This window comes from Peromyscus californicus, unplaced genomic scaffold (assembly GCF_007827085.1).
Source record: "Peromyscus californicus insignis strain IS unplaced genomic scaffold, ASM782708v3 Scaffold_7__1_contigs__length_154581171, whole genome shotgun sequence".
Classification (NCBI taxonomy): Eukaryota; Metazoa; Chordata; class Mammalia; order Rodentia; family Cricetidae; genus Peromyscus; species Peromyscus californicus.
The window spans coordinates 42,220,205-42,493,006 of record NW_026294595.1 but is presented as its reverse complement, the minus strand read 5'-3'; the positions used below and the strand labels follow the sequence as shown (position 1 = coordinate 42,493,006).

General features: G+C 41.0%; 1 protein-coding gene across 1 annotated transcript; it reads left to right on the top strand.

Annotated features, from left to right (window-relative positions):
• The first annotated feature begins 71,173 nt into the window (after positions 1-71,173).
• Cobll1 (cordon-bleu WH2 repeat protein like 1) lies at positions 71,174-227,433 on the top strand. The gene is given in 15 exon segments (XM_052724404.1): positions 71,174-71,435; positions 170,005-170,107; positions 170,109-170,194; positions 180,154-180,355; positions 182,831-183,059; positions 189,013-189,110; positions 189,212-189,436; positions 204,659-204,818; positions 205,480-205,554; positions 206,621-206,740; positions 211,358-211,574; positions 212,576-212,673; positions 214,870-216,611; positions 218,585-218,761; positions 226,209-227,433. Coding segments are annotated over 15 exon segments (3,696 nt in total). The 5' UTR covers positions 71,174-71,358; the 3' UTR covers positions 226,296-227,433.
• Positions 227,434-272,802: the final 45,369 nt, after the last annotated feature.

The window sequence follows — 272,802 nt, the reverse complement described above, 5'->3', positions numbered from 1 at the left end:
CATTTCTGTGAAGTATATATACTTCAGACCTCATCTGTATCCTTTAGGAATTGTGTTCCTAGCCAGCTCACTCAGAATCTTTCATTTTAGTCCTGCCTGGAATCATATTCAGAACTCAGAGCAGGTAATGTTCTTCGATTCTGGACCATTTCCAGTGACAAGCAGCATTCATCACCTCTTTTTTACCTACAAGGATTCTAAGTCTAGGTTATCTGAGACAATCTCAACTATTCCTCTGCTAAAGTCACACATTCACTTATAGGCAAGTATGGAGCTGCAGGTTGATGTGCTAATGTCCACCAAAGAAAGCAGCCCGTGGGCCAGGTGTGCTGGTGTGCTGGTGCTTCTCTCTAGTCCCAGGAGCCAGAGGCCAGTGCCTCTCAGGACTTGTAGTTAACTACAACCATTAGACACCCTCCTTCAGGAATGTGTGTGTGTGTGTGTGTGTGTGTGTGTGTGTGTGTGTGTGTGTATCTCACCAGGCTAAGTTTTATATATATATATATATATATATATATATATATATATATATATAGAGAGAGAGAGAGAGAGAGAGAGAGAGAGAGATTTATTATCTATCTATCTATATAGATAGATAGATAAATTTTATATAGATATAGATATAGATATCACCAGGCTAAATGACATGGATATATAATCCTAGCTACTCAGGAGTTGAGATGAGGAGGATTACCAGTTCAAAGCCATCCTGGGCTACAGGGTAAAATCAAGCCAATCTAGGCAACTTAGTAAGACCCTGTCTCAAAAGAAAAAATAAAAAGAGGGCTAGGAACGCAGTTCCACTGTAACCGAGCATGTGTGAGGCCCAAGGTACAACACCCAAGACAGAAGAAAAAAAAAAGAATTTATATATTCTAGAGAGTACATGCAGAATTTACCAGAAAAACAGAGCAAACATACAGAATGGACGAGAGACACCATCAGCAGGAGAACATGCTGACTAGACAAATGCCCACGAGAGCATTGGCTTTCCAACTTCAGCATCTGCCAGAATCACCGGGAAGCCTCAGTTCAATAGATAATCAAGCTTCTCCCCAGGGTTTACTTCTCTCTTGTGGGGCTTGAAAATTCACATGTCTGAAAAGTGGCCAGGTGATGCCCAGTAATGTTGGTAAAGGACCGCATTTTTATAAGCTTAGGGTTTGGGCAAAGAAAGTGCTAGATGAAGACATTTGCTCACAGGCACAGAATGCCAGATAGACATCTGTGGAGGAGTTAGGACAAAATACCAGCATGATGTAGGGAGGGGCAGGGGAATTAGGAACAAAGGGGAAAGAGAGGCTGTAGCCTAAAGTCAACACAGCTGTAGTGGCGCAGCTGGAAGCCTGCGTCCCAGCCTGCCAGCTGCAGGGAGTCTGGGCTTCATAGCCCTCACCGGGAGATGGGAGAAAACACACCAGTTCCTCAAAAATATAGAATGTTAGGTTCTAAGGCCTTAAATTCTCAGTGGAATGTCCTGCTTCAAATATTATACAAACCATGTGAGTAAAACTGGTTTGTTCTTGATGAGATCATGCAGATAAAGAATTCATGCCACTTTCAGTTATAACTATTTTTCCAGGGATGTTTGTTCCTCTACCATATAGATTATCATTATGCATTTTCATTGTATTATTATTCATTTATAGCAGTGTGTAAGTGTCCCATTAAAGCAAAACTATACTGGCCAGCTAGCACCGGGTTTGGTCTGTCCTTCATTCTGAATTCTAACTTGATTCCAATCTTCACCAAATTACAACCAGACATATGAAAGACACCTAATCTGAACATTTTGTCTTCAGACTCTTTGTTCTCCAAAACAGTGTGTGTCTCCCCTTAAAAACCGCCTCATTAAACCTGCATTTTGGCAACATCATTTGGTTGTTCAAAATCTTTCCTTGAGACTATCCTAGGATAAAGTACAAACTCCACAGGAACTATTCAAATTTTGCACTACATGGCCACAATACTCCTGTCTGGCCCACTGGCCATGACTGCAAGAGAAGGATCCCTTTATTCCAACACCAGTGAGTATTTCTTTGCACTGAAACTATTCTGACTACCTTTCAGACTTGACCCTCAATTCTGACACTTCTCCCATTTGAAATGCCCAACCCCACCACCACCAAAATCCCATCAACCTGTCAATCTCCTCCAAACGCCCTCTTCTGCAGCCCTAACTGGTCCTCCTTTGTAATTCTGTAATGTTTGTCATTGTGATAACAGGAAGGAACCTGGTCTAGCCAACCAGGCCAAAAAGTCCTTGGAAACAGACTGTGTCTTTGTTGTTGTTGTTGCTGCTGTTGTTAACTTTTTATTCATTTTACATACCAACCACAGTTCTCCCCCCTATCCCTCCTCCCACTCTCCCCCAACCTTCCCTCCCATCCCTCTCTCCCCATCCACTCCTTCAAAAGGGTAAGGCCTCCCATGGGGAGTCAATAAAACCTGGTACATTCAGTTGAGGCAGGACCAAGCCCCTCCTCCTGCATTAAAGCTGTGCAAGGCATCCCACCATAGGTCATGGGCTTCAAAAAGCCAGCTCGAGAGATAGATCCTGATCCCACTGCCAGGGATTCCTCAAATAGACCAAGCTACATAACTCTCTCCCATAAGCAGAGGGCCTAGTTCAGACCCATGCAGGCTCCACAGCTGTCAGTCTAGAGTTCGTGAGTTCCCCTCAACCGAAGAATGGATGAAGAAAATGTGGTACATTTACACAATGGAGTATTACTCTGCTGTAAAAAACAATGACATCATGAAATTTGTAGGCAAATGGATGGAACTAGAAAATACCATCCTGAGTGAAGTAACCCAGACTCAGAAAGACAAACATGGTATGTACTCACTTATAAGTGGATGCTAGATGTAATGTAAAGGATTACCAGACTACAACCCACAGTTCCAGAGAAGCTAGCTAACCCTAAGAGGATCACCCTGGGAAGGGGAAATAGATGTGACTGTGTTTTAAAAGCAGGTTCTCTATAACCTGTAGCACTACGCCTTATAATAATTACTAGGTAATTATTTGGCATGAATCTTATAGTATGAAAGAGAAACTGGTTAAAAGTATCAATAGCATCAAAATATTTTTATTAGATTTTCCCAACTATAATGATTGTCATTCAATAAATTTTATGTAAAATAGACATTTATCCAAAGAGCTGGTTGAGATAATTAAAGTGGGCTTCTTGTTTTGCCTTACAATGTATAGAACTGTCAAAACATTCCGTGTAATAGTCTTGACTGTCACAAGCACACACATCCTAACCTGTGCTGATCTCTTCAGCTATTTCTACTGATGTGACACTAAGAAGTAAGGCTTTGCAACAAATGACGTGATGTAAGAAAACTTCCTCAAGTGATAGCTCAGTGGAGAGTCTAAAATTTGAAAGACTTTGAAATTTCTTATTTCTAAGGCTACGTATTTATCATTTCTTAAATTTGGTTTTGCCCAAGGATAAGAAGACTAGTTCCAGAAGAAGAAATTCAGCTCAGGCTCCTTAGATCAACTCCCATCATTGCTGACCTGGTTAGGTTCTGGGGAAGAAAAGAGCAGAGCACCCTTTGAGAAAAAAATACAAACTATTTTATCCCAGAAAAGCAGACTTTGGAAAATTTCTGACTCATCTCATATCATTTAAAAAAGAATTTCCTAAACTCTATGTTTTAACTATGGTTCTCTCTATGAACAGCAATGTGAACTAAAGATTGAGTTCATGTCCTTGGGTTTGATGTTCTCTGCTGTCTCAAAACATTGCAAAATGAGTTCAGTCTCCACCCCTTTCGTTTGTGTTTTGTTTTGTCTTTGGTTTGTTTTGAGACAGGGTCTCACTTAGCCCAGGCTGGCTTCAAATCAGCTGTGCAGCTGAAGATGACCTTTAACTTTTCTGATCTTCCTGCCTCCACCATTTGAGTGATGATGGGCATGTGCCACTGTCCTGGGGACACTACCCCAGAATCATAAATGAACATTTATTTATTTTTCCACAAAATCAGAATTTATTGAACAACTGTTATTCAATAAATTTGTAAGGCTTAGCAGTTTCAATGACAGTGAATTCTTAGCTGTGCAAGGCGAGTGCCAGCTCTTTTATTCCAATCTTAATTACTAATAACCCTCATATCACACAGCACACGGTAAATACATTTATATGTCTATATGCATATATATATGGTTTACAAGATGAATCCAGGTTAAAGAGCCTTTAGTGGAATTCAAGAGGATTCAGAAGTGAGAAAGAGTCTGTAATGGTGAGATTCTAGACAGACAAACCAGTGCCGTGAGGGACCTGCCACAAGAGCTGCTGGAGTCAGCTTTGAGAAAGAAGCTGCAGAGTTCAGCTGCCAGAGGGAAAGCAGGAAGCAGAGCAGCAGGAAGCTGGAGGTCAGGTCTGGGTCTAGATGGGCAAACAGTGAACAGGTGGGCAGGCAGGCAGGTGGGTGGGCTACATTAACAACAGGGGCCACAGCTAAGCTGAAGCTCCAGGAACAGTTGGGGAGTCCTTGGTACTCGACACATACCACGTAGCAGATGATAGGTTGGTGTGAGGCCACATCATCACACAGTGAGGTGCCCACTACTTTATGAAGCCCAGGTGAGATAGCACAGACCCTTTCCTCGGTCAAGATGTCAAGCATGTCTGATAAGTTCTGGGGCCTGGTTTCCTTGATATGATTTCAATATACCCATGTGCCTCCAAAGTCTCAGTTTACCCCATTATACTTATAGGATAGCTACCTTTCTATTTCCAGGAATAAGTCACATATCAGGCTATGCTGAATGAGTGGTGAGTCATCCTTCTCCCTCAAAATGGAGCCAAAATTGCTTATAAATGGAATCTTCTAGAGTAAAGCAGAGCCTAAAAAAAACCACCGTTTTATACAACATGGAGTAAATTAGAACAGGGTATAGCATGATTTCAACTGTCATTATGCCAAGTTTTTTAGTTAGGGTTTTTTTTCAAGCTTAAAAATAGACAAGAGAAAAAAAAGTAGGTTTAAACATTGAGGAAAATTGGGCTTATGAAACCTCAGGGTTTATTGAAGGGCTGTTTGATTGCAGACACACAGCAGGAGATGTTCCCTCAGAGACAACATGACCTTTCAAAGTACACTTTAAAAAGAAAAGAAGCAATTAAAAATGTTAGATCCATGTAAAAAGTTTCCTAGGAAAAAATAATTTGCTGTGTGAACCTTAAGTGTCATCTGAGAATGCCTAGTTCCCAGATGATTTATTTAAGCTGCATCTTAAACCCCATCCTACAGTTCAGAGGGGCCTGCACTGTATTTTCTTCAGTTTCTGGCTTTCTTTCTCATGCTTTCTTTGCTGCCGTAGACCATAGCTGCTCTCTCTCTTGCATAATAGTCTCCACAATACTCTAGACTGGTGGTTCTCAACCTTCCTAATGCTGCAACCCTTTAATACAAGTTCCTCAAGTTGTGGTGATCCCTAACCACAAAATTATTGTTGTTGCTACTTCCTAACTGTAATTTTGCTGCTGTTATGAATCGTGATGTAAATATCTAATATGCATGATCTCTGATATGTGATACCTGTGAAAGGGTCATTTGACCCACAGTTTGAGAACCACTGCTTTAGACAAGAACACACAACTCTCCCATTGTTTCCATAAAAAATGCACTCACTTCAAGAAGTGTGTCCATTTCTATTTGCTGTCGCCTCTTTTAAAGCTTGAATCCTTTTGAAGGTCTTTCCACTGAAATCAGACTTTGTGGTCCAAGCTTCACCTCTACTCTTTCCAGTTTTCAGTTTCTGAAATGAACAAGGAAATATTTTCTCTTATCTTCCTTGAGGAGTTCCCAGTACTTGCAGCCTCCAGAAGCTCCCTGCCTCTCAATACACCCATTCTTTACTTCACACCTTATCATTTTCACTTTCCAACACAAATGGTATTTATTCTCCTTTTAGGAATGATTCAGATATAAGCTGTCAATAGAACTGTTTTTCATTCCTTGATATACATATACTTGGTCATTTCTGAATTGGTCATACATATTCTGAATTACATTCCAAATAAATGAGAAACCCAGGAGCCTTCCAGTTTACATAGAACCAAAGCCTGGGCTCATAGCTTTAAGTGCAAGCTGCTCCTTCCAGACAGTAATGGGGCTGAGTAGCTACCGTGACGTTGATCCAATGCACTGACCCACACAGTCTAAACCGTGCTCTCTCAGGCCCCAACAGCTTTTCTTCAGCTACGGTACTGTTTCACCTAACACTGTCCATTCTTTAAACACCAGCTGGATGTCTGCATGATTTGTCCCCTGGATAAAAATAGCCTCACAGAATTAGATTAGTACATGCCCAGCTGTAATGGATCATCATCATTATATCGGTGACTGCACTCTCTAAATTCATCTACTTTTCAAAATTAGCATCTGTAGAAAGCTAGTATGATATCAGACATATTGTTGATTTCCTTGTGTAAAGCAGACACTTCTGGGCTGTGGCTGTGGATGTAGCTCCGCGATACTTGTCTAGTAACCGCAAGGCCTGGGGGTTCAATCCCCAACACAGCAGGATAAAAATGGAAATTCTTAAGAAAGCATGAAATACGTACCTTCATTAACATTGGAGAATAATTTAGAAGATCAAAAGTAACGCTTAGGAAATCCGATTCTAAGACAATAACACTGCTGCTGCCCTGTCCCCATGACTCCAAACTCCAAGAGAATATTACATTGGTGCCCACCTCCTCCTCTCTGAGTGCTCCCTAGCCTTTGCTGCAGAGATAACATTTCTTCTTCTGCAATCCCTGGATCTGATGGGAAATGGAACAACCCAGTGTGAATAAACTTTGTGGGGCTTTATGGCTGACCACGGTTAACATGAGATGCACCTTAAGTTAGTGAACCTTCTGTCCTGGGTAACTTAAACAGAGGTTTGACGGGTGTGATATACAAGTAATGAGTGTAACACTCTGAAAGAAGGTCTTCCCGGTGCTGAACATCTGGCTTCTGCCTAGTGTGTCTGTTGAGATTAAACACAGCTGTTACTCCTGGTTGCACGACCTTTGAAAAGTACATGGTTAAACAAGAAGTCCATGGCGATTAAACCACTAAGAGCATGAACCATGGCCACCCACTTCTTCCTTCCTTTCTTCCTTTTATATGTATATGTATGTATGTATGTATGTATGTATGTACGTATGTATGTGTGCATGTTTGTTTTTATGCACAAACAGATGTGTATGTGTGTGTGCATGTATGTGCAGGCCAGGGGTTAATACTGAGTATTTTTCCTTTGGACAACTATCTACTTTTTAAGAACATATGTTTGTTTGTTTAATTTTTATTTTATTTTGTTTTCGAGACAAAGTCTCTCAATGGAACCTGGAGTTTTCAGGATTAGATGAGGCTGGCCAGCCAGTGAACCCTAACTATCCTCCTATCTCTACGTTCTCAGTATAAGGATTGTAAGCACACACCACTCTCTCTGGCCTGCCTCCCTCCATGTCTGTCTGCTTGTCTGTCTGTCTGCCTGTCTGTCTATCTCTCCCTCTCGCCCCCTCTTTTCCTTCCTTCCTTTCTTCCAACAGCATCTTATTAAGTAGCCCAGGCTGACTTTAAAATTCTGACCCTCCCGCCTCAGCCCCCAAAGTACTATTTTCATTCTTATGCAACCAGAACTCAGCCCAATTCACTTCTTTCTAGAACTCAGACCACCTCATACAAAATAAGAATTAAGAATATATGGATTGGAGCCGGGCAGTGGTGGCGCACGCCTTTAATCCCAGCACTCGGGAGGCAGAGCCAGGTGGATCTCTGTGAGTTCGAGGCCAGCCTGGGCTACCAAGTGAATTCCAGGGAAAAGGCGCAAAGCTACACAGACAAACCCTGTCTCGAAAAATCAAAAAAAAAAAAAAATATATGGATTGGACCATGACAGATGATTTTATAGGGGGATAGGGTAAGCAAGGAAAGAGAATAAACCATGGGGTAGATTTGAACAGACTAGGAACAACCAGATTGCTGTGGTTCGGTTCTTAAAGTTGTAATCCACAGGGAACTCTTGGACAACTTCCTCTACCAGTGGTCCATGTACAGGAATTGTTGAGGCTCCGGTGTGCAAAATCAGCTCTCACTCTTTTCCTTCTAGTAATCTTTCTTTCCTGCTTTTCTCCTCAATGGTGCGGTCATTTGCAAGAAACATTAAATTGCTTAATAGTTATAATAAATAGGCAAATAAATCACATAGTTGATCTTCTTCATTAAAAGGGAATTCCCTAAAGCAGAAAGGAGCCTAAGCTCAGCTAAGAATGTAAATACACAGAGCCAACAATTGGGTTCACAGGTTTGCAGCATCACCTATTGGATTAAGATTTGGGTGTTGGGGCTCAGCTAGGTGGTTAAGAGCACTAATCACTCTTCCAAAGGACCTGGGTTCAATTCCCAGCACTCATATGTTCACTAACAACCATCTGTAATGCCAGTTGTAGAGGATCTGTTGCTCTCTTCTAGCCTCTTTGGACGCTGCATGTATGTGGTACACAAACATACATGTAAGCAAAACCACCTACACATATAAAGATCCGGGAGCTGTCTGTCCTTCGGGAACTCGCAAAGTATGGTCTGGACCAACAGCTCTAGCATCACCCGGATGCTCTTCAGAAATGCTATGCACTTTAGACATTTAAAGTTTTACTTGCCAATTTACCTACATAAAGCTGAGGAGACCAGGACTTGAACCACAAAGGAGTCAGACTGAGATGGGCCCCTGAGGTTTCCTTGGTCCTCTGTGTACAAAGTGTGCTGGTTTGAATGAGCAATATCCCTCATGGATTCCTGGATTCTCAATTCTCACACTTGGTTCCCAGCTGGAGGTGCTGTTTGGGGACATTATAGAATGTTTAGGTGGTGGAGCCTTGCTGGTGGAGGTATGTCATAAAAAGCAGGGTTTGAGAGTTCAGAGTCTCACCCACTTCCTGCTCTTGCCCTTTCTTTCCTGTGTATGGATGGAAACATGATTGACATGCAGTGTTTTGTTCTTGTCTCCACACTATGCCTTCCAGGCTAGGGGGACTCTGTCCTTCTGGAACCATAATGTAAAAAAAAAAGCCTTTGTTCTTGAAATTGCTTTGGCCATGGTATTTTATCACAGCAACAGAAAAATAACTAAGACACAAGGGTATGTCTCAACCTTGCCACTATTTGTTTGGTTTTGAACTTTCAAAAAATGTTTAGGTGTGTGTGTGTGTTAGGTGTGTGTGTGTGTGTGTGTGTGTGTGTGTGTGTGTGTGTGTGTGTGTGTGTTCAGGCATGAATATGCCATGGCATGCAGAGGACAACTTGTGGAGTTGGTTCTCTCCTTTGACCTTTATATGGGTTCCAGGGATCAAACTGATAAGTTTTTTGCACCCTGATAGGCCTCTCCGCTGACGCAGCAAACCAAATCAGACTGAACTGGAAAAGCCCAGGTTTAATGGGTAAAGTGTTCCCAGGTGATTCCCTTTACCCCTAAAATTGAATTGGAAATATCTGCACAAATTTAAAACTATTTCATCATCAAAATCTTTAAAACATGTTCTCTAGTTATGTTTATTGCCATGAACTAGGAACTATAATAAATGCATAACTCACTGAACACATCACCAACATTTTAGTTTACAAATATCTTTCTCTAGAATGCTTCGGAGAAATTATAGGCACTGGTGCAGAAAAGTATGATATGAGAATCTGTCATCATTTACTGAAGGAAAACAAAGATGCACAACTCCTGATAACACGTCAGTCAGCCAGAAGTGCTTGCTTTTGTTGGCCAATGATGGGATGACATGGAGTGTCAGTCAGAATATTAAGTGTTTTAAAACATAACCTAGACAGTTTTAAAGCAAAACTCATTATCTTTTGAGGATTGGAGCAGTGGTTCTGAACCTTCCCAACACTGAGACCCTTTAATAGAGTTCCTCATGTTGTGATGACCCACAACCCTAGTTATTTTCATTGCTACTTCATAACTGTCATTTTGCTACTGTTACGAATCATAATGTGCATATCTGATATGCAGGATATCTGATATGTGACCCTTGTGAAAAGATTGGTTGACCCCCATGTGGGTCATGACCCACAGGTGAGAACTACTGGATTAGAAGCCCATGTGTTATTGGAAAACTGATTTTTTTGTTGTTGTTTTTGTTTATTTGTTTGTTTGTTTTTTGAGACAGGGTATCTCTATGTAGTTTTAGTGCCTGTCGTGGATCTCACTCTGTAGACCAGGCTGGCCTCAAACTCAGAGAGATCCGCCTGGCTCTGCCTCCCGAGTGCTGGGATTAAAGGCATGTGCCCACCACTGCCTGGCTGGAAAACTGATTTTAAGAGACAGAATCAAGCACAGCCTTTCCTCTACAAACTGTTTGAAGTAGGTATACAAACAATTGATGGAAAAAATTCCTTTCTATTCAAATACCAGTGATATTTGAAATATAAGTAAAAAGAAAATGAGAGAATTAAAATACCAATATTTTGTGGTTCTTTAATTAATAGACCTAAACATAGATCATCAATAGCTGCTAATATCAAAGAAGAAGAGCCTGATATCATCACCAACAGAAGATGGCAAATCCACTTATATAGTAGTCTTGAAAAAAAAGAATCAAATTTTAATTTAATTTAGTCTTTAGATCTAACTTCCAGTGTAAGTGTGTGTGAGAGACAGTGATTGAGAAAGTGGAAGTGGAGGTGAACCTGAAGATTAAAGAGTCAAAAGTCAAGCTGAATAATCAATCACAGCATACTATTAATCTTATCTAGCTCCTAATTAAAACAATCAGTTGGAAAAGGGGGAAGAGAGCATATGAAGATCTCAAAACTCATGAAATATTCAGTGCTATTAAAGGTAAGTTTCAGTTTCTGTGTATGAAAGTGATACTGTGTTTCTGTTTAGTGAAGGAGCTCATCTTTCCATATACACAATGGCCTATTTACGGGTGCAATGACACCTGAGATTGATTTTTAAGTAATCCGGGGCAACGAAGTAGAAGAGGGCATAAATGTAACAAAAGTGTCCATAAGCTGATGAGTTTTGAAATGCAGTGACAATGACATGGGGGTTTACTACATTGTCTTCTTTTGTAGATGTCTGACATTTTCAACAATACTTAACAAAAAAATCAAAACACTTTGGGAACATTGCTCAGGAAGGTATAGCGTAATCATAGCCACACTTCAGGACTATAGGGAAGAAGTTGCATTGAAGGCACAGAGAAAAGAGTGACTCTTTTGCAGACATGAAAAATGTGCTAGCTCTTTGCTCAGCCATGCCATAGCAGCTTTATTTGCAATAGCCAGAACCTGGAAACAACCTAGATGCCCCTCAACTGAAGAATGGATAATGAAACAATGGAATATTACTCAGCTGTTAAAAATGACGTCAGGATATTTGAAGACAAATGGATGGAACTAGAAAAAATAATCATCCTGAATGATATAACCCAGCCCCACAAGACAAACTGTAAAGTAAATCATGACCATGCTACAATCCACAGACTCAGAGAGGCTAGGTAACAAGGAGGGACCAAGAGGGGATACCTGGATCTTTCTGAGAAGGGGAAACAGAAGAGATCTTTGGGGTGGATTGGGGGTGTGTTGGATGGGAACTTGAGGGATTGGATCAGCTTAAGGGATAGATGGAGAGGGAGAGTAATAAAAGATGACTGGAAAGGGAGGGCATTTGGGGGTCAGGTAAAAACCTGATATAAGGGAAACTCCCACAAATCTACAAGGATGACCCCAGCTAAGATTCCTAACAATAGTGCGTAAGTAGCCTGAACTGGCCTTCTCCTGTGATCAGACTGATGACTGTCCCAATTGTCATCAGAGAGCCTTCATCCAGTAACTGATGGAAACAGATGCAGAGACCCACAGCCTGAGCTGGGGAATCCTGCTGAAGAGAGGGAAGGATTGTAGGAGCCAGAGGGGTCAAGGACCTCACAAGAAAACCCACAGAAACAACTAACCTGGCTCATAGGAACTCACAGAGTCTGAACCAACAACCAGGGAGCCTGCACGGGACCTATCTAGTCCCTCTACATATATGTTGCAGTTGTGTAGCTTGGTCTATTTGTGGGACTCCTAACAATGGGATCAGGGGCTGTGCCTAATGCTTTGGCTGGCTCTTGGGAACCTATTCCTCATACTGGATTGTCTTGCCTAACCTTAATACAAGGTGATGTACTTAGTCTTACTGGTACTTGATATGTTATGCTTTGTTGCTACTCATTGGAGGCCTGCCCTTTAATGAACAGAAACAAAGGAGGAGTGGATTGGAGAGGGGGTAGAGAGGGAGGGGGGAGGAAATGGGAGGGGAGGAGGGAGGTGAAAATGTGTTAGCTCATAATCTTGGTCACTCTAAAAGCAATGTTCTCATTCATGGAATAGCTCTGCTCTATTTAATAAAGAATAGTATATTATGATTGGATGGTGATGGCTTTTGGAACATATGTGATATTTTCTCGGCTACAAAAATGAAATCAATGCAATTTTTATTAAGTTTTGGTTACCACAAAAGGAATGGGTTTCACGGTAATATAATCATACCTAATACATAATTATGCATTGTTTTTACTTGCTCACCCCATCTTCTTTTGCCCCTCTCCTCAACTTCTTGCTGATTCTCATCCTCCTCACAAATAGTTGTCTCCTCTACTTTCATGACACATATTACCCTCTCGATGTTCCTCTTTCCTCTCCCTGTAGACCTCTTCTCCCCATGGTCCCCTTTCTGGTTTCATGTGCTACCCATAGATACATACATGTACTCAACATATATCTAGATATCATATGAGAGAAGCATGCTATTTGTCTTTCTGTGCCTGGCTTATTTTCTTTAAAACTCGATTATACAAACAAACAAACAAACAAAAAAGCTTTTTTTCCATTGTCTGTATCAAAATAAAACCACCTCCTTCCTTGTAGGTGTAACCATCTTATTAAATAAGAAACATAGAGCCAATGTAAAGATGAAAGCCCAAGAGGTCAGAGTAATAGCTAAGAGATAAAAACCTTAACTTTCACTGCCGCTTCTGTCCTTCTCAGCAAGAGAGCTACTTCCTGTCTGTTTGTCCTTTTTATAGACTTTCTATTCTGCCTTCTCATTGGTTGTAAACCCAACCACATGACCTTCTCGTCACTGCCTGTCTGTACAGACCTCCAGGTCTTCTATGGTTGGTGTTGAGATTAAAGGTGTGTGTCTCCATGCTGGCTGTATCCTTGAACACACAGAGATCCACCTAGCTCTGCCTCCTAAGAGCTGGGATTAAAGGCTGCACCACCACTGCCCAGTTTCTGCTATGGCTTGCTATTAGCTCTGACCCCCAGGCAACATTATTTATTAACATACAAATAAAATCACATTTCAGTACAATTAAAATATCACCATACTTCCTAGCCACTACCTGTCAGAAACTCACTGAAGTGAACAATGGAGGCAAGCTTTGTGCCTTCTATGAGAAGCACATGGCCACAGAAGTAGCTGCTGATGCTCTGGGTGAAGAGTGGAAGGGTTATGTAGTCTGAATAAATGGTAGGAAGGACAAATTCAGTGTTCCCAACAAGTAGAGTGTCTTGACCCATGGCAGAGTGCAGGGGTCTCTGCAACCACCACGAAGTCCATAGGAGGCAAAAAGGAAGTTTGCCTCAACACGACTAAGTAGCCGGTGCTAGTTCAAACTTTGAGAGTCTGATTCTGAGTAGTTTATTTCAGGCATATTTAAACACAGCACAATTTGGTGAAAACTTTCCTGATGACAATTAACTCAGTCAATCCTGTTAGAACAATAAAGCTTAAGACGTGACGACATTGACACTCTTTGTAAAGTACAAATGACACTTTCCATAAAGATGGGTTCTATAGATTGACAAGCTCATGATAAGGGTCTGGAGGAGGATCAGATGTAGTGTGGTTTCTATCAGACAGATAACACAAAGGTCACTAGGCTATTAACCACGTCAGCCCCTAGCCTTCTAGGTGGAAAAAACAGGTTATGCATCCCTCCCTTTGAAGGATAACACTGGGTGTTTAACATTCCTGATTCCTTTGGTGCTTATCTGTAAGCTCAAGAACCCACAGCAGAGTGTGTGCTGTTGTGTAAGGACCATTCTTGTCATAGATCAAGAACTGGAGAAAGGAAGACCAAGTCTGTTCGAGGATGCAGAGTAACTGCTCTCAATCTGGTTCCAGGAGAGAAAGGTATTCCTGAACTGACAGATACTACTGTGGTTGGGGCCCAAAAGAGCAAGCAAAATCCTAAAGCTTTTCCATCTCTCTAAGAAGATGATGTTTGCCAACATGATGTGAGAGAGCCGTTAAATAAAGAAGGTAAGAAGCCCAGAACCAAAGCACCCAGGATTTAGCGTCTTGTTACTCCACATGTCCTGCAACACAAATACTGCTGTAGTACTCTGAAGAAACAACTAGGAAAAACAAGGAGAAGGCTGCAGAATTTGACAAACTTTTAGCAAAGAGAAAGAAGGAAACCAAAGAGAAGCACTGGGAGAAGACTGCCAAGAGACATCGGCTGTCCTCACTGAGAGTTTCTACTTCCAAGTCTGATTCCAGTCAAATAAGAGTCCTTAAGAGTAACAAATAAATGATCAAACCTTGAAAAAAGAAAACTCAGTGAAACAACCCGATTAAAAATGGCCCCCAAAATAGACACCTCAGAAGTAGAGAAGCATATAGATCACAAATAAGGGATGAAAAGATGCTCCTGGTTTTCTATCATCAGGAAAATGCAAATTAAAATGAGATACCATCCCACACCCACCACGAAGGCCAAACTTTACGACAGTGCCAAACCTCGATAAAGATGGGGAGCCATAAGACTCTCATTCATTGCTGGTGGAAACTCAGATGATTCAACCCTTGGGAGACAGTTTGGCAGGCTTCTTACAGAACAAAGCATACACTTCCCACAGCATCCAACAATTGTGTGTGCCCTAGTAACTACCTAAAGAAGGTGAAAAGCTCTGCTCACACAAGACCTGCACACAGACCTATATAGCAGCTTTATTCATAACTGTCAAAACTGGGGTGCCAAGACAATTCTTTGCACTAGGTAAATGGACCAATAAGCTGTGATGAACATGATTTATTAGAAAATGGAATGCTTTATTTAGGGAGTATTACTCAATGATAAAACGAAATGAGCTATCAAGCAATAAAAATACACGGAAGTAACAAGATCACACTATCAAGTAAAAGAACAAAAAAAAGTAAAAAGCAACCTGAAAAAGCCACCACATACTATATGACTCCAGTGGCATGGTATTGTCAGAATACAGAAATACAGAAAACTGTAGAGATGGTCAGCACTTAGTGGTAACGAAGAATTAAGAAGGAGAGGGAATGACCAGGTGGAGTAGGGTACTCCTCTGTCTTTATGATACTTCATGACACTACAATAGTAGATACATATCACTATACCTTGGTCCAGTAACCGAGTGCAATCTGGCAGATGGATGAGAATGTATACAGTTTCATCAGCTGAAACAGCATCACTCTAATGTAGAAAGTTGACTATGGAGAATCCTTTACATATATAAGGTGAGGGGTATATGGGAAAATCTCCACGCCTTCCTCTTAATGTTGTCGTGCCCCTAAAATTGCTATAAGAATATAAAACCCAAAAAGCAAAATAGACATGAAAATACCATCATTGAGTGTTCTTTCTTAGCTCTGCTCTTTGTAACACTAAAAGTGAAGCTTTGTAGGATATAGCCCAAGAAAGATTAGCATCTATCCTTGGGAAAACATAATTATGACCTGCTATGACTTTTTATATAAGTATCGTTCACAAATACACAAGCACAGCTAAGTCTTACAGTGTCCAGATGGGACACCCAAAATGCACAGCCTGAATAGAACTTTCTCTTTTGGACGCCTCCTCTAATTCTTATTTTGGAAAGGTTTCTTCATAACCACAATGGTCAGGTAATCCCCACTAAAACCACACAAGAGCACCTCTTGTCTCTGATTCTTTTCACTTTTCTTCCCAGGCACACCCAGAAATGCTGCTCACAACAACATAGCATCCTTACGACACAGTGACACACACCACTCATTGAGGACCACAGAACTATAGGCTTAAAGAGTCAAAAAGGCTCCGGATTCCTATTAAAGTGTGAGAACATTTCAGAAGACAAAGTTTACGGGGTTGAGGTAATTTGCACGACAACAGTCTCACATTCCTCAGTAATGCTGGCACAGGTTTAAAGCCTTCCACAGTCTGTTCTTGGACAGCTTCACTTTCCTTTCCCTGGGAGGCAGCTGGCCCCTCCTTTGGACTTCACCCAAGGTCATTGTCCTTAGTGCTAAGCTTACCATCATTCCAGGCCTCTGTGGAGGTTTACTTCCACAGATTTCCTTGGTCCCTGGAGAGCCAGACTCCTTTCCAGCCCGAGGCCTACACAAATGCACTGGACTCCTTTCCAGCCTGCATCCTACATAAATGCATTGGACTCTTCACATGGAGACTATTCTAGCAACTCCTATCTGAGCTGAAAGCTCCCTGACCAGCCTTACTCCAGAGCAGGGGCACTACACAGTTTACAGAAGCCAAGTATCCTCATCTTTTCACAGATGAGCATAGCCTGTGTCTGTCTCAGTCATGTCACGTTTTGTTGTTGTTGGGTTTTTATTTCCTACACAGTTTACAAGAGGTAAGTATCCTCATCTTTCCACAGATGAGCATGGCCTGGGTCTGTCTTAGTCATGTTATGTTTTGTTATTGTTGTTGTTGGGTTTTTATTTCCTTTCCTTTCTCCTCTCTGTGCCTCAGTTTTACAGAACTTGTACGTGTCGATTGGGGTTCTCTAGAGGAAGAGAACCGACGGGATGAATATGGATGATATAGATCTAGATAGATACGTGTGTGAATTCACTGAAGTCAGCTTACATAGAAATAGTAACAACAGCTGAGATTTTCCCCAGAGAGACTGAGAACCAGGTAGTCGCTCCATCTACAAGGCCAGGTGCCTCAGCAGTCCCAGTCTAGTGGCAAAAACCTGGAAGTTTTCCAAGAGCTTCTGTTAAGTTTCAGACCCAGGACAAACGGCTGAGGTTCCTATGTAACAAAATCAGACCTGGCCTCCAGGTTCTCCCAGTGTTCCTCAGTCCCTACCTGTTATTGGGTATAGCTGATATACAACTGCTCCCTACCCTGAACTTATCCAGCCCAGTGGCTGGGCTGCCCTCCCGGCGCCAGAGGCTCTTCCCTATATAATCCAAATATTTTGGTGACCCGCCCCACTTTTTGTACCTTTGTCCTCCTGGCTGCTGCACCTGGTTCTCCTCTCTTCCCTTTCCCTTCCCCTCTCCCTCTCCCCATGTGACCCAGCTTAGTCTAGTCATGTCCACTCTGGGCAACTCCAGATGTGTCTGCCTCTACTTAGATCTCCCTTTTATCTACAGTAAACTTCCTCCTCTACCTTACCTAGGAGCACTCATGTCCTTTCCGTTCCTTTTTTTTTTTTTTTTTTTTTTTTTTGCTTTGTTTTCATTTAGCTTCTTGTCCTTAGTTTATGATGGAGTTCGGCAGTGGAGGAATCAGCGGCAACAGCAACAGTTGGGTAAGTCAACTCAGCAGCACGCTTGAAGGCCAAGGGAGCAAAAGGTGAGCTGTCTTCCTTCGGACACGCCCAATTTTATCTGGAGTTTTACCAGAAGGTGCCATCCACAGTTAGGGCGGGTCTCCCCTTATCCGTTAAGGCAATCAGTCAGGGCAGTTCTTCAGTTGAAGCTCCCTCTTCAGGTGATTCTACTTTATAGGCAACATTAAGCTAACCACAATATGGATCATCTCTTGTAATGTCTCTGATTCACCTACTGGATTCTGTCCCCTCCACCCCTCCACACCAAGTGGCAATCCATTTCTTTGAAGATGCTCAAGTCTAGAGACACCCTTGGCATGGTAAACCCTGCCTCAAAGTGGAACCCCTACTACAGACTACTTGACCCAGCCAAACATGGGGATCTATATATTTAAACTTAAATACAGATTTCTGATAGCCAAGTTTATGCCTCTGTTGAGGAACTGAGCAGTCAGAGCCCTTTCTGGCCATCATCTCCTGACATTATCTCTTGGCTCTGACCTTTGCTCCCAATGTGGACTAGACCCTTTGGTCTACATAGAGCAGTCCAGTGCCACTTCAGATGAAGGGCTTTGGTTTACACGTCAAACTCTTGACAAATTTCTAAGCTTATTCTGTAGCATTCTGACGAAATAACATATACAACATTTCATAATTTTAATTTTATATATATTCTTAAATTTTTATTACACTGGCTTATTTATTGGGGGGCACATTTGTGCAATGGGGTTCAAGTGGAAGTCGGAGGGCAACTTAGAGGAGTCTTACCTCTTCCACCCTGGGGGTCCTGGGGATGGGACTCGGAGCACCTCTGCCTGTAAAGCCCTCTCGTTAGCCTGCACACTGTATTCTCAGTTTTTCATGTTATAAACCACTCTTTCAAATATATCAAATTCAGCCATAGACACATATTTCATTCTGAGTAACCTCACCTTGACTTTATTTTTCCAGGTTGTTTTTCACTTATGAATACAAGATATTATAAACAATTTTAAATTGTGTACCTGGAAGGAAATGCATCAAAATATTACATTTATGGAGCTATGTTTTCCTTTTTACTATTTATTTGTATTTTTAGAGATCATTACCATGAAAGTATACTAATTTCATAATAATAAGGGTTTTTGGTGTTTTAACACAGCAATAGAAAGCAAACTAGAAATAGATACTAAAAGTTTCATCAATTTTATTAAAAATGACAGTAACATTACCACTATAATAAGTATTCCAAAGGCTTTCAAAGGGGAGCATCACATGGTCTCTAGTTTACTTCACAATAAGTCATGAAATATGTAACTTTTATTTGAGAATTAATGTGTGCAGGGAAAAGAAACTGTATTTGAAAAATACTAGTAATGATAATAAATTTTGAATGCATTATAGACTGTGGGAGTCTATTGGGGGGTCTAGCTCAGACCAAAGGGTTCTTTTGGGGAGGAGAGAGGAATGAGGAAGTATTAGAAAGACAGGAGACAATAAGAAAGACAGAGACTCGGATAGCTTTGGGAGGGCCCTGGGTAAATACCCAGTCACCTTGAGGTTTATTCCAAAGGGCTTTTGTACAATGCCAAGGGGAGAGGCAAAAGACCTCCCCCTTTCAAGATCAAAGCACAACGTACAGCCAAGTGTAGACCCTTCAAAGCACCTGGTAACCACACCTGTGGCCAAATCATCCCATTATGCAGTCTTGCTGGGTAAAGCAAGCCCAGAGTCTCTGACCCTGAGTAATTTGGGCCCCCACAATAGACAATAAAATCAAAGTGCTAGGATTATAGGTATGTACCATGATATCTGCCTACAGACTAATTCTTTCTCTCTTCTCCCTATTTCTTCCTTTCTTTTTTTTCTTTCTGGTGTACATATTTGTACTACATGCATATACAAGTCTGTGTTCTTGTATGTGTGGGTATAATTGTGTACATACCTGTGCATACATGTGCAGAGGCCAGAAGAGGACACTGGGTGTACTGCTTTATTACTCTCTGCCTTACCTCTTTGAGACAGGGAACATCACTAAACCTGGAGCTTGCTGTTGACTAGACTGATGGCCAACAAGCTCCAGTGATCCACTTATCCCCACTTCCACCCACCCATTTGGGTTATAGCTGCATGGGCAGTCACACCAGCTCTTTAGGCAAATGCTGAGGATTGAATTCCATTGAAAAGACACTGAGGCATCTCCCCAGCTGTGATGGCTAAGCTTGGTTATCAATTTGACTACATCTGGAATCAACTAAAACCCAAGCAGCTGAGTGCTTTGGAATAATCTTTTTGTACACTGTGAATGTGTATTACTTTCATTGGTTTAATAAAGAGCCAACTGGCCAAAAGCTAGTCAAGAAGAGGTTAGGCAGGAGAGTCAGACTGAAAGAACACTGGGAAGAAGAAAGGTGGAGTCGCCAGGGAGATGCAGAAGATGAACATGCCATGTTGAAAAAAGGTACTGCCACGTGGCAGAGCATAGATAAGAAATGTGGGTTAATTTAAGATGTAAGAGATAGTAACAAGCCTAAGCTATTGTCCAAGTATTTATTTGGGAGCTGGTGGGACAGAGCTGACTGGTGGGAAAGAGAAAGTCCATCTACAGCTGAGGGTGCCTGTGAAGGAATCTTCTTGGTTGGATCACTTGAGGTGGGAAGACCCACTGTGGTAGTTTGAATGTAATTGGCCCCCATGAGCTCAAAGGAAGTGGCACTATTAGGAGGTGTAGTCTTGAAGTAGGTGTGCCCTTGTTGGTAGAGGTGTATCAGCATGGGAGCAGGCTTTGAGATCACCTATGCTCAAGCTACACCTAGTTCAGTACACCTCCTGTTGCCTGTGGATCAAGATGGAGAACTCTCAGCTTGTTCTCCAGCACCATGCCTGCCTGCATGCCACCATGTCCTGCCATGATGATAATGGACTAAACCTCTGAAACTATAAGCCACCACAATTAAATGTTTTCCTTTACAAAAGTTTCTGTGGTCATGGTGTCTTTTCACAGCAATAGAAACCCTAAGATACCCACCAAATCTGGGTCACACCTTCTAGTGGCAGCCCACATAAAATAATATGGAAGAAAAAAGTTTTTGCTTTTTGCCTGCTTGCCCTCTCTCTCACTGGCAAGTTTATCTCATTGTTGAAGCATTCTTTCACTGGTGTTACAACCTACTTCTTCAAGATTCTAACAGACAAGATTCTAACAGCAGCTCTCTAGGAACTCCCTGAGATTCCAGCACTAGATTTGAACATGAACTGAACTCTGTCAGATCCTTGACTTCCCATCAGGTCATCACCATTGCTGAACTCTAATCAACATTAGTTGTTCCTTTGGTTCTATTAGTTCTGTTCCTTTAGAGGACCCTGACTAGGACACCAGCCCAGATTCTGTTTCTTTGTACTAAAACATCAGGAGTCACGATTCCTCTCCTTAGCAGATGGGTGGATTCTGAAGCATAATTGACATTTGCTTAGTAATGACATTTGATGGTTATAAGTTGTGAAGTTAAATAAGTTTCCTTTAGCTTTGTACTCAAAACCGACTTAAGTGAGGCCTCTCACATTAAGTATTACTAGGGTATAAGCAGGTTTGGAGTTCTTATAGTACAGGTAGAGATGTATAATTCAAATCCTTATGTAAAATCTCCTGAGAAAAACAAATCATATACTTCAATCAGCAGACTCAAGATTACAGAGGCATGCAGAGATTTAGCATTTCTTTACCCAGGTCTAGACATCATGCATCTTTGATTTGTCTGAGATTTGCATTTATTATCCTAAGCTGGCTCTCATCCTGGGTATTTGGTCACTATGTATGTCAGTTCTCATAAGAGCTTTGGTGGAAGGAGCTTATGGCAATTTGAATGAAAATGACCCCTATAGGCCCACAGGGTGTGACACTATTAGGAAGTGTGGCCTTGTTGGAGTAGGTGTGGTACGTTGCAGGAAGTGTGTCACTGAGGGTGGGCTTTGAGGTTTCAAATGCTCAAGGTAGCCCAGTGTCACTCTTTCCTGCTGCCCAGTGATCTAGATAAAGCTAGATATAGAACTCTCAGCTACTTCTCCAGTACCACATCTGTCTGCATGCCTCCACGCTTCTTGCCATGACAATAATGGACTAAACCTCAAACTGTAAGCCAGTTCCAATTAGATGTTTTTCTTGAAAAGAGTTGCTGTGGTCATGGTATCTCTTTAGAGCAAAAGAACTTGGACTAAGACAGAGGTGTTACAGGATCTTGAGGTCATTTGATTTCAGTTTCTGTCTCCTCATACTTCCAACTGCAAGTTGTCTTGACTTACTGGAAAGAACATGGGATGTAAGAAGTCAATTTAAGAAACAGGACTCGGAGAAAAGAACTGCATTTTCATATTAACACTGGACAAAAAGGAGCTCAAGTGTTCTGGGATGTTCACTCATTGGTGGAAAAGTGGTCTATCATTTCCCTTAACTTGTTTCAAAGACATGAAATACATGACATCTCTCCAGCAATGACTCCAAAGCACCAAACCATCTCAGGTAACAAAATAACATGAAATTCACCTTCCTTCCCATATACCCTTTCCTCCCAGCATTTCCTCTGACTAGATGTTCTCTGTCATCTAGGAGAAAAACTATATTAAGAACGGGCATGGTTTTTAGTAACAGAAAGTAGAGAGCCAATACATTTTCACAGAAACCAAAACCAAACTATTGATCATGTGACAGGAGAGGCTTCCCTAGGAGAGTCTGAGTGGGTCTGGACAAAAAGACAGCTGTCAGTCTGTAATGGACCTATCTGGATCCAGGCTGATTATGTGATTGCTTACAGATATTTCCAGGGCTATGAATACGTGGTTATTCATGGAGAAAAGTCTTTGTAGCACCCAAAAAATTTGACCTCTGCAATTTTAACTCCAGAAAAAACAAGTTAGGCAAATATATTTTTCCGGGCAATAACTGAAGAAAAAAAAAAGTATTTATGAGGGACTAGACGGCGATGCTTTGGATTGCAAAGCACAGTAAAATAAATGAGGTTTTCCTTGATCTCTGATTTTTAACTGATTCAGAGGGAAAAATATACATAGCCAACTTGATATGTATATAATTAGGTATCTGAAGAGAGAATGAACATCTTAATAACATGTGAAATTAATGATGTCTTGCATGAACTCAAAGCAAGAAGCAGCAGAGTGCTGACCTTTGCAGTTAAAAAAAAGGACAGGTTGAAGTCTTTAGTAAATATTTGGCTACATAAAGCCTAAAGCAAAGAAGAAGGCTTCAGAGGTCTTCTATAGGCTCACAGGACTTGAAATCAATAGTCTTAGAAGAACCATTTATTTAGATTAAAACATGAGAACTTTTGATATTGTGGCCATCATCATGTGTAGGTCTTCTTGGCCGACCTTGTGGAACAGTTACGAATCACATTTCAGGGCTGGAGATATGATTCAATGGCTAAGAAAACTTAACTGCTCTTTCAGAGGACTGGGGTTTCATGCCCAGCACTATTAGGCAGCTCACAACTGCCTGCTACCTTCATCTCTAAGGAATGGACGCCCTCTTCTGACCTCCATGGCCTCCTGTACATATACACCTATAGACACATACACAGAAATAAATCCTTTAAAAGATGATCAATGTGTTTTTTCTTGAGTTCTCATCACTTAGATGTGGCACACCCAGTCCTAAGGACATAAGGCTTTTCCTACAGCATTTTATTATGGTGCTTACTTATCAGCTTGTAAATATGCTCATGTTTTTATAGCAATTAATCCATTCCTTCTCATTTCTCAAAAATATGAGTGCACCTACCTCCCAAATAGTGTCAAACTTCTCACACTGTCCTGTAATTATGATCACACATATGAAATGTCGAAGATAATTTTGCTAGTTGAGTGGAACTTCTAGGCTGTAGTCCTGGTGTGATTTGCCCCCAAGGATGATATGTATGATATGATTTGCCCCCAGGGAGCAGAAATCTCTCTCAACACGCTAAGGCCTGCTGAAGCAGTTCCCCTTCTTCTGCTCATTATTCAAATATGAGCAGGTAAGTTAAGTTCTATTCCTACAGGGCCTTGGCCAGCATCTTTTGCTCTGCTTCCTGCCTACTGCTTAGAGATCCATGCAGCTGCTGTGCCTAGCTCTAGTCTAAGAACTACCCTGTATTGCCCTGGCTACCCACCAAATTTACCCAGGAAAGGCCAAAACAAATAGCACCATTGACAGACACTACAAAAGAGTTGTTGTTTTGCCAGCAGCTCCAGCAATTCACCAAGCCCCAAGGTCTCCACAGGCGAGGTGAGTCGGCACATAAATCCTGCTCAGGCTTTGAGCTCTGCTACCTGAGGATCAGGACTCTTCTCCTGGGCCAAATGCACAGGATAGAGTTCCCTTGGTGGTGGTGGTACTGCTGGTACTGTTGTTTGAAACAGCATCTCATGTCACCCAAGCAGGCTCTGACTCAGACGCTCCTGCTTGCACCTCTGAAGTTCCAGGACTACAGAGCTGCTCCACCATGCCCGGCAAGAACAAATTTTCTCATTCATTTCTAGAGCTTGCCGGTGGCCTCTGAGAAGCCATCATGGAAAGATGGTGCCTTTATTATTTAAAGAGAAAAAAATTTAATAGAAAAAATAATTTTTAAAAATTATTATTTACCTACGGGTAGGTAAATAAATGACTGTCCAGCCATATTAGAAAACTATCAGCATTCCCATCACACTAGGCTGTGTTTGTTTGCTAAACCCACAAGTATGGTACTCCTGATAATACGGCCCTTTATTAGGTAAGAGTGGGGAAGCATCAGGAGGCTTTGCTATGATGGAGAGGGTGAGAACGAGAATAAGGGAGTTAGAAGGTACCGCTGTAGAGGAAAGATGAGGACTGACTGAGGAGGGGGCTTACATCTATAAGAACACACTTCATTTTAATGTGGCTATCTGTAGACCTTCGTGAATAACCACATGGTGGAGCCCCGTTATTAAGGGTACTTCTGGTACCCAAATTCCAATCAGAGCATCTGTGTGTAAGTCCGTGTGCCTGTCAGCTAACTGTCTTGTGCTCCGGCGTTCTCTTCCAGAACAAAGGCTCGTGAGTGGCAGCACAGGAGGCTGTTTTGAGAATAAAACAGTAATACGAAGCTCTAAGAGTTCTGCACATCAGCAGCACAGATACAGGGCAGCTCCGACAAGAGACACCTGTTTGCTCTGTGTCGTGAATCATTGATACTGACATGAAATCACTGAGGTGCAATGTCATACAAAGTCAGCACCCCGTTTTACCCCATGGTAAGTGAGGGTGAGGATGAGCCGGTCCGACTTGCTGAATTCCAGCTCTATCAATGTCTCCATTCAGCCACATTCAGTCTAGCGCATGCTGATTTCTGCCCACAGCTCCCAAAGACAGTAGTCCTTAAAGGAAACAAACAGAATTCTGTTACTGTAACAGATCTCTTACATGGAGAAGTTGAGGGTTTTTTTTTTAATTAATTCATTTTTTTACTTAATTTTTCCCCATACAATATATTTTGATCATATTCTTTTCCCTCCCCTGTAGCTTGAGTTTTCCTGCCTGGCCCACAGTCAGGACAAATCTCTCTCACCTGCCAGTCCCACAGCCTCTCAGACCCGACTAAGTAAACACAGAGACTTATATTGGTTTCAAACTGTATGGCCGTGGCAGGCTTCTTGCTAACTGTTCTTACAGCTTAAATTAATCCATTTCTATTAATCTATACCTTGCCACATGGCTCGTGGCTTACCGGCATCTTCACATGCTGTTTCTCATCGTGGCAGCTGGCAGTGTCTCTCTGACTCAGCCTTCCACTTCCCAGCTTTATTCTCCTCCTTGTCCCGCCTACACTTCCTGCCTAGCCAATGGCCAATCAGTGTTTTATTTATTGACTAATTAGCAACACATTTGCCATACAGAACATCCCACAGCACTCCCCTGTAGTTGGAGATTTTCCTGTGTCTACCCAGCTCCTGCAGCCGCTCAGATCCAAATAAACACACAGAGACTTATATTACTTATAAACTGTATGGCCGTGGCAGGCTTCTTGCTATTTAGTTCTTACATCTTAAATTAACCAATTTCCATAAATCTATACCTTGCCACGTGGCTTGTGGCTTACTGGTATCTCCACATTTTGCTTCTCATGGTGGTGGTGGCTGGCAGCATCTCCTGACTCAGCCTTCTACCTCCCAGAATTCTCCTCTCTGCTTATCCCTCCTACAATATACTTCCTGTCTGGCAAGTAGCCAATCAGCATTTTATTTATCAATCAATTAGAGCAACACATTCACAACACTCCCCCAATTCCTCCCAGATTGTCCCACCTCCCTACTCACCCAACTTCATACTCTTTCCTTCTCTTTATCTCTCTCTCTCTCTCTCTCTCTCAAAACAAAAACAAAAACAAAACAGGAAAATCAAAACAAACTAAAAGAAAAAAACAATAGGATTAAAAAATGCTAAAACACATACAAACAAAAGAAACCCAAAATACAAAAAAAAAAAAAACATGGAGCCCATTTTGTGTTGGCAACTATTCCTGGACACGGGCCCTGCCCTGGAGGTTGATATACCCAGTGTGACACCATTAGAGAAAAACGAGTTTTCCTTTTCCCAGCAGGAACCAACTGCAAAGAGCTTCCTGGTTAGGGGTGAGACTTTGTGTCCCCTCCCCCTTCTCAATGCTAGGATGTTGTCTAGTTTGAACAGTGCAGGACTTGTGTGAACTGTCACAATCTCTCTTGGTTCATATGTGCATCAGTCCTGTTGTGTCTGCATGATGTTTCCTTGGAGCCAACCACCACCTCTGGCTCTTACAGCCTTTCTGCCTCCTCTTAGACTGGGAGACACTGGGATATTGGTACCTGTCTCCTCGGTGTCTCCTAGGCAACACTGGCCTTTGCCCTGCACAGTCACTGTCCCCACCACCAGGAGTTCCATCAGAGTCCAGCTTTGGGTTCCAGCAACCACACACTCAGGGGATGGCTTTCTATTCCAAGCAGAACTGTGTAGTGGGTAGCCATTCCAGCTTTGATCTGGAAGTTTCAACCCCCATTGAGGCTTCGGTAACTGTCACGCCTACAAGGCGGGGCCAAGGGAGGACCCTGAAGACCCAAGATCCGATGCATCGGCTCTCTTGCTTCCTGGACCCTGGACGCTGGAGATAGACCGAACAGAGTTCTCCAGAGAACACCACCAGACTGCGCCACACCTTTCCCAGACCCTGCAACCTACCTATTCCTTCACTTGTAAGTTACCCCACAAAATAAACCTCCCTTTTAACTACGTGGAGTGGCCTTAATAATTTCACCAATAGAACTGGAGTTTCCTGATGTGTGATCCCTGGTCATCTGTCTCTTAGCGTCTCTGTTAACTGCCATCTGCGTGACTACGCCCCTATATCTAATTATTCCCAGCCTCAGAAAGCTTGAGAGTGATAACCAGTTCCCAGTCTTCCACTGGATGGTATTCATAGTTACATTTGTTTGTTGACACCTGGGAAACAGAAAGCACAGTGGTGGATGTCTGGATCCACTGTTCTCAGCACCACAGAACACTCAGAGACACACACACCCAAAAAAAAAACATGATCACGAACTTTGAAAATGATTTTAAATAATGCTCAGCCCTGGGCTGGCAGAATGGTTCAGTGCATAAAAGTGTTTGCTGTGCAAGCTGACAACCATGGTTAAAGGGGAAAACAGACCCTGAAAAGTTGTCCTCTGACCTCTATGAGTGTGCCAACACCCACACATAGATGTTGTACGTGTACACACAAGGATAATAAAATATTTTTTAGATATACGAACCTTTGTTAATAAAGATAATAACATTATTTTATAAGAACAAAGAAGTGTCAAATAGAAAACGTTTTCTACTAATTACGGTTAAAATGTCTCTCCTAGAGCTAGAGAGATGGCTCAGCAGTTAAAAGTATTTGTTGCTTTTTCAGAGGACCCAGGTTCAGTTCCTACCACCCACAGTGGCTCATAATCATTGATAAATTCAGTTCCAGGGGATCTGATACCCTCTTTCGACCTCTATGGGTAAACAAGGCACACAACAGTATACATACATGCATGCAGGCAAGATGCTCATACACATAAAAATAAATTAATATGAATATTTTTAAATCTCTCTCCTATGTGGTTTCTGTCCACTTCACAGCCAGGGGTGGGGGTGGGGGCATCCTGGAAGGATGGAGCATTTATATTAAATTATGAACACTTCAGTTTGAGTCATACCAATTCATGCAGACACAACCTTAACATTCTTTCATTCTGTGATAGGAGAGAGGTGGGAGCAGAAAGCCAGCCTTAATCCACTGACAAGGACAGTTACTGAAGAGAAAAAGCAGGCTGTTGAATCTGGGGCCTTCTGTGAGCATGGAACAAGAAAGGAACACGAGGGAGAAGGAGATCCTGGCCGAGGTCAAATGACATGTTCATGGGAAACACACTGCAGCATCCAACTTCCTTATTCCATCTTCCGTGCTGAAAAACTGATCTCCAAAGAGATGCCTGCTGGGCACCGAGGAAACACTGTCTATGGCAATGCTTGGATGTCTTTTCACTGATGAATTAACTCCTACAAAACCAGCTGTACTCCTCGTGGTAAATGATGCATTGCATGCACAATCCTCAGACCTTTAAACATCCAACCATCATCCAAATTGCACTAATCAACTTGAAAATGTCTAAGACATTCTCGTAAAGACTGTAAACAGTTTCTCACTTAGCCAATCCTAAACGTTCACGTTCACGTCAGCCAGCAATTTTTACCAACTTGCCTTTAAAAGCCTGTGCTACAATACATTCCAGGCTGGACACAGTGTTACAAATATATAGTTCCAGTCACTATTGAAGCTGAGGCAGGAGGATTGCTTGAGGCCAAGAGTTTGAGGTTAGTCTGGGCAACTTAGCAAAACTGCAAATGCATAAAGAAGTTTAAATGAATTCTCCCTTTGTTTTCACTACTTGCTTTACACTGCTGTTAACAGCTGCTCTGTCACCTTATGATTCCAGGGAAGGATCAAATGGAGGTCTCATCCTGAGAGAATCACCTTTGCTGTCCAGGACAATAGATAGCCTTGTCTTCTGTACTGCAGGCCAAACCAGACTGAAGTCAACCCACTGAGGGACAGCTGGCAGCTCTCCTCAGTGAGTGGAACCCAAGGGCAGACAGCCCTGTGGCTCCCAATGGATCAGCCCCAGTCCCAAAGCACATGTGGAGACGTTCACTTCTTAAAATATTGTATTAATAATGTATATTTATACAGTTCTGCTCTAAGTTGTGGAAGAATAGAATGTGGTGATAAAGTCTCTCTCAGTTTGGCACACAATAATAAAGCATAAAATGTTATAAAATTCTAATCCAGTCAATAAACAAGAAGCTAACAAAATACATTTAAGGTCTAAAGTATCTGCAATATCCAAAAGAACCTGATATAGTTATATCCATGTGTGTGAAACATTGGTTTTTAGTACTTTTCAACTCATAAACATATTCTCTGTAATGACATACTTTTTAGCTTTCCTCCTACCCATGGTACCATGCATGTGTTACTATATATAGTTGACATTTCTCATCCTAACTTCCTGTTCCCAAATATCCAGCAGCTACTTCCCAATTACCACACATAAGATTATATTATAAATGCTCAGCCGATAGCTCAGGCTTGTTACCTGTAGCTGAAGTTTTCTCGAGTCCTGCCTGGCCCATGGTCAAGACAAATCTCTCTCACCTACCAGTCCTGCAGCCACTCAGAACCAACCGAGTAAACACACAGAGACTTATTGCTTACAAACTGTATGGCCATGGCAGGCTTCTTGTTATCTGGTTCTTCTATCTTAAACTAACCCATTTCTATTCATCTATACCTTGCCACATGGCTCGTGGCTTACTAGTATCTTTACATGATGCTTGTCATGGCGGCAGCTGGCAGTGTCTCCTGACTCAGCCTTCCTGTTCCCAGAATTCTCTTCTCTGCTTGTCCTACTTATACTTCCTGCCTGGCTACTGGCCAATCAGCATTTTATTTATACAGAGCGATATCCACAGCAGTTACCAACTAGCTCTTATAACTTAAATTAACCCATTTCTATTAATCTATGTATTGCCATGTGGTTCATGGCTTTACTTGTCCTCTAGCATGTCTTGCTTCCGGGGAGGCTAGCTGGTGTCTCCTGACTCCACCCTTCTCCTTCCTATCATTTTTAGTTTGGTAGCCCTGCCTATACTTCCTGCCTGGATACTGGTCAAATCAGTGTTTTATTAAACCAATTTGAGTGACAAATCTTTACAGTGTATAAGAGGATGATTCCACAGTAACTATATATCACACTATATGTGAAAACATCACAGTCACTCTCATGACTTTAATTAAATCTTGTTAAAAATCACTAATACCAGGCCAGGTGATATGACTCACGCCTAAAGTGCCAGTACTTTGGAGGCTGAGGCAGGAGGATTGCTGCAAGTTTGAAGCCAGCCTGTAGTTTAGGACCATCCTGGAAGGCTTGGGGGATAGCTCCGTGTGTAAGAGTGCTTGCTGCAGCACATGCCTGAGCACCTGAGTTGAAGTGCCCAGGCCTCCATACAAAAAGAGCCAGGCCCGGCGATTCCTCTGTCACTCCAGTTCTCTGGGGGATGGCTGTGCACACTGGAATGGACACAGGTGTAACACCATATGTACATACACCAGTCACACATTCACCAGAAAAAAGAAATGAGCTGAAGAAGAAAAGACAAGGTTCACCCTGGAAGCAGAGCAGAAGATACCCTGGCATGGGGGCTGGAGAGAAACGAAAGCAAAGGACAGTACGGGCTGATTCATAATAAAGTACAGCATAAGAGGCTGGAGTACCATGGGAGCGCTGGAGTACCATGGTATTGCCAGCACCAGAACTGAAAACAGATTGCTCTGGGAGTCATGCTTGAAGCACCCATTACAGAATTTGGCATGCAACAAAAGGTCAGGGAACAGGGACTACTCCAGGCCAATGTAGTGAGTTGAACTTCAGAGTTTCGTGTGTCCATGCCCAGGTTGGAAGGCAGAGAATAGCCAGGAGGGAAAAGGCCCTCTCAAAACAGTGAAGAAATGAAGAGAGACATTGAAAGCTAAGGATGGATGACTTATACTAAGAAGGGAAACATTTACTCAGGCCTCAAAATAAGATACATAAAATTCTTCTATTTTGGGGGGACTCTTTAACCCATGAAAAAGAATTTTCTCAGTCAAATTAACAAATCTGTAATGTCAAGAAACCCAATTCCATCTGTTTCCTGGTTGTGTCCACTCAGAACATTTATTTGCTGTTGCAACTGCATTAGCATAGAAATTGCCAGAAAGTACGCAAATGGCTTTCTGAAGGAAATTCTCACTTCTTAGTTTTGTTTTCTCCGACTAGCACAGTTAATCGTTTGGAGATATTTGCCATCTTCCCCTTTTTAGAGGCAGGGAGATAGGGTTAAAGTCCTCCTGGTTTCTCTTGCAGTGTTTGTAACCATGTGATCAAGGGATCTGGGCTGGATTTCAGCCACCAGCAGTCACAATAGAAAGCTAGCACAAAGGCAGACTGGGTAATCACGGCTGGGATCAAGACACTGTGGCTTGATAAGGACAGTGAGGAGCATAATTGCCCCATTGACAAAGCCTTTGCTTCTCAGCGTCGGCACCAGACATTCAAAGCTGAGCAGGAAACAGCTTTGGAAAGCAGGGATCTCGCCAACAGCCCAGAATCAACAGAGTTGCTTTCATCTCCGTTTCCACCGTGTTGGTGTCGTCTTGGCATTTTATAGAGTCTCACATCATCTAAATGCCTTCCCAAGGTGGCAGAACAGAGCGGTTAGAATCCAGAATCTTCCTTGTGAATAATCATTCTGAAAATGATCTCACTGAAAGCTCCTATACAGATACAACTGCTTTTAGGAATTATTCAATATTGCTTCAAGTAGATAGTATGTTTATTTTAAGCCTCAGACACCCTTTTAAAAATATTACGTAATTTTCTTCTAGTTTTCTTCATAGGAGATCCATTTGTCCATTATGAAACGTTGCAATATTTTACTCTGGTGTTCAATTTGGCTACCTGTTTGGCCATAGGCACTGGATTGCCAATCCTATAAAAGGGCACCGTTTTATACTTCTAAATTTTCTCCACTCTAGAATGGGAGTGCACCGGGCGGTGGTGGCACACGCCTTTAATCCTAGCACTTGGGAGGCAGAGGCAGGCAGATCTCTGTGAGTTCGAGGCCAACCTGGTCTACAGAGCAAGATCCACAGAGATCCACAGAGAAACCCTGTCTCGAGGGGAAAAAAAAAGGAATGGGAGTGCTTACTGTGTGCCATTGTATACTGTTGGGCTTTCCAGGTGCTCACGATAAGAGTTTGCCTTGGGTCTCAGAAGAGACTTCAGACTTGTGACTACTGATGGAAGGTTTTGAAGCTGGATTGAATGCATTTTGCATTAGGAGCTGTCCCTTAGCCGAATGAAGTGTCCAGCAGGAGCTTGTGTGTTTAAACATTTAGTGGCAGCTTCTTCCCAAAGGAGGTTGTAGAATCTTTAAAAAGTGAATTTTTTTTTTGTTTTTGTTTTTTCGAGACAGGGTTTCTCTGTGTAGCTTTGCGCCTTTCCTGGGGCTCACTTGGTAGCCCAGGCTGGCCTCAAACTCACAGAGATCCGCCTGGCTCTGCCTCCCGAGTGCTGGGATTAAAGGCGTGCACCACCACCGCCCGGCTAAAAAGTGAATTTTAGGAGTTTATAACTTCTAAAGGTCTTTAGCCCACTCTGGGATCTGCCTCAAGCTCTCTGCTCCCCAATTTCACTGGGATGTAACCACCCTCATGTTCCAGCCTTGGAACTGTACCCACCTTGCCTTCTCTACCCTGACTGGGTGTGTCTGTGTTAGTCAGGGTGCTGCAAAGGGAGAGCACTGAAACAAATGAATAGATAATAATAGGGGATTGATTGGATTGACTTGCAGGGCGTGTCCTGGTAGCACAACAATGGCCGTCTCAATCCCTGACCTAGACATCTCCGTAGTCCCAATCTGATGCTCAAAACCTGAAGAGATCCCAGAACCGCTGATCTTTAGTCTACTTGGGAATCCTGAAGAAGTTGGTTCTAATATCAGCAAAGGAATGCCCCAGCAACAGGACGGATGAACTGGCCAGCCAGAGTGAAGAAAGACAAAGAGCTAAAAGGCAAAGTTCCTTCTTCCATACTCTTCGACCTGGGCCGCCACCAGCAGGTGCTGCTGACATTTAGGGTGGGTCTTCCTGCTTCAAATACTCTTATGGAGGAAATCCCTCCCAGGAGAAGTGTCCAGCAACCTGGGTTTCCATTGACTCAAGATGCAGTGAAGTTGACTGCCAAGATTAGGCATCACAGAATTTTATTGAACCCTAGCCACAATGAGCCCGTTCTCCCTTATGCTGTTTCCACCAGGTAGTCCGTCGCAGTGACAAGGACAGTCAGTGACCGGTACACATGCCAGTGATGCGAACACACAATGCTATTCTAATTTTCTACATTCTTGACCACACAGTCTACAAAGTTGAAAAGTAAAGGTTAAATCAAGGTTGTCCAGTTAGAGATTAATTCCTTAACACTAAATCTAGTGTTCTGTTCATTACTCTATCTTTATTAGCTCAGGAGTCATGCCTGGCATATATTGTAAGTTCAAAATTTGTAGAACACAGATTAGTGTCTAAGCCAAGCTATCATGACTTCTAAGAAGCCTGTTTAATAAACCATTTGCTCAGAACATAAGGCAGGGAAAAGAATTTGAGGAACTTGGATTAAGTTGCTCTTAGTCGTTCTCATTACGACCTCCTAAATTAAATTACAAATTGAAATGCAGCTGAACTAACTCCACCACCAGTGCCGCTGCAGCTAACGAAAGGCTCTCCATGCCTAACACCATCTCTGGCACATTTTATTTTCAGAAAAAAAAAAAGTGAGTTTCGTTTGCCAAATACTCATGAGACATTTGGAATTCTAAAACTTGGTGTTTGCAGTCTTAAGAAATTACAGCACCAAGTTCAGAGAAGCGTGGGATATAGCTAGGATGCCAATTAGCACTGTTCCAATTAGCACTAATTTCAATTAAGGCTGGTGAACTTCAGCTACAAATTAGGGCCTTTTCTTGGCCTTCTCATGAACCTCATAACATTTAATCTCACCTCTCTCCAACCCGGATCCAGACTTCAGTGAGGCAATCTCAATGTTACAAATGATGAAATGTCAGGATGCTGAACTTTGATTAGAGTATGGCATCCCTAAATCAATAACAACAAATAAGAGGAAATTAGTGTGTTTCTGGTGGGGGGGGCAGAGGAGGGGCAGTTCTCTTTCCATTTGCACCTAAAATATGCCAGGTACCTAAATTTGCTCAATATATTTTTCTTTAAAATAAAAAAAAATAGTCAAACAGTTTCAGAGGTATCCACTTGTTTCTGGGGTTGTTATGCTCATACAGAGATAAATAACAACAAAAATATTAAATAGGGACTGGAGAGATGGCTCAGTGGTTAAGAGCACTTATCGCCCTTGCAGAGGATCTGAATTCAGTTCTGACTGTAACTGCAGGTCCAAGGGATCTGACCCCTTTCCTCTGACCTCCATCATACATACATGCCAGTAAAACAGTCATAAAAATCCAATAAAATGTAAAAATCCTTAAAAATAATAACAAGAGAAAACATCTAGATTTAGAAGCCAAATGTTAATTTTGGACAGTGCAGTAGTCAGTAGGTTTCAATATTAAGACTTGCTTTGCAACAACAAAAATAAGTTCTAAGTTTGTTTAGCTCTCATAAACACATTAAGAACAGCATTGGCAAATCAGACAGCAGCATATATATTATATGGAACATGAAGAGGAAAACCCTTCATCAACCCACCCCCACCAAAATCTGGTAAAATTTAAATAAAAAAAACATAATAATAATGAGTTAGTTGATTTAGAAAAATATTATTTTTCTCTCATCTAACATAGGAATGTCCATGAAGAAGATACCCATCAAATTTCAAATGTATCCTCTAAGATTTCTAAATTAAAGCATTTAAATAGCCAAGTTAAAGAATCATCACAGGAAAAAATCCCAAAGGAAAAAAAGAAAAAAGAAAGAAAAATCCCAAAGCTAGTAAAGATCAATTACAAGAAAACAGTAAAGTTAGGTGTGACCTAACTGATACTTCATTATAATTAGAACACTAAACAATTTTCAAAAACTTGAAAACCAATATAAATGTAAAACAAACATGTCTAACATTTATTTAGCACATTAGTGAAGGAGGTAGGGGATGCTACCGCCAGTTCCAATGGCAGACACAGTAAGAGCTACCAGTATAAACATCAAAAGTGTATTCTTTCCAGCATGTGTAAACCACCTTCCCATTCATTTAAGCTCAGAAATAAACAATGAAAACAGAGAAAATGGCCAAAACAAAGGAAGTCCTGTCTCATTGTATGGTGAGTTCTCAGTCTCCCAGAAGGTGTTGATTAGCTCTGTAAGCCTTCTTGTTAAGATCAACACAGTGAGAGTCATGTGGTACTGAAAACTCACCCAGGTCAGAAATTAACCTAAGTAAAAATTTCATAAATAATTTCAAATAGTCTCTTTTATTCCAGAGTTATAAAAATTGTTACCTTCAGTTGTCTTAGTCTGAACCTAAGGAATCAAAACCAAAAAATTCATCTCAATAAAGTTCCTTGTGGTATCTACAAGTTATGGTAAATTCTTTTCTCCTCGAGGTCTCTAAAATATGTTTCTGGCCTGCCAAGCAATAAATGAATGATTTGCCGTCAGTCAGCTCCCAGAAATATATCAGAACAATTTTCTGGGACTGTTTTATAGGCATAGAGTTTGCTCTATATCCAGGACAACCTTTGTCCTTTCACATAGTGGACCAGGCAGAACAAGATGATATTTACTTCTATATGCAGCATTCACAGGAATGGTTTTGGTTACACCATTAAAAGTGCTTTTAATGCCAGCACTTAGGAGACAGAGGTAGGTGGATCTCTGAGTTTAAAGCCAGGCTGGTCTACAAATTGAGTTCCAGGACAGCCAGAGAAACTGTGTCTTGAAACCCTCCCCATAAAAAAGAAGTCACTATGTGGCACTCCAATAGAAGCTTTCATTGTTTTCCAGTTTGACATGGTTAGATATCATAACACAATCAGAAAGAACTCCGATCACCCATTTGTGGTTTTTCTCTTCTCGCTAGTCATCATGTATTTCCTGTAAACTATGGATGAGAAGGAAAGTTCTGGAACCTTGTGAAAGGGGCTGTGTAGCAGGCAGGACCTTAAGGTGCCACTGGATCGCCTTGAGATTCCCTATAGGGGCTGCAGAGATGCTCAGGGTGTTTATCATCAAGCCTGGTGAGCTATATTCAATCATGCAGAACCCACACGGTGGAAACAGAAAACCAGAAGTTGTCTTCTGACCTCCCTGACCTCTACACATGGTGTACCAGTGTGCATGCCCTGATGGTTAAATAAATGAATATAGTAAAGTGGTTTTTTTTTTAAATCGAAGTGTTAAAAAATTAAAGATTCCATTAGATCCACAGAACTGTGGTTGTGATGAGACAACAGGCCTGAAATAAAAATGTTAAAATCTCATGGAATTGAATATCTAATGAATATTTTTTTAAGTGTAAGGATTTCATGAAATATGTTAGTTTATCTAATCAATAAATAGCAAAACTTAGGGAATCTAGATTTGATCTCTATATGAGAAACCAAATTCAAACCCTAAGTAATAAATAGTACACTTTGTTTTCCACATAATAAACAATAATACACATTCTGTGCGCATTTATGTCCTGCCTGCATGCATGTCTGTGTGAGGACTCCCTAGAACTGGAGTTACACAGACAGTTGTGAGCTGCCATATAGGTACTAGGAATTGAAGCTGGGTCCTCTGGAAGAGCAGCCAGTGCTCTTAACTGTTGAGCCATCTCTCTAGTCCCATATACCTGAATTTTTAAAACCAGTATTTGTTTTCAGATTCACCTTGATCTTACCTATACACTTGATTCTTATATACACAGCCTTCTAATTTGTTTGTTTCTGGGAGAAACCACTTTTTTTTTCTGGGAATTCTCAGAATTTGTATTTATCTATTTGTTCATCCTCAATAAAGTGGCAAACCCAAAGCCATGTTATTTTAAGAAATGTTGTACCAATCACTTTAATGCCTCTGGAGCTATAAAAATCCTCTGTCAACAGGAGGCAAGGGATTTCTACTGTCATGGACACAGAGAGCTTCAATCACTGGTTCTCCACTTTCTGCTGTAGGTCAAAGCATGGAAACCCTAAAGCTCCAGTATTGATATAAGGAGGTATTATCTTCCAGAGAGAACGAGATTCTTTTCCTTTGAGCTTGCAAATAGACAAACAAATACACAAGAGACAAGATTTTCTATTGTCTCTTACTTACTTGAGAGAACACTATCATGTACTTGACTGGAATGGGCAGACCATGACCCAACTTTGAACCATTGCAGCTACTGAGGGATAGGCAATAGCTCACTGGCTGTGCAATAGCCACACACCAATATAGAGAGAACAGTGGTTCTCAACCTCCCTAATGCTGTGTGGTGACCCCCAACCATAAAATTATTTTCGTTGCTACTTCATAACTAATTTTGCTACTGTTATGAATCATAATATAAATATTTGTGTTTTCCAATGGTCTTAGGCAACCCCTCCGAAAGGGTTGTTCAACCCCAAAGAGGTTACACCCCACAAGTTGATAACCACTGATAGGACAGATACTCTATCAGTTGAAGGTAACTTTGTGATTTGATTCCAGCATGGTTGGATGTGTTCTCTAAAGACTTGTGGGATAAAGACTTCTTCACAGAGTCTGATGCTATTGGGAAAAGACATGAACTTTAAGAGGTTAGGCCTAGCAGAGGGAACTTGAATACTGTGGTATTTGCTCCACCTATGACCTTGGGCTACATCCTCCTTCGGCCCTATAGTCCAAGGTTATGGGCGGAGCAAATACCATTACATGGATGTTCTCTTGAAGAAGGATGTTCCTTTAGGAAGTGTTTCAATGAGGAAATCAAAGTCCTGTAATAACCAAGGCATACAAGGTAGGCACACAGAAGCAAGTGGGATACTCAGAACAAATGCAGCCTCTACACTTGGGCCCATTCTTTGTTCCCTAGCTTGCTTGGTGTTCCCTAGGAGGTGAACAACTCTGCTTAACCAGTGTTCCCTCCACGATGTTCTGCTGTCAAGGGTCAAAGCAACCAGGCCAAACAACTCTGCGCAACCCTCAAGCCAAAAGAAAATTTCCTCCGTGGAAGTTCACGATCTTTGGACAATTTTGTCATAGCTGTGGAAATGTGACTAACACAGATAGCCAGTCATTTCTGTATCTGTCTGGGACAGAGAGTGGCCCAAACCACAACTAAGAAAAGGTAGGGATGGACCAGCAGACTACCAAGAAACAGAAATAAGCAAAGTGACAGTGGAGAAACCAGCCAAATCCCAGAAATGGACGCTCAGCTACAGTAAAGTTCTAGTGTAGCCTGGGGTTCTCACAGGACATAAAAAGAGAGGTGTTTGGTTTAAACAGTTTATGGGTTGCACTTCTTGTAATGTGTTGTCATTGGTCTTGGCTGGGGAGTCTTTTGGCAGTTTATAGTGACAGCGTCTAAAAAATGGTAAGGCATAACTAAAAAATTGTGGTAAAGCATGGCTTTCTTGTAACTAAAGAGGGTCTCAAACACATTGTTACTGAAGAAGGTAACTATAACTATGTTTGAAAAGTCATCATCAGCATCATGTGTTTGTTCGCATGTATGATGATGTATGTCTGGCCATGATTATGTGTGTGGATATATGTGCAGAGCACGGATGTGGAGGAAAGAGGACAGCTTGGTGAAGCCATTTTTCTTCTCCCACCGTTATGTGGATACTGGAGACCCAGCTCAGGCTGGCAAGCTTGTACCCTTACCTGCTGAGCCATCTCACTGGCCAAACATGGTTTTAAGAGCGCACAAGGAGGCACTCAATAAATGAAAGAATGTTGAAATAAGATGGCTAAGTTAGATACGAAATTGATTTATGTCCTTAGGGCCTATCCTTTCTATTAGACAAGCTCTTTACATCTCTGCCTAATAAAAATCCACAAGTCAAAGCCAAGCGTGGCCACATACTTGGAAGGCTGAATTAGCAGCACGGCCACTAGTTGAGACCAGCTTGGGCTGCATGGCACCAGGTTACATAACAAGACTTTTCTCCAAAAAAAAAAAAAAAAAAAAAAAAAAGTATAAAGGTTAACATGTGACTTCATGATCTGTGATTTTTTTGTTTTTTGGGTTTTTTTTTTTAAAGCCAGTTTCTTTATTTAATCAGCATGCATTCACTGTACACAGTACTGCATTCACACATCCACAGTGAATATTGTATGTTCAAGAAAGGACACACTGCTACGGAGGCAAATTATCATTCACTGAATCTGTTAGATAATGCTCCATTTGGTACTGAAAGGATACATAATCTTTCTTGCTTTATATCCAAGGCATCATAATCTTTGTTACCAATTTTATACGTTTATAAACATAAGAATTCCTGTGTCTTCAACTAACCCAAGTACTAAGATTTCTTTGACACAAGGTCTACACTGTTTATCAGAAGCTTCTCTCCAATCTGAATTTCAGCTGTCACCACCTAGGTGATGACCTAGGTGATGCCACCATGGAATTCCCTAGAGACACTGAGATCAAGATTAGAAATGTGACCATAGTGTTAGAAAGGAACCAAACGGTTGCACTATCAACTACGGGTACAGAGAGAGTGTCTGAACACACACCTTTTTCAGGGGATGATGCAAAACACAACGTGAGTTCAGGGAACCTCCGGGATGTCCAGACATGTTTGAAGAAGTAATTAAACAGGCCCAAGGAGCTGGCTTCTGTGAGCCCTAGGGTGAGAAAAATTCTGAACAGAAGCTGAAAGAGTTTGAGAAACGCCAAGATTAAAGAACTGCAGCCAATTAGTGTACACAGCCCCAGGGGACTGAAGCCTTGGGAACAGCCTCCTCTCCGGCATCTTGAGGGCGTACAGCTTTGAGACTGCAGTGACCAACCTCTGTGACCCTCAGAGCTGTGTGTTTACAGTGCAGCCATGGAAGAGATCTTTACTCTCAAACACCTTGGGGCAACAAAGTTTATGAGAGGACTAGAACTGAATAATATGAGACGATTCATGAGCTCAAATTAAGCAATTATATGTCTGAACCCCACTACTGCATTAGCAAGATGGATGAGTCAGCCAAATGTGGGCTGTTTAAACAGATCCAAGAACATTCACACCTAAGATTGGAGAGGTGAATGAAACAGTAACACAGGAAAAAAAAATACATGGAGCTGTTTCCCAGACTTCAGGCTTAACAAAAAGGTAAGTCTGCACTGATAGGCATCTTTGAGAGTTTAGCTTTTTTTCCTTTTATGTATGACTTACTAAGATGCATTGATATATTGATGGTATTTGGGTTCTGTTTTAAAGTCCAGATTTTAAAAATTAAATAGGCAAACCAGCTGTGGTGGTACATGCTTGTGAGAAACAAGACCCTCACTCTGCGATAACAAATTTGAGATTAGCGAAAATGAAACACTTTTTAATATACCATCTGCAAAACGGAACACAAGAGCAGAAAAAGGCAAAATGGCTGGTGTGGTGATTTGGTGTAAGATAGTGGTTTTTAAAGTTGCCAATCATAGGAGCTTCCGGCCTTCTTTCCCCCAAAGGCTGGTGGTACTCTACAGAGGTGCAATCTTTGTGCTCTTCTAGAATACCCCCCTCCCCAAATCCCCCAGTCTACTGGTTCAGCCTTATCTAAAGAATGTTCTGGAGCTAGAGAATGCTACTTTCTTTCTTCCTTTCCTTTTTCCCTTTTCCTTTTCCCTCCCTTCCTTCCCTTTCTTCTATTGCGAGCTCAGTACACAGCAGAAGGCCTGCAGCTTTCTATCACTCAAGTCCTAAGGAAGCCAGCCAGCAGCTGGGGGAGAGGGGGCCTGTGCCTTCTGCTCATCTGTGACTTTTTGATGAGCTCTAAGTGCACCTCATCCTGAAAACAGACCACAAAGATTCTTTTTTACTTGCTTATGATGCCAGCATTCCAGAAATGAAAACAGGAGGATTAGAACTTCAGGGTCATCCTCAGTTATACAGCAAGTTCAAGGCGAACCTAGCCTACATAAAACCCTGTCTCAAAAACAATCATGTGCACGCGCGCGCGCGCGCGCGCGCGCGCGCGCACGCACACACACACACACACACACACACACACACACATATATCTCATATATATATATATATGTGTGTGTATAACTCAAAAAGGGACAGAGAATAAGAGACCGGTAAACAAGGACAATGGAAGACTAAGAAGCTGAGAGAGGCTGGACAATAGCAAAGCAGGAACCTGCTCACCTGGCAATGTGTATAGAGAGAAACTGTGTAAAAGCAGAGTGTTTTACCTGGGCTTTTAGGAGGAAAGTATCACTAAGAAACGTTGAAAGGAACATGCTAGTTACACATGGCTAATACAGTAGCACAAAATCCTCAGCAATGTTCAGACCCTCTCTTCATAAAGGACGTGTGCCCATTAATACGCTGGAAACTCCACTTTCAGGAAGTTCAGAGAGAAATACTCTAGGGTCACCCCCAAAGGTCCCCCAGATCTCTCTGTACTCACAAAATGATCAGTGTTTACTGTCACAAAGGAAAAATCCATGTCCTTCTCCAGCCAATTTTGCAGTGTCCACATCATGTCTGCTCAAAGTCATCTCATTTCCATTTCCATTTCAGGTCTATGTAATACTTTAATAGTGCTTCAACTTGAGCTGGGAACCTAGGATGCAAATAAGTGCCAGCTGCCTCGGGGTGTTTGTGCTGAGCTGCGACGACAGGCCAGCTGTGCAGAGCGCTAAGGTTTTCCATTGTAGTCTGTTTATTTGGCTTTATGAATCCCACGTTAACTCTTAATAGAAACAAATATCTGGATACGACATTACTTTTCACTGATGTAACACCAAAGACACTGAAAGGCTGAAGCAAGTTAATGCTAAAGCACGATTATAGCACATTTAACCCTGGCATTCAATAGGAGCCACGCTACAAACCTTGCATACATTGTCAACTTGACCTGCATTCCAGTGACATTTTTCTTTACAGTAGAAAATGAGTGGATTGGTAAAGTGGTTCAGGTGGGAACGTACTTGACATGCAGTCATGAAGGCCTGAGGTCTCATCACAAGCATCCACATAAAAACGCTGGACAGCACAGACCTATAATCCCAGTGTTGAAAAAGCAGAGGCAGAAGGGCCCCTGAGGCTCACTGGCCAGCCAGTTTTGCTGAGCTGGTGAGTGGGTTCCAGGTTCAATGGAACACTATCTTTAAAAAAAAAAAAAAAGTGAGAGAATGGAGGAAGACATGTAAGTTTGACCCCTGACCTCCACATGTATGTGCACATGCCATATGCACCCTCACACACATATGTACCCAGAGAAAGAAAAAGAAATAGCTAATGTTTGACAAGCAGATTAAAATCAGTCACCTCAAATGTTTACACTCGGCAATTTCTAATTTCCTGTAAACACTGTTTTAGCTTCATCCACTCAACTCTCATATTATCGATTTTATTGCTATAGAATCTGAGTGCTTTATTTCCCTGCCATTTGTTTCATTCACTATGTAGAACTGTATCAGCTTCCAAATGTTTAATAGTTTTCTAAGTATCCTGTCCAATAATTTATAGAATTATAATACAGTTAGAAACTGTAGCACCTGAGTTCAAGTCTCTTGCACATGTTGAGGTGTGTTTACTGGATCAGAACATAGCTGTCCTCATGACTACACCATGTGTCCTTGAAAATGTGCTGGTGTCTGGCTCTATAAATGTCAAGTAGGTTATGGTGGGCTCTAGTGCTATATGGATCATCTATATAATTTTTCTCTTTTACTGTTTGCTTTTGTCTAGTCAATTAGAACCACGGGGAATATTCCTCTTTTTGATCCAGTAAAGGTCTTTTAGATGCCATGTTTTAAGGAGAAGGTGAAAAAAAAAAAGAAAGAAAGAAAGGAAGGAAGGGCCAGAGGAAAGAGGGAAGGATGCCCCTGTAAATTATCTTCAGGAGTTTAGAACAAAAGAAGTGATTCTGCATTTGAAAATGGCATTCTGGTTTTGTGTGTTTTGTTTTTTGTTTTTTCTTTGTAAGAAGCAGGCACTGTAGCATGTTTACTTGACAGCTGAACGCAAAAACCAAATAAAGAAAAAGAACCTCAAATGAAAGCTTCCAGGAACGACCCCACATTTTCAGAGTTCATTGGAGGGAACCCTCCAGGCATCCAATGACAAGAAATGAGGGTGAAGAGGAGAAAGCCTTTCCCTCCCTGCCTCTGAGGCACCTTTACATCAGCAATCACACTTTCCTTTCTTCCTTTCCCTTCCCAAACTGAAAGGAACAGGAACAGTGAGCTGCAGTCTCTCGATCTGCCCCATCAAGAATAAACACATTCCCTTTGGTGCTTCTGTGGAATTAATGCAAGGCTAGCTGAATCACTAATCCTCAAGAGCTCCCACCTGGTGGATGACACGGCACAAGCATGGTGATGTGGTGATGTCATCATGCTAATCTGCGCATTACTATTAAATGATTCAAACTGCTTTTCTTTTTCCTTTTCTCTTCCTTCTTTTCTAAAATTCTATTGCTATTCTGAAGCCTCTGGGCATATAGGAGCATGGAGCAAAGGTCAACGTGTTCAAAGACCAGCAGAAGGCTGTATGTGGATCCTGTTTGGCTGAGTTGACTCTTGCCCTTGGTGTCCCCATGAGGGGACTAAGTGCTGGATTTATTTTGACACAATGGCTCCCCTTGTCCTGATCCCAGGCACCCCCTATATATGCTTGTTGGCTCTCTACTTCTAGAAACTTCTGGCCAAAGATTCTACATGAAGGTAGGGACACTGCTGGCCTCATCTCATCAAGAGACCCTAGCTCTGCATCACATTGACATGTCTCCAAGCTGCCTTGCCTCAAAAGCCTCAGGACACAGCACGTGTGCTTCAAAGTTCTCAGGCTATCCCATGTTTACCTGAGTCTTTCTGACACATTTCCCCTTTTTGAATTTCACTTTTGAAGAGGAAAGAGGCTCTACATAGAAGAGACTATCCCCCTGTGGCACAGCCATTTCTGATGGGAATGGCAGAAATCATAAAGCCAGCACAGCTGCTTGATAAAGATCCAGCAAAGCTGAGCCTCATGACTGCCATGCCACTTTTGGCTTTGATCTCCACCTGTTGCATACTTGGGGAACTTTTAATATTTGTACAGTTTGGGGATATTGGATTGATGGGAAATTTATTATGAATCATTTATACTGTCTCCCAGGAGTATTGCTTCTAAACTTCCCCAGGAAAGGCCTGAATATATTACCTCTCCCGCTTTTAGGGAGATATCCTTATCTACTTGAAAGTATTCCTTAGACCTTGGAGGTTGTGACACACATAAAGAAGCCAGAGGTCTCTTTATGAGGCTATGAGCCTTTATTTTTTTTTTTTTTGGTGGTTTTTCGAGACAGGGTTTCTCTGTGTAGTTTTGGTGCCTGTCCTGGATCTCGCTCTATAGACAGGCTGGCCCCTGGCTGTCTATAGAGATCCACCTGGCTCTGCCTCCTGAGTGCTGGGATTAAAGGCGTGCGCCACCACCGCCTGGCTGCTATGAGCCATTCTTGAAACATCTGTCCCTGTACTTACTCAGGAACAAGATAATCAAAACAAAGTAAACTTAAAAAGGTCAACAAGATTCGGTGGACTAGAAGAGTTGGCCACAGATCAGATTGTAAGCCTCTTCCCACTCTATACTCAGGAGACTACGTGGCATATACAGCAACAAAGCTAGATTAGCTGAAGTTACCTCTGCCCTACACAGAGACTTATATTGTTGAGCAAAATATGGAATGGAAAGATGATAAAATAATGAGATGTCAGGACCTCCCTTTCTTAGAAAAGTTAGCACATGCAGTTACTGTGATGTCTTATGACCAAAGAGCAACAGAATGCCAGGACTAGACATAAAAAAATTCTATAAATATATAAAATGTAAACATTGCAGTATGCCAGAATTTAAATAATAACTGCAGCAGTTTTGGCCTAAGGATTTTTCTTGAGTACTCTGACCATTAAGAGTTAATAATACACTGCTTTGGACATGGTAATCTGTGTGGACGGGCTTGGAAATTTTCTTTTGGTCTAGCATCCTTGAAGCAACCAGAGCTACCAGCCTAAGAACAAGCTGTCACATGCCTCTAGATTCTTAAAAATTGGGTTATGGAGTTAATGAATAAAAAATGGTAACTCTGTTTAATAATGATGTCAAAACTTGAGGAAAAATGATTAGAAAAGATAACTCTGTTCTGTCACAGTTTATCAATAATGACTGAATGATGAACAAGAGGAAGTGAAACACATGTCCAAAATCAAAAATGGTATGATCTATGTTTTGGAACAACATGAATTTATCTCTGCTTACTAAATTTTGTATAAATAAGGAAGCGCTCTGGCTGCTAGTCAGTCAGGCTGCAAGATTCTCCTGACCACCACGCCTGACTCACTTCTCCCCTCGCCCATACCTTACATCCTCTCTGGACCTGTCCACTGCCAGGGATGGCTCCCAGCACCCCTGCCTCTGACAGTGTTCCCTTATGCTTCCCCTCCTCTTCCTCTCTGGCAAGCACTCAGACTCAGCTATGGCCTCTTTCTGGAGATAACACATGGTCTTTGGGCTTAACCTTAAGGGATTGTGTTTTCTATTCATTGGAGAAAAACTCTACAATACAGGGGAACCAGGCATGCGCTCAAAATGCAAGCTGTGGTATGATTGGGACCTGCAAATAACTAAGCATGAGGCCCATTTTATGCCAACTATTTCTGTGACAGATGTTTCAATTTCCAGCATCTGGGAACACACTTGCTTTTACAAGAAAGGTAGAAACGTATGGGAGTAGGTGGGTAGGGTATATAGTTCTTTCTTTTCCTCTAAAATCATAAATGAGGAGAGTTGTGTGAGAACTGCCTAAATGAAGATGTATCAACATGCTTCAAATAGTTCCACTGTAGTCATTCAAAAAACACATCCATGCATTCATGTAACAGATCCAAAGCGCAGGAGACAAAGGACAATGCACAGACAGGGTTCTTCTTTGAGCTGTAGATCACACAGGCACACAGGTATAGATGTATTACAGTTAGGGCTTCAGTAGACTACCCCCAAGAGCCAGGTAAGGCTGACTCCCAAAGTCATAGAATCCCATGTGCCTTAAGACAGGGTGACTCAGCGGAGTAGCTATTGAAATATTACTTTCCTTTTTGTGTGTGTGTTGGGGGGCAGTCACTGGAGGAAGATATAATTAATGCCTTTCCTTACTATTGCAAGGATCAATCATTTTACTCCCAGTGTGGATGGACATTCTCACAATATGTGTTGCAAAAAATGATTTTATTTAAAATTTTTACGTGGTATCACCCCAATAATAAATACATGCTAAATATTGGCTTTAGTTATTTATTAAATTCTATCACATGCAAAGTTGTGTGATGCAAATATTAGTAGTTTGGGGTTTGATTTGGGAAATATATTTTTGTTGTTTGTTTGATAATACAGGTCTACTCTGTCCTTATTTCTTTCTAGGCTGTCCTTAAAGACCTCATGTACTCCAGGCTAACCTCACACTTATAAGTCTCTTGACATGAAACCCCAGATGCTGGGATTGCAAGCATGTGCCACCACACCTGATCCCAACATTAAACCGATTTTAGGGTTTAGAAGTTGAAGTATTATTAAGAATAAGAGTCAGAAAAAAATTATGCATAATGAGAAAGACAAATGTAGACATATATAGTTAAACAAGCTTGTGGTGGGCTGAGTATGTGGAACAAAGCTTTAATTTCAGCACTCAGGGGGTAGAAGCAGGTGGATCTCTGTGAGTTCCAGGTCATCCTGTTCTACATAATAAATTCCAGGATAGCCATGGCAATGTAGAGAGACTCTGTCTCAAAACAAAAACCAAACCAACCAGACAAACAAAAACAAAAAGCTACAATAGCTGGAAAGAGCACTATATTGGGACAGACAAAGAATCAAGGATGACCTAGGATATATAGTGAGAACATGTCTCATTTTTTTTTCCTTTTTTTTGGTCATGGGAGAAGAAAATATTAATGAAAACAGATTTGAATGTGAACTTTCATAATTTAAACACTCTGGAGCTGTCTCATTGTAGATGAGGATACGAAGTCAGAAGAAAAATAGTGTAGATTTGATAGTTATTGGAAACAGGTACCAAAGCAGCCACATGAGGGCAAATGCTTCTCGTTCCAGCACTGGAGAAGCTGAGGCAGGAGGATTGTGAGATTGAGGCAAACCCGGACTATGTAGGAAGATGCTATTTTTTGGGTTTTTTTTTTAAGTAAAACAAAACATATACTAAGTGAAGTCATGAAGTAAATGAGCTTCCTCAAGTAACCAAAATATTAAACCCATATTGGGAAAAAATAAAGTCAGCGAATACATTTCATTCACTTAGAAGTAATTCTCTACCTTAGAAGTGATTATCTAACTGCTTATCAAACACACAATGGAAGCACTATAAATAAAACATAGCTGGATAAATATTACAGCAAGTAACAATTATTATCATTATTATTTACAGTGTTGAAGGTGGAGCCAGGGCTCTCTAGTATGCTAGCCAAGTCCTCTCTCTACCAGAGAGCAGTAGCCACCCTTACTAATAAACATGCCATTATCTGCCAAGGGCTCATCAGCAAAAGGAACATATGTTTGTTCATTCATTGTCACAAGGAGGATTTCTAAGCTTTTTGATTCTCAGCGTTGGTATTCCTAAGGGCCTATACTTTGCTTTCTGGAAGGTCATGCCCCTGGGAGAATGAACTGGATTTATTCAAGAAAAAGGAGGGTGTAGACATTGAGCTGAAGTGACCCCAAGCCCTTTGGTCCCTAAACTGAGAGAAAGCTTCCAATTGAGGAATGTATTCTGGTGGCAGGAGTCTGGGTGTAGCGGAGAACAAATGGGACACCAGGGTTGCCTGCAGTGCCCATGGGAAGACCTCTGTGTACGTCCTAAGTTCACAGAGAAACAACAGTCTACTGCTACAGAGCGAGACTGCCCAGAAGGTGCCATCTGTTACAGCAAGCCAAGGACCAGCCCTTTCCTATTCCCTTCACACCAAAGACCATGTACTCTATAGTGAGAGACAGTATAGCCCATGATGGCTTTGTGATTGTGCTCCGGCCATGTGGCTCAGGGAAGGGAGTACAGGTTCAGGTTGGCTCACAAAAGTGAAATAAAAAAATGTCAATTTTTTTTAGTAATTTATCAGTTATACAAAGTGACTTAAGATGCAGTGTGTTAGTGAAGCATGAGTGTCTGTCTAGGCAGACATGGTGTGATAAACACCGTGCACAGGGTACTAAAGCAGAAGATGCCATTGCTCAGGATTAGAACATCCAACAGCAGAAACAGCTGTTGGCATGTGGCCATATTTAAGTTTCGGAGAGGAATCTGCTTTTATAGTCTGCTTGCCCTCTAGCTGTCTTGCCCGCAGTGATGTTAAGAGACGACAGACAAAACATTGCTACTGCGAATGTACATGTTCTACGTCATTTGGAAACGTGTTGAATAAAAGCACGAACCAAAAGACATCACCTGTCCTAATCGGCACCATGCTCTGTGAGTGAGTTTTTGCTACTTTATGTTCAAGCAAAAAGTTTATTTCCTTAAATAAGATCCTAAACTTTGACCAGAATCTCATGGGTATCTGTACACTTGAGAAAAATAAATCTGGCAGACAGTTCCTGAAGGAAGAAGGAACAGTGAAGGAAAAACTGAAAAAAAAAAAAAAACTCACCAAGACTCTTGTACAACACCCTGAAATAAAGGAACATGTTGACAAAACTGTTCTCTCTCCTCTCTCTCTCTCTCTCTCTCTCTCTCTCTCTCTCTCTCTCTCTCTCTCTCTCTCTCTCTCCCTCCCTCCCCTCCCTCCCTGTCTCTCTCCCTTCCTTCCTTTTCTTTCTTTCCTTTCTCTCTCTCTTTCCTTCCTTCCTTCCCCCGCTCCTCCTCCTCCTCCTTTTAGGATTGAGGCCTGGGTTGCAAATACTAACCAAGTATTGTACTGATGAGTAGCACCTCCAGTACCCGTTGACTCTGCATTCAGAACCACCGTATGGGCCATCAAGATGGTCGCATGAGTAAAGGCACTAGCCACCAAGTCTGAAGACATGAGTTCCATCTCTAGGACCCACATGGTGGAAGTCAAGAAATGACCCCCAAAAGTTGTCCTCTGATGTTATGGCATGTGCACCCCCAACCCCCTATGTATCATGCACACACATACACAAACACAAATAAAAGCCAATGTAATTTAAATATTTTTAAATATCATAAATTGTACTGAGCACATGTTGGCTCCCTTAGAAAATAATGTCTAATACAGAATAAGTTCTCTCTCTCCCACTCTCAACCCTTGGTTAAAAAGGAGACTGAACTGGAGTTGTTGTTTGGGGGAATCTAAGAGGAATGTACTGGGAGAGGTGATTTCTCAAGGTCACGGAGATGCTCTGTTCTGTGTCTTAGGAGATGAATACTTCTCTCTCACCGACAGCCTGACATGTAATTAAAGAGAAGTCACAGAGACTCCGGGGTGACTTAAATCATGAGAGAGTGCTTAGCTCCTGTTGCTATTAAGATTATTGTTATACCTATGTCTACAAAATTGTATAGTGGTTGACATTTAAAAAGCTGAGACCTGTGAGGAGACTGAAGTCATTGGGTCTGAAAAGCAAGCTCCCAGTGCCATCAGCTGATTTCATCTCACTGAGTACTGGGTTATTTCATCTATCTACACAACAGGATAATTACATGGTCAAGGAGAAGAGATAGAAAAGACATTCTCTACGCATGCTTACACTCATCTTACTCTTGCTTCAAGACACACTAAAAAGTTGATTAAAAACTTAGGCAAGCTGGACACCTGTTTTTGACTGAATAGAATTCCAGTTTTACTCCTGGAAGACATTAGTTAACAACTAAACAATGTAGGTAATTATTGTGGGGGAGATTATTATCATGAACCACAGCCCACGTTACACCAGGGCTGGGCTTGGTAGTGCTAGAATCATTTCTGCCATAAACATTTACACAACTCGGAAAAACAAAAGACTAGTTGCCTTGGTTACATGTGCTACATATCAAATCGTTCTGTTGCGCTCATGTGCTATTCTAGCTCTAAATTGTGATTATTCATAATTATGTTAAATACTAGTAATTATAAATTGGCAGGTACATATCAGAGGTGGTATGACTATGATTCACCTTCATGTGTGCCTGTCAGCAAGAATCTTGTGGTAGAAGGAAATACTTAAGTTGGAAAAAGTAGAGAATTATTAACCTTGAGGTGTCAGAATGTTCCAGTGGATGGTTGCACACTCTTGGACTTGGTGGGCTAAAAAAAAAAAAAAAAAAATCAAGAAGGTGGGAGTTGGGACGGGTGTCAGTGGTGGGAGGGTCTGGGAGGAATTAAATGAAGGCATTAGGGGTAATTATGATCAAAATACATTGTATGCATGCATGACAATCTCAAATAATCCATGAAAATATATTTTAAAAAATATAAAACAAACAACAAAAATCCTTGAGAGTCAGAAACACCAGCAGAGTTTATGACTGACATTATTTTTAATTTTATTGTGGTATATTTAGAGTTAAATAGACTTATTTATTGGCTATATAGTAAATATAACAATATTTGCATAAATGTCTTATCAAGGATGTACATACTTCATGTGCTCCAGCATTCTCTAAAGTTAAAGTTTTCATCCTTTCTCCCAAGGAAGTGTCTCTCATATGTGTGTGCACATGTATGTTGTGCAATCATTTTATGCTTTTACTGCTTTAGGGGTGTGTATGTGTGCTAAGGACTGAACCCAGGTCCTCGAGCATACCAGGCAAGTACTCTTAACACCAAGCTCTATCTCTAGTCATTATTTAAAAATTTTTTAAAAAAGCCTCACTGTGTACCCCAGACTAGCCTTGTTGAAATACTGATTATGAGGCTTCTTGTCAGTAAAATGGAGGATATGTTATTTTTAGTATGTTTTTGTGGTAATTAAATAAGATTATCTATAAAGGACTTAACACTGCCTGAACCTAGCCCCTCTGAAATCATTGATAATGACTGTTATTTTCTGCTCCTGCTTGCAGCTCTCTCAAGTGCTTAATCCCAAACCAGAGATCCACCCACACCACAGTTCTCCGGGCAGCTGCACAGAGCCTGTGGCCCAGGACAAGTCTCCATTCTTGCAGGATGTCACAGCTTGGGAAGTCAACTGAACTTACATGGAAATTCTCCATTATTTTCCCAAGTTTTCAACTATGGTAACAGAGTGATGTACAGCATAACAAAACAAAACAAAAACAAGAAAAAATATCTCTTATGAAAATGGATATGCTCCCCTTAAAATAACCACATCTCCTCAGGAATCATAAGTGATTGAATAACCTGAGTTTGATATGAACATGCCCATGCTTCTACCTGCAGTAGCCTAGACTCAGTTTCTAGAGGGAAAATTCTCTCTAGAGTTTACATGGCAATTTTCTAATATCCCCGGGATTGTGCCCTCAGAGGGTCCCTTTTGGAGTCATACCCACAAGCAATCAATGTTGATCAAGAGAGGTAGAGACAACAAATGTTGGAGACACTGAAATGGGGAACAACAGACTGAAAAGGTGTGGGGTTCAGACACAGCATAGAGCAGATGATTTCCATTGGAAGGCAATTTAAAGAGGGCTTTCTTTTCATCAATCAAAAGATACATAGCAATGAAAAGTCCCTTGAAACTTCATAATCCTAAGCTTTAGCCATCACTCAGCATTCATGCACATAGGTTTTGAAAAAGCATCATTTGATTTTTCTCTAAAAGCCTATTTTCAGAAGAGAAGAATTTCTTCTGGTATTTCTTCTCTTGGGTATACTCGAAACTCTCAAAACTGTTTCCCAAATACTTGCTCCATTACATATTTTTAAAATTATTATCCATAAACTGAACCTGGACATTTATATGCATGATATGTACAGCTCACAATCATGTTTTTACATTTTTGTCTTAGATAAATTAGCAATAATTATCATACCAAAGGCTTAGCTCGAGGTTCTCCCATTTTGAACTGGAAAGGTTCAGGGCTGGAGAGTGTGTGAAGCTCAGCGAAGGAAACTTTTTACATGTTCTCGGGCTTCTCAGCTGGCTGCAAAATCTTCTGAAATCAAAGAATTATAGACTGTAGTTATGGTCTCATCTATATACTTCATTTAGCCATTGCATTAAACAAGATTTTAGTAATATACCCTGTGACTAATGATCAATTAAAAGAATTTGAATTTGTATTTAACTACTATCTTTCATTTGGCCATACAGCTGTGTTAGAGCATTTGCCTAACATGCACAAAGCCCTGGGTTCATCCCCAGCACCACAAAGAAAAAGGGGGAGGCAGAGAAGCAGAGAATTTGGAGGAAGAGGAGGAGGAGAAAAAGGAGGAGGAGAAAAAGATTTTCTAGCTCCTAGACATTTCAATTTACAAAAATAGTTCTTCTTGGGGGCTGGAGAGATGAATTATCGGTTAAGAGCACTGTCTACCCTTCCAGAGGACCTGGGTTCGGTTTCTAGCACCCACATGGTGGCTGACACCCATCTTTAACTCTAATTTCAGGAGATTAGATGCCCTATTCTGGCCTCCTTGGGCAGTCAGGCATACAAATAGTATACAGACATGCATGCAAGCAAAATACTTATACACATAAAATACAATAATAAAATATTAGAGCTATGCAGTAATGGTGCACGCCTTTAATCCCAGCACTTGGGAGGCAGAGGCAGGCGGATCTCTGTGACATCAAGGCTAGCCTGGTCTACAGAGCAAGTTCCAGGACAGCCAGGGCCACACAGAGAAACCCTGTATCAAAACAAAACAACAACAACAAAAAGAACTTAAAGCAAGCTACTAGTCCATGTTCTTTACTAAAATGACATAAAGACTTAAGTATGCTTTTCCATTAATTTGAGTGGCCTTGGGGTAACTAATAAATTTATGCCTTCTCATGACCTTATATACTTGTAGTAAGAATTAATTACAGCCTCAAAATATATAGAACAATAGAGCATCTTATAAATAAATACAAGAGAGCTAGGGAGCTCACAGAGAAGATAAAGGTACTTGTTGTGCAAGCCTGATGGTGTAAATCCAGATCCCCAGAACCCATGTAAAAGTAGAAGGCAAAGACCCATACCAACATGCTCTACTGACACCCATATGCCATCTCACACACACACACACACACACACACACACACACACCCCATATCCGCACACTTACACATAAACATTTTAATTAAAAAGAAAAAAACACACATTAGTAAGAAACACCAAAGGTCTTACCACTGCAACCTTGGTGGAGTCTCTCTGCCCAGTTGCTTCCAGGCACTGCGTGCCTACTTTATTATCCTCACAAGTGCTCTCTTCTCTTGGATTTTAAGATCGTATTAAATTTTATTTCATTGTCCTATTTAATATTTAAGGGATATTTTTAAGAGAAAATTATGGAGTTAGCGAGCTTTACTGCTTTTGCTAAATAACACATCTCTCAAAAGTGAAGATTTCAGAATGGAGGGTAGCTAGTCCAACTGAGGGCAAGTGGCCGACCTCATGGTCTTCTGAATCCTGCTTGGCTTCCCAGGAGTACTAGGAAAAGCAATCTGAATGAATGAATGTACTTCAGGAATTTTAAAATGCACGGGCAATGGGGACTAGCAAAGCCAAAAACCTTACAGGACTCACCGTGCCTGGGAAATCTCAGAAAGGCACAGCAACACAGACAGTAACACACATATTTATAATAAATCCTGGGGCATGATTATAGCTTTGTCAGACATGGAAAAAGAGATTATTATTATTATTCATAATAATATGAATATTTTTTGAGTGGACAAGTTTAGAAACTTACATGAAACAATAAATTAGAATGAAAAAGACAAATTTACTTAAGGAAAAATGAAGCCGACAAACAGAAATCAAATACACCTAAGAGGCTAGTAGAATGGCAGCTACCACAAGCCAAGTAGTGGGCTGGAAAAACGGGGTGGGGAGTGGGTCAAAGAAGACAGTCACGGTTAAGTAGGACCAAGTCTAGATACCTAGTGAATAGAATGAGGCCTAAGAATGAGCAAACATAAAGAGGAATGGGAAAAAGGAAGGAGCATGGGAGGGTGAATACGCTCCCGGTACATAACACATGAATGACAATGTCTTTATTTGAAACTCATCATTGTAGACAATGAATATGTACCAGTTAAAAAAAGGATGGGCTGATGAGATGACTCAGTGGGTAAAGGCACTAGCCACAAGAGCTAAGGGCCTGTGTTCCCTCCCCGGTACCCACATACTGGAAGGAAATAACCGATCCCTGCAAGCTGTCCTTTGATCTCCTTACAGGTACACACACACACACACACACACACACACACACACACACACACACACTCACCACTACCACCACCACTACCACCGCCACAAATAAATAATTTTAAGAACTATGATATACCTGCTGGCAGGCTTGTCAGGTAAAATACAAGATCCCCAGTTAAATTTCAAATATGGATGAACAGAAGACAATGATTTTTGTTATAAGTATGTCCCACACAATATTTACTCAGGCTAAACAATTGTTACTTCTCTAAAGTTTGAAACCTTGCTACTGTATATTTTGTTTATTTGGAAGTTTCAGTTTCTCTCATCGGTTTGGTGGTTGATCAGTCATCTCTGTAGTCTTTTTTCAGATTTGACAGGCTGTGGTGGCAGAACTGGCATGCGGCATCACCCGCTGAGAGGTGGAGACAGGAGGATTGAGTTCAAAGTCAGCCGTGGCTCTTAAGTTTCTGTTGCTGTAACCAAACTTCAGGACCAAGGAAACTTATTTGGGCTTATGGTCAGGACAGCGTGGCAGCAAGTGACAGGCATGGTGGCCGGAGCCGCAAGCTGCGTGTTCACATCCTTCACAGCAAGCACAGAGCAGAACAAACTGAACGTGACTTAAGGATTTAAACTCTGAAAGCCTGCCAGTGATATACTTCCTCCAGCAAAGCCACACCTCCTCAACATCCCCAAACAGCACCACCAAGTGGGGACCAAGTGTTCAAACGCCAGAGACTTTGGGGGGACATTTCTCATTTACACTACCACACCCTGTCTCAAAGGAAACAAACACCAAGCAGCAGATATACGCTTCAATGTTATGTGACCTCTGGCCTAGTTTTTACAAACGCACTTACTAGAACTCCTAACTGCAGGTAAGCTCTTACCATGCTAGGGCATCTCCACCATGTTACAAAGATACACAGATAGCTTGAACATAAAAACAGGTTATAATTCAAAAGTCCAGGATTATTTGAAACTGGAAAATATTTTCTCTGTAGAAAATAGTAAAAATGATAACATTTCCCAATAAGCCCTTTTAAGCCAAATAAGAGCTGAGTTATACATACAAATATTGATTAGATTCTGGGATACAGAAGAAACTTATCTTCATCTGTTCAGAGAGTTATGTTTTACTTAAGTTGTGTAAGTGAGATTCCTATTCATCTTCCCCTTCACTGTTTGATTTATGGCAGACATTTTTCTATAGGCTAATCCATAATCTAAAAAGATTTTAGCCTCTCCTCCTGAAAGTACAGTCAGCATATTCTTTCATCAGCTTGATACGGTACAAATTCTTATCCTAATAGTGAAATGTTTCACTAAAGCTTGCCCAGCGATTGGGCAAAACCAAAACTTATAAGCCACAGTCATTCTAGCGTCCCCCCTGCTAGGTAGCCTCCCTGGATCTGTGGGTTGCAGTCTGTCCTTTGCATTATATCTAAGTATCCACTTATGAGTGAGTACATACCATGTTTGTCTTTCTGAGTCTGGGTTACTTCAATCAGGATGATATTTTCTAGTTCCATCCATTTGCCTGAAAATTTCATGGTGTCATTGTTTTTCTCTGCTGAGTAGTACTCCATTGTGTGTATGTACCACATTTTATTAATCTGTTCTTCAGTTGACAGGCAATGACTAGCAATTCTTATTCCACATCCCAATATGCAGCAAAGAGATTGGCTTTCTATGTGCAGATGCAAGGCTATACTTGAGTAGTAGTTCAAGCAAAAGGTGACAGTCAGAGTCCCTGAGCAGTCAGCCAATACAGAGCTCAAAGGGAAGGCAACTCTGCATTATCTTCATTAGCATACTCAGATCATCTTCATCCCATGTGCATGGTTTTATTGTGGAATTATGTATTTACTTAGTACCATGCCAGATCGTTGTATGAGACTATTTATCCCTAGCTGACCGAAGTTGTTCATTTTATTTATAACAGAAAAATCACACACTGGTCATTCCAGAAAATATGTTATGATCCCTAAAACACACACAGAAGCTTCTGTTAAGTCCACATATACAAATGATAAAACAGTGAAACTGTCTATGTAGAAAACCTCATCTTGCTCCCTGTCTTGTGATAGCTGATAAACCCGGTAAGCACACAAGAAATTACTCCAGTTGACAGTTACCTACATGGCTATTTACACACTTATACCTTTAAGCCAGACTTCTATGGATATTATCCCACTTAATTTCTCAGCAACATTATGAGGTCACACACATACATGCCCAATGCTTATAAAGCTGTCTTTTCCATGACATTTTCCCATCTCTACCACAGTCATTGGGGCAAAGCAGTAAAGAACAAAAGGGAAGAGGAATAATGAATCTTTGAAAGTTTTTAACTCATATTTGATACATACTAAAAATATACTAGGTAGACTTGAGACTTTGGGGTCTGTAGTTGAAGTTTTCCTGTGTCCACCAGGCTCTTGCGTCCTTGCGTTTCCGCAGCCACTCAGACCCAAATAAACACACACAGGCTAATATTATTTAAAACTGCTTGGCCATTAGCTCAGGCCTACCACTAACTAGCTCTTACACTTAAACTCAGTCCATTTCTGTTAATCTAGATGTTGCCATGCATTCCGTGGCTTTACCTATGTGCCTATTACATGCTGCTCCCTGGAGGGTGGGCTGGGTCTCCTGACTCAGCCTTCCTCTTCCCACAATTCTCTTCTCTGTTTGTCCCACCTATACTTCCTGCCTGGCTACTGGCCAATCAGCATTTTATTTATACAGAGCAATATCCACAGCAGGGGCCTCTTTCATGGTAGCAGTATTCCATGTATGCATTTTGTGAGATACTTTGTCTGGCTGCCTTCTGTAGATAGACATGTTCCCCCCTTGTTAGTGGAGAGAAATACACAGTTTAAGTACTTCCTTCCAATCTCTCACTAGGCAGACCTTTACATAAATACAGAGGGATCCAATTCAGCTTAGCCCTGCTTGTCACAGTATCCAGAATGACTCAGGTAGTTCTGCAGCCCCACAGCAGAACAGGCACTATTGAGAACAAGCCTTCAGATTTTATAGTGATAAGGAATAGCTCATGAGGCCCTGATGCTCGCTCACTCCAGAACACAGCCTTTCTATAACTGAAGTAGATCTTCTGTGACAGGACAGGTTCAGGCAGCCAGGGCTTTTGAAGGGAAAGATATTCAGCATGCTACTTGCTTGATCATATTTTTCTATGAGTAACCTTCTCAAATGGTCCACATCTGGGGAAAGACTGTATGTAATGTTACTGAAAATTAAACAATAGTAATAAATGAAAGTTTAATTCCAGTTTTGTTTCTTTACTAATAACAAAGTTCTGGACTACTTTAAATTTTCAGAAGAGTAAAATGAGGCTAAGAAGATTTATCTTGCAGGCTGATCAATGACTCAAACTAGACTCATTATACTATATGAAAGAACACCATGCCATTCGTAGTGTATATGTGTGTGTGTACATATATATACACACACATATATATTCACAGTTCAAACTTTTTAAGATTTATTTTATGTATCTGAGTGTTTTGCCTGCATGTAAGTAAGTACACCATGAGCATGTTTGGTGCCCATGAAAGCAGAAAAAGACAGTGGATCCCCCGTACTTGGACTTATAGATTTCTAGGAGTTACCATGTGGGTGCGAGGATCCAAACTTGGGTCTTATTTAAGAGCAACAAGTGTTCTTGACCAATGAGGCGTCTCTCCAGCCACCAATTTAGCGTCTCTAATATACTGAGCTTGAGTACCCAACATAGATGGGAACGAAAACACTCAGAGATCATGGAATATTTCTGCTGTCATTACAGAGGTAAGGAAATTCAATATTCCACAGCTGAGTGATTTGCCCAAGGTCACCACGAAGCAAGAAGCCAGAGCTCTGGGCCTGGAGCAGGAAAACGGCTTTAAAGCCCAAGTCTTAACCAAGGCACAACATGTTCTCATTTGCAACATTCCTGCTAGAAGAGCCTCTGCTGCTCTTACTGAATGCAGAGTCTACCTGCACTAGACATTGACTCTTAGCTGAGAACAGATACTTTCTAAGTGATATTAAGATGGTAAGTAGATCTCCACCCACATCTGCCTGGCTCCAGCATCTGGGCTTTCAACCGCTGCAGTAGTGAGGTAATCACATAGGCTCAGCCTCCCAGGAGAAAGGAAAGAGGAGACTGAGGAGCCTCTCCAGAAGGAAATATGCTGGGACTTGTTGGGTGGTATGTCTAGATCAGCGGCAGCCTGGCTCAGGGACACTTTGTGACAGACAGGGACTGACAAGCAAGTTATAAAGCTCCTAAGACTTAGAAAGGGAGGTAAAATAGTGTTTTAATGGTCCCCCAGGTTGGTTGATGAATAGGGTTTACTATTATTCTGTATGTGAAAAGGTGCTTTCCATAAAGTTATAATAAAAGCTCGTATTTATACTAAAGAAACATAGAAGTAGGAACGCAATACCCAGTTATGGCTAGCATGACAAATAGTTCATGACACGAACTTAAGCGCACACACACAAAAAAAGAACCTAAGCACCAAATTCAGTTAACTATATATATCAAAATATAAGTGGAATTTGACTCCATCTTTTGGTCCTTAGGTTTGTTTGTTTGTAAGGAAAAAAAGAAACATCTACATTTGAATGGAATTTAAATATTAATACTGAGGTATTTTGAATAGAACAGGCTCTTTAATAAAGAGATTTAGTCACTTTCACTGAGTAAATCTATTACTACCAACCAGTACCAGAATAACTGAATTCAGAAGATGAATTCATCTTGGTAAGAAAACATTTTCAGAAGAGCAGAGAATATTCTATACATTTAAAACAAATTAGTGTTGTTGTATCAGAATTTGGACTTGAAATTTGGGTGGGGAACTAAAATCTTGCTCAAAAGTATTAAATATTTCACATGTCTGCAAGCCCATGGATGTTTCTCCGAGCTTCATGTCCATCCTAGAATATGTAAATGCTCTCTAGACTGTGTGCTATTTACAAGAGTCTGCAGCGTAGTAAAAGCAATCATTTCTTCTTTTGATAGCCAGGATTCTGAAATATTAACATTTCTTTTATGGAAGAAAGATAGAAGACCCTACAGTGTTCACTAGCCAACTTACTTTAGACTTTAACTTGAGAGCTCAGTAGTCTTTGTGCCCCAAAGGGCACAGAGCACATGCTCACCTTCTTGTTTGCTTAATCCAATACATGATATAGCATTTAAATAAATGCTTTTTGTATGGATGTAAAACTTAATTAATGAATAATTACTCTTCCTGGAAATTCTATTCTAGGAAAATGTATATATTTTTTTGTCTTTAAAAACTGCAAAATATGATGAGTTAAAAATTCAGTAAAACTAACCAAAAAACCCATCTAATTGCATACTTATTCATTTCTAGAATGGTTGCAAGTGACAAACTACTATGTAACAATTGCTTCCAAAGTGAAAAATTTCATCCTGGAGAGAGGCTTGTTAAGATCCAGGAAGTAAGCCAGGCAGTGGTGGTGCAGGACTTTAATTCCAGCACTTGGGAGGCAGAGCCAGGTGGATCTCTGTGTGTTTGAGGCCAGCCTGGGCTACAGAGTGAGTTCCAGGAAAGGTGCAAAACTATACAGAGAAACCCTGTCTTGAAACAAAACAAACAAACAAAAACAAAAAGAAAGATAGATAGATCCAGGAAGTAAACGAAATCTACAAAGCTCAGGAAGTACACAACTAATAAATCTCAGGAAGTCTAGGAAACTTACAAGACTCAGAATTCTTTCTCAAGGTTATACAAGCAGTAGACTACTAGGCAGAGGAGATTATCCTACTTGACCTATTCTGCTCCCAGTAAGTTGTGCAGGGAGCTTCAAATTTAGTTTTCATGAGTTGTCCCCCATGTAGGGGTAAGCTTTTCAATGAGGCCTTTAAACAACATCTATGCTTCTGTAAGGAATCTCAGTGAACTTATTGGCTCACCAAGATGGATGAATGCCTTTCTAGAATCCCTTACTTGGTCTTATATTGGTGCCATATCAGGGGTGATTGGGTGTTTGTTCACTTCTTCCCAGGAAAAGTTCCATGACACCTACCAAAGGAAGTCAAGTAGAACACGATAGGACATAATAGACTTCAAACATAGCATGAGAAAAAGGTGGCCCATGTTTGTATTTAAAACACTTTGGGAAGCTGAGGCAGGGGATCTCTAGTTTGGGAAGCTGAAGCAGGGGATCTCTAGTTTGAGACAAGCAAGGGCTACACAGACAATTCTAAATGAATCTAGATTTAAGAATAAGAGCCTGTTTCTAAAACCAGGACTACCAAAGAAAAAATAATATTGTTCTTGTCATGAAATTCATTTTTCCCCTCAGTACTGAGGATTGAACCCAGGGCTCCTGCATGCTAGGAAAGCACTCTATTATGGAACTGCAATGAAGTATCTGACCACTGAATGAGTTTCACACAAGTGGCCTGCCTGAATAGCTCCAGCCGTCTTTATTTATACATCAAAACCAAACATGTTTTCCCATACTAACAAACAAGTTTTTCTCATCCTCCAGCATTGACCTCTGGCAAAAACAAATACGTCAAATATATTTTTCCCGACTTTTACATCAAAACATCTTTAAACCAAAAAACAACACATCATTTTGTTAGCTTGGTCAAATATTGAGCCAGATACAGCTTGTCTTTAAAAGGTGTTAAACATAGGCACATATTTTCAAGAACAATCCCATTCAAATTATACTTACAGAAATAGGGGTGATCTGCTTCTGATCCCATCAGTACTGAATTAGAACAGCTTCCGGGGTCTGAAGTGACAGCTGGCATGCCTAGACAAGAAACCTTAGAAGCATCAGGTCCCAAAGAATTGTAGGGGGAGATATTTGAGAAAAAGTGGAGTTTCCAGGAATACTCACTCACATCTGTCCCATGCATGATTGACAAAATGACACTAAAACCACCAAGAAAATCATCAATATTTCGAGAGAGAAGAGAAAATGCAGGCCAAATAGTCCCCGCAGTAGTCTGTGCTGTCTTCAAGTCCACTGGTCCTTGCCAAGTGAGACAGTCCTCATGGGCTTTTGCCTCATCTGGAGACCCGTTGGACAATCACTCATATACTGGTCCAAAACTAGGCTGCACAGCTCCCAACAATAGGTTTTTAGGGAAATGGAGCATGAATAGCTGTTTCTATATAAATTTATTTTAAAGTTGTTTTTATTAACATATTAATTATATGTGAATTTCATTATGAAAATCTCATAGTATATATTATATTTTGATGAAAAATTTTTTATGACAAAAAACATGTTCCTGTTACTTTTATTTATAGTCCTGTATTAATTTCTGTATAGTTTTTGGAAAAGGGCATTAAGTAAGATTAGAAGAGGGGAAGGAAAAGTAGATGTGCCAAAGGAAAAAAAAAAAAAGAGTATGACCAAGAGAAAAATGAATCCCAGAGTTCCTGCAGCCACAGCCCTTCCAAGGAGGAGTCTACAGTGATCACTGAATTCTAAGTACTGTAAGTTATTAAAATATATAAATGTGAAATGATAAAAAGTTATGTATACATCCTTCAACTTGATGTTCAACTTCTTGTTTTCTTATTCTTAATCATTTCATATACTCTTAGCTACATACATGCTACCCTAAGGTTAAGGAGTTCAGATGAAATACACAGTCTAAGGTAAAATTTCCATTACAATTGAACATTATTATATGGTGTCCCTAATCTTGGTACATAAAACGGCATGCATATTCACTCCAGGAAGTTTTAATCCCACTGGCCAAGAATAAGACCACTGCCACAGTTAATTTGAAGTAAGCTTTAATTAAATACTGACCAGGTGGATTGGCTTTGGCAGGTCCATGCCCAGGTTTCCAGAAGATGGCCCAAATCAAGTTTTTCAAGAGCTTAAGAAGGAAAACCCATAATTCACTACATTACCAATCATGTCCAATCAGGAGCAAGCATACATCCTGGCATAGTTCCTGCCTGTGAACTTCTGCACACCTGTGATCAAGTACATCCTGTGCAGATGGGTCAGACAAATTTGTTTAGGGGATTGAAAACATGTGGCTTGTTATCACCCATAAACAGCAGCCTCAAGCATTTCAGGAACTATCTGTCCTTGGGCAAGGGGCTTGCAGATCAGAGGTGTTTTTGTTTTATGGATCTGTAAGGCACAGTAACTAAAACTTAAAATATAACGTTGGCTCTCACAGAAGCTATTAAATATGCACTTCCTTTAGGTTATAATATGCAAAAGTGAGCTGTATAGAAAGATGTAAGTCACTTTTGATGTGTGATTTTTTTTTTCAGTTTTCTTTTTCTTTCTGGATATATTTAGGGCAGTGTCTTGTTATGCAGCCCAGGCTGGCCTTGAACTCTGTAGCATAAAGCGGCCTCAAGGATGTGACAATGAACTTGTCTTAGCTTCCCAGAAGGCTGAGATTACAGATATAAGTCACTGCATTCAGTTTTTTAGTTGGATATGAAAATACAAAATTTCAGTGGCATTTATAGTTGAACAGAAAACATTAAAAAATGAACATTTACCTTTTTTATTGTCTTAGTCATTGTTCTATTACTGTGAAGTGATGCCATGATCACAACTCTTATACAAAAAAAGCATTTAATTGCTTATAGTTTCAGAGATTTAATCCATTACCATCATGGCAGGTAGCATGTCAGTATGCAGGCAGGTGCTGGAAATGTAGCTGAGAGCCTCAACTTGATCCCTAGGCAGAAAGAAAGACTCTGGACTTGGCCTGAAACCTTTTTTTGAAACCCCAAGGCCTTTTGAAACCCTAACGTAGTGGTATTTGCTCTGCCCATGACCTTGGGCTATATGGCCTGAAGGAGGCAGTACTTCTTGCCATTGTATGTGACCTCTTAAATGAGAGGAGAGAGGTGGCGCAGTGGTTAAGAGCACTGACTCATGTTCCAGAGAAACTGGGTTCAATTCCCAGGTCATCCAGAGTCCGATCATGCCATGATAAAAAACAAAGAAAAGGAAGAAGGGACCATGTGACCCCTCTCTCCTCCCTTTGGGCCTTATAGCCCAAGTTCATGGGCAGAGCAAATACCACTACACCCCAAGGCCCACCCCCAGTGACTTACTTTTTCCAACAAGGCCATATCTCCTAATCCTTTCAAATAATGCCACTCCCTAAAGACTAGGAGTTCAAATATATGAGTTTATGAAGGCCATTTTTATTCAAACCACCACATTCCATTCCCTGGCTCCCATAGGCATACAGCCATTTAATAATGAAAAAAATGCATTTAGTTCAACTTCAAAAGTCCCTATAGTCTATCACAGTCTCCACATTGTTTAAAAGTCCAAAAGTCCAAAATTTAGTCTCTTCTGAGACTCAAGTTACTCCCCTAATGTAATCCCTGTAAAATCAAAACAATCAGATGACACACTTCTAACATATAATGGCACAGAATATACATTACCATTCCAAAAGGGAGGAAAGGAAGCATAGTGAAGAAATACTGGACCAAAGCAAGGCCAAAAACCAGCAGGGCCATTATTATTTCAAACCACCACACCTATTCTAAGAAGTTTACAAAATGTTTAGAAAAGCCCTAATTCTATTTTTCCAAAAATGTTCTGTTGTGGAATATTTGTATACTATGTGAAGATGTATTGCTGTGATTGATGCAATAAAAAGCTTAATGGCCAATAGCTAGACAGGAGAGGTCAGGCAGGATTTTTGGGGAGAGAAAAGAGAAAAAAATCTAGGCATGCAGGAGATGCCAGGTGTTCGGATCCTGCCCTCACTCTTGTACATGCGCAACTCGGGGTCTTGTGTCTTACATCATCAGGGGGTGCTGGCAACTATGTACGTTCCTTAAAAAGCTGGATACAGCCGGGCGGTGGTGGCACACGCCTTTAATCCCAGCACTCGGGAGGCAGAGGCAGGCGGATCTCTGTGAATTCGAGGCCAGCCTGGTCTCCAAAGGGAGTTCCAGGAAAGGCGCAAAGCTACACAGAGAAACCCTGTCTCGAAAAAAACAAAAACAAAAAAAATAAAAAATAAAAAAAAATAAATAAAAAGCTGGATACAGACCCTACGCTCTCCCTCTGCTCTCTGCTCCCTGCTCCCCTCTTTCCCACCCCCACCATCTTTCTCTCTTCACCAGGCCTGGTCCCCTCCCCCCCTTTCCTCCTATAAAGCTCTGAATACTGACACTGGGTTCTGTTGTGACCATGACCTTTCCACGCACAACCAGCGCCACCACCAGCACCGTTTATCTTTCACCAGAGAGACACTAAAGAGGTCGGGCATACAGTACAGAATAGAGGTCATTGAACCACGTGGTAGGAAGTAGATTAGTAGAAGCAGGTTAATTTGAGTTACAAGAACTACTGGATTCTTGGACCTTCCATTTGAAAGCAGCCACTGTTCGATCAGCTGGACCACAACCTGTTAGACATTTTAATAAATTCCTTTCATATATATATGTGTGTGTGTATATATATTCTATAAGTTCTGTTCCTCTAGAGAATCCCAACTAATACATTAAGTTATCACTTAAAGATAGTCATAGAAAAAAATTGACATTTGAGACAGTGTTGTGTAGCTCAGATTGGCTTTAAATTCAGTATGTAGGTAGCTAAGGTGGAGCTTTAATTCCTGATTCTCCTGACTCTACCTCCTGAGACCACTGTTCCCTCCTTATGAGGGTGGACTCACTGTCCATCTCCTGTTTTCAGTCATCGGCCAGTGCCGTTGATCCAAACAGTCCTTCTTAGACACCTTCTTTTAGTACATGTGCTGCTGAAGCGAGCACTGTACTCTCTCCTTTAATAATTCTGTTTAACCATTTCCTCAGAATGCTATTCAACAGTTTCCTCAGAATGCTATTCAACAGTTTCCTCAGAATGCTATTCAACAGTTTCCTCAGAATGTTGTTTATCAGTATCCAGACTGAAACATTTTGTCCTGCAGGAAAGCTCCTTAAACAGGAAAGTAAACAACTCAAGATCGCTTAAGGAAGTCCCTGAAACTGACCAGATTCACTAGGCCCTTCCCTGGCAGAGTAAGCAATAAAAGCAGAATCCCTTTCAGACCAAAAAGACTCAGACAAGTCAGGCCGTGGTGGTGCACACCTTTAATGCCAGCACCTAGGAGGCAGAGTTCGAACTCTGAGTTCGAGGCCAGCCTGGTCTACAGAGCGAGTTCAAGGACAGGCTCCACATCAACACAGATAAACCCTTTCTCGAAAAATCAAAAAACAAAACAAAAAAGACTCCGAGAAGCTAAGCTTCAGAGAAGACTCCCAGAGGAGAAAAGCTGCAGAAAAGATTGAGACCAGACCAGCTGCCTAGTAGAAGCAGAAACTGGCCTAGCTGCCTGGAAGAGGTTTAGACCAACTGAGGCACCTGGAAAGGACACTCTCCAACTTGTTGAGCTGCCTGTAGGCTGTGCAGTGTGTTTCAGGTTCCTAGTTTTGTGAGCTGTCACCAGTGCTGGGGTGGGCTTTGGTGATGTGGCTGTCTTTGAGCCATTTCTGCTCCCACAAATAATCCCAATAAAACTCATTAGTTCACCAATACCTTAGTTAGGGTGTCTATAGCTGCTACAAAACACCATGACCAAAATGCAAGCTGCAGAAGAAAAGGTTTAGTTGGCTTACACTTCAGCAATTGCTGTTCATCACTGAAGGAAGTCAGGGCAGGAATTTAAATAGGTCAGGATCAGGGCAGGAGCTGATGCAGATGCCATGGAGGGGTGCTGCTTACTGGCTTGCTTCTCCTGGCTTGCTCAACCCACCTTCTTTTTTTTTTTTTTTTTTTAGTTTTTCGAGACAGGGTTTCTCTGTGTAGCTTTGCGCTTTTCCTGGATCTCACGCTGTAGACCAGGCTGGCCTCAAACTCACAGAGATCCACCTGCCTCTGCCTCCCGAGTGCTGGGATTAAAGGCGTGCGCCACCACCGCCCGGCTCAGCCCACCTTCTTACAGAACCCAGGACCAACAGCCCAGGGATGGTACCACCCACCAAGGGCTGGGCCCTTTCCCATTGATCACTAAACAAAAAAATGCTTTACAGCTGGATCTCATGGATCCAGCATTTCCTTAACTGAGATTCCTCTTGATAACTCTAGCTTGTGTCCAATTGACACACAAAACCAGCCAGTACAACTGACCCCGTGTCAACTTGATACACAAACATATCACTATTAACCACATCCTTTCCTTTCTTATTCATCCTCAAGATTTGACATTAAAATCAAATAATTCTAAAAGTCCCATAGTCTTTACCAATTCAAACACATTAAAATTTCAGTCTTTTGCTGGGTGGTGGTGGCACACGCCTTTAATCCCAGCACTCAAGAGGCAGAGCCAGCCAGATATCTGTGAGTTCAAGGCCAGTCTCTTTTAAAATAGCCAATCTTTTTTAAAAAGTTCAAGTATTTCAGCTGTGGACTCCTTTAAAAATCAAAATCAAATATCTTCTTCAAGAGGGAAGAACCAGGGTATCCTCACAGTCTTAACCAAGCAAAACCAAATTCAATGTCTAATTACCTGGGATTCACTCACCATCTTTTGGACTCCTCCAGAGGGCTTGGGTCACTTCTCCAGCTCTGCCCTCTGCAGCACACACAGTTTGTCTTCTCGGCTCCGGCTGGCTCCACTCCACTGCTGCTGCTGTTCTTGGTGGTCATCCCATGGCACTGGCATCTCCAAAATGCAGGGGTCTCTTGCTGTCACTGGGCTGCACTTTCACCAATAGCCTCTCTTAGGCTCTTTCCATGGTGTGAAGCTTGAACTTCTTTGCGTGACCTTTCAGTCCTGGGCCTTCAACTGCCATTGAGGTTGTACCTTTACCAATGGCCTCGCTTGGCCTCTCACAGTGCCAAGCCTCAGCTGCTCTCCATGATCCCTTTATGCTTTAAAAACCAGTACTACCTGGGTGACACTTATACATTACCATGTCTTGCTGCCAGCATGAGGTACAACCTTGGCCACCTCTGGAACACAGCTTCTCTGTGCTCTCAGGAAATACTTCCCAGATTTCATCAGTGATGCTGGTCTCTTCTTAATCATAGCTAATTTCTTAGCTCCAGCTGACCAGCATCAATTGTCCCAATAACATAAAGGTTTTACAGCAGGAGTTCTGGTATCTTGTTAATCACAGCTGATTCTTCAGCCCCAGTTAACCAGAACCACGGACTCTTAATTCAAAATAACAAATGGCCCTGATTGAGGCTTTAAATTTCCCTCTGAAAGTTTTCAAGCCAGGTTTCCATCTTTTACACTGTTCTTAACATTCTTATCTTCCAAGTTCCCACAGAACATCCCACTGAGGTCTCAGCACTCTATGGCTTTTCTAACCCAAAGTGCCAAAGTCATTCCAAAATCCTCCCCGAAACATGGTTAAGTCTGTCACAGCAATATCCCACTACACTGGTACCAATTTGTCTTAGTAAGGGGTTCTATTGCTGTGATGAAACACCATGACCAAAATGCAAGTTAGGGAGGGAAGGGTTTAGTTGGCTTACACTTCAGCATTGCTGTTCATCTCTGAAGGAAGTCAGGACAGGAATTCAAACAGGGAAGGATCCTGGAGGGAAGAGCTGATGCAGAGGCCATGGAGGAGAGCTGCTTGTTGGCTTGCTTCTCTTGGCTTGCTCAGCCCACCTTCTTATAGAATCCAGGACCAACAGCTCAGGGATGCCACCACCCACCAAGGGCTGGACCCTCTCCCATTGATCACTAAATAAAAAAAATGCCTTACAGCTAGATCTCATGGAAGCATTTCCTCAACTGAGGCTCCTTCCTCTGATGACTCTAGCTTGTGTCAAGTGGACATACAAAACTAACCAGTACAACCAAGCTGGACTTTGGTGCTATCTGCACTTTGGTCTGTGTGCATTCCGTAACTGGGGTGAGTGGATGTGTATTGCATCTCCCCAGGAAAAGTTTTGTCTTACAACCAATGTCTTCAGTGAAATCATTAAGGTTTCTTTCTTTTTCCCATTCCACAAATCTTCACAGACTGCCTTCTATGGTCTGAGCTATACCTCCAGAACGCTGGGCACAAAGCCTCTCAAACTCCTCTACGCCTGTGTGACAGCTAATCATCAGCGTCAACATTCCTGAACTTAGGTCACTTAGATTAGTAAAGCGCACCAGTGGACCTGTCGACAAGGACAGTTCTAGAAAGGAACCACTCCGAATGTGAGCAGCACTTTCTCTCTTGGCCTAAGAGCGCAGATGAAATAAAAGTTTAAGAGAGGAGAAAGCCAGCTACGTGCTGGCACATGCCTTTTCTCCTTTTCTTGGCCTCCGTGGCAGGAACTCCTGTTTCTCATCACACATTCGCTGACATGATGAATGGATACCTCTAAATCCCTAATAATGTAAGCTGAAATAAACTTTTCCCCCTGTTTTCCTCAGGTATTTTGGTCACAGCAATGAAAAGCTAACTGAAATGGGTATGCCAGCCTTGGTCTACCTACCGATCTCCTGGGGCTAAGAAAGAGTGGGCTCTTTCTAGCTGGGCAGTCTGCAAAGCCTTTCTGAAGTGTCAATCAATACCTGAGTGCATGCATTAAAAATGATTGTATGGAATAGGAGGTGAAATTTCCAATCAGGGAAATTGCACAACATTTGGACAGACTTGAACAGCTTTTCAGAGGGATTGGGAAGGGGCCATTTTCCAGCATTATGTGAAAGGTAAGTTATACAATTACAAGATTACATCATAGATAGTAATAAATAAGAACACAAAGTGTAGTCTTGTTTCCAAAAGCTGCTGAACACATCCCAACATAGATTAGTGCTTTGGGGGATTCTGTTGTCAGTCCTGGGCCTCTCCAAGAAGCTGTGCTCAGAGTAATAGCGTTAACATTTTAGGATCCTTCAGGTTTGTATCACCTTCATCTTAACACATCTCTGTATGATGTTCCCTACCAGGAAAGACTGTGGAGACTCAGCATGCCCCTTGATGTGATCCCACAAGGAAACATTTCACTTGTGCAAGGAAGCCTTGTGCATGGATAGGCTGTTTCAGTGCATGGAAAGTATGAACTTACCCTACACCCAACAACAAAGGATGACAGGAAAACTAGTGTCATGAAAATTGCTCTCAGCAGTTACGAAATGTTGTGAAAAATCTTATGTGTAAGATCTGCCTAACTGGGATTCAATAATATTACTTAAGGTTGAAACTAATTAAGTGATTGATCATGTGATTCAAAGTAATAAACTTTTAAGGAGTTTCAATGTTGCTCACTATTTACAGCTGTCTGTGCAACAGCTGTAAATCGATTCATTTCGAGTCAGGCGTCAGAAAGGATTCACGAACCTGTCAAACCTGTGTTATTGTTTAAAGTCTAAAATCCAGATCCGGTTCAATCAAGTGCTTCAGTATTAGTCAAAATATTTAAAAGCAACTTTTAATGATATGGTTCTAATACAGTAATCCGCAGAAGCCACCACGATACCTGCCTCTATTTTATATTCAGGAATGTACTGAGACTATATTTTCTGTACAGAGAGGGAGACTAAAGACTGCCCATAACAGACAAAATGCTAAATGCTGGGGAGTACTTTGTAATACTTTGAATTCCAGAATTCGTTGGTGGTGGTTGCAATGAATGAGCAACTGAAGAACCTTTAATTAAGCACGGGCTATAAGCACCAATTTAATGTGTACCATTAATTTGAATCCTTTCTGTTTTCCTACAGCATGCTCTTGTCACTTTAAGTATCCAGTTATTTTTTATAATTTAACATTATTTTCTGACGTAAGCATTTGGACTCATCAATATGACTTACTTTAAGTAACTGGCAGGCTTCTAAGAATGAAGACAGGATATGCAAATGTACCTGCTTGTCAGGTGGGAAGACTCCTCTGAGGAGCAGGCTCCCAGGAACCGACTACAAACAAGCAAGCATTGTCTGAGATTATTTTATTCCCGTGAAACTTCCAAGAGGCCACTAAATCTATGTTCAGTTCTTTCTTAGCTTATAGACTGTCATCATGAGAACGTCCAGTCCTCAAATCACAGCTGTTGGGTGTTTACATCAAGAGAAGCATGCCTGGGAAGACAGGACAAGCTTAAACCTGCCACCGATTAGAAAGATCATAATGTCAGAGGTGCCATTTACAGGCTACCAACCGCAGGGGTCAGTAAGGTTAAAAAAAAGAAAGAAAAAAAAATCCTGCACTTGGAAGGTCAGCCTGCAGGTAGTCAATCTGCAGGACTCGGTCCGACAGCTCTCTGCAGTTCTGCAACGGCCTGGGTCCTCCCTCTGGTTTTGCCGGCCAGGTACCCTCCTTGTGCCTTGTCCTCCACTGTCCCTCAGGGGTTCGCGGGGCTTCCCAAAGCGATGCGCTGGCGGTGGGGACTAGAACGCACTGTCGAGGACTTTCCTCCAGCTTAGCCGGCGGTACCCTAAAGCCGCGTTCCTCGGGGCGGGGGGGGGGGGGAGGAGGGGAGGGGGAGGAAATTTCTCCTCGCTCTGCGTCCCCGCCCGCCCGCCCTGCCCGTCCCCTCTCCGGCTGGCTGCCCTGCTCGCTCTGATGCCGACCTAGTCACCCTCACTTCTGCAGGACGAGGCGGCCGAGAGCTCGGGGCTCCGGGCAGGGCCATGGGGCAGGGTGAGTGGGAGCACGGGTGCGGCGGCTGGGGGTTTGCGCGCGCGGGGGTGAGGGACTGAGACCTTCCGCCGCGTGCTCGCTCTGGGCGTCCGAGCCAGCCGTCCAGGGGGAGGAGCGGTGCTCCGGGCCGGCTGCGCGCGGACTGGACGGGCCGGGTTCCCTAGAGCGGGGAGCGGCTTGGGAAAGCGGGGGCGCTGTGGCCCGCAGCTCCTCGGGGAAACTTTGCACGGGGTTCAGTTCGTGCGCAGCGGGCCGCCGGAGCCCAAGGACTGCGGGCGTGGCGACCGTCCCGCGCCCAGCCCGCTCCTCCTCCTCTGCAGTCGGGGCCGCCGCGACGCGCGCCGCCCCTTCGCCGCCAACTGGCTGCGGGCTGCAGCCGGGGCGGGGACCTGGGGCCGGCGTCGCGGCGCCCCCGGGCGGGGACCGGCCCGCAGGTGGAAGCGCCCCGGGGAGGCGGGTCCGCCCCCGGCTGCCGTGCACGGGTCGAGGCGGGCTCTCGGCCGGCTCGCTCCCGCCCTGACCCGCCGGCCTCTCCCACCCCAGCAGTGACGCGCCGCCTCCGAGCCCGAGCCCGCGCAGCGAGCAGCAGCGCGATGGACCGCAGCGCTCCGGATCCCGGACCCCGCAGCGCGCCCCGCACCCCCGCCCCGCAGCCCGCGGGCTCCGCAGGGTAAGCAGGGTAGCCACCCCCGCCGGCCGCCGTGACCTCGTGCGCTTAGCCAGCCCGCAGCGCTCTCCCCGAGGGCCGCTGGGCTCCCCGGCCGAGCCACACGCGGCGGGAGACTGCGTCCTCCCGGGTGTCCTCGGGGTTGGGGGCGGGGGTGGGGTGGGGTGGGGTGGGGTGGGTTCGGTGGTTTGGGCAGACTTTCCGACCCGGGTTGCAAAAGGCCAGGCGAATGCCGGGCGTTGGGTGAGGAGTCCCGGAGCAAAAGTGGTAACAAAGGGTTCCTTGTTGAGGCTCCGGAGCGGGGGACGACACCTGTAAGTGCGCTCCGGTTAAGGAAGGAAAAGTTTCACTGGCCAAGTGCTCAGGCCCAAGCGGAGCAGTCCTGACTGTCAAGGTGACTGCAAGGAAGGGGCTTTCTGAAAGCCCACGGAGGGCGCTGCAAGGTGTGCCAGCTGTCAGCCTGGCTTGACAGTTTCGGGAGCAGGCGGGGTGCTTGCCTCTGACTGGGGGTGTGTGTGTGCCTCTGGCCAATTGGTGATGCCAAAACCAAGCGCAAAGTCGCATTGGCAAACAGCTCTATACTTTTTTTTTTATCGTCACGTGTCTGAGGAGCGATTGGAGGGAAAGGGGATGTCACATGGTGGGTTAATATTAAATGAAGCATGCCTTCCTGCCAAATAGTCTAGAAATCACCCTGTTAAACGTTTGGGTAAACAGTAGTGAGAACAGGTAGTCCTGCAAGGACTGAGGAGAACTTGAGAGTAACCTTCGTCGTGGTAAATGGTCAAGCTACAACAACCCTGTCCTAGTTGAAGACATCCTGCCGTGTACCTTCTCATAAGGCACCCCCAATCTCATTTTTCTTAATCAGAACGTAGAAATGTCCTAAACAGAGTATGAACATTCCAGAAATAGGAACGGTGAGGAACAGTCGACTTTGTAAGCAATGAATGAGAGTCGTTCAGTTTTTTTTTTCTTCCTTCTTTCTGGTTTAAGAGTGAAGAAGTCATTTTTCCCTGGAACATGACAGGCGTTTCCTTAGGAGCAAGTCACAGCATGTTTATTCATCAGAGGCCATGCGAGCATTGGCAGTTGTCTAGAGGAAACATGGAAGAATCTCAAGGCAACATGACTAATCTAACAGATATTTAGTGTAATGCTTACGTAGAGGAAACATGCAGTGTATGAATTCGTTCTTTTTTTTCTCTCGAAATTTTGATCCTCTCCTTGCAAATATCCCTTTTGCTATAGCTGTCCACTTTTTTTTTTTGCCTTGGTTTTCCACTGTCTAGATACTACTGTGTATCCTTCCGTATCCTTCACTGTGTTGGTGGGATGAGCATAAAACAAAGCCTGGAAATAGAGCTGCAGATTTGTGTAAGTTAATGATGGACCAGCTCTCACAAGACTGAATTCGACTCTCACAAAACAACAGAGAATTGCATTGGTGCCTTTGGTAATAGTTTATTTCTCTCAAAATACCCATTTACACGTAATACACTTACAGATGCTTGGGAATCATGATGTTCTTTTAAATAAAATGGGTGAGTTTAGCTCGCTCTGGGACGAAGGAATACAAAGAGCTTGCTAGTGACAAGCCTAGGCTACTCCAGGTTGTACACGCGAGAACTGGAAGGCTAAACTAACGACTTCTTTAAGAGTCTGCATCTAATTTCTCAGTGAAACATTTTGCTACTTCTAAAATTTATTTTTCTTTTATTGAGTCAGAGACTCCTTTAGCCCAGGCTGGTATGGAGCTTCTTATATAGTTGAAGGTGACCTCCTGCTTCTGCCTCCCAAGTACTGAGATAACAGATGTGCACTAGCACACCTCACAGAAGAAAATATTTTAAATGACCTTTGCCTTTCCCTTCCAAACTTAAGGGAAAACAACTGGAAAAGTGCACCACCACATGCGTTACAATAAGTAACTGACCGTATCCTTTAAAAAAATGAGCCCCTACTTTTTCCCACTTGTGTTTTGGCATATAATTCCCAGTGCTTGTTATATTTGTTGGTTACACAGGATTAACTTTTGCTCTTTCTAATATATATATATGTGTATATATATTAGAATATATATATACATACACTTTTAAAAAGGTTTAAATTGTGGAAAAATAAGAGTACTTAGGAGGTGGCAGGGTGCAACTTTAATATGATATAATAGTTGCTTTTGAAGGTAGGTTCCTTACTATAGAACTAATTATATCATGACTCAATAGCCTAATAGCTGGTGAGGCCTGCTTTAGTTCTTATCTGTGGGTATTGTTGCTCAGAAGAGGCCCTCTGTTGTCTGTAATTTTCCAAGGTGTATGCTGTTGTAACAGGTTATTTGAAAGGCAAATCAGCACAGCTTCAAGTTTTACAAAGGAGACCGGAGGAAACCCTCTGCTCAAGTTCCTGAGCCAATTAGTAAAACCTGAGGTTGGAGGTGACTGTTGATTGTGTTCACAGATTTGAATATTCTCCTGACCATGGTCAGATATTTAAAAAAAAAAAATCTACATTTTACCATCATTGGTGTTGAAACATTAACCAAGACCTATAGGTGAGATCTGTTTTTTCTCACAGAGGTTCCAAGGTTGGAAACTTGGCCCCCTATATAACGGAATTGGAGGTGGTGCCTTTAAGAGATGATGAGGTCATTAGGGAAGATTAATAGGAGTGGGTTGGCTAGGGGTAGGGAATACTGTTGTAAAGTGAGCCTGGCTGTCTCTGTTTGCCTTTTGCTCCATTTCTTAGGGTCTCCTGTTAGCAAGCCCTCACCTGCTGAACAGCTAGGGCTGCCTGAGCTCCGGCTCTAGCCTCTGCGGCTGGAGCTCAACACACCTCTTTCCTTCAAGAAGTACCTAGTCCAGGTATTATTTTATTGTCACATAAGATGAACTTACAGTAAAATTGGTTGATGTCCCTCTTCCAGTTTGCATTGTTTTTATTCTGTATTAGCACACTCAGGGAATAATATTCTTTTAGGAAAACAAACTATTTTGTGGCCTCTTGGCTACTACTTTTTCTTTGAAACATCCTAAATAACTGTGATATTGCGTATCTAGATAAAACTTGTAGTAATTTAAGTTTTTTTTTTTCCTTCAGTGTTTTCATATATTTAGCTCACATTTAGCATAGCCTGGTGAAACACCCGGGAGAGATGGGGAGAGATGGAACCGTCTGCATAGGTGTTGTGGCTTCCTGCCACCTGCTGAAAAACTCTGGCCCTCAGGGGGTCTTTCTGGCTCACCTCCTCAGTCCCTCATCATCTTAGTTCTCCTTCTCAATATTGTGTATAAGTATCCACTCCCCTGGTCTTTTGTTGCATGTCTTGTAGGCTTGGCTTTTTGACTTTGAAGACTGCTGCTGAGTTTAGACTTCAAAGCCACTGAATTTCAACAGCTTTGATTTTACTTTGAGATTAAATGTTTATTTGTTTTTCCCATCGGTTTGTTTGTTTTGCCAAGAGCCCTACAAAAGTGGAGGCCGACATTGAACTCTGGATCTTCCTGCCTCGACCTCTTGGAAATGCTGCTTAGATTAAAGTTTGCATGTTACCTACATGTTTTACACACACGCACACTACCCAGGATTTTAAAGCAAAATTGCAAAAAGCAATTGATTTGAATTCGGGTTCTTGCACTAGTTTCAACAGAGCAGCCTAATAAAGAATATATCAGTAATTGAGCCTTGTAGTTAATTAATGCTTTAAGCTGTAAACGACTAACTGGATATGCTTTAACCAGCTGCCTGCTGATTGACTCAGCTGTGGCCAATAGAGTTGTTTTCTGCAAGTGATGTGCCGCCATCTTGGTAGTGAGTGCTTTCAGAACCTCCTCTGATTGGAGCAGCTGTCCAGATCTCAAATCTCTGCACAAATTATAGTCTTTGGAATTCATCTAAATAATTTCCCTTCTGAATATTCCTAGATATCATATAATATGTATCCACGTGTATATATTTGTTATCCAATCTCTCATATATCTCTGCCTAATGCATAGATAGGTTTTTACACAGGTGAAAGTGAGCTGGTCTAGTTTGTATTGTAACGTGAAAATTATAATCACTTGTTATTTTCCTTGGGTTGGTTGGTGTGTCTTTGAAGAGAAGAGCACTCTGGAGACACTGGTTGAAGAGTGGACAGGTTTTAGTGGTGAGGGTAGTAAGCAAACACGATTTTCCTTTCTACTGTGGATATCCAGTGTTAGTAGTTAGAGTTTCTTGTGGTCAGTAATGGGTCCAAAATGTCACATAGAACATTCCGGAAAGAAACTGTTTGTAAATGTTAAGTCACATTTCTTCCTGAGTAGCATGATGACAAACTGTGCCATCTGGATTTATTCCATCTTATCAAACCCAAGAGATGACTTTGTTTACCCATGCTCTGTTGGCTGTTTACCACTGATCACTTGGTAGCCATCTTGCCGATCACATCAGGGTCAAGCTGGGTGTCTCATGCTTGTTACCCCAGGTCTAGGGAAATTGAGGCAGGATGATTGTCATGAGTTCCAGCCATCCATCCTGGGCTACAGAGTGAGACCTGGTCTCTAATAATAGTAGTAGTAGTAGTAGTAGTAGTAGTAGTAGTAGTAGTAGTAGTAGTAGTAGTAGTAATAGTAGTGGTAGTAGTAGTAGTAATAGTAGTAGCAATAGTGGTGGTGGTGGTAGTAGTAGTAGTAATAGTAGTGGTAGTAGTAGTAGTAGTAGTAGCAATAGTGGTGGTGGTGGTGGTGGTGGTGGTAGTAGTAGTAGTAGTACTAGTAATAGTAATAATAATACAAAGCCAGAAAGAAATCCTCATTTTACTTAATAATGGTCCCAACATTGCAGGATTTGTGATTCTGAAAATTCAGATATGCCACAAAGAAATTAAGTGCTTTATTGAACTGAAAGTACAAGATGATTTAAAAGAGACATATTCACCTCATGTAACCTTTGGTATAGTAATGTTCCATTTTCTAGTTATTATTACTAGCATCTCACTGTTCCTAGTTTGTAGATTAAACTATCCAAGGTAGGGGTGTGTATAGGGAAACATATAGTATGGTTAGGGTTTAGAACCAGTTACAGTTTCGGGCATCCATGGGAGCCTTGGAACACGATCCCCACAAAGAACTTGCTTATTCTCTTAGAGTAAAGTTACCCAAGCTTTGTGTCTTAGTACTCAGTACTCTGGCATTAATCACTGAAAAAAAGCAACGTGATTGCTGACCTCAGCTTGAGACTTTATCTTTGGAATCATGTGCTTATGCTGGCATTCTTTACTTGCCCAGATAAGGTTTTTTTTTTTTTTTTCCAAAATGTAAATGTCAAAGTCTTAGTTGACCTTGCTTTGAAGGATCTTACTGTTTTGGTTCTGAAACAAATCTGGGGGGCTGAAACAAACAAAGCAGGGGCTTAACAAACTCACTTTTTACTTTTCATAGCTTGGGAGCAGTGGAGTTAAGAGACAGGCTAGGGAAAATTAAGAAGGAACTGACAGCTTTCTTCTGCCTCTGTTTGGGTGTGTTACTGGTTCTAAAGTTTGACTATTGAATACTTAGCATAAGTTTCAACATAAGAATCACCTAGGTAACTTTCAAACCAATGCTCATGCTTCCTCATACACCTAGCTGTTCTGGTTTGATTGACTTGGTCTAGGCCAAGGGCATGGTTAGGCTTTCAGTGCAGCTCGGTTTGAGAGTGATTGTTTAACACCAGCAGCTGATGGGATAGAGGTACTGCTGTTTTTAAAGAACTAGACTTGATTTCGAGTTCTAAAGATTCTATTCACATTCTGCATAGTATCTTTTATTTTTAAAATAGTTGTTTTTTTTTTTGGTTTTTCGAGACAGGGTTTCTCTGTGTAGCTTTGCGCCTTTCCTGGATCTCACTCTGTAGACCAGGCTGGCCTCGAACTCACAGAGATCCGCCTGCCTCTGCCTCCCGAGTGCTGGGATTAAAGGCGTGCGCCACCACCGCCCGGCTTTTTTTTTTTTTTGAGACAAGGTTTCTCTGTGTAGCTATGACTGTCCTGGATCTCGATCTGTAGACCGGGCTGGTCTTGAACTCACTGCTTCCCTAGTGCTGGGACTAAAGGTGTGCACTACTACTGCCTGCCTTTTCTTTTTGAGAAAGTATATTAACTTCATCTTATGCTTGCTGAATTAACATATCCATGATTATAGAACTCCAGTGGGTGCAGGAGTATTGGAAGCAAGATCTGCATCCAAACCTGTCTTTCAACAGTAGGCTTAGCATAACACATTGAGTTTACAACTGTGTCATGTATTACATTTGGTGTGATGGTTTATACTTAATGGCCCAAAGTGGTTTTCATTTCAAGTAGTCTGAAAAGTTCATTATCACAGTTCTTTTCAAAACAATGTCTATATTTTATATTTAAAAAATACTACACATTCCAATGATTATAAAAGTATGTAACATTTCAAAGGAGATTAAATACTTGGGCTGTGTGTTGAAACCCATAGTAAATTATTGGGGGTAAACTATGTTTTCAAACTCACAATAAAACTTCTATGCATAGTAAGTGGCAATTCTTTGTTGTATGACAAGGTGTTTATTTTTGTCATGATGTGGCTGTGAAGTTTATTTACAGCAAAATTTCAAAAGTAAGAGCTTAACAAAAGAGAAACTTGAAATTGTTTAGTAAAACAATGCTCAGTTTCTCCTACAAAATCTTAATTTCCTCTGAGTGAGGTAGCAGGAAACAGAATAACAATTTTTGTAGGATGTATTTACATAGGAGTGCCAACCAACCATCTATATATCCCACCCACCTCCGTATACCCCCAGACAGGGTTTCCCTGTACAGCTTGGCTGTCCCAGAACTCACTCTGTAGACCAGGCTGGCCTCTAACTCAGAGATCCACCTGTCTCTGCCTTTCTAGTGCTGGGATTAAAGGCATGTGCCACCACTGCCTGGCACCTTATTAAGAGTTCTCATTTAATTTGTCAAATGCTCATTAGTTCTTATTTTTATATGAAACGATTTGTGCTGGGGACATTGGGAAATTGGCTCCTGACTGTAAGTGCTTTGCTGAAGTTATCTGTACCCTGTAGGAAAAAAAGAAACATCATATTAGATACAATCGGTACTTTGGTGCCAACTCAGCGTTCTGTTTATTCTTAGAACTTAAGATACCATACCTACCTCCTGGGCTTGCAGACTGTGGCCTGACAGATTGTGACCTAAAGACAGGCCTCCACCTATGCTTTTCTCCCTTTTTTCCTTTTTAAAATTATAGTAAATAATAACCACAACATCAAATTTACTGTCTTAGACGTTTGGACGTGTACATTCAGTTGCAAAAAGCATATTCACTTTGCTGTGTAGCCATCACCCCCCCCCCCCCCATCTCCACACCCGTTGTTCTGTTAAAACTGAAAGTTTATTTTTATTAAACAGTAGTGGTCTGCTTCCCCCTGTCGAGGCACCTAGCCACCATTCTGCTTTTTGCCTGGGATTTTGACCTTACTGAACATCTCTCATAAATGGGATCTGTTGGTCATCTGTGAGCTGCTTAGTTCCCGTGGCTTCGGTGTTTACATGTTGTATCATGTACAAATACTTCATCCCTTTGTGCTGGTTAATAATATGTTTGTATGTAAAGATCCAGTCATCCGTCTGTGGATGCTTGGTTTCTTCCATATTTTAGTTATTATGAGTAGTGATGTTATAAATATGCATGTCCCAATAGCACTTAGAGACCCAGCTTTCAGCCCTTAGATATGTAATGAGAAGTGGAATTGGTGTCTCATGCAGCCTACCTGCCAGCCCTCCTTCCCTCCCTCCTTCAAGGTAGGGCCTCACTATGTAGTCCAGATCTGCCTTGAACTCAAAATTTGCTTCAGCTCCCCGATACTGGGAACATAGATGTGTTGCTACCATGGCTGTAGTTTTTAAAAGTATTTTCATTGTTTGGAGATAGGGTCTTGCTCTGTAGCTCTGGCTTCTTGAAACTTGCTATGCAGCCAAAGCTGTTACCTGCTACTTGGATCCTGGGTTTCTAAGCATGTGTTGCCCTGCCTGGCTCTTTTTATTTTTTTGAGAAATTTTCATAGTGTTTTCTACAATGGTTATATCATTTTACATTCCCAGTAACAGTAGATAGAGTGTCTAATTTCTTCACTGCCTCAACAACTACAATTTTCTGGTCATGCCTCATACCAATAGTAACCATCCTAGTGGTCTGACAGGGGGTCTCATTCTATATTTGAAGTATATTTCCCTGATGGTTAGTGATGTCATGTAGCTTTCAGTTCTGTACCTTCTTTCGGCCACTTCTCTATCTTCTTGGGGGAATTATCTGTTCAAGCACTTTGAGTGTTTTTGAAAAAAAAATTTTCTTGGTTTTATTTATTTTTATTTATTTATTTATTTATTTATTTATTTTTTTTTTTTGGTTTTTCGAGACAGGGTTTCTCTGTGTAGCTTTGCGCCTTTCCTGGAACTCGCTTTGGAGACCAGGCTGGCCTCGAACTCACAGAGATCCGCCTGGCTCTGCCTCCCGAGTGCTGGGATTAAAGGCGTGCGCCACCACCGCCCGGCGGTTTTATTTTTTGATCTTAGGTATTCTTTGGATATTAATTTCTTGTTCTCTACCAGTGTTTTTGAGGAGCTGAATTAGCTGGGACCCATGAGTTTGCATACTGTGTTCACACTGCACTTGAGTAGACCAGATTTTGATCTTGTAGCCTGCAAAGCTAAAAACATTTACATATTCAGACACTCCTTGGAAAAGTTGGTTGACCCCCAGCTTAACTTATGAAGTGAAAACATGCAGTATTAATTTTTTAAAATTAAAAAAGTATTTACTTTTAAATATTGGACACAAATGTCTGTTGACTCTAAATGATTTATACATTCATAAAATAAAATATATATCAGAGGTTTTTCAGAATAGTAAATTGGTTTTTCTTTTTTCAAATGAAGACTAGGTTTGGACCTTGGCAAATGTATTTGAATTTTAACATTTAGAGGATATTGGATTAATACCCACTATCTTATATTGGCTGGACTTTTAGACTCCTGTACTACAGAAACCTTCACAAACAATTGAAGATGTGGTATGGTTTTCAGAAATAAATGCCTAGGAAGAAATGGACCGAAGGTGGATGGAATTCCTATCTAGTTTTTTTAAATTTATTTTACATTTATGTGTGTGTGTTTGTGTGTGTATGTGTGTATGCACATGTGTGCATGGAGTCAGAGGTTCTCCCTGCCTCTGTGTGTGTTCCAGGGATCGAACTCACAGTGTTCGCCTTGGTGGCAACCACCTTCTCAGCTGAGCCATCTCACCAGCCCCTGTGTAGCTTTTTTGACTCTCTGCTTATTTTAGGAGTTAAGTCAAACTGTCTTTATAATTTCCAGCAATTTTTTTTTATGGTTGTTAAAGATATTTCTTAGCCTTGGGCCTTTTAGTGTTCCAACTTTAGTATGATAGCTATGAGATTTTTTTCATGACACTGCTTTGCTAAATTTTTTCCCATCTGTTATAATAAAAACAAACTAAAAGTATGGGAGAATGAAGTTTCCCAGGACTATTTATAAAGGGCCAAGGGGCTCCAGTTTTGCATCCAAGCTCCCTATCTGAGGAATGCCTGCTGTGGAAAAGGCTCTTCAAGGACTGGCTGGTCCTTAGGAGATGTAAGGAGTGAACTGAGGTTGCTGGTTTTTCACAGACTGAATTCACAGTGCTGCCCATCAATTTAAAAATTTAGGGATAGATTTGAAACATCTGGAAACTTGGAAGTGAATTTTGAAGTGTTTTCAAGAGTGCATTAAGGGGGTGGTGGTCTCAGTTTTTGAGACAGTAAAGACTGTAAAGGCAGTTAGATCGACTTGTAGCATTGAGTGGATTTTAGGTAGCTAATACCACTTTACAAGAACCAAAGTCGTCATGGCTTCCAAGCAATCATTTGTGTCTAACTCTTTGGTGTCATGTAGGAAGTGATATTTTGATTACTTCGGTGTCATAACAAGCTCATAGGTGTATTATAGGAATTTGATAGAGGAAATGGTACTGCACTACAAATTTGAATCAATTTCTCAGCTTTGTCTACTGTATAGAAAACGTGGAGCCCCATGAAGGCTTTCAACTATGCAGCTATGAGGTCATGAGGATGAAAGTCCTAGATAAGACCTGAATCCCTCTTTTGAAGTTCCTATATTTACCCTTATTCTGTATTGGATTATCAGTTTAAATCAGAGCATAATACTGCATTTTTTCAAAGTATGAAATATAATGACATGTTTATTCTTTATAATTTCCCCAAATTTGTAGAAAATAGTCATTTAGAAATATTTAAAAGCGTGACTATTTTAAAAGAATATTTAAAATAATTCCCTAATTGAGAAAATTTGATTTTTGGAAAATGATTCAAGTGTTTTAGAGGCAATATTTTGAAATATTATTGAGCATGAACTGGAGTTATAATAATTTGGGTTCATAATATGGTTGTGTACAATGACTTTGATTTTGTGTGTAGGTTAACTTTTAAGCCCCAAAATTACTATGGCCTATTGTTATAGTGCTGGCACCATTGTGGAAAAACTGTGTTCTCAGCGTGGTCAAAACTGCCTAAGTTTCTTTTTGCTGGTGCTGTGATAAAATACTCCGACAAAAGGAACGTAAGAAAGAAAAAGGGTTTATTCTGGCTCATGGTCCATAGGCACAGCCCATCCATGGCGGGAGTCAAGACAAAAGGAGTCGACGTTTACAGCTAGAAGGCGGAGAGTGATGGATCCATGCTCAGCTCACTCTCCTTTTTACACAGCGCAGGATGTCAGTCTGTGGAATGGCACCCCCTTCGAGGTGCACCTCAGCTAATCAAGACTGTCCCTCAGGCATGCCCAAAGGCTCCTCTTCCAGGTGATTTTACAGTTTATCAAGCTGACAATTGAGATTAACCATCCAAACACCAAGTAATTGGCTTCCTTTTGATGTGTGTGTTAAACTCAACACTGTTTCCGTTAATGGCCTGATGCCCGTAGCTTCTGTCTGTAGCTTCTGTCTGTACAGCAAGGCCTATTTCTAAGGAAGCAGTTAAGGTGCTCAGCCGTAGGTGAGGGATTTATGGCCAGTCCTGGAGGACTTCCATCTGCCTACTGTCTTCGTGCACACGAGCGAACGAACACATGGTATTATTTCTGCAGAAACAGAAGTCTGGAAGTATTAGATGAGCCCAAAGGGAGCCGTGGTGGCCAGAGCCAGCGTTTTAACAGCTGTTGCAATTGTGTGTCAGTTCAAATATTCTAGAAAAACAGGAAATTGAGCTGCTAATGGGAAAATGACCGGGACCCTTCCATTCTGGGCTCACTGGATGGACTACGCTTTCTAGACCAATCGAATCAACAGTAGTCAGGATAATTATGGGAACCACTGAGTTTACTCTCTCACTGGTGAAAAGGGATGAGAGTTACAGCAGAGTGGAGTGTCCGAGAAGCAGCCTGCTGTTCCTGCCTTGTTATTTTATGCTCAATTGCCACTTGCTGTATCATCGCCCTAAGAGAATAGAGGCGACCGCAGGAAACCTATCTGAGGTCGATATCTAAGAGGATGACGTCTGTGCTTTCTGCCCCTTGGCTACTCTCTTTCTCTGCTATCCGTTCCTCGGTAGGAGGGCTGCAAAATTTCTGGGCAAAGCCCGGCTAGGGAGTGCCTTCGTCTTAGCTCTTGTTCCTGTGTGTCACCTACATCCATCCTACATCCTAGGATGTGTCACTCCACATCCCCAGAGAGCGGTTAGATACTCTGTGCTTCAAGGGGGTGAAGCCGAAGGTGGCAGAAAAGAAATGCCTGTAGGCGAAGAGGGAAGTTTAAAATGTGTATTTTTTTTTGTGGACATGCGCTCTCAGTCTTTATCTCAGTGTCAGTGTTTACATGGGGTGCATAAGTGCATGCTTGTGTGTATGTATGCCCATGCTCATGCAGGTACATGGGCACATGTGGAAGCCAGAGATTGACCTCAGCTGTATGGCTCTAGTGCTCTCCACTTTTTATTTATTTTTTTTGCAGTCAAGTCTTCCTCCCTGATCCCAGAGCTCACCAGTTGGCTAGAGTGCTGACCACAGAGCTCTGGGGATCTGGCTGTGTCTGGTCCCAGCACTAGGGTTACAGATGTCTCTCGTACCCACCACTCGCAGCTTGTCATGTGGTTCTGGAGATCTGAACTGAGGTCTTCATGTTTACATAGCAAGTACTTTCTTCACTGACCCGTCTCCGCAGCCCCCAAGCTTTTCTGTTTTCTCTCTCTTGTAGGTTAACTTTTACTGTGATAGAGTATTCCCTGTGAACTGTTTTCCCATCTAGGAAAGTGTGGGCTGTGTCATCACTTCAAAGAAAAATATTTAACACAAAGTGACCTGAAAGAGGAAACAGACTCAATTTTCCCCCGACATCCTATTTGGGACACACTTGCTCTCTCCAATGTATTTCCACCTCCAGTCCACTCTCCTTTACCATATTTTCCTTTGGAAATGCAGTCTGCTTTGGAAGGTGCAATGTTCAAAAGGGATTCTCACCTTCCAAGTATGATGTTATGTGTTTGTCGAACTATATATATAAGGACCCCATTCATACAGAATGCTGAGAAAATGCAGCCCTGAGCTTTGTGAAGAACGCATTTCCAGCATAGAAGTGGTTTTGAATTTATCTGAAGTTTTAAGGGTTTTCAGATCAAATTCGTGATTTCAGGCATTTTGGGATTTGTGTTTTTAGAGACGGAGAAGACTCTGCAAGCTTGAATTGATGGGGAGGAACTGAATATTAATAATAATCGTTGACAACTCAAACCCATTCTCTTTTTGTTGGTGTGTTCCCCTGCCTGTTAAGCACATCGAAGTAAAATTGGTCAGCTGTAGCTGCTCATGCCTGTAATCCCAGCAGTAAGAAAGGTTGAGGCAGGAGGTTTTCTGTAAGCTCAAAGTGAGGCAGACCTACATATGTAGTTTGAGGTCTACCTGTTGTACTGAGTAAGAGCTTGTCTCCAAACTCAGAGAAAGAGAGAAAGACAAAGAAGGAAAGGGAAGAGGCGGCCAGTCATCAACAGTGAGGTATTTGAAAATCAGATTTGGTCATTCATTGCTTCTTTATAATTGTTTTGTAAGCTAAGTGACGTAGAGACCACGGTTCTGGAATCCCACAATGTTTGGAATGGTTTGGACACGAAGGAGAAGTAAATCAGTGATATTAATGGTTTGGAAAGGAGAAATGATACCAGAGGTCTTTTTGTTTCACAGACAGGGACCAAGTGGTGAGTGTATCAACTTCTGATCTGCCCGTTTTCACCTTGTGTTTCAAGAGATTTCCTATCAAGAAGCAATTCATAAAAGTTCGGGCACTTTGCCATTTCTCTCTCATCGTTCAAGGCATCTGAGAGGGGTTTTGCATTGAACTGGAGGGCCTAGCCCTCCGTGGATTGTGGTGTTACTCATCATGCAGTGTGACGTGGGTGGTGGGTGAGGAACGTGTCCCAGTTCAGTCACCAAAGAGCTGCTGAGCCATTGTGGCTCCAGGGCATTTTCGGGGACTGATGCACAGCTTTGCCGGCTACAGCAGAGCCTCTCAGGGAAGTGGAAGGAGGACAAAGGTGGTGTTGCTTGGGAGTCCAGAACGGAGGAGGCCTTTTCCTTAGTTCTAGAGGCCAAACAGTTTAATGCTGCCAAGTAAAAGCTGTTTTGGGTGATAGATGCCTTTAAAGCTCAGAATTTTAAAAGTATAAATCATGTTTATCTTCAAAATAAAATGGTGACTTTTTTGGAATTTGGGTAACAACTCTATTTATATACAATTTGATTTTTTTAAAAAAAATTTGTTTATCAGTTGTGTGTATTAGTTTCTTTCCTTTAGCCCTTTGTAATTAGCTAACATTTTCACACTGTTTACCTCAGCAACCAATTTCAGGGAGTTTTAAAAGGGAGAATTGTCTTTTATTCTACTTAGGTAGCCTGAGTGATGTGTCTCTTGCTAAATGCAAATGTCAGGATGATCAGATTTGTACTTGAGATAGATGAACAAAGGAGGAAAGAGCCAGGAACATATATTCAGAGAGTTGGTCAATGAAAGATAGCAGCTGTTCCTGGTGGTGGGAAAAACACCCACTGTGCTAATGCTGGATTGCCTTGTCGCTAAACAAGCTATTTGAGGGCTTTGGTCTGTGGCCCTGTTGTGAAACACTCAAGTGATTTTAGATTATTTAGAATGTATTGTGCACGAGATTGTATACAACCTTTTCAAGAGCAACCGGTATAACTTTGGGGATACAGCATGCTTCAAATCTGAAATGTCTCCTCCCACAGGCTCGTGTTTGGGGAACTTGATTCCCAGCTGGTCGCACTTTTTTGGAAGGATGCTTTGGCACTAGGTTAGCCAAGGTGTGGGTCACAAGCGCTGACCTTTGAGGGCTGTAGCCTGGTGCTGCCTTAGGCTCTAGCTCTGTTTCATGGTCTTCCAAAATTAGAGCCTCAGTTGCAGGGTCTGGCTGCTCTGAAATCCCCCTGGCTTCCTACCCTCAGGGACTAAGAAAAGCGGTGAGCCACGGTGAACTTTCCCCTCACAAGTTGCTTCTGTTAGTATTTTGTCACTGATAAGTGATATGGGAGTGGGGAGCTCTAATCTGTAGTCAAATTGATAATTTTATCAATGTCAATGACGGTAACTGCAGTGTGTGTGTGGGTTGTATCGTTATCTAGCTCTTGTTTTCCCAATAGGTGATCGATTGTTTTCCCAATAGGTGATCTATTTCAATGGCATGGAATGACTTAATAGCAAGAAAACACTTTTTAAGCCCCCCATTGCTGCCATGTCGGGGGGGTGATTGGTATTAACATTAACATCCCTTGTATGGCTCGAACCTGTAATCCCGGCACATGGGAGGTCATGGCAAGAGGATTACAGTGAAATCATATCAAGATCAGCTTGTGCAATAGTGGGAGACTGTCTCAAAACCCAACAACAAAGTGACTTTAAACAAGCATAAGCAAAACAAACCACAAATCAAAGCACTCTTAAAACAACAAAATGATCATTTCCGGCCCCACCCCCACCCCGGGTCATACCCAGGGTCTCATGTATGATTATGCCCAGCTCTAGTTCTACTATTTCTTTGGAATCCTGCTGTAGGATACTGTAATTGAAAATTTTCTCAGATCCCCACAACCAACATAATTTAAGTAGTATGCAACCCAGTCATTAATAGAATCTAGTGTTAGCACACTAACAAAGTTGTCTTTAAAAAAAAATTTACTTTTTTAAGTGTATATGTGTTAATGCTTATGTATACATATGAGTTCAGGTGCCTTCAGAGAACATCGGATCTGGAGCTAGAGTTATAGGTAGTTTGTGAGCCATCTGATGTGGGTTGCTGGGAACCAGACGTGACTTTGTAAGAGCTGTAGGCTCCTTTAACCACTGAGCCATCCCTCTGGTTCCAATAAAGTTGTCTCTAACAGAAATAATATTTTACAGTGAATCAGATGTAAAATTTCAGTCGATGAAGTAACATGAAGATTTTATTTCAGGGCTATGTAGCCTCTTCTCAGTTAATCAAGAACCTGGTGCCCTGCAGGTTCTTGTCTCCTTAGAGTCAGGAGCAAATGTGTGTTTGTATTGTTTTCTTCTTTATCCAATAATGCTGGTTTGTACCTTGCTTTAAACTTAGTGGTCCTTAGCAGTCACTCCTTTTCTTTATGAAGCCCCCTTCTCCCCTTTTTAGCTCCCTGTTGGCAGATGTGTAGGTTTACTTCCCCCAGCACACCCTACCTACCTTTTGCTACTAAGTGATCAAAATAGTATTCTTACATCTCCTGGGAAATAGGAAAACAGGCTGAGGCCATGTTCTGGGCTGCTACTTTTGTGTCAATATCAGGTTTTAATTTTGTGTCTGCACGTTCTCAGACCAACAACTATTAGCTTTTAGATGAGAATACGTTGATGTTGGGGATGGGAGCAAGGGAATTGCTTATCTGGTAAAGTTGGAGGAACTCCACTGCGCTGTGTGCTGGAGTGATGACTACTGGGACTTCTCTAAGCACCGACTGTAGGCTGTTGCTAAGATGCTGTCAGATGCAGTACTATAAAATCGCTGGTGGGGGCTGGAGAGATGGCTCAGCCATTAAGAGCACTGGCTGCTCTTCCAGAGTTCTGAGTTCGATTCCCAGCACCCACATGGTGGCTCACCACTGTCCATAATGAGATCTTGTGCCCTCTCCTGGCCTGCAGGCATACATGTAGGCAGAACACTATATACATAGTAAATAAATAAATCTTTAAAAAAAATTGCTGGTGTAGTTTTCCCATCATTCTTGAGATTCTATCTTAGCTTTGTCGTCCTTATGCGACATACTCATTCTGAGATCAGATGAAGCATCCTCACTCTTTAACAAGTGAAAATTCTTAGTGCTGTTGTTTCCACTTTATGTTTATGGGGCAAAATTAACAGGATGCATAGACAATGCTGTTCTTAGTTGGGCTTACTATTCCTGTTTGAGTCAGGACAGGGAAAGAGCATTTGATTTGTAAGTCAGGTTAGGGGTTCTGAAAGTGAAGTAGTCAAGTAGTACCTCATCATTCCTTCTTGTGTCAAGACTGGAAAATCTAAAATGTCAATGCCTTGGCATTTTGGTACAGGACTCCTGTTAGCAGAGGAATTGGCCCGTTGACATAAACAATAGATGAAAACATAGGATAGAATTATGAATGGTGTATTTGTTCTACTTCTAGAAAGAAGAAACTGAGAATTCAGAGGTGTTATGAAGGCGAGAAATTCAGTAGTGTCAGGTATGGTAGTGCAGGCCTGTAATCCCAGCACTTTGTAATCTAGAATTCGGGAGGCCCAGGCAGGAGGAGCTGAAGGTACAGGCCACCCTGGACTACATAATGAGATTCTATCTCAAATAACAAACATGTAACAACTTCCATCTCCCCAAATTGCCAAACAGTTACCTATACCCTTTTCTCTGATGGTTTTGAGTGGTTCACACCCCCCCCAGATTTAAGGGCTGCTGGTTTTGTGTGTGTGTGTGTGTGTGTGTGTGTGTGTGTGTGTGTGTGTGTGTGTGTGTTTTCTATGAAAATGAGTGTGAAACTGCAAACTATAGTTCATAGAAACAACATTCATCTGTAGTTTTTTTCCTTCTTTTTCTAAGGATATTTTGGCAATACATCAGCATTTTATAGTCTCCTAAAGTAAGATGAACTCCTAAACCAGACTTTATCTTCAGAATCATCAACAACAAAACAATAAAACCTTTGAGGGAAAGGTAGGGAGGAAAGGAAGGTGTTGACAGGCACGGGTATGAGGGTGTATGTGGGGGAGGTGAGAGTAATCGGAATGCATTATATACATGGATGGAATTTTCAGTGAACAAATTAAATTCATTAAAAACAAAACAAAAGCCCTTTGTGAAATGATAACATATGGGCAGGTGATCCTGCAGTCCTTGGTGCATTTAAAAGTGAGTCACATTCTCTCCATTCAGGGCTGCAGCCTACTTACAATTGGCTGATGGAATGAACCAGCACACTTGGCTCTCTGGCATTTAACAGCATTGGTTTTGGTTTCAGACAAAACTGGTCCAGCCAGAAGTCAGATGGCCCTTGGCAGGCTGCTGTCGTGGGGTGAGCTTGGGCAGAAGAGCTGGCGCTGGGTCTCTCTGCATTGTTGCTGGCCGGCTCGGGCACTGTGTGACCCCTGCCTCCGAGAAAAGGCTAGTACCACAGAGTCAAACTGGGGAAATAAGACTAGCACGTACCAGGCATGGGATAGGTTTGATACATGTCAAATAACTGTCCACATTATTAGAAAGCAGCCCATTGTAATGTTGACGTCATCACAGGAAGCCACGGAGGGACAAGGATGCCCGCTTTTCATTTGCCCTTCCCAGGAAGGAGAGGATGGCATTTGGTAAAGCTTCCTAAATTCGTGGTGCTTGCTTTTGGCCTGCTGAAGGCAAAACCTATAGTAAGCCTTGATGAAATCACCAGCTTGTTCACTGGAAGAAAGTGCCCCCCCCCCAAATCCTGCATTAGATTAGGAATGTGATAGTATTCCTGTGAGATCGCCTCAGTGGCAGCTGTGTGCAAGGAGAGTAAGAGCTTGACGCCGTTGTGGCCACAGGTCAAACACTGAAGAGAAAACATTCTTTCTCTAAACTGACCTCCTACCTCTCCGGAACAAGAAACCGAGGCGTGGTGCGCTGCAGAGGCTGTGAAATTGTGTCTGTCCAGAAGCCAGCTTTCGTTATTGATGAGCAGAAGTGCTTCCCTGTGACTCCTGAGTCTTTGTTGCCTAAGATGATTGCAGCACTGTTTAGCCTTTGAGGGGAGCGTGCACCGCGCTTGTCTTGAGACATTAAAGCCGGGACTCTTTCTCCACTCTTGAGTGAAAACCCTAATGTGCCAGATGTGGTGGTGCGCACCTGTCATCCTAGCTCCGGAGTAGCCTCGGAAGGAAAATACGAGCGTGAGGGGCAAGTCTGGGTAATTTAGAGCGACCCTGTCTCGGGTGAAAGTGCTGGCTGGCATCATTTGACTAATACACACACACACACACACACACACACACACACACACACACACACACACACACAGCCCTGTGTTCAACAGCTGGGTTGGAGAGCCTTTCTTGGGACAAGTATGGTTAAATGGGTGTTCGACTTTCCTTTCTGTTACTGTTTTACTTTGACCAAAAGCATCTTAGGGAGGAAGGGGTTTATTTGGCTTACGCTTCCAGGTCACCGCCCATTATGGAGGAAGTGAACTCCAGCAGGAACTGAGGAAGAGTCCATGGGAGAATGGCGCTTCCTGGCTCACTTCCAGGCCTGTACTCCGCTAGCTCTGTTATGTGGCTTGGGGCCACATCCTACAGATGGTGCTGTCACAGTGGGCTCGACCTTCCCATATCAATTGAGACCGTCCCCCGGGACAAGTCTACAGACCAGTGTGATCTAGGCAAATCCTGGGAAGTTCCCCCTTCCCAGGTGACGCTGGGTTGTATCAAGTTGACAGTGGAAGGTAACTAGGTCAGTGGATTTATATATAAACTTGGATTTTTTTTATTCATTTTTCTTTTGTTTGTTTTAACAAGAATAAATACCGGGAATTGAGCCTAGGGCCTTGTGCATGCTGGGCAAGAAGAGCCTACCGCTGAACTGTGCTCCTAGACATTTTTAATTTGTTTGAGACAAACGTCTACATGCCTTTTCTCCCCTTTTTGTGGGGGGCGGGCAGGGGTCTAAGAAGAAAGTCTCATTCAAAAGTTCTTGACACCGTATTGGCTTTTTTCACAGTAGATGTTATTGGTGTATTCTGGTCATACCCAGGCATAGACTGGGCACTCGAGAGGTATTAAAGAAACGGCGTGGTTCTGGTGAGTTAACTTTAGTCAGTGTGCTTCACGAGGTAATGTGTCAAGTGGCATAGACTTTTGACAGCGTCTGAGGTCATACGAATATTTGTAAAATCTTTTTCAAGTAAATGATGACCCCAAATGAGTATTTGTAAAGCCAGACTTCCACTTTTAAAAGGCGCAGGGTTGCAGTAACTTGGGTGATACTGGGCATGGTGGCACCCACACCATTTATTTTTTTATTTTTTATTTTTTTGTTTTAACTTTTTTTTTTTTTTTTTTTTTTTTTTTTTTTTTTTTTTTTCGAGACAGGGTTTCTCTGTGTACCTTTGCGCCTTTCCTGGAACTCGCTTTGGAGACCAGGTTGGCCTCGAACTCACAGAGATCCGCCTGCCTCTGCCTCCCGAGTGCTGGGATTAAAGGCGTGCGCCACCACCGCCTGGCCTGTTTTAACATTTTTTTTTTAATTTTACATCCCTGCCACAGTTTCTCCTCCCTCCTCTCTTCCCAGTTGCCCCCCTCATCCCTGCTCTGTTCTCACCCCTCAATCCATTTCTCCTCTGTTTCTGTTCAGGAGAGTTCAGGTCTCCCATGGATATCAACAAAACATGGCATATCAAGTTGCCCTAAGACTGAGTACCTCCCCTTCTGTTAAGGTTGGTCAAGGCGACCCAGTATGAGGAGTAGGGTCTCAAAAGCCTGCAAAAGACTTAGAGACAGTCCCTGCTCCCACTGTTAGGAGTCCCACAAGAAGACCAGCTACACAACTCTGTCATACATGCAGGCTCCGGGGTTGTTCCAGGCAGGTGACAACACATCTTTAATCCCAACACTCGGAAGGCAGAGGTGGGTGGATCTCCGTGAGTTCTGTATATCGAATTTCAGGACAACCAGGACTACATAGTGAGACCCTGACTCAACCCCACCCCCTAAAACAAAACCAAACCACCACCAACAAAAAAAAGACCATAGTGTTGACTTGCCCGAGACTGGTCACAGGAGTGATGCCAACTTGCCAGGTGTCATGTTAGCAGCCTGACATGTTCTCCTGTGCTTAGTGGTAACATCCAGCTGACCTCTAGTACTTTTCCTGAAAAGGATTCTGCATCTTGAAGCGTTACCGTGCAGAGTCACCTGACCAGGCAGTGGCAGGTCTGGAAACCAAGTCTGGATGTTACATGAAACTATCTGCATCTTGGAACTGCTGTGCACTCTGTCTTGGGGAACCATTAGGGTGGCGAGGCCAGAGTGTAGCAGAACTAACCTTAAATGGGACAAAACACTTTATGTTTTTTCTTAAATTTAATTAAATCATTTTTTATTGTAAAGTTAACATGTGTAATCCAGAATATTTAAACAACTAGTGACTTTAAAAAGAAAAATAATTCTTTTTGCTTTAGGGAGGTAATAATGCAAATAATTGGCATTTTAACATTTCCCTGGTGCATTATAATCTTAGCAAATTTACATATTTCATGCAAAAAAATCTCCAGTGGTCAAATACTCTATAGAAATACCCTATAAGCAGTTTTATTCTCTTACTGTATCCTGGGGATAGAACTACATTTGTTAAGCAGGATTCTGATGGGAGCCACAGTGAGCAACATTTTACAGATGCATTTATTACAACACTGGTTTATACCTTCAAGTCCACATTCTTTCCAAAGTAGTTCACACAACTTTGTAGGTAGAGTGAATGCTTCTGGATTGCTTTGTGAGCCTTTAGGGTTTTTGACTGCACGTATTGTATTCATGTTTTCTCTAAGTTTGTATTGTAAGTTACTTAAAATTCATTTAAAAATTGTTTTTGAAATGTCTGCTTAGCAAGTCCTGTGAGTATCCCTGTGTGGTTTGGCGTTATTTTTAACCTTTCACCTCTTGAGCCACTGAACTGTTCCCAGTGAAATCATTAACTAAAAGAGATATCAGCCTTAGGTTGGGAGAAGGCTGTTTTCCAAGCCTGATGCTCTGGAGGACCCGCCCTCAGGCCTAATTCCACAGTAGGAACTGAAAATCATTGCAGCCTTCAGAGGAATCTCTGAGCATCATGGGGGTGAGATGCCAGGGGAGGGATGTTCTTTGGGGAAATAGAGGCAGTTAGCTATTGGAGGGAGTGGAACTAAGGGTCTGACTGCATGTTGTTTCTTCTGTGGTGGCTTGGTTGTTTCCGTGTTCTTCAAAAGAGGTTCCCACGGTGTAGTTCAAGTGGCCTCAGCTTGTCCTCTGAGTACAGGGGGTTCAGATTGGTACCACCAGCCCCACTCAGATGTGTGCATTGCAGGAGTGCAGCCCAGGTGTCTTAGCAGTCCTGCAGAAGTATGAACACCTGAGGAGTGTGCCTTACTCTGGGGTAGAAGTGTGAACACCTGAGGAGGCATGCTTAACTCTGGGGTAGGAGTGTGAACACCTGAGGAGGCATGCCTAACTCTGGGGTAGAAGTGTGAACACCTGAGGAGGCATGCTTAACTCTGGGGTGGAAGTGTGAACACCTGAGGAGGCATGCTTAACTCTGGGGTGGAAGTGTGAACAACTGAGGAGGCATGCTTAACTCTGGGGTGGAAGTGTGAACACCTGAGGAGGCATGCTTAACTCTGGGGTGGAAGTATGAACACCTGAGGAGGCGTGCTTAACTCTGGGGTAGAAGTGTGAACACCTGAGGAGGCATGCTTAACTCTGGGGTAGAAGTGTGAACACCTGAGGAGGCATGCTTAACTCTGGGGTGGAAGTGTGAACACCTGAGGAGGTATGCTTAACTCTGGAGTAGAAGTGTGAACATCTGAGGAGGCATGCTTAACTCTGGGGTGGAAGTGTGAACAACTGAGTAGGCATGCTTAACTCTGGTGTACAGGAGCCTGAAAGGCTTAGGACTGCCCAGGCTCCTTTAAAGAGTGGAGAAGCTGGTTCTGTGTCTAGGAATGGATTTGGGAGGGAGAGAGTTAGTTAGGAAAGGTGTGGGTTCAGCCTGTTCATTTTAAGGATAAGAAATCTTTCTAATCTACTGTTCACTGATTTTTTTTAATTAACATGTGTTTACTGAAAATGAACCTTTTCAGATACTGTGTTGGGTATTAGCAGGAACTGTACTTATAATGTTACTATAATACGTGGAAATTATATTCATAGAACAAAATCATTTTGGCTGAGAGGAAAAGCTGATTCTGTCTTCTTAACAATGTACACTGTTGGCTGGCAGATGGCTGTGGGGAGAGGTGGGGAGAGTTGCTGATGCTCAGGCCTGACACCCTGAGGTTCATCCCTGGATCCCACAAGGTGGCAGGAGAGAACCCACTCCTGAAAGAACCTCTTATGTGTGAACACACACCTGCACTCACACATAACCTGCACACACACACACACACACACACACACACACACACACACACACACACGTACATGCATCTTTAAAAACCTCTGAGAGCATGTAAACATTTCTTTTTTATATATATAATGAATCCAAATCTTTGAAATGCCAGTTACTATGAACATCAAATAGTGTTTTTATTTTTCAGTATTGGATGGTATCATGTCTGGTCTGTAAGATATCTGGGCCTTTTGAGGAAGTGTACAGGAATGTAGACCGTGTGAATATGTGTATTCTTCTCTTCCTCCCTGGTCAGAATTCTCCTAAGCTTGGTTTTCAACAGACTCGAGGAAGTTAGCACAGATTTCTCTTGACTCTAAGCCAGTGTCAAAACTGCCGTTCTCAGCCTGGGTCTGTAAAGGCAAGTGTGGAGAAAGCTGTCCTCACCGCGGAGCACGCATTGCAAGGGCCTCTGAGGTGCCAAAGGGAAAATTCCTGAAGGGAATATTTTGTAACCCAGGAGGACCGAGGTTCATTGCTATGGTAGCAAGAGGCGGCTAACTTCGGCTTGTTCCTCCCCTGCCAGGCCGGCTGGCGCAGTAGGCATGGGTCACGCTGCCAGTTTGACGGGCAACAGTGACAGCTATTCTTCATCCGAGGAGGACTTTGGCAAGTCATCCTCATTGCCTTAAGCTTGGGACTGATCTTCCTAGAGTGACAAGACACACCGGAAGTAGCTGAAGGAGCTCTATGTAAAGAGAAGAACTTCGGACAGTAGTAACTCCTTGAGCACAAGTTCATGCAACAGATGTCTCTAGCTGAGTGGTGGAAGTTTTTGAATAGCTACCACATCATAGGATGTATGCATGATACATCCACACTCCCCCTGTCCCCATTTTGTTTTGAGACAGGGTCTCTCTCACTGGCCAGGCAGTCCCCAGATGTGCTAGGCTGGCTGGCCGTAGAACCCCAGGCGTTACCCTGTCTTTGCCTCTCGAGCACCGGCATTGCAAGGCTCCTCGCCACCAGGCCTGAGTTGTCACGTAGTTTCTGAGGGTGCACATAAGTTTCCACAGTTCACGAGGCAAACCTTCTCGGATGGGGATGGGGACTGAGCTCTCTCCCTAGCCGCAGCTCTCAGTTTCTGCTTTAGTAAGTCAGTAGTGGATACTTGGCTTGGGATCATGGGTTCCCAAGTATAAATCAGGCTCTTTTGTAACTCATTAATTCGTGGAATGTGATTCTCTGTAAGCACATTTCTCTAGCCTGTAGCAATCATTAGAAAAGGCTCTACCTGGTAAGATGTAGAGATAATATAAGTACACCTTGTCTATATTAAAAAGCTTCATTGCCTTTTCCTGTAGGAAAGAAAATAAGCAACCACACAAGTGGATTTTATCATTAGTGATGCTTCCTTTTCAGAAGACTTTGTCTCTGAGCCTATGACAGTCTTCTCTTACATAAGAACGTTTTCTTGGATGCCTTTATATCCATCCCATGTGCACAGACTGGATCCTACTCACTGGGGTCTTCAACAAGTCGATTTTCACATCTGTAATTAGAAGTTACATGTAATGTATGTATGTAATCCTGACAGATTCTCTGGGGGGGACGGAGAGTCGGGTGACATCGAGGAGCTGTTTCCTGTCATTGCGCCCCAAGGTGCCGTCCTCATTCGGCCAAAGTTCGTTTCCACGAATCTGTTTAATTAAAAATTGTCAGCGCCGTTTTTGAAGGAAGACAAGTTTTTATTCTAACCATAGAGCACTTAAAGCACCCCAACCAGGATACTAGTGTCCCTTGAACTGGAGAAAGTGGGTCTGGGCCGCGAACCAGAGTGTGTTCAGTTATTATCCAGTGTTTGTTTGTTTCTGATAAACTCACCAAAATTTAATCAGCTTGAAAATACATCACACATTAGTATTTGGTGACTTCAGAGAATGAGGTGATTTTAAAGATTTTCCGGAACCCCCCCAAGTTTCTCGTCAGCATTTTTGTTTTCTGAAAATAGCATTTTGCTTTCTCTCAAGTAGAAAGATGTGGATATTCCTGAAGTTTTAAAAAAATTAGGCCAGTTAGCTGTTCCTCATTGATTTTCTTCTGAGATAACCTTTAAAAAAATCTTCTAGCTTTTTAAATCAAGGGTGCACTCTAAATGAAAGTTGGTGGAAAAATGCCTCAGGTTTATAAGTATGAGTCCGCATCAACTTGCTGAGGAACTATATCGTCTTCTGCCTTATATTTCCCTTGTGCTGGACATGGATGCATTTTCTGCCATCACCAGGCTTTCCTTAGAAGTTTCTGTTTTTTAGTTGCATCTGTGAAGTGATTGCAGCTTCTAATTAAGGGGCAATTATATTTTTTTTGTGTGTTTCTTCAGTGGTTCATGAGTTCTTAAAATGTTTAGGGGTTGAGGATTTAGCTCAAAGGCTCTGTGTAGCAGGAATCTTTAAAGTTCTTATTAATTAAAATCAAACCTAAGGCCAGTTATTGGGGTGAAATGCTGGATGGTCAGAGAGACAGAACAAGCCACAGCTAACCTCACCTGGCCAACTTCTCAGCTGGTCTTGTTTCCTCAGACTGGAAGCTTCTGTGTCCTCATCCCAATGGCTCTCAGCTGAACTGCTGCTCAAAAGCCTGAAGCTTAGTCAGCTAAAAGCTTAACCAGCCAAATACTTCTAGTTTCTGGTCCTCACACCTTATATGCCTTTCTGCTTTCTACCACCACTCCCTGAGATTAAAGGCTCACTTTCTGGGATTAAAGGCATGTGTCACCATGCCTGGCTGTTTCCAATGTGGCCTTGAACTCACAGAGATCCAGAGGGATTTCTACCTCTGGAGTGCTAGGATTAAAGGTGTGTGTGCCACCATTTTCTAGCCTTTGTATCTAGTGTCTGTTCTGTCTCTGACCCCAGATAAGTTTATTAGGGTGTATAATATTTTGGGGAACACAGTACCACCACAGCTCTGGGTTCGGCCCTCAGCTCCAGGAAAAAAAAAAAAGAAAAAGAAAAATGTTTAATAGTCATTCTATTTTTCTCCCACACATTCACAGGGTAGATGGAGATCTCTTCTATGTTTGCACGTTCATCTTTTTATTTGATTTCCCTCTGCTCAACAGGGTCTAACTATGTAACTCTAAATGACTTGGAACTGGCTATGTAGATCAGGCTGGCCTGAAACTAATAGAGATCTTCCTAAGGCATGAGCCACCATGCCCAGCCAGCTGATTGTTCTGAAAACTTTCACTATGTCAAACCCATTGATTCTGTATGTCCTGTTCTCAATATTTTCTAGCCTTAGTGGAAATCATGCAGCTTTGTTTATTGAAGCATTTTAGTGTTATTATTATTTTAGAGATATTTCTGTTTGTTTTCCTTTGTCTTACTTAAAAATACTTATATAAAGCAAAATATTCCCTTATCTTAAAGTATTGTTAAATATCTGCTAGAAATAAAATGAAGGTTATTTTTCTTTCTTTTTTCTTTTTTTCATTTTTCCTAGACAGGGTTTCTGTATGTAGCCTTGACTATGTTGGCACTCACTCTGTAGACCAGACTGGCCTCGAACTCCCAGAGATCAGCCTGCCTCTGCCTTCTAAGTGCTGGCATCAAAGGTGTGCCCAGCTAATGGTTATTCTTTCTGTTATTTATTTCTTGAGTAATTGATTTTTTTTTAGGATTGATTTGAAATGACGCCTTATCTCACATTGAGATTATTTTTGTTTTTGTGTTTGTTGCTGGGCCTTATTTAGTTTTCCCCCCCTTATGCCGTAGATAGGTTACTTGAGGTGTCATGCAGTACGTTTTGTCTTTATGTAAAATTTAGTGTGTGTAGGAGCACGCGCACGCCAGGGTACGCAGTGGAGGTCAGAGAACAACTTCCTGGAGTTGATTCTCACCTTCCACCTTTATGTGGGGCCCAGAGACTGAGCACAGGTCATCAGGACTCCAGGCCAGGCACCTTTATCTACCGCGCCATCTCTCTGGGGCCTCTTAGCGTATGTTGTAATGTCCGGTAGGCTGTGTCGAAATGATTAACATCCCTTTGTAAAGGTCCCTTGGCTCTTTTCAGCCATGTTTTTTTTTTTTTTTCCCCCCCAACATGGATTTAAATTTGGAAATAAGATTTTTTGGGCTGAATTCAACTTCCATATTATATCTAGTGTCTTGACTTTGCTTACTCAGAAGTACTCAGAAGTATTCTGCTGGTCCGTTTTCTTCCTCTGAAGTCTCACTTCGGTCATGAAACTATTTCACTCCTCGTGGGTTTCTTTTTGTCCTTGTCCCCTTTTAGAAACAGTGCCCCGAGGGCTGCTTAGCTAAACAGATGTCTGCAAACAGCTTTACCCTCATGGTATTGTGAATGGGTTATTGTCCACCAGAGCCGGTGTCTGCTGGGTGGGAGTTTAATAAAATTGCAGTTACTCTGATCCACTCCAAAGTGTACACAGTCAGAAAGCTGAGGGGGCATCCTGGAAATCTTCTAGACCTCCCACGGGATTCTGGGTGTCAGAAAGGCTGAAAATCACTGGTTAGTTGCTAGATCGAGAACCTTATAAAATCGTCGTCGTTGTCTGTGGTAGTGGTAGTCGTAGGAATCACCTGTGTCTTAGGCAGCTATTCATGTTGACCGGAGGAGTAATGTCAGTGTCGGTACTAAAGTGATGGTACTTAGGCGTGGAGAGCAGGATGTGGACTGAATCCCACTTCAATATTATATGGGATTAAGTTATTAGATTCCAACATTACACCTGATGACACAACTATTTCTATAATATTTCTACAGTTTTACAAATCTATCTTTGTAACTAGAATATGCGAGTGGAATTAGGAGTAATGTCTTCATTCAATTCGTAAATAGTAGCATTAAATAGACACAATAATAAGTACCCAAAACCTGATCAGTTACTAGGAAACTGGAAAAATGTTCGTTTACTCAACATATTGTTAAATTGTTTGATGCCAGAAATTGGGGCTAAATAGTAGGTATAAAAAGGTAAGATTTCCTTGTGGCTGGAAGTTTATAACTGGTTAGGGGAAATAGCCAGAGGGATGCCGTGGAAGGCCTGAGGCATTCTGGGAGAGGGAACTCTTGAGCTGGCCTTTCTTCCTCCTCTTTCACCTCTTCCTCTTCGTCCTTTCTTTCTTTTTTTCTTCTTCTTTTCTTCCTTCCCCTGCTCCTCACCTTTGGAGACAGTAGCTCAGGCTGTCCTCAGACTTGGGATCCTCGTGCCTCATGCTTTTGAATGCTGGAATTACAGGTATTAGCCGCCGTGCCCTGCTCTGGCGCTTCTCTTAAAGGGGTGTCGATCCTGCAGCTGAGGTGTGTGGAGAATGTGCTAGGAATTCAGTCAGCCAGCTGTTAGCTCTGTCCCAAAGCACAAGGGGTCTTAGGGTGGAGGTGAGGACTGTACTCAAAGTTGCCAGACTCAAAAAGGAAGAGAACTTACTGGGTCTCGGCACACTAATGCTCTGGGGTGATGGAGATCCTTGAGTACTTTAATGTGAGGAAACTGGGTGAGGGCTGGTGAGACTGTGTACAATTAGCCCCGTTGCATACATTCTCTGAAGATTACAGTGGACTGAGATACTCTGTTTTACTTAGTATTTTTCTTGCTTGTGGAAGAGGAGGATTTTTTTTAATCTCAGTTATGCTATGTACTTAAAACACACACACACACACACACACACACACACACACACACACACACACACACGTCATTATTCTTGTGTCAGATTAAGGAATTTCACATAGGAGTTCATTTGTTTTACATCAGTGGTTCTCAGCCTTCCTAAGGCTGCAACCCTTTCATACAATTCCTCATGCTGTGGTGACCGCCCCCCCCCGACATAAAATTGTTTTGTTGTTATTTTTGCATCTGTTATGAATTGTAGTATAAATATCTGATATACAGTATATTGGATATGTGACTCCCGTGAAAGGGTCGTTTGACTCTCCCCGCCCATGTTGAGAACCAGTTTCACATGTGTGCACATCATACTTTTCGTTGGGGGTTCTGTTTGTAGATTTCGGAGGTGGATGATTAGTTTCTTCTATCAGTGGGTATAGCCTGCTGAAGCCCTGATGTTCCCCTGTCAGCATCCGTTTACCCAGGGGTTGAGGTCTTCCCCACAGAGGCCTGGAGGCTTCCTTTATGCTTCACCCAAGTGCATTTCACCAGGCGCTGGTTCCTTGCCTTTCACTAACCACTTTTTCTGTCTACTTGGATTTCTGTGGCCTCCTCAAACATGTCCTGCACCTACTACTAATCAGAAACAGCCAAAGTGTAACTCCATGCCAGCATCACTTCTTCTACCTTTGCTGTTTCTGTCAGACCTTTGGTGTATATAGCAGAGTCTCCGATTTAACCTACACATAGCAGCTCTGAGGTTGTCTTGCCCATTGGTCACACATGCTGGTCCATCTCAGATGAGCACTTGATTTCACCACAAATAAATTATATTTTTACTATATCACAAGGGTGACGTGTTAAATATTATACATTATATAGTATATATTTTAGAATATAATAAACTTTTGAACTTCTGTTTCCTGCTGTTCCTTGTAGCGTGAAATGGCCTTTTAACATCAGAGAAACTTCAGGCCTTAGAACAGCTGGTACAGGAGCAGCTAAATGCTCGGCATACTGAAGATGCAACCAGCCCTTGGAATTCTCCTGTGTTTGTTATTAAAAAGAAATCTGGAAAATGGAGAATGGTAACAGATCTAAGAGCTGTTCATTTTGCCTTCTGGAATTCTTTTGCCTTCTCCCTTACCTAAAGGATGGCCTCTATGGTTAACTAGTGGCTAGCTCCACACTCTGCTCTCCAGGCAAGCTTTACTTGTTAGAGTACAAACAAAATACCACCACAGTTCTTAGTCGATGCCTTTGGTTTCTTTTTTCTTATAATATTTATTACACTTACAGGGATATTGGCAAACCTGGGTTCAGTTCATATGGAGCTCCTCTCCCCTCCTCCATCAACTCCAGTGCCTGTCAAGGCACCAGGGATGCCTGGATTCCTGTTCCTAACTTTACTTTCTGGCCTCACCTCCCACAGGCTCTTTCTGACCACATTCCTTTCACACCTGGGAAGTCAACTGTGGTTGCTCTAGAAATCTAGAGTTTCACTCCTCTCTGCCCATGCCTGGTCCCTCTTCGTGTGGAATTCTACTGGGCCAGCTCTCTGTCCAGAGGCATCATAGGATTGTCTGTGGATGCCGAGTTCCACATTCCACATTCTTAGAGCTTTCCCAGATCCTTGAACCAGTACGTGTCTTCTTCCCGATTGCCTCCAGGGTTGCATGCTTTTGCACAAAACAACAAACTTCCTAAGTACAAGACCTATTCAGTTTTTTTTTCTCCACACTAGCACTTACTTGCATCGATTTTTCCACAAAAGGCTTTAAGTAATTGTCCATAATTAGGACTTTGATGATCTAACAAATTGTACCTTTTATAAAGGAGGATGCAGTAAAATCATTTGTTATTTTTAAATAGCTGCTTATTTTGGTCCTACCCCTTACCTTTCTGCTTGCTTTTACTTATCAGGTAAAGGAATCAGAATATGTACTTTGTTGTTGTTTTGTTTTGTCTTTGTTTTTTGAGACAGGGTTTCTCTGTGTAGACCTAGCTATCCTAGAACTCGCTCTGTAGACCAGGTAGAGACCAAGCTGGCCTCAAAGAGATCTGCCTGCTTCTCGAGTATTGGAATTAAAGGTGTGGACATACCATCATCACCCGTCCTAGATATATACTTTAAGGTATGTTTAAAAAAAAATGGTTTGGGGAGGGATGATCCTATTGTATGACAAAACTTTTCCTTGGAAGATGCAACACACACATCTACTCACCCTGGGTAGGGACAGACCGAAGTACGGATACCACCAAAGTTCAACTTGGTGAGCGAGTGGGTTTTATTGTGGTTTCTAAGAGGACTACGGGTCAGGGGTTACTTGCAGAAGCAGAACTGACTCAAAGAAGCAGAACTGACTCAAAGACAGCTGTATTACCAAAGCTCCCAGCACAGATGACAGCTCACAAAAGCTGGGGAATCAGTAAGACACAGCACAGCCTGCAGGCAGCTCAACAGGCTGGAAACTGTCCTTTCCAAGTGACTCAGTGGTCTAAACCTCTTCCAGGTAGCTGGTCTCGACTCCGGAGCTCTCTTAGCAGCTTAGATTGTCTGAGTCGCTTTGCGGCCCAGCTCCACTCCTCTGCGAAGGGACTTTCAGCTTTTAGTGCTTACTCCGGCAGACAGGGGCCCTAGTGAACCTGGTCAGTTTCAGGGACTTCCTAAAAGTATTTTGAGTTGTTTGCCTTCCTGTTAAGAAGCTTCCTGCAGGACGGGATGTTTCGGTCCCACAGGAAGGTGTTAGGTCACACATCCACAGACCTTTAACCAGTTGTGGTATTTGTGATGCCTGTTTAAAATTTGCTTGAAAAAGTGTTATCCTCCCCATCCTTGGATGTTTTAAGAACTGTGTCCCTTGGCAGTACCTTGACATGCTTCGACAGTTCTCTCATGTGAGAGTAAGTAAAGGATCGAGCCATGTATTCATGGTGGACCTGTCGTACTTCAGTGAAGATGCCCTTCACCGTGACACTCTTCTATTCTATTTAAGAATTCATTATGTATACATTTCTGATTCCACCTTTTTTCTACAAGATCAACTCAAGTTCAGCTTCAAGATCTGCTCAGAGTAGAAGTGATTTTACCATTAGCCCTTCTCCAAACCAGCTTATTAGCTAAGTCAACAAAGTTAGGTTAATCAAGCCAATTAATAATAAAAGAGGCCAGAAGATAAATATTGGTTCAGAGTCACTTACATCAACTACAGTCAACCCATAGAGAATTGATTTTGCCTCTGCCTTCTTCATTGCATGAAGGACAGATAATGAAGGAACTTGGTGGAAAGCCTCGAAGTGATGGGAGCTTACTGATTTTTCTAGAGTTGGGGTAGTTTGCTTTCAAATGGAAGAGGAAAAAAAACATTAAATATATATTTTTTAAAACATACATGCTTGCCTGGTTTTTCTCTTTCTTTCTTTCTTTCTTTCTTTCTTTCTTTCTTTCTTTCTTTCTTTCTTTCTTTCTCCTTTTCTGGTTTCAACTATTTTTGGTGTTTGGTGTTTTTTGTTTGATTAATTGATTTGCTTTGTTGTCGTCTTCATACTAAAATGGAGGTGGCATTGTGGAGGAAAAGAAAAATTGGCAGAATAGTTAGTTGTCTTGATGTCTCAGTGTTTTCTTCCACATCAATATACAAGCATTGAGATACATGAAATTGGCAAATTCTTAGACAGCTTGCTTATTCAGTGTTTGAGCACTTTGTGCCAGACTATGATTGGCCAGTATTTATTAATACCTTCTTAGATGTGAAGTCTTATGTGGGCTTTGTTAACTATATTCTAGCATTTGGTAGTCTGTGAGAGCTACTGTTGTATTTGATCCTATTTACTTTAGTGAGGAGACCCGGAGACAAATAAATGAATTTTCTCTATTGTAACTCATAGCTGGTACCTACTGGTTTATCCATTTTATTCAAGTGAAAGGTTATCTTCTTGTATGCACAGGAGAGACTTTCCGTAGGGAGTTTTCCAAAGCTTTGTAAGATGCAGCCTTCTAGGCCTGGGTGGAGGCTCTAAATCCTTTGATGATACTGGTTGTCTGACGTGCGTCAAGGCCTGCATTCAGTTCCTTGTACCTGGTGACAGGGATGGGGATGGGGGTAGGAGGGGTGGAGGGGGTGAAGGAATTTAAATAAAGTTCTTGCTACCTGTTCTAACTTTGTCAAACAGACACAGATCTGAAACAAAACAGCATTTTTTTTTCTTGTTGGGTGGCCTTGGGCAAGTTACTTAAATCCTCATAGCCATTGTTCTCTTGCTTACAAAATGAGATTAAAACTAATTTCGTGTATGTGTGTGTACAACGGGCATGACGTAGGACCCTACCACCTTATTTTCCATTCTCTTTCTTCCTTTTCCCTATACAACAACTTAATCATGTGACCGTATTAAATAAAAATCACTGAAAAATTGTCAGGCTTTCCATTAAATTTTCTCATCATTTCCTAAGATACTCCAGTGGCCCAAGAAATGTTTTGGGTTCTGGAGAGCAAAGGCTGCAGTTGAAATCGGAAGTCTTGTGTTTACGTTGTTATGCTTGCCTCTCCTGTGTTTTAGGAGGGCGAGGGATGCTGGAACGGATCGGTTGGCTCATCACTTTTTACTGTTTGGTAATACTCGGAAGGGAATACCAAGTCTACACTAAGCTGAGAAGTAATAAGGAGAAACATCCCTGTGGATGGCGGGAGTCCCTCACGTGATGAGATCATGCTATCTGGTGCTGTAGCTAAACCAAGTGGCCACAAGTAGGTGAAGGCACTTTGAGACTCAGACTATTTTTTTTTTTTAAATCAACATCTAGTACCACAAATGAGACAACAAAACCATTTTATTTCTGAGACTTGTGGAATTATGTAAGAAACGAGGTCAGCCAAGAACATTTGAATGGCTTTCAATTGTGAACTCCTGTTTTACAGGAGAACCGAAATAATAATGTATATAGGATATTCAGCACCAATCTTCTACAAAAATTCATTTGAAATCCACATTCAAAACTGAATTAGCTGGTGGGCAGTGTCCTCGGTACTTGTGATTTATACAGTATGGTAGGCAGGTCATAATCTGTCTGTGTCTCTAAGACTTTTGAGTCTTAGTTCATATCTGTGTTACATTTTTAGCAATTCAGTCTGGAATAAAACGTGAAGATGGACTTGAGTTGGAGTATAGCTCAGGAATAAGCACTCACCTAGCTAGTTCCAGGCCCCATGTTTCCTCTCCAACACTGAAATCAACCATTCAGTTTTACTTCAGCACGGAAGTCCTTTCTATAAATGTGTGACCAAGAGCATGTGCGATACAACTGAGGTAATAACAAACCAGGCTAGAGGACTGGGAATGACTTCAGACGGTACGTCCACCTTATAAGCCTGTGAGTGACAAGATCGCTGCTTAATTTTTCAAGTTGTAAAACAAACTCCTTAGTACCCAGATTGAAGGTGGATTAAAAAAAAAACAACAGAAATCAGTCTTCTAGTATAGCAGTTGGTGTATAAGCCCTTGATAACTGCTAGCTGATTTTACTGTTAAAATCATCACCATGATATCCTTTTAATACAGTATGGGCAAGGACAGGCACTGTGATACTTAAGCATTATTGTAAGCCACTTGAACATTGAACAACAAAGTAAAGTATAACTTAAATTTCTGTATTTTCCCATGACATGACATAGCCAAATAAAATTCATGTCACTAAGCTCAAATTAGGACTAGTGTATTCACTTCAAAGATTTCAGTATTTATTCCTTTAAATAACAATTTTCTGGAGGACTTGAGACCGAAATATTAAACTTCCAATTGAACTTTCAACTTTCCCAGAATTAGGTTTCAGAAAGTGACACATTCAGTTGTGTGTCAGCAAATGATCTGACAAGTAGAAATGCTGACATTGTCATGATAACTTCACATCTTCACTGTCCTCAGATGCCACCTGAAAGTCAACTACTCGACAGCTAAACAGTACAGGAGGGTAAAACACTCCTCTCTCTCTCTCTCTCTCTCTCTCTCTCTCTCTCTCTCTCTCTCTCTCTCATCTCTCCCCTCTCTCTCCCTCCTCTCTCTCCTCTCTCTCTTCTCTCTCCCTCTCTCCTCTCTCTCTCTCTCTCTCTCTCTCTCTCTCTCTCTCTCTCTCTCTCTCTCTCTCCTCTCCTCTCCTCTCCTCTCCTCTCCTCTCCTCTCCTCCTCTCCTCTCTCCTCTCTCCCTCTCTCCTCTCTCTCTTGCTCTCTGTCATAAAAGGTCTTTGTTTAAACAACAATGATGATTTCATGGTTGTATGTTCACGTTACCAGGGAAACAATGTGCCCTTCAGTAGGCCTCATGGAGTAAAGAGGCCACAAAACCATGGTGTGATACATGGTCCCATCTATTGCCAGTATGGATGTAACCAAGTGGGTTGGGAGCGGGAGAACCAAGAACGTGTTAGGGGTATTTAGTTTTAGAATGAAAGCAAATGTATTTGGACATCTCAGACCTCTGAACTGCTGAATCTCAGAAAAGAAAATATCGCGACAGAGGATTCTGAGTATTACATATGGCTATAGAGTTTAAGTTGGAGAATATTAGTGAAAACTTTTTTTTTTCCCCTCTGAACAGTGCTGGCTGCTGCCTCCGTTCTTGATTTATTTCTAGTCTTAGTGTGACAGTTGAAACCTGCATGTAATCCTGGGAGTACTGTCTCTTCGCTGCCTATTGTTGATTCCATCCTTAGGATCTTTCAGGTAGGGACTGCGTAACCCTAGTATTTCTGGAAGTCAGAGTACCTTTTAAAAACCAGTCATCTTAGGACAGAGAACACTGGGATAAAATGGGTGAGTCCGTTTGCGTTTTGGTTGGGAAAGCTGAACCACACCTACAGCACTGGTCCCAGATGATGAGATTTTAATCCTCTAATTGGAGTCAATCTTTAGATGTACTGTTCTGTATTTTGCTGAATCCAGGATGGTAGCAATTGTTAGAGTCAATGTTGTTTTTTCTGAGACCTAATTTTCACATATGGTTCTACCAGTTTTAAGAAGTTTTATTGGTGTTTATGCATATGGTGTGTGTGTAAGTGCAAGGTTGCACGGAGGCCTTTTGCATGGCAAGCGTTTTCCACCTGCTGAACCATTCCTCTGACTTAGGCTCTCTTGGCCTTTGAGGCAGGGTTTTACTCTGTGGCCCTGTCTGGTCTCAAACTGTCCCTGTAGTGCCACAGTTTTGCCAAACACATGTTGTCAATCCCACTGTCACAAGTGGGAGTGGAACATGATGATATACACAGTACATTGCCACTTAGTATTCTTGTGCTGTGTTGTTTTGAGAAGGGATTTCCTCATGTAGCCCAGGCTGGCCTTGAACTCACATCAGTTTTCTTGCCTTGGCTTCCCCAGTGCTTGTACTGTGGACATGCACCAATCTGTATCTTAATTTCTAATATTAATTTAATGAAGCGGAAAGGTTTGAAGGATATGCACATGGAAGTGGGAATACTGAAGATGGAAGGGTTTAAGGGGGGTAGTATGTAGGAACACACCACAAGGAAACCTTTTTGTGATCGTGCCTTTTAAAAGAAAGGCTTATAATTTGTCGTGTTAACATCATTCTTGACCAGTGTAACCTAGGAACATAGAAATGCAATGGCCGTGGTAAGGGATTCCTTCTTTCCTTCTGCTCAGAGACAGGCTCTTCCCTGAAGCGCAGTTGGCAGTGACTGACTTTGCTGGGTCTGTGCATTGTGCTCGAGCGAGCGTACACAGCCTGACATGACACTTCTGGAACCAGACACGCTCTGCTGTTGCCCTTAAGATTTTCTTTTAAGTAGATTATATCTATTATGCAAGTTTTGGCTGCCATTTTCTAATTTGACTAATTCTAGATTCTTTTTTTTTTCCTTCTTCTCCTTTTCATCCGTTGAGTAACATGTCCCTGCAAGCCTCTATTCATAGTCAGGAGAACTCTGACAAATGGATGCTTGAAGCAAGGCACCTGCTTTCCCTACGTCTTCATTTGTCTTTGTCTTTCTTTAAAAGTAGCTTTTGTTGGGGACAGAATTTTTTATTTAAAACTCACTGTGAACCGTGTCTGAATTGAACTGATGTCTGAATTCCAATTAGGGACGTTAAATGAAATTAAACATGAGTTCAGGACTTTGGCGATCTGCGGACTTACAAAGTTATTGGCGTGCCTGATGAGATTGATAATATAGCCACTTCAAGGGGTGACTTGTGTAGATGTCTTCAAAAGCTTACTTGCGCATAGCATTAGAGTGTATTTATTAACGGTCTGGGGCTGCTGTCGTCCTCTTGTTGTGGGTACATGAACACAGTGGGGTTTAAATTGATTAGTGACATTTATAAATGAATCAGTTACGAGTTCGTTAGAGATTTTGTTCTTTAGAACTGAGAATGTAACAAGCACCAAGGGGTAAAATTAATTACTTAGCAGTTAGTTATCTTCCTGTCATTGTTTTTTTTTTTTTTCCCATAGTGACTGATACTAGGAGACTCCACTAACAGCTTACTAATTCCTAGATGTGAATTATTTTCATTCAGCCGAAGTACCTAATCTTACTGAAATTTAGACCACAAACACTCCTTTTGTTTCATCCTCCTTTTTGTCCCCCTGACCCCGTATTACGGGTGAAATGACAATGCCCCAAATGACTCCAGATACGGAGTTCTTGCTGTTTAGACAGAAAAAAACATTAGATCAGACGGTTTGTGATAGATAAGTATTTCTTTTATATTTAGGTATTTTAAAAATAGTTTTAATTGAATGTTATCAGATGCCACAATACTGAAATGTATAAACTGTATTGTCCTTTTTCAGCCCTAATGCTACAGAAATTTGGGAACATATTTCTGTAGGTTAATTTTTTTTCCTTAAAATTCAAGCATATATTTTATAGTTAAAGGAAGGAATTTTACCTTACAAGTGAAGGACATATGTAGAGATGTTGAGAATGTTTTGGTTATTTCATGTGTTGGTATCTTTTGAGGATTACAGCTTATGATAACATTTTTTTCGGTGTTGTGTATTGTAGAATCGATGTCCAGTGAGACTACTTAGTGGATGTTGTATTAAGTACCACATTGTTTGGCTGTAAAAAGAAACATTGTTCTTACTTTTTAAGAGTATGTGAGTGGGGCAACAAACCAGCTATTTCTGCTTTAAACAATTTCAGTTAGTGATCATTTTTTACAAATGGAACGATACACAAGATACTACAAAATACTGTAGACTTTGTTTTATGTATTAAAAACTAAGTTTTAAGATTTTTTTTGAAAAATCAGTAGTTTACTGTGTTAGTTTTAGCTTTTTCCATGTGCTTGCGTGCGTTAAAAGTCTAGTACACTTTACCCTAGAAAGCTGGACTCAATAGAGGTAAATTATACAGCCAACTGCTGAAGGACATGGTATAAAGTTCAGATCTTTCCCCAAGATTGTGCTAACAGATTCCATGCTTAGATCTCATTAGTTTTATTTAACATTAGTTTTATTTATTCTAACATGCGGAGGCTTGACTTGAAAGTCAATGGCAGGTGTTCTAAGTGGTGATTTAGAACAGTAGAGGTAGACTGTTAGCAGCAAGCAGCCATGGCTAGAACACACTGTCAGGCCGAAACACTGTCAGGACTAAAGTCAGGAACCACACAGACCTTGCTCTGATGGCCTCTCCTCACTGGGACACCCACCCCTAAGCTAGTATATAGCCTAGCATGTAGAGAGCATTAACATGATATTTACTAAATTAAAAGAGACTGGGAGGCATCAGACTGAAGTAAAATGCACTTAGTGTACTTAAGAAGCTTGTAAAACTAATTATAGGCCAGCCCAGAAGGAAAACTTAAGTTTATTTCCACAGATATAAATTCTTCAGTCCAAAGATATTATTTAAAATAGAGTTCAAATAAAAATAAATCAACCGCTCGGAAGTAAATGACCAAATTTCTCTAAACATTTAGAGTTGCAAAAAAGAATTCAAAATAAGTAGGTATGAGAATAGACTCCTAGTATTAGTATGAGTAAACCAGAAAATGTGATTTTCATTATGGAAGTTAAAGGCGAGAGAACCCGAACGAAGGAGTTCAGCCCATTTTGCTGACTGACAAAGCTGACTAGCTGAAGAGGGAGGGTATAGGTCGGGAGCCATTCATCTTCGGGAGAAGAAAGGAATTCAGGGAAAAATAAAATAGACATGTTAGGTGGGTGTCAGTTGTGAGAAAGCTATTCATGCCAGGCATGGAACCCAGGCTCCAGTCCAAGGCAATTGATGGTGAGCTCCTGGCCAGTCGGAGCTGTGTAAAACGTTTCAAAATGAAAGCAGAGCAAAACAAAAACACAAGATAGATCTGGGGGTGCTAAATTAGAAATTCTAGACAAAATGGATTTTCATGAAAAAAACAGCAACAACAACAACGAAAAACCAGAACATCGAATCATGAATCAGCTGATTCAGCCAAAGAAATTGATGTGGAAATAGTTTATTGCTGAGCAGTGGTGGTGCATGCCTTTAATCCTAGTACTCGGGAGGCAGAAGCAAGGGGATCTCTTGAGTTGGAGGCCAGCCTGGACTACAGAGTGAGTTCCAGGACAGCCAGGGCTACAAAGAGAAACCCTGTCTTGAAAAACCAAATCCAACCAGTCAACCAACCAACCAACCAAAAATCAGTTTATTGATGGGGCTACACTATCTCCAAAAGGCTCTGGAGTAAGAGTACATTTCTCCTAGCATTTTACAAGGAAATTGCACAAATTGAAGAAGCCACCCTTTTTCATGAGAATAGTGTGAAAACCCTAAATTAAGTTACTCTGTGATAAGTAAGATTATTACAGGAATTCGTTAATTGCTTAATAAATGACTGTTTAAATTCCATGTTAATCAAAGGAAAGATGTTGTCCAGGGTTATACAGATCCAGGTTTAGGGAGCCCCTGTCTTTCATGGGAAGTTCCTGTTACTTATCCCTTATGTAATAAAATAGCCCAGACTTCTGTGAAATGCATCTATCCTGCTACTTTCCCATTTTCACTGAATGTTGAAATCATTTCAATGCCGGCCGGAGCTTATGTTCTGAGTCAGCTGAGGCCTGTGTGGCAGTAGGGTTATCTGAGCCTGGACCGTATGTCATCTCGGCTCCTCCTGCTCACCAGGCATCTTCTTTCACCTATGCCTTAGAGGACATTCTTTGCCCAGGGCTGTGGAATTTTTCATGCTCTGGGAATGTTGAGCTGTCTGCAGACCTTCCTTGCCTCTAGCTCCCTGAGGTCTGCCCTTTTAGAGCCTCCTGTCACGTCTGCTGGGATTGAACCATCACTCTTTGGTTTTAATTGGGATAGAGTTCAAGAATGTCTGGAGCTTTAGCTCCCAGGCTGTCCTCATGTGTGTCCCATTATGATTAGATTAATTAACACCATATCTTATAAGGAAATTGACTGGAGATAGAATCTTGTGCCATGATAATTGAGAAAAGACAGCGTGATTATAAGCCCGTTTACATTAGATGATTAGAGCCAATGTTAGTTTTGTTTGCCAACTTAAAAAAAAAAAAACTTTTATGATTGCTGTCATGCTCTAAAAACACTCAGGTGTTATTACTAATAGCACATCCATTGAAAGGGTGGGGCATGCAGTAACAAAATACTTAATGGGAACATTACGTTCCAATTTTCTCCAAACATTTTTGGTACCTTATTTTTTTGGCATGGGGTGGAGAAACTGTCCTTTGATGAGATTGCAAAGCCTTTAGGTCTTTATTTCTTGTATATATGGGAGTGTGTGTGTTATGACACTGAATTAGGAAAAACCTGGGTTGTAGGTTGAACAGTTAGCACTTGGGAGGCAGAGACAGAAGAATCAGGAATTCAAGGTTACCTTGGTCATATGCAAGTTTGAGGCTAGCCTGTACTACATGAAATCCTGCTTGAAAACACTGAACCAGAAAATAAATGACAAGACTAAACAAACAAACATTACCAACTCCTGGGTAGGTATATTAACCTTTCATCCAACTAGCAATTTATCACCAACTCCTGGGTAGATATATTAATCTTTCATCCAGTTAGCAATTTGGCACTGATGTTATTGCCTCATTGTTACTGCCACATTATTATGGCTTTCAACAATTTTTGCTCATGTCTTCCTTGTAAGTAAATTCCCCTTCCTTCGTCCCCCCCCTTTTTTTTTTGTTACTTGGAGTTTTAGTTGAAAATGTTATTCTCAATTTGTTAGCAGTAAATGAAATTGAATGTTTCTTAGAAAATCATGTTGACTTTTTAAAAGTTGGATATCAAAATTATGGTTTTTAAATGATAAAACCTCTATATTTTGTTTTGTGTTTGTTTGCTTTTGAGACACAGTCTCTCTATTACATAGCTCTGACTGCCCTGGAACTCACTATGTAGACCATGTCGGCATGAAGCTCATAGACATCCCCTGCCTCTGACTCCCCAAGTGCTGGGATTAAAGACATGTGTTACCACACCTGGCTAAAACCTCCCAGTTTTAGCCTATCTCAGAGTTCCATTTTAATTGCTGAAGGTCTCCTGTAGCATGCAGAAGTGAAGGTATGAAGTCAAGCACACCGTCCAGTCGACTTGACTTAGCAAGCTTCGGCACTTAGGCGCTATGCACAGAGTCCATTCTCTGTGTCCTGACTTTTGTTCTTGTCTGTTGCTGTACAAAATTTCCCTGCTTGGTGGGCTAGTACAATTCGTTTTTTCCATATATCAGTCAGATCTGTCACAAAAGTTATTACTGTATAGTACACATTGACATTCTTGAATTATTGAATCTTAGTTTATATTATAGAGACAAGTGTTACTGTATGATCCTTTTTGGTTTTTCGAGACATACATTCTTTGTGTAATGGTCCTGGCTGTCCTGGAACTCATTTTGTAGACCAGGCTGGCCTCAAACTCATAGGAATCCGCCTGCTTCTGCCTCCTGACTGCTGGGAATAAAGGCGTGTGCCACCAGTGTCTGGCTACTGTATGGTTCGTATGTTAGGTATTTCTGTTAAAAACAATTCTTGGAATATATGTTATAAACAATTCTTGGATCATATATTATGAAATGATACTTAACAATCTACTAAATACTGTGCCAAATGCTGTGGAATTCATGACAATAAACATAATGCATATATTTTATAATTTTTTAAAATTACTTTCTTCAAGTATACTTTTTTGTTTCTAGCATTCATTTTTGAATATTAATTTTTTAACTAGATGATTGAGAATGGGCTATAAAAGGGCAGTGTATACATTTACTTACAATGTGTGCATGCATATATAAAATTAGCGCATGCACCTATAGTTCTAATTACCTGGTAGGTTGAAGCTGGTGGATCATTTTGACCCAGGGCGTTTGAGATTAGTCTGGGGAACATACTGAGGCCTCATTTCAAAAAGGGAAGCTATTTTATTTAGTTGCTGAACTGTCCAGAAGGTGTGTCTTCCCCTTTTGCATCAGAACGTAACTATGTAGCCGAGGTTGGCCTTTAACTTGTAATTCTTTTGCCTTATTTTGAAAGCTTAAGAAATAAAATATGCAGGCAGGGGAGATGCCTCCGTGGGTAGAGCAACCACTGTGCCAGTGTGAGGACCCGAGTTTAAATGTCCAGAACTTACATGAAGTCAGGGTGTAGCTGGGGCTTGTAATTCCAGTGTTCCTACCTTGAGATGGAAGGTAGAAAGAGGAGAATCCCTGGACAGTTGTGGGCCAGCTACCCCGGACTGTGCAGTGGTGAACAGTAAAGAGACCCTGCCCCAAATGAGGTGAGTACCAAGCACAGAAACCCAAGGCTGTCCTCTGACCTGCACATAGGCACCTTGACATACATGTGCCTGCACTCTCACACACAAACACATGCACACATGCCACACACATCATACACACCATATACACACACATACACGTTTCAAAAAGAGTAATGGCTTGCTTCTAATAGCCAGATGTATCTTATAACCAATCCGTTTTAACTTTTAGAGTGTTCTCCTTCCTCTAGAAATATAGAGCATGCACAGTGCCAAATAGAAGGGAACATACTAGCCAGGACTCTTCTGGTAAGAATGCTTTGATTTTAGGGATGGAAATAAATAGGGAATCATGGGGCAATCTCTCTAATCTTGATATCTATAAAGACTATTAATTTTTAAACAGTCAGCACAACTTTATTATTTATGAAGTTTTAACTGTGGTGTGTTTCACGTTAAATTAACAATGGAGGTCTGTGTCTATGCTTTCCTAGGGTTTGACTGGGATTGTTAAATATGTAGATGGGTTGGGGAATTGTTGCTATCTTTTCTGTACTGGGTCTTCTGATCCACACCTATGATTGGTCTCTCCATTTAGTGGGGTCCTCTTGAGTATCTACTGTTTTGGATGTACAGTTACAGGTATTTCAAGCCATGCATAGGGTTTTGTAAGCCCCACCACCCTCAGGGTGTACAATGGTTCCATCTCTGCAGAAAAATATTTCTTGTGTCCTATATAGTCAGAACTTTGCTCCAACGTAACACCTGATAAGTACATGAAATCGACTTTTAAAGATTTCTTTTAAACATTCTCATTCTCTCTCTCTGTAGCTTAAGTTTTCCTGCCTGGCCCACGGTCAGGGCAAATCTCTCTCACCCGCCAGTCCCACAGCCACTCAGACCCAACCAAGTAAACACAGAGACTTATATTGGTTACAAACTGTATGGCCGTGGCAGGCTTCTTGCTAACTGTTCTTACAGCTTAAATTAATCCATTTCTATTAATCTATACCTTGCCACATGGCTCGTGGCTTACCGGCATCTTCACATGCGGCTTGTCATCATGGCGGCTGGAAGTGTCTCTCTCACCCAGCTTCCTGTTCTCTCAATTCTCCTCTCTGTTAGTCCCGCCTATACTTCCTGCCTGGCCACTGGTCAATCAGTGATTTATTTATTGACCAATCAGCAACACATTTGACATACAGACCATCCCACAGCATATCTCTCTCTCTCTCTCTCTCTCTCTCTCTCTCTTCCCTCCCCTCTCCTCTCTCCTTCTCTCCCTCCTTTTTCTCCCAACCCCCTTGAGAGACTTTCACTTAATATTAATGCTATTGAAATTCCAAGTTCTACTTGTAGCAGTGAATTCCTTTGCTGTTGCTTCTTAGTCTAGTAGCTCATATTCTAGACTTCCTGTGTGTCAGTTACCCATTTACTCATTGAATACATTGGGGATGGTTTGCAATTTTTGATCATTACGATTAGAACATTCATGTAAAGGGGTTTTGTGGTATGTGTGTGTGTGTGTGTGTGTGTGTGTGTGTGTGTGTGTGTGTGTGAGAGAGAGAGAGAGAGAGAGAGAGAGAGAGAGAGAGAGAGAGAGAGAGAGAGATTTTTGTTTTCATTTCTTCTGTGGGACTACCTTAGAAGATGGGTTGCTGACTTGCATAGTTAAATATATGTTGAATTTTTTGAGACACTCCCAAACCACTTTTCAGCATGGTTGTACATTTTACTGTACTTCATGAAATTTTACTTGCTTTGCAAACTCACCCAAAAGTGGTATTGTTCTTATTTATTTTTGGCTATTTTAGCAAGTTGTGATATTTTTTCTTATTTTATATAGCAACTTTATTATTTATTTATTATTATTTATGAAGTTTTAACTGTGGTGTGTTTCACATTAAATTAACAGCAATGGAGGTCTGTGTCTATGCTTTCCTAGGGTTGACTGGGATTGTTAAATATGTAGATGGGTTGGGGAATTGTTGCTATCTTTTCTGTACTGGGTCTTCTGATCCACACCTATGGTTCACACTCCATTTAGTGGGGTCCTCTTGGGTATCTACTGCTTTGTTATTTAAGCTTCAGAATACAGATGTCAACACACTTTATAAGCGTTGCAGTTAAAATCTTCTTGAAATTGTTACTGTAACTTGGCTTTTGCTCAAGAAAACAAAAGGATGACTTCTTCCTGGGTGTCTGGCCCCTCCATGTCTCCTTGGCCCTTTTCATCTTCTGCTGCATCAGAGCTTTGAGCTCTGGTGAGTCCAGCAGGGTAATTGGAGGGGAGAATAATTGAATCAGATGCTCCCGTTTTGTTATTTCAATTTATTCCTCAGATTTCTCACGCTATTCTTCCGCGGGTTGTGTCTGTATTGGAGAAACCAAGTCGAGTGTGTTTCCTTATTTTGTGTGACACCAGAACCTGGTTCAGTGTCTTCTGCTGCCTTAAATAGTTTTTAAAACATTAAAAAAGTTGTTAGCCATGAGCAGGCAGTCTACCTCTGTATCAAGATCTTGTAACGTCTTCTCTTGTTTTTCTGACAAGAGAATTATAATGCAATTCTTTTCCCAGCCTGATTACCCAGTTATTATTTATAGTGAAAGTATTTATTAGGGAAAATTGTTTTTGGCTGGAGTAGTTGTAATTAAATACATTTTTTTTCTTAAAGAAGAGAAATCTTGGGATTGTATCTGAACAACTAGCTTTGACTTCTTTAAAATATCCTACTATAGTCTTTATAAATGTTCTAGTGAAGTGAAAAAATGCAGTTTTCTTTTTGTGCATGAGAAATTTGAATGTTATACAATTTAAAATAAAAATGAAATTAAAGTGTAATTTTTTTAAAAAAGGGCTGGAGAAATGGCTTTGTGAATAAAGGTGCATGCCAACAAGAACTACCTGAATTTGAACCCCAAAACCTACGTGGTGGAAGGAGAGGACCAACTCCTGAGGGCTGTCCTCTGATCTGCACACACCCATATGCCCACACAGCACACTAAAATTCAAATATAATTAAACTTTTTAGAATGTGCATGAAGAGACATAAGAGAACTTGTAGAAAGGCAATGCTCCTCTAACTTATGCAGAGTCTCTGACTTAAAACTCACTGCCTTAAAACCGTTGATCTGTCTGTCCAGAAACCCAGTAGTGAGGGCATTAAGGGCTTTTCTATTGAAATTGGGTAAATATATTTTGTTTTACATTTGTTGGCCACTCCTGTGTCTCAAGTTTGCTTAGGTATGCCACCTGCAAGCCAGTATGGAGTTCTGATTCAGTCTCCATTAACTGACATTCTCAGTGTGTGTTTTAAATCATCTGTAGCCTTGCATGGAGATACAGGGATGGAGTTAACATGGTTTTAGTTCTACTCAGGGTAGCTTTGAACCTGAACATCTGTAGTAAGATCTATGAGGGCTATTCCATGTTCTTATATGGGGGAAGAGCAAAGCATAGGGTAATTTGGTGTTTGAGATAAAGGGGGAAGGGGGCTAGTTGACCTGCTTTGACAAAAGTGGGTCAGAGTGTTGTCTTTTTTCTTTTAGAAGAAAAATATATCATAGTCCTTAAATTTGTAATTGGTACTTTTTGAAACAGTGACTAATGTATGTTTGCCTTATTTTGATGAAGGATAAGCGTCATGTGCATCATGTGGTCATGACAAAGAGAGATCGGAGACATTGATGTCAGAAAGATCTAGTTGAATCTGAGAGCTTTGTCCTTAACATACTGCTTAAAATTTTTCCTGTTTTCTTGAAGAAGCAATTGACTTAATTGGTTCATAGGAATATTTGGTGATTCCAGGCAGAGCATGTGTAAAATAACCCCAAACTGTGCCTGGTACATAGTTGTCTAATTATTTAGAGATAGCACCTTCACAAGAGGTGTCTCCGGGTACAACAGTGGCAGGACTGTTTAGGGGGTCACCATCCACTCCGCGGTGGTCTTTGAGGCTGTCTGTACTTGAGGAGGGTTTACATGTTGGGTGCTGGAAACTTGGTCAAGCCTGTGGCTGGGGAGGTCATAGTCCCTAGGAAGGAATACATTACTGATGTTTTGCTAAAGGGACACGTAGCCAAAACTGCTCTATGTTTATACCCATAAGGTCAGTGGTGCTCTCAGTTTGAATCAAGGAGACTTCCTTTTGCTGGGGATAATGGTCAAAACAGAGACTCAGAGATGCTCAGAGTGCTGAATATGTGACTGTCGAGTGCTAGTCCTGAGTGGAATGTCTGCATCACTTCCTTCCAAGATCCAGCACACATCACAGAAGAGAGGGTAGAAAGATTTAAGACCCAGAGGGTGGGGAGGAGCACAGCGAATCGCTGTCTTCCGGACATAACACCGCTGTGGCAGTTAATAGACGCATGGCATCTATGGCCGCCTGAGCAACACTTGCACTCAAATGAGATGTGTGAAATAGAAGAGGAGTTAGTAGGGAAGAAAAAGAGCCCAACAGAAGGGACAGTGGAATATGTAAGGGTAATGGGAGTAAATACGATTACAGCAAAATATATACAAGTATATCAGCATAAAATGTTTTTTTTTTTTAAAAAAAAAAACAAGAATAAAAGAAATCTTGCCTTCCTGGTATGTTAGAGCTGAGAGGAAGTCCTTGAGTGGCCCAAGAGTTACTTATTTATTTAATCAGCATCTTGGAATGCATCCAGGCTGGCCTGGAGCTTAGATCTTCCTGCCTCAGCCTTCAGAGTGATGGGAGTACAGATGTGTGCTTGTATGTCTGACCAGCTCAGGGGTTTCTGCAAGATTACTTGCTATTGCTCAGTCTTAATAGGTATTAAGGAACACGTTTATCTTAGTTAATATGGTGTACAGTCTGGGGGCCTCTGACTCCCAGGTCTGTTGATGTGTCCTGAGAGTTGAGATGACAAATAGGTTTAAGTAAGGTTTTGTCAGGGTGGGAGCCTCCGCTCTTTATAAAGATCATGACATTAGGATAGCATGGAAGACATACTTGTATTGATTTAAATATTAAGGCCACTCCATGTAGTTAAAAGGGAGGTTTGTTTTGTGGGGTAACTTACAAATGAAGGGATAGGTAACAGGGTCTGGGAAAGGTGAAGCGCAGTCCAACGGTGTTCTCTGGAGAACTCTGCTCTGTCTACAGTCTACATCCAGCATCCAGGATCCAGGAACCAAGAGAGCTGGCCCATCCGGATCTCGGGTCTTCAGGGCTCCTTTCTCGGCTCCACCTTCTAGGCGTGACAGTTACCGAAGCCTCAGTGGGGGTGGTACTTCCAGGTCAAAGCTGGAATGGCTACCCACTACATACTTGGGCATTCTGAACTCTAGGGTGAACTTATGAATTATGAAAGTGGTATACTGATAAGAGAAGTGGAAGAATAAAATATAGCAGGTTAAGTAACAATGGAAGGATTTCTCATTTCATGTATAGAAGAAAACTACTAGTCGGCATGTGTAGTAGCAAGGTTTTGATAAGGAGACAGGATCCAGACTGTTCGTTAAACAGAAAATTCACATGAAGAGCCATTACCTGCCTGAAAGAGTGATTATGACATATAAGGAGACACAGGTCCCCTAGGGTGAGGCCAGGTAGCCATGGAAGAACAAACTCACAGAGGAGTCACACTTCCTTAGGGAAAGTACACATCCATTGGAAGCTTGATGGTTTGGTTTGGAGCGGTTTGACAAGTAGACAACTCTCCAGAGAACATCTGGGGAACAGGCAGGCAGTCAACTACCAGTGGTGTGGACAGTGGTGGCTGCCCAAGAGCTACAGGCAAGCAGATGTCCTCATCAGGGTGCTGGGTGGTGGAGATGGGCAAGGAAGAGTGTGAGGAGGGATCTAAAGGAAGTGCTGTTCTGTGTGTGACTTTCCAGTCTACAGGCAGCAAGGCCTCAGTGTAACCTTGATACCAGCACAAGCAGAAGGCCTTCAGAGCGTACAAGCCTGTGAGGGTTCCGATTTCAATGTCAAGGTAAAGCTGAAGGATTACATTTTTGTGCCGGCCCCATGACTGGGCCAAGGTTTGTCCATGGATGGGACAGGCTCTGCTGGAGGTCCCTGTAACCAATTCCCTCATGTGCTGTGCCACCCAGCACAAGCCTGACCTTTCATTAAGCCTCCCTTCTGTGCCCTTTGTAAAAAGTTGAACGGCATGATGAAGTGATTGGAGCAATGTTAAAATGATTTGCGTATTTATCACAAGGTACTCATTAAAGGAGGGCGTATTTGGAGCCCGAGAAGCGGCAAGTCGCAACACACAGCGTCATTCATTTTGAAACCGTGAGGGATTGTGTCAGCATATTGAATCTAGAAATGATGCAGAGGAAGAGTGTGACTCAGTTTGCAACCTTGCTCTTTGAAGTGATGATGTGTAAATCTTAGGATTTAGATAATATAAATCTTACTGACTGTCCACGAAGGACGCGCTGTGCTTTGATTATCACACCTCTGAGATCTGTGGGAAGCTGCCTGGGTTTGCAGTAGTTGGTTGCATTTTTGATAGTTGTCATGGTGATGGTATTTAGGGTTTTTGTTTAGGGGAGTGTCTTAGTTCTTTCCCTCTCTTCACTGACCACCTCCTCCCTTATCTAGCCTGGTAGATTGGTTTTTACCAAAACGAAATTTTGTTTAGTTTATCCTGGTCATCAAATGACTTTGTGTGTGTGTTAATACCCTTCAGTTTTCCAAGTTAATATCTTTACCCAATGTGAATCAGTTCTCAGTTTGGTTTGGTGGACTCCCAAACATTCTTGGTATCTATTATGTCCCGATTTCTTCAAATGATATCTACCACGACTGATACTCATTTTTTGAGGTTTAAAGGTTTTATTTTTTACAAAGCACAGTAGCTGCATACCCCCACCTTCACGCAGAGAGGGTACCACCCAGCTCCTGGCCTTGGCACTAAGAAAAGAATGCCTCTCCAGAAGGGCTTGTACTGAGGCAGGAGCCTGTGAACACTGAAGTCCAAAGGAGACAGGGCGGCTTAGGCTAGAGCTACAGTGTGTGCCATCCCTGAAGAGCTCACTTCCAGCTTTTTTTTTTCAGGAATCTGGCAAGCTCAGTTTGTCCTTAATGGGTTCCTTCAGTCGGAATGTGCTACAGGCAGCATGCTTTCACATGCCCCTGATTTTTCTGCTTTCTGATCAGGTGTCTCTCTACATAGCCTTCTGTAACACCGTGCTCATCCAGTTCTCTACTTACAGTTTTCTGCTCATAAACCAAAGATAGAGTTTTTGGTGTTGGATCCTGCGTGTGGGCTATAGAGATCCCACATTTCTCCTGGCACTATGAATGAAATTCTCTTTCTGTCTCTCATCTTCTGGCCTGGTTCATTCAACATTGGCCCTGTCACCCTTCAGCCATCTTCTGGACTCTGTTGACCATGGGGACTGTTTCTCTTCACAAGGTAACTGGCAAAGATCTGATAATTTGTTTCCCAAGAGAACAGTAAAGAGGTAGTGACAGAGGGTCATTCTATGAGTTTCCAGGTTGCCTCCTCTCCCTCTCCCCTCCCCCTCCTCTCCCCCCTCCTCTCCCCTCCCCCTCCTCTCCCCTCCCCCCTCCTCTTCCCCTCCCCCCCCTCTTCCCCTCCCCCTCCTCTTCCCCTCCCCCTCCTCTCCCCTCCTCTCCCCCTCCCCCTCCTCTCCCCTCCCCCTTCCTCTCCCCCTCCTCTCCCCCTCCTCCCCTCCCTCCCTCCTCCTCCTCCTCCTCCTCCTCCTCCTCCTGTGGTTTTGGTCATTTCCTAAGCTCAGGTGTCTCTGGCCTACATGCTCTGTTGGTGGCTTCCTCCATAGGTGAGCTCCTCGGGGAGAGGTCCAGCCCTGACTTCTGGAAGAGACTGTCAGCTACTTCACAAAATATTGCACTTTTAGATTTTTTTTCCTTGTTTTTTCCTTGAGATATTACTGAACTCATAAATTCTTTCATTGAAAACACAGATCTAGGTAAAACAGTTTGAAGTTAAATAAATTTTGACAAGATATATAATAGTTGGTGAATGTGTCTTAGTTGGGGTTTCTATTGCTATGAAGAGACACCATGACAAGCCAACTCATAAGGAAAACATTTAATTGGGGTGGCTTACATTTCAGAGGTTCAGTTCAGTCCAGTCCATTATCATCATGGTGGGACATGGTAGTATGCAGGCAGACAAGGTGCTGGAGAGGTAGCTGAGAGTTCTACATCTTGTGCAGGCAACAGGAAGTGAACTCTGACACTGGGTGTGGCTTGAGCACATATGAAACCTCAAAGCTTGCTCCCACAGTGACACACTTCCTCCAACACAACTACTCCAACAAAGCCATACCTCCTAATAGTGCCACTCCCTTTGGGGGCCATTTTCTTTTAAACTGCCACAGAATGTAATAGCATGTTCCACGAAAAGGTCCAGTGTCCAGGGGCCTTTCTTCTTCAGGTGTACTCTTGGAATACTTAGTGCTGCTTGCCAAATCAGCTAAACTTGTTCCTTGTGTTTGGGATCCTTACATATTGAGAAGTCATACATTTCATCCTGATAACAGACTAGTGTAGCACGAATATTAACAGGTTGTATTAATAAAATCAAACCCGAGCCAGGTATTGGGGTGAATATTGGAAGATCAGAGAAGCAGAACAAGCTACAGCTACCTCACCTTGCCAGTTCCTTAGCTGATCCTGTTTCCTCAGACTGGAAGCCTATGAGTCCTCATCTGAATGGCTCTCAGCTGAACTGTTACTCAGAAGCTTAAAAGCTTAACCAGGCTCTCATTCCTGGTTTTCACGCCTTACATACCTTTCTGCTTTCTGCCATCACTTCCTGGGATTAAAGACGTGAGTGACCATGCCTGGCTGTTTCCAGTGTGGCTTTAAACTCACAGAGATCTGATGGATCTCTGCCTCTCAAGTGATAGGATTAAAGGCGTGTGTGCCACCATTTTCTGGCCTCTGTGTCTAGTGGCTGTTCTGTTCTCTGACCCCAGATAAGTTTATTAGGGTGCACAATATTTGGGGGAACACAATATCACCACAGACTATTTCCTTTAGAACAGTGGTTCTCAATCTTCCTAATGCTGGGACCCTTTAATACAGTTCTTTATATTGTGGTGACCCTCAACCATAAAATTACTTTGTTGCTGCTTCATAACTGGAATTTGCTGCAGTTTTAAGTCATAACATAACCATGTAATATGTGGGATATCTGATATGCACCCCCTGTGAAAGTTTTCAACCTCCAGGTTGAGAACTGCTGCTTTAGAAGCTAGTTTTGAATGCAGCTTTGAAATTACACATATACATTTTAATTTGTCATTTTACTAACTCCAAATGCCAAGAGATTTCTCTAAGTCTAGCCATGTATTTTCAACATTTAAGTGCTTATAGATGTATGTTCTTAGGAATTTTAAAATGATGTCATAGCTTTCCCACCTGTGTGAGGCTGTGGTGGAGATACTGTTTAGACCTCCATGGGAGAGTTTTATGCCCTGAGTGGTGGATTATGCTCAGTCTAGCCACTCGAGGGTAAGAAAAGATTAGTGGCTGTATGCAATAATATGTTTAATAAAACATAATGAATGAATAGATATAATCAATAACAATGCCATGAGGAAAAGTGAATTATTATCTATTTTGATTTGTTAAATTTGGGGGAAACTGCATATTTTTTATCAGTATACACTTTGCCATGTAATAACTCTCCTTTTATGCTCTTCTGTATGCATAATAGTCTCTTGTTGGAGAATTCTATTTATATCCTCTAAGCCCTCTGAGAACTTCAAAATGTTATGCTATTTTAAAAAAATCATGAAGAATTCCCTTTCAGAATGTTATTGTAGAGGAGTAGTTTTAAAAGGGACATCTTAAAGTAGTAGTTTCCTTTTCAAAATAAACATATTTGATTACTTGATACGTGGAACCCACTTTCCCTAGCGACAGAGTTGAGAAGAGCCCCAGAAGGAAGTGGGTTTGGCGAAGACTGGCCACTGTGATAAGTATTGCTCACAATCTGCTTTTGTTTTTATTGGCTCCTGCCGTTGGCATTGACTTAAAGGGCTTTACGTCTCATATTCTTTTCTTAATAATACTAAATCTCAAAACACTAGTACTTGTTGGGTGGGGAAAAGATTTGTGAGATTTACAGCGTCTCTGGCTCCGACACACAGGCCTGACATAGGAATATATTGCAGCCTGAGGAATCTGTGGGTTCCAGGCCTGCCCCGTGGCCTGTTCTCTCTCCTTCCTTCTCCGTTCTTGGCATTGCTTGGCAGTGCACACCTGGCTGATCAGTGGAATGTGCCAAGTGGTATGCAATCCTCTGGGCCATCGCTGTGCCCAGCGAAGGGTCACTGAAGTGTCACAGTTCTAAATACGGCACTGGGAAATTCTTCAGGAGCATCGTCCTGATTTCTGTGTGCCCTCCTCAGGCCATGCTGCGTCACCCTTTTGCAAAACAATGGCATGAAGTACCTGTAAGTGCATACAGGGATCTTTTTCCACAGGACCTGGGACTGCGCTTGCTATAGAATACCTCTGCAACTCAAGGTCATTTTCCTCCCGTGAGGTCCACAGCCTTGAGACAAAGGTCATTCTCTTTTCTATCTGTTGCGTGAGTAATGGCACACACCACTGAAGGATTATAACCACAGTGTAAGAACAGGCATTGCTGGCACCAGGATGCCTGGGGCTCACTCTTTACCCTTCAGCTGAGATGTGGGTTTCTCATCTTAGATGAATCGGGTACTTTACAAAGTCAGATGATTCTTTTGTTTAACAAAGCTTGCCATTGTCTTCCTCATGTCCCTTCTGTCATTTCTAAGTGTGTATTACCTTGTCCTTCTAAGTTGGAAATGACATGATTTGGGACAGGTTCCTATGAATTATGAGGAAGTGTTTAAGCAGTTTATGTACAAGCTGTTCTTAAAATGCCCATTAAAACTTCATAGTATTAACACATGCACACACCCCTGTGATCGAATTGAAAATGGCTTTTCTAGTGGTGACATTAATGACTTCTGCACTTCATAGCAGTTTAAAAGGCAGCGTTCTGCTGGGAGTGATTGTGCATTCCTGTAATCTCAGCCACTCACGAGGTGGAGGCAGGAGAGTAGACCAGTGTGGGCAACTTAGGGAGACCTTGTCTCAAAATCAATTAAAATAAAAAAGGGCTAAAGGGATTTTTCCGTGGTAGAGCACTTGCTTAGCATGTGTGAGGCCCTGGGTCGAAGCCCTCGTAACAGAAAAGAAAATAGGGATATGTTTATAGTCTCACCACCCTGCAGGAAATAGGCATGCATGCTGGTCTCGACTGTTGAATGTCCCTTCCATTCTGTGTCATACATTGTTTTTCATACATACATTGTTTTTTTTCCTGCTAGTCCTTGTTCTCATATAGGCCTGTCAGCATTGAAAAGGAATTCACATACAGCTTGACATGGGAAACCTGATCGCTGAAGTCTCTTCAAGTACACTGTCTTTAGGTCATTAGTGATTTACATTGTTCAGGATTTACTTTTTGAGCACGGATAAAGATACAGTGTTAGGATAATAACGTGTTTGTTACAAAACTTACGTCAGAATAATGTGAAAATACTTGAAATTCAGTTTTGTTCAAAATGGAGTTTATCAACTTTGTAACACAGCAAGTAAAAATCGTAAGAGCTTTTGGTTGTATTGAACATCTAAGACAGTTGAATTACTCCTTTCAAAAATTGTTTTAAAGCTTGAACCCTGCCTTAAAGAAGGATGATAAAGCACTGTCACATAGAGAGTTTCTTCTGGGTGAAAAGAAGTTCCATTCATTCTTACCTTTCAGTGTGGAGGTAGCCCCAGAAGAAACAAGGTGCCTCCAAGGCTGACTCATTGTCCTGGCCTGCCTGGTCCCAGTGGGAACACTGCAGGGCCCCTGCCTGTCTCCTGTAGGATGCTGGAGGCTGATTATCTCCAGCAGGAGATAAGGTTGTTCTTTCTCCAGCAGGATAGGGATCCCTGATTAGGAGGAGAATGGAATTTGGGGGTAGGAATGTTTATGGGTGGGAGCCTTGGGTGTGTCTTCTTAGTGGAATGTCTACTCCAAGGAGTCATTCCAGGATCTGGTGGGCCTGCAAAGGGAGTCAATCCAGGGCTGAAGCAGAGGAGGTCACTTAATCTTCTCCCTAAATATTTATTTTAGGCAGGAACCTGTGAGGGGTAATGTCTGTAGGCCATTTAGGCTCAAAAGTATTCTCTGTAGATGCAAGGCCAAAGTAGAAAATTGTGGGCTGGAGAGATGGCTCTGTGTTTTGAAGGTACTGACTGATCTTTCAGAGGACCGAGGTTCAATTCCCAGCACCCACATGGCAGCTCATAACTGTGTAACTGTAAGATCTGACACCCTTACACAGACATACATGTAGGCAGAATACCAATGCAAAGAGAGAGAGAAAAAAAAAAGAAAGATTGTTGTGAATATTTAATGCTAGACATTTTATTGAGCCCCAAACCATTTATCGATGTGTTTTTTTTTTTAAAAGGGAAAATCTTTTTCCCCCTCAGGACATATATAAGCTTATGACTCCTTATATATTCAATTTATATAAATACTACATAATTGGTACTGCTCCAGTTGTATTTGAAGAAATCCAGGCTTAAAGATCCAGTAATTGGCTCAAGGTTACTTAGTGATGGAATCTACATTTGGATGCCAGTTTTTTGAACTTGGGTTCTTGAAACAGTAGCCATTTCTAATTAAGTGGTAGTGGAAGCCCCGACTTTGTTCTTTCAGGAGCCGGTGGGGTTGGTTCTGAAACATGCTTCTACTTCTTTCTTAGAGTCGAATTTGCTGTGTGTCTTATCGGGCTGTGGTTTCCTGAATCTAAGCAGGGTAACTTCAGAACCTGTCAGAGTGAAGGAACCCAGAACATCTCACCCTCAAAATCGGCATCGTCATATACTGCTTCATTCTTATTTCTGTTCTGTTTCTTATTGTTGAGATAGCATCTCATTGTGTCTCTGGGGTTTGTCTTGAACTCTTGGACTCAAAGAATCTCTCTGTATCAGGTTCCTGGGTAGCTAGAACAAAGTATGTGCTGCTATCCCTGGCAATATGCCGACCCTGAAGAAATTAAGTCCTTGAAAGTCAGGAGTTGAAGAAAGTTTTTTTCTGTTGTCCACGTACTGGTTTTTCCAATGAGAAGCTCATTCCGTTCCCTTGCTGGCAAATCATCTCAAAGACTGGAGAAGTCAATTTCCCCGATGGACTTTCCTTACCAGTAGTCTCTCCCTTGGCTAATTCTAACTTTTACCTTGGGGATAGACTAAGCTAAGCTAAGACTAAGACAATGCTAAGCGTTGATTACAAATCGTCTTCTAGACTTTATGGTTATATAATAATGTGATTGAGAGCTGGGGTTGTAACTCAGTAGTGGAATGTGTGCTTAGAATGCTGGAGGGCCTGAGTTCAGTTCTCAGCATCGCACGCACGCACGCATGCCACACCCCGGCTAAAACCTACAGATGGGGAAAATAAAGAGACCAAGTACTGATCTGACCTGTCTCTTATATCAGTGTATGTGATTTCAGCTTTCAGTTTCAGGGAATACAAGGAACATGTGCTTTTAATTATTTACTTATCTATTTATTTTGTTTGATTTTTAGAGACAGGGTCTCAGTATATATACGTCTGGCTGTCTTGGAACTATGTAGACCAGGCTGGCCTAGAACTCACAGAAATCTGCCTGCCTAGTGCTGGAAATAGATGGCTGACACATACTTTTAAATAGAAAAGAACTTCTTGAAAAATTGTAAAAAGGCTGGCAGCTTGGGATAGCAGGGTCTTGTACAGTGAAACCAGGACCATCACATGTAGTGATACTATTCATGTAGCCGTCCAGAGACACACCATGTCTGCTACCATCAGCAGGTGGAGAGGCTGCTTCTCAAGTACAGTTATGACCCAGGATCTCAGAACCACAAATGGGCAGTGTCTCAGATCCTGTTTTTGATGTAAAGAAGCAGCTCGGGTTTGCTGCTTTCACACTCAGGCCGTCAGTGATTGTGCAGTGGAGTTTGCTCCTTAGAGGCAGAGCACAGGGGCCCTGCTGAGCTCACTTCCTTCCTGGTCTCTGGCCTGCATATCTGGCCAGCAGAGCCCTGAATGGAAGGGAACCTGGGAAAGGGAATGCTCTGGGTTGTGGGTCTGTCATTCAGGAAGGCACACAGGAAGGAAGCTCATGCTGGGCTTTACCCCATCTACTCAAAAAGTCGTGGTGGGATAAGCCCTTGCTGGTTTCCATAGCCACATTTCCTGAGCTATCTCATCCCCAGCCATCATGAAAATGTCACCTTTGGTCCTTCCTGCCCTGTCATGCAAAAGATTATTCAATTTTTGCTTTTCGGTGTACTTGGGTGACAAGAGGTTTTATCCATGCCATAGGTATGTTCTCAGTGAAAACACTAGATGGGATTAATTTATAGCAGTTAACTTAAAGGTTTTTGGGAAGCTGAATATTATAGCCAGTAGTGAGAGGTGTTGAGAGCTTTTAGTACCAAATGCCAGGAAAAATTATATGTAATATATAAAATTTTACATTAGATGTTATATACTTATACTTATGATTATATAATAACATATAATTTAAATTCATACACACATTTATAAATTTAGGAAAATGCTTGAGTCCATGTATCTCTGGGAGAATTTTTGGCATTCTTCTGTAAGGAAGGGCTACGCAGAATGAAGTGTGTATCTATACAGTGTATACTTAAGTGTATACATTTATGTAATTTAGCTGAATGGAATGAAATCGAGATGTAGATTTTGCTGGAGACTTTTGATGGGGGTCGTTCTTTAAAGAGACACTTACAAGCTGATATTTCATGTTCTGCAGAAAAATGAGAGGGAAGGAAGTTATTTCTAGGCTGGGTTGTATCTTTGGGTTTGAGTTTTAGATCAAGTGCCTACCTAACACTTTTAAATCTGGCTGGCTTCTAGAGAGAGGTCGAGAGTCCTCCAGAACATTTCCCCTCAATGGCTAATGATGCCCCGTACAACCTCTGCTTTTGCTACTGAAATCCCTTGTGTGATCCTTCTATTTTCCTATCTTCCCAGCAGCCTTTCTATTTATTGCACAAGCATTAGACCCTGGTAATAAGTAAAATATTGCCCCAGTAGTGGGTAACTCTGCCGATGCAATAAATCAGATCAGGCTAAATCAAACCGAATTAAAGTCCAGGTTTTAATCTGAGCAAAGCATTCCATGGTGGTCCCAGGGGAAGAGAAGAAGCCACCAGGCAAGTCTATGGGCCAGTCTTAAGTACCCTGTAGGCATGGTCTTAGCAGCTCAAGGGGAGGAGCTGCTGCTTGGCAGCTTTCTTTGGGTGGGGTCTGGAGAGGGAGAGAGAGGTGGGGCCACCTAAACACCTGGAGCATAATTCAGGGGGAATAGATGAATGGAATCCTTTGTTCTTGATTAATGACAAGGGGTATTTGTATTTAGGCTTTTTTTTTTTCTTTATATTTTTATCTACTTCATCTGTTTCTCCTGCTGCTTTTGAAAGTAGAGGAAAAAAGACTGTTAAGCTTAAGGACAACCAAAGAGGAGAAAGGGGGTGGGGTGGGTGGGAAAAGACCAGCGGGCTGCTGTAGAAACATTACTAGGTTCCGTAGTTAGCGCAGTGAGTGCCAACCTCCCGTGGGGTCCAGTGTGGAGAAGTAGCCAGTAGTCTTAGCTGGGAATCTCCCAGTTGTACTTCATCGTTTCTTTGAAATCGCAGAGAGGCTATTTGCAGGCTGTCTAGGCATTGATAAGAATAGGCTTGTCAACTCTGGGTTTTGGGTGGATGGTTAAGTAGTAACTAATACTCTTACCTGGTTGGAAATCTGAATAGAAGAAATAAACGGCTAAAAATCAAGCCCTTTGAGAACCAGTGTGTCGATGTAGTGATTCAGCTGCCCTTGAGGTCCCTTGTAGATACAGTTTTGTTGTTCTTGTTTTTCAAAAACACCCTTGTTTCTTAGACGACACTCACTGCTCAGCCCAGAGTAAATGCTGTGTTTTTGTGTGTTCGGTTTTCACTTTGTGTCCCTCGCTCTTGGGAACTAGGTAGGGAACTCTCTGAACTCTGACTGCCTTCCAGGGTGATACCATTCGGCCAGACACCATTGACAACCTTCTTGCTTGCCATCTGCTAGCTTGCTCATTTCCCATCAACCCCCTCCCCCACTTCCCCACCCTCACCTCATCTGGATTTTTCTTAGTCCTCTCTAACCTCTGCACTTAATTCTCCATTAAAATGCGGTTTGTGATCCTCTAGCACTCTATCATAGTGTGTCTGTGTATGTATTTGTTTTCGACATCTGCTCTTACAAACCCTCTCTCTTGTTCTTGCCTAGAATTAACAGATCTTTGAAAAGAAAAACTGATCAATTCTGCCCGATTCTCCTGGCTTCTGTGCCAGCCCATTTTTATTCCCTCTATACCTTGTGCATTTGTTTCTCTGTATTGATTTAATTTCTTTTCAAAGAGACATCTCTCTATCCATCACCAGTCATCTTCTTGTTGCTTTGTTTTTGTGTCTGTCACATGCACATGTGGAGGGCAGAGGACAGCTTGGAGGAGTTGGTTAGCTCCTCCCACCACATAGCAAGCTCAGTGGCAAATGCCCTCTGTCTGCTGAGCCATCTCACTGGCTCCTGTACTGATTGATTTCTGTGGTTGATCATTTAACTCCTGGCAATGGTTGGATCAATTTTAGGCTTTTCTTCCTTTTTAGACTAACCTTTGCCCAACATGCTACCAACTGTAAAACTGGGATAGCCTATATTAAAGTGTCTCCCATTCTATTCTCTGGCTAATAGGTGATAATAGAGGAGAAAGTGGGGGCCACCTGCATATATGTCATGGAATTTTCATTATCTGTGCAGAGGCTAGCTTTTAATTATCACCATTCATATTATGAAAAGAAAAGGGGGCTGGAGCACCCAGGTTTGATTCCTAGCACCCACATGGCAGCTGACAACTATCTGTAACTTCAGTTGCAGGGCATCTAACCTCCCTCTTCTGGGCTTCTGACACACAAACACACACAAATACGGGCACATGCACAGACATACATGGTGGAGGTGAGGAGACAGGTATACAGATATACACGCAGTCAAAACACCCATACACCTATAAAAATAAAAAAGTAAACAAAACACCCATAAACATAGGAAAAAGAAAAAAAGCACATCACTAGTCAAGCTCCCAGGTAGCACACACAGGGCCCTTCCTGACTTTGGTCCCCTGCATTTCACCCACCCCAAAGGCTTGCAGTTCAAAATGCCACATCTGCATAACAATCTTTCTTAGATTTTAGACTTCTTAGAGAAAAATAGTCTTTCCTTCCCTGAGCATCACACAGGCTTTCTGGAACACTCTGGGCCAGTTTTCAGCCATTCCCCAAGCAGTTAATGTACCCAGAGTTGTGGAAACCTCTAGTTGGTGTGAGATTATCGGGTTACTATAAACCACAGCGGTACAGCTGTAAGAGCTTGTTCCTTGGTGTGGGCCAGTCAGAGTCTGCTAATATGGGTAGGTCTCAGAATCAATCCCATCTAGCCCCCAGGTCTACTAACCCGTTCAAGAGGCATGAAACAGATGGGGTTGAAGCCACTGACAAGTTCTGCTATGGCAGTTGCTCTTTCATTCGGTGTAAAAGAATCATCATTTTTCTAAAACGCTTATTTCTGGCTTGATTATAGAAAACCAGGTACCTTGCCTTCTTTCTCTCTGCATCCCATCTGCCATTAATTAAGCATGTTTCCTGCCTCCATGTTCTCCCACTATTATGGATTTTGTCCCACATGGACCCAAAGCAGCAGGGCTAAGTGACTGTGGCCTGAAACCTCTGAAGCACAAGCCAAAACTAATCTTTCCTCGTAATGTTTTCTTCTTCTTCAGATCTGGGAGTATTTTGAATGTCAGATATTTGAGTAAGAGATGGTAAATTTTATGCAAATCTGAAAAATCTTACTCTGAAACATTTGTGCTCCAAAGCATCGTGGATAAGAAATGTCGAATTGCCGGGCGGTGGCGGCGCACGCCTTTAATCCCAGCACTCGGGAGGCAGAGGAAGGTGGATCTCTGTGAGTTCGAGGTCAGCCTGGTCTGCCAAGCGAGTTCCAGGAAAGGTGCAAAGCTACACAGAGAAACCCTGTCTTGAAAAACCAAAAAAAAAAAAAAAAAGAAAAAAAAAAGAAATGTCGAACTATAAATGCTAGTATAACACTATACACAGCACCGTAGTAACTTCACTCACATGTAGTATATTCTACTTCCAGAGCATAGATGTGATATTTGCGAAGTCATACTACATTTGATAACATTTATGTTTTCTGATGATACATTCTAGTTTGTTTTTCTCTTGCTGTGACAAACATGACCAGAAACAGTTTAGAGAAGGAAAGAGTTTATTGAGCTTGTACTTGTAGGTCACAGTGCGTCCATCGTTGAGGAAAAGTCAGGAGAGCAGGAAGTGAAGCAGGAGCCCGGGAGGAATGCTGCTTTTTCACTCACTCATGTTCAGCTAGCTTTGTTATACAGCTCAGGACCCCTTGCCCGGGGATGGTACTGCCCACAGTGGCCTGGGCCCTCCTCCATCAGTTAGCATCAGTCAAGACAGTCTCTCACAGACATGCCTACAGGACAGTCAGTTCTAGGCAATTCTTCAGCTGAGGTTTCTTTTCACAGGTGACTCTAAGATTGTATCACGTTGACAATAAAAGTTGACTAGCACAAGGTATTTCAGGGACTAACACAGCAGTCTTTGAGGTAACAGAATACAGGTGTGAAGAGGCCAGTGTTAAGGTTTTGGATGGACCATCAGTGTAGGATCTGACATTTACAAAGTAATGACAGCCATAAGGAAGAGTAATTTGCTGTGAACCGGAAGTTGAACTCCTTGGTGTTTGTTGGAGCTAAGTGATTATTAACATGCGCGACCGTGTCGTTAACTTGGACGGTTAGACCTTTGAGAAGAAAATTGGTGGCTGATGATCAAGTTATATATTAGTGTTCAGGGATCACGAGAGAGTCAGGAAATACCAGCACTGTTCTGTCTAGAGGGATAAGAGGAGACTGAACAAACTCTGAGAAATGTGTGTTTGAGCTAGATCAAGGAAAAGGCAAGATATTTCAAGGCAAAGAAGTAGGAGAAGGAATCTTTTTTTTCTTTTTTTTTTTTTGGTTTTTCGAGACAGGGTTTCTCTGTGTAGCTTTGCGCCTTTCCTGGAACTCACTTGGTAGCCCAGACTGGCCTCAAACTCGCAGAGATCTGCCTGGCTCTGCCTCCCGAGTGCTGGGATTAAAAGCGTGCGCCACCACAGCCCGGCTTAGGAGAAGGAATCTTTAAAGAATGTGCCAGGCTTCTTGAGAATTCATGGTGTTTTTAGGGAGTGAGACAGAACCCTTTTAAGAAGCTCTGTGGGTTGGGGCTGCTGAGAAAGAACCTGAGAAAAGAATCGACTGTGAGGATGGATCTTGGGTCTGAAGAAAATGGAACTGGAAGATAATGATTCTCATATTTAGACTTTGCGGTGCGATTTGAGATTCATTCATATTCTCTCTCTCTCCCTCCCACCCCTTCCTCCTCTCTCTCTTCCTCCCTCCCTCCTTCCCCTGTGTGTGTATGTGGTCACTGTTTCATGAGCTCCTCCTATACCACTTTGAAACTGAACTTCATGATCCTTTCCAAGCTATGCCCTGCCTGTGTTACCTGTCTCTGCTCATGCATCTCATGCATTTTCTAGAAACGTCTAAGCCCTCTTAGTAGTAAAATCGACAGAAGACTACGCCAGGCCTTTCCTCTAGAACATGCGCTTTCATTTCTGCCCTCTTCCCTTCTTTCGGTTTATTTGGTGTGACGGTTAAGATTCTTGGTGCCCATGTTATTTTGTATTTGTGGCAAGACTGCATGTTTTGGTACATTCCCTTTGCTGTCTACCAAGATGTGTTGTGTTTTTTATGAATAAAGATAACTTGTAGAACTTGTATAGTCAGAAAGGACATGATAACAGAGGAGATACAGCTCACTCAGTAAAATGCTCTTTCTACAGTTAGGAGGGCCTGAGTTTAATACTCGAGCTCATAAAAATCATCGGGTGTACCAGCATGCACATATAATCCCTGCATTGGGGAAGTAGAGATGGGTCCATCCCTGGGCTCCATGAACAGCCCGTCTAGCTTAATCAGTCAGTTCCAGGCCAAGTGAGCGACCCTGTCTAAAAAACAAGGTGGACAGCAGTGACCAAAGAGTGATGCCTGAGGCTGACCTTTGACTTCCACAAGAATATACATGCACATACACAAAGTAAAATTCAAATGACTCTTTATCTTAAGGCAGGTCCTCTGAATTTTCATCCAAGTGTAGAAAGAATTCTTGATTGGTTTCTTTATGCAGTGGTGAACTTGTTAGTGGAAGTGTGTTCATGGTTAAGTCTATCAAGTTGACTGTAACACATTATACTTAACTAAAAAAAAAATTAGATTTATTTTCTTTTACTGTGTTCCCACTTCTCTTAACATTTCCTCATCACCTCAGCTACAAATTTTATTACTGTCTGTGTTAAAAGTCTCCTTTCTGGGAGATGAGAGAGGATTTCCTCCTGCTGTTTATATCAACGAAGACATGTGATCTGTGCTCCCAAATCAACTTCCTATTTTTTTCCTTCAGGAGACAGTCTCAGCTGCCCTTTGTTAATTGTCTTTTTTTTTTTTTTTCCTTCCCTTTCTTGGACTCGGCAACCACTGAAAACCCTTAGTAAATAGAGTAGGCGATGACTAGAATATCTGTACAGGGTTTGTTTGTTACCATAGCAACCCCAACGGTGATATTGTCTCTCATTTTTTTGACCTCTTTGCTCATATGAAAATGTTTGGTGTAGCTTCCTGCAGTAACCCCTGCTGAGAGCTACCACTGTGTCCTTCTGACTCATCATGAAGGGCTTTAACCATTGTTTCTCTTTCAAGAAAAAAAAAAAAAAAAAACGAGGGGAGGGTGGTGACAGGGGAAACCTTATTTGCGTACTTCATTCACGGGGTTTTCCAAAGTTTCCTGGGACTGCCACGAATGGCCGTCTGCTCTTGCTGCTGTAACACAACCCCACAGATGAGATGATCTACAAAGAACAAAAAGTTAGGCCCTGAGTGTTCTGGAGGCTGGCCAGCCCAGGGTCAAGCACCAGCTCCTGCCGAGGTGGTGCACCCTCCTCGTGTGGCAGAGCGCAGAGGGAGGGCAAGCCAGCCTGAAGCGTTTTGTAAGGACATTAATCTTATCGTAGACCAGGAAGCTTCCTCCCAGCACTATCCCATTCGGTATTCTAACATGTGAATTGGAAGCAAGGGGTAACAGTCATACCATAGCACTTTCATTTTACACCTGCGCCCATCACTTTAAAAGCCTTTGTTGACACTTCTAGTGGCAGTGGACTCCTACAATGAAAATGATAAATGTATTTCCATAATGGAGGATATTGTAAGCAGGGGAAATAGATAAGTGCGTGTGTCTGTATGCTGTGAGGGAAACTCACTTTCAGAGCTTATGAATACAGTCTCTCCTTGCTTAGCAAATGGCGTCTAGGAATCTAGAGTGTGAGGATGGAGAGGGAGCCACGAGGGCTGTCTTCTCAGAGGAACTAACATCGGAACTGGCTCTTCCAGCGAGATAGACAGTGGGGTAGATACGGACATATCATGGTGGACTTCACAGAAGCAGCGACACACAGTAATTGGTGTGGGTCTGGTATTTCCATATAGCAGCAGCACTCATGTGTAAAGAACTTAGACTCAGGAAATATCTGTGCATTATACCCCAAAGGTTTTTAAATTTAGTTAGAAGTACAGAATGCAAACACAGGGTCCACAACAAGGTTTATGAAGGGACTCCTGTGTACTGAAACTGTGATGGTAAGACCCCATTTAAAGATTGTAAGAGTCTTTTTGAGAATATAAAAGATGCATAAACAGAAACAGCTCTGTAGTTCGTACATACCTGTGAATGCAGTATGAGCTCAGTGCTGTGAAGATTGTGGAATGAGAGAATTGACTATGAGGTGAGGACGGATACAAAGTCTTATTACCTACCAGTAAGCTGGTGGAGTCCTTTTGCCCCATCCAGCTAGGAATTATGGCTAGTAGGTGAGGAGTAACTTTTCCAGTACTGACAAAGTGCCCAATGCCTAGGGGCCTGGACTGGAAAAGGCCCAGAGGCATCCAGTCTGGAGCCTTTTAGAAGCCAGAGGCTCCAGGCTCTCCGGTCAGAGGCTTGGTGCAGTGAGATTTGATCACCAGTTTGTCCCCTTGTCCCTTTCCACACAGACTTGGCAGTTCATATCCTCCTTGACTGCTGACAGAAGCCAGCAGCAGCAGCAGGTCCCACCTATGTGTATTAGAGCGTTCGCACAGGCCTTGACATCCGGGAACCCCCGCTCCGTGGTTGCAGCTTCAGAACCTAGGGTATTGTGATCCTTGGATGTGCCATCTCTGGCTAAGGGTCTAAACTGTGGGCCTGTGAGGTCTGGCAGCTCCCTGGAACCCTTTCAGCAACCAGTCCACGGGGTCTCTTTCTCTTCTCTAGCTCTTTGCAGCCTCTGCTCCTCAGCCCCAGTTCCCTACCTTCCTTCGTCTTCTCTCCTACAGCCAGCCCCGCCTTGTCCCCACTGCCTCTGTTCTCCGTCATTTGTCCCTGACATGGTGTCCCACTCTTCGGCTCCTCCTCATCACTCATGCTTGTGGCCCCCGCTGCTCCTTCCGGAAGTCCCTGCCTTGGCCACTGTGCTGTTCCTCATTTTACCACCTCAGCCTGCTCTGCTCAGGATGATCAAAAGTTGTTCAGAAAAGACCACTCAGAAGGAGCCTCTCTTGGGTCTGAATGTTGCAGCGCTAAAGAGCAGCGCAGGAGGCCTTTCCGCTGACTCACAGAGGGAGTGGAACAGTGTCAGAGTGGTTCTATTGCTGCCACCAAACACTGTGACCAAAAGCAGCTTGGGGAGGAAAGGGTCGATCTCACCTTACAGCTTATGTAAGTCCACCATTGAGGAAAGCCAGAGCAGGAAACTGTTATCTGGAACAAATGATTAACTGAGGCGCCTCTTTAACATACCAAAGCAGACCTGGCTACTAGGTTCTCCTAGCATCCATCAGTCCCTACCTGTTCAAGGGTATGGATGGCATCCCTGTGCCTGCTCTAAACTTACCCAGCCCAGGGGCTGGGCTGCCCTTCTGTGTAATATAGCCATTTTGGCTACAGTAGTCTCTTGGCTCAGGCCGCCACTCTTGGTCACTGGCTCCTCTCTTGCTCTCCCTCCCACTCTCTCTTCACATGGCCCAGCTCTGGGTCATGCTCACTCTGGACTCTCTCAGATGTCCTTGCCTCTGGCTATGCCATCCCTTTTTATCTACAGTAAACCTCCACCATACCTAGGAGCAGTCATGTTCCTTTCTCTTCCTTCCTTCCTTCCTTCCTTCCTTCCTTCCTTCCTTCCTTCCTTCCTTCCTTCCTTCCTTTTCCATTCAGGAACTGAAACAGAGGCCATGTGGATCAGATCATTGTTTACTGACTTGCTCCCCTTGGCTTGCACAGCCTGCCTTCTTAAAGCATCCAGGGCCAGTTTAGGGTTGACACTGCCCACAGGAGCTAGACCCTCTTACCTTAATCATGAATCAAGAAAATGTCCTACAGACTAGCCTTCAAGCTAGTTCTATAGGGGCATTTTCTCTAACATTCCTTCTAACCAGATGACCCAAGCTTGTGTCAAGTGGACATAACTAACCAGCACATACAGCCTGATGATAACATCTAGAAAAAAGGTTAGGCAAGGGTGTTTACACCAGCCGTGGCACAGTCCATCATACAAATGAGAAACCATGTTCTACCAATTACAGCAGTATCTTAAGCAAATGAAGGACAGTGTTTGTACCAGTCACAAGCCTTCTGGCAAGGTGACTAGGGAAAGCCATCCTTCTCTGTTCTGGGTGGGAAAAGCTTCACAGTCACCTAGAGTTCACTGAGGCTTAAAATAGCAAACGTCTAGAGTAGGTTATCTGAAACAGCCATGGCTGCGATGTGCCTTGAGGAGGTGAAGTAGTGCTTTGGCAGTAGGCAGCTGTGGTTGCCATGTGGTTTACTCAGGGCATCAGTAGAGTGTTCAGAATGTCTGGTGCTGGCATGGAGGTAGTCCATCTGGCTGCTGCTTAACTAATAATTGTGTCCTCAAGCCAGCCAGAAAAAGAAAAGGGTCCTGCCTGGACTGAGTCTACCAGGTTGATCTCAGTCTACGGGGGAGGCTTTGCCCTGGAGGAGGTGGGAATAGGGAGTGGGCTGGGGGGAGGGTGAGGGGGGCGGGAGGGGGGGAGAACAAGGGAATCCGTGGCTGATATATAGAACTGAACTGTATTGCAAAATAAAATAAAAAAAAAGTTGGAGATTACAAACTTAAAAAAAAAAAAAAGAAAAGAAAAGGGTCCAACAGCTATTAATGGTGGTTTCAACCTCCTCTGTCCCTGGTGTCTTTGTTTATTAAAAGGACTGCTTACCGTAAAGGCCTATTATTAGCAGTAACAATGATTTAGCGGTATTTTACAGTGTTTTAATAATGGTTAACTCCTGCCCCAGAGTCCTAGGAAGAGGTAGGTCCTATTAATTTCAGCCTGAGAAGACTGTGTCCATGTGTACTTGCTGCTTCTCCTTCCTGGACTTAGGTGTGGGGCCACCTCCTGATGGAAGCACCTGTAGGAAGGGGTGGGTGATAGTGGTCCCCGGCACAGGAGGAGTGCTTCGTGGGTTCGTTCTAAACTATTGATTTATGATAGTAGCATCTGGGTGTGTGGTTTCACCTCAGAGATAGAGAGGTGCTTTTACTCCTGTGGTCCGGCCAGCCCGGCAGAGCTTGTGCTGCCGGACCCAAGGACACCCTGGGCGGCATTTGTTCGTGCTCACCCACGCTAAGAGATGCATGTATCCCACCTTTTTAAAAGACCAGTGGAATCACATTGCAAATGTAGCTATTATTACACACTGGAGGGCCGATCTCCCCTTTATATATCATGTGAAACGATTACAAAGCTATGCATACTAATAAACTATTGAGGAAGTATTTTCAGATACCTTGGAAGATTTTTATTTTCTAGGAGATGAAATTGTACCTTCAATGGATTTTCTTAGTATTTCAAACATGCAGCTTTTGTTAAATGTCATTTAATGGCATATGTTTTTCTATCCAAATTATTATTATTAAGTATAAGTTTTTGAGCAGATATCTACTTGTTATATTAATAGTATTCATAAATTGCCTATTTTATTTCTCAAAACTGTGGCAAAATAGAGGTAACCAAAAAAATGACTCTCTTTGGTATGTAGGTGTACATAGTATATTGAAGGAGTCCCCCCCCCCACTCCTCACATGGTGGGGGCTTCCTCCTGGACCAGATATTAGGCACAAACAACACCCAAACACCTGTTTTCACAGAGAGATCCTTTATTAAACAGGGAAGAAAAGTTAAAATGGCTGCTTTCTGATGCAGGCAGAAAACAGCAGCAATGACCTTGCAGATGTAATTTTTAAGAGGAATAAAACAGGAGGTCTGTGTTAGAATGGGGTGGAATGTAGTGGTAGAGGAGATAGGGGAGGAGGCAGAAGGGGAAGGGGACAAGGGAAAGGGGGTCGGGGCATTTGTCCTGGAGAGACAAAGACTGCCTCTGGATAGAGCAGAGACAGATGTGGCACATAGGAAAATGGCGGTTTATAAAGGTAAAGTGGAAAACCCCATGTTAGGATGAGGTGTTTAATTTTAATTCGGCATGCTATTTAGGTGAGCCAAAGGGTTTTTTTTTTTTTTTTTTTTTTTTTTTTTTGGTTTTTCGAGACAGGGTTTCTCTGTGCAGCTTTGCGCCTTTCCTGGGACTCACTTGGTAGCCCAGGCTGGCCTCGAACTCACAGAGATCCGCCTGGCTCTGCCTCCCGAGTGCTGGGATTAAAGGCGTGCGCCACCACCGCCCGGCTAAAGGGGGTTTTTGATTGCTGGATTTCAGTACTTTGATAGCTGGACCTTGGTAGTCAGCCTCAGGAAGAGGAAGTGGCCAAATAAGGGAATAGACCTTGGTGGCTAGCTTTAGGAATGTAATCTAATGTTTTTTAACAAGGCAGAGGGTATGGGGGAGAAGGGCAAGGCCTGCCAGAGCCATGTTTGCCATGCTCAAACTGGCAAGATTCCCTTCAGTACGTAGCATTTAGTCATGTGCAGTGTTGTGTAACCAGCACTATTACCCAGTTACAGATTATTTTATCGTCCTAAAAGAAAGTCTGGGGCTGGAGCAATGGTCCAGCCGTTTAAGGCTAGGCTCACAACCAAAAATATAAGAAAGTCTGCCTAAGTCACCAACCTGTCTCCATCTCTTTCTGTTGTTTGACAAGACCTTTCCTGGGGAGATGCAACAGACACATCTACTTACTGCAGATAGGGAGCCCATGACAGACTGCCAAAGTCCAACTTGTGAGCCAATGAGTTTTATTGGGGTTACTTAAGGGAATATGGATGAGGAGTTACTTATAGGAGCAGAAATGACTCAAAGGCCCACCCAAGCAAGGGTGACAGCCCACAAAATCTGGGAAACTTTAGCATGCTGCACAGCCTGCAGGCAGCTCAACTGCTTGGAGAGTGCCCTTTCCAAGTGACACGGTTGATCTAAACCACTTCCAAGCAGTTCAGCTGCTTTATGCTTCTTTCAGGCCGCTGGTTTGGTCTCAGATCTTCTTTACAAGCTGGCTTGTCTGAGACTGACTCTCAGCAGTCTTTATTGCTGACTCTTGGGAGGCAGGGGCCTAGTGAATCTGATCAGTTTCAGGGACTTCCTAGAGCTATTTTGAGTTGCTCACCTTCTCTCTTGAGGAGCTTTGCTGTGGGATGGGATGTTTTCAATCTGGGAGGACACTGCTACATAAGTTTCTTCTCCAAACTGTAGCATCTAGTAGTGTGCCTAGTGTTTACAGTGTTTTCATTTGATTTTTTTTTTTTTGATGTAATAGGTTTCAAAGCATTGGAAATAGGCAAAATATCAGAAATCAGCTGGTTTGATTTTTATTACTCAGTCTATGAAATTAAACATATTAACCCATTTATTAGTGATACTAACTTCATTAAACTTTCTAATCATCTGAGTACTCTTTTTTTTTTTTTTTTTTTTTTTTTTGGTTTTTCGAGACAGGGTTTCTCTGTGTAGCTTTGCGCCTTTCCTGGAACTCACTTGGTAGCCCAGGCTGGCCTCGAACTCACAGAGATCCGCCTGGCTCTGCCTCCCGAGTGCTGGGATTAAAGGCGTGCGCCACCACCGCCCGGCCATCTGAGTACTCTTAAATTTATCATCATGAGAGTTAATTTAGAAATGATGTGTCTAGAAAGTTTTACTTAACATCAAAATATTATTAAGCTATAGAGCAAATGAAAAACTCATGAGAGAGATTTAAGCAGCAGTAGAAGTAAGGCCTTTCCATGTGATTTTCTAATACCAACCGTTAACTGACAGGAAAAGCTAGCTCTCAAGACGTTTCATTCTGTAATCTGGAAATCTAGAATGGCAAAACATACAGGGAAAAGTTACAAATCAAAATAATGAGAAATTAGAAGTGTTGTCCACATTTAAGAAATGTTCCAGATTATAAGATTAAAAGCTCTTGGACTTTATAATTGATTATATGGGGAAGGAAGGTAGGTTAATCTACAATTAAAGTCTTCAGTCAATTGAAAATAAGCTACTGATGTTATTCATTAGGGGAGTGTGTTTGCAAATTCTCTAAAAAGAAGTGGAAAAGTTTGGATTCCCCCCCCCCCCCCCCCCCCCCCCCCCCCCCCGCGTACTGCCCTGCCCTTGAGATTGCTCAATCTGTCATTTTACTGTTTTTCTGATGTGGCTTTCTTAGGAATTTTTAGTTTTGATTTGCTTTAAGCATGTTATACCTAAATCTTTGAAACAGAATCAGGATGGCTGGTTTAATTTGGAGCACGTTGGGCATTGACTCTGCCTTTATCATTATCAAAGTGGATAAGAATGACCACTCTGTAGTCCGGCCGCCATGGTGCAAAGCCTCCCATCCAGGAATACTGCTCCCTTGATTGACAAAGAAGTTCTTATCCTTGACTTGTCCTGAAGCATCACACCAGGGAGCTGAATGCCTCTCTGTGAGGTGGTAGAAAGTAGCAAACAGTTCTTAGGAAGGCCTGCAGGAAGCCCCAGGTGTTCAGGAAGCTCAGCAGCTCTGGGACAGTTGATGATACCAGAGCTTCTGTAGCTAGGAGTTTGGTGTTACCCGGACTCGAGGCTACAACTTGTTAGTTTCAATTTTATTTTCAACAACTTTTGCAAAGTTTTCCCCACCTGCCTCAGGAAGTAACTAAATACACATTGTAAAATTCAGAATATTAGAGACGGAAACACATTACTCACTGTTAGTGAAACTCTGAAGGGATATGTGTGTGTATGTGTGTGTGTGTGTACTGAAAATTCTCCAGTTAGGAAACGCCCATGGGGAAATGTGGACAACACAGGCGAGGTCTTAAGGAGTGTCTGTTCTAGACTGACTAAGCGGGAGAGCAAATTATTGGCTGGAGTGATATTTACTCCATGTCCAGAGACCTCCCAAGGTGACAGCAGGTCTCCATGAAAACACAGCATCTCCCTTCTGTTCCCCTCCGTCTCTGCCTTCTGAATTTCCACTTTGCCCAGCAAATAGACTCTCAGCACCGCCCAGGGCAAACATCAGTTGACTTCTAAATACGGCACAAAGGTGAAAACGCATAAAAGTGGGGTTGCTGTTGAATAAAGAAGAGTATTGTGCTTTGTGGTGATGTTGATGTGTGTCTCTTTGTGGTGATCATAATCCTCAACCCGGAGCACCAAGGAGAACAGTCATCAGGCCTTCAATTAATGTGTACTTCTTTCTTATTTTGACACGAGGTCTTGCTGTGTGTCTTAGCCTGCTTTGGAATTCAGGGTCCTCCTGCCTCCACACCGCTCGCCCCACATGCTGGGATCACAGGCTTTTGTGCCACCACACCCACCTCAATTATTCAGCATTTTCCACGGGGAAACCAGGTTTACATTGGTCTGGAGGGAAGTTTTCATGAGAATTCTCAAAACTTTTCCATGCAGTTGACCCAGAAACATTAACTAAGTGATCTTTCTTCTTTCAGTTGACCAATGAGTATTATAAATTCAAAGGGAAGAATTGCCTGGGATGACTTTAATTTTCCAAAATGGCTATTAGGAAGACCTGCTTCGTGTTCTTTTGGTGGCATCAGGATACACAGTGCTATGCCCTGAGCACCATGCAGAGGGCTTTATAGGAACTCGTAAGTTTTCTTTATAATCCCTTGAGTGGCTGCTGTTCCTGTCCGTGGCACAGATGAAGATCAAAGGTGAGTGGAGAGAAGCAACAGCTCGCACGTGTCCACAACAAGCTAATGGCTGTTCAAGACTCAGGCCCAGGGCAGATAGTAATCTGCTTCTTTCTTAGCTACTCTTTTTATTACAACCTTTTGTTCTCAATATAGTGATAGTTCTCGGTACAACTATGATATATTACTGCTCTATTTATGGACTCCAAGGCGTCTTAAGAGTTGAGGTTTACACTACTCAGCATAGCTGTGGTCTTCCGGGAAAGCCTTATCTTTAGATGCTGAGACTTCTTTTCTCTCCTGTGTTGACTGCTCTTCAGGAAGTGGAACAGCAAGCATCCTCATCCTCTGACCTGTTATCTTGTTCTGTCAGTGCTTAGCAATCTCCCAAGGAGTGGGGCTCAAATAATGTCAAGTGAGCCTCGGAGAAGGTCAGTCGGCCTTCCTGGTGGATCCGAGGAGACTCTTTTTGGAGGTCTCAGAATTTATCTTTTCATAGTTTTCGGCAACTCCTGGGCACTATGCATTGGTGCAGAGGGGAAAGGTGAGACTCAGCCACTGGCCTGGAATGTCAGTGCTATTCTCCAGGGACAATGGAGAAATGGGTTATGTGATAATGTTGAAGACTGACTTAAAGTCCAGAGTTCCAGTTTCTTCTAAAAAAAAAACCTGACACACAATGACATGGGTTCTCATTTCCTGTTAGCTAGGTGTCTTTCATACTACCACCAGCCGTCTGTCTCCTTATGCCAGTATCTTTTACATTTGACCCTGTAGCAGGCCTTCTTTTGGGCCACCAACCAGCTCCCAAAACATGACACAGAAACTTACTATTAATTATCAATGCTCAGCCTTATCTTATGCTTGTCCCACTAGCTCTTATAACTTAATTTAACCTGTTTCTCTTCATCTGTGTTTTGCCTTGGGGCTTTTTATTTTTCTTCCATTCTGTGTGTCCTACTTTCCTGCTTCCTCTGTGTCTGTCTGTCTGGCAGCTGCCTGGCTGGCTGGCCCCGGGCATCTCCCTCCCTCATTCTCTTCTCTCTCTCCTTTTCCTGAGCCTAAATTCCTCCTACTTATTCTCTCTGCCCACCAGCCCCACGTATCCTCCACTGCCTAGCTGTTGGCTACTCAGCTTTTTATTAGACCAGTCAGGTGCCTTAGGCAGGCCAGGTGAAACAGCAGGCCACTTTTACATAATTAAACAAATGCAGCATCAACAAATGTAACACACCTTTACCTAATTAAACAAATGCAGCATCAACAAATTAGCACACCTTTACATAATTAAACAAATGCAGCGTCAACAAATGTAACACGTCTTTACACTGTTAAAGTAATATTCCACAACGTGACCCCTTTCATTCTGCTGTGCCTCAGTGACGACCCCCATGTTAGAGACATTGTTTTATAACTTTTACAAATTGCTTTAGGATACCATGCTGTATTATGCTCACTTAGTTATAAGCCTCATCCCTCTTGATTTAGAAGAGTGTTCTTAAGGACCGTGGTGAGCCTTCTTAATGCTCTGTAAGTTCAGGCTTATAGCAGTACGCCATTTCCCTCTCACGTGATAGTGTTTGGACATATATCCAGGTGCATGCCGGGAGTATTCTGGAGAGTCCTAGGCAGAAATGAAAACAAATGATAATTCCACTGCTGCACTAGTTAGTGTGTGTGTGTGTGTGTGTGTGTGTGTGTGTGTGTGTTTGTCAACTTAACAGGAGTTAGATTCATCTGCGAAGAGAGAATCTCAACAGAGAAAATGCTCCCTTAGATTGGCCTGTAGACGAGCATAAGGGACATTGGCTTGAATAATGAATGATGTGGAGGACCCAGCCCATTGTAGGAGGTGTCCCCTCTGGGTTGGTGGCCCTGAGTTGTGCAAGGAAGCTGTCTGATAAAGTCAATCAACAACTTTCTTCTGTGATCTCTGCTTCAGTTCTGGCCTTCAGGTTCCTGCCTTGACTTCCCTTACGATGGACTGTAAACTGTAAAGGGAAGTAAACCCTTTCCTCCCCAAGTTGCTTTTGCTTACAGGTTTTGATCAAAGCAATATAAAGCAAGCTAAGACACCCACAGAACTTGAAAATGGTCTTGAGTAATAGTGACCTTTCAGGTGAATCTTCATTTAATAGTAATACATATACATGTTACAGCATAGTGTTTCTTTTCTGTTGTAAGACAACTAGAAAACTTTGTCAAAAGTGAAACTGAAAATTCATTTTTAAAATAAAAAGTTAATATGCCAGATGTGTTGGTTCACATTTGTAATTGGAGAAGCTGAGGCAAGAGGATTGCCATTAATTCAAGGTATCCTGGGCTATATTGTGACTTCCAGGCCAGGCTGGGCTACAGGGTGAGGTGCTATCTCATAAAACCAGCAAAACAAATGAAGAATTGAATTTATACTGAATTGCATGTGGTATTTGACTTACTAGTACATTCCTTTACAAAATGTTAATAGTAGGAAAATGCAATGTAAATAAGATTATCTTTGTAAACTTATTTTTCTATAAATTGAAAATTATGCTAGTTTCTTTTTAAATTTAAGGTATGTAACAATTCGTTTTGTTGTTTGAGGGGCTAACGATAGTGTTCCTTAGATGTGCGTATATGTACACACTTATGTAATTTGATCACAAGGTTTCCCAAAGGATAGTTAGTCATAATTTATGTATTTGACGAGAAAGATCATGTTGATTCTCAAATCCGTCTTTCTTGCAGGCACTGAAAAAAGACTGGAAAGGTGCCCCTTTGAATTTAGGTCATAATATTGACAACGTTTTACAGGAACAACCTCACAAAATAAATGCAAAGAGAGACCAGTGATAAGAGACTTGAAGAGAATTGTGGTCCTGTTATATGATTCCTGAAAATGTTTATGAGGAGGGAACATTTGAGGGGAGATCCAAGTGACAGGGACTCTTTAAGAAGAGGAGAATTCCAGGCCTAGAAAGCAGCCAGACAGGCTGGAGAGCTGTAGCACATCCTTGAAAGCAAATCAGCAACAGTGATTGTTGGAGCACAGTGGACAGAGAAGGGGACCTAGAACCGGAGCTCTCCCATCTTGTGGGAGAAGGGGACAGAGAACCAGAGCTCTCCCATCTTGTGGGAAAAGGGGGCAGAGAACCAGAGCTCTCCCATCTTGTGGGAAAAGGGGACAGAGAACCAGAGCTCTCCCATCTTGTGGGAAAAGGGGGCAGAGAACCAGAGCTCTCCCATCTTGTGGGAGAAGAGGACAAAGAACCAGAGCTCTCCCATCTTGTGGGAGAAGGGGACCTATAGCTAGAGCTCTCCCATTTTGTGGGAGAAGGGGACAGAGAACCAGAGCTCTCCCATCTTGTGGGAGAAGAGGACAGAGAACCAGAGGTCTCCCATCTTGTGGGAAAAGGGAACCAGAGCTCTCCCATCTTGTGGGAAAAGGGGGCAGAGAACCAGAGGTCTCCCATCTTGTGGGAGAAGAGGACAGAGAACCAGAGCTCTCCCATCTTGTGGGAAAAGGGGACAGAGAAACCAGAACTCTCCCATCTTGTGGGAAAAGGGGGCAGAGAACCAGAGCTCTCCCATCTTGTGGGAAAAGGGGACATACAACCAGAGCTCTCCCATCTTGTGGGACCTCATTCACCAAGATGAGCCTGGGTTTCATTCTGAGCCCCTGGGAGACTTTTGAAGGGTTTGGGACTGAAGTGACAGAGAGCAGAGGTAGTACTGTGATGGTGATGGTGTGGGGTGAGGTGATGGGGTAAACTGCTGTGCTGTCAAGATGAAATGCCTTTAAGTGGGTTGAATGTGGGGAGCAAGGCAAAGAGAAATCAAATATTGGATGGTGTATCCCAGGGGGTCTGTTTTTAAGATGACAAAGACTGAACTGGGGAGTAAAGAGGTCACTTAGGGCCCATTGTGTCTGAGATGCCTACTTAGCTACAAAGAGATGGCAGACAATTAGGTGATAATAACTAGGAAGGGCAAGATTATCAGTGATGGAACCACCTGGGGACCTAGAGAATGAAAGTTTGAGGGACATTGTGCTGCTCTGTGCTACCAAAGGGACAGCAGAGATGTTCTAGCACTCACTTGACAAAGCAGATTGGATTGCATGTAGAAATCTGATTCCAGACTAGTCTTTGAAGACTGACAACTTGAAAAGTAGTCGGGTATGAGGACTAGAACAGAGCTCAGTTCTTCAAAGCACCGGAAGGGACACTGGTGATGATAAAGGACCCTCTTGGAGATGCAAGGGTGCAGCCACATGGATTAGGCCAAGAGCAACGGGGGCAGGGAAGTTGCAAAGTAGGAACAGAAAGCATGAATACCTTTAAAATGGATGCGTGTATTTAGTTTTCAACATGATGTTGTATATACGTACGCAGTGATTTGAGTCCTCCATCAAAGTCCATGAAATTATCCACTTCATTCCTAATTGCCTTCTTCCTTTCCAGTTTCTTTTCATGGCAAGAGCATTTCCTTAGCTAGCATCCAGTGTTGTTGGCTGCAGTCACCATGCTGTGTATCAGATCTCTTGTCTTACACTCACGATCGTCTTTTAAAAGAAGTTTGCTCTGCAGAAAGGTATAGATACAAAATAAAAAGAACTGTACAAGAAACTTAGGTAACTAACGGAAGTGTGGTAAGCTGAGTTTAATTCCAGGCTCCACATGTGCTCCGTGGTACATCTCCTCCTCCCCCACTGATAATAAATGAAATAAAAAAAATGTAAAAGTCGGGAATCGCAGAGGAAGTTCTTGATCGCTTTTATGTTTACCTGTGTCCGAGCCACCGTTACATATATACAATAAGAAATAATGCTTCCGTAAACAGAACGTGTAATTTTGTATTGTTTCTGTGACTTTTATTTGAATAGCTTCCATTTGATTTTTGAGGGTCCTGGAAAAATTCTTAATTGTTGCAGAGATATGTTTGCATTGTAAAAGAACTGGCTGTGAAGTTGAACCTTTCAGATTACGTTTCACTCATAGGACGGCTTGTGTGATGGAGTCCCCACACTCCACTACCAGCTTCCGCTGACTTTCCACAGTGGACAGTTGTGTTTGCCTTGACACCAGCAGAGGAACATCGCCGGGGGTTTACTGTGTCCGAGTCCCGTTTGACACAGTCCAACACGGACTTCTGTTTTTATATGAGGAGCTTTCCTCTAACTATTCTAAAAATAATTTGAAGGTTTTTCTTTAATATTATACAGATGTACTCCTCAGTATTAAAGTGTTTAAACAATCTGATGGAATAGTGCTTAAAAATTAAATATCTGTGTATATTGAGATTTGCAAGCATTTATTGCTTTATAAAAGAGACAACATTGACTTTTATAATTTCCATATTTCTTGAAAAAAGAGATTTTAAATTTTGAGGGGTGAAACACATTCTCTCTCTCTCTCTTTCTCTCTCTCGCTCTCTCTCTCCCCTCCCCCTCTCTCTCTTTTAAAAAGGGGCTTACGAAAATGTTACGTGATCATTCCTAGAATGATTTTGTAAGAATCACAAATTCCTGCTTTTCCATATTTGTCAGAGGTAAGAAGTGCCTGGTGCCTGCATGCATACATGCAAACACACACACACACACACACACACACACACACATACACACACACGAGATAAACACTGGGGTGGGAACCGAGCAGGCAGTCAGTCCAGCATTCTCCAAAAGTAAATAGCTAGCGTGGGGCTGTCTCTTAGAGACATTCTGGAAGAGTTGTAAGTATGTTTGCTTTTAAAACTTTCACCATAATTTACTTTTTCTTAACAGTTTTAAAAATGCTTAATATTTCCTTTTGAACAGTCATTACTCTTAAATATTTTACATATGAGGATCTTTTCTCCTAGGTCAGCATCTTGTAGAAAAAGCTGAGAAACTCACGGTTCTGTGAATTGATGTTACTCTTCTCAGCAGCATTAAATATATGCAGTTATGTAATCTGTGCTTGTTGAAGAAGTTGTAGGTTAATGATTCCTTAAACTGCAGTGTGCCTAACTGTCGCTGTTCCTTATGCTCTTGAAACACGTTAGACATAGGAAAGTTCCTTTCAGAGTCTGCTGAGCATTTCAGTAAGATAGCTCTTACTTGGGGCTCTAATTGTTTTACAGCGTCTAATCACAGTCTTTGAGCGTTCACAAGAACCCTAGGAAGTGTTTGCTGTTTTCCTTTTGATAACGTTAAGTAACAGACTCAGTTGATAAGTTATTTGACAGAGAAATTGAAACTGGAGTGAAGGCTTTTTTTTTCTCAGTAGGCTCTTTTCCCTGTGGTAGACTGACTGGGGGACCTTTCTGTCTTAACCTTCTAGGTAATGAGTAAAATGTATGTAGTCCAATTTATTTGAATTAAAAATTAAAAGGCGTGTACCGTAACTGATGAAGCAGACGTTGGGTCAAACATCAATGCTGCCTTTGTGGACTTTGAGGACAGTGTTGTAGAAATTCTGACTGGGCTGCTGCCTGGCGATTTACAACTTTGTATAATGTAGGAGCAGAAGCTGATTCATCTCTTTGCTGTGGTGCTGAGTTTTATACTATGTGAGAGCTAAAAGTTTAAGAAAAATTGACAGCACCAAGGGTAGGACTCAGGTTCTAGCATGGACTATGCTGTATCCTCAGATCCTTGTGTACTAAAAAATTGATTCTCTTAATACCACCCTGTTACTTAGTTGCTTGGTATCATGTAATGGTAGGTAAATGTGACAATATTTTCAATATGTGCTAGAAGTTTGAAATAGAATATCTGCTAATAGTAAAAGATTCCTTTGAATTGAGACTCCAAGTGGTTTGAATTGAAAAGTTGGTGACTTAAAATATGGGGTTGGAAAGATGGCTCAGAAGTTAAGAGCACTTTCTACCCTTTTAGTGACTGCTTCTCAGCACTGATGCCAGGCAAGTCACTCCGGCTCAGGAGGACCTGACACCCTCTCCAGTCCTTTTCTGGGACCTGCACTTGTGTGGTATACCTTCACTCAGATACACACACATACAATCACAGTCAATCAGTAAAGAACTTAATTTAAAAAAAAGAGGAAGAAAACCATGAGTTGACATTGTCTTGTGACCTTTTGTGTCACTTCTTAAAATACAGCTGATTGTTGTATGTAGAAGTCTTCTAATGCTGAGATTGTTCAGACTTTATGTAATAAAGTGGAAGCAATGATCGTCCATGGGAGAGATTTCAAAGGTTGAGATTACAAGTTCACGTGTTATAAATCTAAAGTCTGGTAAAATTTAGTCAGTAGAATGAAAACAAGTATGTACACATATATCAGGGGCTGTAGAAATCCAACTTACATAATTGAATTTTAAATTGCCCTTAGAAATCAATGCTTGGGATTTATATTTTTAGAATCATACTTATAAAGAAATCCAGTTGCTTATAAGTTTCATATAGATCAACAGAAAGTGTAAGTTCATCATATTTTATTTGAAAAATAATATAGTATTGTTACTGTCACTGGTTAGTTGGTATGTAGCACACACCATGAGAATTAATGAAACAAGTCTAATTGTTCATGTAGCCAGTGAGGTCAGACAGTCAAGACTAGAAACTGGCATATTTAATGATGGCATTAATAAGGAAGAAGAAAATATGTTGGCTGTCTTGTTGATTCCCACTAAGCCCATGTTGTTCAGAAAGCAGATTACAGAACCACACAGAATCAGGCAGAGAAACTGAGCGATGGAGCTATTCAACACAAATTCATTGCACTTTCATTCAGTATTGACAGTATACTTCTATTCTATGTTAATATTTGAAATAGTTGCACATTAATCTTCAGAATTAACTTTAGGTGCATTTCTAATAGTATTTTGAAGTTTATCTCTGAATGAAGGTTTTAAATACCTTCCTGTGATTGTTAACCTCGTCAGAAGAAAATGTAAAGTAACTCATATGAAGGTTGTGGATCCTTAAGCAGTGTGGAGTGTACCGTTCATCAACCTTTTCATTTGCAAGCTGAGTGCTGGTACTGAGCTGTTCTTACTTGTTAATTTCAGCTGCTTGCCAGAACTTCCAGTAGGCTGGATCTGGTTTGGTTCTGTCTCTTGGAGTAACTTGGGTTTTGTTTTTCACCAGATCCAAACCAGTGCGGTGTATACACTAGGGACCTGTTTTGCCTCATGTGGTACAGCTTTTAACTTCTTGAAAAAGTGTCTTTTAAACTCAAATTTCTAGTTTGTCTTTTAGGGATAGTATACTCATCTGCAGCTGTAAGTGCAGAATCAAAACATGTAAATATGTTTCCGAGAGAGAAACTCTAGAAAATAGTTTTCCCTCTTGATTAAACAACAAATGACACAGTATATAAAATTAATGACCTGGTACATATGGTTTGTTTAGAATTCCTGAAGATGATTTTTAGTTTTTCATATTGAGTTAGGAAGAGTTAAAGTTGTTGGTTAAAGTTTGCTATAATTGCTGAGAGTGATATGTATACACACACATACATATACACACATAATATATATATCATAAAATAATAAAAATAAACATTATACCCATAAAGAAAAATAAAGGCTTCATGTTTTGCTTTAAAGAAAGATGGTAGAAGGAGATTGTAAAAATACAGTAAGAACAGTGTAAATGGTGTTTACTAAATTTTGAGGCCAAACATAGAAAATGACCTTTTTATAAACATTATCATAAGCACACCTGATTTTTATTCAGCACCACAGAGTGACTGTGCTGATGAGGAAATACCACCTGTATACCTTGGCATTCTTAGCAATCAGTGAACCACATCTGTTTTATAAGAACTCTTGGGCTAAAATGGCTGCATGCTTTCTTTGTAAGACCTCGAGCTTTGACAACCACTGCTACTTGGCATGTTATACATCTGTGCCCCTGTTTCTAGATCCACCTGTTCCTCAGGGAACATTTGTGTAAATGAACATTGCATGGGCTTTGTGACTTCAATTCTTGTTTCAAGGGAAGAAGAGTTGCAGTGGTTTATAATGGTTATTCTACTCAGCTGCCTTCTGAGGAAATGATAGGGTAGTTGGAAGGGCCAACAGATGAAAACAGTTTAGTTTTTACAGTGCACCTGTTTTCCTTTATCAGAAGTGATTTATTGAAGTTTTATGGGTCATGAAAACATGGGTGTATTGAACTTTTCTTAGGCTGGGCGTGGTGGTGCATGCCTTTAATTCCAGCACTTGGGAGTCAGAGGCAGGCAGGATCTCTTTGAGTTCAAGACCAGCCTGGTCTACAAAGTGAGTTCCAGGATAGCCAGGGCTGTTAGAAAACAAACAAACACAAACATTTCTTAGTGTGTACATGGTAAGTGCTTTTCTTCTGGTAAGACTTGCTTAGGTGTCTGTCCTTTCGTAGAAACCTGGGGCCTGTGTTTATTCCATGCGGTGCGCTGTTTTTCTTTCTCTGACTCCAGTTGGTTTTCAGGTCTCAGGGTGATGCTTCACCAGTCCCAGGAGCACAGAGTAGGGGATGTATTCCCTGAATGGCATGGAGACAAAAAAATGCCTTTAGAAATGAACTGTTCTGGGTTAGAAACTAGATCTATAGTGAACTGATTGATGACAAAGAGATTCTTCTCTTGGGAATTTGTTCCTTAGTTTGTAAAATGTACAGAAGCCAATAACTCACAGTGTTGTTGCAATAATTACTTTAGTACTCATAGAGGTTCCATTTTAGTGGACAGGTAACTTTTAGGACTTATAAGATTGATTAATATTATAAAATAATAGACATGGTCCTTTGAATGTAGGAAATGTGACTGCTTCTTTACCCAAAGGGCAGGGGCGGGGCGGGGTGGGGCAGGGTGGGTGTGTGTGTTAAGTATACTTGCCTTGTGTGGTCTTCTTCACTTCCTGTTTCAGTTCCTTTTATGTGGGGTTACCTTTAACTTTGCACACTTACTTTAAAAATAAGATACTTGCCCTTTCTCACGAGAATATAAAATGTACTCTTAATATTTCATGATTAAAGAGAACCTATTTAAAATGGGAGACTTGCCAGACTAATAGTATATGAAAGTGAAATGTATGACTTTAATAAGCAGGAGGAAGAGAAATCTGTTTCAGTGTGATAGAAATGCTAGGAACCCTGTCGGTTGGTTATGTTTGAACTGCAGAAGACAGGTTTATTTTGTGGATGCATCCTTTCTATTTAAAGCAGTGAAAAGTTATTCTTCGTGTAGGTTCTTGTCTAAAATCGTGAGAGAAAACTCACTTCACATTAAATCATCAAAAGCCCTATCCTATTGTGCTTTTAGCAAGAAAGATTTTTTTTTTAAATTTGGAAAATATTTGTATACATTGCAAAGTATATATTTGTGTGTGCATGTGTGCTTCATTCATCTAACAATATTTTATTAAGCTGCTTTTTCAAGCAAATAAAAATTAACGTGTTTTTCATGATAAAAGGTTAAATCAAAGTTTCACAATACTTAGACTCAGAGGGCTTTCATTTACTAGTCAAAATCTACTAATTTTGAGTACTCAGAATTGTAATTTACAGTGAGTCTTTTGGATGTACTTGCTGCTTTTATGTTTACAGTGTGTGAGCAGAGCCCTTTGCTTAGTTTGCCATGGTGTGCTTGCAGTAAAGAAAAAAATCAGCAATAATTAAGAAAGCAGAAAATCCCGGATTTCTCGGAGACCTTCTTTGCTAATACATGTTTTTTGCAAGTACATATGTGGTTTTTGAATTTTATTGTCTTTTTCCAATGACATGCTGGGAGTTTTACAATTCCTCTGCATTAACTCATTGTGTTTACTCTGGGATGGACAGTATGTAGGAGAATGTGTTTTGTTTTTTTTTTCTTTGTTTGTTTTAGGCTGGCCCCGAACTCACAGAGATCCGCCTGGCTCTGCCTCCTGAGTGCTGGGATTAAAGGCATGCGCCACCACCGCCCAGTGAGAATGTGTTTTAAAGTATATTTTATTAAATCTGAGCATTTCATACATGTATCTTGATCAATAAGAACATGTAAATAATAGAAACTGTAGCAGCAGACTATCTCACCCTCAGATAAAAGGAATTTGTGTCTATAGAGGAATAAAAGTGCTGGTTACCTGGGAGATACATATTTATATCTTGCTGCTTTCTAGATTATTGTTTTATTGAGGTACTCACTAGTATTACTTCTGGCGTGTGTGTTCTCACTCATTGCTGCTGTTCTTAGAAATTAGATAGTAAATGAGTCAGCAGGTTTTTAGTCCACAAGTGCTTGCATGAACTTTAAAAAAATAAACAAAAACAAGTTTTTGGTCATGATTCCCTGAGGATATGTCAATGTATGGTTCAAATTCTGTAGCAATTCTATATGTAGAAGCCCTATAGAAGTTGCTAAACTTTAGTTCACTAAGTAGATCATAAATTCCCTGGTAAAACAAACCATATGTCTGTAGAGTCCCTAGTTGCGAGACTCTGTCTAGTTTGCATGTACAAGCCTATCGAATTTCATCCAAATCTGCTTCCCCCCTTTTTTTTGGGGGGGTTTTGATTTTGTTTTTTTGAGACAGGGTTTCTCTGTGTAGCCCTGACTGTCCTGGGTCTCACTCTGTAGACCAGGCTGGCCTCAAACTCAGAGATCCACCTGCTTCTGCCTCCTGAGTGCTGGGATTAAAGATGTGCGTCACCACCACCTGGCTCCAAGTTCTGACCTATGAAGACTTATTTTACAATATTTTAATAATATTGGATTTACTAAATATCATAAATATACAATACTTAATAAGATGTTTTTATAATAGCAAAATGCTTTGGAGGGGCATTCTAGTGAGTCACCCTAAAATGTGCTATTGAATTAGAGATGAATGAGACAGTGAAGAATGAATCAAAGTTATAAAAATCGGGGAACTGCTTAAGTTAGAGTGGGTGTGCACAAAGACTTGTGTGTGAATGTTCTTGCCAGAAGTGTTTTCAGTCACTGAGAAGAGGAAAACCCAAGTGCTCACCAATTGGTTGATGACTAAATCAAACATAACTTCACACAGTGACTGGTACTAGGTAATAGATGGAAAGTCTGAATGTATACTACAACATGGATGATCCTTAAAAGCATTGAGCTCTGTGAAAGAAGACAGATGCAAAAATCAGTGAAATGTCCTCCGAATAAATATATAGAGTTGGAAAGTACGTTAGGGTTGCCTGAGACTGTGTTGCTGTGGGATGTTCTGTATGGCAAATGTGTTGCTGATTGGTCAATAAATAAAACACTGATTGGCCATTGGCAAGGCAGGAAGTGTAGGCAGGACAAGGAGGAGAATAAAGCTGGGAAGTGGAAGGCTGAGTCAGAGAGACACTGCCAGCCGCCACGATGAGAAACAGCATGTGAAGATGCCGGTAAGCCACGAGCCATGTGGCAAGGTATAGATTAATGGAAATGGATTAATTTAAGCTGTAAGAACAGTTAGCAAGAAGCCTGCCATGGCCATACAGTTTGTAACCAATATAAGTCTCTGTGTTTACTTGGTCGGGTCTGAGCAGCTGTGGGACTGGCAGGTGAGAGAGATTTATCCTGACTGTGGGCCAGGCAGGAAAACTCAAGCTACACTATGTGGAGTTAGGTTTCGAACAAAGTTACGAGAAACAAAAAGAAATGTCTTTTAGAAATTATTTATACTTGTGCACAAAGGCCGAAAATGGGCTTTGGATCTCTTGAGGCTGGAGTTACAGACGTATCTGTGCCTCCAAATATGGGTGCTAGGGTCCAAAGTCCTCCAGTCCTTCAACAGAGCAGTAAACACTCTTAACCACGGGGCCATCTCTCCAACCAAAAAGTAATCCTATATAAAATAAGCATACAAATGCCAGAGGAGGAACGTTGAAAATCTAGTGCAGCCTCTGATTTTATAAAAGAAAAGGCAGGAGCTATCATTTATGAGATCGGTTTTATTTCAGTGTGTAGTGGTATATATTACCTGAGCTTTAATTTTCATTTTCCTGTTGGATGGCATTGAATATCATTTTGTGTACCTAGTTGCCAGTTTTAAACCTTTACTGTTCTAAATTAAATTTTATTATGCCCGCCCCCACTGTGTGTGTGTGTGTGTGTGTGTGTGTGTGTGTGTGTGTGTGTGTGTGTGTGCGCGCGCGCAGCGGGGGAGAGACTATGTCTGTACATGGGTATGACACTGCACTTGTGACCCTGCACTTGTGTGGGGGTCAGAGGACAACTGTGGATTCCTTGCTTTCCTTCCGCCTGAGGCTCTGTGCATGGACCTCAGGTAGTCAGGCTTGCAATGATCTTCCTCATTGCTAAAGTGTTCAAACCTTCCCCTCATTTTATAATTGGAATACATGTTTCTTACTGTTTGGAGAGGTCTCTGTTTGGTTAGTGTTGTGTCTTTTGTTGCTTATAGATGTGGAAATTTTTCCTCTGTGAGTTATCTTTTCACCTTTTTAACAGGATCTTTTACATAACTAAGTTTTAAATTTTGACTTAAGTTGGTTTATCAAGACTGTAAAATTGTTACTTATTTTTAAATCTTTGATGACCTGTGCCTGAGAACCTTTTGACAAACCTGTGGCTCTGAATGCTTTACTGGTATGTTTTCATGTAAACACTTAGAAGTTCACGTTTTACGTTTATGGTGAGATTGGGTTAATTTCTTTTATAGATTCTGCTTTAGATTTTAACAGTTCTTCTTTCCTAATTAGTCTTTGTCAGAACTTTCAGATAGGATAATCATTCTAGAAAATTACTTCAAACGATTTGCTTTCTCATTCTGATGTGATTGGTTTGATTTATCCCAACATGCACCACTCCCTCAAACAGATTTAACACAACATCGCCTAATAACTGGATACTGTTTAATATTTACCGAAGTCCATATTTGATTTTTGAGATCATGACTTTGATTTTTTTCTTTCACTCTTTGGTTGGCTGACCTATCTTCCTGCTTGCTTAGAAGAGAGTTCATTCCTACTAATTATTACACACACACACACATACACACACACACACACACACACACACACACACACACACACACACACTTATAAATCTCACCTTTAAGTTTATTTCTTACCTATCATGCTTTTGAAGAACTAATAAAATACTTGGACTAAACCCTTAATGACTTTGTAAAATATTTCTTTGCATCTGTTTGTTATGTCAGAATATAATACAAATATGCATGGATAATTTTGTTTTTGATCAGTCCTTTTTTCTTTGTATCTTTCTGAGTGAAATATTTACCCTCTTGAAACAGTGGAAGTAGATGCCGCATATATAAAATCTTTTATTCTTAATCTTTAGTGTGCTTTTGAAAATGTGTTCTAACCTTTGTCTAATTATCTCTCCTTGAGTTTTTATTAATAGAAATAAATAGTGGTACCAACCAGATTTTATGACTTTTAATTAATTGTTAATTTTAAAAGTACTTTTCTATTTTGAAAATTTTTTTCTTTCGTATATTGTGTGTGTTTTACTTCCTTATGGGTGTGTTTACTTCCTTATTTGCCTTCCCATATGTGTGAGTTACAAATGGTTGTAAGCTGCCATGTGAGTGCTGGGAATTGAACCTGGATCCTCTGGAAGAGCAGCCAGTACTCCTAACCACTAAGCTACCCCTCCATCCCTGATTTTTATTGCTTTGTAAAGAATATTTACTTCGTTGTTGTGGAGTTGGTTCTCTCCTTCCCTCTGGGATTAAACTCCTTTGTTAGTCTCATAGAGCAAATGCTTTTACCCATGCGCCATCTTGCCTGCTCCACTTACTGCCCTTTCAGACCAACTTTTGGACGCTCCCCTGACCTCTCCATATACATCATGCAAGGCAGCAGACAAGGTACAAAGGAAGCTTATGAGAGAGGATTTCAAGTCCAGCTACTGCTGACATTTATTACTCACGGGACAGAAACGTGTAACTGGGGCTTGATGATTGGAATATGGTTCAGGGTTTTAGTTTGTTACAGAGAGAAATCATTAGTGATTTTTGTACGGTCCCCAAGGGATGAAGAATGGCTTGTGGTAGGGCCCCAATATTCCAGGTGCTGAAATGTAAAACAATTGCGTGTGGGAAACACAACCCAGAAGATGCTCAGAATTGTTCATTTTTAGTTTGTCAGAAGCCCATCTTTTTCCTAGTGTGTTTGCCAAGTGTGAGAGAGGCACTCAGCAGTGGAACCTTTTCCAGATTTCCAATTCCTGGGAGCCTCAGAACAGACCCGTAAGTGTCTGAGGACAGGAATAATTCCCATGAATAGGAGTCAGTCCTGTCCATGTGACTCTTCTAACCAAACATGGCTGCAGACTCAGCCACCAAGTTCTGCAGACCTTGTGTCTGTTTTCAGTGTCTAAACAAGTTATGCTCAAATCTTTGAATGTGGTTGGACCTATGATCCTCTAAAATATTGTATTTTAGAAACACTAAAAGATAACGCAGTGGCCATGGGCAGTGCAGCCAGGACTTTACTACACAGGAGGTTTGTGTGTTTTTTCCCCCAGCCTGCCAGGGAGAAAGCAGTCACTGTTGGGGAGGCTGAGGTTGCTGCACATCTGGAATCTGCTTTGCTGCACATCTGGAATCTGCTTTGCTGCATACACAGCAGGCCTTATTTAGATTACCCATGTTAAGCTTGAAGAGTTTGGCATTCATTTGTGGTCATACCACATTCTGTGCACCTTGGGACAAATTTCTTCACTTCTCTAAACCATACTTAAAGTGTAATGGCAACTGCCTCATGAGATTAAATGTAAAACTTAAAGTGTCTGTATAAGGCTTAGTGGTGGATATTCATGGATTGTGCTCTTTCTTTTCTCCTCTGCTACTTGGTCTTTGCACATTCATGGTTTGATTTGGTTTTGTAGGACTCTTTGAGCTCCCAAAGGAATGCCATGCTATAGCTGTTGAGAGCCCTAGCGTGAGAACCACAAACATTAAGATTAAAACTCTGCTCCACTGGTGACCTTAGGCAGCCCCACCCCGCAACCTTCCCATGCAGAAGCTCCTCTGTTAGTACTTGCCACATTGGTGGTGTGAAGATGTGTTAACACATCTGGAGACACTGAGGACAGTTTTTCTTCTTTGTGCTGACTAGTTTTATGTCAACTTGACACAAGCTAGAGTCACTGCCGATGAGGGAGCCTCAATTGAGAAAATACCGCAGTAAGAGCAGGCTATAGGCAAGCCTGTAGGGCATTTTCTTAATTAGTGATGTGGGGGATAGGGTGCAAGCCCTTTGTGGGTGGTGCCACCCCTAGGCTAGTGGCTCTGGGTTCTGTAAGAAAGGAGGCTGAGCAAGCCACGAGGAGCAAGCCAGAAAGCAGCACTCTTCCATGGCCTCTGCATCTGCTCCTGCCGCCAGCTTCCTGCCCTGTTTGAGTTCCTACTCTGACTTCCTTTCCCAACTTGCTTCTGGTCTTGGTGTTTCACTGTAGCAATAGAAACCCTAACTAAGACAATTCTTCCTCCACCCCCCACTTCCTCCTCCTTTCTTCTCCCCCTTCTCCTCCCTTCCTCCTCCTGTCTTTTTTTCTTCTTCTGAGACAAGACCTTGCTGTATTATCTAGATCATTGTCAAACTTCTGCCCTAGCCTCTTGGATCGCCACATCCAGCCATGGTAATTTCTAACACATTCAAGGGTTTCCTCTTGAGGATGTTGGATAACACTATTTTGTTCTATACTCGTGTCCTTTATTGGAATTTATTGTTGGGACTTAGGTGCTAATTGGGTAGATGCTTGCTTTGGTGTAGAGAATACCTGCTCTGTACTGGGACAAGAGAGAATGAGAGGGTCCAAGTCCCAACCTCCAGGGGACTTTCATCTGAACACTGAATAACAAACAAGTAAATGCATGAGCAAGATGATTTCTAGTAGTAATAGACATGATGAGGACAATGTCCTGTTGTGAAGGGATATGCTGGGTAGGACTGCGGGTTGGCATCTCTCATTAGAGATCTGGAAATACTTCAAAAAGGAGGTTTTTATTTTTTTTTAATATACCGATTATATATAATAAGGTGTTCACTGTGACATTTTTTACATGTGTATTTGGTATTTTGATCATTCACACACATCTCATTATCACCACCCCCATCCCATTTTCAGGAGAAAATGTTTTATCTAAAGTCAGAATGAGCCCAAGGAATAGGTGATTTACAGTACAGTGCTTGGGAGTGTTTGGGGGTGAGGAAAGTTCTGCAAGGTCCTCAGGTGCGAAGGGACTGCGTCTGCTTCAGAAAGGGAAAGACACCTGTGTGTATTGTATATGAAATAGACACTAGACCTAATAGGAAAACTCAGATTTCCTGGGGCTAGCCCAGATGTCCAGCACACACTTGGAAGGCTGTGAGGTGTGGGTTGCCCTACCCCCGACTCTGCTGGTAACAGCTCTGGAAAAGGAATCTGCCTTTGTAAGGTCTCAGGTGCCGTTGCTCATGATCTGAAACCAAACGAATACATTCCGAGGGGACGTTAAAGCCAATGAAAGGACTCAGGATACATTGTCAGTGCAAGGAAAGACACTGGAGGACCAGAGATCTGAAACAGACTGGTTGACATGTTAGGGAATGATTCTGACTGCTGTGAGCAGAATGGATTTCAAGGGAAAGGAGAGACAGCAGGAGATGTATCAGCACTTGAAATGATGACTGAATTATCCAGATGGTAGCAGAGGATCTGGAGCAAGGAACACAGGTTCAAGATGGGATTTCGACAAAAAGCCTGTGGGATTTGGTAATGGATTGCAAGTAGGTATAAGAGACTAAGAGGAATCAAAATGGGCTTAGGAGTTTTGCTTGTGTTAACTGAAGGGTTAATTGGATTCATTCCCAGAGGTACGGAGAGGTTTGTATAAAAATCGAGATGGGGAAGAAAATAAATGAGTTATGTAAAGTTGGAGGTACACATGGTACATCCAAGTGGGATGATTATAAAATTTCAATGTGATTATGAAATTACAATAAGTAAGAGCTCAATAGATAGGTGAGGATTGCAGATGTGAATTTGAGAGCCATGCACTTGTAGATATCATTAGGGAGTGCCGATGTGAACAGAGACTAGGCAAGTACAGAGAGTGGACACTAGGGTCTCTAACATTGAGAATACAGTAGTGGAGACAGGAGGGACAGCGAAGAAAGAAAACAGTGAATTGTGCCTTCACCAAAAAGCCCGTGGAGAATCCCTGGTAGAGAGATTGAACAGCCGGGAGATGGTGCTTGGAGTGATTGGCTTAGACCCGGGAATGCAGTGAGTGCCCTTGACAAGAGAAATGTCAGCTGAGTCAGTGTGGCGGGTCTCCCTCTGTGGCCTTTCCTTCTTGCTTGTCAAAGCCACTTGGACAGTCATTCTGATGTCAAGTTAGTCTTGCTCTCTACTATTCATGATTCTCCCCAGAGTGCAGTGTTCTGTCCACCATGGGACAAGTTTTCTTTAACTAAATCTGCTCTTCCCTCAGGACACCTAGATGGAGAGACCAGCCCTTATTATATTATGAAGAGGCATAGGTTAGGGGCTCCAGAAACACTGCCAGTTCTGTGAAATGAGGGGCTCACTACCTACACTGGGAGACACATGGTTGATAGCGCTTTGTGCTGGGAGGGTGGAAGCATTGTTACGCTTGGTTTCTGGTGGTGGACTGCACTGATTCAAAGGCTGCTGTCTTGGGTCTTATTTCCAAGCCTTTGTCTTTAATGGTGCAGCTAAATCTGTGAGAACATTATAATTTATTATGCTGTAGCATAATAAAGTACAGGTGATATTCCATTGAACTGAGAAACTTCCCAACGAACAGCCAAAGCTCAGATGATAGTTTCACTTTTTCTTTGAAATACCGGAGACATTTGATTTTAATTCTGTTATTTTGGTACATTTCTGTTTCTTCTTCATCTTTTATGGGTCTCAATTCTGACCGTAACGGAGTTAGGATCATCCTGGACACAGAATTTGGAGGGCTCTAGATCAGATGAAAAGACCAGTGTTAGTTGTAGGATACCAGTGGAAATCTGAGTCAACTGAGGTTTTGGTATTTTAAAAATGTATCATCGGGTGTGATGATTAGTTAGACTGGATTTAAAATTGCCTAAGAAAAGTACTTCTGGGCGTGTCTGTGATGGTGTTTCCAGAAAGGTTTGACTGAGGAGGGAGGATCCACCCTGATTGTGGACAGCACCGTCCTAGAGGCTGAGGACCCAGACAAATTAGTAAGAGAAAAGGAGAAAGTAAGCCGAACACCGGGGTTCATCTCTGACCTTCTTGACTCCATGACTGTGGGCAGACACAATGTGACCAGCCCCTCTGCTGCTACAGTTAGTGCACTACCGTGCCTGCACCAGGATGGACCCCCAGACTTTGAGCCAAAACAAACTCCCGCCTTTCCTTAAGTTGATTCTGCTAGGCGTTTTGCTGCAGAAAAGTAATGTACTGGGTATTTGAAATGATAGCTGTCTTTATGAAAATCATTAAAAAAGATTCAGCTGGTACCAGCACTTGCTGCCTTGCTCATCGGAGTTCAAGCCACAGGACTCACATATTGGAAGGGGAACACTGACTCCTGCAAGTTGGCCTCTGTGGTAGGAATGTTTGTGTCTCCCCACCTCTTTCTAAGTAAATAAATGTGGTTAATTTTTTTGAAATTAAAAATCAATAATTCCACAGTGATTTACTGTGGCATGCTAATTTTAAGGATTAATTTTTCATCTAATCTGGGGATTTTTTTTGTCTCAGATATGTTTTCAGATATTTCTTCTCTTCGTACCTCTTAACACTGAGATTTGCCAAGGGTAGCAGCCCCTTTGAATGGGCACAGGTAACCATACTATATGGCACTGGTAAAGAAGAGCCGCTGTGAAAATTCTTCAGTATTCTTTTTAAAAGGAGTGGGGTACAGCTGGGAATCAACTCAATGATGGAGCACTTTTCTAATTGCTCAGTGTGGTGTATTTGATCCTGAGCATCAAAATCGGTCAGCCAATGGGATGTGGGGCTTCAATGACAGTAACGATCACTTTAAGATTTATGTTTGTTATTTTTGAATTATGTATATGTGTGTATTCTCATGAGTTCAGGTGCCCATAGAGCAAGGAAGAAGAGAGGGCCTGATGCCCTGGAGCTGGAGTTAATGTGGTTGTGAGATGCCAGACATGGATGGGAACCCAACTCAGGTTCTCTGCAAGAGCAACCTGTGCTCTTAACTGCCATACCATCTCTTCAGCTATGAAACTATGATTTATTTCAATGCACTACTGGAAACTAGGGTCTGGGGAGATGCTCAGCAATTAAAGTACCAGCTGGTTACACTTAAAGATTGGGGTTCAGGTCCCCAGAATCATAAATGAAATGCTGAGCAGGCATGGTGGCTTGCCTATAAATCCCAGCTCTGGAAAGCAGAGAGGCAGGGATCCTGAGAACAAGTTGGTTATAAAGATGAGCTGTGGCTGTGAACTCTGCATTTGATTGAGAGGTATTGCCTCAATAATAATGTGGGAGAGTGATGGAGGAATATTCTTGCCATCAACCTTGGGTCTCTGTATGCACCTGCATCTACACTCACACTCACACATGCACACATGCTTGCTTATGTGTGCCACACAAGATAAGTGGTAATAAAGACTCATATTTGTAGACAGTAGTTATTAAATACTTATGTCCCTCTGTCTTCTCTCTCCCCTTTCCCTCCCTATCTTCCTCTTCTCCCTCTCTATTACTAGAATTTTCTGCAGTTAGATAACCTATAATCTATGTTTGACTATTTTTACTTGGCTTGAGTAATATTCAGTTGTCTTGCTGATTCATATCATGTCATCAAAACATTGACACCAGGAGGAGTCAGTAGGTTAAACAAAAAGTATTTGAAATCTTCTGCTGAAAAATGAAAGGTCATGTAAGTTAAAGTGTTGAAGCTATTTAAGATTCAGGCCAAACCCAGGTCGTCTCCTGGTATTCTGCTCACTAGATTAGACTATGGTGGATGGAGTATGTGAACTGGAGAGACACACCCTCACTTTGTGAATGGCTCACATTTGCAGCCAACACTAACTGGCAGGACATGCTCTACCTAGGAAGTCCTACTTTGCCTTCGGGGACTGAGTCACTTTCTCTCCTCTCTGAAGCTCGCTTTGAGCCTCCTCCCCACTCCCACTCCGCCATTTTCAGCTGTGGTCATTGCTCTGGTCTTCAGAGTTAACCGTCTACTTGGTGACCTTTGTGTTGTGTGTCTTTACACTTTCCTTTTTGGATTATCAAGCCTTAGTCTCCCAGGTACTTCCATGTTTAGTTCAAAAATGAGACAAATGCTTTGTTCTTTACGACAATCAAAGGAGACTTGAAGATATTCTTTGTAGCAGTTCTGCGTAGACAGCACTTTCCATTAGCCTGTGGATTGGTCTCTAATTGACTTAGGGCAGTAATTAGAGATGGAGTTTCATCACAGACTCCAACTACCTTAGGATGCAAGATAGCATTCTCACACAGTGTCAAAACTGTGAGAATGTATGTATTGGTGGGGCCAGTAACCAGGGGAGAGCCTGTTCGGGAAGTTTTACTTCTCTAGCCCTTGAAGGGTTGTAGATAGAAAAAGACATGGAAGTGAGGAGAGCAGTACCAATGGACACCAGGAAAGCAACACATGGGGTTGGTTGGGGTAAGCTTTGATCTGTTTGTAATGTAGTGCTGACAGAGGCTTTGGGGATTAGATTGTTAAGAAAGGAGATGTTGAGTTCCAGAGAACTTCAAGACATGTAATTCACAAAAGTGGGGAAAGTTGGAGTCTTTTCTAACTCATTTTTCTACTATTATAAAAGGAATTTTGTAGCTGAAATTTTCCTGTGTCCCACCTGGCCCGTGGTCAGGACAAATCTCTTTCACCTGCCAGTCCTGCAGCTGCTTGGACCCAAGTAAACACACAGAGGCTTATATTAATTAAAACTGCTTGGCCATTAGCTCAAGCCTACCACTGACTAGCTCTTACATTTAAACTAACCCATAATTCTTATTTATGTTTAGCCATGTGGCTTGGTACCTTTTCTCAGTTCTGCCTTCACATCTTGCTTCCTCTATGCCTGGCTGGCGACTCCTGACTCAGCCTTCCTGTTCTTAGAATTCTCTTCTCTGCTTATCCTGCCTATACTATACTTCCGGCCTGGCTACTGGCCAATCGGTATTTTATCTATCAACCAAGTCAGAGCAATACACATTCACAGCATACAGAAAGACATCCCCAGCAGAATTTTTGATCACTATGCTTTCTGATCAGCTTTTGCTTGTGTGTAAGTAGGTTATAATATCTTTGCACTAAGCCATTTGATTGAATCCTCTTATGTTTTTCAGCTGTTTCGCTGAACTCCTTTCTCTTCTCTGTAAAATTTGTATCATAGTTTTCAATTCTAAGAAGTACTATTTTCCTTTGTGGCTCTATTTGTTTTCTCTGCCAGAAATATAATTTCTAGTTATTTCTCATATATTTAGATTTCTTCACCCAAATCCGGTGCATTCATATTTCTTATACTTAACAACCTTTTTCTTCCCAGGAAAGTTAGATTGTCTTGTGGTGACTGTGGGCAGAACTCTGTGCAGGTAACTTTGACCCTTCATCAGACTTTATGATAATTTTGTATGTTCATCAGCCCTGTGGGCCATGTCCTTAGAAAGTCGTATTTGAATCATTCATCTTTAGTTCTCTTGTGCTTATTTGAATTGGGTACGAAATTGTCTGTTATAGGAATAATGTTCGTTATCTATGAGTAGTCAGTTTCTACAGATTAAAATATAGAACAGGGCAGTGTTTTTCTTTATAGAATAAAAAATATATAGTAACCATTTTAAAATTTAATTTTATTGCAAATTAGAAAAGAAGCCTTCCCTAAATATAACATAAATCTGATTATATGGCTAAAAGTTAAAGACTAGTTCTTTAAATAACTTAGTGTACAAAGAACTACTTCTGTCTTTTTACAGTAGTGCTTAAAGATGCTTGGGTTAATAAGTTACAAAATTTGAAAACACTGAGTTGGAGAATGGTATATTTATCTCGTGTGGTTCTTATATTTTCTCAGGAAATGTGAAATTAAAATTTATATTTTTCCTGAAAAGAAATGAATAGTATTCTTTCTTCCAAAGCAATTAGTTTTTAAAAAATTATTTTATATGTAAAATGTTTTGCTGCACATGTACCTTATGCATGCCTGTTGCCCACAGAGACCAGAGAAGTGTGTCACATCTCCTGGAACTAGAATTACAAATGGTTGCTAGCTGCCATGTGCATGCTGGAAATCAGTCTCGGGTCCTTTGGAAGAGCAGCCAGTGCTCTTCATCTTGGAGCCATTTCAAACTTTTAAAGTTAATTTTATTTAAATATTAAAAAAAAACATATATGTCATTAGTTACAGTTCTTTTTTTCACATTTCATTTTTTTTTTAAAGACCACCACACCTTTTGTTTCTGTAGGAATTGTTTTCCAGATGTCCACTGTTTCTTTTTCCAAGTGGCCTCATTGTCCTCTTGACACTGAAAGTATTCATTAGTATAATTACTTGTGAAATTTCATTGGAGCCAATTTGTGATTTATGAAGTAACTATTTGTCACTCTTCTTCTTGTGACAAAATCCCTAGCAAAAGCAATGTAAGGAAGTCTAGTCCATCATGGCTGGGGAGTCATGGCATCTTGGGCAGTCAGAAGAGGGAGGTGATCTTGCAGGCTCCAGCTCTTCTTGCTTTACTTCTTTTATTTGGTTTATGCTCCCAGCTCTTGGGATGGCACCCCCATAGAAGGGTGGGTCTTCCTCCCTCAGGTAAATCTTTCCGGAAGGAAGCACTTTCACAGGCCTACCCACAGGTCTGTCTCTTAGGTAATGCTACACTTGATCTTAGTTTTAGCCCAAACACCAAGAAGTGATTCCTCCTAGGTGATTTTAAATCTATCCATGTTAATTGTGAATATTAACCAATTACATGTTTATCCCTTGTCAATTTGACAATCATACTTTTTAAGCCATAGCCCCACACTCATGGTCTTCAAAGGCTCATGGCTATCTCATAACACAAAAGACATTTAGTTCATCTGTAAGAATCCCCAAAATATTAATAGTTCTACCATTGTCCAAAAGTCCAACATGTCTTATGAGATCCAAGGTAATTTCTTAATTGTAATACCTTATAAACGAAAACCTTTTCAAAGCTCCATTATCATTTCTTCCAATATACAACGGGATAGTATAAATATACACATTCCAAACTAAGGAAAGGTTGTACAAAATCACTAGGAAACTAAGCAGGTAAAACATCCAATCAATCCCCAGCTTCATGTCCAGGTATGGGGCTTGTGATGGTATCCTTGGAGCTGACGCTGACTTGGCCAGACCAGGTCCTTCAGTTCTGCCATCTACAGCATCCATAGCTTCTCACTTAGACTGGCTCCCCACCATCTCTGCAACTTTCCTTAGTGGGCATTCAATGGTTCTGTTGTTCCCAGCATAATGGGGTTCTTCACTGCAGCTTAGGCATCATCTTCACAGTGGAATGCAACAGTATTTCAAAGCAGGGATACTTCAAAGCAGGGAACCTACCTTTGCCTGGTCTCAGCAGCTTCCTGCAACCATGGTGTAAGCCACCATGATCCCATAATTTTTTCATTTTACATGCCTGTAAAACCAGCACCTTGTGGCTGATAGTCCCCCGTTCTGCTGCCAATGCAAGATACAGTCTGGACTCCTCTTCCAGAGCTCTTTTAGCTTTTGTATTCTGTGGCAGGCAAAACTAGGGAAATTACTTTTCCTACGGAATTGTTTATAAGCAGGGAGTCCCTTCAATAGGGGAGGCTGTCCGTGGTATTTTCAATTCTGGATCTCTCTCTTCGAATGAATTTGCATTCCTAAAAGTTGGTGCCTTCCATAGGTGGAGTCTTGCCCTCCGGACATCTTTCCTGTTACCCAGTAAAGAACATAACATTTCTCTTTAATGACACTAATTCATCTCTTAGTGCTATTTTATCTCCTTCAATCTTGTCTGCATCTTTCACCATACTCCAGTTCCTTTCCTTGCTAGACTGCACACTTTTTAATTTCTGCTGCAAGTCTCACATAAACCTCAATGGGTAGATTGAGGAAATACTAGACCACAATCTGAATGTTTTGCTGCCTTGAAAATTGCTCTGCTGAATAACGCAGTCCATTGCTTTCCGCCTCAAGTGTTAGAATGCAGCCAGACTCTGTGGAGAACCCGACAGGAGTGGCCTCTAACCCAGTTCCTGATAGAGTCCTGTTCATCTCAGAAACCTCTCCAGAGCCTGACCTTTCCTGCCTGTATTTCTGCAGGCATTCTGGGCTTCAGAAGTTCTGAATGGCCCATTCAGTGCTGCTCATAGCATTCTTGGGCTTCTCTAGGCTGCAGCTCCCAAGCCTTCCATAGGCTACAGGGCAGTTTTACAGGTCTGTGAACCACAAGGTTAGGTAAGTTACTTTGTGGTTTTTACCATTGCCATGAAGTGGCTGACAAAAGAGCGAAGGGTGTCTTTTGGCTCCCCGTTTGTCAGTGTATTGTACCATGACGAGGAAGTTGTGATATTAGGATTCTAGAGCAGTGCTGAGGGCCGGTGTTCCCTCCCTTTCGCCTTTCTATGCAGGCTGAACCCTAGCCTTCTGGTAGGTGGTGCCTACATTCGGGGTGGATCTTTCCTGCCTTAGTTAAACTTGTCTGAAAATGCCCACTGGGTAATAGCCATGCCCAGATGAGTGTCTTACAGTGAGACAGTTCATTGTTCCATGCTAGGAGGAAGCAGTAGAAAATAGAGTCACTTAAAGCCTTCTTTCTTCTTTCATGGTCTTATAAATTCAGAGGGATGATCCGGTAATCAGGGGAAAATAGGGGAAAAAATGCTAGATTTGGAGATTCAGTTGCCATATGCCTGCATCAGTTCAAAGAAAGAAGTTCTGTGTACGCTTTTGGGAAGGGAGGGTAAACTAAGCTAGACTATAATGGATAGATGAGGCTTATCTGGGTGGAGAAGTAGAGCATACTGGTGTGGAAAGAACAGCAGACTCAGGGGAGCCATTGTGAAGTGTATAGTGCAGTAGTCCATCCTGAGACATTGTTAATGTTGCCACATCAAAGAAGAGAAATGGTATACTTGATTTGATAGAGATGAACATTTACTGAACAGATGAAGGCCAATATAGATTTTATTGTGTCTTTTTAAAGAAGTGTATATTCATTATACATAAATAGCTCTGGGTTTCATAAGGACATTTTCGTACATATATACATATAATGCCATTCTCTCTTTGCCCCCATATCCTTTTCTCTACTCTCTTCCCCCTTCTCCTAGTAGTCAACTTCATTTGCATAGACAGTTGTTTCTACTTTTAGGTCATACAGACAGAAATGATTTTGTATATCTGTATAAAAGCTAGGGTCTACAAATGGGTGAAAGTATGCATTATTTGTCTCTCTGAGTCAGAATTCACTTAATATTAAAATCTTCAGTTGCATCTCAGTTTTATTGAAAGTGACACAATTCCAATCTATAGCTGAATAAAATGCTGTTGTGTGTATATATACCTGCTTCCTTTATGCATTCCTGTTGATGGACACCTAAGGTGATTGCACAGTGTGGCTATTGTGAATAGTGGTGCAGTGACTATCCTTGAAGAAGGATCTCTATGATATGTTGTCTTAAAGTCCTTTAAGTGAATACCTGGGAATGGCATGCTGGGTCAGACAGTCCATTTGTTTTGTTTTTTTCCCCAGAATCTTCATACAGATTTCCAAAGTGGTTTGACTAGTTTACAGTCCTACTTAGTGTTTATAAGGGCTCCTTTTTCTTAGCATCATTAATTGTTATTTTTTTCTTAATGTCCACCATTCTGTGTAGGATGAGATGGGATCTCAGTGTCCTTTTAGATTAGTTATCAGATGGCTAGTGACAAACATTTTTCATGTGTTCATTGGCTATTCATATTTTCATGCCTTTTTAATTAACAAATTACAATTTTCCTGGATGTGAGAATAACCTAAACTTAGGTTTGGGTTTTTTATAAAATTAGGTAATACTAGAAAGCTTCTTTTAAGATATTTTATTTTCTTGCTGGGCGGTGGTGGCGCACGCCTTTAATCCCAGCACTCGGGAAGCAGAGCCAGGCGGATCTCTGTGAGTTTGAGGGCCAGCCTGGGCTACCAAGTGAGTTCCAGGAAAGGCACAAAGCTACACAGAGAAACCCTGTCTCAAAAAACAAAAAAAACAAAACAAACAAACAAAAAGATATTTTATTTCCCTCGGTTTTCTTTTTATTCTAGGAGGAAATCAAAAGCGAAGGCACCACTTCCTCCTGCCGAGACAAAGGGCATGGGTGTCCCTTCGGCCGGGGAGCCTATAGAATCGGCTGCTGTCATCATGGAGGCAAGATGAAAATACGATCGATAAAGACATTGAACTCACAGTGGTCCTGCCTGGAGACATTCTCAAATCTACTACTGTTCATGGCAGGTACGCTGCAGCGGCTGAAATACCAGGCCCCCCACTTTATTCGGCCACCATTGAGGCTCCTGTGACATAGGTTTTCATTTTTTGTCCTCTGACAAAATACGTCTGTTGTCATTCAATTGTTACCTATTTCTTTTTTTTTTGAAAGAAAAAAATATTTTATTGAATTTCTATTTTGCTTCTATGATATATAATATTAATTTTCTTTTTTTTTGTTACCTATTTCTTTAAAGCAAGTGCTAACATAGTAAATCTCTCATGGAGTTTTAATATCAAGGCTATGTATTCTACCAGCTCAGTTTAGTGATTAAGATTTGGAATTTTTACGCATCTCGTTCTTTATTGATGGATGTCCTAATACTCTGTTTGCAAGTCAAGGCTCCAAAGCCAGAGCCTGCAGCCCCCCGGCTGTCCTTCCCTCTCTCCTTCCCTTCTTGTTTCCCCCTTCAGGCTGCTGCTCTAATGTAAGCGTTACTTGGCTTAAAATGTAGCATTTTCTTACTTACCCAAACAAAATAGCTCTATATGCAACATTAGGGATTGTTTTTTCTTTAATTCACTGATTTAATTCCATAAACGTGGGTGCATCAAGTAGAAATAGAAAATCGACCTTAAACTAGCAAGGAACAAAGATCCGATTTAGGAGGCTGATGATGATTTTGAATACTTACAAAAAAAGATGGGAAGATGGAACAAAGCCACTTGTAATTTTCCATTTCGTCCGGACGTGGAAAGTTACATGAACTATAGCCTTGATCTCACTCACTTTTTACCTTCACCCTCGTGGTGTTATCCGGTAGCGTGTGTTAGAATCAGAAGCGTTAGCATGAATGTGCGTGTGTGTGGCCAAAGAAGTAAGCATTGTGTTGGTCATCACATTCTAATAAGATGGCTTTCTGTAACACTCTCATTCAGGATAACCACAGCTTTAGATTAATCAAAATCTTATGTCACACTATAACATTATAAAAATGGATGAAAATAAATTCAGCCTTAGGAAGTAATTCTCAATTATGTCTTACAGTCTCAAATCTTAGTGAGTCTTATTTGTTTTTGTAGTGAAAGTAGTTTTAGGGTTTCTTGTTTCTTCATTGAACCCCATTTGTGAAGTGGCTATCCTTGTGACTATCCTTGGTGGGCTTCTACCTATCCTGCACTCTTCTGGGAAGGAAGTTGCAGTGACCGTCAAATCAGTACTCTGACGTCATAGCATCGATGCCATAAAACAGCGACGGGTATTGATGTAGCTGAGGCAGTACAGCCCACCGGCAGCAGCAGTTCAGTTTTCCCGCTTTTCTCTTAAGGCATACAGGTAAGGCTGGTTTCATCACTGGCACACTTCATCACCGGCATGCCTTTCTTCTGACATGTCCCAGTAATCACACTGGATTGTGGTCTTTTCTGTTTGGGATCTGCTCTTATCCCAGCTCCTTAGACTTGGTTTTGAACCATGGTCTTGCCCACTGAAAATAGTCTCAGACCTTGTACTTGGCACAGTCACTCTGGGAAGCTACATCCTGAGTCCTCTGTCCTGAGAGCTGCTGTGGGATCTCATTGTGTTTAAACTGCCCTATTGCTGAGATGGTAGGCCTCCTTGAGCAGTCTTTTAAACATCTAGGTTTTCTACTTTCTTTTTCTTGACTTCATTTTGTTCCCCCTTTCCTTCTTAGTCTAATTTATGACTGATTTTATGACGCCCTGTCTTCTTCATTTTCCTTGGCTCTGAGTTTTCTTCATATATGACTTAAAGGTTCTGAATCATTTTGCGACGTGTGTTCTTACCAGGACCGTAGAACTTTTCACACCTTTTGCCTTCCAGCTCTTTGGTTTCTCCATTCCTAAAACCTGAGTAATTTTCCATCCATCAACCTTTGTGTGTGTCCGAGCCCAGCTATTGCTGATTGGCGGCATTTGCTTATCCATGAAAATGTCTTGTGCCTGAATTGTTAGGATTAAATAACACATCACATATTGCTAGGATTACATGAAATACTATCACTGCTTGGCATGAATTGGCTCTATTTTTCGTGGTGGGGAGATGATGGGGAGACACCAGCATCAGGTAAGTCCCGTATCACTGAGCTGTACCTTCAAGGTCTCTTCTATAGGGAGCTGATTCTCTTCACCTAGTCTCCTTTTACCGCTCCGCACACAGACCTCTCAGTCTGTGCAACAATGGCAATTCAATACTAAATCAAGGAAGTCCAGACTACCAAGTGCGGAGATTGGAATATGTTGATTTCTCCCCTGAAATTAAGTAAGCTTTTCCTTCCCTACCCTCTTTTATATATCTTAAGCTTTACCACATGACTCTTTGTTCTTCAACAGATACTTTTTTTTAAAACCTCAGTGCCTTTATAAACACCACCCCCAACCCTCTGTAGGACTTACCAGCTGTCAGTTTCTCCAGTTAGCTTATGTAGGCTCAAATGACACTTTATACAAAAACTTCCTGCTATCCCAGAATCACCTGCCTCATCTCACTTCCACCCTCTTGATTCTTCATGCAGTAAGAATATATTGTTTCATCCTGTGCTTTCTATATATTTATCTTAAAAAAAAGCAAAGATGCTTTTTGCCTTTAACCTGTGTGTGTGTGTGTGTGTGTGTGTGTGTGTGTGTGTGTGTGTGTGTGTGCATGTGGAGGCCAGAAGGAAGTGCCAGATCCTCTGGATCTGGGGAACCAAACTTGGGTCCTCTGGAAGAATAGTCTAAACTGTTGAGCTACTCTCTCCAAGTAGAGATCATGGTAGGAATGCCCTAAAAGGAACTGTCTCTAATTTTTTTTAAATTTTGTTTAGGGTTCAAGTTTTGCAAGTTAGAATTTATTTGCTATCAGGTTTTAATGTAGCAGCTTGCTTCTAATAGTCTTACCACCCAAGAGCTAACTGTGTGTGGTCACTTTTATGAGCCTTTCAGTTAGAGGACTAGTGATTATTTGAAATGTTGATGATAGAAAGTCACTGTGTGATTTTGAGTTATGTTGGTATGATTCTGTGATTTTTCTTTGAGCTACTTTTCTAGGTATTTTAGAGTGCAGTATGGGGCTTTTCCCAGTGTAATTTAGAGCACCATAGGAATGTGATGTGAGGAATACTAAGAGTGTGATTAAAACTGTCTCAACAGTTCCAGGTACTGATGAGCCATTATTTTAAAAGGTGTTAATAAGCACAAAAGATGTCCAAATAGTAAAGTATATTCTATTTATCAAAAGTGTTAGCTAATGGGAAGACTTACTGTATCATATCTTTGTAACTGCAAAAGGAAAAAAAAAAAACTTACAAAATCTTATGGAAAAAAAAGAGGCCCCACCGAACTTCAAAGTAGAAAACCCTGCTAGAAATTAGACTTAGCATCATGGCTTACTGTGTGACCTCAAAAACATCAGCTGACCTCTCTGGGGTTTTTGTGTTAAACGACCAGAGAAATTTTACATAAAACATGTGGCCTATTGATACTTTGTCCAGGATCACTGAGAGCAGTTCTGACTGGTACAGGGCAGGTCAGCAGCCAACTGAGAGCATTTACATGGAGTAGAGTGCCACCTATTGGAAGGAAGTAGACTGATAAAAAGGGCAGGCTACACCATTGTGAATCAGTCTATGTTAAAACCAAGTATGGATTCCAGAATTCAGAAGTTCACATTTTTATGTTTTGTTTGTTCTTTTTTTTAATTTGAAAACTGTTAAATAAAACCAGGTGTGTAGTCAGCACCTGGGGACCAGAGGCAGGAGGATGAGAAGTTCAAAGTTATCTTGAACTGAGTAGCAACCTTGTGGCCATCCTGGGCTACGGTGAGACCCTATCTCACAACAAAAAACCACAAGAATTCTTCCAGGCTGGTTTGCTCAGTGCCCGGGGTAGGGTTCCTATTGCTGTGATGGAACACCGTGACCAGAAACAACTTGAAGAGTTAAGGGTGTGTTTGGCTTATGGGTCCCAATCACTGTTCATCCCTGTAGGAAGTCAGGACAGGAACTCAAGCAGGGCAGGAGCCTGGAGTCAAGAGCAGAGGTCATGGAGGGGTGCTGCTTACTGGCTTGCTCCTCATGGCTTGTTCAGCCTCCTTTCTTATAGAACCCAGGACCACCAGCCCAGGCCTGGCTCCACCCCCAATGGGCTGGGCCCTCCCCCATCCATCACTAGTTAAGAAACTGCCTCACAGGCTTGCCTACAGCCGGAGCTTGTGGAGGCCTTTTTTTAATTGAGATTCCTTCCTCAGTGATGACTTTAGCTTGTGTCAAGTTGACATAAAACTAGCCAGCACAGTGAGAATTTCATCCCCTCTCTGTTCCTTTTTAGTTATTTTCCATGCAGCGACCGACCCTGGTCCTCGTCTGTAAATTTCCCTTTGTTGTTGCCATGTTGAGAGCTGGGCTGTGTTTGGAGGAGTCTCTCTGCACTACTCTGTTAGTTTCTAATGACTTCCCGGTTTCTCTGCTCTTCTTCCTCACTTTGGTCTCCTTCTCCAGTTGTTATTCCTACTTCTAGGAGACTTAAGTGTGTACACTTGGACAAACAGTGACAGTTTTGTGACCTTTTCACCTCACCTTTGAAGAAAAGTGTAACATCTCCTCCAAGAATCAATGTAGTACCTCCAGGACTTTTAGTATGAGAAAGGCTCTCCAAGGTACACTCTGATGTTTCTCCTGGTAACTGCAAATTCAGTCAAGTTGATAACAAAGACAAACCTACCACAATGGGGTGTGTGTGTGTGTGTGTGTGTGTGTGTGTGTGTGTGTGTGTGTGTGTGTGTGTTATATTTAGTGGGTATATTCTTTTTTTTTGTTAGATTGTTTCTATTTGGGTGTGATAGTTTGTATCTGTGTGTTGTTAGTGTTGAGACAGGACCTTGATCTCTAGCCCAGGTTGGCTTTGAACTTCCAGTCCTCCTGCCTCAGTTTCTTTAGCTCTAGAATGCACCTTGAAGTTGCAGTAGGTTTCTTCTTAAATCACAGGGTCAGTCTCGAGCTCCACCCCTCTTTTTTCTTTCTTTTTTTTTCCCCCTCAAGACAGAGTTTCCCTGTGTAACAGTCCTAGCTGTCCTGGAACTCACTCTGTAGGACAGGCTGGCCTCGAACTAACGGAGATCTGCCTGCCTCTGCCTCCCAAGTGTTGGGATTAACAGTGTGTGCCACCACTACCCAGCCGGGGGTTTTCTTTTTTAAATTAAAGGCAATTATTTATAATTTACTCCCGAAATGGTATTAAAGGTAAATGATCAGGTAAACCACAGCATAAAATGATGGTTTACAAAGGGGAAAAAAAAGCCTTTTTATTCATCTGTTTTAGTGTTTGATATGAAATCACTTCCCAGTTTAGCAGTGATCTGTTCCAATGTTAGCTGTCTTCAGACCTCGCTGGTTGTGTTAGTCTTCTAGTCTTTCTGGCACAGTTAGCCCTTCCTAACGCCATGATGAGCCGTGTTCGCCATCTTGGATGCACAATAGTTAGCCCTGTTTCATCCTCTGAATATGTTTGGATCTGGAAGGGCTAACACAGCATAGATCTTACTCAGTTGTTGGTGTGCATTCGGAAGGCAGAGACACAATTCAACTCAAAGCAGTTTTGAGGATTTGTTGAAACTGCGTAAGACACATTGTTAGAGACTGGGACAGATTGAAAAGGTCCAGGAAGACTCTTACTTTTTCTTCTGTTGCTGGAAAAGCGTCTATTCACTGATTGTCACGTGTTCGCATTTTCTGGGATGTTCCTGGTAGCGCCCTTTATCCCCGAGTCGTTACTCAGAGCAAGCACCCTTTTGCTTTCAGCTCTCCCAGACTGAATGAAAAGTTATCTAGGCACCCCGTTGGCAAATGGCCTTGTTTAAACATGGGGAGGCTTGGAACTCCACCTGCCCTGTCTTGCACGTGTTGCTGTTCTTGGAGCCCTTTATTGTGTCGTGACCTGTATCTTTTGATCTTCAGCTAGATCTTTAAAACACAGAAATAGAAACTCTAACCATCCGTTATCAAAACCAGGTTAAGATTACTACTGCTCTGTGTCCCAGATACAGAAAGGGTCCCAGAGGATTTAGGAAGGATTTGATGAAGTCTTTGATCTATACGGTAAAATTATAGCACAAAGCAGATGGCCTGTTCTACACCATCCATTTCACCACCGTGGACACTGCCTGGAATCATGAGGATGCTAAACCGTAGCTGGAAACTCTGGATTGGAGAGTGAGAAGATTCTAATCCAAGTGATTGCTGTAGATGCTGTGTATAATACGATTTCCTAAACTTCCTTTGTTTCATTTATAGTGTGGAAATAGCTTTAATGGTAGATAAGAGCTCAAATAAAACAATAGACATGAACTAAAGGTTCAAAAGGTGATTATTTGTTTATTAAAAATAACTTGGAAATCTCATAGAGATTTTTTTTCATGTCAAAGAGAGTTTTCAAAGAAATTTTTTTTTTTACATTAGCTGTTTTAAAATTTTTAAAATATGCCTTCCAGGAAATAATTATGTAAATGTCTGTAAGTATTAATAATAATATAGGAACATTAATAATAGTAACATTGCAACTGGGTAACGTGGTAAATCAGAATTCACAGTGGTCTGGAGATAAGGGGGAGAGGCGGCCAGTGCACACACCAGTGAGGCAGTGGTAACTCAGCACCTGTGCTCCTTTAACTGCTTTGCCACTTTTCTTGGGGTCTCAGATGCTCCTGCCTTGGGCTACAGGAAAATGGCACTTTCCCTGTTGTAATCCATGGCCGAACTTGCTTCCTAACTGCTGTCAGTCACATCAGAGCAGGACAATTATTCCTAAGCCAAAACTGTTGTCTTTGGCAAAAGTACTTTGGCACCCAGTTGGAGAATTCTCATCTATATCTAAGTGCTGGCTTTATTTTCTATGGGAGCAGTATGTGACTAGTGAGTCTATCAGTGACCAAACGATGTAGTGATGTAGCACCTGCTTCAGAGTTTGAGTCCTCTCTGAGAGTGTCTTGGCTCCTGTATGACCAAGCTAGACTGGGATTCCTACCCTTCTGGTGGAGGGAAAGGCTGAGGTGTCTTATTGTCAAATGCCGAGACTTCTCTTATGTATTTTAACCATTCAAACTGGTCTGAAGGTATATTTGGAAAAGATTCTAACTCTCTTTACTGTTGGTGGCACAGCTTTATATAAAACAAGGCTGCCTCACAAATTTGCTGCAGTGTTCAATACATATCTTTTCCTGAAGCATGTGCCTCTCCCTTGAGCAGCTGTTTAACCCGTAAATCAGTCACTGCACATGGATCTTGGTGGTGTTTGGCTTGCTGTGTGTGTATGTGTGTGTGTGTGTGTGTGTGTGTGTGTGTGTGTGTGTGTGTGTGTGTGTGTGTATAACATTGCTCTTCAAGCAGAATTGCCCAGGAGGAAATGGCCATTGGCTGGTCCTCTGAAGTCCTCATGTACCAGCATTGCCTTCATTCTGTGCCTCCATTCAGTTCCTGGGAATGAAGATTGCTCAGCCGGGGTCCTTTGGGAGAGATGACCACATCTAGGTGTGCATGGATCCTAGATGTGGTCTGGGTCAAAATGGCCAGAGCCCCTATCACAATTTCCGAGGAATCTGCAGTCCCCTTGGTGACTTGATGTAATTTCCCAAGTGTCGTATTCTCCCCTCACGTTTCTCCTCTCTCCCCTCAGTATTTAGTCCAGGCCTCCAAACTGGCAACATTCTGGCTTTACAGGTATATGCTAAGTAACCCACGTACATTTTTGCTATAGCCCTCTAACTGTTCTCACAGCCTTTTAAATCTCACTCTATAAAATCTCGGGTCTTTCCCAGAGAAGCCTTTAAAAACACTGTTAGATTATAACTGTCTTTTTTTTTTTTTTTTTTAAGTACTCTGCATCCAGGGCCTTGGAGCCTTGGCATTCCAGGTAGAACTGACATGTGAAATTTCCCCAGCTCACCCGTTCTCTCCAAGTCTCTATTCTAATGCCATTTTCCAATTAAAACATTTCCTCATACCCTCCCCATCCCCAGCATTTAGGAATAAGAGTCTGTGTATTCTTTTTTGTTTATTATCTCTCTAAATCTGGGCTTTGCACACTGTCACGTGCAGTCACTTACTGATTTAGTCATTTATCATGCACTGGAATGCTGCTTGTACATGGGGTAGGGGGCAAAGGGTGCCATTAAAGCTATACCTCTTGTAAGATGGGTGTAGCATAAGGCCCTGGGTTCAATCCACAGGTTGGCGAGAGAGAGGTATAGCTCTTCAATGCATAGAGATTGGAATGTCCTGGGGATGAAACCAAGCAAAATATAGGGGATGGTTTGAAAATCTAGGGAAAGTAGTGGTATGTCAGCTAAGGTCCACATAGTGACAGCTGGCCCTTCAGCTCTCCTCTAGGAGACTGTTTCTCTAAAGACTAAGTCAAAGAGGTCACAGACCTGGAGCTGCAGTTTGGACCGACAGGGGTGAGGCACTGTTGAGCAGGTGTACTGAGTTTGACATGGAAAGCTCAATGGTGAGTTTCCTAGCCTCATTTCCCTGTCAAGCTTCCTGAAAGCTAGTAGCTGGGTTCAAGTTGAATAACTGGAAAATCATTTTTGCCGGCATTTACATTTTCCCAAAAACAAAGAGGGGTGGCCACTCTCAGATTTCCCTAAGCGAAGTCCGTGAAGCTCTACCTCCGCCCATGAAATAAGAAACAGGACTTATGTGTTTTCATGCCTTTGTCTTAAGTGTGAATGGTTCAGAATCACCAGGCATCTGAGGAAAATGTGATACAAAAGATTTTGTAATTTCCTGTTTCTAAAGGGCTGACAATTAAGAAAGACAAGACCACAGTGTTCTGTTAGTGGAAAAGAAAACTGAAAAAAAAGGGGAGCCCCAAGCTCAGAAGTACTCTGAATGCCAAGCTGAGTGTGCAAGAATCCTGTGGAAGTTTTTCTTGCGTAGAGATCAGTCCTGCGTTCTCCTGTGGGCCATTATTTTATGAATTCAGACGTTTACTTCTACTGCTTTACATAAGAGCCCATCAACTTTTTATATCAAGATTCAGATAATAAAAGTATTAAGTTTTGTAGGCCATACAATCTACAGGCCACATCGACCTCAATCTGTCACTACAGCAAAAAAGCAGCCTGGGACATTATATTAACAAGTTATAGCACCAACAAGCATGATGCACCCTAAAAAATCTCAATTTAACAAGCAGAAAATTGAAAGTAGACATAAGGGCACACAGCTGTAATCCTAGCACTAGGGAAGCTGAGGCAGGAGAATCCCAAGGTTGAGGCCTGACTGTGGGTGCACAGTGAGTTGAGGCTAGCCTAGGCTTCTGGCAGATTGTAAGTGGACTATAAAGTATAATTGCTGACACGTGGTCCGGTCTGCCAACTAGAGTGTTAGAGCTTTCAGAACAGGCATGTAACAATGTTTGTACAATGACAGCAGAACCTAGGAAATAATGAATAAGTAGTCTTTGAGTAATGCAAGAACCCACAGGATTTGTTGTAAGTTTGAGGATCCACATATATTTGTTCACTACTATATGATACCCAACACCCATATACATACACACTCATGCACACACACATACTTTAAAACCCAGAAGATTGTATTTTGTTCCATTCGAGCTTGGGAATATAGCCAATTCATGAGCTGAAAGCTGCAAGTTATAATATTGAGGACTGTCTTAAAAACCAAGCGACTATTCTTGGGTAAGGAAGGACTCCTACAATTTATGTGTAAAAAACTTGGCAAATAAAAATATGCAGAGAATCGTTGAACCAATACTAGCCTCTAAGATCTCAAGCCTTCTAACCACTGCCTTTAATCTATGAGGATTTTGTCTTCCTAATTATAAGATTTTTAAGTTGCTCCTACAACTCTTACATCGTGGCCTTGCTTTATGTCTTGAAGACAAACAGGACCAGAGTAGAATTCTCAAAACAGTCAAGTTGCACAGTTGGATAAGTTGGACTCTAAGGACATTGTTCTCCTGTTTTACAGTAAGCCAGTGATGGACTTGCTTGTGTACCTCTGCGCACAGTATCACTTAAACCCATCAAGTCACACAGTTGATTTACTGTCTGCTGAAGAGAATCTCATCAAATTTAAGCCAAACACACCAATAGGAATGCTGGAGGTAGAGAAGGTCATTTTAAAGCCAAAATCTCTGGACAAGAAAAAGCCTGCACCTATAATCCCAGAGGTAAGGATTCTGTCACAGATTTTGATGTTCTTATGGCTGAGAAATTCAGTAAATTTTTTTAGACAATGGTTTCGGTTCATCATAGATGAAATAAAGATTAGATTTTCGGCCTGGCTTTTTAGAATATGGTTATCATATTTTCCTAAACTACTTTGTTTGTTAATCAGCTGGTTATTCATTGGGTCAACGAGAATTGGGGAACAATTTAGATATCAAATTCTCTGAAAATGACGGGATTGGCTAATCAGGATCTGACAGTAATCCATGTGCTATAGTTTTAAGTTATGCTTTGAAATATTTTATATTTAAATGACATTTTAAAAGCCACTGAATATTTATTATCATATTTGACTTCTATGTATTTTGTAAGTCATTAATACAACATACACCTAGATCACAGTTTATTATCTTATATAGTAGCTCATTGTTACTTCTGAGTTACGAACATAACATTTTTTTTACTTTGTAAAATATACAGAATTTTGTGCACTGACTTGAATACATACATTCTTACATTGTCTTCATATTGTTTATAAGCATTTACTAAAAATGTTGACAGATTTCATGATAAAACATTGGCTTTAATAATTGATCTAATGTTAAATATTAATAAGACAGTGGTCTGTCTTCTGTCTAGGTCTAAATTTACCTGCTATATGCACATGTTATTGATCCATATTGGAGCAATTTTATTTATGTAGCAAATAGATTGTCAATCTCAGAAGCACCTCAGTTACATACAGGATTTTAGTTTTGTGAATGAGCATCATTGAGGATCTGAAAACTGTATATTTTGTTTACTGTAGCTACCTATTGCAGAGTTCCATTTTTAATGTGGTTAATCCAGTTATATCAAAATGGGGAAACACTTGAAAGTGTGTAAATAATTTTGGAATTATTAGTATTACATCTAAGTAAGGATGATTTTGATATTCTTTACTATTATGTTAAAGTTAACTGGGGCAATAATAATATAAACAACAAACATCAATGACAATAAGTAGTTAGTATTCACTTACTGATAACTGACCATGTGCTTGGCATGATGCTAGTCTCTTAGTATGGTTGATCTGATTGATCCTGTTAGAGGGATAGTAGTTTTTTAAATACTTTTTTTTCATGCAGCCATTGACAGGCTTTTACAAGACAAGCATTCCTTAAATAAAGGATAACATAAAACATAGAATTATTATTGTGTGTATTTGATAATTTGAAAATAAATACTTTAAGACACAATATAAAAATATTAGTAATACTACATATGAGCCTTTGTTCTTGTTGGATTTAAATCTGCTTAATATTTTGCTCTCAAGAATTTTAGCTGGGCAGTGGTGGCACACACCTTTAATTCTAGCACTTGGAGGCAGAGGCAGGCAGATCTCTGAATTCAAGACCAGTATGGTCTACAGAGCAAGTGCTAGGACAGCCAGGGTTAGAGAGAGAAACCTGTCTCATAAATAAATAAATAAATAAATAAATAAATAAATAAATAAATAAATAAATAAATAAATAAGAAACAACCTTAAAAGAATTTTGAATTTAATTTAATATTATAAAAACAAATTGAGCTAGGCCTGGTGCATGGCTGCAATCCCAGAAACTTAGTAGGCTATGACAGGAGGATCACAAATTCAAGACATATACCCTAGCTATAGATTGAGTTAAAGTCCATCCGGGGCTTAGTGACACTCTATACCAATATGAATATGGAAAAAGGACCAGGGCTATAGCTTAGTAGTCGAACACCTGTCTATCATGAATAAAACTTTAATATTGGAGGACTTTTCTGTCCCGCAAGCCTGTTCCCAAATAACCACATGGAGACTTTTTATTAATTATGAAAGCTTGGCCAATAGCTTAGGCTTGTTTCTAACTAGCTCTTATAACCTAAATTAACTTATTTCTCCTAATTTACTTTCTGCCTCATGGCTTTATTACCTTTACTCTATATGTTCATGCTGTTTCCTCTCTCCCTGGCTGGTGACTTCCCCTTCTTCTTCCCAGTATCCTGTGTGCCTGAAATCTCTGCCTAGCTATTGGCCGTTCAGCTTTTTATTGAACCAATCAGAGTGATACATCTTCACAGTGTTCAAAAAGATTATTCCCCAACACCTTAAGTTCAATCTCCAGGACCATTAAAAAAATCAAAACAAAACAAAAACTGTATTTTTTCTTTTCTAAGAATTTGTTTTAAAATTAGGAAATAGCATTAATGATAAAAAAATTTTACACCAGAAGAAAAGAATGGAAAGAACTATTTGCTGAAGTAATATGAAGCCTTGAGTAGCACATAACACTGGATAGCATTGCACAGAGTTTGTTTTAATAAATAACCTGTGGTATAATGATTTAATTCACATGTTACAGAACAGAGACTTGTGGTGGTCATTTATTCTAGACATTCTAGATGCCTTTGTGGAAATTTTTTTTAGTTAATAAATTATGTTGTAACTGTGGCTTTAATTTACATTTCAGAAAACTGTGAGAGTAGTGATCAACTTTAAGAAAACGCAGAAGACCATAGTGAGAGTTAGTCCCCATGCACCGCTTCAAGATCTTGCTCCCATTATTTGTAGTAAATGTGAGTTTGATCCATTGCATACAGTGTTGTTGAAGGATTATCAAGCTCAGGAGCCCCTGGACTTGACAAAATCTCTTAATGACTTGGGACTGAGAGAGTTATATGCAATGGATATCAGCAGAGGTAAGTGGACTTTTCCCCCACTTAAGTGATGTGTGTGTGTGTGTGTGTGTGTTGTGTGTTGTGTGTAGTGTGTAGTGTGTGTGTTATGTGTAGTGTGTATAGCTAGATGCTCCCAACTTTATAAGGCCAAGGATTTAATGAATCAGTCATGTAGATAGAAGTAAGTACATCCTATTGAGGATAAAAAGAAAAAAATTGAAGAGAAATACGAAAATCAAACCAAGTGTACAATTTAGCTTGATAGCAGTTATTGAAATGGGAAGCAAAGCTAATCGTCTTAGCTGTCATCCCATTTTATATTTTTCTATCAACCCGGGAAGTCTTTTGGTAACTTTGCATTTCTTTTTCCTTTTGGGATTTTTGTTTGTTTGTTTTGTTTTGTTTTTGTGATCAGGTCTCATCAGGATGCCTAGCTTGGGCTTGAGCTTCTGAGCTCAAGGAATCCTCCTGTCTCAGCTGAGTCAGTAGTTTAGGATGACAGGCTTGTTCCACCTTGTCCTGCTTTGGGTAGATTTAAATAAAGTACATATTTATGTACAAGCCCATTGCCGTTCTGATGAAGCAGTAGTTAGTTTATGAAGACGTCATATAGTTTTATATGAGGCTTAGTTATCACTCAAAGTTTGGACATTTTTTGCTGAATTCTTTTCTTAGGTTAGCACACAGAGTAAACTTGCGTATAAAATGAATCATAAATACTTCCCCAAATTTTCTAGATAGCAGAGTTTTCATCCATATAAAGAGGGGATGCATTAAGTTGTGGAGCTCTCAAATGAGGTTGATTTTTTTTTTTTTTCCCCCTGGTGCCTGGTAGATACTCAGTGTGAATCTCTTTCATTCAGGGAAATAAGGGTTTAGTGGAGGAGACAGTTAATGCACACTGCTCAGAGAATTTCAGACATTGTTGAGGGTGTGGTAGAGTGTAATCCCCCGACTACTGTTTGGAGTCAGTGCTGTTGGGTAATTAATGGACACATTGTCACCGGCCTTTCCTTTACTTCCTCTTGCTGTAGCCCCCTCTGTTACTGCCTTCCATAAGTCATCTTTCCAAGGTAAGACACATGAACCAGCAGAAACTGTAAATTATAACACGAATGGGGAGGATGAAAATTGAGATCCTAATCTTATTTTCTTAACATTACTAACACATGCAATTCCGTAAGAGATTTTAACTTAGAAAATCTTGGGGGTTTGATTTCCTAAAAGAGAATTTCTAGGTTCCCTTCTTTGATTTCTGGTTCTAATTATAATAATCATTTCACTCCAACAGAATGCTAATAAATGATGTCATTCTAGAGCTGGGAGTAAGAATACAGATCTGTAATTCCAGTACTCAGGGGGTGTTTTGAGGATTCCAAGTTCGAGTCCAGCCTGAGCTACACATATTAAAAAAAAAAATCCCAGACACAAAAAACAAAACAGAAAATGGATCATGCTAAAAATGTGGGAAGATGGGTTTGTTACTCTCAGAAGTGAAAACGATGTGGGTAGGAGCGTGCCTGGGTACGAGTGTGGATAAATACTTGGGTGGTTCTGTGGAAGGGTCTGAGCTTAGTCTCACTGAGCAGCCGTTGGGAGAGGTGGCACTTACTGTTTTTATCACAACCTTTTTTTTTTTATTGGCCACCATTTAGGTTTTTTTGTGAGCATTTTATAATAATATGAAAACTTTTATGTTAAAATTAGCTTTGAAAGCTTATAAAGGCATTTACTACTGTATGTCAAAAATGTTTTATGTTAAATTTCTGAAAGGAAATACATAAATTGTTTAATAGTGATTAGCTTTGAGGGGTAGGTCTGTGAGCAAGTTTTTATATTTCTTTGTTACAGGATTTCTAATGAATATATACTATTTTCATAGGAAAAAGTTGATTGCAATTATTTAATAATAGAATCTAGGAGTCTTTTCCCTCCACTTAAACAGGATAGGCTCGTATTTCTGATTTGTCTAATTGTTACTACCCTGCCTAAAAGCAAACTGCATATTACATGTTGCCAGGCTTTTCTGATTAAGCCCACAGGAGCAAGTGTATGTTGATTTATTCCCAGTGGCTATTACAGGCTAGTCTAATCAAAGGAGTTAAAAATTCCTGTCTTAAAATATACCCTGGCAGAGAATCAGAAAATAGCTCTTTAATTCTGACGTGACATTGGCTGTTAAGCCAGGGTGGCAAGCTTCGAGGGAAGATAGCTTTATATGTCTCGACTCTGCTTCTTTGATAGTCAGGAAATAGGAACAATCGTCTTTGCTTCCTTCTAGAAATGGTGCTTGTACTTGGCTTGCTCCTCACCACATCCCGTGGTCTTCTTAAGGCTCACTTTGAAGCGTTTAATACATTAATTTTTAATGTCCCTTCTAGCCTCACATGTATGGGGTTATTCAGAGGCTTAATTGCTATGAACAGAACTTGCAGGGACTGGAATTGTAGAGTCAGGAGAACTCATATTACAGTGTCTGAGTCCAGCAGGTCAGTCCAAACCCTGCACATGTTCTTACCCCGATTTGGTGGGATGTCATCAGAAGCCTTCCGACTTTGTGTGCTGTGACTTTTGGCCTCTCTTCTAGAATCAGGAAGCCGAAGTACCTGAGCTGATTTCCTGAGTCAAGGCAAGGCTTGCACGTGTCTTAGTGTTTAACTCTGACACCCAGCGAGCTGCACACAGCTTTCATTGAGGAGGGTTGACCTAGTGGTCGGTGACCAGGTGTCCAGAAAGCATCATTGGACATATTCTGGCTACACTTGCTGAATGGCTCCATGAGTTTGCATGTTATTCAAATCTCGGGGCACTTGATTCCTTAAATGTGAATGGCATGCTGATTTTTTTTTTTCATTTGTCACTCCACCGGCTAACATATGCCAGTGGGAAAAAATAGCTCAGAATGAAGCTCTTATTTCTTCATTCACAGAGGTGTTCTCAGAAATAAAGCATATGAAAAACCTTTAGCCTTGACGTGCTGTCCATGTCCTCACTGGCGTTCGTTAGCCTCAGGGAGGCCCTTGGGCAGTGTGTGCTCCGTGTTTCATGGTTGAGTTATTGACGTTTCAATTTCCGAACTACCGTTTTCCTTCAGTGTGCTGCTGCGACAGATGCACTAATATGTGCCCTGCTTTCCTTTCCGGTGCTGTGATTAAAACGGCACGACTGGAAGCAGCTTGAGAAGGAAAAGGTCCCGGATCACAGTCTGTCCTTAAGGGAGGCTGAGGTAGGAACTCAAGCAGGGCAGGAACCTGGCGACAGGAATGGAAGCAGAGGCTGTGGCTTCCTCGGACTGCTTTCTCATACAACCTGAGATCACGAGCCCCAGAATGACACCACCCACAGGAGGTGGGGCCCTCCCACGTCAGTTACTCATCAAGAAAATGCCTGCCAGCCCTGACTGCAGGCAGTCTGATGGAGGGAAGCCTTTTATAATTTGAGATTCCCTCTTTCCAGATGACTGTAGCCTATGTCAAGTTGACACACACACACACACACACACACACACACACACACACACACACACACACACATACATACACACACACAGATACAACCAGAACAATTTCTCTGCTTCCCTACACTGGTCCCTACATTACCACCATTTATTTTTATTTTTAAACACTTTATTTTAAATAAAATCATTTAAGATTGTACATTTACTTCCAAGTCTCATTTAAGTTTTCTCTCCATTTTTATGTGAAGTGCTTTGTTTCCAATATCATTAGGATTTGCATAGAATTCTCATGTATTTTGTGGAAGAGATATTTTCACAATTTACTCCCACCCACTTTGATTTTATAATTCTTTTTCTGAAGACACCAAGTCCTTTGTCTCCATGGTTCATCTCATAGCCTTTCTCTTTTAGGATTGGTCCCGTGCACCCTGTGGGTATAATTTCACCTGCATTTTTGTTCCTGTCAACTGACCATAAATCTAGAGACTTGACTGGTTTGGGTGAGATAATTTGTGGCAAGAATACTTCATAAGCACCAAATGATGCTTGTCTGGAGTCCCAGCTCCTCGGGAGGTGGAGGAAGAGGATTGTGTAAGCCTAGGGCTGCAAGGCCACCCTGAGCTGCAGAGAGGTCCCTTCTCCAGGAAAACAAAACACCTTTCATAAATAGTGGTTTGTACTTCCACTTAGAGACATATTAACAACATCACTAATCAACAGCATTTGCTGTATGCATCTTAATAAGGAACTGAAAAAGAGTGCCAATCTTATGCAGTCCTCCTTTTAGTTATTAGCACTTTTTTTTTTTTCGAGACAGGGTTTCTTTGTGTAGTTTTGGTGCCTGTCCTGGATCTCCCTCTGTAGACCAGGCTGGCCTCGAACTCACAGAGATCCACCTGGCTCTGCCTCCTGAGTGCTGGGATTAAAGGCGTGTGCCACCACCGCCCTGCAGCACTTTTTTTTTCATCCTATGTATATGAATGTAGGGGGCACGGTGGGATGCCTGTACAGGAGTGTGTGTGTGTGTGTGTGTGCGCGCGCGCAGCGCGCGCGCGCGCGCGCGCGCTATAACATGCATGTAGCAGACCCCAGATGCTGGTCATTGTAGCCCACCTCATTCGAGACAGGGTCTCTTACTGCTGCCAAGCTAGAGGGCCCCAAGCCTCCAGGGGTTCTCCTGTCTGCTTCCCATCACACAGCAGGAGCACTAGGACTACAGATGTGTGTTTTCTTGCTCAGCTGTATGTGGGTTCAGGGTATCTGAACTCAGTTCCTCATGCTCGTGTGATAGCTTTCAATATACAGAGTTACTCTTCCGATGTTAAATTGTCCTGAAATTTGCCAGAACAAACCATTGTAGGATGGTTCCTAAGTCCCTTGGCAGGATTCCTGGTGGACTTTGGTAACTTTCACCCTGACATGACTAGTTGTTTGTAGCTCATTGCTTTATACAAACAGCAAACCAATGACTTCAAAGCCGCCATGGTCCCTTTCAGTTGGATACCATCTTGGAAGTACACTGGGACACAGTGGCCTAGCTGCCAGCTTGGCCCTTGGTTATTGACCCCGTCCGTTGACATTAGGGTAACAGGCCTTGAGGTGGGGTGGGTTTAAAGGAAGATTGTGGATACAGCCTTGAAGTTTGACAGTTGCCATTCTAAAGTCCCATTTTAGCACTGTTAACCTTTAGGGCCTGGTAATTTCGGCCCTATTCGAACTACTAGGTTAAACAAATAGCATTTATGAGACATTATTTCGTCCATTCTTCCCTCAGGGCCTGGGGGAGATTGGTTCTGAACCAAAGTCTGTGGAACTCAAGTCCTTGATAAAGAATTGCCTAGTGTTTGCATATAGCCTATGCCCAGCCACCCCTCATATACATGACGCCATCTCGGGACTACTTGTGGCACCCAATACCTTGTAAATACTCTGTGAATGGTCATTATGGTGGGTTTTCAATCAGGAATGATGGCAAGTAAAAAGTCGATGTATTTAGTACAGGTTTAATTTTTCTCGGCGCATCATGTGGAGTCTGTTTGGATCCATTAAAGCATGGTTGCATATAGAGCGGCAGCTGTAATTATAATGGCTCGTGTTTTTGAGAGTGAAATAACATTTCATGGTTGTTTAGCTCTGACAAAAATTATAGCTGAAATAAAAGGACAGGCTGCATGGGAGAAGCATCATGTGCCACTATGCTGTTGCCTTCTTACTTTGCATCTGAAATGCTGGTAACGATACCGTGTGTAAGGAATTGAGTTCACTCTCCAGCCGTGCCTCTTGGCCCTGGCTGTGTGTCTTAGCTTCCTTAAGGTCCACTTCCCTCTGATCCAGATCGGTAACTGTCATTCTCTTGGTGCTTCGGGAATGGGATGAGGTGTACGCTGCCTAGCAGAGTGGCTGGAACTGGTAATGCTCATCACCAGAAAAGCTTCTAAAGGGGAGACAAGGAAGGAAACATTGGAAATAAATGTTACACCCATGAACAAAAAGGAAATTGTGTTTCATCTTTTTCAGAGTCCTGCCAAATATCGCAAGCCCCAGACATCGTGAAGGAGAAAGAAAACAGAGGGATTTTCAGCTTTTTCCAGCGCAGTAAGAAAAAGCGGGAGCAAGTAAGCATTTTCATGCAGCGTGTTAAGATGCTTAACAAGTATTTTTTGAAGTGGTTTTTATTTTGATCATAAACAGGCATTGCCTTTTGATTCTCTATTAGACTGCCAGCGCGCCTGCAACCCCGCTAGTGAGCAAGCACCGCCCATCTTTTACGAGGTCCAACACCATTTCCAAACCCTATGTTTCCAACACACTGCCCTCGGATGCGCCCAAGAAGAGGCGTGCCCCGCTGCCCCCCATGCCCACATCCCAGGGCTCTGCGCAAGGCCAGGAGAGGCGAGCTTCGTGCGTGGTGAGATCCACCAGTGTGGACGACACTGACAAGGTCTGCTGTTTCTTTTGTTTTATTTTTTTCAAGTTGGTGTAGGGAGGTATCTGTTATTCTCTATCTAACTTGTTCTTTTCCACATAGACTACTGAGAAAGAAACAGTTATTAATATACACTCAGTGGAATAGTTACCGACCAGGTTGATGGGAAAAGGTCATGCATACTTCTGCCATATCTTGAATAAATGTCAGCTTTAAGGAGCTTCCATCCTCAAGTTAATGCATGATAATAATATAAATTCTGTCTTGCTTTACTTCATCTCAGCCAGGATCTCTACACTGGTTGAGTGTATTAGGAATTATTTACATATCTTCAACACATACCCTTTAAACAACCACATGGGTCTGTATGTTCCATTCTTGTGTTTCTAACCTTTTGTGTCTTCGGAGATTCTCCAGGGGAAATCCTGGTGTCTACTTGATCTGTCAATGCTGATTTTTAAAACAAATCTTTTAATAGACTATACTGCTGATTTTCTCATGTTGTCTATCGAGAGAAGATGTTCTTCATAAACCTTTATCTCAATTTACACAAAAAACGAATATTTGTTTATTTTAGTATGGATGTGTGGGGTGTGTGTGTGGCATGTGGAGGTTAGAGAACAATATGTGTGTGTATTCTGTCCTTCCAGCATTCCATCAGCTCCAGGAACTGAAACCTGGGTCATCAGGCTTGGTAGAAGGCACCTACTCCTTTACCATCTAAACCACCTCACCAGACCACCTCAGTTTAAAATAAAAAATATTTAATACTAAAGTTTCACAGAATATATCTTTTTGTGAGATCCATTTGTCTAAATGTATCTACACTTCCCTTGCTTTATTCAGGTGGAGCAAAAGGGAGATTTAGGTAAATGTGATGGAACGTAACACAATCTATTTTATTTATAATCAGGTGGAATAATTTCAGTGTCATTGAGAGTAAAATGTATTTTGAGTTACTTACACACTGAGTGGTGGGCGCTCCAGTATTGAAGTGGAAGGATTTTTACTCCCCCTGGATGGTTAGTAACTCAGACAGAGAAATGAGTTCTTTAAAAACTTAGTGTTTTCTTATCTAAGTTAACGCTGTGGCATGAAAATCTCATCTAACAAAACAGAAGGGTAATTGCTTCTCCCCCTGAGAGATTCTTTTGCCGACACAACTTGCAGAGTATCTGTGCTGTAGTCAGATGGTGGTTCACAGAACAGGAGATCTTTGTGTTTGGTCATAAATGTGTGTGGGAGTACAATAGTTGGGTGAAAGACTCTGCTCGGATTCCAGAATGTCAAGGATAAAGGCGTGCTGGGGCCTGAGCAAGAACCAGACTGCAACTAAGCAAGGAAGACAGGACAAGGCTGGTCCTTAAGACCTCCCTTTGTGTGTATAGCCCCTTTCTACGTCTTTATAGGAACAATAGCCTTTTGAAGGTTATTTCGATTTTAATTACCTTAAAACTGAACTACAAGAATGGAAATTTTTGTACACTCATGTAGCTACCAGACTATTCTCTCTTTTATACAGAAGTTACCTCTATTCCAGCTGTCCTCATTCAAGACACCCCTGTAACTTTCTGTGTGCTTCAGTTCCCGAGGAGTCTGGATGGGCTAACTGTCTGCCTCTTACATGCCTGAGTCGTGCCGCCAGCGACCTCATGGAAAGCTGGTGCTTTTGATTCTCACCCTCCACTCTGTGACCACTTGGTGCCCTGTGTTAAATCTTTTTTTTTTTTTTTTGTATATTGCCTTTGGCAAATTACACATCTTCATGCAATTTTCTGATTATTTTGTCTTTTGATCTGGACATCTGGGTAGTTCTTTGATGTATTGTTCAACGGGAACTAGAATTATTTGTTTTTCCCGAGAGAAGCTAAAGAACCATTTTTTTGTTTATTCATTACCAAAACCCTTAATGATTAAGCTGGGGTGGTGTTTGTCTGTGTGTGTCTACTTATGGCATCTCAGCACTCACTATTTTGAATTTTATGTGACAAATCACCCTTCATTTTTAACTCTTCCTTCATCTTGATAGTCTCCTTATAACTTAGGACTTTTCTCCCCCCACCTTTAAATAATACTATTATTTTCTTTATCCATTACCCATTTTCTGTACTGGCCATACCTTAATCTATGGTCTTAAGTCCCCTTTCTATACTCTTTAAGAAAGAATATTCATTTTGTTGTTGTTGTTGTTGACTCTTTGATTGGATCTCAGTTATATTGGTTTGAATAATGCCCCTCTAAGAGTTGTATTCAGATCCTAATGTAACCAGGGTGCAGATTCTAAGGTTTAGAATCCATGAGTATTCTGTAGGCCCCTGGCTCCTCTCCTTGCCCCCACTGTTCTTTTTTAGAAACCCACCCTGTGCTTTCCTACCGTTTCTCCTCATAGTGCCTTCTGGTAATAAGAATCCCACTTCTCTGGAAGCCTGACGCCATTTTGCTTGTCTACGTATGGCCCTCTGACTCTCTTTCCTTAAGCCCTAATGCTTGTAAATATGACCTGACTTAGAAATAGAGGGTGTGCATATGGATTTCAGTTTGGAGGTGCCACCATCTTGTTTTAAGGTGGGCCTGAATGCAAAGGCTAGTAGGCTCCTCATAAGATGATTCACACAGCATGGAGGCAGAAGAGAAGGCTGTGTGCAGACCCAAGCCAAGCTGGGTGTTCTGCCATATAGCAACCCTGGAAGCCACAAGAGACTGCAGCAGGCAAGGGTCGGTCGGGAGCACGCCTCTCCACATGCTCTGATTTCAGACTGTTGGCCTTTGGAATCCTGTTTTAAGCCATTGTGAGTTTTTAGAGCGTTCCTAAGAAACCATTGTGCCAACTTTGTAATTCCAGTCTCCATATTCTTGCTGTTAAATTTGAACACATGAATACTTACCATTGTATGGAAATCAGCACATCTAACATGCAACTCTGTTTTTACCCTGTATTCAAAGTTCAGAATCATCTTGGCGTGTGTTTTATAGTTTTCACGTTTATTAGAGACCAGGATTTCATTTCTCTCCCATTCTTTTTGCTCATATCATTTCCAGAGAAATCCAGAGTAGATGCGAGAAGAGAATGTGCTTAACCTGTCTTCATCTTGCTCTCCATGTCTGACTGCCACATTTATGTTTCTTATTTACCGTTTCCCAGGTTAGAAACTGTATAGACGATCAGTTTTTAGGTCTTAAGTTCATCTATTGACTGATTACAATTTTCTTTTTTTTTCTTTTGAGACAGGGTTTTTCTGTGCAGTTTTGGTGCCTTTCCTGGAAGTCACTTTGTAGCCCAGGCTGGCCTCGAACTCGCAGAGATCCGCCTGGCTCTGCCTCCTGAGTGCTGGGATTAAAGGCGTGCGCCACCACCGCCTGGCTACAATTTTCCTTTTAAACCTCCGTTCCTTATCAATTTCAGGATGTTCTGAACTCTAAGCAGGATACTTGAGTGATTGTTGTTCCTGTGAAGTCTTGCTTCTCATCCTTTCAGAAGGGAATGATGCTGCCTGTGTTCTGTATCCTCACTTCTCCGCAGACTTGATGCCTGATGAAGAATGGTCTAAAGAGAATAATCATGGCTTTCTCTGAATTTGTCCTGTGGGTTTTAATTTGTGTGTGCCTATAGGTAGGATACTTATAATTAGCTCTTGAGTTGATATTGTTTATATTCAAATATTCATGAAGTTCAGCGGAACATATCTGTTTATTAGTGAATGTTACTTATTTTGTTGTTACTGTTTTAAATTTTAAATAAAAACTATAAACTGTAATGAAATATTATACATCTACTTGAACAATTTGGTTGAAATTTTAACAAATGTTATTTTTTAAGTCACTGAAAGTAATAGCAATGAAATATGAAAACATAACAGAAAGGAAAAAAAAATATGTATGACCAAAGCTGCTATTGCTTGTGATGCAGCATAAACCACCAGGGTGTGCTGTTTAACAGAAGTACAGCATTCTAATTTTTCCGTTTTTACCCCCAAAGCATCTTAAGAAAGAAAAAGAAAATGTTGAAATGGTTACATTATGTTATAAGTTCTTAATTTTGTTTGGTAAAGTGACAGGAATGTAAAATAGAAAGGTAGATATTAGTGATGCATGAAAAATACTTATGACGAACAATGTTTTCATTTGCACCTTTGGTTCATTTTGGCCTCCTTTTAAGTAGTCAGTGGTCTAGTGGTCACCTTTGTTAGTCAGTGCTTATGCTAAATATATGTTTTTGAAAAAAAAAAAGTATTAACCACATCTCTTCTACTTTTGGCTGTCCATATTTAATAATTTGCTTCATTGTTACGGGACATTTCTCAACATTGGCAAATTGAGGTACTTGGAGAGTGAGTCTGGAACGTAAACTGGAATTATTCACATAACTGGCTTTATTTGCAATCTAATTTTGACAACTGCTTGTGCTCTTCCCAGAAGTGCTCATTAAAGATCCAAGTTAACAAAGCCCTCCGTCCTGACCTTGGTGGAATTTCTGCATTGAACATTCCAGCTAAAGAATAAGTCTTCCTGAAACTCCATTGAAGTCAGTGCTAGAATGTCTTTTTCATGTTCATAAATGTTTCTATCCACTTGGGCATGATTTTCAGTCCCATGTCACTTTCTCTATAAAGGTGAATATATTACATTCTATGACAATGTTCATTTCCAAATGAATTTTCCAATTGGAAATTTTCTAGCAGTTTTTCCTGGAACTTTCTGAATGTTTTGTTAAGCAGGGTTTTTTTTTTCCCTAGTGATTTGAAATGCCATTTGTGTTATGAGGTATATGGTATTCAGCCTTTGTTGTTATATGTATGAACAGTAACACTGTAATCCTATATGAAATGTATATAACCATATATACAGTCAGATTGCCAAACACAATGGCATTAACTTAAAGTAATACAGAATTTTAGAATTAAAGCTAAGTGTAGGAATCCGATTCCTATACCCCATTTACTGTCTGTTGGAAACACATTTAACAAAATCAGTAGGCAGATGATGCCTTGTCTCTTAGGCCAGTTAACCTCTTGGGCTTCTTTATGTTTCAAGTAGAGATAGGGGGCTTGAAAAGAAATTGTTGGAAATCTTGACCCACAGAATTCACAAAACCTTTGAAGAACCTTTCCCTTGTATATTTGGTGTAGCTTTCCTGCTTAGAATCCCAGGCATGCAACAATGAACAGCTTTTCCCCTGGCTGCTAGCATGGTGCTTGACCTCCTTGGGGATAGGGTTGTGGCTGAAAGCACAGTAAAGGGATGATCTCTACTGGGCATTTCATTTGGTCTCAATTTGCATGCTGCTACAGAAAACGTTCAAATATTGAGAAACTGAGACTTCTTGCCATCTAATATTATGCAAGTGAAATTTAATACCCAGAGTGTTAGTTTTTAAATAGCTGGCTACATTTCTTAGGAATGCTTCACATTCCTCTTTTACCCAGTTTTATATTTTCTCCGCATAGTGTGGTTTAAAAGCAGATGCTGTATTAATGAAGTAAGTAAACATCTGTCTTTATTTTACTTGGTGAATTTTAATTCTAGTTATTTTCTGCAGATTAATTAAGGTTGTATTCCCCTGTTGTGATATATGAGGTATTTGTACTCATTAAGAAATATTCCTCTTTCTGCCCTTTCTTTTCTGTCCAGGTTATCATGTAACACTTTGCTTTCCCTTCCACTCTCCTCTTGTATTTATTGTGTGGAAAGTGGACCCCCACACATAGTTCTGCAGTTGCCTAGGAACAGTGGTTACCATGGCATTTGCAGCTTGATCTACAGAGTACATCTGGCTACACTTCCAAAACTATGAGTGGGTTAATTCATCTGAAAAATGTACCATCGCAGTATAATACTTAATCTTGGCCGGGTATAATGCACATTATTTCTTTGTAACTTTCCTAAGATTTATTCACAAATCAGCCACTAAAAGTAAAGCTACAGTGCTTGCTTATGGATTTATTTTTAATAGTCCAGGCAAAGTTCTACATTGATCATTTGTAGACGGAATACACAGTTCTCTTCCTTGGCTATCAACGAGAAGACAACTTCTCTTAAGCTTCACACTAAGGTCACAGCAGAACGCTGAAGTCAGAGGTGCAGGGTTTGCTTAGCTGCTCTCCTAGAGTGATGCAGGAGTAGACTTCCTCTAGTAAGCAGCATGCATCAGCAGAAGGCAGAGCAGATAAACATAGGGAGGGCACATGGGTAAAGCTTGCTCTACCGCTTTGGCTTCCTGTCTGGGCTGAACTGAAATGTCCCGCAGTGCATTACTTTGGTTGGTGCTTCCGTCTGGCATAGGTTTTAAGCTCAGTTCATCTGTAGTGTTTTGTCTTCTCACACGTCTCTAGAATCATGTCTGTCCAGTGTGTTGTGATTACAGGCAACCGTGGTAACCACCCTTTCTTCCCCTTGACTTTGAGTCCTCGACTCTACTTCTTTCTTGTTCATAGATGTCCTGCTGAGCTCGGCTCTCATCTTTTGACTTAAAAATGCTAAAACCAAGGATTGTCACTCATCAGCCTTGATTCCATAAATACATTTCAGTGAATGATGAGTGAGCAGGACTGATGAAAACACTGATTGGTCCTCAAGAAGAGGAATGTGAAAGTCTGTGTAGGGCACAACAGAGGCCTTCAAATTTGTCATTTTTTTTTTAATTTGCGCAGAAATGTGGATGTAAATGGGAGGCTACTAAAGCTCGGCACGTCCTGTGTCGTCTTAGTCTCTCCTCGTTCTGTCTTGTTCTTTATCCCTGTCATTTCATTTCTATCTACTTTTTCATCTTCACTGAACTTCTCCATTGCTGAGCTTTCTCCTCTAAGGAATAAGATTTTGTAACTAAATTTCCCACAATCGTCGACTTCTTGTGTTGCAGAATTATGTTAAGTCTGGCTTTTACCTGATGAAAGTGCTCTGTGGTGTGGACCTTTGGTCAGTCATAACCAGGTTATAATGCCTACTCCTATTGGAAGATTTCTGTTACCCAAGTGACATGTAAGGCTTAATACCTGGCATCTCTCTCTCTCTCTGCAGTGACTGTAACCCAAGTATCCATACAAGCCCCTCGCATTACCACAGATAAATGGAGGGCTTAAAGTGTGAGAAAGATGTGTTCACTTACAGAACTTAGTGACTAGAGGGCTCAAATGTCATTATTAACTAATATTGAATTTTATACTAGATATGGTTGATACAAATCTTGTGACCAACTCAGCCACTTGGAATTCCCTGGAGGGCCTTAACTTTAATTAGGAGCAAAAAGCCGCAAGCTGTTGGTGGTGATGCCACTTGGAACACCCGCTGGTTGATCCAGCTCTTACCTTGTTGGCTTCTGTCATAGTACTTACTTACCTCCGAAGGTTGATAGGAGTGGTGTTAAAGTTGGCAGAGCCGATGGCTGCTCACGGTGTGGGATGAAGGGCTGCAGACCCTAGACCAAATGTCTCCTGTGTCCTCCTGCTCTGCACAGATGGCCGATACTTGATCTGTCACTTCTATTTCTCCACTCCTTCCCTTTGACAGCATAATCTGAGTTGATCCTGACGAGGTAAGGCTTCCTGTGCTATCAGTGAGGACTCCGAATATGGGCCTAAATAGAGAGTATGAAAATAGAGTATATAACATTCTAGGTGCTTCTGTTTCCCAGGGAAGAAATGAATAGAGAGTAGAGATTTTGGGTCTTTGGAAGAAGCATTTCCATATTTCATCCAGAAATAGCAGTTTATTTTTAATCGGCTTCAGTGACAAACAAGTGGCATTTATATTTCCAGTCAGTGTAAGGCCAATTCTGATTATACAGGTGTAAAAATTACACACGAGAAAATAAATAGTAAAACCTCAAAGGGATGACCAGTGCTTGTTAGAATTGACAGCAACTTTTCTTTTCTTTATCCCACCTCCATTTAGGCATTGTTTATATTTCACATGCAGTTATACTGATTTCACTGTTATAGGAGAAAAAGTTGCTTACAGAGCTTACGTATTTCGCAAATTCAATACCTTATATTTCTAAATTCCATTAATTATGGCATAATAATTATCTTTAAATAATTAGCATTTAAACCCAACTTGTACGTCTTAAGTTGTAAAATTATTTTAGGGATCTTCCACCAAGAGTTTAAAACTCAACCCTCAATCATATATGAAGTTGAGACATTGGGACATATCCATGGTATATTTGGATAAGCCTAATGTCAATCATAAGATATTTAATACATTTTATGCTGTTGAATATGTAAGCTGAGGATAATATGAATCTGTCCTATTAAAGGGAAATGCATTTAAGACTAAAGATCTTTTCAAATTATTTTTTAAGTTCCCCCTAAACCCACCACTCCCCAAACATGAAAATATTCTTAAGAGCAGATATAATCCAAGATCTCATAATAGAATAGCAACATCACTGGAGTCGGGCTGCTCTGTTTCTGTTCGGTAAGTCGTTTTCTCCCTGTATTCATGATTCATGCAGGATACACTTCACTGCCCCATGTTATGATGTGCCTGTGATTAATGTGTAAGCCAATAGTGTCTTCAGTGCTAGTCCTCAGCGAAGCTGGGGAACTCTGCTGAGTTCTGCCTTCTGTTAGATTTCATTCCATCTGAGTGAGTGGATTCTAATCCCGATATGGATGCAGGAGGACTATCTGCCATGGTTTTCCAGCTGACCTTACCACTTTCTTTCATCTGCATGTTCTGTTTTTCCTTGTAATATTTCCCTTTTCACAGGTCATAAAGTTTGGAGGTGTGTGTTGCTGTTTCAGGTGCAGGATTGCTAATAGCACCCAGCCTTATCAGTGGCTTTAACTAGAACAAATAATTGAGTAGCTAATGATTATCCAAGACAGGTTCTCCTGGGGAGTTAGAAAACCTGTTTTTTCATTTTGCAAACCTTTTAGATTTAAAAATAACTTAGCCCTTCTTTTAAAAGTTCAATCATAATTTGACTGAAGGAAATGAGTTTCGATGGCAAAACTGAAGAGTTGTAAGTAGTTAATTCTAATTAAATATGCTTATCTTATATGTATATCTTATAGTATACATTTATCTATTCATTGCCAAGATATAACAAACTAGTGTTAAACCTTAACTATTATGAAAGTCTCTCATGGTATGACAGTGGAGATTTTCAGGTGGTGGATCTGGTATATGCAGTAAGCTAAGCCTGGGTAAAGAACATAAGCCCTGTTGGGTTTTAGAGTTGATTCTAAGACAGATTCCAGTAGAAGTCCACTTCCACTCTCACTCAAGATAGATGATTTTAAATGCCCCCATTTTATATCCATAACTCTCTTTCCTTGCCTCAGTAGCTATTTTCTTATTTAAAAAGTAACATTCATAGCCTAAAAATAGACAAATGTAGTAGTGCCCGCTAATGTCTATGTAGCATGTGCTGTGTGCTAGGCATTACTCTTCCTATACACACATGATGCCATTTGGGTAAACCAGTCCCTTTTGGACATAGGTACTTTTTATGGTTAATGTGGTTACTTTCCATGTGTGAAAGGGCTGGAGTTCTCAAGACAGTAAACAGCATGTTTCCTGGTTGAGCCCGTAATACTGACATCAAATCCCATGTGTTAGTAACTATTAGATTTTATCTATCATCTTCCAAATTGAGAGCACTCTGTACACCTCTTTTCAATTAGATAAGTTCACATTTAATAATACTGAAAAAGTGGCTGATCACCTTGGAAGCTTATAATATGCGTTTCTTAAGTAATTGTAGTAGTTCTGCAAGTCTGCTTTCGAGTGTTTGATATTCTTGACTTTGGAGCTTCTCCAGTCTTGTGTCATATAGTTGGCATAAATGTATAATAGTTTTCTTGGCTACAAGTTACCAAATACTGAAGTCTTCTAATTTGCATGCCCCCTTTCCGTGAAGACTTGGAGCAAAAGATACATTCAGTAGATCAACGACTTCTCTTCATCAGGGTCCTAGGGTTTTCACCATGCCTTATGAAAAGTAGTGCTTGAGTCAACATAAAAGATCTTCAGATATCGTGCTATGACCTTAGCTTTCTTTGCCTGTATCCTGACTGACTGTAGTTCTTTGCTGAGAAGACTCCTTGTGGCAACCAATCACCTCTTGTCTCCCTGTCTTGTAAGACAGTAAAACATACAAATCTACTTTCTTGAAGGCTTAGCATTAATCTCATTCATATGTCAAAATGAAATATGTCTTCCTGTCATCAGCTTATTGCTGATCATCTAAAGTCACAATTCTTACTTATTCAAAATTCCGACCTTGGGGCCGTTTGTACCAATTCTCACATTTGCATTTTTTTTTAAATCATTAAAGTTAGTGAGTTTTCACCACACTTACCACATAGTCCGTGGTTATGATAGGCCTTCAGGTCTAGCCTCTGTGACTTAGTAACAATCACGTTCTCCCCTAACATCCACTTTCTTAGCACCCTTGATCCAAACTGCATCTTTAGAAATTTGTGTTTCTTTCCACTTTCTATTCAGGCTAATGGGGTGGCTCTCACAGGATAAGGTTATAAAACACTTCTAGGATGTCCGTGTTTCCTCCTTTTCAACTGGCTTCATAAATAGTACTGAGAAATATTTAAACCGTTTATAAAACTGCAGTCTCATTTTGATGTGTTTTAAATTCCCTGCCCCTAGAAATGTAAATATGTCCAAGAAATACTAGCTTGCTTTTAAGATCTCCAGACTGATAAATGAATCTGTGTGTATTCTGTCTTTAAGTTCCAGATAGGTTCGTATAAATTTGTGAGCCTGTGTAGAAAAATTCCTCCCTTTTTGATTTCTGTCATCTGTTTTATTAGACTCCTCTGCCTCACATTGAAGAGCGCTGACTCTAACCACATGCTTTTGCCTGAGAAAATTCCTGTCATGACTGCTTTTATCAGGTGATAAAAGGGACCCCCTCAGTGACAGTGATGGGGCATGGCAGCCTGGAGGTGAAAGAGTTTCATTATACCACCCTGGAAGCAATCAGTCAGAACGCTAGGAGCATGGAACCAGAAGGCAAGCCGCAGTTCCTCTTGCTTCCTGCTTCTCACAGTTACTTATTGATTACCTTCTGTATTCTCACCGATGAACCCAGACTACGGTGGGAATGGTGTGTCACTGGGGCTTTATGAAAAGAAATAAAGTCATCAAGAAATGACTTCTAATTCTTTCAGCTTTGGGGTAAATATTTTAGAAAGGGAAATAAATGTCAGATTGTTTAGAATTTGAGGCTTCCCGGATGATGTCTGTTTTGGGTATCTTTTCCTATATAATATGGTGTGTATATCAGCATCAAATTGCATGTGAATTTTCATCACTTGCCCATGTTCACTTACCAGTTCTTCATTTTTCCTTCCAAATGTCATATGCCACAGTTTAGTTCTTGAAGTATTTTTAAACACTACAGCCAAAGCCCTTTAAAATGCTCACATGGATATACTTAATATACACAATAATGGTCCCAGTAGTAGTGTTGCACAGGTATCTCTGGAGGCCAGGAGTGGGCATCTCATTCCCTGGAGCTGAGGTACAGATAGCAGTGAGCCACCAGATGTAGGTGCTGGGAACCAAACTCCAGTCCTCTGCAAGAGCAGCACATGCTCTTAACTGATGAGCCGTCTCTCTGAACCCCTAGAAGTTTTCCATAATCCTCTTCTGTGATGGATCAGTTTTGTTTGTTTTTTGTTATGATGGTCATTGTTGTGCCTTGAACAGCCTGGTGACTTGTTGCAGGCTCTGCCTCCTGGCCAGCATGGGCAGCACTGCCTGCCAACCTCCCCTTGGCTGACCTGAGGAGAATGTATTACTTTCATAAGATAATAAATGAAAGTTTCAGAATACAGAGGCATCAGGAGAAGCTTTTTTAACATTATATTCCACTGGCAATGGTATTTAAACACTACCAGGTCCTGTAATTCATTCTCAGCTCTTTGTCACAGAAGGTCCTCGAATTATTTCATAAGTCCATTAAGGATGCACTTGCATGCCCTCCCAAGGGCGTCTGATTGCAATATTTAATCAGAATTGACGTTATTGACTCTGACTCCAAATGTGGACTGGGGTGCACGTTGTAGCTCATGCCTTGCCTGGTTATGGAGAGGTCTCAAGACTTTTGGAGGAAGGAGAGGAGTAGTGTTTGGTAAGGGCTGGCTTAGGTTTGGCTGTCGGTATTTTACCAAGTGATATGGAAGTTAAGTTATTGGCTACCTCAGAGGTCGTAGTGGTGCTACACAGTCCTGGCCCCTTTGTAAAAGGAGTGGGTAGAGAGATTTGTGTAGCCAAGTGCCTGCTGCTATAGAGCTCACACTTCTGTCCCCATGAGATGTCTTTAGAGCCTGATGCAGATGCTAAATCAAACCTTTTTATTTTCTTGCCTGATGTTGGGAGGCTTCTTTGGGAAAAAAATTAAAAATTCTGAAATAGTAAATTTGTTAAATTTTTCTTGATTAATAGCAAGGTACAAGGATTGACATTTTCCTATGAATTCGTTCACTACCCTTTTGGGTACTTAATTATCTTGTAAGATTAGATTGACCCAAGATAATGCACAAATTCCTAGTTCAAGTTCACCTCGGCTTCTTACTTATAATAACGACAAAACTTCAATGAGCCAGACATTGGTGTTGAAATACAGCAGTGGGCGTAATTGAGGGGGAAAAGTCCCTGCCCTTTTAGTCTCTCGGAGGGGGAATTGACATCGAACAGTTCAGCCAGCCCTGTAGTATGCTGGAAAAATATTCAATGCTGGTCTACAGGCATCAAGCTGGGAAGCAGGTGGGAGCTGTTGGGAGTTGGAGATTCACTGGGGAGGTGCTATTTGAGAAATAACCATCAGAGAATGAGGGATATGATACTGTGTTGTCAGAAGAGAGAGTTCTAGGCCCAGAGAACAGCAAAGGTAACCACTCTGAGACAGGGAAAGCAAGGAAGACAGTGTGGCAAGGACAGTGTGGCTGATTTGAGTCAACCATCCTTGGAGAAGGAAATTATTAGAGAGCTCTTGGAGCCATATCATCACTTAGAATTTTTTTTCCTGGGCCAAATGAAAAGTCATCAGCGGACTTTGAGTAAAGGAGCTTACTGTGGTGTGCATCCTAACAAGGCGTTGATGTGTTAAGAAAGGCCAGTAGAGAAGTGATGTAGAATTAAGTCAGTTTCGAAGGTTTTCAGTGATTCAGAGAGGGACAGAAGTCATCTGGGTGCTGGATGTTAAGGGGAGAGCCAACAGACTAGAGGCAGTGTGGGTGGATCGAGCAGATGAGGCAGTTGGAAGATGGGAGCAGGGCTTTCTCTTTGCTGATACTTCTGAAGACTGTGAGGAAAACAGTTTTGCTGATGATGGAGAAGTGATTATCAAGAGCTCAGGTGTAGACATGCTAGCATCAAGTATTCTTAAAACATTTAGGGGAGAAAGGACAGGGATCTAATATATTTGGGATATTATATAAGGAATACTTAAAATCAAGAGAACCATGGGATTGCCAGGAGAGCAAATGTAACACTAAAACGAATCATATACTGTGAGGGAGTCCCAGAGATGTTCTTCAGGACATGAACAGTAATGAACAGCAAAATGGAGTAGCTGGGGTGCAGTGCCCCAGGAGTAAGGAAAGGTTTAAACAGCAGTGGTCAGCTATGCTTAGTGCTGCACAGGTCAGTGACTATTATTTACGATCAAGTTTGATGATTTTTTTTTTTTTTTTAGCAAAAGTATTAATGGATCAAAGGTTTGGAAAAATTTAGTTGGAAGGACTTCAGTACAAGATAGGATATTGAACTATTTATACAACTCTGTGAAACAGTGTTCGTGTAAGGGCAGAAGCCAAGATAAGATGGTAAGGCCGTTGACCAGGAGGCATCAGCCAGCCTGCTGAGAAATGCTTGTCCTGGAGTCGGCTGTCACCTGCTGTGGGGCCGCAGGGGATGCTCGTGCACAGTGACCTCTAAGGACTTGCCTCTCTGTCTGTCTGTCTATCTATCTATCTATCTATCTATCTTCTATCTATTGATCGAGCGATCAATAGATATATGTTGCAAGTTGCCTTCTGACCTCCACATGTACAGTGTAGCACAAATCTGTGTAACACAGGCACATATGTACACACATATATACACATACACTAAGAAATGTAAAAAAAATTAAAGAACTGATTCAATCTATGTCTTTGGTACAAATATATATGTTAAAAACCTGTAAAAAAAAATCTACATGTGACATGGAAGTGAAAAGGAGAATGGGGAAGAAGGACGTGTGTGTGTGTGTGTGTGTGTGTGTGTGCGCGCGTGTGCGTGCGTGCGTGCATGTATATAAGTATATATGTGTGTTATTTACATTTTTAAAACACCAGTCATATTTTTTGTGTGGTTTTCAGCATTTTATTTTTAATTTTATTAGGTGCAGTTGTGACGTTCTTGAGTAAAGTGTACATTACTTGATTCTCCGCCCCGTGTGCTGTGCTCTTGGCTCCTTCGCTTTCCTGACGGCTTCCTTCCCATTCTCCTTCCTGCTGCACTGTCACACGGAAATTTTGTTACATGGTTTTCATGTATATCTTCATACCAAAAACACATAGATTGAGTCAGCTCTTTAATACTTTTTACATTTGTGTATGTGTGTTTACGTGCACACACCTGCGCTCCCCTGTTCATGTATGTGGGGAGGCCAGAGGTTAGTGTTAGAGGTCTTCCTCTTTTGTGCTCCGTTTTTGATACAGGGTCTCTCACTGAATCCTGAGCTCACCAGTTGGTTTGACTGGCTGCCCAGGGGGACTGTGATCCACTGTTTTCCTCTGTCCCCTCCAGACACTGGGGTTACAGATGCGGGACACCATGGGGTTACAGATGTGGGACACCATGTGTGAGTTTTAAGTTGGTGCTAGGGATTCAAACTCGATACCTTATGCTTGTGCAGCAACACTACCCTCTGGCCCATCTTCCCAGCCCCTTCCATACTGTTCTTTGCATCTAATAATTTCTCCAGAACTTTCCTCAAAAGTTAGCTTTTAATTGTGTCAGTTTGAAGTCTTGTACACTAGAGACTGCATGTCAACCCCATCATTGGCTAATTTTTTTTTTCAGAAGGGCCATTTGTTTCTGTTTTTTTATGTATCCATCTCCTTGTCTACCATCTGTACATGGCAGATGCTCCGTAAATATTTTCGAATGAATGGCTATTGTGGTTTGTTTTATTTGACATGTTTGCTGTGGAGATCAGGGCCATCCTGAAGTTTGTGATTGATTTCTAAATGTAGGATTCTTTGGCCATTTTGTTTTCTGCAGAGTTCCACTGACGGGGTCATGGTGAGGACAGGGTCACTGCAGCTCAGTAGCTCGTCAGTAGGAACTTTGTCTCTGAAAAGAATGAAGCGAAAAGCACCTGCCCCACCTTCGAAAACACCCCTGCAGCAGAATGATGAGAACAGTCCTGCATCTGATAATGGTATTCTCTTGTGAACAGTTCGTTGGCTTTGGCTTTGGGTTTTAATACAGTCAGTGTGAGTCATAACTTTTGTTTTTCTCCTTTTAGACAGGCTCTCACTGTATATATCCTTGGCTGGCCTAGAACTCCCTAATCAGACCAGTCCAGCCTCAGACTCACAGATATCTGTGTGCTTCTGTCCCTGAGTGCTGGGGTTTAAGATGTGCACTTGGCTCATATTCTCTCTCTCTCTCAATATATATGTATGTGTGTGTGTGTGTGTGTGTGTGTGTGTGTGTGTGTGTGTGTGTATATATATATATATAATGTGTATATATGCATATATAAAAATTGTATTAATATATGTGTAGATATTGACACTAGGCTTTTAAAATAACCTGATTATTATTGCTTAACTGCTTTTGAAGAGTCTTCAATGAAATACGACAAAATTATACCACTTCATTATTGTAATGAGCGTGTAGACAGTGTACAGCTTTATTCAGAAGATACTGTGATTCCGGGTTTGGCTATATAGAAATGGGGATGGAGGGTGAATGTAGTCACTTCACAGCTGGTAACTTAAATCTCATCCTTCCTGGATTAAGTAAAAACAGGAAATTCCTTGGGAGTTGTTTCTCATCTGAGTGTGACTTTTTATCAGTGTTCTTGCATCTTTCAGCCCTGCCTTCAGAAGATGGAATTTCTCCAGACAGCACTTTGGAAGCAAACTCTCCTGAGGGCCTGTCCAGCCCAGGTATGCCCCCATCACTGCACACTGCAATTGTGAAGGAAAGAAATGTCTTGACGGTTGAGAAATATGAATCAAACAGGAATTCCAGCTCCTCGTACCGAGAGAGATTTGAATTCTTTGGTGTCCTTTCCCCACAGTTGTGCTATGAAACAAATCCTTTGTTTCCTCCCTCTGAGGATCAGATGCCAGGATTAGAAACTGGCAGAGATGAACATTTCAGTTCTGGAGCTGGACCCTGAGTGCTCTATTTGCTCTTTTATTTTTCCTTACGCTCTATCTAGTGGACAGTTAACAGCCTCCTTCTAGATAGGGATACACCACAGTGGGAAGATTCTTTGGTATGTTTCAAAGGCTTCACATTAAATACAGTCTCTTTCAACTGCTGCTTCTGGTATGAATTCAGCATTCTAATGATGAATTTTGTTCACATGCAAATATTTTGCACAACATAGCTCACACTGTGGATTCTGGAGTTAAAAATATAATAAAACAGTTTGATCTGTTTTTAATATTTCAGTAATAACTACTTAGTAGCTCTTGTAAGGAGAAATATGAGCTGGGTGTAGTGGTGCACATCCATAATTCCAGCACTTGGGAGGCTGAGGCAGGAGGCTCCATAGTACCAGGCCAACCTGCCTCAAGAAGAAAAAAAAATATATTAAAAATGTCTTAGTACATTAGCATGGAGATGTTGCCAGGTATGTCTTTAGGAATTTGGGATTTTTAAGTCATAAAAGTATCTCCTGTTTATGATTTAAGATAAGTAGTAATGCTTTTTTTTTCCTTAGAACAATCTCAACAGCACCATCTCATTCCACACAGGAAATTTATCAGATACTGTTGCCAACATAAAATATATAGTGGAATTAGAAGATTTTGAAGTTTCGGAAAGATGGGCCTGCTACTCAGACTTTGTCCCATATCTGAGTCTCGCTTTGCCTTTCCAGAGCTATTCCGTGGGTAAATGGGAGCTAACAGCACTGACTTCCCACTGCATCTTGATGTCTGCTTGCTTGGTGTTAACTCTCTTGTCTAAGTGCCATTTCCACAGACTCTGCTTCTTTGGCAGCTGGCTCCCCTGGCCCCGGGTTCCTAAGCCAGGAGCGGCGCACTGTGCCCATGCCGGAGGATGAACTCTCGCTCTCTGAGGGCCCTGGGACTCCAGAGGCAGCTCTAGCGTCCTTGACATGTAGGTGCTCAGGCCTTAACTGGCTGTGGCTTTGGTATACACAGAGGAAGATGCCGCTGAGTGTAGATCAGATGACTTGCGACACTCTCTAAAATGTTTTATAAGTAAATGAGCGTCTCTCCCTTTATCCCGGTTTGAAATGTGTGGTTTTCCTTAACCATCTAAATAAGCAGGGCAAAGAGGAAGGGTGGGGGTGGGGGTCACTCAGTGGCCCGGAGGATCCCTTTCCCTTGTATTTGGTTTCCTACTGTTCTGAAGGGCTGCTTGAACTTTATTATTTTCAATGAATGTATAAGAGAGTATGTCCAAGTATTCTTTATTGAGCTATCCCTTTGTTAGCTATGTGGCTTATTTTCTCTAATGTTATTCTCAGATGCCTTTTCTCTTTTGGAAGTAGGATTATTTTGTTTTAAGATAGCACAATGTTATAATTATATAAAACGAATCTCCTCCTAAATTGACTCATTTTTTTTTTAATGACTCAAAAAAGCCCTTTATCATTTCAACTTAGTTGCCTAAAATTAGTATGCTGTCACGTGCTCCTTGTGAGAATGCAAAGTTGTCCGAGGACTTTGGCAAACAGTTTGATGGGAATTTTGGGGGGTGGTTCTTCATGCTAAGGGGGTAGGGATCTCCCACTGTGCTATCGTTTAGCCCTTGGCAGGGTATTTAAAATGAAATGTACATACTCATCTCTTATATGACTCAACAAGCATTGCCCATGGGTATTTTTCAAGAAAAATGAAAGTCCAAATACATGGTGTTACAGATTCCATCATGGCAATTGCCTCCAAAGGGGAAAATACCCAAATATTTCTAAACTGTAAAATAGTTAAGTTTTAACTTGTCCATACAATACAGTGCTGACTAGAAAGAGAAGTGTGTTTAGGATTGATTTAACAGCTATATCTTACCAAAGGCACAGCAATTTTTCCATTTTGATGAGAACCAGGAAAAAAAACGTGGTATCTGAAGACATATTTAAATGTTAAGTTTAATAGCTTCACAATTCAAATGCAGCAGACACATTCTTTGAAGTATTAGTTGTGTTTCATCTTCATGTGTTTCAAATTTGTTTAAATTCAAATTCCTTCACATTTTTTTTGTAAGTAATCAAATTTTTATGAAGGAAATAATCAGCGGTACTAACCACTAGTGCTTTTTTCTTTCTTTCTTTCTTTCTTTTTTTGAGACAAGGTCTGTAGGTCAAGCTGGCCTGGAACTTACTTTGTAGACCAGGCTGGCCAGAAACGCATAGAGATCCACCTGCCTCTGCCTCCTGAATGCTGGGATTAAAGGCGTGTGCAGCATGCCTGTCATTGATTTTGTTTTGTTCTGAGGTTTTCATTGTGTGTTATTTTTTGTTTTGTTTTGTTTGAAAAGGGTCTTGCTATGTTGCTCACGTTAGCCTAAAATTCTTAGGAGACATCATTCTCCTGCCTCAGCCTTCCCAGGTGCTAGTGTTGTACATAATCCTGACCCACCCACCCACTCAATGTTTCTTTTTCCTTCCTTTCCTTCCCTTTCCTTTCCTTCCGTTCCTTTCCTTTCCTTCATTTTTCTCTTTCTTTCTTCCTTTCTTTCCTTCTTTCTTTCTTTCCTTCTTTCTTTCTTTCTTTCTTTCTTTCTTTCTTTCCTTCCTTCCTTCCTTCCTTCCTTCTTTCTTTCTTTCTTTCTTTCTTTCTTTCTTTCTTTCTTTCCTTCTTTCCTTCTTTCCTTCTTTCTTTCCTTCTTTCCTTCTTTCCTTCTTTCTTTCTTTCTTTCTTTCTTTCTCTTTCCTTCTTTCCTTCTTTCCTTCTTTCTTTCTTTCTTTCTTTCTTTCTTTCCTTCTTTCTTTCTTTCTTTCCTTCTTTCTTTCTTTCTTTCTTTCCTTCTTTCTTTCTTTCTTTCTTTCTTTCTTTCCTTCTTTCCTTCTTTCTTTCTTTCTTTCTTTCTTTCTTTCTTTCTTTCTTTCTTTCTTTCCCTTCTTTCTTTCTTTCCTTCTTCTTTCTTTCTTTCTTTCTTTCTTTCTTTCTTTCTTTCTTTCTTTCTTTCCTTCTTTCCTTCTTTCTTTCTTTCTTTCTTTCCTTCTTTCTTTCCTTCTTTCTTTCCTTCTTTCTTTCCTTCTTTCTTTCCTTCTTTCTTTCTTTCTTTCCTTCTTTCTTTCCTTCTTTCCTTCTTTCTTTCCTTCTTTCTTTCCTTCTTTCTTTCTTTCTTTCTTTCCTTCCTTCTTTCTTTCTTTCTTTCTTTCTTTCTTTCTTTCTTTCTTTCTTTCTTTCCTTCTTTCCTTCTTTCTTTCTTTCTTTCTTTCTTTCCTTCTTTCCTTCTTTCCTTCTTTCCTTCTTTCTTTCTTTCCTTCTTTCTTTCTTTCCTTCTTTCTTTCTTTCCTTCTTTCCTTCTTTCTTTCTTTCCTTCTTTCTTTCTTTCCTTCTTTCCTTCTTTCTTTCTTTCCTTCTTTCTTTCTTTCCTTCTTTCCTTCTTTCTTTCTTTCCTTCTTTCTTTCTTTCCTTCTTTCCTTCTTTCTTTCTTTCCTTCTTTCTTTCTTTCCTTCTTTCTTTCTTTCTTTCTTTCTTTCCTTTCTTTCTTTCTTTCTTTCTTTTCTTTCTTGACAGATTCTCTCTATATAGACGTGGCTGTCTTGGAACTCGTTGTAGACCAGGCTGGTCTTGAACTCATAGAGACCTGCCTGTCCCCTTAAGTGCTAGGATTAAAGGTGTATGGCACCACTCCCGGCTCATATTTTTCAAAGATCAGAAGTCAACACACTTAATCCCAGCACTCGGGAGGCAGAGCCAGGCGGATCTCTGTGAGTTCGAGGCCAGCCTGGGCTACCCAGTGAGTTCCAGGAAAAGGCGCAAAGCTACACAGAGAAACCCTGTCTCGAAAAACCAAAAAAAAAAAAAAAAAAAAAAAAAGAAGTCAACACACTTTTCCTGTCTAAAACTAAAATTAAACTTGTTACAGTTTATGGATGGTCTGAACACTGTAGCAGTGGTTTGTGACCTTACTGCCCTCTCTCCAGGTAAAATTAAACTTCGTTCAGAGGCTGTCATGTAAATGAAAATGTTGAATTTGTTTAAGCAAAAGTCCTGAGCCTCATGGATAGTTTGTTTAACTTTCACAGTTAATGTTGGCAAGAATGGTGAGCACTTAGCTTCTGGAATGTCTCCTGTTTTACCCTGCTGCCATTGGTTGTTGGTAGTAAGAAATGATAGCAAGAAATTCTTGTAGAATGAAACATTTTCCAAAACTGTTGAAAAGATATGTATGCACACACATACATACCAATATGGGATAAGACTTAAATATAGTAAGTGGGTGGGGTGGGGTGGGGGCACGGTTTAAAACATGGAGTGTAACATACTCCATTTTAAATGAACAAAAAGAGAAAAGGCTGTGAACGTGGACAGCTGCTTATGTGTGTATGTTATACTTTCTGGAACACAGGAAAAAGTATTAGAGAAAGTCGCTTCAGCTAGGTGTGGATTGCACCTCTATTTCCCAGCACTCAGGCTTACAAGAGTTTAAGGCCAGCCTGGGAAACACAAGACTCTACCTTAACGACAAAGGAAAAATGAAATGAAACGAACAAATGCAAAATAACAACAAAAACTGGAACTATGTCTGCTGCCTCGGATTTGTAATTCTAGCTACTCGGGAAGTTGAGGCAGGAGGATTGCATGTCTAAGCCTCCCTGGGCTACAGAGAATATTCAAGGCCAATCTGGAAAATTTACTGGGAAAAATATGAAACTGCTGCAAAGATAGCTCAGTCTGTAGTAAAGTCACAGGGTTAGTATATCATATCTAAGAAGAGAAAAAAATCTTGTGTGAGAATAAAAATTAATTTGCAGTGTGTAATCTTTGTTTTCCTTTATTAAAAAAATTACATTAAGCAGTTAGATAAGTTGGCTCTTAATATAGGTTGCACATTAGAAACACCTAAAGAATCTTCACAGTTCTTGGCCCCATACCATAGGATTCTAATTTAGTAGCAGAATGTATGTGAGCATCCATTTTTCCAAAGGAGAACCAGGTATTCTCAGTTGCAGTCAGTGCTATACCTACTGAGACAGGCTACGGGCATATTAGTAGACAGTACAAGAATCTCATGTTCTATTAATTTGACTTTTAACTTGGTAATTTGTTTAATTTACATTATTATTACATGACTCTAAAGTTACCTAATCAAAGGCATTCATTCCTAAATGCAATTATATGACATTTATAAGATTAACCTTCTGTGAATAAAGCCCAGAGTGGTAGAACATGGTTCTAGAATAATGTGAATGTGAGATGATCTGCTTGTATACGAACATGACGATTTACCATTAGAAAAGCATTTCACTATTAATTTGGAACCACATTTTAAGATGCTAACTAGCCGGGCGGTGGTGCGCATGCCTTTAATCCCAGCACTCGGGAGGCAGAGCCAGGCAGATGTCTGTGAGTTAGAGGCCAGCCTGGACTACCAAGTGAGTTCCAGGACAGGCACCAAAACTACACAGAGAAACCCTGTCTTGAAAAACCAAAAGATGCTAACTAATTATTATTATATTAAAAAAAATCCTCCTTGCTATCTTGCTTAGGATGAACAGGGCAAATTAACATTTAGAATTGTGTCTGTGTTTCTTTGTAGCTGGTGTAAGCTCTGATTACAGTCTTGAAGAGATAGATGAAAAGGAAGAGCTGGGAGAATCATCTAAAGATCAGGCGGGAGGCAGTTCTGTGAAGTCACCTGACGTCCCTTCGGTGTTGTTGGAGAATGATCCTGACTCAGCCCTCGGCCTCAGTGATGGAGAGGCCTCTCCAAGCTCCAAGGGAAAAAGCCCAGAAGGCAGAAACACAGAGGGACAGTAAGTAGTTTGTAGGCCATAAGTGGTGGTGGTGGTTTGTTTGGTTAATGCTGTTGTTTTTAGAGAAAACTTGATGTTTTAAGCTTAGCTGTAGTTGGCCATTTTGCTTAGATTCTACCTCTCATACTGTCCTTGTAAAATGCTTATTAATAAAGTGACAAGCTACATATAATTGTGTTCAAATGAAGCCCAATTCAAGAGTTGTAGTATCCTGATGTCAGATAGCCATCCGATACAGTTAATTTATGTGACTCAAAAATAAAAGTTTCCGTTTATTCGTACATTTTTGTCTATTATCTGTTTGACCCAAATAAATCATTGAGTTTTTACTTTGTAACAAATGCATCTGAGGATTTTCACTACCTGGACTGTGAAAATGCTCTGGAAATTGGAAGTAAATTAAGCCAGCAGCATTGTTTACAGTCAAGTCTGAGGTGTAAGCAGCACTGTCCATCTGATGCAGGAATTGTTAAAACTCCTCTAGTCTACTAATAATACTATGTTTGAAATGCAATACTGTAAATAAAGATGAAACCAAACAAGCAAAATAAGCTTTCTTCATTAGAGGTTTACCTAATTTGCATGGGATTGTCTCCAAATTAAACTCTTTTGTCACCAGAAAAAGAAAATCTGTGAGGTCAGTTCACATCCTGATTTCTGCAGTTGACTTTGCCAGATGCGAGACTAAAGCATTCCATTTTGTTTCCTTTTCTCATTAAGAGAAAAATAGCTCCTCACAACTAAGTACAGACATTCGTTTGGAAGAGTGTCCGTTTTACCAAGCCTCTTACATCTTCCTTTGCAGTAGGGCAAGTGTACTGAAGCTAATGTTTCATAGCAGCATTTCCTGTTATATTTTTCTTTGCTATTAAAGTTTTAATATTTGGCAGGAAAGGATAATTATTTCAGTCCATCTGTCTTTGAAAAAAGTATTGCCTGCTTTTTTTTCATGGTGTATTTGAATAACCTCCGCACATCACATACAATGTCATGTATTCCAGAGGGCCACATCATCCTGTTGTATGTGATATAAGCAATGAAGACACAGTATCCAACAGTCTAAGGGACTTGGAGACAACGAGCCCAAATCAAGAGAGAGGTGAGTGTTACAAACACTAATGGCGAACACTGTCATAGACTGTGACGAACCAAGGACTGCTCTTAAAACATATTGAGTCAGTTCTTTTATGCATTGACTCATTTAATATCTGTCTCATTTATGAGTATTATGGGAACATTACTCTTAGTGTCATTTCACTGAAGGGTAAGCCATGAAGATACTATCTCACAGTTAGTAAGTAGTGGACCTAGGATTTGAACGTGGACAGTATAATTCCACAGTGGGCTCTTAGCTGTCCTGTCTGTGCCTCACGGTGGTGTTCCACCTTTTGATGTTGTCTGACTTAAACAACAGGTCTTCAGGTTGTGTCCTCTGTGCATCTATCTTTGACCTGAGTTCCTCTCAGTTCCCTAGTGCATGCTTTTACTTCATACTCAAATTGCCACACTTTGGATGAAACTTGCCTTCTTGATTTTCAAGCCACATAATTATGCAATATCACTGGCCACCATTTCCCCATTCTTACACCCAAATTAAGGCAGTTCCTTATTTTGCTCATGATGTAATTGGTTTGCTTCTGCCAGTTGGCGTAGGGTTGTGCTGTCCTTGTATAGCACACTGTTTCCATCTACTTTGGCCATTCAGTTCCTGTTCACACCCTTCTTCTGTTAATTTTCTTATTTGATAACTTCAAGCCACGTGCTGCAGAATTCCTGACTTCCCAGCCAAGTCACACAGTGTTGGATCAGGGAACCAAATCTATGACTTCGTGAAACCTGTATAGCTCATAACAAAATACCAAGGCACACTTAACGTATCTACTTAGGATTGAACTTCAAAACAGAATAATGCACAGGAGAGAATTCAAGGAACATGTGATAACACATTTTAAGGGAATGAGAAGGAAGGCTTATGAATGTTTATGGTCCAATCTATGTTAAGTGAAACATTTTTAATAGTCATAGAAAACAAATACAGGGTCATAGAATTCATATTTGGAAGGAAATGGATAGTTCTAGTGTTGTTGTTATTAGGAAATGGATAATTCCAATATTGTTGATGCTGGTGCTGATGATGGTGGTTTTTTGTATGTGCGTTATGTGTGTGTTTGCCCTGTGTATAGTACAGAATTTTATAGCTAATGTGAATGTGTTTACATCTGATTCATTTTTTTTCCATTCTTGAGAGTACTTTTCTCTGGTACTCTATTAAAATGTTCTAAAACTCTTCTTGGTTCTAATTTTTGCTGCATACACTATTGTGGCAATAGTGTTGTTATTGAAAATCATGAATTTTATAACTACTTCGTTTGGGAGTCCATTTACTTATTTACTTTGCAGTGCTGGGATTTGTATACAGGGCTTTCAACACAGAGGGTTGGTGTCTACCACACAGGTAGATCCCAGTCTGCAGAGCTCTTCCTTAAACTTGGCAGCTGACATACAGCTGTAATGTCAGTACTCAGAAGGCTGAGACAAACAGTCTGGTTAAATAGTGAAGCTATCTAAAAATCAATCAGTTAAGATTTGATAGGTTAGTGCTGGGTTAGTTGCAAGTATATCTCAGTAATATTTTCTGTCATCTACACGTACTTTGTAGTAGCCTTGCTCAATTTATAGGTGATTTTAAAAATTAGTTTCTATTATCCATAAGGTATCTTATTAAATTTTTCTTTTCATCATATACAGTTATCTAAACCACCATTTGTCCCATTGTAGAAGTCAGTGTTAGTTTCGAATAGAGGGAGGAGAAGAAAGGTAATGCAGTAGCTACCTTCTCCCATAGTGGCATTCCTTGGGAAATGTTGCAGCCATTCATAGACGGTCGGTGACGTCATTCAATATGAATGGGGGTGGGCAGCTGGTGAATTCAGTGGTGGGTCTAGGCTGTCTTCTTGACTGTCTTTGGGAATAATTGTGACATGTTGATGAGAAATAGAAAGTGATTAATAAGTCATCTCCCTGAAAATACGACACCTGAAATTCAGTTTTGACACCAGTAAATTAGAGTTGCTTATTGGAGATCTGTACAAATAGTTTTACACTTGATTATTTTCTCCTAGAAACAGCCTATACTATGTTCTGTGTCCCATGACTTGCCTTTGTATAGTTAAAAAGCTGAAAATGGTATGTAGCACTCAAGTCATCCAGTTATAGATTGGATGAGACACATTGAAAAATTGAATTCTCCTCCATTTTAACATATATTCTTGACGGTATTTCTTTCTCTCAATAGTTGAAAATGAAACCGTGGTCTGTGCCACAAACACAGATTATGTGAAAGACAGACTAGGGAAATCAGAAACCGCCATAGAAACCCCAGAGAAAGCCGTGGACCTGCAAGCTGATGGATTGTCAGGCTTTGCTGCATGTAGAACAGATCATGTTAAAAGTTCTAGGGAAAATCATCTAACAGCACCATCAGGACCAGATCAAAAACTGAATCAGCCAAGTGTAGAAAAGACAAAAATGCAAGACGCAGCAATTCAGGCCACTCCTGCCTGCAGCAGTTTTGATGGGAATCGTGAAGACCGTAATTCGTCTGACCTCAGGGTTGATGAGAGTGTGCAGACTTCAAACAGCAACAGATCAACTCAGCACTCCTCCTCAAGTCTCCAAGATTCTGTAAATGCCTCAAAAGCATTCAGGAGTCAGGGCACCCCAACACACGTACAAGATAGACTCCCCATGAAAGATGCGGCTTGTGCGTATGGGAACGATGACCCTTTGTCTCCTGTAGACGGAAGTGATAAGAATCCAGCTGCTTCTTACCTAAAGAATTTTCCACTTTATAAACAGGACTACAACCCCAAGCCAAAACCTTCAAATGAAATTACAAGAGAGTATATACCTAAAATCGGAATGACTACTTACAAAATAGTGCCTCCCAAGTCCCTGGAAATAGTGAAGGACTGGGGGTCGGAAGCAGCAGGGAATAAAGATGAACAAAAGGTGCATGCTGTGGGGCAGAAGCACTTGCTTGATATGACAGAAACAGCCATGCCAACAGAAGCCCTCGTTACTTCCAAAGGCTCACGGGAGCCGCAGCCTGACCTTAAACCAAAGCCCAGCTTAGGAACAGAACGTCGTTTGCACAGGACTGTGAGCTCACCCGTTGGTGGGGAGGTGAACCCTCCAAAACCTCCCAGAATGACTATGGACACTGGCAGTATTCCTTTTGCACCAAATTTGGAAGATATAAACAATATTTTGGAGTCAAAATTTAGATCTCGAGCTTCAAATCCTCAGGCCAAACCAAGTTCATTTTTTCTGCAGATGCAGAAGAGAGCATCAGGCCACTATGTGACTTCTGCAGCTGCTAAGAGTGTCCACACTGCCCCCGGGCCTGTCCCCAAGGAACCGACAATCAAAGAGGTGCAGAGGGACCCAAGGCTCCCTCCAGAGCAGATTCTTTCTCCCTTAAGTGAAAGGACTCATTCTGCTCCACTCCCCAATATTTCAAAAACTGATGATGTAATCACCCCGAAGCCTGCAGAGACCTCTCCTCCTCCTGTAGCTCCCAAGCCTGTGGCACTTCCTGCTGAGACCTCTCTTCCTCCTGTAGCTCCCAAGCCTGTGGCTCTTTCTGCTGAGACCTCTCCTCCCCCTGTAGCTCCCAAGCCTGTGGCTCTTCCTGCTGAGAATTCTCCTCCTCCTGTAGCTCCCAAGCCTGTGGCTCTTCCTGCTGAGACCTCTCCTCCCCCTGTAGCTCCCAAGCCTGTGGCTCTTCCTGGTAGTCAGGGAGCATCACTAAACCTGAAGACCTTGAAAACATTTGGGGCCCCACGACCATACTCCATTTCTGGCCCCTCACCCTTTGCCCTTGCTGTGGTGAAAAGATCACAGTCATTCAGTAAGACACGTCCAGAATCATCCAGTGAGGGCCTCTCTGCCCAGCCTGCAGCTGACACAGAGAATGAAAAGGCATTCGCAATAAGTAAATCCACAGTGGTTCCCCAACATGATGATGTTGATAAGGTAAGCCTTAACTTTTCCAGTATAAATAATCAGATTCCAGTACGACTTGGTTAAAATAGGGGACAGCCCATTTTATACCAATACTTTCGTACATTTGTGTATTGTTTAATTCTGAATTAATATCTTTGGGAAAAGACTGGATATATTTAAGGATCTATATTCTTCTGAGAATTACAGTTCAATCAGATACAGTTACAAGGTCATTGTTATGTAATTGTATCATTAGCAAATATTTTAAGATTTCTTCATACACATGTTTAATTGCTAAGTGTAGGGCAGTGACTATTTTCCTGTGCTTTGCTATTTTTTAACTGTCTTGGATATTATGGTTACTTTATTTTTCATTCACTTTTATAGAACTATGTAATAGCCAAAAAGTTTTAATTATTTGAAGCAAATGGTGTCAAAGACTGAAGGGGCCCAGAGTGTCTCAGTTGTACATTTCCCATCACATGTATTCTACCTCACTTACCAAATGTATCACATATAACTTATTTAAAATGAAAATGACCGGGCGGTGGTGGCGCACGCCTTTAATCCCAGCACTCGGGAGGCAGAGCCAGGCGGATCTCTGTGAGTTCGAGGCCAGTCTGGGCTACCAAGTGAGTCCCAGGAAAGGCGCAAAGCTACACAGAGAAACCCTGTCTCGAAAAACCAAAAAAAAAAAAAAAAAATGAAAATGGCTTTAAAATGTAGCTTCATTATCCATTTTGTTAGTTACCATTATGCACGTGTAGATCAAAATGCCATCCAACCATGGTAATTATAAAAAAGTCTCATTGACTTGAATTGTCAACTAAGCATCTTGCTTTCTGGATTCACATAAAATAGTCAAAGGAGATGATGACATTCACAGTGTGATATGTGGGAATCCACAGGTAGTCGTTAAAAACCTATGTTGTGTACTCTGCTCTGGTAGTGTTTAAAGAATACTTTCATGTTTGTGTGACAGCTCCAGGAGCATTTTATACAACTTTTTCAAATATTCCTAGACTAAGAGAAAACAGTGACCCTGATGCCAAGTAAACATTTCTCTATAATGTTGAGGCAATATTTATCTCAAAGAATATCTCCTCATACACTTGACATTCATGTTTACTAGTTTAACTAGCATCAGGAAGTGATGTGTGATATAGAGATGAATTCTTGACTTGGGGGTGAAGCCTGCCTTTTCCCTGAAATGTATCACTGTTCCTTAATAATAGAAGCTTAATTTAGATGAAACAGTTTGAGTCACCACTTCAACCTTATGTAGTTCATTTAAAAAGTAAAGATATGAATTTGACAATTTGTAAAAGACATTTTTAAGATTACTTGATGTAACACTTCCCAGTTACATCAGTTACTAAATATTTGTTCTTAAGAGGTTTAATTAGATTTCTGATTATTTAGTTTGGAAGTTCTTAACATTTATTTTTAGTCTAATGGGGGAAAAAATCCTAGTCAGCCCACAGTTCTTGTTGCTTCTAGAAACAAAAACTCGGGCAGTTAAGTGTAGTAGAGACATCAATATTCCTTTGTTAAATGGTATACTGGATTCTAAAGTATAAAGTAGTCAGTATTCAACTGCCTTGTACATTTGCCTGAATATGTTAGAACCATGAATATAGGTTATTTTTCAGTTTGTGGGATATTTTTTGTCATGAATTTTGGCACTGGTAGCTAGTTCTGTGTGTTGGCAATATCAGTGTTCTTTGATTTACACACAGTAAAATTGCCACTTTATTTATTCATGAAGCAAAAAGAGGTAGCATTTTTCTTCCACAGCTTCCTAAGCTGAGAAAGGAAGGTACATAGGTCATCTTCCAGCTGGGCTCTACTGACCTAGATAACTGAGTGAAGGGTGGAGGTACAGAACGGTGTCACTAGCATGGCCAGTGGTGGTTTTTAGAGAGCAATTGATAATATGTTTTGTCAAATAGGCCTTTCTTTTCTTGGAATTCATAAAAATATCTTGCATTTATTTTTCATAGCAAAATAAACCTGTACAGAATGAACAGAGTTCTCAGATGCTGAGTCCAGCTGATGGCCCACCGTTCACCCTTATGAGACAGAGTTCTTTAACATTCCAAAGCTCTGACCCAGAGCAGGTCCGGCAGAGTTTGCTGACCGCAATCCGTTCCGGAGAGGCTGCCTCCAAGTTGAAGAGAGTAAGCTTTCCTCTGTCAGATGGGGGCAGTGGGTTTGCTTTCAGTCTTGTTAAATTAATGCTTGAGCAAGGGGCAGGGGTGTTTCTTCTAACATTCAAATATGAACAGGAAAGATATGCCAGGAATTATTCTTTTATTCCAGGAGTCATTTTTGAGGTATAAACTGAAGGATTTCAGAGTCTTACACATATATAAAAACATGTCAGATTTTTTTTGTTGTTGTTTTTTGTTTTTCCATTGTGTGGACCAGGTTCAAAATATGACTGTATTCATTGTTGTATAAGTAGAAAGCTAGCCTTGACTCTTATTTTGAAAACTTATGTTAGCACAGTAAGAAAGATTCTCTTGAAGCACCCCCCGCCTTTTTTTTTTTCCAGAAAAGGTGGACTTTTACTAGTGGGAACATTTATATTCGCAGTCATCTCTCAGTGGTCCAAGTAACTATTGTGTGTACCGGGCTTTAGGGACAATTACACAAAGTAATTTCAGTTATAGAAAGTAGAGAGGAAGCTAGAGAATGTAGAGAGCTCATCCAGAGCCTTGGTCATAATGCCCATCACAGGATCTAGCCCATCTTGCTTAGCTAGGTGTAGGAGAGCAAGGAGACAGAGGTACGATTCCTCTAGACAGAATGTGAGTGTCCCAGGCGAGTCTGGCCTCTCTGCCACCTTCCCCTGGGAGAGCATGGGCAAGTCGACCAGCCATTGCCACGGATGCTGCTCACTTGTGCTGTGAGAAGCCCCTCAACATGAAAGTTCTGAGTCCACTGACTGACTCGGTGTTCCACGTTGTGTTCCTCCTTTGATAACCACATTAGAAGCTGTTTAAAGAAGGGCTAAGAGACTTGTCGAGTGAAACTTTGAGTTCCAAGAAATTAAAGCTGCAAAGGAAGAGAAGTGCTGAAAAACAGAAGGGGCCAGTGTCTTAGGTCTTCCAACCACACCAGCCTTTGCCATGAAGAGCTTTCAAGGCAGTTACCTCTGCGTGCGTGCGTGCGTCCGTCCATCAGTGAGTGCGTGCGTTACTGCTGTTCCAGAGGACTTGGCATACCCTTCTGAGCAAGCACTGAGGCAAAACATATATTAAGTGGTTTCAAGAATGATAAAAACATGAAGGAATAATTCAGAGAACAGAGCTGAACTTTGTAGATTATATATAAGTACCAGAAAAGTCCATATGGATTTAAATATTGAAATTAATATTTAATCAGTTCTCACAAATTTCTTTGTCAAGGGGAAAATATGCTAGTGTCAATAAATAACCTAGTTTTATTTATGGAATCTTTTCTGTTCTTTATCCAGGAAGTTACAGGTGAGTTTCAAGCCAATTACCATCAATCTAAGATTCCTAAATTTAATAAATTTGAGGCACAAATATTTTACTAGACACAGAGGGCAGAAAGATGAATAAGTCAAGCCATTGCCTTCTGTATAGCTTGGGCCTAAAAGCAGTGTTGCACTGTGTCCACAGGAGAGCCCAGTGCCTACACAGGAATTAAACACAATGCTTCAGGTGTGAGCACGTGCATATACTAACCATTTCCTGTGCACTCATTGCACGATTCTGTGCATTGAACTGCAAGTGTGTTTGAAGCCAGCAGCTGGATATTGGTGGATTCCTGGGCCTGATTTGGCATGGCTTTCTCATAGTATACTCTCACAGCTTCCAGAAAGAGCTGGATCAGAACCAACAGACAGCGGGCCTAAATGATGTGTCTGTAATTGCATCCTATTTAAAACTCATTACTTTAGATTCTATTGAGTATAAAACTTCATCTCATTGAGTAGGAGGTTATTAACAGCTTGCAGCCTGTAGAGTGCCAACTCCTAAGGCTCTTAATGAATATTTCATACATAATCTATTTTATTTCACTAAAAGTGGTTAAAGGAGCTGGTCATGTTCACAATCTCTAAACTTAGTGGCCAGCGTTTCAGCTCTCGTATATATTCTTTTTTTTTTTTTTTTTTTTTTTTTTGGTCTTTCGAGACAGGGTTTCTCTGTGTAGCTTTGTGCCTTTCCTGGAACTCACTTGGTAGTCCAGGCTGGCCTCGAACTCACAGAGATCCGCCTGGCTCTGCCTCCCGAGTGCTGGGATTAAAGGCGTGCGCCACCATCGCCCGGCTATATTCTTAAAAATTATTTTTGTAGACCAAGACTTACACGTAACAGTGCTCCTGTCTTATCTTTTGTGATGTTCCAAATAAATATAACTCTAATTCTAAGAATAATAAACAGTAGTGTTTTCGAAGACTAGACCATCTTACTGGAATGTCTTTTTAAATGTTCTCTGATAGTTTCATACATTGATACAATGTACGTTGATCATGTCCATCCACCACTACCACCCTTTCACTCCTCTGACTGTTCCCCATCTTCCTCCCTGCCAACTTCATATCCTCGCTTAGAAAGCTTTTGCATTACTCCTTGGAGACTTTCATATGAGGCATTTTGATTCTGTTCATTCCCTCACCCCATTCTTCCCAGATCGACTTTTCATTCCTTACCCAATTCTGTGTCTTCTATTTTTAAAAAAAACCCACCACGTGCAATTTGTGCTGCCCATGTACTCTTGGGCGTTGGGCTAACTCCAGAAGTGTGGTTAACCTACCACAGAGTCACACCCTTAAAGCTGGCTTTACCTTTGCCAGTAGCTGTCAGTTGTCAATGGTTCCTCAGATACAGGTGGGACCTCATGCAACTGATGTGATGTGTCCAGGAAACAGTTTTCTTGTAGCCATCCACTACTTCTGACTCTTTCAATCTTCCAGCCTTCTCTTCCCCATAGTTCCCTGAGCCTGGAGAGGAGGAGTTGTGATATAGATGTCCCATTTAGGGATGAGCATTTTGTGGTCTTCTGTTCTATAAATCTTGACCAGTCGTGAGTCTCTGTGTAAACTGCCAACTACTACAAAAAGAAGCTTCTTGGATCCTCATGAGAAATGCACTAATCTAGGAGTAGAAGGATAATCATCAGGAGTTGGTGTAATACTATGTCTGTTTAGCAGAATACTAGTGACAGGTTTTTCCCTAGGGCCTTTGACATGTCTAGCCAGAAGTTTGGGAGTTCCAATAACTGTTCCGGGTATGGGTTTCACCTTGTGGAGCAGACCTGAAATCCAACCAAGTGGTTGGTTACACCACAACATCCATTCCACTATTGGACCAGTGGGCATGCCTTGCAGCTCATATGAATTCAACAATGGCTGTGAGAGCATGTACAGTTTCTGCACAAGCTCAGGCCAGACAAAATCCGAATATGGAAAGGGGAGCTGGCTCCATGTTTACCTATGTCTTTGAACTCACAGTGTTCAGTTTAGTTCCAGGTATGAACCTGGCCATGGCTCTGGTTCCTGTGGAGCAGCTAACCTCCATTAGAATAGCTGCTTTGCATCAGGACATTGTGTTCATGTCTGTTGTGTGAATGTGCTGTGATCTTTTCATGCTTCTCTAGGGCTTTTCCACACTTTACTCCCATGCACCACACAGGTAGCCATGGAGACTAGTTTATCTTCATACAAAGCTTTAATTAGCCTAGCGCAGTATTTTAAAATTGTGTTCAGTGTTCAGATTTATCCGTGAATCAGCAAATTGTTCATAGAGCATGAAGTTTAAATTATCCATTATTGTTGGTCTACTGTGACACAAGGCCTTTGGGTGCTTTGTGTTGTCCCTAAATTACTGAAAATCGGGCCACTACATTGTTACAAATAGATACAGCTTTTAAAAATAGAGTCTAGAGTAAATTTATGTTTTATACTTCATATTGTACATTGTCTCAGAATGTAAAATTTATCTTTGACTGACCAGAAGTATGGAAGGAACAGAAAGTCTGTGGAAGCCTTTTACAGACTCTTTACTAGCTTGTGTTATTTAATTAGCTTGCCTTTTATTCTTATTTTTTGGTTTGATTTTAAACAAAGGATCACAGGTTGACAGTTCTTTCTAAATATGTTTTCTGTAAAAAAAACAAAAAACAAAGCCGGGCGGTGGTGGCGCACGCCTTTAATCCCAGCACTCGGGAGGCAGAGCCAGGCGGATCTCTGTGATTTCGAGGCCAGCCTGGGCTACCAAGTGAGTTCCAGGAAAGGCGCAAAGCTACACAGAGAAACCCTGTCTCGAAAAACCAAAAAAAAAAAAAAAAAAACAAAAAAACAAAAAAACAAAAAACAAAAAAAAAACTAGTGTATTTCATAGCCACAGTTCAAATTTTGTGACTATTCATGAAAATTCTTTAAACATCAAGGGTAGATAACCAACAGGCACATCAATAAGGTCTTAAATGTTAGTTTTTACAAAGTAACTTTATTGTGGGTCTGGAGACATGGCTCAGAGGTTAAGAGTACTGTCTGTTCTTGCAGAGAACTCAGGTTCCATTCATGCCCATGTGGCCACTCCCAACTGCTTGTAACTCCAGTTCCAGCATATCAGATGCTTTTCTCTGGCTTATGTGGACACTGAGAATACACATAAAATAAAAATAGTTTTTTTTAAAAGTAATTCTATTGTAAGTTAATTATCGAAGTTCAAGTCAAATAATGTTTTGGTTTCTGGGTATTTCTGAAAAGTTGCATCTCACCTAAGAAATATTCTTTAGCACTAGACTGTGACAGGAACCAAAAGAAGCTTTGATATGACGTGGGATCCAATAGATGGGATCTCTGATCCCAGAGTTCACATATTCATAGACAAGTATACTAATGATATCTATTAATATATTTTGAAATATCAAAGAAATATGTTTTTTCTCTTTTAAGGTAACCTCTCTTTATTTGTTTTGTTTTTTATTTATTTTTTTGATACAGGGTCTGATCTATCTCTTGTAGCTCAGGCTAGTCTTGCATTCACAATCCCTCTGCCCCAACCTCTAAAAGTGCTATCGAATTGTAAATAATTGCGTCTGGCATATTGCTATATGAATATGTTGTTAGTATATTAGCACATCTGGTTTGTACAGTGGAATCTTCTGGAAATAATTCATAAATTTGCATCTCTGAAGCTTCCCATCATAGGTAGAGCTGCAGTATTTAAGATGATACAATATTTGACTTTTTAAAATTAGCTTCCAAAATACTCGGTTGATTTCTGCATGAGTTTTTTTTCACACATGTTACATTTTAGTTGATTCTCCCCTGACTTCTCCCTTGTCTGCTTTGATCTCCCACCCTCACCTTTCACCCCACTTTCTACCCTCTTTCATTTTGTTCTCAGTTTCCCCGTCCCCCTCCCTTGAAGTGCCCCCCCCACACCCCCACCCCAGGCACATTGCTCCTTACTAGTCTCCTGGTCTTTATCCATATTTGCCGCACCTGGTGTCCTGCTCAGGTTTCTTTGCTGTTTAAAGACCATGACCAAAAGCACCATGGGGAGGAAAGGGTTTATTTGTCTTAGGTTACAGCCCATCATCATCATCAGGGGAAGCCAAGGCAGGAATTCAAGGCGGGCACTGAAACAGAAACAGTGGAGGAACATTGCTTACCGGCTCTCTCCCCAAGGCTTGCTTAGCCTGCTTTCTTCTATAACCCAGGGCCAACTGCCCAGGGATGACGCCTCCCACAGTGGGCTAGGCCCTGCCACATCAGTCATTAATTAAGAAAATGCCGCACAGACTTGCCTCTGGCCCAGTCTAAGGGAAGCATTTTCTCAACTGAAGTTCCTTCTTCCTAAATGGCACAGTTTGTGTCCCGTTGTCAGAAAAGTAGACAGTACACCTAGATATCCATAGTTAGCCGTTTTAGAAGCTAGAGGTACATGTGTGTGAGATCATACGCTATATGTCTTTCTTTGGGCCTCTCTTACTTTGCTTAGCATGGTATTTTCCAGTTCTAACCATTAGTCTACAAATTTCATAATTCTGTTTTTTAATTGCGGAATAAAATTTCTTTGTGTATTTATACCACATTTTCACTATCTCTTCATCTGTTGATGAACTAGATCTAGGCAGATTCATTGCCTCACCACTGTGAAAAGGGTAGTGTAAACAGGGCAAGAGTCTCTAAAGTAGGGTAGGGAGTCATTTGAGAATATCTCCGGGTGAGCTATAGTATAGCTGAGTCATATGTTCTCTTTTTGGTTTGTTTGTTTGTTTGTTTGTTTGTTTTTGTGAAACCAGTATGTTGATTCCACACTGGCTTTACTAGTTTTTGTGGCCATTCTGTCTAGGATAAGAGAATCTCAAAGCAGTTTTAATTGCTCTGATAGCTAGGGTTTTTGAACATTTTAAAAACAGTTAGAGGTTATTTGTATTTCTCCTTTTGAGAGCCGTCTGTTCAGACCATGTATTGGTGGCCAGTTTTGTTTTTATTGTGTTTGAGTTTTGCAGTTCCTGCCGGTGAATATTGAGAGCCATCACTATAGTTTTGTGAAAGCTTTGTGTCTTATAAAGAATCATGAATGGGGCTCTGTGATTAAGAGCTCTTGATGCTCTTCTGGGGGACCAGCATGCAGTGTCTAGCACCCATGCATGGCAGCCCACAAAGGCTTATAACTCTAGCTCCAGGGGATCTGATAACTTCTTCAGGCCTCCATAAGCACATACATAGATCACATACACACCCACCCCAACACACACATACGTATAAGTAAAAAATAAATAAATAAAATAAACCTTTTTACAGAAGGATTTTGAGAACTGTAATTATAGAATGAATTACAAAGAGAGGCTTTAAGATTAAAGTTCTACAGTGAAAAGTCATTACTTGTGGCTTTCTGATTATACTGGGAAGTAGCCCGCATGACCACTAAGCAGTTGCCTTGGTTACAACTCTTCTTAGTTGTAGTTTCAGGTGTGTAGTTCCATCTGCTCCACTGCATCTTGAGTTGCAAATGGAACACTCTACCGTTGGGTTTTGAAGGTTGAGTGTTTATTGACTGAAACTTCCTGTGAAGCCCTTCCCTCATTCTGTTCTAGGCATGATAGTCACAGGCTTGACAGTTAGCTGTAACCCTTTACCATGAAAGAATTCTTAAAGACCCAGTTTTGGTGGTTGATGCTTTTGTTTTAAATATGTAGGGAATAGGTAAGAGGAGGATTTCAAACTACTCTCTGATATTAGTACAAAATTGTTAAATTTTGCAAAATTCGCTTTAGTTTTCCCATTTTTGTCAAAGCACTTTTGGGAAGGCAGGATTCATCTAGCTAAAACTGCACTGTGACAGCTTGGCCTGCAGTCTGTTTGTGCTCTTGTCTTTTATGTTGGCTTAGTAATAAAGACTAAGATATGTTGATGGGTTATTTAACTTGTTTGTTGTGGAAATAACAAGTCTCTCATTTTCCATTTCATGATAGAATGAACATTTATTCTTAATTATTTGTAAATCATTGAGTGATAAATACTGAATGCTAACATTTTCAGTTAAGCAGAAGTTATAATGTGATAATTGTTAAAAATTAGACAGCTGTCCCATTTTATAAAATCTGATGGGAACAAAATGTGTTTCTTCCTCTTAGGTTACTGTTCCATCAAATACAATCTCTGTGAATGGAAAGTCAGGACTCAGCTATGCTATGTCCTCTGATGCCCAGGACAGTCACTAACATCACCCTGCCGTGACACACTTCACTGACCAGCTTCCTGCCTGCAAGGAATATTGGCAACTATATATTCAGATGTACATTAATATATAATTCTGTTCAAGAATAAGCATTTGTGTTATGGATCTAATGCCAAAAGAAAAATGACTAGAACTTATAATTTATAATAGTGTTTGGTCTTTTTGTCATAACTAAATATTGCTGCTTTAGAAACTTTAAACAAGGTATAAATGCCTTGTCCCCCCCCCCCACAGTGAATAATCACAGCTTATTGATTTTTTTCTTTTATTTATGGACATACTGTGTACCATAAAACAAAGGTATAAATTGAGATTTATGGATATATTGTATGACAGAGAAACAGGCAAGCACATACTAACATTTACTGCCTCAGCATTAGGCTGTAATTAGAAACATAAATTATAATAAAGTCTTTTTGCTGAAAGATATAGAAAACTAGTAAATCAAATAAATAATGTTCATTTATTTTTATTGAAGAATCACTTATTGTGAGACTTATTTTGTGCATTCTTTTAATTACAAATGAGTGCCAGATCAATAGGAAATAATAATAGTATTTTTTAAAAATATAACACTTTAACCTTTGGTAGTTAAATTGCACAAGGAGACTTTAAGATGTTTTCTGTATATAATTATGTTGTTACACAGATATTACATATTTTCTAATGCCAGAAGTCTTAAAATATTCCTGTGAAAATGTTGATATATTTTGACAGTTATTTCACATTTGGTATGTAGGGAGAAAAGGGGCTAGTTTGTGTCCACATTCAAAACTTTAAAGACTAGTTTGAAGTTTCCAAATCCTGATTTAATTAAAATAAAATGCTAAATTAGTCATTTACATAGCTCAGACTCTAATTGTCTAAATAATAATATATATTTTCCTGAAAGCCAAACTGGTTCAGGGAAACAGTGATTGATGTGTTGGCTTACGGTGATCCTAGGGTCTAGCACATGTTGGTGTCCTGAATTTCTTTATGAATTTAATTGCTCATTTATTCCAGAAACTGTTGAAACAACCCGACGCTGTTTTGACTCTTACTAAAGCTACTGGAATATCTGCCATTTTGACAAACATGAATTCTTTTTCCATTTAATAAAAGCAAGTTATATGTTTGAAGTCTGCTGTTTCCAGTGTGGTTTGTATTAACTGGCATATTTGAATAACTTACCTGAAGAGAATGCATTTTTAAAAATGTTTATGTGTATGGGTGTTTTGCCTGATGTCTGCCTGTGCAGTGCCTGTGGAGGCCAAAAAATAGGCATCAGGTCCGCTGGAACTGGTGTTACAGACAGTAGTGAGCGGCTAGATGGGTGCTGGGAATTGAATCCCTGTCATCTGAAAGAGCAGCCAGTGCTCTCAACCGCTGAGCCATCTCCCCAGCCCTGATGAGCATGTTTCTGTCAGCCATTAGCATGCACATCATAGTACTTCCTTCCAGTTACCAGACTTCTCAGTAAGCCCTGATATTCTGACGACAGCACATAAAGTACTTAGCTTGGTTCCTGCTGCTGCTGTTCCCTTGTGTCAAGCTTGGAGTGAGAACCGTCTGCACAAATAGTCAGGTCCTATCATTTTAAACCAGTAGAGGAAAAGAGCAAGCTTTTGAAAATTAGTGTTTGTACAGTTGTCTATTTGAGTAAAAGCATGGTCTCTACTTCAAGCCATATCATCAATGGGTTTGTGTCAGACTGAAGGCTTTTAAAGTAACATTTAAAAACTTAGAACGTAATTTGTGCTTTCGGACTGTAGCATGTGAAAACTAGTTTAAAATACACGGTGCTGTCATAAAAGATATGATGAATCTCAAACCTTTAGGAGGTGAAATGTATGTAAGTACCATGAAGGCAAATAAGGCATATTTAATAACTTGTTTAAGATATGTAAAGGTGTTAATTTGTTAACAGAATGAGGAAATCCTAAAGCCTAGAAAACATGGAAAATATTTTTTCATTGCTAATCGGAGACGTAGTAGACAGTAAGTAGGAAATACATAGGTTACCGTCTCAGCAAAACTGCAAGGTCCAAAGTAGTCAGCATCAAAAACAAGAAACAGCAATGGGACCATGTGTGACTGTTGCTAGGAAGTGTTCCACAAATCAGAGGTCCCTTGCCTATGTCCTCAAATTATTCAACATGTAAAGGAGACCTTAACAAGATGTGACAGCCTTGAATACATCTTTATCTCTGTTCCACACTGGGGTATATTCATGATAGATTCATATACAATACTCAGTCAAGCTAGAGTCCTGGGTTGTCACAAATACAGCAAGAAAACAATGTGAAAAAAGGAAGTCATAGAAAAAGATGGGTGTAGGTGGACTAGCTCAGTTGGTAGAGCATGAGACTCAATCTCAGGGTCATGGGTTTGTACCCCACATTAGGTGCCAGATAATGCAGGAAACCCATGGATTACTGTAGCACAAATCTTAAAAGGTCTTACTAATAAAAACAAACCCGGAGCCAAGTATTGGGGTGAATGCTGAAAGATCAGAGAAACAGAACCAGCCACAGCTAACCTCACCTCACCAATTCCTCAGCTGATCTTGTTTCCTCAAACCAGAAGCCTCTGAGTTTTCATCTTAATGGATCTCAGCTGAACTGCTGCTCAAAAGCTTAAAAGCTTAACAGACTGTAGTTCCTGGTCCTCACACCTTATATAACTTTCTGCTTCTTGCCATCACTTCTTGGGATTAAAGGCATGAGTCACCATGCCCTGGCTATTTCCAGTGTGGCTTTGAACTCACAGAGATCTGGATGGATCTCTGCCTCCAGAATGCTAGGATTAAAGGTGTGTGTGCCACCATTTTCTGGCCTCTATATCTATCTCTATCTATCTATTAAGGTGCACAATATATTGGGGAACACAGTATCACTACAGACTACTAAGAAAGGGACTGTTTGTTAGTGGATTGTATGGTGAAACAACTGACTGATACAGGATAAGGCAAATTCAGTCACAGAGTCCCTGGAAGGCTGAGAACTGGTCTCATGCTGCTTTACACCACCTGACTCGGTCTTTACCACCTAAGAGTGCAAGAGTATGTGCTCCCCAGATCTTAAGCTAGCCAAGAGGCAACACCCTAGGGGGTGGTACTCCAAGGCCATAGGTAGAACAAATAACCACTACAGATTTGTTTTATGATATCAGTAACGGAAAGTATAAAATATGATAAATGATTCTGTGCATTATGGTTGAGCATGTAGAAAAAAAAAATCTCCTTCCAAGCTTGCTGGTGGTTGGTCACTTAATAGGAACCAGATGAGGAAAGCAAGTGAGAATCATGGGAGACATTAATTGTGTTGCTGTGTTTTATTGTAGAAACTGTTGGTTGAAAACATAGACTTCCTACACACCAGGTTCTAATCTACAGACGTAGTTTTAATATTTTATAGGTTACATGGAATGGAGGGAGATGTGTCAGTCTATGAGTCATTAATTAGGAATTTTGAAAAGTCTTGCCCACACTGCTTTAGACTTTTGGCACCATATCCTTAACTGAGAAGTCTAAGACGAGTTGTTTTCCCCCTCATTTCCTTGAGGTAACAAAACTACAAGACAGGAATGACCCAGAACCAACTTTAGATTATCATGTTGAATGTTGAATAGCTGTATAATGTTGAATAGCTAGGCATTTCACCTTGATGGGTTCTTTACAACATGTTAAAATTATAACTTGGATATAATACGAGATTTTTATTCTTAGTGTCTCATTTCCCTCACTGGGGGAACCACTGTTAATGTTTTGTTGAATCCATCTGATGGATCTCTAAGGTCTTGAGTATGTGTTTATTGAACAGAGTCACACACTAATATACCTAAGCAATTTGGCTTTGATATACCAATATTCTGGAAGAGAAAGTTTTTATACCTAAAAGATCTGTCACAAAAAGATTTGTTAGCCATCTTCCTATTTCTTGCTATGGTATACCAAACTGCCTGGAGTCAAGGTATTTGGGTTCAAGTCTCAGGTCTGTCTACTATTTTAAAATCATAGCATCTTGGGGGAAAAATTAACTTCCTTTTGAGAGGAGAGAGATGGCTCAGCAGTTAAGAGCACTGACTGATGTTCCAGAGGAACCGGGTTCAGATATACCTATCTCGTAGAGATGGATGGATTGGATGAATTTTAAAGATGTTTGACACACAGTATTTTCTTCCAAGTGCACTTGTTTTTCCACACTTAGTGAGCAAGAATTATGCTTCTTTGTTCTTTGGGGGAATGGCCCTCCCTCACATTTCACCCACATGTCCTGCAAGGTCTGGCCTTGGCAACAGAATCCACTCTGCAACTTGATCTTAGTCCTTGCGATGAGCTCCATGAGCTCCATGGCTCAGCTGGTATCATCTGTGCCTAATGACAGTGCTCTTCTTACCACTGGGAAAGAAAGTAACTACCAAAGAGCCAAAACTCAAACCCATAACTTTTAACTATTCTGTTTTCTAGAATAAAGGGGCTTTGCAGCTGAAAGTCACAGTGAAGATCCTTGCCTGAAGTGTCTTTGAAATTATTTGAAATACTCATTTATTTGACACTTTAAACTTTGCATAGGATTTTTATGTTACTTGATTTACAGTGCAACAAAAGTCTGTAAGATTGCTGTGTTAGAAATAGCGCTCAGCCAGACGTACCTCAGGAGTTTTCTCTTTCCAGTGACGAAACTTCATAAATGGTAGTGAGGTCAACGGTGCTGCTTTCCACACTCTCCAGAGTTGTAGCCCATTTATGAACCTTTTAGCCTTCTTTTATTTTTTTATCCATTTTATCTATTTCTTGCAAATTTCCAGTCCTAATATTCTGGCTCATCCTGCGGACAGATATACTTTACTTATCACAAGACAAATATGCCACCATATGTGTTCTCAAAGAACTTTTCTGACAGGTGTTTGGAGAAAAATTATAGAAAATTCTGATAATTTACATAGAATTCTTGGTTTTGACACATTATGGACTTGAGAAATCCATTTGAAAGTTGGAAAACTTTGTTTTTCTTGGCAGAAAAAAATAATGCTACATTTCCAAAAAAAATTATAATTTCAAAACAACACTCATTTTTAATTTTCCTTTTAATCTTCCATTGTGGTAGGCCACATTATTTCTGTGCCATTCATGCACGCAGTTGCCCTATGACTTGGCAGGCATTCTCTGTACAGAGGCCAGGCCCATTATCCTGCCTGTAGAAGCATCTGGTTTTATGCCTAATGCAAAGACAGAGGTGACATTGTACTGGTTCTGAGACATCTCAAAGATTGGTGCGTTTGGGCCACTGGACCTATGCTTGAGATACTGCTCTGAGAAATCTGTGAGTGGTCCTGAGGGAAGGATGAAGGGCAGGGAGAAAGCAGAAGCAACTGCTAAGGTCTGGCTGTCTGGCCTGAGCCAGCCCAGCCCAAATCAATGGGGTCACAGAGCCTCACCCAGGACTAGACTGAGCTGTGCTGCTAGTTAGAGCTGTGGTGTGGTAGTAGGTGGAATGTACCATTTTAAACACATGACAGAATGACTTTAACTGTATTCATAGGTTTATTCAATCTGTTCTCCATTCTTCAGTGGCATCTTCTCCAGTCTCTTCAAAGGATCTTCGGATTTCTAAGCTGACAGATAAAATACAAGATGTCCAGGTGAATTTACATGTCTGATAAATACTCTTCAATGTGATTAGTTCTGTGCCGTATTGGGGGCACATTTTAACAATTATTATCTGAAATTCCATTTTAACTGACCATCATGTATTTCACTTTGCCAAGCTTGTCAATATTATTATTTCTTTGAAAATCTGTGAAGAGAGAGAAGATGCAAGAGTTATGGGTCACGAAAGAAAGCAGAGGAGACAACAGGTCTAAGCCCAGCTGAAGTGAGCCATGAGCTTGCATTACAGAATAAGAGTTCAACCTTTGAGCTTCTGGCTAGCTCGCCATCAGAGGAATCCCCACGTCATGAATGGGGAAATGTTCATTGACAAAGTCACACCGAAGAAACCATTGAGCGACTCTGTTGGGAGAGTGTAGATACCTACAAGGCAATGGCAAATCTTAAATTCTGCTGATGCCCCCACTAACCTCAGTATTGTTGTGATAATTATAGCAATTATTAAATCTGTGATGATAGGAAGCTATAACTAAATGATTTTAAACTATTCATTATATTTGAAGTTGTTCATAATAAAGTCAGTGGATAGGTTTTTGTTTGTTTGTTTGTTTCAAATTTGAAGCAAACTTTAATTAAATCCTGGCCAGATAGATGGGCTCCATCTCTGGTTTTCCAGAAAATGGCCCCAAGTCATGGTTTGCAGGAGCTTAAAAAGGCAAAACCCACAATTCAGTGTATTTCTCATCAGGTCCAAACAGGGCAAGCACACATCCTGACATATTTCCTCCATACATGCCTCCCACCCACATGTTATAAGGCACATCCAGTGTCCTTAGATCAAACAAACTTGTTTAGAGAAGTGAAAATGTGACTTGTTACCTCCCATAAACAGTAACCTCCAGCATTTCAGGAAGTATCTGTCCTTGGGCAAGGGCCTTACAGGTTAGAGGTATTTTTGTTTCATGGATCTCTTAGGCACAGTAATTATAACTTAAAATGTAACTTTGGTTCTTGTACACACTAGACTTTGATAGTATATAAAATAAAGTCTGGTTTACATATAGTACACATGACCTCTTATTTTCTGATTTTATGTATATGAAATGATAATTTGGATGTACAATTGTAAATAAACTATTATTAAAATTACTTTCACCTGTTTTTTTTAATGTAACTTCTAGAAGGTTCAAAGTTATACATATGGATCATAGTTTAATTCTTTTTTTTAATTAAGAATTTTTTTATTCATTCCACATACCAACCACAGATGCCCCCATGCCTCCTCCCACAACCCCCTAGCCTTACCCCTAGCACACTCCCTATCCCCTCCTCTGAAAAGGTAAGGCCTCCCCTGGGGAGTCAGCAAAGCCCAGAGGCACATTCAGCTGAGGCAGGTCCAAGCCCCTCCCCCTGCAGCAAGATTGTGCAAAGTGTCCCACCATAGGCAATGGGCTCCAAAAAGCCAGTTCATGCACCAGAGATAGATCCTATTCCACTGTCAGGGGCCCCTCAAACAGACCGAGCTACATAACTGTCTCACCGAAGCAGAGGGCCCAGTCCAGTCCCATGCAGGCTCCACAGCTGTCGGTTCAAAGTTCGTGAGTTCCCACTGACTTGGTTTGGCTGTACCTGTAAGTTTCCCCATCATGGTCTTGATGCCCCCTTGCTCATAGAATCCCTCTTCCCTCCCTTCAGCTGGACTTCCGGAGGTTGGCCTGGTTCTTGGCCGTGGCTCTCTGCATCTGTTTCCATCAGTTACTGGATGAAGGCTCTATGATGACAGTTAGGGATTCACTAATCTGGTCACCAGGATAGGCTAGCTCAGGCACACACACACCCCCCCCCCCCCCACTGTTAGTAGTCTAAGCTAAGTAGTCAGTCTAAGTCATCCCTGTGGAGTCCCAGGAACTTCCCTCACAACCAGGTTTCTCCCTATCCCCATGATGTCTCCCTCTATGAAGATATCTCCCTCATTGCTCCCCCACTCCACCCCATTCCAGCTCGACCATCCCATTCCCCCATGCTCCCATCCCCCATCCCTACCCTCCATTGCCTCCCTCTCTGTCACCCACAGTTTACTCAGGAGATCTCATCTATTTCCCCTTTCCAGGGCAATCCATGCATCAATCTTAGGGTCCTCGTTACCTAGCTTCTCTGAAGCTGTGGGTTATTCTTTGCTTTACATCTAGTATCCACTTATGAGTGAGTACATATCATGTTTGTCCTTCTGAGTCTGGGTTACCTCAACTCAGGATGATATTTTCTAGTTCCATCCATTTGCTTGCAAATTTCTTGATGTCATTGTTTTTTACTGCTGAGTAGTACTCCATTGTGTATATGTGCCACATTTTCTTTATTCATTCTTTGGTTGAGGGGCATCTAGGTTGTCTCCAGGTTCTGGCTATTATGAATAATGCTGCTGTGAACATAGTTGAACATGTGTCCTTGTGGTATGACTGAGCATTCCTTGGGTATATGCCCAAGAGTGGTATCATTTGATCTTGAGGTAGATTGATTCCCAATTTTCTGAGGAACTGCCATACTGATTTCCAAAATGGCTGTACAAGTTTGCACTCCCACCAACAGTGGAAGAGTGTTCCCCTTCCTCCACATCCTCTCCAACATAAGCTGCCATCAGTATTTGTGATCCTAGCCATTCTGACAGGTGTAAGATGGTATCTCAGAGTCATTTTGATTTGCATTTCCCTGATGACTAAGGATGTTGAGCAATTCCTTAAATGTCTTTCGGCCATTTGGATTCTTCTATTGAGAATTCCCTGTTTAGATCTGTACCCCATTTTTTAACTGGATTTTTTAGTATTTTGATGTCTAGTTTCTTGTGTTCTTTATATATTTTGGATATCAGCCCTCTGTCAGATGTGGGGTTGGTGAAGATCTTTTTGCATTCTGTAGGCTGTTGTTTTGTCTTATTTACTGCGCCCTTTGCCTTACAGAAGATTCTCAGTTTCAGGAGGTCCCATTTATTATTGTTGCTCTCAGTGTCTGTGCTACTGGTGTTATATTTAGGAAGTGGTCTCCTGTGCCAATGCATTTAAGGCTACTTCCTACTTTCTCTTCTATCAGGTTCAGTGTAACTGGATTTATGTTGAGGTATTTGATTCACTTGGACTTGAGTTTTGTACATGGCAGTAGATATGGATCTATTTGCAATTTTCTACATGTTGACATCCAGTTATGCCAGCACCATTTGTTGAAGATGCTTTCTTTTTTCCATTGTACGGTCTTGGATTCTTTGTCAAAAATCAGGTCTTCATATGTGTGAGGATTAATGTCAGGGTCTTCAGTTTAATTCCATTGGTCCACATGTTGGTTTTCATGCCAATACCAAGCTGTTTTTTTTTTTTATTACTATAGCTTTATAATAGAGCTTGAGGTCAGGGATGGTGATGCCTCCAGAAGTTGCTTTATTGTACAGGATTGTTTTTGCTATCCTGGGTTTTTTGTTTTTCCATATGAAGTTGAGTATTGTTCTTTTGAGGTCTGTGAAGAATTGTGTTAGGATTTTGATGGGGATTGCATTGAATCTATAGTTTGCTTTTGGTAAGATTGCCATTTTTATTATGTTGATTCTACCTATCCATGAGCATGGCAGATCTTTCCATTTTCTAATATCTTCTTCAATTTCTTTCTTCCAAGACTTAAAGTTCTTGTCATACAGGTCTTTCACTTGCTTAGTTACTTACTCCAAGGTATTTATATTATTTATAACTATTGTAAAGGGTGATGTTTCTCTGATTTCTTTCTCAGCCTGTTTATCATTTGTATATAGGAGAGCTACTGATTTTTTTTTGAGTTAATCTTGTGTCCTGCCACATTGATAAAGGTGTTTATCAGCTGTAGGAGTTCCCTGGTAGAATTTTTGGGTTACTTATGTATACTATCATATCATCTGCAAATAGGGAACGTTTTACTTCTTCCTTTCCAATTTGTATCCCCTTGATCTTCTTTTGTTGTCTTATTGCTCTAGCTAGAACTTTGAGTAATATATTGAATAGATATGGGGAGAGTGAAGAGCCTTGTCTTGTTCCTGATTTTAGTGAAATTGCTTTGAGTTTCTCTCCAGTTAATTTGACGTTGGCTGTTGGCTTGCTGTAAATTGCCTTTATTACGTTTAGGTATGTTCCTTGTATTCCTGATCTCTCCAAGACCTTTATCATGAAGGGGTGTTGGATTTTGTCAAAGGCTTTTTTAGTATCTAATGAGATAATCATGTGGTGTTTTCTTTCAGTTTGTTTATATGGTGTATTACATTGACAGATTTTCGTATGTTGAGCCATCCCTGCATCCTTCTGATGAAACCTATTTGATCATGGTAGATAATTTTTTTGATGTGTTCTTGGATTTGGTTTGCCAGTATTTTGAATACTTTTGCATCAATGCTCATGAGGGTGATTGGTCTGTAATTCTCTTTCTTTGTTGCATCTTTGTGTGGTTTGGGAATCAGGGTAATTGTAACCTCATAAAAAGAGTGTGGTAATTCTCCTTCTGTTTCTATTGTGTGGATCAATTTGAAGAGTATTGGTATTAGCTCTTCTTTGAAATTCTGGTAGAATTTTGCATTGAAACAGTCTGGTCCTGGGCTTTTTTTTGGTTGGGAGACTTTTAATGACTGTTTCTATTTCCTTAGGGGTTATAGGTCTATTTAAATTGTTTATCTGGTCTTGATTTAATTTTGGTATGTGGTACCTATCCAGAAAATTGTCCATTTCTTTTAGATTTTCCAATCTTGTGGAGTACAGGTATGACCCGATGATTCTCTGTATTTCCTCTTTGTCTGTTGTTATGTCTCCCTTTTCATTTCTCATTTTGTTAATTTCTATGTTCTCTCTCTGCCTTTTGATTAGTTTGGACAAGAGCTTGTGTATCTTGTTGATTTTTCTCAAAGAAACAACTCTTGTTTCATTGATTCTTGGTATTGTTCTCTTTGTTTCTATTTTAATTATTTTAGCCCTCAATTTGATTATTTCCTAGCATCTATTCCTTCTGGGTGAGTTTGCTTCTTTTTGTTCTAGAGCTTTAAGGTGTGCTGTTAAATCGCTAGTGTGAGATTTCTCCAACTTCTTTATGTGGGCATTTAGTGCCATGAATTTTCCTCTTAGCACGCTTTCATAGTGTCCCATAAGTTTGGGTATGTTGTACATTAATTTTCATTGAAATCTAGGAAGTTTCTTTCCTTATTTCTTCCTTGACTTATTGGTGATTCAGTTGAGCATTATTCAGTTTCCATGAGATTGTAGGCTTTCTGTAATTTTTGTTGTTGTTGAAATCTAACTTTAAGCCATGGTGGTCTGATAAAATACAGGAGGTTATTTCAAATTTTTTGTATCTGATGAGATTTGCTTTGTGACCAAGTATGTGGTCAATTTTAGAGGAAGTTCTATGGGGTGCTGAGAAAAAAGTATATTCTTTTTTGTTAGGATGGAATGTTCTGTAGATATTAAGTCCATTTGAGTCATTAACATCTGTTAGATCCCATATTTTTCCTATTAAATTTCTGTCTGGCAGACCTGTCCATTGGTGAGAGTGGGGTGTTGAGGTCTCCCACTACTAGGGTGTGGGATTTGATGTGTGATTTCAGCTTTAGTAATGTTTCTTTTACATATGTGAGTGCCTTTGTATTCAGGGCATAAATGTTCAGAATTGAGACTTGATTTTGATGGATTTTTCCTGTGATGAATATGTAATGTCCTTCCCAATCTCTTTTGATTGATTTTAGTTTGACATCTATTTTGTTAGATATTAGGATAGCTACACCAGCTTGCTTCTTAAGTCCATTTGATTGGAAAGTCTTTTCCCAACCCTTTACTCTGAGGTAGTGTCTGTCTTTAAAGTTGAGGTGTATTTCTTGTATGCAGCAAAAGGATGGATCCTGTTTTTGTATCCATTCTGTTAGCCTGTGTCTTTTATAGGTAAATTGAATCCATTGATATTGATATTAAGGGATATTAATGACCAGTGATTGTCAATTCCTGTTATCTTTTGGTAGTAGTAGTAGTAGTAGTAGTAGTAGTAGTAGTAGTATGTGTGTGTGTGTGTGTGTGTGTGTGTGTGTGTGTGTGTGTGTGTGTGTGTGTATTTCCCTTGTTTGGGATTTGCTGCAGTGGGGTTATCTATTGCCTGTGTTTTCATGGGTGCATCTAACTTTCTTAGGTTGGAGTTTTCCTTCTAGTGGTGATTGAAAGTTTTGCTGGGTATAGGAGTCTGGGCTGGTATCTGTGATCACTTAGTGTCTGCATTATGTCTGTCCAGGACCTTCTGGCTTTCAGAGTCTCCACTGAGAAGTTAGGTGTTATTCCGAGGGATCTGCCTTTATAAGTCTCTTGGCCTTTTTCCTTTGCTAATCTTAATAGTCTTTCTTTAGTCTGTATTTTTAGTGATTTGATTATTATGTGGCAAGGGGACTTTTTTTTGGGTCTTCTAGTCTATTTGGTGTTCTATAAGCTTCTTGTATCTTCATAGGTATTCCCTTCTTTAAGTTGGGAAGATTTTTTCCTATGATTTGTTGAATATATTTTCTGTGCCTTTGAGTTGGTATTATTCTCCTTCTTCTATTCCTATTATTCGTAGGTTTGGCCTTTTCATGGTGTCCCAGATTTCCTGGACATTTTGTATTATGACTTTTTTGGCTTTAGTGTTTTCTTTAACTGACTAATCTATTTCCTGTATTTTATCCTCCACACCAGAGATTCTCTCTTCCATCTCTTGTATTCTGTTGGTTATGCTTGCATCTGTAGTTCCTGTTCGTTTGCTCAGATTTTCTACTTCCAGCATTCCAGTGGATGAGTTATTGAGCCCCATTTCTGCATAACACACAGGTAAGTGGAGAGGGATTTAAGTTGTTGCCATTTGTTTCTTTTCTACCAACTATTAGTGTTACTCAGGTCAGTATAAATCATGAAGGGCAAATAATGATTTGGTGAAAGTACCTTCTTGAAGGTTGTTATGATTCAGTCCTAGAAGCATGCACTCTATAATCTGATGGAGCATAACAATTTTTAAGAGAGGGGAGAAAGATGGGAAATAAAATTTGTCAAGTGTTTTTTGTGTACTGTTTACTCTGTGAGGTGAGCTTTGATAGAGATGTTGTCACCCAATTGACACATAAGACTCAGAGCACCCAAGTATCTTATCCAGGATGATGCTGGTGCTGAAGCCACCATAATGTAGTAGTAGAATGACTCCATTAATTTTTAGTACTCTGTTTTCTTACTCTAGCCATTAAGCTCTTAATTAGTCAATCTTCAAGCCTTATTTTGTACAATGAATATCTCTTATAGATTATATCCACAATCCTGGTAATCTGATCTCAATTTCCTATCATTTGCTAAATTTTCTCTAATCTCATGTAACCTATACTGACTTAACAGCCAGCTGTAGTTGGTATAAAGAGAAAAGAATCAGAATAAAATGACCATTTGCTGTAAGTTAGATGTCCCCTCAAAACTATTTCCACTGAAACACTAGTATGGTAGTTAATGTTGACAGTCAATTTAACAAGACAAAGTCACTATAGAAACAAATCTCTGAGCTTGTCTATGAGGGATCACATAGGTTAAGTTAATTGGGGTGGGAAGACCTACACTAAATATGGGTATGACCCTTTCATCTGTTGGTGTCTTAGTGTGAATGACAAAGAAGTACCCAGCAACATTTATCCCTTTCTCCTAACTATGGATGCAATTTGACCAACTGCTGCCTGATCCGGCCACCATACTCTCCCTGTCAAAGAGTTTGGTAACCCCTGGGAACTCTATGCCAAGGTAACCACCCCCTTCCTTAAGTTGATTTTGTGAGGTGTTTTTTTTTTTTTTCACAGTGAAGTAAGTAAGTAAGACAAGCCTTAAAAGGTGGGAAGTGGGTTGGCCATGGTAGTGTTTATCTGTGACTCAGGAGGATAATGCAGGAGGGTCACCAGCTTGAGCCAGTCTGACCTTCAAAAATTAATGCTCCTAGCCAGCAAAAATTAAACAGTGAGACATCCAGTCACCAAAACAAGCAAAATAGCAGCAACAGCAAAAGTTCCAGGTGCCTTAAGAGATGATGCGTCATACACTCATGCTATGCCCACATGAATGTATTAAGGCCTTTATGGTGAAAGAGTTCCCAGTACAATGGATGGGTTCAGACCCTGGCCTGGTTATTCTTTGCCAACTTGTCACAGACTAGGGACTTCTGGAAAGAGGGAACCTCAGTTGAGACAATGCCTCCATCAGATTGACCTGTAAATGAGACTGTGGGATTATTTCCTAGATGGATAATTGATGTGGGAACACACAGTCTACTATGAGTAAAGCCATTCCTTGGCAGGTGGTCCTGGTTTGTATAAGGAGTGTAGCTGAACCTGGGCCTGAGAGCAAGACTGTAAGCAGCATTCCTCTGTGGTCTCTGCTTTGGTTCCTGTCTCCAGGTTCCTGCCTTGGCTTCCTGTCCTGGTTTCTCTTGATAATGTATTCTAAATTATAAGATGTAATAAACTCTTTCCTTCCCCAAGTTGCTATTGGTCATGAAGCTCATCACAGCAATAGAAAACCAAGCTAGAGCAGTCACGTGCTCACTTGCTCTCCTGCCTTCCATACTGGAATGACATAAAGGCCCTTACCTACTGCATACCAGCGCAGTGTTCCTTTATATCTCATTTTCCAGAACAATGTGCCAGATTAACTTAATTTCAGTTTTAAAGTTATTTTTTAATTTTAAAACCAATGTGCAAGATATTAGATTATTAGGACATTTTACAACAAAGTTAACTTTATTCTTTATAAAGTATCTAGTCCTTGGTATTTCTGCTACAGAAACAGAAAATGGACTATGACAATGACATTTCTCAGTCACCTGATATTCTGCTCTTTTGAAGCATGGGTAGCTGAAAACTTGTAGTAGATATTGTGCTACATCGTTAATGACTATTAATTCGGTAACTCATTAGTCTTAGTTAGGGTTTACTATTGCTGTGAAGAGACACCATGACAACAGCAACTCTTATAAAGAAAACATTTAATTGAGGGGGCTTGCTTACAGTTCCAGATATTTAGTCCATTATCATCATGAAGGGGAGCATCGCAGCATGCAGGCAGATGTGGTACTGGAGCTGAGAGAGCTACATCTTGCAGGCAATGGGAAGTCCACTGGCTCTCACACTGAGTGAAGCTTGAGAAAAGAGACCTCAAAGCCCATCCCGACAGTGACACACCCTCCCACAAGACCACACCTACTCCAACAAGGCCACACCTCCTAATAGTTTCACTCCCTTTGGGTACCATTTTCTTTCAAACCACCACACTCATGTAAATGTACTCCATACTTTAAAGCAGTAGTTCTCAACCTTCCTAATGCTGTGATCCTTTAATACAGTTCCTCATGTTGTGGTGACCCTCAACCATAAGATTATTTCATTTCTACTTCATAACTGTAACTTTGCTACTGTTATGAGTCATAGTGTAAATATCTGATTTACTACCCCTGTGAAAGAGTTGTTCGACCCCTATAGAGTTTGAGACCCACAGGTTGAGAACCATTGCTTTAAAGAAATGTGGCTATGCCCTCAAGGTGATTAGAAGCAACTTCATGGAGAGGAGGCACAGATGCAGAAATATGGAGTCACAGTTTTATGTTGCAAGAGATATTCCATAAGAACACTTGGTAGTTAGCAGGTGCTGGGAAGACTTTAGGGTAGACGGATAGAAGCCAGTGGTGTGGACACAAGCAGAAAGGTATTTAAGCTGAGAGTGTGAGTAAAGTCTGTGGATGGTGTGCCAAGTGAGTTTCACTAACAGAGTTCACATTGTCCTGGGGTGGTCTACTAACTAGCTGGTGTATTTGACAAGCATACACACTGACCATTTCCATTTTCCCAGGCATTGTGAGAAGTGGCTAGAAAACAGAGATGGCTGACAAAGGATTCTTGCACTCCAAAGGGACTTCAGTTATAGTTCATGAAACAAGATCACGAAAGAAAGTCACACTGGCAATCCAAGTTGTCCATTTCCCCATAGGTTGTCTCTTCCTTTTTGGTATTTGGAAGGTATTTATATATTCTTAATTCTAGCCCATTATTAATTATATGAAATTTGAATATTTTCTTCATGTTTATACCTTCTTGTTTCAAAATTTTAGTTAACTCAAAGTACACTAACTGGACATACCATTATATTATTTCATGATTAAGGTTTGTTTTTCTTTTTAAATTATCCTTAAGAGATCCTTCAGTACTCCTGGCTCAGAAAGAGCGTTCAATCACATTTAATTCTGACAATTTTTAGATTTTCTATCCTAAAGTTAAGGTCTGATGTTGGCAGTGGAAGATAGCAATCCATTTTCTTTTTCATCTCTAGATGAAAAACCATTTTTGAAATTCTGTGATTTTAATAGCCATGACTCTCTTCAGTGATCTGAATGCCACTCCTGTCATGGGTGATGATCCCGAAATGTGTGCCTCATGGGGAATTCTTTTCATCTGTTCCATTGACTAAGATAAGTATATCTTAATTTATACTGTAGGGGATAATCCATACTGTCTTGATAACTACCCTTATAAGCACCCTTCCTATCTTGTGGTGGGGGGCACTCCTTCCCTTTCAAAAATGTCTTGACTATATTAATTTTTTTTGTCCTACATAAGCTTTAGCACAAAATTAAGTTTTATGGTGTGGGACTAGGAATTTTATAGGAGAGTTAATATAGCTATTTAGTAAATAGAAGAGAAGGTCAGTGTCAGAGAAGATAGGGATCATTCTAATTCCCTAAAGCTGTTGGTCCCTGATTCAGCTGACATAAATACTTAGGAAAACGAGATAGAACTGAATAGTAGTTAACACATGTATCTGTTTACTTCTTTCGAGCTAGTCTCCAGCCCTCCACAGCCTCCTCTTAGAAACAGACGTCTGTAGTCTTCATCAATGGGTTCCCTTGATGAAGGGCTTCCTGTTCATCCTATGTAGTACTGGCAAGGCATTGGAAGGGAAGGGTCAGGTCTGGGTTCCCAGTGTGCTCAGCCCCCCTGCTGGCTGTTAGCTACCTCACTGAGAACAGGAGCTCTGCTGAGTCTACCTCCCTCCTGCAGTAGCTGGCCTTTTGAGTTTCCTTTAATCCCTTTACACCCCCTTTGCCTCTTTAGGCTAGGGATGTTTTTATCTCCCTGCCCTTGCTAGCCCTTGCATGATTTATTGTCCTATAATAGTTATTTCATTGAAGTACCTTTGTGACACTTTTGACCTTGTCCTTACAGGACCATTGTTGATACTTAAAACTTAAAACTCAGTGTGCTCACCTATTCAGGAGTGTTCAGGCATCCTTTAGAAACATTTGTATTACGAAAAAAAGAGAGAGAAAGAAACAGATCAAATGCCAATTGACAAGTAAATGGGTATTTGAATATTGTGTTATAATGCCCAAATATAACATTATACAAAAGAGCAAACTAGTTGATTATTGCCACAGTCAACAACACAGACATGCTTGGGAAAGCAATGCTAAAGTCTTTTAAAGCAAGTAAAAAAAAAAGTGTGTGTGTGTGTGTGTGTGTGTGTGTGTGTGTGTGTGAAAATAACCTATTATATATAATTTTTTTTTACTTGAAAAAACTAAATTTTTCAAATAAGTAATGATAAACACCACTTTTGGAGAGTGATAGAATTACTTTCCCTGGAAGAGAAGGAAAATTGATTCAGGTAGGTAATGCATTATTCTCTTTTAAAAACTGGATAGTAAATTCAGGGGGAATCACTTGCAAATGAGTTAGTCAAAAAGTAGATATGTAATTAGTCTGTTTCAGTTAAACTTTTGAAGCTAGGTTAGAAAGTCTAGACTTCCAGGCTATCAAATTTAAAATCTGTTCACTACATAATCTTCTGAAATGTTTTGTTTTTGTTTTTTTAATATAATGATGACTCATAGGCCAGACGTAGACAAAAACTTCAGCAATCAAAGATCATTTGTCCAAATCCAAGTCTGCATGGTAGGAGTTCTGACCAAAAGCTTTGGCAGTGATGGCTCAAGATAAAGGGAAGGAAATCGATGCAGAGCTGGGGAGTCATAGGATTCTTGGTGGTCAACAAGGGAGGACCAAGTAGGAGGCCAAGAGTAAGTAATCCAGGACAGATTCGCCACCTCGGAAGTTTGGCATCAGCGTGAAGAGTACGGTCTATAAAGATGGAATGGTGGCATGGAAGTCACTTGACGTTGTGTTAATAGCTAAACTTTTACTAAATGATCTGATTCATCTCAATTCCTTGGGCTCTAACTGAGCTTTTTGTGTGGTAGGAATTGCATACAGGTGTGAAACTGTGACACTTCAATGATTTTTCTTGACACTTCCAATTTGTATTTCTGCACAATCAATTGCATGTATCTAGCTGCCATATATAGCTCAAGTTTGTGTGTGTGTGTGTGTGTGTGTGTGTGTGTACAAGTGTGTGTGTGTGTGTGTGTGTACAAGATATAAGATATATCAGCTTAAAAATTGAGACTATTCAAAATTAGAGTGTAACAACTCTTCAATTCAAAATACCCTTCTTTAGCCAACATTTGTCTTGAATTTGTAAAAGGTATCGTATTTCTTGCCTTTAATAAAAATAACCAATCTTATTAGTGAATTTGGGTGAAGTTAATTCCAGAACTCTATTTATACAATGATTTTCAAGTTTATTTCCTATTTTTATCATGTCCTTCAACTGCAATATATTTCAGGGCCGTCTATTTTTAGTGCACTCAAGCACCACACCATACTTTCACACTTCTCTGTATAATCATAGCAGTCCTGGGCTGCACCTGCTTGGCTGCACTGGCCAGTTTGAGGTGTCTTCTAGTTAATGGGGTGAGGATGATATTTCCTGTTCATGTTCCATTTCAAAGAATGCATGTGACAATGCGGAGAAGAAAAGTAACAGCAATATTTCTTTTAGTATCCTAATTGATTTTCCCCTTTTACATGATATTTTATTAATTCTTCAAGAATACCAAGTATCTTGATTATATTTGCCCCATATTTCTATCCCTTACCTCAAATTTTTTCAGATCCACTTGCTCCTTCCTCACTCATGTCTTTATTGTTACTGTTTTTTTGTGTGGTTTTTTTTTTTTTTTTAGAAGAAGCCGTCTTAGAGCAGATGTCCTGGGCATCTGTCTCTTACAATCTTTCCACCTCCTTTTCCACAACATCACAATGTTCCCAGAGTTTTAAGTGTAGGGTTGTGTTGTAAATGTATTAACTGGGGGTTGGGCACTGCATAATCAATTGGTCTCTGCACTTTGACTAGTTGTGGCTTTCTGTAATGATCTCTGTCTGCTGCATAAAGAGGTCTCTTTGATGATGGTGAGATGCACTTATTTGTGGATATGAGGTTAAGTGTTTATAATGCATTTAGAATCTATATCTGCAGTGGTCTTATAATGCAGTTAGATTCTGCATCTATATTGGTTTTATAGTGCAGTTAGAGTCTATATCTACACTTGTTTTATAATACAGTTAGATTCTGCATCTACATTGGTTTTATAATGCAGTTAGATCCTACATCTACACTGGTTTTATAAGGCAGTTAGATTCTGCATCTACATTGGAAAACAGCAGTAGTAGGCTCTCCTCTAGGTTCCTTGGCATTACTAGCCACAGGTTGTTGCCTAAATCTACAGTGCTAGGCATGAAGTTCCTCCTCCTGAGTAGGTTGTAAGTCCAATTAGGTGACTGGTGGTTACCCTCAGGATGTAAGTGCCACTATTGCACCTTTTGGAATATCTTACTGTGCTGGTGATTAATCAGAGTAATGAGACTGGCTTCTAAGACTGACGGTTTCTACTTAAAACATTGCCTAAATGAACTGTCTGTGAGGAAAGTCTGTGTTTGTTTCAACATGAATGTTAAAAATCTATGCTTTCAATGTCTTTGACAGTTGACTGGATACCAGAATGCTGAGTGTGTTTAAAGGTTCTGATATTTTACAATAAAACAAGTCACATTTTGTGTGTGTGTGTGTGTGTGTGTGTGTGTGTGTGTGTGTGTGTGTGTGTGTGTTTCCCAGTAGCACATTAAAGTTATCTTTAACCCAGATATGGTAGCACAAATCTGTAATCTTAGAACTTGGAAGGCTGACAATTTGGATAGTGAGTTTAAAGTCAGTTTGGGTTAATAGATAGATGATGTCACAAAACAAAATAAAACAAAAACCAATAAAAGTTATATTTATATTGTACTTGTTACCTAAAATATGTGTGATAGTGTTTACCTTAAAATTAATGCCCATATTTAATTAAACATGTTTTACCACTAAAAGTGCTAACAGTACTCTGAATTATTGAAAACTGACTCCAATATACTTAATTCACATACAACACATACAAACAACCTCTCCCAATTGAAGAAAAATTACTATCCACAAAAATGTGGTATAAGCTCAAGTACAACAGTGTGGTGATGTATTGTGTCCCCCAATATGTTGTGCACCCCAATAAAGCTTATCTGAGGATCAGAGGAAAAAGCCAGCCACTATTAAAGGCAATGGTAGCACATACCTTTAATCTTAGCATTCAGGAGGCAGAGATTCATCCAGACTTCTGTGAGTTCAAGGCCACACTGGGAACAGAGCCAGACGTGGTGTCACATGCCCTTAAATTCCAACACTAGTTAACCATAAAGGTCTGGTGGTCTGTACAGACAGACAGGAAGTGACAGAGCTGGGCAGAAAGAAGATGTGATGTAGCTGGGTGGAGAGAGGAAGTGAGATGGCAGGGACAGAAAGGCATATAGGTGTGGATATACAGAAAGTAGCTCTCTCTGGAGGCTGAGGAGTTGGTGAGGTGAGGTTGGCTGTGGCTTGTCCTATTCCTCTGATCTCTTGGCTTTCACCCCAATATCTGGCCCCGGGTTTTTTTATTAATAAGACTGTTTAGCAATTCATCTTACACAACAGTTTGAAGTTGGTCTATGTCTGGTTAATATTTATGCAGATTATTCACATCAGTTCAGTTGTAGAAGGCTGAGAAGACGTCTACATGAAGTGACTGTCATTGTGGTGTATGCTGTGAAACAAGGCAGTGTGGTTATGGAGATGGAGGTCCCCTCCTCCTAACCACCAGCCTGTTGATGCCATCTGTCAGCAACAACGAAGCCCGTCTTCAACAAACACTAGCAGTTGGTCTTTTCATTTCTTCCCAGAACTGCTTGTTTTCAAGACAAAGGGTCCCTGGAGCCTCACAGAGAATTTTGCCTGAAGGAATGAATCCAAATGAAATTAAGGAATGCTTTCTTAAAAACTTTAAATGGTCATTTAAAAAATGAGAAGCAAAATGGATCTTATTCCAAGAGTGTTTGCCCAGCATGGTGTTTTTGATGGTAAATTCTGTTTTGGAATTAACTGAAACAATGTGATCTACCATAGAGATATTAAAAGTCTGGATACTCAGTGACCAGTTGTAGCAGTGTGCAGCATGATTGTCCTTGATTGTAGTAGAAACTGAAAAAATGCATAAATACATAGATGACTGAAACAACCATTCTGCTCTGGGGGCAAAGGGAAGGTGTAGAGTGACTAGGACTCCAGAGATCCAGTTTGTAGTCCTGGTAATGCTCATCGGGACTTATCCCTTTATCAGGATACCTTGTCTGAGGTACTTAATGTGATGGTTAATTTTCATTGCCAGCTTGAGCAGATTTCCAACCACCTATGACATCAATAAGGCACCTGTCTACTTGTATCTTTGAGGGTGTCTCCAGATGGTAAACTATCAAATTAAGATAATTTCTGAATGTAGGTAGTACCATCAATGAGCCAGAGGGGAGAAGAAAGGGAAAAAAGAAGTCTGAGTGCTAGTTCTCTTCTCTCTACTTTTTGGTCCATGCTCCCACAGTGCTAATGTGCCTTTGGATTGGAGCTGTGCAACTATGGACTGAATTCTCTGAAGCTGTAAGCCAAAAAACAAATCTTTCTTTCCAAGAGTTGTTGATAGCAGGTATTTCTTCACAGAGACACAAAAGTAAGATACTTCCTAGAGCTTCAAGTCCTACATTCATAAAACTAAGGTACTTTGGGAAACCTTTTTCCTTTTTCAGAAGATCTATGTGTTGATGACATTTCAATTGAGCACTGTGATTTTAATAATGACATTTTTAAGTAGCCGTTTTCAAGGCAGAGGTTGTAACTTCTTTCTCAAAGTCTAGGTTCCCTTTAAGTGATAGGGTTTCTCTGTGAAGAATTAAAGTGGGTGTGGTGAAGTGACTTGTGTAAAGGAACTCATTGAGAGGTACCGAAGGGACAGAGACTTGTCACTGCCAAGTAAGTCACATTTAAATTCCCTCAAGCCTTGAGAAATAATGTGAGGGAAAAGTGCAAAAATAACACAGTCATCCCTTTGGAATAAGTTGACTCCTAGGCCTCCTGAGTGCACCTCAGCTGTGTGTTCATCTATATGCAAAGAGAAATAATAAGAATCATCTGTATTTGGCACAGGGCACTTTTCAATGCCCCAGAGTATTCGTCTATCAATACATGTTATGTTGCGACTTTCAGGAAGGAGGCACTGCCATGCACACTGCCTCGTGCCCAGCAACAGACACACATTGAGGATCCTTTTCTCTCCCTGCTATACAGAAAATTGCAAGAGCTCACAGCCACCCTAGACCAACCAGAATACAATGAGAGGCAGCCATATCTGACTGAAACCATAGTGAGAATTGAGATTGACAGCTCTGCATGGCTAGGAGGTTAATGAGTCCATAGTCCTGCCTCTAGGCACAACTGTCCCGAAGCATTCCAGTCAAATGGCAGTTTAGCCTCTTGGAGAAAAAAAACCTTTCTAATGCATTTCAGTAGCATATCCCGTTGTCTAAATGTCTTTGTTCTCATAAAGTTCTGAAAACAATAAGAACTCGTACTCTCCTTTTAATCTCCATGTTGATAGATATATAAAAATAATAAATTTACAGAAATGTCAAAGATGATGAGGGCCTTATAGTTAGATCACAGACAGGTGTGATATTAGCCACTAATCCTGAAGTTGTGCTTAGGGGCAAATCCAGAAACAAAACTCAGCTGTTGCCAGGGTAGGCTATGGGCTAATTGATGGGCTTCCTAGAATCTCTGTGCCTCAGTCTCTTCATCTGGGAAAGGGAACAAGTCCTTTTTATAGAGGTCAGTCTTTGCTCACCTTTCCAGGGGCCTTATGGAAAGGAGGGTAATGGAAAGATCTCTAGTGGAACGTGGTTCCAGGTACAACAGTCTTCCGAATCTAATGATTTGTTTCAGTCATTAGGATTTACTTTATCCTGAGTCACAAGATGAAATTTCACCTTACATTTCATAGATCATACCAGCAGTTGGCCAACTACTATTTTAAACTGAAAGATAAACACCAAAGAATGAGTTTCTTACATAGAAAACGCAAGGAAGTGTAGAATCCACATGCCAATAGAGTGATGCTTCCTTATTCACTAACGCTATTTGTCCCATATTTCAATTCATGGATCCTGTCTTATGTAATGCTAACCGTAGCTTGCCAGCTGGCTTATACTTCTGGGACTTGGGAAGGATGAACACATGTGTTTAAGTGTTGTGTGGGGAGAGGAGTGGATGATTGGTAGCCAGAGCTTCAGTGTTTGCTCTGGGATGTTTGTCCTTGTGGGTTTCAGTTCGCAGCTGCTCTCTGAGTCTTTATTGACCTCACATGTAAGGTGAGACTATCCATACCTGCTTCACACTGGAGTTGAGGGATGGAAAGGGACAACATGGGTAAAATGATTTAGAACCTAGAAAGATCTAGAGTAATAGTAGCTAGCCATGACTCCGATCAGTTACACATTGCTTTTATTCCTCTCAAGTCCTTGTAAATTCTAAGAAGTTGTTGAATAAGGGCCATACTTGCCTCCTCTGAGGAGTAGGGTAGGTTTCTGTATTCATTTGGCCTCTCTTTTCCATTGCTGATCACCATGCAAACCCATGGAGGGTATTTTCCTCAGGGACCCAAATGGCAAGAGCAGAGTCTGTCTGATCCAACTGAAAAGCAGGCTCTTGCTTACACTTGAAAAAAAAAAAAGAAAAACTATATGTACATGTTAAATTTCTTATATTTTTTTTTGGCTGTGGTCTAGCCTTTAACAGCTGAGTAATCTCTCCAGCCCCCATGTTATTTCTGCTAAGAAGAAGGAAGGTGGGGTTTTAGGGCCTAAAACATTATATTCATATTTGTTTTATGTGTGTGAGTGTTTTGTTTGCAAGTATGTCTGTATATCATGTGTGTGCCCGGTGCCTACAAAGGTCAGAAGATCGTCAGATATCCTGGAACTGGAGTTTCAGGCAGCTGTGAGCTACCATGTAAGTGCTGGGAATCGAACCTGGTTCCTCTGCAAGAACAGCAGTGCTCTTAACCACTCAGCCACCTCTCCAGCTCCATTATGTTCTTGTTTAGGCTATAACGGAACTGCTTTGTGAATAAGCCCAAAAGACTCAAAGATAAGACTTTTATTTTAGTGAGCAGCTTGCTGTGATTCAGTATGAAGCAGAAATGCTATTATATTCACTAATTGGAATGTGTTTAAATAACTTGTTATCAAATAAGTATGTTCTTGTACATAAAATGAAGATAAATATAAAAATATTTTAAGATGTCAGTCCTAATTCCATGACCCAGGGTCAGCCACTGACAGCACTTAGGTACGTGAGCTCTTTCTCTGAAATATTTTGACTGCTCCCTAACTGGCTCTTGACATGTTATTTAGTTTCTCTAAGCATCTGTTGCTTCCTCTAAAGACTGGTACAGACTCTAGGATCACTGGGAAGAGCACTGAGGTAATGTCTAGAAATAGTCCATTGTGGGGTCCATAATGAGCGTCAAAGTCAGCCTCTGTTATTTCCAGTATTTTCATCAATCCGGCTTTAAATGGAGAAACTATAATTCAAGGCAGGGAAAGGAAGGCCACTTGGGCTTCTGGAGAATAAACACTACAGGAAGTCTGGTTTCTCATCCAACAGCACAGAGCGACTAAATGCTCTGTTGTGTGACCCCAGATACTGTGAAGTGATAACTAAATCCTTACAACAGGCCAATAAGACAAATGCTACTATTGTTACTATTCCCATTTTTACAGACCAGTACATAGAACCAAAGGCAGGTTAAATAACCCATCAACTCTTATGATCATGAGGTAAAAGCAGGGTTTGATTGCAATGGCCTATTTCTAAAGTCCAGTGTGTGTAAATAAATATAGGCAAGCTTAATATTTAGCAGGAATATTTGTAAACAATATAGGAAGTCACACATTCTGATGAGCACACGGTTTGTAATTCATAAGAAAATTACCTCATGGATGAATACCAAGAAAGTAATCAGATCACTGGCCTATCAACTTATGTAAAATTTTCACCATCAATCCACTTGGCCATGTATGCCCATTTGGTCACAAGGTCTCTGGTTTGGTTCATTTCTTCTGAACTTTGTAGTAGCTAGGAGTCGCTGGGAAGCAGGCAATGTTCTTGGGAAAATGGTTTATATTATTCTTGGAAATACTGTACTGTAGGAAAGTGTTCGGCATGTGGCAAGGCTGAGTGTACACAGGTGGTCTCTCAGATGGTGTAGCTTTGGAAACACAAGTAGACACGTCAAATCCTTTAAGTTTCTTCCCCCCCCCTTTACTTGTTTATGTTTTTTGTTTTTTGTTTTTTGTTTTTTTTTTTTTTTTTTTTTTTGGAGACAGGGTTTCTCTGTGTAGCTTTGGAGCCTTTCCTGGAACTCACTCTGTAGCCCAGGTTGGCCTCGAACTCACAGAGATCTACCTGCCTCTGCCTCTCGAGTGCTGAGATTAAAGGCGTGCGCCTCAATGTTCATGAGGGAGATCGGTCTGTAGTTCTCTTTCTTTGTCGTATCCTTGTTTGGTTTAGGAAATCAAGGTAATATTGTAGCCTCATAGAAGGGGTTTGGTAATGTTCCTTCTGTTTCTATTGTGTGGAACAGTTTAGAGAGTATTGGTATTAACTCTTCTTTGAAGATCTGGTAGAATTCTGCGCTGAAACCATCTGGTCCTGGGCTTTTTTTGCTTGGGAGACTTTTAATGACTGTTTCTATTTCCTTAGGGGTTATTGGACTATTTAAATAGTTTATCTGGTCTTGATTTAACTTAGGTATGTGGTACCTATCCAGAAAATTATCCATTTCATTTAGGTTTTCTAGTTTTGTGGAGTAGAGGTTTTTAAAGTATGACCTGATGATTCTCTGGATTTCCTCAATGTCTGTTGTTATGTCCCCCTTTTCATTTCTGATTTTGTTGACTTGGATGCTCTCTCTGTCTTTTGGTTAGTTTGGATAAGGGCTTGTCTATCTTGTTGATTTTCTCCAAGAACCAACTCTTTGTTTCATTAATTTTTTGTATTGTTCTCTTTGTTTCTATTTTATTGATTTCAGCTCTCACTTTGATAATTTCCTGGTGTCTATTCTTCCTGGGAGACTTTGCTTCTTCTTGTTCTAGAGCTTTCAGGTGTGCTGTTAAGTTCCACTAGTGTGAGATTTCTCCAACTTCTTTATGTGGGCATTTAGTGCTATGAATTTTCCTCTTAGCACTGTTTTCATAGTGTCCCATAAGTTTGGGTATGTGGCTATGTTCATATCAGCATTGTTTGTAATAGCCAGAACCTGGAAACAACCTAGATGCCCTTCAACTGAAGAATGGATAAATACTACTCAGCAGAGAAAAACAATGACATCATGAGGTTTGCAGGCAAATGGATGGATCTAGAAAAAATTATCCTGAGTGAGGTAACCCAGACTCAGAAAGACAAACATGGTATGTGCTCACTCATAGGAGGATACTAGATGTGGAACAAGGATGATTGGACTTCTACTCACATCACCAGGGAGGCTGCCTGGAAAACAGGACCCCAAGAAAGACACGGGGATCACCCAATGATTGAGAAATGGATGAGATCTACATGAACAATCTGGACATGAGTGGGGGTAATGAAGGGCGAGAGGGTCGAGGGAAAGAGAGGTTGGGGGAGTGGGAGATCCCAGCTGGATCAAGAACAGAGAGGGAGAACAAGGAATAGGAGACCATGGTAAATGAAGACCACATGAGAATAGGAAGAAGCAAAGTGCTAGAGAGGCCCACAGAAATCCACAAAGATACCCCCACAATAGACTGCTGGCAATGGTCGAGAGACAGCCTGAACTGACCTACTCTGGTGATGGGATGGCCAAACACCCTAATTGTCGTGCTAGAAACCTCATCCAACTACTGAGGGATCTGGATGCAGAGATCCATGGCTAGGCCCTGGGTGGATCTCTGGGAGTTCAATTAGCGAGAATGAGGAGGGTTTATATGAGCGAGAATTCTTGAGACCAAGGTTGGATAAAGCACAGGGACAAATAGCCAAACGAATGGAAACACATGAACTATGAACCAATGGCTGAGGGGTCACCAACTGGATCAGGCCCTCTGAATGGGTGAGACAGTTGATTGGCTTGATCTGTTTGGGAGGCATCCAGGCAGTGGGACCGGGTCCTGTGCTCATTGCATGAGTCGGCTGTTTGAAACCTGGGGCCTATGCAGGGTCGCTTGGCTCGGCCTGGGAGGAGGGGACTGGACCTGCCTGGACTGAGTCTACCAGGTTGATCTCAGTCCTCGGGGGAGGCTTTGCCCTGGATGAGGTGGGAATGGGGGTGGACTGGGGGGAAAGGGAGGGGGGCGCGGAGGGAGGGGGGAGAACAAAGGAATCCATGGCTGATATATAGAACTTAATTGTATTGTAAAATAAAATAAAATTAAATTTAAAAAAAAAAAAAAAGGCGTGCACCACCACCGCCTGGCTCCTTTTCCTTTCAATTGAATTCCGAATGTGTTTTTCGACACCACTGAACGCTCATCTACTTACGGAGTCCTGCATAGTATTTCATTGAGAGGATTCAATGTTAAATCTCATGCTCCCTCACTTACTTACCTAGTTGAGAAAAAGAAGAGGGACAGGGTGAAGACATGGCTTAGAGATAAGAGCATGGACTGCTCTTGCAGAATACCCGAGTTTAGTTCCCAGCACCCACGCTGGACAGCTCCCATCTACATGGAACAGGGCGTCCCACATGGACACCCGCACTCAGGTGCACACACCCCTGCCCACACAAAATTTAAAATTAAATAAGGAAAGAAAACCATCAAGAATTAACAGGACTGGACAAATGATAAAACTATCAGCTGTAAATGTTGGGAGAAAAATCGCTGTGTTAGATGTTGCTGAGGAAAGTGTAAATTGGAGCACCCCTTTAAGACAACAATTTGGCAACATTCATAGAGGACTATAAATGTTCTTACTGTTTGGCACAACTCCCCCATTCCTGGGAATTTATCCTAAGGCAATAATTAAAATGAAGAAAAATGTAGAGAGAATTCAAGAGCAATGATCATTATAACTGAAATCTAAGGAGTCAGATGGTTGTTCAACAAAAGACAAATAAATAAACAGCCATGAAATATTTTACTCTCTCACATAAGTATAAACATGAACTTTCTAAAACAGAAAATTAGGATCTAAAAATCAGAACGTTGAAGGTGTACTTTATCTCTACACTTTGATTGTACCATTTAAGATGAATAAACTGGGAGATACCATTGAATAATTGAAGCAATGTTTTTGTTTTCCTATATATTTAACATTCATTTTTTATCTATATGTTTGTTTTCTGATACAGAGTTTTACAATGTCACCTTGGCTGCCTTTAGACTCAAGGCAATTCTTCCCCATCAACCTCCTAAACACTGGGATTACAGTTGTGAACCCCCATGCTTGGTTTCAGGGTTCTTAGTAAGAATACAGACGACCTAATTTTTCTTCTTAAATGTCTTTGAAGATTGTGTAACAAAAGTACAATGATTAATTTTAAAAAAGGATAAATAAATGGAGGTCTAGGTGTCTTTGTCTTTAAAAAAGAAAGCAATTCTTTCCTTGCCCATGTCCATCTACAAAACCCTTTTAATGAAGCACAGCATGAAGTAAAGGGCTTGTCATTGTCCTTCAAGGAGAGATGGCATGCTCACTAACCACCCCCATGAGAAAAGCATTGAGATGGATGCATTAGATTTATGTCACGACTTTGGTGCTACTGTCGCAGTAATTGGTGATCTTGCTCCCTTCCTCCACTCCCAGCTTCCACCTATGACCGTTAGTCTGGCTTTCAGCCTTTTCCTTCACTGCTACCTCATTATGACCATTTGACCTTTCATTTCTATTGGTTACTCATAGTTAATTCTCTAATACACATTTTATTCTCACTGTCTTCTGATTTCTTTTAAAGATGCCCTGACTATCCAGCTACATTTCCATTTCCAGTACTTGGAATAATTAAAAGTTCACACAATTCCAGTTCTTAAACAGTACTTGATCGTTTCCCAGAAGGGTAAATGATCATGGCTTTGTGTCACTGAGAACATCTTATTATTATTTCTGCCTTCTACTGAAATTCTCTATTGCATACAGAGGGAATACTTAACATTGCTGTGTATTTCTTTGTTTCAGATAGGAGCCTTGTAGGAAATCTGATGGTTTCTTCACATCTAATATTAAAAGACTTTGTTCCTTGGTAATTGTATTTTGGTGTCCTAATCAAGAATTTATGTTGCCCATAACTAGCTAAGCAGCCATTACATTGGTGCGCATTAATTTTAACTGTGTGGTCTGTTGCTAGTGATTCTTTTCCTGAGTTATTCATATGGAGATATTTTCTTCCCCTGAGTGAATCACTGCCCTCAAGAACTTTTCAATTTAATAAACACAAATATTGGCTGGACTTTTCATTTTATCATGAAATCATGACATATGCAAGGCTTCTAATTTGACTCTGTCCTCTGACTTTTGCCTTTTAATATCTGAAAACTGCAGTTGTCAATACAGAATGGTATGCTTCTCCAAGTAAGTGTGTGGTGCTCTAGGATGAGACCTTTGCTGCCATAGCTGATGAGTTAGTGCATTCCACAGTCTAATCCATTTTCACTGATGACTGCTCCAACAGTGTCACCTGGAGTAAGATACAATTATACAGGTCTACATCATAAACAAAGGGGAAAACCGGCCGGGCGGTGGTGGCGCACGCCTTTAATCCCAGCACTCGGGAGGCAGAGCCAGGCGGATCTCTGTGAGTTCGAGGCCAGCCTGGTCTCCAAAACGAGTACCAGGAAAGGCGCAAAGCTACACAGAGAAACCCTGTCTCGAAAAACCAAAAAAAAAAAAAAAAAAAAAAAAAAAAAACAAAAAAACAAAAAAAAAAAAAACAAAGGGGAAAACCTGACTCCTTCTGCATCTCTTCACACAGAAACTGGTACTCCACCACCAAAGTCTCTTTTAGACATGTGTTTTCTTGATAAATCTAGTTGTTTTCATTTCAAGAATGATAAAAGGACTTGTTCAAAAGTAAAATCACCCAAGGCTTTTTTTATTCTGCTAAGGCATCTGCAATAACTCATGGCTCATCATTTAGAATGCCCTGCAATAGAGAGAGTGGCTGCAGAATATTGAGAATGTTTGTGAAACTGCAGCTATGGATATCTATAGTTTCAATGGTTAAATACCTGTATTTTGGACAAAGAATTTTAAATATACAAGTTGCTTTAAGGTTTTGGAGCACTAAACAAGGGCAGAAACATGGTAAAACAAGCTAGAAGTGAGAGGTTGTTACAAACAAACTAAACTACATTCTGAAATGTTGAATATGTGCACTGGGTATTTCTACTACCATCACACTGGTCCTATCTTATCATTCAGAAAACCCAATATTAAAATAGACATGTAGAAGAGAAGCTTCACAGTTCTGTGTGTTACAGTGACACTTGGTTTTCTTTAGGAGAAGACATGTAAGATCCCGCTATCAGAACCCTTGTTTCCAAGTGCAACATTCCCATTTCTAGTGTTCCCAGCAACATATCTGTTAAGCAAAGTGCAACATCACTGAAATCTTCATATCCTTACTGAGTAGCCTCAAGGTCATTCAGGCTCACCTTTGGCTTCTGTATGAAGACAGCCTCAAGCTATTTAAGGTCTATCTGGCTATGGAAGAGTTTGGAGCCAACCTTGCAGCTCATCACTAGCAAGTGCACATTAAGACGTTAGCTTGTCTCCTGTACCTATCATTCTTCTCTATGCCTATCTCCACTTTACTTTATTTAAAAACACTGATCACTCATGTGAGAAGCTTAACCCTTCCTGTTCTGTTAAGAGAGAGAGAGAGAGAGAGAGAGAGAGAGAGAGAGAGAGAGAGAGAGAGAGAGACTCCTCAGAGTCTGTCTCCTGGGACCCTTTCCTAGGCCAACTCAGTCTCATCCTGTCCCTGGTCCCTCTGCTGGACACTCCCCTAACCCCAGAAAGCTTCCACCAAGTAGATGGCCATACAAGCCAGAACTGGTGAGTGACCCATTTGCCAGTGGAATTGTTCCCCTCCCTGGATTCTGTCCCCTACCCACACACACTATGACCCTTTCCTGGCCCACGCTGGCTATCTCAGCTAGTCCCTGGCTCTGCTGCTGCCCCTAATCCATCACTGAGCTGCAGACCATACCAGCCACATCTGGTGGTGAGTAACCCTCCTGTTCTGTGGCCTGTCCCCTCCCATCTCAGCACCAGCACCACTGCTGGGCCTTGCCCCCAACTCCAATGGAATCCCACTGCTCTGGAATGGCCTCAGCAGTTGACTAGCTGGGCTGCTGCCACCCCCTTGGGTTCTGCTCCCCCAAGACCCACACCACTGCACAAACCGAACTTCCTCATCATTCTCTCTGTAGCCAGCCCTCCCCAGAACTCCAGTAGATTCCATAGGCCCAGACACAGTTCACACCAGTTGGAAATATATCCCAGAAGTTCTACCAGAGGCCAGGCTTGTCCTACTACCCCAGAAGAAGACTCAGGCTTTTTTGGAAGCCAGGCTGGATTTGGAGACCCTCCAAAAAATTAGCTTTACTGGAGGCCAGACCAGATCAAGGGATCCAAGGCCCCAAAACCCCAGTGGAGACACCCTACTGGACATTACTCACCAATCACTCACCAGTTACCAGAACCCTTGGACACTTAGGCCAGAAGATCAGGGAGGAAACATAAGCCAAGGAGTAAAACACTGCTCCAACAAAGACAAACACAGGAATCAACACCTAGACCTATAGTCATCCCAAATCCAGACGCCTAAACGCCAGTATAAGAACACAATCAATACAAAGAGGGCAATATGTCACTACCAGAACCTAGCAATCCTATGACAGCAAGACCTGAACACTCCAATGCAGCTGGAAAGGACCTTAAAAATAACTTTATGAAGATGGTAGAGGTCCTTAAAGAGGAAATGAAAAAAAAATCCCTTAAAGAAATAGAAGAAAAGACAAAAATTGGAGGAACTCAATATATTTCTTAAAGAATGTCAAGGAAACCAAGGAAAAACAAACAAGCAGTTGACATAAACAAAACTGTTCAAGACCTAAAAATGGAAATAAAAACAATAAAGAAAACACAAACTGAGGGAATTCTGGAAATGAAAAATCTGGGTAATCAAACAGAAACTACACATGCAAGCATCACCAATAGAATGCAAGAAATGGAAGAGACTCTCAGGAATTGAAGATATAATAGAGGGAAGAGATTCGTCAGTCAAAGAAAATGTTAAATCTAAAAAATTCCTCACACAAAACATTTAGGAAATCTGGGACATTATGAAAAGAGCAAACCTAAGAATAATAGGAATAGAAGAATGAGAAAAATCCCTGCTCAAAGGCCAAGGAAATATATTCAACAAAACCATAGAAGAAAATTTTTCCAACTGAAAGAAAGACATACCTATAAAGGTACAAGAAGCTTACAGGACACCAAATAGACTGGACCAGGAAAAAAAAAGTTCCCTTGCCTTAATAAGCAAATAATAAGCAAAACACTACACATACAGAATAAGGAAAGAATATTAAAAGCTGCAAAAGAAAAAGGCTAAGTAACATATAAAGGCAGACCTATCAGAATTACACCCGCCTTCTCAATGGAGACTTTAAAGGCCAGAAGAGTCTGGACAGACCTCTCACAGACTCTAAGAGACCATGAATGCCAGCCCAGACTACTATACCTAGCAAAACTTTCAATCACCATAGGTGGAGAAAACAAGATATTTAATGACAAAGTCAAATTCAATCACTCTCTACCTAGAAACCCAGCCCTACAGAAAATACTAGAAGGAAAACTCCAACCCAAGAAAGTTAGCTATATACACAAAAACATAGGGAATAGATAATCCCACACCAGCAAAACCCAAAGAAGGTACACACACACACACACATACCACCACCACCACCACCACCACCACCACCACCACCAACAACAACAACAACAACAACAACAACAAGATAACAGGAATTAATAATCACTGGTCATTAACATCTCTCAGTATCAATTGACTCAATTTGTCAATAAAAAGACACAGGCTAACAGAATGAATATGAAAACAGGATCCATCCTTCTGCTGCATACAAGAAACACTGCATCAAAGGCAGACATTACCTCAGAGTAAAGTGTTGGGAAAAGATTTAAAAAACAAATGGACCTAAGAAGCAAGTTGGTATAGCTATCCTAGTATTTAACAAAATAGACTTCAAATGAAAATTAATCAAAACAGATGGAGAAGGACATTTCATATTTATTACAAAAATAAACCACCAAGATGATGTCTCAATTCTGAACATTTATGCCTCAAATATAAGGGCACCCACATTTGTAAAAGAAACATTAATAAAGCTTATCAAGTCCCACACATTAATAGTGGGATAATTCAACATGCCACTCTCACCAGTGGACAGGTCATCCAGACAGAAACTAAACAGAGAAATAACAGAAATAACAAATGTTATGACTCAAATGGACCTAACAGATATCTACAGAATGTTTCACCCAAACACCAAAGAATATACCTTTTTCTCAGCACCTCCTAGAACCTTTTCCAGAATTGACCACCTACTTAGTCACAAAGCAAGTTTTAATAGTTACAAAAAAAATTGGAACAACCCCCTGTATCTTATCAGGTCACCATAAGTTAGAGTTCAACAATAACACAAACCACAGAAAGCTTAAGAAGTCATGGAAACTGACCAACTCTCAACCAAATTACCACTGGGTCAAGGAAGAAATAAAGAAAGAAATTAAAGACTTCCTAGAATTCAATGAAAATGAATGAACAACATATACAAACTTATGGAACACTATGAAAGCAGTGCTAAGAGGAAAGTTCATAGCATTAAGTGTCTGCATAAAGAAACTAGAGAGATCTCATACTAGCAACTTAACAATACACCTAAAAGCACTAGAACAAAAAGAATCAAACACACCCAAGAGGACCAGACAGCAGGAAATAATAAAATGAGGGCTGAAATCAATAAAATAGAAACAGAGAGAATAATACAAAGAATTAATAAAATAAAGAGTTGGTTCTTTGAGGAAATCAACAAGATAGAGAAACCCTTATTCAAACTAGCTAAAAGGCAGAGAAAGAATATCCAAATTAACAAAATCAGAAATGAAAAGGGGGACATAACAACAGACACTTAGGAAATCCAGACAATCATTAGGTCATACTTCAGAAAGCTGTACTCCACCAAATGGGAAAATCTAAAAGAAAGGTACAAATTTCTTAACAGATACCACATACCAAAGCTAAATCAAGACCAGATAAGCAATTTAAATAGACCTATTTAACCCCTAAGGAAATAGAAGCAGTCATTAAAAGTCTCCTATCCAAAAAAAGCCCAGGGCCAGATGGTTTCAGTACAGAATTCTATCAGACTTTCAAAGAAGAGCTAATATAAGTACTCCTCAAATTATTCCACAAAATAGAAACAGAAGAACATTGTCAAATTCTTCTTATGAGGCCACAGTTACCCTGATATCCAAACCACACAAAGACTCAACAAATAAAGATAATTACAGACTGTGGGAGCCCACAGAGGCTATCTAGCGAGACCTTACTCAGGGTCAGAGAATCTGAGCTTGCTTTACCCAGCAGGGCTGCATAAGGAGATGATTTGGTCACGGGTGTGTTTACCAGGTGTTTGGAAGGGTCTACACTTGGCTGTACAGTGTGCTTTGATCTTGCAAGGGGGAGGTCTTTTGCCTTTTCCCTTGGCATATTATAAAAGCCTTTTCAATAAAGGACAAGGCTGTTGGGAATTGACCCAGGCCCTCCCAAAGCTATCCTGTATTTTTGTCTCTCTTTCTATCTGATATTTTCTTATCTCTCTCTCTCCTCTACCTAAGAACCCTTCAAAAAGTGGGAGCTGGACTCCCACAACAGACCAATTTCCCTAGTGAACATTGATGCAAAAATACTCAACAAAATACTGGCAAACCAAATCCAAGAACACGTGAAAAAGATCATCTACTACGATCAAGTGGGCTCCATCCCAGAGATACAGGGATGGTTCAACATACAAAAATCTGTTCATGTAATTCACCATATATGATAAAATTTCTGGAGAGATTGGGGATACAAGGAACATACCTAAATATAATAAAAGCAACATAAAGCAAGTAATCAGGCAACATCAAATTAAATGGAAAGAAACTCAAAGCAATTCCACTAAAATCAGGAACAAGACAAGACTGTCCACTCTCTCCATATCTATTCAATATAGTACTTGAAGTTCTAGCTAGAGCAATCAGACAACAAAAGAAAATCAAGGGAATACAAATTGGAAAAGAAGTCAAAATATCGCTATTTGTAGATAAAAAGTGACCCCAAAAATTCTAACAGGAACTCCTACAGCTTATAAACACCTTTAGGAAAGTGGTTGGATATAAGACTAACTTAAAAAAAGTCAATAGCCCTCTTATATACACAGATAAACAGATAAAAGGGCTGAGTAAGAAATCAAGGAAACACCACCATTCACAATAGCCACAAACGATATAAAATATCTTGGGGTAACTCTAGCCAAGCAAGTGAATGACCTGTACGACAAGAAATTCAAGTCTTTGAAGAAAGAATTTGGTGGAGATATCAGAAAACAGAAAGATCTCCCATGCTCATTGATTAGCAAGATTAATATAGTAAAAATGGCCATCTTATCAAAAGCAATGTGTAGATTCAATGCAATTCCCATCAAAATTCCAACACAATTCTTTACAAAACTTGGAAGAACAATATTTGACTTCATATGGAAAAACAAAAAACCCAGAACAGCTAAAATATTCCTATACAATAAAAGAACTGCCAGAAAAAAACACCATCCCTGACCTCAAGCTCTACTATAGAGCTATGGTAATATAAACAGCAAGGTCTTGGCACGAAACAGACATGTGAATTGATGGAATTGAATCAAAGACCCAGACATAAATCCACACACCTATAGACACCTGATATTTGACAAAGAAGCCAAAATTATACAGTGGGGAAAAAAAGCATCTTTAACAAATGGCACTGGCATAACCTGATATTAGCATATAGAAGAATGCAAATAGATCCATATCTATTACCCTGCACAAAACTCAAGTCTAAGTGGATCAAAGACCTCAACATAAATCTGGTTACATTGAACCTGATAGAAGAGAAAGTGGGAATAGCCTTGAATAGTAGCACAAGCACTATGAATGACAATTAATACATGGAACCTCATGAAACTGAAAAGTTTCTATAAGATAAAGGACACTGTCAATAGGATAAAATGGCAGTTTAAAGAATAGGGAAAGATCTTCACCAATCCCACTTCCAACAGAGGGCTGATCTCCAAAATATATAAATAACTTAAGAAACTAGACATCTGAAAAACCAAATAATCTGATTTAAAAAACCGGATACAGACCTAAACAGAGAATTCTCAACAGAAGAATCTCAAATGGCAGAGAAACACTTAAAGAAATGTTCAACATCTTTAGCCACCAGGGAAATTCAAATCAAAGCAACTCTGAGATTGCATCTTATACCTGTCAGAATGGCTAAGATAAAAAACACAAGTGACACTCCTCCATTGCTAGTGGGAGTGCAAACTTGTACAGCCACTTTGAAAATCAATATGGCAGTTTCTCAGAAAATTGAGAACCAATCAACCTAAAGACCTAGCTATACCACTTTTGCGTATATACCCAAAGGATGCTCAATCATATCACAAGGATACTTGCTCAACTATGTTCATAGCAGCATTATTTGTAATAACTAGGACCTGGAAACAACCTACATGCCCCTCAACTGAAGAATGGATAAAGAAAATATACATATAAACAATGGAATATTATTCAGCTATTAAAAACAATGACATCAGGAAACTTGAAAGCAAATGGATGGAACTGGAAAAAAATCATCCTGAGTGAGGTAGCTCAGACCCAGAAAGACAAACATGGAATATACTCACTCATAAGTGGATATTAGCTGTAAAGTAAAGGATAACTATGTTACAATCCACAGACCCAGAAAGAATAGGTAACAAGAAGGGCTTGTAGTTGGGGTTGGGGATGGATGGATATCCCTGGGAAGGAAAAATAGAAGAAATCTTGGTGGACTGGAGGCTGGTGGGATGGGAGCTTGAGGGATCAGATTGGGTGGTAGGTGGAGGGGGAGAGTACTGAACGAGACTATTGGAAAAGGGGGACAATTTGGGGTCAGGTAGAAACCTGATGCAAGGGAAACTCCCATGAATCTACAAGTATGACCACAGCTAAGACTTTAACAATAGTGAATGCATAGCCTGAACTGGCCATCTCCCATGATAAGATTGGTGATGACCCCAATTGTCATCAGAGAGCCTTTATCTAGTAATTGATGGAAACAGATGCAGATAAACATTAGCCCCCTGAGCTCAGGGAATCCTGCTGAAGAGATGGAGGAAGGATTGTAGGAGCCAGAAGTCAATGGCATCACAAGAAAATCCACAGAAATGACTAACCTGGCTCATAGCAACTCCCAGAGTCTGAACCAACAGCCAGGGAGCCTGCATGTGATAGACCTAGGCCCTCTACATTTATGTGGTAGTTGTATAACTTGATCTACTTGTGTGACTCTTAACAACGGGAATGGGGATGTCTCTAATACTTTGACTGGCTCTTGGAAACCTATTCCTCGTACTGTGTTGCCTTGCCCAGCCTTAATACAAGGGGAGGTGCTTAGACTTACTGCAACTTGATATGCCAAACTTTGTTGATACTCATGGGAGGCCTGCCTCTTTCTGAACAGAAACAGAGGTCCAGTTGGTTTGGTGGAGAGTAGCTGAGGGGAGGTGGGGGAAGAGACTGGGAGGAGAGGATAGAGAGGAAAATGTGCTTGGGATGTAAAATAAGTAAATAAATTAAATAAAAAAAGAGTAATCTGCCTTGTATTGCTTTTGATGCATGTCTCTATATGAGTAAATAAATATAATGTATGGGGATATTAGGAAACCCAAAGACCTGAAGTTATGATTATTTTGATGATAGAAATGAGTAACAATAAAATGCATGATATGTTAATAGACAACCCACGTTGATAAAGAATTAGTGTGGGAAAATAACTTCACTCAGGTTATTTGGGTTTGCCTGTAGTAGTCTCAGTGGTGTAGCGTATAAATTCACATAAACTGAGACACTTTAGAAAACTCTATTTTCATCTTTAAGATGGTCTATTGACATTAATTTACAACCTAATCCTTAAGAAAATACCTGTGACACCGACATTAACCCAGTGAAGTCAGTGAGATGTCTGTGATTTCCAGACGAGTCAACAGTGGTGCTTTGCTTAATGTAACATTCAGTCATTCATGTCTCATTTCTGTGGAAATGTTTGGATAGTTTTAAAAAAATATCTGCGGTAAATTATTTTGGGGTCTAAAACATTTTACTGTGACAAATTATAAACCTCGAAATAATATTTTTACATAACTACAAATTTATTCTGGAAGACTCCAATCACAAATCATGCTATTATTTTCTTTGTATGACCCAAATCTTGTATCTTTTGGGAATGTATTTTCTTTTTTTAGAAAAAATCATCCTAACATGAATGGAATATTTATTTCCATTCCATCTCTGATTATCAGTTGTGTAACTTGAAAAAATATATTAATATAGAAAATATCATGGTAAGATATAATATATATCAGTAATGATAAATGCTTAAACTGTGGCATTTGTTTTGTTAATAAGTTAAATCATTGAATAAGTTAACATGGTAATATTTTACTTATGAACAACTACATTATAAGAAAGGGGCATAAGTCCATGGGGGCAACTATTTGAAATTCCATCCTTCTGGCTGACACAGAAAATATAGGAAAGTTAGAGATATTTTCCATCAGAAAAATAGCATTTAGAATTACAACTTCTGAGATGTGTCTTTACAACAGTAAAATCTAAGAAATAAGATAAACCCCCAAATAATATTTTTATGTAACTACCAATTTATTCTGGAAGACTCCAATCCCAAATCACAATAGAGTTTTTCCTTGCCACCCCTTTTGTCTGCCACACTTTCCTTGTCCCCAGCTGGAATTTCAGAGGGCTGCCATTCTTTCTCCAGCAAACTGAAGAGTCTTTGGTGGCTTTAGCTGAATCAGGTTGTGGTAGAATCTCAGACATTTCCTTCCTATTTCAAGTATAGCAGTGATTCTCTCCTTAAAAGGGAATGAACAAATACTTTTTCTATTCCAAGTGCCATTCCCCCAAGAATCTGGCACCTAGACTGGGCTGATTCAAAATGTAGAATTAGGTGCTGGAGCAGGTATTCATGGCCTCTCTTGGCAACCCATACCCCAACAAACACAGGGCTTTTGGAAATGACCCTAAGGTCAACTTCTTCCACCTTCTTCTTAAAAGTTATTTGTAGAGACTCATCTTCATGGTGAGGTTATATGCTTAGGACACAGCAGTGTCCGATGCACTAGTTTAAAGAAACTTCGATAATTTCATACAATGCATTTTGATCATAATCATCCCCCCAACTCCACCTCATAACTCTTCTCAGACCCACTCCTACTTCCTCCTTAACCCCCAATTTCATAATCCTCCTTTTCTTCCAGGAACTCTAATTTGTGCTGTTTATATACTGTTGGGTGTGGACCCAACCACTGGAGAGTGGTCAGCATACCTGCAGAGATATTCCTGAAGAAAACTAATCTGCCCTCCCACAGAAGCCATTGCTTGTTAGTTAGGGGTGGGGACTATTAACCCTTCCCATTCCTTGATGGAATATTGAGTGGCTTCTCTGGGGCAGATCTTGTATATGCAACCACAGCTGTTCATGAGTAGAGCAGTTCTGTCATTTCCAGAAGACATGGTTTTTGCTCCCGTCCTCCTAACCTCTGGCTTATGCAATCTTTCTTCCCTCTCTTTTGAGGTGGTGCCTGAGCCTTGGAGAGGGGATGTGATACATGTTCCATTTGTAACTGCATACTCCACAGTCATTTATTCTCTGGGCTGTGACCAGCTGGGAGCTTCTACATTAACCACCATTCGCTGCCCAATGAAACTTCTCTGATGAGGTCTGAAAGCTGCACTAATCTATGGATATAGAGATGGGAATTTAGAGAGTAGTTTGATACCATGTCCATTTAGCAGAATAATACTAGTAACTTCACCCTGCAGCCTGTGAGCTGGCCAGCCATGGTTTTGTTTGTTTGTGGTTTGGAGATGGGTAGATTTGTATGTGTTTCCTCTTGTGGAATGGAACTTAAATTTAATCAGAAAGCAGCTGTTTAACCCCATAACATTGGTGCCACCCATGAGCATATATTGTGACACTAGTCATTATTGCTATTCACAGAGCTCACTGCTGGGTAAGACTGCTGATGACTTGTCTGTCTGTTTGTTTGTTTTACTCAGCAGCAGCGGACATAGCATCTGCTAGCACTATGCATGTCAGATAGCAGGGTGGAAATTCGTGGATCAGCACCTACTTGATTTCTCCATGTCCTGTGACCAATGTGTGTGCTGTCTTCATGAAGGAGTCTTAACACCAAGTTCTGTGGAGCAGCCAAGAACAATGACAATAACCTGTATTGCTCGGTGTTCTCAGAGACACCTGGGACTAATAACTTGAGGGAGGCATTCCATATCTGTCAGTGGACTCTTTATTTGGCAACTGATAGCTTCTGGAATGAGCATGATCCTCAATGCAAGGTAACGCCAATTAAAACCTTTTGTATGAATATATTTGCCTTTTTCAAACGTTCTTAGGTAGTTATCCCTGCCCCAACACTCTTCTCTGCACCGCCCTCCCTCTCTTTACCCATTCAAACATTCCTCCCCATTATCCCACCTTTCTCTCACTGTCTTCACACTCCCTTTACCCTTAAGATCTTTCTTCACCCTCTGAACCCTTGTATAACCCTTTCTACTTAACCTGGATTATACAGGCACTCTAAATTAAAATTTTAATTCTAGGATCTACATATGAGTGAGGACATGTAGCATTTGTCCTACTGGCTCTGAATTAGCTCACTTAGTATAATGTTGGGCAGCTCTATCTCTTTCCTGTGAATGCCATAGTTTCATTTTTCTTTAGAGTTGAATAAAATTTCTTTGTATATAGGTAACATTTTCACTATTCATTCATCAGTTGATTGACATCTAGGCTATTTCCATAGCCTACATGTTGTGAATAGAATAGCTATGAACATGGATGAGCATGTGTCTCTGTAGTAGGAAACAGTCCTTGGAAATATATATATATATACCCAGGAGTGGTATAGCTGGATCATACGAGTAGTCTCTTTCTGTATTTCTGAGGAACCACCATGCTGATTTCCACAGTGGTTGCTTCAGTTTGTTTGAGGGTTCTGCTTTCCAAATCCTTGCCAGCATTTTATTTTTTGTCTTTCATTTCTTAGTTTTCGATATTCTAATTGGGGTAAGATGAAATCTTAGTCTTAACTCCCATTTCCTTGACAACTAAAAATGAAGACTTTAAACAATATTTCTGAGAATTCTTCTGTGAACTCCGGTCAGTTATGTAGCCCACCCTTTGAACTGTTTGTTTTCTTCATATTAAATTGTTTGTTTGTTTTGTAACTTCCTCGTATGTTGTATGTTCTAGACACTAATCCCCTGTCAAATGTATAGCTGGAAAGGATTCTTCCATTCTGTAGGATGCCTCTTAATTCAATGAACAGTTTCCTTTTTAATACAGAAGCTTTTTTAGTTTCATGAAGTCCCATGTGTTGACTTTCAGACTTTAGAGAAACTCTTAATGAACAAAATTGGTGAACTTAAAAATTTTAAAGTCTCAGTATATATTTCAATGGGTATGTGTGCCCAAAGATTATTGGAAAAAGTAGACATCTCTTTGAATGGTTGGTTATGCCTCTAATTTTTTTTTAATCAAACAAGAGTGGAAATTTGGATTTTCTTTTAAACTTGTTTTTATTTTTCCTTCTTCAACCCCAGCAGTTTGGCTATCAGGGAACAGCTCACAGACTAGAGAATAGTGATCTCAGTATTCTCAGGAGCATGTAGATGTTTGGTACAGAAATCTTTTTCTAAGGGCTTAGGGTGGAACTCCCTGGTAGGATGCTTGCCCATCATTTGAAGGCCCTGGGTTAAAAAAAAAAATCCTTTAATGAGAAACTTAGTTCCAAGGTTCCTTCTGAATTAATTTTGGACTTTCTGCTTCGTTCCTCTCATCTGGGCCATTACTTCAGCAGCCTAATTGTTGCCTCTGAGGATGATCCAACCTTTCCAAGTCAACACAGGGTCTTTCCTCTCTCCTGGAAAAGACCACAAATATTCTTGGAGGGAGAGGTGGTATGATTCATGGGTTGGCTGCCATTCCTATTCACAATGTCTCCATTATGGGGGAGATGTTTATGGGGAACTCCCTGAGCCAATCTTTTGGTGACCAATACTGACCAAGGACCAAATCTTTAAAGATTTCAGTTTGAGTAGCCTCCACAGACCTCTTACATAAATGACACAGCACTTTCAAAACAAAGCTGTGTTTCACGAATTCAGGGGAGAATGCTTGCCTTTTGGACAAAACTATATTTTGCCAAATCTTCCGCCGTTTGCTATGCAATTTGCTGCATAATGGATCCAAATTTTCCAAACAGGATTATGACAGAGAACTCATACAACAGACTGTTCATACAGTCACAGACATTCAGCAAGAACTTTGGGTTTTATTTAAGTCTCCTGAGTCGTGTCTGTGTTAAAGGGAAATTCCCAAAGAGGTGATGGTTTTGACCACTGGGGTGTTTTCCAATCTTCTCAAACCAACAGTAGATCAAAACAGAACTTCATTCAGTGAAGCTCATGGTTCAACTGACCACCCCAAATATTCTGAGGGACTAGTACTGTGGTTTCAGGGGTGTTTACACAGCAGCACACACTCAGCATTTGCTTTTCAATCAGTTACGCTAGTTCCTAAAATGATGGCAGCTAACAGTCAGTAGCTGTGTGTTAACTCTCAGATACAATTCAGGATTATTGGATAGCTGAAGATTTATTGCAAATTGATCGTGGGCAAATTTCATAAGTGTAATAAAGTTGTTTGAAAGGGTTTAGTTTTCTCACGGTGCACTATGACTTTAGAAGATTGTCCTAGCTTCAGGGGCCAGTAAAATGACCAACTTAATGAACTGATAGAGGAAAAAAAAATAAAGAAGATCATAAATGCAGACTCATCTTGTATTTATTTCTTCTCAATTAGTTTTCTCTAATGAAATCTCAATGGGTATACAAACCATATTCAAAGGGCCACATGCCTAGCAGTAGATGTAGATGGTCAACACAAAATGAACTCAATGGTATTTTGGAATTTGCTTGTTTTTTGTTTTGTTTTGTTTTTTTGTTTACTCATAATGCTCAGTCTGTGTTTTTTTTTCTCCTTACAGTTCTTTTGCTTATATATGATGGTCTTTAATTTTATCTTTATGAGATTTCTGTATGGCAAATGTGTCTCTGCATCTGTAAGTGATTCTTGCGCCTTTTCTTTGGATCTATTTTTTCCTGTTCATTTGTTTCTTTTATTATCTTTTGTTCTTTTTTGACACCTGTGTGTTTTCTAATGAGAGAGTGCAGGAAGATGTGTGGATTTGGATGGGTGGGGATGTGGGGAGGATCTGGGAGGAGTTGGGGGCAGGGAAACCATAATCTGAATATACTGTACAAAAATCCATTTTCAATAAAAAATAAAAACTAATTTTTTTCTCATAGGGCCATGCATAAAAAAACAGCCCCACAGTTGTGAGTTAACATATATGTCATTTGATACCATAGGCTGTTATTATATCTATTTGCTAGGGGAGAAACTAGGGTGTGAGAGCCTGGATCCAGAGTATAAACCAGTGAGCCCATAATAGATTTTTGGAAAGAACTGTTTCAGTGCCCTCTATCAACCAGGGTCAAGATCAGCCTAGTGTGATAAACGTGCTTGAAAAGTACAAGTAACTTTGGAGATACCGTTACACCAACCTCTGAGGGACAGTCTTCCTACTGCAGAAGTGATTGCCATGTCATTTTAATAGAGACCCTTTCATCCATTTGCTATCTTCTACTGCTTTTCAGGGTTTCTGTGAATTTTGTTTCATAGTACATATTCCAACAACTTTGCTTTATTCTTTGAAAAAAAAATCACTCCAAAGTCATATTTGATTATCTACATCCTACATCTGGGTCACAGGTTGTGCTTGAAGAAGCCCACCATGGCTTTGGAACTTTGCTCTACCCATCACTAAATCCTTTCCCAGTCCCTGAAGTTTCTTTTCACCTCTTCCTTCCTTCTCGGCTGTTTCAACTTAGTTCAGACCTTCAGCCTGTTTCATTTGGATTATTGAAATGCCTTTTCAAATTCTTGCCTCGTACTTGAGCCAGACTTGACATTTACAAAACAAACATTACATCATGCAATTCCCGTTGCCTTTAGGAATCCAGCCATGGCCACCTAACTGTGCAACTCCAGCCAAGTGTTTTCTTCTCCATGTTCAGTTTTTATCATCTTTAATCTTAGGACCGACACCTAGAATATATGAGTGGTTGTAAAAGCAGAGACCATGTAAGAAAACTGAAGACTCCACAGTAAACTTAGAAAAATGTGACATAATTATGATATAAATATTACTATGTAGAATGTAGTCCACATTCCTCCAGAGAGCACTCCACACTTCACAGCATCTTCTATTCTGCTGTCCTGTCTCTCTCCATTAAAAAAGGTTTATTGTATGTGTATGGGTGAGTGTGTGCATGTATGTGCACTGCATGCATGCCAGGTACCTGCAGAAGCTGAAGAAGGGAATCAGACCCCCTGGGGCTTGAAGTACAGGCTACTGTGAGCCCCACATTTGGGTTGACAGCTGAACCATGGTCCTCTGCAATAGCAGCAAGTGCTCTTAATTATTGAGCCATCTCTCCTTTCTTCCTCTTACTTAACCTTCATCGTATCTCAGGTCACTGTCTGTAGAGCACCAGCCAAGCTCTTGTGTATCTGACAGAACTACTTGTCCAGGTCTTTAACACACTCTTTTCTGTCATGAGTATCCTGTCTGCCACAGTGTGATCAAAACTCACTCATTCTTTAGCTTCACGGTCTTCTCCTCTGCAAAGGCTTTTTTGAGTCTCAAACCAGGGGAAGTCCTTTTACTAGATGTCCATTAGCGTGCTCTTAGTGCATTCATAGGGTTAAGTTGAGACACCACAAACTGGATGGATTGAAAACAGATAAGTATTGTTTCTCACTATTCTGGAGGCTGCAGCATTCAAGATGAAGACACTAGCAGCCTCATTGTCTCTTGGAGGCCTGAATCCTGGCTCACAGATAGTGCCTTGTTGTTAGGGCTCAAATGACATTCACGGTGGTTTCATGCTCATCATATAGTCATTTTCCAAGGGCAGTGCTTCCTAATCACAGAACTTTGAGCATTAAGATTTCAATATAAGAGATTAAAGGGGACTAAAAACATTCAGAAAAGAGTAAGAGCCAGATGTGGGGACAAGTCAGTCATATCTGCTAACTTCTTTGTCTCATCCACTCATTTTTCTGTATTAAAAGATTATTATTTATTCGTGTGTGTGTGTGTGTGTGTGTGTGTGTGTGTGTGTGTGTGTGTGTGTAAGCCAGGATATACATGGGAGTCACAGAACCTGTGGGAGTCTGTTCTTTCTATCCACCGTATTGGTTCCAGGGATTGAACTCAGGTCCTCAGGCTTTGCAGCAAGCGCTTTTCCTAGCTTAACCATCTTGCCAGCCCCTCCTCCAGATTTTTGAAGGTAAAATTTTCTCCTTTCAGAATCTATCTTGGTGCACACTTAGTAAATGAATGAACAATAGATAAATGAGTCACACATGATATGGCAAAGCTGTTATTTTAAAACCCAGAAAGAGCAAAGCAAAAAATATTTGTGAGGAATTTTTGTTGTTTTGTTTTTTGTTTTGTTTTTTTGTTTGTTTGTTTTTCAAGACAAGAGTTTCTCTTGTGTAACATTCCTGGCTGTCCTGGAACTGGATTTGTAGACCAGGCTGGCCTCGGACTCTGCCTGCCTCTCAAGTGCTGGGATTAAAGGCGTGTGCCATCACTGCCTGGCTTGTGAGGAGTTTTGAGAAAATGTTTTCTCCTTGAAATACTCAAACATATTATCAATATTTATGTAAATGAAGAATTTGGAATATAAATATTATGTAAGATGGTAAATTTTAAACATATATCACATATTTACATAAATATACTATACTATAAAATATATTTAGTGATAGGAGTAAATAAACTATTGCACTATTTTTGGGAAATATGAAATTGATAAGTTGAACACATTTCTAATTATTTCTTACCTTTTTTCTTTCTTCCTTTCCTTCCTTCCTTTTCTTCTCTTCTCTTCCTTCCTCCCTTTCTCTTTCTTTCTTTCTTTCTTTCTTTCTTTCTTTCTCTTTCTTTTATAGTTACTGTCTCTGTTTATTTTACTTTGAAATGAAATTTCAAAAATCTTGGCTTATTGGTCTGTTAACATGGGACTAG